The following is a 288,358-nucleotide window of genomic DNA, read 5'->3' as shown; positions in this document are numbered from 1 at the left end:
ACATTTACAAGTAAGCAGTAGGACCAATAACTCAAGGAATACATGAATTTGTCTTTCTTCTCTGTACATTGTGAAGAAAAAAATTTAAAGCATTGTTTTGAATAAATGTTTTATTTGGCTTTTATTTGAGATATGTGAAAGCCAAATCAACAAATAAAGAAAGTAACACTATATACTTTATTGGGTGTGAAAGCGACCTAAAACATGCATTAACAATGGTGGTCTTTTCAGCCTTGCCTGAAGCAGCAGATACTTTCATTCAGTTATTTCATTCAGCTGTTTGGTGAGCTGTGTGTTTGTGCATACAGGGACAGTCTGTGGCTGTGTGCGCTGAACAGCGGCACCAGCTTCGTGGCCGGATTTGCTGTCTTCTCTGCTCTGGGCTTCATAGCCCATCAGCAAGGAGTTCCCATCGACATGGTGACCGAGTCAGGTAACACTTAGAGCATTATTGGACAAAACTCTCAGAGGTCAGTGGTTCATGACTCTAACAGAAGAAGGTAGGCCTACATGGAGAGGAAAGCATTACAATTCTACATTACAATAAGTTCTCTAAAGTGTAAAACTGTGCAGGGATTTTTGTGGAAAAGAGATGAAAAAGTGAGGGACAGCCTCTCAAAGTCAGGAGATGCCAGCTCTGTTCCATTGCAGTGCCTAGCCTGTTGTTGGGTTAGCCTCACTAACACCCTGCCGGGGACAATGTGAAATGCCTTTGAGCATATTCTCACTGACTGTACATTAGTGATTGGCTTTAATATATTTAAATTACTCACTGAAGTTAAGCGTGATTTAGAATTATGAAAACCTTCTCCATGTTGGCTATGGTCTCCATCCTCAAAGTTTTGCTTAAAAAGTAAATTTTAACACTAAATGTGACATTATGCCACATTCACTTCATAAGGATGGCAGATGTGGGAAAGAATCCAGTCCACAGGACTTGCAGTCGTTCACATGAGTTAGTTGACAGTAAGGTAAGACAAAAAGGTAAGACAAACAGTTAATTTATTAAAATATGCTCAGTTTACGATAGGCAGAGGTGGTTTGTTGGTTAGAAATGCATGCATGACAACAGAGCTTTTACATTTTGTTTTATTTATTTATTTATTGTATGTTAAACATGCGCCATTTTCCAAATCCTTCTGTGTCGAAATACTCCTTTAAAAACACAAAGACATTCAGTAGATTGCAGTCCTCCACTAAGGTTACAGCTGCAGACGATTTCCATAATGTCAAAAGATACACCCCTTTCAACAGGACAAAATATGGTGACAAACAAGGAGTAGGCCACTCTAAAGCCTACGAGAGAGACTCAAGACTAAGGTCAGACATGGGATCTTTAAAATGCATTGCTTATGTATATGCATTCTCATTTATGCAGGAAGAACCTTAATTTGTATGCGCTTTTGACTGTGGAGTGTTCAGTGATTAAAGGATTAAATCATACCAGTAATTTAGCATTTTAGTTTAATATCTACACAATATATACACTACCAGTCAAAAGTTTGGACACATTACATTGTAGATTCTACAAACTATGAATGAACACATATGGAATCATGCAGTAAAAAAACAAGTGTGAAATAACTCAAAACATGTTTTATATTTTAGTTTCTTCAAAATAGCCACCCTTTGCTCTGATTACTGCTTTGCACACTCTTGGCATTCTCTCGATGAGCTTCAAGAGGTAGTCACCTGAAATGGTTTTCCAACAGTCTTGAAGGAGTTCCCAGAGGTGTTTAGCACTTGTTGGCCCTTTTGCCTTCACTCTGCGGTCCAGCTCATCCCAAACCTTCGCGATTGGGTCTAGGTCAGGTAACTGTGGAGGCCAGGTCAACTGGCGCAGCACTCCATCACTCTCCTTCTTGGTCAAATAGCCCTTACACAGCCTGGAGGTGTGTTTGGGCTCATTGTCCTGTTGAAAAATAAATGATGGTCCAACTAAGCACAAACCGGATGGGATGGCATGTCGCTGCAGGATGCTGTGGTAGCCATGCTGGTTCAGTGTGCCTTCAATTTTGAATAAATCCCCAACAGTGTCACCAGCAAAACACCCCCACACCATCACACCTCCTCCTCCATGCTTCACAGTGGGAACCAGGCATGTAGAGACCATCCGTTCACCTTTTCTGTGTCGCACAAAGACACAATGAGTGGAACCAAAGATCTCAAATTTGGACTCATCATACCAAAGCACAGATTTCCACTTTGTTTGGGCCAAGAAACACAAGGAATGGCCATTCCGTGCTTTGCTGAGCGTGAGATACGAGTGACGTCTATGCGTTTGTCTCAGAACAACAAGCATGATTGGCTGAATGGTCAGCTGTGCCCGCCCCCACGAGTCGCTCACAGTCAGATCAGGTCCTGAACTGACTGTGAGCAACTGCCACCTGTCATTTGTGGGACACATTAGTCTAACGCAACTGTGAATTGGGGCTGCTGATATCGTGCCGTTAATCCATTCCGTACTGATGCCACAAAGTCATGAGCGCCTGCAGGACGCTATTAAACACCAGAGTGACTATATTTGACAATAGTGTATCATTGGGCTTGTTATTTTGGTTAGACGTCGGAACTAGGGGTGCGAGGGTTGTGGCCACACCCCCTCCCATCCGCCCCCTATCCCTCTCTCCCCCTGCACCCCATCAGCCTCCCTACCCACTATAGACATGGGAAGTGGGGGTGCTGGGGGTGCTGCAGCTTGTGCCATTTGCTTTCTTTCAGTCTGTGAGACATTCCAGACCACACACCCCGCGCACGAATGGCAGCGGGATGATAATTTTGAGTCTCTGGTACGATAATCCTACATTTCCCACCTGCATGTAAAATGTGGGTTAATTGTAGTTAAATTAAGAATCACTGGTATGGTCCTTGATTGTATTCCTCTCCAACACGGAGGAACAAAATGTGATCATGAGATCAGTGATATGCTTGTTAAGACTCAGTGATTAGTGTAATATTTATTCCTAGATACACATCACTGCTGTGCATCCTGTCTCTTCTGTCCCTGCAGGCCCGGGGTTGGCGTTCATCGCATATCCTCAGGCTGCAGCCATGATGCCGCTGTCTCAGCTCTGGGCTGTCTGCTTCTTCATCATGCTCATTCTGCTGGCAGTGGACACACTGGTGAGCACAGAGTCTGTGCTCTGGTGAGCACAGAGTCTGTGCCCAACACAAAACATGAATTTAATTCTTTATGTATATTCATACTTATGTTTAGATTCCTCTTTAGGTTTTACTACACCTTAACAAGGCGGTTTATTCTTGGTTTACCAGATTATGAAGTATTACATCAGGTGACATTTCACTTTTGTGTTCATGATCATGTCATTTCATGCCTCGATAACTGGCTATATTTCTTGATGATTAATACAAGGTTAACTTACGGCAAAAATGCTCTGGCTGTAAACGTCCAAATTCGTTTGTAGCCATGTTTTTATAAGTGAAAATTATAAAAAAAAAAAAAAAAATTGTGTGTAAGGTGCTGTTGAATGTGGAGGAAAAAGTGGGAAAACTAGGCAAAAAAGGGATTTGCTCTTTTCTTTTGAAATGAAATTCTGTCTTTGTTCTGTCTTCTGTCCACGATTGTAAAGCACTTTGACTCAACTCCTGTTGTTTTTACATTTGCTATATAAAAGATATAAAAGTGACTTGACTTGAATTCTCTCTCTCTCTCTCTCTCTCTGTTTTCAGGTCTGGAGACAATAACATCAACAGTGATTGATATGTTCCCACACCAAATGCGCAGACCATGGCGTAGGGAACTCTTCCTCCTCTTCTTTTGCTTTTCTGTCTTCCTCATACAGCTCCCTCTCACCACTGAGGTAACAAATCAACCAACCAACCCAACTAACCAGCCAGTCACTCCATAAACAACCGAATCACCCACCCAAACAAACAGCTCCTTGCCTGCCCAGCTAGCCAAGCACTCACCACCCCAGGGCCTCATATATTGTCGTTTTTACACTTTTAGTCAGGATGACCCCAGTGGGAAACAAATCCCAAACCCTAGCAGTGAGGGCAGATTGTCAAAGCTTTGCTTCCAAAATAAAACATATTCTGGAGGCTGCAGCCAGTTTTCCTGATACACCGTATTTCTACAATTAATAGTCCGGGCGTTTAATACTCGTTTAAAAGAACCAGGCGGCTATTCGCTGCAGGCCTTTATTTATTTTTACACAGACCTGCACCAGGCCATTATTGTGATGACAGTTACTGTCCAACATATTTTTAAGTACAAAGGTATTGTAAGGCATAAGGTAAACATATCTGTACATACAAACATAGTGCAAACCGTCAAATTGGTGCGCTACCAGGCGGCTATTTGGGGCCCGGCGATTAATTGGTGAAATACGGTAAGTGCCCTTTTTTTGACTGTAATCACTGCTGTGGAATTTGAAGTGATACATTTCATATAAGCTTGTTGCGTATTTTGTGCTCTCATGTGTTTTCCAGGGAGGAATCTACCAGTTCCAGCTGATAGACTACTATGGAGCTAATGGAGCATGTTTACTGTTTTTGTGTCTGGCCGAGTGTGTCGCTGTCAGCTGGGCCTTTGGTCTGTGGTGTTACTACCTGCTTTGTGTGTGTGTGTGTGTGTGTGTGTGTGTGTGTTTGTGTGGAGGTTTTCTTACAATAGCCTATCTGCCTGCATGTGTTTCAGACAGAGATATCTGCTTAAGCACGTATATGTTATATTGTTAAATATTCAGACAACATTATGTAAAAATTTGTTCTGGCTCATTCAAAAATTAATGAAATAAGTAAACCTTTATTTAGCACCTTTCCAAGCACAACTTACAAGGCACTGTATGCCAATAAAATGCAACAGAGCAAAACAGAAGGTATATAAAAACAGAATTGTATGACACACAAAAAAAAAAACAACAACAGTGATGTACAGTAAAAGGCTCGCTATAAAAAGGTAGTGAACAATGATTTACAAAAAATGAAAACATTCTGTATGCCTTTAATATACACTCAAACAGCCTGTATACACAGGAGTCTCTCCAGTAGCCTTTGAGTAGTTTGGGAGTTTGGTGTTAATCATCAAAAGGCAGTTGTACTGCAGATTTAATATGAACCAGCCTGCAGTCGGTGGTGGGAGAACATCCTCCCACCAGTGACAGGGAACAAACCTGTGTTGTTTCAGGTTTTTGTGAAGGGGAAAATACAAGTAATTAGATGAGGACAAGCTGGAAGGTAAATGGCTTTATCAACCACTTAGTGTGTTTGTAGTGGCAGGTCAGGATAATTGTTAATAACCAGATTTTTTAAAATGCATTGATTTACCGGTATGTGTTTGATTCATTCAGGGGCTGATCGGATGTGTGATGCTATTGAGGAAATGGTCGGCCAGAGGCCGTGCCTCCTCTTCAAGCTGTGCTGGCGTTACATCTCCCCTCTGATCTGCCTGGTGAGTTACACCATCCATCCATCCATCCATCCATCCATCCATCCATCCATCTATCCATCCATCCATCCATGGACTGCTGCATGGATGGATGGAGTGATAGAAGGCAGATGGATAGTTTTGTGCCATCCATTGTTTTAGTAAGAGCATGTCACAATTTTCATTTGTTGAACGTCTCATCTCAGAACAAGCAAACCTCTTCATGATGTTAATGTTGTTATGATGTTTCTTGGTTTCCTGTTACAGAAATACAGAAATATAAAAAGTAAACAGTGGATTGGCTCTAGTAGCTGTGCAATTTGGATCTGACTGGTTTATTTCCCTGTTGGTTTCCATTTTTGATGATGATATAAATCAACAAGTCAGTCAATCAGCCAATCCAAGTAAATGAACACTTCAGATATACTGGTGTCCAATCAGTGATGTCAAAACAGGTATGAAGCCTTTGACAGCTGATGCCAAACAGCTGCTTCACTCAGTGCAGTGTGGCCACAGGCGCCTTAAGATTTAAACCCACAGAGACTGATGCAGCTCACAGTAGATGACGAGTTTTGCCTTTTACTTATTTATTTATTTATTTATTTATTTGCTACCTGAAAATTATCAGGCCTTTTCCAAGGATAGCAGCTTGAATAATATTCCATAAAATTTGTTCTGTAAGAAAATAAGTCACTTTTTTCACATGCCAGATACCATATTTTGAAATAAAACACTTAATTCAGTCACAGTTTTATCATCAGTGTTTCATGGCTTATCATACAGGCAGTGTGCAAGTGCCACAAAGAGACAGAACTGCAATTTCACACACAAAAGAAGAATTCCCAGCTATCCAGTCGACCTGTTCATGTTTTCATACACAAGCTGGCAAAGCACGCTAGTCCACTTGGGTTCTAGTTTGTTCCTGTGCATCTTTTCCTTCCAGGTTTGCTTTATCTGCTCCTTTCTGGACTACCAGCCCCTCACATCCAAGTGGGGTTATGTGTACCCAGCCTGGGCATATGGGCTGGGCTGGGCCATGGCCCTGTCCTCCATCGTGGTGGTGCCCATCTGTGGCGTCTGTAAGGTCTGTGTAACCGAGGGCAGCCTCCGCCAGGTAGGTACTGTCATTCTGCTTCAGTTTCCAAGAGGTCTGGAGGAACCAGGGATGGCTTATCTTATGATGGCACTATGTATTAAACAGATAAAAGTTCAAATGTCCAGTGACAACAAAGTGTGACTGTGCAGAATTATGTCTGTTTCTGAGCCACAAATTTCTCTAGTTATTGATTTGACCTGATTTTCTTTCTGTCTTTTTTTTTTTACCCTTGCAGCGCCTTTCTGTCCTGTGGTGTCCTGCTGTTGACCCTGTCAGTGAAAACCAGCGGCAGACAGAAACATCAATAGTATCTTCCAAATACTTGACAGATCAGCCTCTTGTCCCAATGTTGCTGAATCACTAGATGGGGTGTAACACTATGGTTCAGAAACCACAAAATGAATAGTTTGTTACATCCCCCATACTTTCTTTGTTTCCCCCCTAAACCCTCTCCCCATGTTCCCTGTCATACTGCTTTACTTTCCAGTCTTTTGTTTTATCTTTCATGCGCAGATTAAATGCAGGAGCGTTTGTTACGTCTGTTGTTACCGTGCTGTTGCTTTGGCTCTTCCACTTCCTTGCTCTGTTTGTTGGTAATTCTGACCTGGGAATCAGTGCTATCATTAGTGACAAGAGGTGCCACAGGGATCGAACATGTAATAGTTTGACTTGCTTTATTTAGGATCATTTTATATGTATGTATATGTGATTTTATTTGATTGATATTTGAGTGCTTTGCTTTGTTGCAGTGTAAATTCTTCTAAAGTAAAATCTATTTCACCATAAAAAGTGATTAAAATTGTATTTACAAAGACTTTATATTTTCCCAGTAAAATCCCTGTGGTTCAGTAAATCAGTGCAATTTCAAATAGAAGACACATTTCATCAAATTGACTCTTATCTAAAGGTAAAAAAAAAAACAAAAAAAAAAACAAAAAACTGCACAGTATAGTTAGTTTCACAGGAAAAGCAACAACAAGGTTCAGTCTTGAGCTGCAAATTGCAGGGACTGTAAGCACAATTCCAGTTCCAATAGAGAGGACGTATAAAAGTAAATTATCACCACCTAAACATGTGTAAGGCCATATTTTCATCTATTTAACTTGCAAGTTGGCAGGTTAATATAAGAGGAATTACGTTGTACTTCTCACTTCATTTGCATCATTGTTTCTTAACCGTGTTGTTTTCTGGTCTGTATCTACTTCATTGATTTTGAAGCAGTACTCTCCAGATGAAGCTCTCATTCTCGTGACAGGGAAGGATTTAATGGACCAAACTTTGTGAATGTATCACACTTGCATAGAGCAAGAAATAGCGCTATGTGGGTAAGAATCTGATCTACCACTTTATGTATAACCCCAAACTAAAAGTCGTAGGAAGTAGTAAGAAGTTTAATGTAGTGCACTGAAGGACCCTCACCCATCAGCAGTGTGACTGGTCATTAAATTTGTTGGCCTGTCGCCCATTTTGCTGTCAAGCTTCACCCTAACCTTAACTAAGTGGGAATATCTAAGAAAGCTGAGAGTCTTCAAGATAGCTTGAGAAATACCTAACCTGAGCCCTGTGGGCACATCTTGTCCAGAACTCTGGTGGGTTTCATTTTAACACAGCCGCAGTCCAGCAATAAGACTTCATCACTACCACTATTGGAAACTACATGATTGTTAAAATCATCAGACACAAACAAAACATGATGTTAGTAGATATGCCAATATACTGTTGAAATATAATTTATGACAAACTGATACACTGAACACTGAACAAATTTATATGTAAGGTTCTTTTCCATTTCCATGTACCAGAGCCTTTCCAGTGAGCCAACAGGCACAGCAGCAGGACCCTGGCTCTGTCAGGCCTGACAGGAGCAGAACCTTCATTCAGATCATCAGTACCACCTGGGTTTACCTGCTGTTTCATGTCAGAATGTTGAATATCTACAGGGGGCTATCCAAAGAAAGTGTTCATGATGTCATTAATGGCACCTGTGTTTTTAAAAGATAAAAGGTCTGTTGGCTGCGTCCCTCTCTACTAACATCAGAGCTAAGGAACAGCCTGTGATTGGTGGATGAGGTTATGCCTGTACTGCGCTGTCCTCATTTACCCCTACTTGTCATGTCATAGAAATTATGTTTTGTTTTGTTAGGTTTTGTTCTTGTGTCTTGTCTCGTGACTTCCTGTTTTATTTTGAAATCCCACTCTCCTCTTGTGTCAGGTCACTTGCCCTTCCCCTTGTGTGTTTCCAAATGGTCTGATTGTTTGCCACACCCTGATTGTTTCCCATTACTTTGTGTGTGTGTGTGTGTGTGTGTGTGTGTGTGTGTGTGTGTGTGTGTGTGTGTGTGTATAGTCCATCCCTGCGTTCCAAATCGCATACTTATACTTTTTACTTTTAGTATGTACTGCAGCTGCCCTTACAAAGTATGTAGTTTAGTATGAAATATGCATGCTAATTCTTTTTTTTCCCCTACTAAATAGTATGTTAGTATGAGTATTGGAACGCAGGGCATGTTTCCCTTTGTCCTGTGCCAGTTCGTCCTGTTATGTCCTGTTTGGTCATGTCTTCATCCTTGCTTCAAGTCAAGTCAAGTCAAGTCAATTCAAGTCAAGTCACGTCTTAGCCAAGTCACATCAGGTTTTGTATTTCCTTTGATACTTTGCTTTGTTTTTTCCATTGTCAAGTTTTCATGTTTCTTTGGTACTTTGTCTTACCTTAGTTTGGAGTTTTCCTCTTTATGAGTGATTTTCTGTTGCTACTTTTGTTATCAGAGACATTGTGAATTTCAGTTGTTACTTTTATTAAAAGACTATATATTGAAACTCTTGTCTGGAGTCGTGCGATTGGGTTCAATCCTCGTAGTCAAAGTTGTGACACTACTGTGACTTGTGCCACTAAAACTGCTAAAAAAACAGAAGAAAAGTTTGTTTTGCAAATGACACATTTCTTGATTATAATATCTTTTCCATAGCTGCTGACACTCCTCTAGCTGCAGGTAGGTTATAAATGGTAGTGCATTCAAATTAACTCAACTGCAGTCATACTCATTTGCTTTATCAGTCGTGTTGTGTAAATGGCAAATGCACTTGTGCCCATCTGTGTCCCCATGGGCATGTGTCATTATTTTGTCATGATAATAGCAACCCACCAAGGTGCAAGCGCACCTGGCTTTTCAAGTAAATGGGACTTGGCCCTCTGATTGGTATATTGCATGTTATGACCAAAACAAATCCATGATTAATTAAGAGACCAAGTACAACCTTTTTGAACCATGTGTCTGGCACTTATTTCCACTGTTCCACTTTTTCCACCATACTCTTCAGACCGTGCACTTAGATCATTAAACTAGAGCCAATATCTTTGTTTACCTGTCTACCTATTATTACTTACCTTGAGAGACCGAGGACTGATTAAGATGTAAAATCCAATTTTATTGTCATATCCATGATTTTACCAAAACCTCTTGCCCACAAGAAAAAAGACAAACATGATGATCCTTGGTCAGAACCTGTTCCCTACTGGCAGAACAACAAGCATCAGCCAGCTGGAAGTTCACTGTACATCCATACAGCAGGCAAGAGCTCACTTCTGACTTTAGCAGATAAGCCAATGAATAACTTAGTTATAGCACAGGGCAGGATGTTACTAGGAGGTATTCCACAAAAAAGGATTTTTAAGTTTACCACATAACTGTGGAAAAAATTACGCTATATCCATGTAAAAGTGCATGAATGTGTAAAATATAATTTGAATGTCCTAATGCTGCTTTGTGGAACCCCTTCCCCACCCCATTCACAGAGCAGCATGGTGTCTCCTCCGTTGTCGTGTTTGTTGTCTGGCAGAGGAAACGGTGCCCAGCTGCCCGCTATGTCATCATTATGTGAATAGTGTTTCCATCTCCCATTTAGCACATTAGCTCTTTTTGGAAAAAGGCTAAAAACCACCTTAAGTAAGTGTAAAAACTTTTTTTGTGAAACTGAGGACACTTTTTCAGATTTTGCCATTTCCATCAACCTTTTCTCATTTGATACTCCAATTAAGCTCCCAAGCACCTGTAAAAAGCACATGTGTGATTAAAATTGCAAATGGGATGAAATAGTCAAATGGGTCCACAGGGCAGTGCCAACCTAGCTGACACAGGAATTTCCTGTCATTTCAGACCAGAGCGCTGAGGAGAAGGAACACATATGGAGACAAAAGTGCAAAAGAGGGAGCAATGGAGGAATAAACGGGAATATTTTCTGGCAGTGGCAGGGAGTGTGGTGGGCTTTGGGAATGTCTGGAGGTTCCCCTATCTCTGCTATAAAAATGGTGGAGGTGAGTTATACAGTATTATACTGAACATCACCACCTGGCTGGTGGTGATGTTTGTTTTTATTCACTGTCTAAATATTGGTCACATGGTTTTGATATGGAGTAGATTTAATATGTTGCAAGTGTATATGTGTGAGTATCACAGCAAAGACGGAAAAGACAGGCTTTAAACTTTGTTGGCTGGGTCAACAGGGAAGGTGTCAGAGCAGTAGTCCCCAGTGTGGTCCTCAATGAGAGCCAGCCGCATAAACAAAATAATCAGTGGTGGCCAGCAAAGGACAGAGTCTCAGAGTCTCAGATTCAGCATGTGCAGGAAGAGTTTTTTTTACGCACATGTCTATGGCACAAATGATCATAGATCCTTCCCTTTAACATTCCCCAAAACTTGAAGAAACAGCATTGTATATTTATTTATGTCCCTGTCACTGAAACATGAGGCAAACTCAAAAGTAATGAAAAACAAGCAGAGCAATTTCTTTTATCTGTCAGATTCTCCTCCAAATAGACTTTCTCTGTCAAGCTACTCCCCAGTCTCACACTCCCAGGTCTGAATTTCTCTGTACGCAGGCGCGTTCTTGCTGCCATATTGTTTCTTCGCCATGTTTGTCGGTGTACCGGTGTTCCTGCTGGAGTCTGTGATTGGTCAGTACACCCAGGAGGGTGCCATCACCTGCTGGAGGAAGATCTGTCCGTTAGGTGAAGGTAATGTTATCATGAATTATGTTTCAGTCAGGATACTCTCACTAGGAGATAAACCATTTACTTATTTTCAATAATATTTTCATTAGTTTTTAAATCTTAAATAAGAAAACCACGCCCATAACATTCATCAGTGTATGAGATAAATATATAAAAACCTCAATACACACAGAAATACATGCAAAAAGGGACAGCTCAGTTCCTGAAAGGAATGTTAAAGTTTGTGTAGGTGACTTTTTAATGTGGATGGACTGTTGTCAAAAATTTTAGCTGAAAAAGCCCAAATAGAACCCACCTGAAATTCACTACCTCATCCCTGTGAATCCCTATAGCTGGTGTAGGCTGGCCAGAGTTTGTGTGTGTGTGTGTGTGTGTATAATGTTTTGTGCCTGTGCATAAGACATTACTGGACTGAGGTTGTAACGCTTCATTAAGGTGACTGGTTGTTTGATTTGTGCTGTTTAGTTCGGACCCTCTGTGAATAATGTGGTTTGCCAAAATTATGAAAAGTTACCTCGTTATTGTAGCCAACTTGTAACAAAAGCATAAAGTCTAAAGTCTAACTCTAAGTACTTTGCAAAGAGGAGTAGAATAAATTAAGATACCAAAACACTTAGTTACTCAGAATATATGTAGCCGGCCTATATTTAACAGTAACACAGAACATAAACCCTTTTTTTTTCTTTTAGTGCACTTACTTAACCAGTTTCAAAATAAACCACAGAATCCCCATTTAGTTTGACCAGTTTACGGTAAGTTCAGCTGTTAGTCAGTTCAGTTTTTCTTATATCTATCCTGTCCTCTAAATTAGCATGACTCAGTGGCTTTTACTTGACTCATCAACCAACTTAGGTTGAAAAGGAAAACAAAAGAAAATAATTCAGAGTGAAAATTATAAACAAAACTAAATAAAATAAGTGTCCATCTACCCGGGTAGTGTGTACTATGTGATGAAGAAATCCGGAGTGAATCAGTCCTCTTGACTGTTGAGACGCTCCTCTGCATGCCTGCCGTATGTCCTCTGCTCTTCACGTCCTCTGCTAGTCCGTTGAATGTCTTACAACAATTTCTCATCACTCTCTCTCTCTCTCTCTCTCTCTCTTAATCTTCAGGTGTGAAATAAAAACCAACCTGCATAAGCAGGGTAACATTATTCTCACTTCAAATCAAACATCACCAGATCTGGAATCAATATCACTAAAAAAAAAAAATAAAAATGAATCGACTGTATTTACAGAACCACATTCAACCATCATAGTTAGGCTACTGCACATGTAATATTCTTGCACTAATTTGCCACACAGCAACATAACCAGCATTTTTTTTTAATTATTATCTTTTGTCCTGAAGTTCTTTTAACTTAAGTTGAACTCAAATTCTATTCCATTTAAATTCTAACATTACTCTGATTGGTTTTTAATAACAGCAGTTGTCAATGAAATTGCCATGAGATAACACAAACAGAAAATATCACAGCTTATTGACATGAACTTTTCATCCTCCTGAATGGGATACATTGACTATGATAGCTAGCTTAGAATTTGCTTGACCGACACTCACCGAAGTATCAATCAACAATCAAGTAAAATCCTTTGACAAACTTCAACTAGTTTCTCCTCTCTACCCTGTTTGGGACTGATTTCACTCAGAAGGACCTTAAAACTAAAATAACACCACGTGATTTTTCTTTTTAAGGACAAAATTAAGAAAACAATTGTTTTACCTTGACAGTTTCGGTGTGAATCTTCCGCCTTCATCAGAAGCGTCACCAGAATGTCAGGTGGTGACGTGCCTTATCAGCTGGTGTTCCGGAGGCGTGACCTTTCTGTCAAATTTGACAGGTCGGTCATGCCTCCTGCTGTCAGTTCGCCTCCCTAGAACTGCGGTCCAGGTGTGTGACAGCATGTATGCTCCCTCGTCCCGGTTCATTGTCCTGTTAGCACGTTTCTTAATCTCCACTGCCTCCATAATCTACCGTTGGTAGCGGTGCTCTTCTGTGACATTGTGTCACATTCTGGTGACGCTTCTGATGAAGGCGGAAGATTCACGGCGAAACTGTCAAAAGGTAAAACAATTGTTTTCTTAATTTTGTCCTTGAAAAGAAAAATCTCGTGGTGTTATTTTAGTTTTAAGGTCCTTCTGAGTGAAATCAGTTAGACGATGCTGTCATCTTCCTCCTACACAGAGCCCTTTCTCACCTGGAAAAGCCTGGGAGCACTGCGAGAATCATGTTTTCTGTCTTCTCAAGTGCTTTAACACAATACACTCCTAGGGGACAAGATGCACCATGCAGGAGTGGATCATCACCTTAAATCCTGGATCCTGGATTATCTCACATACCTACCATAGTATGTGAATTCTCAGAGATGCGTGTCTGACATGGTCATCTGCAGTACAGGGGCCCCACAGGAAACAGTCCTGGCCCTGTTCTTGTTGACAAAGTAAACTGCAAAGTAAAACCCATGCCAAAACCTACAATATCATACTGGATTCTGATCTTAATTTCAATTCACAAAAGTCATGAACTCATCAAACTTAAAAAAAAAAAAAAAACATCAAACAGCCTAGGACTAGCCTAGCCTTCCATGCTTTTATTCCAAACCCACTAGATCTCAGGTAGTTCCAGCCCTGACTCTGCTCACACTGCTTATTGGTGATTGTGTAAGATTATATCATCAAAAATATCAGCACTGTACATTAATATGAGCTGTTAAATAGTATATAATGTTAAAATGTCCTCCTTATACCAGTAATCAGGTTATAATAGTAGGCATATTTTTAAATGGTTATTTTGGAAGTTCAGTTATTTCTATGCTCTCTCTCCTCCAGGTATTGGCTATGCTTTCATTGTGATCCAGCTGTTTTCTCGACTCTACACTATTATCATTGCCTGGTCTCTGTTCTACCTTGGCTCCTCCTTTAGTGCACCACTACCTTGGGCCACCTGTAATAACACCTGGAATACAGGTAAGTATGGAGCATGTACAAACCAATAGGATTATTTCATGATATGATTTGATATATGATATGGATTCCCAATTCAATACAACCAGGATACTTTATCGTGGATAAAAGCAGGGCCGGAGTGGGACTCATTTTCAGCCCTGGAGTTTCATGCCTCAGACTGGCCCACTTTAGATCACAACCTATTATTATTAAAATCATGTAATTATAACCTTACATGTTAAGTCTACAATAGAGCACTGTTCTGTAAAGCCTTGTAAGACAAAGTTTCCCAGTTATGTGGCATCGCATCATACTATTATTTAAATTATATAATGTTATGTTATATGTCACAACGCCACACAATTCATTGACTTGATAATTAATTAACTTGAACGGTGGTTTGCAGGCAAAGTTCAACATCTTGCCTTGCCCGTTTCATCGTCCTTATTTGTCGCTTCAAACGGCGAGCTCGTTTTAGTGAAAAAGTTGCCAATTTTAGCACATTGGGCTGTGTCTGTTTCCAGAGCCTTCCTCTTTTTAATTCTTGACTTCTCTGTGCCACCCTTGCTCTTTCTATTTTCCATCTTTCAAACACCACTGACCAAGTGCACGACGTGTCAGGGTGCATCTGTAAAAAAAAAAAAAAAAAAAAAAAGAGCTGCCAGTGGAGGCGGAGGCGGCCCAGGGACAGCGGTAAGCAGCATACGTGATCAACCCACTGCCATGACTGAACACCAGCCCCCAAAAAATAAAAAATAAAAAAAAAGTGAACATTGGCTCTCGCGGCCCAAACATCAGACTGGCCCACCGGGAATTGTCCCGGTCCTCCTGATTAGTCACTCCGGGCCTGGATAAAAGTCCAGTGACAACAAACTATAATAACTAGTAACCAAAAGAACTACATTCCACACATCTGTTTTCCATAACGTTGTTATTTTGGTTTAGTTCATTTGTTTTCTTTAATATCGTGGTGTTTTTCACATAAGGGTCACTGTAATAAAGAGGTTGCACTCATCTGCTACAAATGGTTGTGTCCTCAACTTTATGAAATAACTATAAAAGAAAGTCAAAACAACATGTTAACATTATCTGTCATTATATTAACATTATATTATTAACAGACAGGTGTGTGGAGCTCACCTCTCCAAACTGGACATCAGAACACATTGTTAACTGGACAGGAAACTGGACTTATGAAAGTGTGACCAAGTCTTCATTCTCTGAGTTCTGGGAGTAAGTACATGTGAAGATGTAAAGCTTCACCAGAGGTTTCACATGAGGCCTGGCAGTCTTCACCTCTGCAGTGGCCATTATGTTTCAACTAAGACTGTTGTAGATTATCTCTTACATACAGTCATGGACGAAAGTATTGGCATCCCTGGAATTTTTGCAGAAAATATACCATTTCTCCCAGAAATTATTGCGATAAGTGTTTGTTTACATGTTTATTTCCTTTATGTGCATTGGAACAACACACACACACACACACACACACAAAACAAACAAAACAAACAAACAAAACAAAACAAACAAAAAAAAAAAAACAGAAGAAAACAGCCAAATTTGACATCATTTTACACAAAACTCAAAAAATGGGCTGGATAAAATTGTTGGCACCCTCAACTTAATATTTGGTTGCACACCCTTTGGAAAAAATAACTGAAACCAATCGCTTCCTATAACCATCAACAAGCTTACACCTCTCAACTGGAATTTTGAACTACTGTTCTTTTGCAAACTGCTCCAGGTCTCTCAGATTTGAAGGGCGCCTTCTTGCAACAGCAATTTTGAGATCTCTCCAATGGGATTTAGATCCAGACTCATCGCTGGTCACTTCAGAACACTCCAGCGCTTTGTCTCCAACCATTTCTTGGTGCTTTTTGAGGTATGCTTCAGGCCATTGTCCTGCTGGAACACCCATGACCTCTGACGTAGACCCAGCTTACTGACACTAGGCCCTACATTGCGGCCCAAAATCTTTTGATAGTCTCCAGATTTCATGATTCCTTGCACACAGTCAAGGCACCCAGTGCCAGAGGCAGCAAAACAACACCAAAACATCTTTGAACCTCCACCATGTTTGACTGTAGGTACTGTGTTCTTTTCTTTGTAGGCCTCATTCCGTTTTCTGTAAACAGTAGAATGACGTGTTTTGCCAAAAGCTCTATCTTAGTCTCATCTGTCCACAAAACCTTCTCCCAGAAGGATTGAGGCTTACTCAGGTACATTTTTGCAAACTCCAGTCTGGCTTTTTTATGTCTCTGTGTCAGCAGTGGGGTTCTCCTTGGTCTCCTGCCATAGCGCTTCATCTCATTCAGATGACAACGTCTGGTCCGAGCTGACACTTTTGCACCCTGAGTCTGCAGGACAGCCTGAATGTGTGTGGAAGTTGACTGAGGATGTTTATCCACTATTCAAACTATCCTGCGTTGCATTCTTTCTTCAATTTTTCTCTTCCATCCTTGTCCAGGGAGATTAGCCACAGTTCCATGGGTTATAAACTTCTTGATTATATTGAGCACAGTGGACAAAGGGACTTCAAGATCTCTGGAGATGGTCTGGTAACCTTGAGATTGTTCATATTTTTCCACAATTTTGCTTCTTAAGTCCTCAGACAATTCTCGGCTCTTATTTTCTTCTCCATGCTTGGTGTGGCACACACAGACACACAACACAAAGGTTGAGACAACTTTTATACATTCTAACTGGCTTCAGGTGTGATTTCCATATTGCCAGCACCTGTTACTTGCCACAGGTGAGTTTAAACAAGCACCACATGCTTGAAATAAAATGATTTACCCACAGTTTTAAAAGGGTGCCAATAATTTTGTCCACTCCATTTTTGGAGTTTTGTGTAAAATGATGTCAAATTTGGCTTTATTCTTCTGTTTTTTTTGTGTTGTTCCAATGTGCATAAAGGAAATAAACATGTAAAATGTGTATACCAAAACATTTGTAACTGAGACAATTTCTGGGAGAAATAGTGTATTTTCTGGAAAAATTCCAGGGGTGCCAATACTTCTGTCCATGACTGTATTCTACTAGAATATGACTTAAAATTGTTATAATAATAGGAATGGCTTAAACTAAGTTAATGTTTGGTTTTGGCATTAAAGACTCATGAGTTGTTTGAATTAATATCATGACTTTGCTTTATTAATTAATTAATTAAACAGACCTGTACACAGTGTGATGTAGCATCAGTAGTGTTTTTAGTTGCACAGCTAGGAAGCAAGGCATGTGGTCAATAAAAATCGATGTGCATGTATTTTTGTGTGTGTTTCCTTTTGCTTGAAGGAGACGAGTGCTGGGCATGTCTGCAGGTCTAGAAGAGGTGGGCAAGGTGAGCTGGGAGCTGGTGTTGTGCCTGCTGGCTTCCTGGGCAGGCCTCTACTTCTGCATCTGGAAAGGGATCCGCACCACTGGAAAGGTCAGTGCACAGGAGTGTGCAGGAGTTCATTTTTCATCCAGATGAGGTTTGCTGTATAAAAATGAAATAAAATGGTATTTTCACAAAATCAACCAATGTCTTGGAGGATGAAGACAATACTTTTCTTTAAAAAAAAAAAAAAAAAAAAAAAATTATAGTCAATTTCTAAGTAAGGAATTAAAACCAGAAGATACAAATTTATATCTAAACAGAGAAGAATACTTTCTTCCTTCACATTAAGTGTTATTGCGTTTGTATGCAAGAAAGGAAACAGACACAAGAAAATCAATGTAGTTGTCTTAAGTGTAAAAATGAGGGTGTATCTTTCTCTGATGAGGTTACTTTGTGCAGTCTTTGAAAAGAAAGAATTATAGCAAGAATTATGGTCTGACTAGATTCTAAATCACAAGATGGACTAACAAGAGGGAATATAGTGCCATGGGGATTACTAGGCCTGCGCAGTGTGGACAATCAAATATCACAAGGTTGGTCCAGGTTGGTGCCATGTGGTCTCTTCAGTGGTTGCTATGGTGTTTAGGTGGTTGCTAAGGTTTTCTTTTTGTCACAGTAATAGAGGTGTTTGTTCAATTCTATGTTTGGCATTGAGCTCATTTTATTGAGAGGTGTTTCCAATATTCTATTCCCCTCATGTATATAAATAGGGAGGACAAAAAATTAGAAACACCTCTCAATATAATGTAGTCCAGTACAAGTTCTCTGCAAACTACAACCTCAGTAATAAACAGAATTAAATGTACACCTTCTCCACAACGTCAACAAAAACTGAACATTATCAGCTTTGTTAAAAGGTAGAATTTATGACAGAGCTGTTGACCTGAACTGCGTTAGATGGTACAGGTGGACGTGATAATGTGGACACTGACTGTATGTAGTTGTATTTGGCGCTCCAGTGTGAGAGTAATACATTGGAACTACTGGTAGTACAATGACAATAAAGGCTATTCTATTCTATTCTATTCTATTCTATTCTATTCTATTCGCCAAATTTGGTCCATTAAGTCCTTCCCTGTCACAAGGACAGCTACCACTTCATTGAAAGTGGATGAAGTAGTAACAACATGAGTTTTGAGTGGCAGCATGAAGTTGAAAAATTGCTTTGAAGGATGCACAACAACTGAGTGCATCAAATACAGTTAGTGGTGCTCACCTCTTGTGTGACATTTCCACACTCCTTTGTGTGTAGGTGGTGTATTTCACGGCTCTGTTCCCCTACGTGATGCTGGCCATCCTGCTGGTCAGGGGTTTGACACTGCCAGGAGCCTGGCAGGGCCTTGTCTTCTACCTGTACCCAGATCCTTCACGCCTGCTCAACCTTCAGGTGAGAAAGCCACGGAATTCACTCAGCTTCACTGGGGTCACTGCTTAGTTTGAGACACACAATATGGAACCTATGAAAACATTAACATGTATGTAATGAGACCAGATCCCCAAGGGAGAGTTTGCTGAATTTGCTGAGAAATGTTGAAAAATAAATGTTGAAACATTGGTTGGGAAGAAAAAAATGTTTTTGTTCTCATTTGACTTCATGTGTGTTTTTGTCTGTCATTCTGCAGGTGTGGATGGCAGCATGTTCTCAAGTCCTCTTCTCCTACGGCCTTGCAGCAGGATCCCTGACTGTAATGGGAAGCTACAACAAAGCATCAAACAACATTTACAAGTAAGCAGTAGGACCAGTAACTCAAGGAATACATGATTTTGTCTGTAAGGGTCTGCTCAGCAGTTGTCACATTGTGACAAAATCAGTATTTCATTTGAATCAATCCTAAAGGTGACATGTTTCATATTCTTTCATTACATTTGTAATCAGTATTTGTAAATTGTATATCCACAATATGGACAAAAGTATTGGGCCGCACCTTTTAATAACTGAATTCAGCTGTTTCATTCAGTCCCAAAGCCACAGGTGTATCAAATCAAGCAGCTAGTCATGCAGTCTGCCTTTACAAACATTTGTTACAGAATGGGTTGTTCTAAAGAGCTCACTGAATTCCAGCATTGTACTGTAATGTACAGTAATGTAATAGGATGCCACCTTTACAACATGTCAGTTGGTGAAATTTCTTCCCTCCTAGATATTCCTCCATCAGCTGTAAGTGGTATTATTGCAAAGTGGAAGCGTTCAAGAACCAGAGCAACTCAGCCACCAGGTGGCAGACCATGTAAAGTTACAGAGCAGGGTCACCGAGTGCTGAGGCTCATAGGGCCCTATCTTGCGCCAGACTCCCTAAACCCGTTATTTGCAGATTTAGGATTTAGGAAGAGGCGTTCCCCCGTAAAAGTTGCTATCTTGTGCACCTCCCGCTATCCGCAAAACACTTGCGCTACCCGCTATATTATGCATAGGCGTGTTTTGGGCGTTACGCCAGTTAAACCAATCAGTGTTCCAGGTGCCATTGCCTTTAAGGGCAGAATGCGCTATCCTAAATCCTAAATGCGAAACCCGCGATGGAGAGAGGGAGGTAGATTTTCTCAGGGCTTCTACTGAGGCTAAAGCAAGTTGGCTTTATATACATATTATATATTATATTATAGGCGAGTTAATTCGGGAGGTGGAGCCACATGTGTCCAAGTGGACGTGTCACAAGATTGTACTGATTGAGTAAAATCCCCGGGCCACACCACACACACACAAGAGGCAGAGGTGGAACTATGTGTAAACTAATTTATTGACAAGGTAGATTGGGCAAATAAAATATTAAAAATAAAAATATAGCACAGCTGCTGGCTTATGATAAAACAATAAAACGAGCTGGCGTAAGTGTCCAATTAAAGTGTCGTAAGTGTCTTTCCTCTAAACCGTCTATATGAGTAATATACTCAGTCCATTCCGGCGGCGTCCCGGTATCAGTCCGACTGTGTGCGTGGCGAGGCTCCGTCGGGGTGCGCACTGAAGCCGCCTGGGGGCGCTCTCGTAACAGCCCAAACTTTAGGGATAGCGGATAGCGGGTGGTCAGGACCCACCTTCAGGACCCGTGGTGAGGCCACGGACACACCTCCAGGCGCAAATGACGGAGTCGGCATAACAGATAGCGGGTAGCGGGTGGCGCAAGATACCGTTTAGGGATAGCGGAAGTTCCTAAATCCGCAATTTGCGGGTAGCGGGCAGTGGCAGCGGGTAGCGGGTGGCACAAGATAGGGCCCATAGTGCATAAAAGTGCCCTTTTTTTTGTTTTTGTATTTAAACGAATACTCCAGCATTTGGGGTAAAATATCCCTTTTCCAAGTTACCCAGACTGTGACAAAATGTTTGATATTTTAATTTCTGTACTTCCAGTGGTTTAGTTCCTATGGGTAGCATTTAATGATAGCATGGCATAAAGACATCTGTGGGAGTCATTATCCTAGCTGTGTAAAAGTAAATAAATAGACCTTACAGCAACTCCAAAGCTGTCAGTATCATGTGGATTTGAAATGCACATCTTTAAAGATTCCTTTAAAGATTGTTAGTATGTTGACACATGAGAAAAGAACCTTTTCTCTTTACACACCTTCTTTTCTTACCAATAATAAGTGAGTGTATCTCTTTGGTTTACATGCCTTGGCTGGCTTTTATTTGAGCCATGTGAAAGCCAAACAAACAAATAAAAAAAGTAACACTGAATCAAACAAGTTGTTAGTGCTGACAGAGCAAATACATTATTGGGTGTGCAAGCGACCTAAAACATGCATTAACACTGGTGTAGTCTGTTCAGCCTTGCCTGAAGCAGCAGATACAGTACTTTCAGTACTTTCTTACAGTTATTTCACTCAGCTGTTTGGTGAGCTGTGTGTTTGTGCATGCAGGGAAAGTCTATGGCTGTGTGCGCTGAACAGCGGCACCAGTTTCGTGGCCGGATTTGCTGTCTTCTCTGCTCTGGGCTTCATAGCCCATCAGCAAGGAGTTCCCATTGACATGGTGACTGAGTCAGGTAACACCTAGAGCATTGTTGCACAAAACTCTCAGAGGTCAGTGGTTCATGAATCTAGCAGAGATCTCTGGCCAAGATATTTATCAGTTGTGTGGTTTATGAATGGCGATGACTTTGTTTGCCACAGAAGCAGAACATTATAAAGTGGCTGTTTCCAACCAAAAATTCACTTTTGAAAAAATGCTATGTTGCATGTAAAATATGGGTTAACTGTAGTAAATGGGCCAAACATTAAGAATCACTGGTATGGTCCTTCATGGTATTCCTCCAACACAGAGGAACAAAATGTCTTCATGAGATCAGTGATATGCTTGTTAAGACTCAGTGATTAGTGTAATATTTATTCCTAGATAGACATCACTGCTGTGCATCCTGTCTCCTCTGTCCCTGCAGGCCCAGGGTTGGCGTTCATCGCATATCCTCAGGCTGCAGCCATGATGCCGCTGTCTCAGCTCTGGGCCGTCTGCTTCTTCATCATGCTCATTCTGCTGGCAGTGGACACACTGGTGAGCACAGAGTCTGTGCCCAACACAAAACATGAATTTAATTCTTTATGTACATTCAGAGATGTCCCAACATTCTCACCCACTCAGCTACTACTCATTCCTAATGGCATTCAAACATTCTATTGACTATTGAGAACGAGACTGCTAATAACCAAGATAGGTTGCTCTATCTGCAGCATTTCACAAGGGGACTATTTCGTAATCTTGTTTATAGTTGTGAATACATGAGGCCAGATGAAGGCTTCAGAGAAGCTAGTAGGCTCCTTCAACAACACTATGGTGATGAGCTGTGAATTGCCACAGCCTTCATGAATAAAGCTCTTGAATGGCCCCAGATAAAAACAGAAGACAGGAAAGCATTAAATGCTTAAATGACAAGGTACTTCACGTCTATGCATTTTTAGACCAAGGAAGCTCAGCAGCCTTTTGCACCAATGAAGTTATGCACCAGCTTAACCTGTCAGGGAGGAAGGCGGAGCTCTCACTTACTACGATGGGACCAGGAGGGATGGTGAGCTCTCGTCTACTGTCAGATGTTGAAGTATTTGGCTTGGAAGAGGAGAGTTACATAAACCTTCGAAAGGTCTTCACTCACCAAAGTGTACCAGTGAAAAAGGAAACATACAACAGCAGAGAGATGTGGATGCATGAAGTTCACATCCCACATATTGAAGCAGCCATGAAGCAGTATCTATACAGCCATGGAGCCTCAGCAGATAATAAACAGCAGAGGCGATGAGATATATGCAGTAAAGACTTTCCTCAGATGGGTCATCAATGGTCCAGCTTGATGCTACAGCTAACCTGACTGAGAGTCACTCAGTCAATCGTATTTCTGTATCCAATGTGGAAAACCTGTTGACTCAACTGTACAATGCAGACTTCCCAGAGAGAGGATACGATGATGAGGCTGAGTTGTCACAAGAAGATCGCCAGTTCCTTGACTCCTTGAGTCAAGGAACTGGCTGGTTGATGGTCACTACCGTACCGGATTACCCCAGAAAGACAAAGGGCACTAGTTTCCCGGTGCAGTGAGGCGAACCCCTCGCAGAGCCAGTTTCAAGCAGCGCAACCTTAGGTGTGCTCAGTTTGGTAGTTTGGCAGCGCTGAGAAGGGAGTGGCTGAGATGGGAGTGGCGTTGCAGCAGGGGGAGGTGTCGACAGATTCAGCTTGGCGTAGTGACAGTTTTGTGCCAAAAGGCTTCACCAACCCTTACGAAACAAAAATATATTGCAGTATACTGGAAAATATCATGTGATATATTAGATAATGCATTTCCATATATGGGAACTAGTCTTTATATTTTACAATATATTGAAATATATGCATAGACCATACATGTCTATATATTGATACATATAAAAAAATATATTGCAATCAAGACCAAAAACGGGACTATATTTTTACATGCAATAGTTTGTCTTTATATGTTCAAATATACTGCAATATATGCATATACCATATATGTATATATATCGCAACATAATATATAAAAAAATATATTGGGATTTTTCTTAACATTGCATATTTTCCAATAAACAACCATAACATATGCATGGACCACGCATGGCATATATTTAGGGTCCGGGCAGCTTAGGACACCGGACACTATTGTATTCCCAGGTCTTCTTTCTTTCTTTCTTTCTTTCTTCTTATTTCTTCCGAGGAAATCATATTTCCCATGGGTGAAAACTCACCAAACTTTGCACAAAGGTCCAGTCCCATGCCAGATTACCTCAGCTGCAAACTCAAGCCAATAGTCCTGATGGTGGCGCTATAGCAAGCCTTTAAAGTTCAAAACTTTGAAAATTCATAACAAATCAACCATATGTGCTACAACTTCACAACTTTCATCAAACTGTAGCCTCAATATAGAAGAAACTTTTGTACATTTAAACCTATTGAAAATTATGAAGCCATCACTCTGTTTTTTTTTTCAAAAACTGCAAAACTTCTTAAACCTATCTCCTCCCACAATTTTTGTTCAAATGTCACCAAACCTGCTACAGAGCATCTTCAGACTGTCCTACACAAATGATGTTCACAGATTTTTGATTTATCAAAAATTAAGCCTACAGTGCATCAAAATGTTTTACTGTAAACGCTACTGTAAACATATACCTGCAAAGTCTTGCTAAATAAATCTTCAATGTTCATGAAAAAAATTGACAAAATTCTGGAGTCATGGTCGATGATGTGTGGCAAATTTCAGAATTGTATCTCAAAAACTGAATTTTTGACAGCATTTTGAATTTTGCACAAACAATTGGAGTCAATGTACAAATGGCATTTTTAAACATCAATTTTTCACTTATGGAGCCAATCAATCATTGTTAAAAACAAATTAACATCATCTCCCTGTTGTCTAGATCAGTGTTTCTCAAATGGGGGTACGCCTGGGGTAGGCTACTTAGAGGAACTCCAGGGGGTACTTGAGATTTTTTAAAATTATAACACGAGACTACGTTGCGTAGATCCGACCAAGCAATCTGTCAAATGTCTACAAGACTACCTGACAAACACCAGGCAAACAGCTGATTTCTCAACTTAAGTAAACAAGAGCTAAACAAGATCCTCCGTGAATTTTAATTTCTATAATAAAGTGCCTCAGCGGAGTCAGCACCACGGACAGTAGGCTACCTGTAAGATTTTCCACGGAGATGTTATCAGTTATCAGATGTTATCATATATTGTTATCAGTTATTAATTAGCCTGTTAATCGTTATTCATTTGTTTAGTCTTTATGAGTTTCCTGGGCCATTTATTTAATTAATTTGTCAGTTTGTTTGCGTCTGTACATTGAAATGAACTTTTAATAAATCAACACATCTGTGAAAACTGTCGTCTTTATTTCAGAGGTAAATTGATAACAGCCTGAAAAGGTGATTCTATAACTCTGTTCAGACTTAATGTGGCTGCTTACTGTCCTTACTTTTGCTGCATAGCCACATTAATTGGAGCTGACGTTAAATTGGAATGACACACCCCCAGCTGAAATGAAATATCTGCCAGTTAAAAATGACTGAGAAGTCGGTAGAAGTATAATTTTCAGTCCATGAAAAATATATATATATATATATATATTTTTTTTTTTTTTTTCCAGCAGATATTGTAGTTACAACATGATTGAGCTAGCAGAGCAATTTTATTTTGCTATGTTTGGTATCTATTCAGTTTCAGGAAAACACGATGTAACCACTGGCTTAGTAAAATTGTCAAGCTGCTATTGAGCTGCTACTTGCCAATTAGCTCAGAGCGGTAAACGACTGTCTTTGGCTCCAGAGGTTGCAGGTTTAAACCTCGACTGGTGCAGAATCCACATTGTAACATCTTAATCATGTGCTCCAAACTGCATGAGTGTGACTGATCACTGAACAGCATCTTCCTAAAAATGCCTGGACCCCACCCATCGCTGCACAGCAGCTGTAATTTTACGTAAATTTCCAATACATGTTCCCATATAATTGGAATGTCATAGATCATGTATTTATAAATATATTAACCCAGTGTTCATCACATAAATGTAAATACATTATGGAGGACTTTTATACATATAAAAGTCAATATATGAACACATATATTATATATTTATATTGCAATATATGGCAAATATGTGAAATGCGCAATTGTTGCTGTATTTTTCCATATATTAACATATATTGCAATATATTGGTGCAATATATAAATATATGCCACATATATGATTCACCTATATATTACACCATTTATTTCTGAGACATTTTCAAATATATAATATATTTCTATAAATTGTTGTTTGCATATTAAATGTAATATATTCTAATACATTGCAATACATTGCATTTCATATATTGGTAAATATATTTTCTTTCCGTAAGGGAAGGTGTGCTCAAAGCTCGCAAACTGAAACCAAGTCTACTTTCAGCGCAGACTGAAGCTTCAAAATGCAAAAATGCAAAAAGAAGAAATGGGAGTGAGACAAAAAAAAAAAAAAAAATTGAGTAAGCAAATCGTTGCAAAAATGTGGATTCAGTGTAATTTTCTGTCAGGTATCCACACTGTCATGACCTCCTGATGGCAAAGGTAAAAAAAAATTCTGTCTTTGAAAGCGGTCAGATTGTTGAGCTGCATAAGCAAGGCCCAACAACAAGGCCCTCACAGTGTGCCATTGCTGCTGAGGTTGGACACAGTAAGACAGTCATTTTAAACTTCTTAAAAGATCCTGAGGGTTATGGAACAAAAAAGTCAAGTGGTAGACCCAAAAAAATTTCACCGGCCCTGAGCCGGAGGATCCAATTGGCTGTCCATGAAGACACGGGACAATCCTCTGCCCAAATTAAGCTTGTCACTGGTGCCAACTGCAGTCCCATAACCATCAGACGGCATCTGCGAGAGAAGGGTTTTAAGAACAAAAAACGTCTTCAAAGGCCTCGTGTCCTTCAACGGCACAAAATTGCCCGTTTGGAGTTTGCACGAGAGCACCAAACATGGTACATTGAAAGGTGGAAGAAAGTTTCATTCTCTGAGAAAAAATGTAACCTTGACGGTCCTGATGGCTTCCCATGTTACTGGCATGACAAGGAGATCCCACCTGTGATGTTTTCTACACGGCACAGTGGAGGGGGCGCCATCATGCTCTGGGGGGCTTTTTCCTTCAATGGAACAATGGAGCTTCAGGTTGTGCAGAGGTGTCAAACGGCAGCTGGGTAAGTGGAGATGATGCAGGGGGCATCCCTCATGACTGAAGGCCATCGTCTGTGTGGTAATGACTGGGTTTTTCAACAGGAACGCTGCAGTTCACAATGCCCACCTGACAAAGGACTTCTTCCGGAGAAATAACATCACTCTTTTGAACTATCCTGCATGTTCCCCTGATCTAAATCCAATTGAGAACATTTGGGGTTGGATGGCAAGGGAAGTTTACAGAAATGGACACCAGTTCCAGACAGTGGATGCCCTCCGTCAGTGCCGGCTTTACCTGTGTTGGCGCTCTAGACAAAATTACTCCCTTGCGCCCTTCCATGCTACCTTTCCCATCAGGAGGTCATGACAGTGTGGATACCTGACAGAAAATGACACTGAATGCACATTTTTGCCAACATTTGGGCTTTTAAAGGCAGTGGTCTTAAACTTTTGATCAGCTGATGAACAGCCTATTTCAGTTTAATGGTTGTTTGCAATAAATTGCTTACTCAAATTTTTTTTGTCTTGCTACCATTTCTTCTTTTTGTATTTTGAAGCTCTACTTAGAACCTTTTTAAGATCCAACAGTGCAAAATGTAAATTCTTGCAATTTCTCAACTGGTCTTAAGATTTTGATCAGGAGTATATATAAATATTCCACACAAATCAAAAATGTAAAAGGTATCAGTTCCTTGCCAGAAACTAGGCATTTAGAACAGCGAATGTAAAAGCTTTCATGAACCGGATTTTGTTTTAATCTCTCGTGTGTTGTTGCATCAGTAACTGATGGAGTTGAAAGTTGCAAAACAAACATGTATTTATATGAATATGGCAAGGATTATCCTTTGAGGTAAAAACATTCATTAAAAATGGGGGCTTCAGAGTTAAATTTATATTTGCTCGTAAAAATCAATAAATTTAACAGACGGTGACAGAGCTGGAAAAAGAGAGATGCGAGGCAGGTAGGTAATGAAAGACACGGGAATGTGGAAGATGAATGTAAGAATAGATGCATGGATGGATGGATGGGTGGATAGATGGATGGCAGGTAGCTCCAGCAACATTCCAGCAGCCAAGACTGGCCTCATTGTCCTGAGTGTGTATTGCTGCTGCTCTCTTCCTCCATGTCAATTGTGTAAACATTCATTATGCCTTCGCACAGCGCATTTTAAAGGCAAGGACAGGGGCTCATTTGATTGGTTTAAAGTGAACTGGCTGCATCAAACCCACTCCACGCCTTCTCTCCTCCCTTCCACCGGTAGGAGGGACGGCGGAGTACTTGGGCCAGCGCGCACAGCGTGCCAAACTTGCAAAATCCACCTGGCCACACCCAGTTGGCGAAGCGCAGGTCCCCGCCTTGCCCAGTCTGCGAAACTAGAGCCCAAAGACTTAAAAATGCCTGACAACAGAGCTCTAGTTGATCAGGGTCTTATAAGCCTCAAAAGGAAGTTCAGAGACAGAGATCCTGACTTCCATGAGGAGTACAAAAAGTTGATGAGATTGCTACTAGAGAAGGGATATGCCACCAGAGTATTTGAAGAGCAGCTGAACTGCAATGATGGGACAGTATGGTTTATTGCAAATCATGGAATATACCATCCCAAAAAGAAGAAATTCAGAGTTGTTTTCGACTGTACTGCATCATATCAAGGAGTATCACTTAACAATCATGGGGTGCTGACAAGGTTCAGGGAGGAAACTATTGGCATGATGGCAGACACTGAATCCATGCTTTATCACATAAAAGCGCCTGAAGAGCATTTGGATCTTCTGCGGTTCCTATGATGGAAAGATGTGGACTTGAAGTCAGAGCCAGCAGAGCCAGAAAGTGTGTGTAGAATGTGTGTAGCTGTTCGAAGCAACTTCATCCTACAGCTGTGCCTCGTATGCACTAAAGACAGCTGAAGATGGAAACGAGAGGGCTACACCTGAAGCTGTTGAGACAATCTTAAACAACTTTCTGTTGATGACTGTCTAATTTCAGTGTCATCAGATAAACATGCTGTTACTCTCGCCAAGGACTTGAGAACATTATGCCTCAGTGGAAGGTTTTGTTTGACTAAATGGACAAGCAACTTGAGCATTTCTAATCGATCCCTGAAGATGACGGAGCATCAGGGATTTAAGATCTTGACCTTGACAATGATCAGCTACCCATGGAGTGGGCATTAGATGTCCAAGGATGCACAAACTCTCGCACCTTTAAGCTCAAAACTGAAGCACAGGAAAGGCTATGCACAAGAAGAGGAATCCTACCCGCTAAGCTCCTTCTAATAGAGCTTTGCAAAGAGAAAAGAGCATGTGATGACAAAGTGTCTTAAGAACAAGGGAAAAATGGAAAAGGTGGTTGGTAGACATGCAAAAGCTGTCATCTTTCAGTGTCACTAACAATAAGGACCAGAAATTCACCTCATTCCTGATGGGAAAATTGAGAGTGGCACTGCTCAGGCTGATCTCTGTTCTCAAGTTGGAATGCTGTAATAGCTGTGACAATGGACAAGATGCTTCAATATAAGCTGCAGTTACAGCTGGATGACTCACTCCTCTGGAGAGACAGCATCACAGTACTAAAGTATATTGAAAATGATCGACATCAAATATTTGTAGGTAACAGAGTCTACTTCACTAAACAGGCTACCAAGCCTTCTTGATGGAAGCACATGAACACAGCAGACAACGCTGCAGATTAGGCTTCAAGAGAGTTAAGCACTGAGTCTGCTACAGAACAAAAACCGGATACAGGGACCAGGATTTCTGTTAAGATCAGAGTGTGAATGGCCAGAATGCCCAGATCAGTCCAATCACTCAAAATAATAAGAACTGGAGATCAAAAGATCAGCCAAAGTGTCCCTTATACAAACAGATAAGAAATTGGATACAATAATTCAGTTTGTTAATCACTTTTCAAGCTGGTTCAAATTGAAGAAAGCAACAGCTTGGCTCTTGCACATAAAAGAGACTGCTTAACATCAGACAGAAAAGAAAGGGGTTTCAAGAAGCAATCCATAAATGTGAAAACAACTTGTCTGAATCAGAGTCTTTACTTCAGCAGAAGATGCTCAAATACAAACAAAGTTTTAGCAAACAAGCGCTTACAACTGAAGACCTTTCCGAGGCAGAGTTGGAGATGATTCACCTATGCTACAAAAGAAATAATCAGAGGAGCTTAAGGCTCTGCAAGAGGGAAAATGTCATGTGAAGAAAAACAGTCACATCTTTAAGTTGGATTGATACTTAGTAGATAGTGCTGAGAGTGTGAGGGCGGTTGAGCTGGTCAGCCATACCGCTAGAGGCCATGCATCCAGCTCTCATGCACAATGATGATTGGACTACCACACTAATCAGTCATTGTATTCTCACAAGACTGAGACAGAAGGACTGAATACCAAAAGCTTGTTCAGCAATACAAAGATGATCCTGGAGTGTAGCACATGCAGAAGACTATGTACCAAGACAGGTAAACAGAAAATGGCAAATTTACCAGAAGATGGGTTATTGCCAGGCAAGCCACTCTTCACAAACACTGGTGTGGACTTTTTTGGCCCATGAGTTGAGGCTATGTGAGTTTTGAGTGCACATATTTATCATGCTTTTTTTGTACTTAAATAAAAAAGTTTTCACTAAACTGTTGAAACGAAGGACACAGACTATGGAGTTTTATTGAAGAATGCGTCTGTTACATGCTTAAACTCTACAGCTTCAGTAGGCATTTTCAAGAACTAGACGGACTGGAGACTGAAGGGTGAAGTTGGTGTGCAGGGCCAAGTGTTAAACTGGTTTCCTTCCAACCTGAGTGATAAAACCATTTCAGTCAAAACAGGATACTGTTCTTTATCATCTCCTCACATTAAATGTGGTATCCCCCAAGGCTTAGTTTTAGTGCCACTTTTATTTTCCTTATAAATGCTTCCCCCAGCTTTTTCTTTGCGAAATATAGTATCCTCCATCACTGTTACATGGATAACACCTGGTTTTACTTACCAGCTACACCTGCAGAATTTTTTCAAACTGTCTAGATGACATTAAATGCGGGATGGTGAGGAACCTCCCCTAGACCGCTGCTCCCAGAATCAGAATAGCCTCCCATCCCAGATCCAAGTCCTGTCCCACAACTGACACTTTTAAATCAAATTTTAAGACCCACTTTCGGTTCAGTCTGAGGTTGCCAAGTGTCACGTCCATTCTAATCAATGTCCATACCATACCAACATTCTCTTGGTGAGTTGTAATCTGTTGATGGTTTATTCAGTTTTTGCTTGGTTTTATTAATTTTCCTCTTCACTTCCTAGTTTCTTATTTTAACACTTGTTTTCCCTTTCTGTGTGTGTTTTCCATTTTAGTCTTGGCTTTTATTTAATACTCTTGATCTTTTACATTTGTATTATCGGCCCTTCTGCCACGATTGTAAGGCATTTCTCTCTCTCTCTCTCTCTCTCTCTCTCTCTCTCTCTCTCTCTCTCTCTCTTTCTCTCTCTCAGTTTGCAGGTATAGAGACAATAACATCAACAGTGATTGATATGTTCCCAGGCCAAATGCGCAGACCATGGCATAGGGAACTCTTCCTCCTCTTCTTCTGCTTTTCTGTTTTCCTCATACAGCTCCCTCTCACCACTGAGGTAACGAATCAACCAACCAACCCAACTAACCAGCCAGTCAGTCACTCCGAAAACTACAGTTCCTCGCCTGCCCAGCTAGCCCCAGTGGGAAACTGGGGCTAGCTAGCAGAGAGGGCAGATTATCAAAGCTTTGCTTCCAAAATAAAACATATTCTGGAGGCTCCAACCAGTTTTTCTGATATCAGTGCCCTTATTTTCTGACTGTATTCACTGCTGTGGAATTTGAAGTGATACATTTCATATAAGCTTGTTGCATATTTTGTGCTCTCATGTGTTTTCCAGGGAGGAGTCTACCAGTTCCAGCTGATAGATTACTACGGAGCTAATGGAGCATGTTTACTGTTTTTGTGTCTGGCCGAGTGTGTGGCCGTCAGCTGGGCCTTTGGTCTGTGGTGTTACTACTTTCCTTGTGTGTGTGTGTGTTTGTCTGCATGGAGGTTTTCTTACAGTATCTGCTTGCATGTGCATGTGTATACGAATGTACTATATATATATATATATATGTGTGTGTGTGTGTGTGTGTGTGTGTGTGTGTTTTAATGTTAAATATTTAGTCATCAGTGTGTGGCCTATGAAATAAGCTTATGGCTTATTCAAAAATTATTAAGTCTGTAAGTAAACCTTTAATTATAAAGCACCTTTTCAAACACGACTTTGCTGTTATAATCAAAAGGCAGTTGTACTGCAGATTTAATTAATTAATTAATTGATTGATTGATTGATTAAATAATTGTTAATAACCAGATTTTTTAAGATGTATTGATTTCTGTGTTTTAATCATTCAGGGGTTGATCAGATGTGTGATGCTGTTGAGGAAATGGTCGGCCAGAGGCCGTGCCTCCTCTTCAAGCTGTGCTGGCGTTACATCACCCCTCTGATCTGCCTGGTGAGTTATACCATTCATCCATCCATCCATCAATCCATCCATGTATCTATCCATCCATCCATCTATGGACTGCCAATCAAGTAGAGATTGTTAAACAATCAGCCAAATGAGTAAAAGTTTACAAGCCTCCAAGTTAACAATGCGTTAACATCCAAAACCACATGTAACTTACACAATTCACAAAGCACAAAGTACAAGGTATCGAGTCAAAAGACACAGAGGCGGACTGCTCACATTAAATCACAGCCGCCCCGGTGGCTGTCACAGGGACGTTTTTATGAGCAGGAAAAGGATGATTCAGCAAGCACCGATTGGACCAACAGCAAATGAGAGCTGGGGAAAACAGCAGGTGGGCAGTGCAGGCAACAGCACCAGAGGGCATGGACCCAAGGAGGGAATCCCGTGCCGTGATGTGATGTCATTCAGAAAATAAAACATCGACACAAGGAAAACACACCACAATGAACAGAAACTAAACAAGACAGCGGATGTATTAAATATACAATGCATGAATGAATGTAAAATAAATAATGAATGATGAGGGGGCCGTAACATCAGTGTTTCATAGCTTATCATACAGGCATTGTGCCACAGTGAGACAGAATTTCACACAAAATCCAGTCAACCTGTTAATGTTTTCATACACAAGCTGGCAAAGCACACTAGTCCACAAAGCACACTAATTTGTTCCTGTGCTTCTTTTCCTTCCAGGTTTGCTTTATCTGCTCCTTTCTGGACTACCAGCCCCTCACATCCAAGTGGGGTTATGTGTACCCAGCCTGGGCATATGGGCTGGGCTGGGCCATGGCCCTGTCCTCCATCGTGGTGGTGCCCATCTGTGGCATCTGTAAGGTCTGTCGAACTGAGGGCAGCCTCCGCCAGGTAGGTGCTGTCATTCTGCTTCAGTTTCCAAGAGGTCTGGAGGAACCAGGGATGGTTACTACAGAATCATATGGTCATATGCTTATCTGATGATGGCACTATGTATTAAACAGATAAAAGTTCAAATGTCCAGTGACAACAAAGTGTGACTGTGCAGAATCATGTCTGCTTCTGAGCCACAAATCTGTCCAGCAATTGCACTGGTTTGGTAAAAAGTAACATAATGTAATTTGAACTGAGAGCTCATAACATTGCGATGGGGAATCTGTCCATTTGTGATTCCTACAGCAGAATAAATATATCCCAACGATAAGTACTGTCATGTTTGTATTGTGGTAAATTTAATTTCAACCTCATCCTGAGTAGCAGCGGAGTTTCTGTAATTTGACCAAATTGTTTTTTTGTCTTAATACTTTTTCTTTTTTTTGCAGCGTCTTTCCATCCTGTGTAATCCTGCCCTTGAACCCACTGAATCAGTAGATGGGGTGTAATGCCATGGTTCAGAAACCACAAAATGAATAGTTTGTTACAGCTCCCATACTCTGTTTGTTTCCCCCCATACCCTCTCATCATGTTCCCTGTCATACTGCTTTACTTTCCAGTCTTTTTGTTTGTTTGTTTTATCTTTCATGCTCAGATTAAATGCAGGAGCGTTTGTTATGTCTGTTGTTACCGTGCTGCTGCTTTGCCTCTTCCACTTCTTCGCTCTGTTTGTTGGTAATTCTGACCTGGGAATCAGTGCTATCATTAGTGACAAGAGGTGCCAGAGGGATCGAATATGTAATAGTTTGACCTGCTTTATTTAGGATCATTTTATAATATATGTGTATGTGTTTTTACATGATAGATATGAGTGCTTTGCTGTGTTGCAGTGTAAATTCCTCTAAAGTCTCTTTCACTGTAAAAAGTGAATACAATTTTATTGACTAAGAATTTGTATTTTCCTAGTAACATCCTTGACTACAAGTGATTCAATAAATCCGTGCGATTTCAAATAGAAGACATATCTCATCACATGGACTCTTATCTACAAGTAAACAAAACTGCACAGTATAGTTAGCTGCTCAGGAAAAGCAACAACATGGTTGAGCCTTGAGCTGCAAATTGCAGGGACTGTTAGCAGTCAAAGATCCAGCCTGCAGCTGGAAATCTGATGACTTCACATTGACACTGTTAATGAAAAAATTATTGTTGAAGGATAAAGTATCAAATTAAAGTTTATTATTGTTCACTTATAGGAAAAAGCAACTCTGAGTATGTAATACCAATAATTGTAAACAGCAATATGGCAACCATCATAGTACACAGTGTGTGTGCGTGTGTGTACAAACATTTCCAGTTCCAATAGAGAGGAAGTATAAAAGTAAATTATCACCACCTAAACATGTGTAAGGCCATATTTTCATCTTTTTAACTTGCAAGTTGGCAGGTTAATATAAGAGAAATTACATTGTACTTTTCAATTCATTTGCATCATTGTTTCTTAACCGTGTTGTTTTTGGTCTGTATCTACTTCATTGATTTTGGAGCAGTTACACTCCAGGGGCGTATTCAACAACGTTACGATACGTAACATTGTCTGGCTTTGTCTCATTGAATAATACGTTTGGTTGTAATGTTTTGTAACAGAGAGCAACATGCCTCCGAGGCAGTTTTCCTCCGTTTTGTGGGTGTGTCAGAGGTGTTATCCAATCAGCCTCGAAACGATAGTGCTCCACTATGGCTTCCAAGTTGCTATATCAGTGTAGCCAATGTTTAAAATGTTACCCATCATTTGAAGAGGTAAAAGTACATGTATGTGGCAGTGATGTCAAAGGTCTTTTGCAGTGCCCCTGTTATTAATGATCCATTGAAAGTAATGTCCTGCTCAAACAGTTCTTCGGCTACAATCGCGATGAGAATTGCCCTCTCAACTTCCATACTTGCAACGCTTGCATAATGCAACAGGATGTTCAGAGTTTTATCATTTCTGTTAGCTTGATGTTACGTACCGGTATGTCTATGTTGAATACAGCCCAGGTGAAGCTCTCGTTCTCATGACAGGGAAGGATTTAATGGACCAAACTAATAAGCTAACAAGACACACCTGGGGAAAGGGACTGATGCACAAGACAGCACAACACAGAGGATAGGCTGAGGGAAACACTGGGAGGGATCAGGACAATCAGGGATGAAACACAGCTCAGGACAGGTGTGGGAACTGGGAGGGGCAAACAAGACACAGGTGAAATCACTGAAGGGATCCCTCAGTTGCATCCCATAAGGACATTTTTTTGCCTTAACTTTCAGTTTTGTGCAACCAAGCTACCATGAACCTGGAAGCAGGATAAACTTGTCTGAGCTCTCAAAACCCTCTAGGGGTGAGAAATTGCTTACAAACCACTGACAAATCCTAGAGAGCAGGAATACACCTTCCATTCACATAACCATAAAACACATTCAAGGCTATATTATTTTTTAATATACAACAATGCAAAAGACTCTGTCACTGATAGTAGGATAGGAGTCATAGCACTAACTGATCATACAGCAGCTGAGCTGTGTTTAACTACAGATGCCCAAAGAACAAGAAGTCGTAGGTGGACATTTTGTGGCTATGCACAGACCGTGCCTCTTCAGCCACTATATGACTGGATTTACTTGAAAATATATTCAAAATTATCAGGTTATAAAATTGTTTGGAATAAGTTGGAAGTAATGCCAGTATTAAGACCTTGCCATTGGGGAGTAATTAGTTCACTGCAATTTAGATACAGCAATACTGGATAGATACAGGAGTGGTGTGTCTTGACATAAAAATTAGAGCAGATGTAGCCAGCAAAATTCAAATAAATATTTTGCCATTAATCCAAACTTTAGCTAGATGGAAATGTATAAATCTGAGTTTATGGGGAAATATAAGCTTAAGATAAGCATAATTTAAATGGTAGTTGAACTTCAGTTTAATTATGTGTGGATGATGGTGCCAGACAATATTCCTCCAGGAATTCATAAACAGCGCAATCAGCTAATTAGACGGTTCCTATGGAATGGGAAAAAGCCCAGAATAAACATACACAAATTATACACAACTATGAATTTAGGGGGATTACCATCACCAAATGTATAACTGTATGGAATATCATTTGAAATAATAATAATAATAAAAGTTGGCTAAATACTAGGATAATGGAACTGATAATTAAGTGGCATGGATACTGATAGAAAAGGAGCTTGAGGCCCCCCTTGGGCCAATAGAGGTATTGTCACATAAAACTGTGACAGGCACAGATACCGAGCCAGGCCTGGAGCACTCTAGATGTTCTTTGATTTAGGATCAAAGAACATCCATCAATTCAAATAGGGAAAAAAACTATCCTGTGGAAGTCATGGTTGGATAAAGACAATTTTGGCTTAACAGACAAAAGGGCATTCTGGCGTTATCTACAAATTACGAGCTGAATTAAGAGGAGTGCACAATCAGTCTCAGTCTTTTACAAAATGATGGCAAAGACTGTATGGTAACTGAAAATTTAAGAAAGATCTGGGAAAGAGATCTCAACTCAAACACAAAAGAGGATTTATGGAAAAATCTAGTGGCTGATGCAGGGTGGTCAGTTAGAGATATTCGAGGCAAATTTACACACTTGCCTGGGTCCAGGTTTTAGACTGATAGCTTCCCTTCCACATGTAGTTTAATAATAAAAGTAAATTTTCATGACCATTTTCTCTGGAAACCCTACATTTAGAAAGCAGGAAGACATGTTGTTGAGACGGTCTTCAGCACCATGGACAGCACTCTTCCTGAATCAGCTGCGTTTTCACACCGTCCAGCTGCTGAAGACTAGAGCCAGCGTGCGCTTCTCTGATGTCTTCATAGTTTTCCATCTGTAGTGGCAAAAACTTAAGCTTGGGCCTCTCCTTTAACCTCCAATAAAACTTTCCTTTGTCTTCACCACCAGGAGTGCGGGTGTACTAAATCAGACTCGCAGCCTTCCCTCCGTAAATAAAATCCAATGCATCCGTCGTTATGATTAAGTGTTTATTGCAAATTAAATAAAGAGAAATACAGAAACTTGAATGTGTTTAAATCTGAACAGAAACTTTGTAGATGCTATTCATCTATCTGAGGCAGAGGCTGAGGGCTGAGGTCAATGACGATGTCGCTTCACCCACCTTCTCCCACTCCTGCGCCATGCCCCACCATTTATAGGGCAATGCCCCCTCCACCTATAAAGGGTGTATACTCACAAATATACACAGAAAACATATTATTCTCCTCCTACACCATCACTTGTTGGTGTCAGCTGTCTAGATACTAGGAGTGCCACTGCCTAAAGTTTATCTGCTTTAACGACACTCAATCTCAGGCACAGTTAAACAATAAGGTAAGGTAAGGTAAAGTAGACTTTATTCGTCCCCGAGGGGAAAATTCATTTATCACAGCAGCACAACATAAAGAGGAAACAGGACAGATGAATAATAAATAAATTACATGAAAAGCATAAAAGAAACTGTGCTCTGCTTGCTGTATAAAATAACATTAAAATAACATTAAAAAGCATTTAGTGATAGATAAAAAGATTTAAAAAAAAAACAGTTTAAAGTGCTATAGGTTAAAGTGCTACAGTGGTTGGCTGTGTGTCATGTGACTGACACTTGATAATGACAGTAGAAACAATAACAATAACAACAACCACAACAACAACAACAACAACAACAACAATACAGGTCATCTTTCCTTCAGGTGATCTCCATCAGCAGTAAGCAGGTTAAATGTGCTATTGGGTGCAGGCATCCCTCAAGTTTGAAGTCACACATCCTGAGTCAAAGTGTGTGTGTGTGTGTGTGTGTGTGTGTGTATGTGCGTGCGTGCGTGCGTGCGTGTGTGTGTGGTCAGGTTTTTGAGCAGCTATTTGAAAGAGGCAACACTAAGGCTAAGAGTCATGGAAGTATGACACTTTATAGCCAATAAATAAAACTTAAATAAAGTGATATAAGCATATTATCATATTTCAGCTCTAGTTATTACATTTTTGATGTTTTCATTTAGTTTTTGTTTTTCTAATCATGTAATAACCAGCCAGTAATGTAATACTTACTACATTATTGGCTAGTTATTACTGGGTACAGACCTGTAATACCTTATTAAATTATTGGCAAAAGTTATTGCATTATTGGTTCAGCAATTTTATTACATTATTGGTAGTTATTACATCATTGACTTTTATTACATTATTGGCTGCTGCACCCTGGGAACATAGGACCTTTTGTCATGTTGCCATTAGGTGCTGTATAAAGTTGGGGAACTCTGTTTTCAGAGGTAAGATCAGAGTAAGGGAACAGGTTACCTGATTTCCTGCCATAACCCACTTGCAATAATCTAGTTTCTTCTGTGCATATAAACATAACAACTGACAGTGTAACAGCTATACAGTGAGTGAAGTTGTCAAGAGACTGAGAGTTGTAGAATGACAGCTTACGTTTAGTTCAAATCCACATGATAAACTGTGTAAGACAACTTCAGAGTTGCTATAAGGTTTATTTATTCACTTTGCTGGAGCCCGGCTAAGGACTCCCATAGACTTCAAGTCTTTATGCTGAGCTAACATGAAATGCTACACACAGGAACCAAACCACTGTACGTACAGAGGTGAAAAAGAGTATTTCAAATAAGAAAGACTTCATCTTTAGAATTCATGAATTTAACTTTGTATCTCTTCACTCATCTCGGTTGTCAACAGAAGGTTCACAGGTATATAGAAATACTGTAATTCATGTGCAATTTTTGAGACTTTCTGGGGCAGCATCGTAGCCACTGTTGTCTTGTCAGTCAAAATAAAGTAAAACTATCTCAAATATCTTGTTTTAGTCACTTAAAAATAAATATACTTCTTGTTTTTTTTTTTGTTTTTTTTTTTTAACAGGTCACAACTGCTTTTTATTTGGGCATGTCACATATTACAGTGGGTCAGGTGTCGTCTCTGGTGTGGGCAGATCTAACATCTGGATGGGCGGGGCCAACTTCTCTACCCCAGCTGCAGCACAGACTGAGGCACCGAGCTCCGAGTGAAGACGGCAAGCTGAGATGTGTGACCCAGCCTGATGGAAAGATCTTCCACAAGGACGACCAGAGTGATGATGAGGAGGAGAGGATCTGCACCCTTACATGAGGGCTGTCATTTTCCACTTTGCGCTGTTTCACTAGATAAAGTGTTAATACAAGAAATGAAAAATCTTGATAATTAAAATCATGCTTGTGAATCAGAAATATGTAGGCTGTTCCATAGGGATCCAAACCCCAATGATAGCTCCTCTTTAAGAACAAGTTTAGTTTCAGTCTCTGTAGAATTTTAATTTTTGCTGTTTTTCTGTGTGGTGACCAAGCTGAAAAGTTGGCAGGTAAGTTTTTGTATTCAGTGATTAAGTTTCATAAAAGTGTGACGGATTTTGCTTTGTTTCTGTTGGTGGTAATGGTAGTCACCCGTGAAATATCCGTATTTTATTTTTCAGTTTTGAGAACTGTCATCAATTTTAGATGTGAGTGGCATACACACATGCACTCTCTCTCTCTCTCTCTCTCTCTTTCTCTCTCTCTCACACACACACACACACACACACGCACGCACACACAGAGAGAGAGAGAGAGCGAGAGAGAGGTATAGCTCATTCTCTGGGGAGCAGCATGTCTCTGACACAGAGGTTTCTAGACCAGAGCTTCCCAACCTTTTTGGCTACAAAACACCTTTGTTGAGGCCAGAAAATTACTGTACTACATTTCCACAATTACCCAGTGTTTACAAACCACAGATGTTGGAAGTTATTAAATATCTGAGTAAACAAAAGCTTTACTGAGGGGAATTCATATTGCTCCTGAGAGCTGCTAAATAATAACCCAGTATAGGAGCCGTGGCTGTTACAGTGGGTTTTGGTTTCAACTTGTTTTCATGAATTATTGAACATTACAGCAAAAAAAGCATATTGCGATTAATTTGACAGATATTGCAATTATAATATGATACAGGATTTTGGGAGAGATGATACTTTTAGTAGTATAATTCTCATTTTCATTGAGAAAGCTATTAAAAGGATGATGGTGTGAGTTTTGCTGAAGTTTGTGCCAAACATGTTCTCTTACATGTGGAAAATACACTTTGTGGGAATCTCTTTATGAAGGTGAAATGTGGTTTAGATATTGAACTTGGCCATATTGCGATTTCAAAAATACTTTGATTAATTGTTCATTCCTGGAGTGGACCCAACGTGGTGCCTTTAACCTGAGGTTGGGAGAGCCTGATCTGCACCTGTTGTGACATATTACACGTCTCAAGGTGTAATAAACAAAATAAACACATAAACAGACACAGGCTTTACTGGTTTCATAATATTAATCTGAAATATTTCCATGATTCAGTTATATACAATGTAAGACCCCTGTGTGTGTGAGAGAGATCTCTCACTCTCTCTCTCACACACACACATGCACACACATACACACACTCTCATGCAGACCTTCATCAGAGTTTCAGTATTTCAAGTTTTATCAAAGTTTGTTGCTGGCTGAGAGTTCAGAGAGGTTTCCACATAACGGTACTTCATCCCACAGGCAGAGGAAGTAGCTGGACAATCCTTACATCAAATGCCATAAATTCACACGAGTTACTGAATTGGTTGCTACACAAAACATCATATTAGCATAACTGAACAGGAAACACAGAAACACATGTTGAAATACATAATAGGGAAATAAATAATGAATTTTCTCTAACCTGTACTTTTGTTGATTCTGCGTTATTTATTCATTATTTCATTTACTGGTGCATTTGTTTCTAATTGTGGCTGATTTTTTCCTCCACTGAAATACTTTATCACCAGTTTGCCTCTGAAGAATCTGAATCAACCACTAGGTGGCAGCAAATCATTACTGTTTCTGCAGACTTGTCATCGTCCCTCTGTGGTCTATAAATACAGCCCATGCACATGAAAACATGAAGACAGAGATGAAGGACTCAGAGCTATACACATACACATATGCGTTCATACACATATGCATACATACATATACAGTATAAACAAATGTGAATCTGTCACTTGTAAGCAGCTCAGTTACATGGATATGAACTCCCAGTCCAAGACGAACTGTTTAACCGGGAATGTAGACAGAAATGAGTCATCAAGATGGTAAAACATTAAGCTGTTTTGGGGTCAGTGTTCACTGTTGCTCACACTACTGGACAGCAAACTGGATCACAGGCGTTGAATCTAAAAAATGGTTTCCGGCAACAGGATTTTCTTATGTGATCAAAGCAGCAGTGCAGCAGGAACTTGTGTTGGAACTGATGATCATCAGAAATGAATGTACATTTCTGACTTAATCCGAAATTGCAAAATTCAGCTTTGGTAGAGTGTTGATTACCTGGGTGTTACATGAGTCCACATGGTGGTGAAATATCCTCATTAGTTGCTCTGTGCTCCCCTGGGCTGTTAATCCACAATGCTGGATTTGTGACTCTCTGTTCACTTCCATGGTGCAGCAAAACACATACTAAAATAACACCTTCAGCAAATAAATGAGTGTGCCCAAAGTGGATAATGCCAATATTAAAAAAAAAAAAAAAAAAAAAGTTCCACTACCCTTTTTTTCAGCTAATTACAATTATTACTACAGGTTGTTTCTCAACACTCATTGTTGCTCTAGAAGTGGCAGCTGTAAGGTCTGTACTATTTAAAAGCAAAATCCACAATATTTTGTCCTGAAGCTTTCTTTCAGTCCGTACTTTGGGCCCTATCTTACACCCGGTGCTCAGCAGTGCAAAGTGTGACACAAGTGTCTTTGCTAGTTTCCAACCGGTCCAGTTATCATTTGTGTAAACAGCAAAGTCACTTATGTCCATCTAAGCGCCCGTGGGCACGTTGCTCTTAAAATAAGGTGTGGTCAGTTGCATTGCTGGTGACCAACAAAAACCAGGTCTCAAGTCAGTGATGCAGTTTAATTGTTTTTTGAAGCTCATTATCAAGATAGTAATGCAGGCCTACATAGGTGGTGCCAGCACGTGTCCACTCTGCTTGTCCCACACACTCAGGGATGCTGCATCACCTCAGGGAGAGTCGATGGAGTCCTGCTGTTGCAGTAGATGATCTGCTTGTGTGCTTTCACTTGGTGCACGAGCAGATCTGGTTGCTCTGCAGAAAAGCCTTCCTTCTCACCTGGAAAATCCACCACTATAACAGCAACCCACCAAAGTGCAAGCACACCAGGCTTTTGAAGGGAATAGGAGATGGAACTCCAATTGGTTTATTGCATGTTAAATCCAAATCACACCCATGATTAAAGAAGAGACTATGTATGACCCTTTTAGACCATTCACCGGGCACAACAGGCCTTTTTTTCTGCTGTTAAACCAGCAAAAGAGCTCTTTAGACTGTGTGTTTAGATGGTTAAAATAGAGCCCTTTGTCACACTTCAGCCCACCATCACTTCTGGAGATAAAAGCTGTCTGTCCATGTGTCTCTGTGTTAAGATAAGGTTAAATCCATGCCTGTGCTCAGAAGTTCACTTGAATAAGTGAAGTACTTAAATAAAGCAGACTTGAGTGGGTGGAGCCCCAGAAGACCTCCTCTGCTGCTAGGAGTGATCTCGGTACATACAGCGAGCAATTTGTCCCAAAAAATGTTGCTCCCATTATGTGTGAAGCCTGTTTTTTTTTTTTTTTTTTTAAGTCGGGCTGGGATTCCCAGTGGGCTGTTTGACTTCTGGTAGGTTTTTACGTAGATAAGTAACATAGGTACAGCAGATATATAAGTAAGTATGTATATGCATAAAAGAAAAGATAGCAAGTTTTGATGAAAAAGGTAAAGGCTAAAGGCTTATGCACAGACTGAAACCACAGGGGTGCTCTTCATCATTTTTCACAGCAAGCAGGTGACAATCCGCCACCATCATATCTCTGCTCCCCTTGTGGATATTTCAGGATGTTTTGCTCACAGCTCACTGCAGAATATTCCATTTCCAACTAAACTTCACCTTTTCCCTGCAACTGAAAACAGGCCACGTCTCCAGTTATGTATTCATGACCCTGGCACAATGTCAAATTCTGATTATGTATTGTAAAATGTCAAATATTCATGAACTTCAGTGGGAAAATTGCAACGTTATAACAGGTTTTTGAAGTTGGCTCTTTGGAGATGGAACAATCCTGTACAACAACTCTGGCCCGTGTTGGGGAAGCTACTTTCAAAATGTAGCTTGACAAGCAACAAGCCACTGTTGGTTTCAAAGAGCTAAGTTCCAGCCCAGCTAGAACAGTGCAAGAAAGTAACTAGCTACAAGCTGCATAAAAAATGGTTTGCCACACTGAATCTCCTCCATCAGGGTGTGCAAAATGTACAGAGTCAAATTGTTATATGAAACAACCAAACAATTTGTGATAAGCTGCTAACAGCTGTTCAAGGTTTACCTGCAGCAGACACAACTAATTTGCCATGGCAGTCAGTTTAAGTTTGAAAGATGATTCATAGGACCACAAAGTGTAGTTTAAAACTACTTTGTTGAAGGCAGAATGAGTGGGATTTTCCATCATCACAGCACACTGTACCAGATCGACAGCACAACATCCAACAGGAAGCTACGAAAATCATGAAAAAAAGTCAACATGTCAAGGCCAAAGTGGACAAAGCTCATTCCATAAGTGTGAATCTGGGGTTGGCTAAAATAAAAAAAAAAATCTCACTTGTGGTGTGAGTGACACCCACTTTTTCCCCAAACCCAAATCCTCATTCTTTTGCCCTAAAACAAATTTCAAATACAGATAGTGGTGCCTCTGCACAGCTCTAATGAAAATGCTACAAAATGATTTCTCAAAATGTAGTGTAAATGGCATCTGCAGGCGAGGCCTCATAAACACTGGACTCTTCCAGGGTTTGTTCAGCCCGTCAGGATTCAAACTGCCAACACTCCGTTGGAGCACTTTTTTCCACCTTTGCCGTTTCGTGTTACTCAGTGCACCAGCACATCCAATGGAGCGCTCCCAAATTTGAATCAGTGACAACAATATAGCGGTAATGCCACTGACCAATCAGAATCCAACTGGACATGAGGAGTGTCACCTGTCAGTCAGCCGTTGACGTCTGAAGTTTTGCCCCTTCTGTGGTGGAGGGCGCTGTTTTACCAACAATTGAACAGTGAACATTGAAAAAAGCACATGCGTGTAAATGAATTCCATTTACACATAATCAATATCTGTGCATATTGATATGGAACAAATGTACTGTTAATGATAAATATGATTTAGCTCAGATACTGAAGGAGCACAATCCAAATTAATTTTGGTAAAATTTCTTAAAATTCTGAGAAAATGATCAAGTTAATTCACAAAAATGGGGCAGAATTTTTTTCCTTATTGAATGGGTTACACTCCTGCATATTCAGTCAGTTCATATAACTAAATGCAAATGTATGGGGTACAATATAAGTTAAAAGTGCAGTGTTTCCTGCCTTTAAAGGAACAGTTCACTAAGTATTCATCCATAATGAAAACTCAGCTGTTATCTTGTCAGCCCCAGGTTAGTCCAAACCCCACTGAAGTTTTCACAGACACCAATGGCCCAGCGACTGAGCTCTCTGTGGGTCATCTGTTTCCAGCTCCAGGATGAACCCTCAAAATGCCATCAAATTACTCCAACCATCCATGCAGCAAGTGTTCGGTAGTAAAGCATCCCAATCTGCTCCAACAGTACAGTAGCAAGCAGAGTCATCCACCAGACTCTGAATTTTTCATTTTGGGGTGAACTAACACTTCACCTGGACTGTTACAAAAATGAAATTTTTAAGCGTAAACTTTAAATCAGAATGGTGGTGTTCTCTGTCAAAGGATTGAAGTTGACAAAGTTGGTATGTTTTGTTATTGACTTGATAAAGAGTGAGACCCCCTCCACCCTCCCCACACACACAAAATTCTACCCACGTTTTTTCGGGAATCAATTTCCTAGAGAAGTCTATTTTGAAGAGGATCCCTTGTGGCCAAAGGAAACGATACAAAGCATCATCCAGACAGAAGTTGTAGTTTTTGAAAGCCCCTCATGTCTTGTGATTCAGTAATGACTGAGCCTGGGTCTTTCTCTCTGAACACATCATCTCCTAAGAGGCACTTGTTTAACTGGGACAGCACTCAGAGGGCTACCCTGGCATTTTGAATTTGAGTCTGTTTTTTGTCTTCACCAGACACTTGTCACACCGAATGCACGTCCCACTACAGTTGGTTTTTAGTCACCGCTCTGCAGGTGCGTGCTGAAGAGAAGTAACAGAAAAAATCTAAAACATCAAGGCTGGACTGAACAGTTAGTTGAAATATTATTGAAATTACAACATGGCCAAGTGCAATATCCAGATCTCAGGAGCTGTGTTTATTTTTTTCTTATAAAAGCCAAACGTGTGACAAAACCTTGTTGTAAACGAAGCATTACAGTGCAACAAATTGTATTTTCTAGATGTAAGACAACATATTTGTATTGTATGTCATTTTAATGGTGTTTCGTTAAATGTTGAAATTATAACACAATAATGATTATTCACACTAAAATTGTTAATTATATTGCAGTTGCAATATCTGTGAAATTAATCGTGATAGGTTTTTTTTGCCTTATTGTTCAGCCCTACATCCAGGTATCCTTTGAAGCTGTGTATTTCTACAAAATTCGTATAATCACAGTGGACATGCATGATTGTCACATTTTGATGCTACTAATAGTTTTTTCCCCCAGAAAGCCTCAAACTGAAGTAAAATTTTAAGGAAATTAAAAAGCACTTTTAGTAAAACAGAGCTTTAGCAAAAGTTCAGTCACGACTATGATTAGCACACACCACGTTCTGTGTCTCTGTCACTTTCCCACGCTGCCTCTGACTGTTCACATCAGCTGTTCACGTCTATTCAACAACACAGCCTCACGCCTTGATTTTTATCCCACCATCTCACTGCTGTGTGTGTGTGTGTGTGTGTGTGTGTGTGTTTTTTTAATGTCTTCTTTGTTAGAGTCAGACTTTACCATTAGGCAAAGGTCAGCAACTACCTTAGACCCCAAGCTGCCAACGGTGCCATAAACACCACATGAAGTTAGAAATGGCACATTTTTTCCCCTAAGAAATGCATTTCAAATTATTAACATTTCATTATGCTTTTATAGAATTAATGGATTTCTGAGCTCCGAGGCTGTGGCCCTGAGGGTCAAGGCAGATGTGCTTTTTTTGTTTCCCTATATTTTCATCAGAGCTAACCTTGACATTAAAACTATTAAGCATTCTTTGACAACCACGTGGAAGAGAGAGTTCTTATTCTCCATAGCGTTGTATAATGTGTTGATTGAATATATCCTGTCAGCTTCCTTGTAATAAAACAGGGATTTTACAGTAAAAAAAAACAAAAATCAAAAAAAAAAAAAAAAAAAAGGTTTCCAGATGAACCCACAAAACGAGCATGTGTTTCCAGACAAAAGAAGTGGGTGTTTATGCAGAGCTGGTAAGATGGTAATTAGGGAATTTGCAGCTGTGTTCATTTTCATAGGAGTTCTTTGTTGATAGGATGCAAAACTGGCAACACACAAGTACAATGCAGGCAAACAGCAGCTCTCTGACTAAATCTGGCCCAATCATGTCTGTACTGTACACTTCAATAGTGTGAGGACTGCTGAGGAGAAGGACTTACTATAAATCGTTTTAGATAAATGCGGATTGACAAGGGGGAGAAAAAGGGATGTTTAAGGCCCTATTCCTATGTTTGCCTTAGGCCCCAAAATCACTAAGTCCACCTCTGTTCTTTGTGCTTTCAGTCATGTACAGGCTGCTTTTGTGCACCTCTCCTCCCCGGCACCTCCGGGTCCTCTCAGCCGCTTCAGCATGCTAGATCATCACCTCCAGTGACTCCATGAGACGATTTTATTATGCTGCTGCTCAGGGCTGCTGTCCCTCCAGATAAACCCTCTTTAGTCTGGGCGTCTACGACTCTCACCACCTAGATTTTCATTTTCATCACTCATCTTTGTTATCAGGAAAGAATTATCTTTTTCCATCAAAGTGTTTACACATCAACAAAGGCAAAAGTAAGAAAGAAGAAAAGACATGGCCACATCTGTAACCATATTTCATCTTTTCCGGCATGCTTTTGTGGTGCTTGAACAAAATATTTGCATGGAGAAGGATTACTTATTTTAATATGAATTTTTAACTGTAAATACTTGTCACTGACACCAGTGTATTGAAATCATATAAATGAGGCTTTAACTCACTAAATTACAGGGCCCTGGAGAGGCCACAGAAACAGAAAAAATAAATGTTTCCTCTCCAGGGTTCCTAGTAAACACCTAATGACCTGGCAGTCTTTAACTCAATGAGAAAAACACTCAGATTGCAGTTAGTTGCTTCCTCTGCAGTACCATTTCATTCCTTACTGTAGTCGTCTATGTTATGCACATTCATCTCTTCCTCTTTACCAGTTCCTCTCCCGGCTGCTGGCCATATAGCTCATCATCACTGTCTCATAAAATGGCCCATGTATCAAGGCCCTCAGGTCCAGGAATGTGTCAAAATCCTAAAATGGACTGTGGACCTTTTGCTGGTGGGCCCCAATATGTTTTATAGCAAATGAGAGTAGGTCCCAAGGTGAGAGACTAACTTCCTCATGTCTTTGCTCCCTGTCTAACAAAAGTATAAAAACCCTTCAGGTGATGACGCATGGGTAACATTTAGCAGAATGTGGATGGGCAATACATTTTTATATTTCTTAGGTAGAGTGACGTACAACAAGTGTTAAATGAGCCTTAGTCCCTTGACTGGTGACATTACATTTGTAATTTGTTGGCAGACAGTAGATGAAAAACACATTCATGTGTCCTTTGATAGAGAAATGCAAGGTAAAGTGGGACGGGAGATGAAGGAACTGGCTCTGGAGAGGGATTGGAAAACTGGCAGAATCATGGGGGGTTTCAAATTATACTTTGAGGGAAAGGCTTTCAAGTAAAAAAAAAAAAAAAACACAACATTGGGAAATCTCAGCTTTCCACTCTAGTGACTTCCTTCCCTGTAGTCTGATGACTGCAATTAAACTTTGACTGCACCTCTCTGCCCGCAAAGTGGCAACAGCTGGCAAAGTTGCTATGTTGCATACTCATACTGGCTCAATACTTAACATGACACTTGTGTGCCATGGCCTTTAAGAGCCCTTTTATGCATTGGAAATTTCACTAAGTTTCATGTTTCACAATGTATTACCTGACTATCTGACCTGAGAGCTGAGGGACTGAGGGAAGATTTCCCAACTGAATATAGGGGTCCAAGCTGATCCCAGACAACAAGTCACGCTCTGATAGCCCAAGGCAGTCTGGGAACAGCTGGGACATCTTGATCACTTTCCTATTTCTGCCAACATGTTGGAAATTTCTATCTTTATTCTGGTAGTATGAGATATGACATCATTCTATTTACTGCAAAGCAAACAGACTTGATGGAAATAGTCTTATCTTCAACTCTGTATTGTTATTATTACTATTGCTTTATTATTCACAAGCAAACCTCTACCCTAAAGACCCATTTGGCTTTCCGTCTTGCAGAGTCTAGTCCCGTGAGGCTGGACCCACAAGACTTCATCTTGTCAGCTCCAGTTTGAAGTCAGACTGACTCGCTCAGCCTTGAAATGTGCAAACTTGCATTGTTGCCTCATCCTGTAGTGTGGCATTCTGAGGCAAGATGGGATTAGGTTGCTCGGTAGTTTGACAAATGTGAGATGTCCTCTGATATTTGGTTGTGTAATGTGCTTCTGGCTTTAGTGATGGTGTGGGATATAAAACTCAGATTGGCCTAAGAACTAGAATCGATGACCACGTTTTAAATTTTATTTTTTTCATAGCACTCACTCTTCATTTTCACGCCACTCTGAATCTCCTCAAAGAGCTTCTTTATATAGATCGAGAATCTTTCCAGTGAGAAGTTTAACTGGTACTGGAGATGTCAGCCCAAAGGGGTTTTGCTTGTAGAGGGTTTGTTTGGTCTAGGCACCATACAGAAATCTTATTTCATATTTCACTTCTGAACTTTCTTTCCATCTAGCCACCTGCAATATTGGTTTGTCTGTGCCCGTCCAAGTTTTCATTGGTCATTTGTCTAATGGCTGTGATCTAGATGGTGACGGCAGAGAAGAACACCACTGTTTCAGGACGTTTACTCCAAGTTTCTGATGGCAAAAACAACAAGATTCATTTATTTAGCTAGTTAACACTGCTATTCCTGTTGGCTGCTGTTAAAGATCTAGCTTGTTAGTGTACTTAAAACAAGTGGGTCATCAGCACTTTGTATCTACATCGCATATGTCATTACTCTCATTGGTTCTAGGCTGGTCCAATCACAGTGGGCCACGTCCGGTGGCTCTTTTCCTTCCATCAGTCGTTCCATTTTGAGAGGTTCCACACCTGAGATGAGATATTGTACGGTTTGGTAACACCGGGCTAGGTTTGTTTACCACAACCAGCTCTCTCTGGTTAGCTAGCTTCTGTGCTAGATAGCACAAAGACTGCATCTGCCAGAGGTTCAATATGCTAAATCAACCAGGAGCTGCTGATGAGGGCTGGCAGTCGACTGTTGGCCACAGAGGGCCCACCAAGATCTGACTGCCTTACTGCCGATTGTTGTATATCCAGGTCTTGGCTAATTTGGCTTTTAAAACATCATGTAAGTGGGCTATTCAGGCAGGTCAGACTCCTTTTTACAAGCGTGGGTCGATCTGCTGCCTCACTGTCACTGTTATATGAACTGGAGGGCCGTGGGCACATGGCAATCTTTGGAGAAATGCCTCCTTTGGTGCCATTTTGGTCACCACCTACAGGCTGAAATGCCAGCTAGCTTCAACACCGATGACGATGTCTCTTGTCTCTCTTTGTATTAATTCTCCAGTATGAAGAGAGAACAAGACAAAAACACACTTACTTGTTGTGATGATAGTTAAGTTATAGTATATGTGCTGAGCCCTGCATGAGGAACTGTGTGACTGCTGTGAGAACATGTGCATGAGAGACTGAACTAAAGTAGGAATATATGTCTAGGTATACTCGAGTGTGCGTGTGTGTGTGTGTGTGTGTGTGTGTGTGTGCGTGTGCGTGCGTGTTTTCACAAAGTGTGCAGTCGTGCCTCGGTCTCCTTTGTGATGTGAATAGGTAGATGTACCGCTGTCGGACGTTGTTCAATAATTCACGTCCAGCGTCCTTCCTCTGCACGGCATCTTTTCTTCTCTCATCAAAGGACGGCAGAGGGATCTTGTTCTCCTCCTGGTGTTTCTGTCTGCCGTCCTGTGGTTCAGCGTTCCATGTGCCTGGAGCATCACATGTTTGAGCCTGGACCTGTGACCCGTCCTGTGTCCATCATTATCTTTCCTTCCCTGCACCAACCTCTAGAAATCACATTGCTGAAGAACTTTTTCACTTGCCCGGCTCACTCCTAACTTGCTACTAAAAGAGTTGGAAAGTAACTAAGGACATTTACTCAAGTACAGTAATTCAGAACAGTTTTTAGCTGCTTTATATTTAACTTCATATTTTTTCCTGCCTACATTTCAGCGAGAGATATTGTCTTTTTGACTGTAGTTCATTTATCTGATGTTTGTATACTAGTTACTTCTCATAATAAGCTTTTACATGCAAAACAAAATCTGACACATTGTTAGAGTTATATGTTTGCAACAGCGCAGGAAGCAGTCAGACCTTCATCCTTTAAATACTTGACTAAATACTTTCACTTTAACGCATCACAGACCATTCTTCATAGATGTGTACTTTTACTTTTCATATGTAAGTACATTATACTTCATTTTTTTACTCACCACCTGTTAAACTCTATGGGCAGTTGACATCACCTGACACCAAACACTAGGCACCCTAGTTTTGACCAGTAGGGGTCAGGCTTCACACAGATTAGGGTTTGGGCTTGAGTTACACTTTATCAAAGTATTTTTCCATTATGTTGTTGTTGCTTATAGTTAAGTGAAGGATTTGACAACTGTTTCCACCACCGAAAAAGAAAAAGTTAAAAAATATGCAATAAAGCAGAAATGCCTTCAAGGAGAATGTTGTTTAGAGTGTTAGCTGTTTAGAGAATGAATATTGGCAAATGGAAAACATTTTTTGTACATTTTGAGAGCAGATGCCAAATGTAATTCAAAAATGTAAATGTTGTCCCTACCGAGCACGCTGCCTCAGTGCTGAGCATGAATACGAGCAGACAGAGGAAATTCAGGGACTCTGAAGTACGGCTGAAGTGACTGATGCCAAACCTTGATCCAGTGTTCAGAGGAAGAAGTGCAACAGTCTCAAGGCAGAAAACTTGAGGCATCGTCCTTTTATTCCAATGAATTGGTGATTTTTTTTTTTTTTGTGCAATTAAAAGAGCACGCTATACCTCCTCTTCAGGATTATATGTTCTCAAGTAGGCACTGAGCATCGTCCTTCCACTCCTCCACTCAGCCTGAACCCTGGAAACTGTACAAGAAACTAGGGCCAATAATTTGGTAATAACTTTAATTATCTATCTATCTATCTATCTATCTATCTATCTATCTATCTATCTATCTATCTATCTATCTGTCTGTCTGTCTGTTTCTAAACCTGAATGAACAATAGCTGGGCTCTGACCAATGGGGCCTTTCTTTCTGGTCAGACATCTCACAATTTTGAATTACTTGTAAAATATTTTATATTGTTTTTATTTTTGTATACATAATTTTGAATGTTTTTATATACATTTTTCTATTTTTTGTTACTTTTCTTTTGAATTTGTCTTACCTTCCTCCTTATTCTCTCATTATGGTTTTCACACACACACACACACACACACACACACACACACACACACACACACCAAAATAAATGAATAACTAGATGTGGGGAAAAAAGAAGCATCTTCAAAGTCAAAGTAGAATTTTTTTTTTTTGTCAAGAAATAATGAAAGAAGGCTGTTTTTTTAATTATATAAATAAATCCAGCATTAACAGTGTACTGCTAAATTTTGGTGCACGCTGTGCTATTTTAATTCCCTGCTTGGCCTCCTAATCATCTACCATGAGAATTATGTTTACTGGTAAATGCAAAATGCAACCACCGTTGAAATGAAACTAAATGAAGCATTTAAAATGAACAACCACTCTGCAAATAAGATTTGTATCAAAAGAGGTAAGTTCTATTGATTTTGTTGCACTCCCTATTGGCCACTGATAGAGGCTGTTAAAGGTTTTAGATTATGATTGCCTTAATGGAGCGATCTCTTATTGTGCCAGTGTGATGTGAGTGTTTGGTTTGTTTTTTTCTTTTCAGGTAAATCAACATGACAATAAGAGGGTCATCTGTCGGTGTAGGGGACTAACAATCCGTGATGCCACCTGGTCCAGGTTTATTTTAGGCTGCAGTGTGAACACAGCATCAATGATTAGCAAGAGTGCACAGTCGGATGCCATGGCAACATGTCTGCCAGAGCTAAAAACCCCGGTGCATCTATTCATCTGTCCCTCTATCATGTCTCAGACACAGCTTGTCTGATCTTGACCAAAACTGTTCATAATATTTTTCAGACTGTTAGCTGGGGGGAAGTCCACCTCAGTGGCAGGAGGCTAACAGTTAGCATTTGGAGCATCCAGCCAGAATCCAGCACTCAATAACAATGAGAAGAAGATAGTACCACTACTGTCCTACAGAACACCCATTTTCAAAATGCGTGAACTGTCCCTTTAAAAGATGCAGTGATAAAACAACAAATGGCAACCAGCGTGTTGCATCGGAATCGCTGCTTGCAGCTTGGACTGGCTGGTTATGTTTTGGAGTGAAAGGCATCACAGTGCCCTCCACCATCTACACACACACGTGTTTAAATGCAGCATGCAGAATATTCATTTGTACTGAGGGGAGATGCAACACTGATATTACTACTACTAGTAAAGTTAGGTTGCTAGGATACACAGGCAGGCTGGAGTGAGATGGAAGGGGAGTGGGTGGCAGTGTGTGTGTGTGTGTGTGTGTGTGTGTGTGTGTGTGTGTGTGCGTGAAGGGACGGCAGGAAAGGAGGGGGGAGGCTGCAGAATCAGATGGTACTGCTGCTGAATGCTTATCAGACATCTAGGAAAGCAAGGGAGAGAAGACAGGCTGTGACAAAAGGAGGGAGGAACAAAAAACAGGAAGAAGAAGAATGCGAGAGTGGAGGAAGAGAAGGAGGGAGAGAAACAGAGAGAGGGAGAAAGGTTGTAAAGAATTCTCCAGACAGAAAAAAAGAGAGTAGTTGTGACAGCAGGGAGAACAAGAGAGAAATGTGTGTGTGTGTGTGTGTGTGTGTGTGTGTGAAACTGAGGATGTGTGAAAAACTCCAGGGAGTTCGAGTGAGGAAGAGAGTGAAAGAGATGTAGGAGGGGAGAATGAAAAAGTAAGATGTGTGTGTGTGTGTGTGTGTGTGTGTGTGTGTGTGTGTGAAGGAAGATAGAGAGATAGACCAGAGAGTTCATAGTTCAGCCACGGTTTTATATGTTGCTACATACATACAACTATCAGAGGGAATTTATAAGAGCTGCAGCGAATGGAAGGAAATATAGAGATAGGGGTGTGTTTGTGTGTGTGTGTGTGTGTGTGTGTGTGTATCAGAGAGAGAGAGAGCAATAGAGACACAGAGACAGAGGGAGCCAAAGCAAGAGAAAAGCACGCGTCTAACCCGAGGGCAGAGCAGTGTGATATTCCCATGGCCGCTATTGTGAACGGCACCGAAACCAAACCAGACAGCAGGCTGCTTAACACTCAGCATCAGACCGTCTTTAATCTGACAAAATGCAGCCCAGCGGAGAGCTGCATGGATGGATATGCACACACAAACATGCACGTGTACACACACACACACACACACACACACACACACACACACACACATGCACCCACACACTCACTCACTCCTCCTCGCAGTTACAGCTCTGAATCCAAAATGAGGATAAATATTTGATAAGGAGCGCCTTGCGAGCTGAATTTGCAGACAAATCACGTCCACGGCAGCGTCCGTGGAAAATAAATAAATAAATAAATAAATAAATAAATAAATGCTCTTTAACAGAGGATCTAGGTCAAATACAGTGTAGAATGTTCCTGCGGCGTGCGGCGGACTGCGGCCCCTCGATTTAGCTCCTCTGATGGTGAGTCATTGATTTGAAATACACGACACGGCGTGAGGCGGTGTCACTTTGCTCATTCATTTTTGTTTATCAGCTTATTGCTATTCAGGCTCATGGCAGGCTGGAGCCAATCCCAACATGCACTGGACAGAAGACGGAGAAACACTCAGGACAGGTTGCCGGTTCAACACGCAGACGGACAGAGTCGGTTTCATTCTGAGGGGAAGTTTGGAGTCTTCGGTGCACCTGATTTGCATCTTTTTGGGCCGTGGGAGGAAAGCGGAAAACCTGGAGAAAACCCACACAAATAACGGTGACGCAGGCATCGTGAACATTTGGCAAAATCACTAATTTCCTGGTGTGAAATGGTTAGAAAAGCTCTGCAAATGCAAAGTCTGGGATTTTGTTCAGCCCACTGCTCCTCTTGGCACCATTCGGATCCGTGGAGTTTTAAGAGGCACTTGCATCAAACTTGTCTCGGTCTGCAGTAACAGAAGTTGGGCACCAACTCTAATCTGGCTTACTAACAGAGCCTGAGACAGAAATCCGAGTGAACTTTTTGCGGTTAATATTTTTCTTTCTTTGTCATTTCACAGTGGTCTTATTCCAGTGTATTAGCGTGTGCACTGATGCATGCAAAACTACTGTGGGCGCACAACGCTGGTCGTGTTATCAGCGCTTTCTACCGTTTCACCAAGTGCTTGCGCGGTGCTGTCACAATGCTTTTTCACCTCTTTCCTCAAATTAAATCACCGCAACAAGGCCCTGTTGCGTAAAAGACCTAGCAAAACTATTTTGTCATTAATTTTATTTCTCCTTGATAAAAAAAAAAACTACTACTACTGTGGAATACACATTAAGTACACATTAAATTTTAAGTTTAAATGTTCAGCAACATAGCTGCTATATGCAATTTAAATGAAAGCAACAACTCACTGAAAATACCCAAAAAAAGAAGCTATTTTTGCCACTTATCCCGTGTACAATCCATACATCCAAACAGTTGCTGTGATTTGGTGAGGTTTCCAATCTGGTGCAACTTTCACTGTCTCTTAGCACAGGGTTTGTTTTTTTTTTGTTTTTTTTTCATGATCCAGACCCTCAAGATAAGTTTCATTAAAGTCCAATGAAACTGCATTTTGACAGTATACAACTTCCATATGGTGACAAATTTTTGATTGCAACAGGACAGGATAGAGGATAGTTAGGCAGGACATAACACTGGGAGGAGTTTTTATTTGAGGAGAGGTTAGGGGTTCAGTGTCTAGCTCAAGGACACTTTGGCACACTTTGGAGGATCCTAGGATCAAAACAAGAACCCTCCAATTATCAGACAACCGCTCCAGCCACACCGCCCCGATGAGGATGCCTCTTTTCTTGTTTTACAGGAGGAAAAAATGATTGTATTTGGATATAAGAATAAAAAGAAATGGCCTTTTTGTCTTTTTTTTCTCATAAATCGTTAAACAGATGCACAATATGACCAGGGTTGTGATATAAAAGGGTTAAAAAGACACTTTTCATTTCAACTCTTGGACTCCCATGTGAAGTGACTTTGCCCTGAGGACCCTGATATGTAACAATAATTTGGTTTGGCAAATTAGAACAGTGACAAATAGACTCAATGGGGTGAGACTAGAACGTAATGTTAAAATAATCGCACAAACATTTTTTTTTTCTATCATAACAGGTTAAATTAAATTAGAGTGAAATTAAAAGCTTGACTTAAGAGAGGACCCAACTGATAAAAAAAAAGGAATATAATTTATAAGTGGCAACCACACAGACTCAGCCATCAAATTATGTACTCATGTCACGTTTGTGCACCTTTCACTACTCCACGTTAGCCGAGAACCCTCTGGAGGCCCCTCGAGGACCCCTGGTCTTCCTGAAAAGCCACTCTCTTTGCACCCTACAAATTTGCTGGATGAGTATTCTTTTGTAGAGCTCTAACTTTCAAAAATGCACATGCTGCTGCTGTCCAACCAAAACCTTGTATGTCCACAATATCAGCTTTTCAGAAACGGTCTAAGATTAGTTTTTGGAAAGGTGTCATAAACCCACAGAGGAGCATGTACATACTCAAATTAAGTTAAAACATCAAAATCACCAATATTGGAGATTTGGAGATTGGCGCCAGTTACCAATAATGACAAAGAAAACAATTAATTTTTGGAACTCGTCTCACTGATAAAAGTTTTTGTTTCCATCCGCGATAAAATCTGGTTTTGTTTCTGTTAGTAAACTGATATGTTCAGGGAATCTGCAGTGACTTCAAACATGATGCGGCTATCTGCTTTACCATGTGGAGTTTCCATTAGAGGGACTAATGGAACATGCTTATTTGCCCTGGAAAAAGCTCGGACACGTCTTGATACATGGTTGGAGCAGGCTCACGGAGAGGAGGTTGCAGCGGTTCATGCTTTCAATTATGTGTTGGGTGAGCCTCTTCACCCGCCGGAAACCTGTAGAAGCACAACTGTATAATTTCAAAAGATTAAAGATATTTATTGTTTGGTAATCATCAAGATCTTTTTTTTTCTTCTATTTTTCCCGTGTACTTACCAGAAATCACCTGCCATTTAAACAGTGTGGACGGAACTGTGTCATCTTTTCTGTAAGATTTTCCTTTTTTTTTTTGATTTTCTGAATCACAATGGGTAGTGTGTATTTTGGTGTCTCTTCATAATGCGAGACAAAAGATTTAGATTGTGAAGATGGTAATTGGAATTGTGAAAACGAGGCTGCTTGAGACTCAACTAAGAAAAAAGTCCAATATGCATGTAGGCTATTAGCACCCAGAGCAATGACACTCAACCATTAAAATCACACACTTATTCCATACATTTGTCAAGTGAGTCTATACAGTCCTCACTTAAATCATCCAGCAATTTCATTTTCACATATGGTGAAAAGGCTCTGCTGCTCTGCCTTTAAAATATAAATGATCGCAGTATAAGAACTATGGACTGAGGCAAATTAGTTTGTTTTTTTTTCCTACTTTTTCAGGTTCTGGATCTCCAAGATGTTTTCCATAAAGCCCTGGACCCCCACTAGAAGTTATTTAAACATAATCTTGAAAATGATCACTGATATATTTGTCTGCTGTAGTGATGTCTAGTGAATTAAATGATCTAAAACTAGTATAATATCTACATGCAGAACATCATCAGCATTGTCCCTAGTCAAATAGACAAATTAAACTAAATGATAGTGAAGTCAAATTATTCCTCATTTTGCTGAGGACCCCCTGGAAAGACCCCTGGGAGGTCCCTGAGCCTTACTTTGAAAACCCTGCATTCGAGCGCCACGGCTGCATCCGGCTTTATCTCGCGGCGGCGGTGCCTTCCTTCACCAGCTGAGCTCCACAGGACGTCTCACACACCAGCCTGCGCTTCAGTTCCATCTATTTATTACAGTTACATTTTGAAAAACAAATTAACAAATAAATAAATGAACAGACACGGACCGGCATTGTTCCCCAGAGTTCATGAAAAAACGACAAACACAGCAAACCGAGAAAACAATCAAACAAGCAGAGGACGGATGAAGTGCTGTTGAACGGGATCTTAGTTAAAGGCATAGGTCACCCATTTTACAGAATGTCAGAGTTTCATTCCAATTTTGCACATATCCACTTTGGAAAACTACCTGAGATATAGTAGTTAAAAAAAAAAAAAAGAGAGAGATTTATATGCCCTGAAACTTTTGTTTTGTATGTGGGTTTTAATGTGATTCATAACTCGAATAATACCCCATAATGCGCTTTTCGTTCATAACAAGTCAGCTTTGTAAGACTAGGTAGACATTATTTCAAATGGTGGATATCTCGTTTTGGAATGAGACTCTTAAATTAAATTACAGTGTCCGTCTTTCCCCTGCTGGCTGAGCGGTGCGGCAGACTAATGAGAAAATCAACCTTGCACTGTCTCTCTGCTTTGCTCTGCTTGCTGCTCACTGTAATTATTCCATCTCCTATTTGGCCATGATCACTTTTGTACAATTACCACGCATGTAACACTTTTTGCTGTGTCCAGGCTTGTTTTAATACCAGCTGGCAGGCCTGTATTAACACCACTTTTTTGTAATAACTTGTCACATTTTGTAATAAAAACCTTGAACACGAAATGTAATTTTTCATGAATTTTGTAATGCCTTGCAATGGATTTTATTACATACGCTAATGTGGGAGATGGGTGGGGGAAAAGTGAGGGAACTGCTTATAATACACGGCCAGCCCCTCTCCTGCACTCTGTAGACAGACCTCAGATCTTATTATTGCAAAATGTTGGAAAATTTACTACATACTGGATTCAAGGTTTTTATTACAAATGTTGTAAGTTACTGCAAAATGTGTTATGTTATTTTAAAATGAAGGAAAAAGGAATTAAACTTTGGGAAGTTATTAGTAATGCAGCATTATTACATTATTATTATCACATTATTACCGCGTTATTACAACAATGCTGTTTTTTGGGGTCGCTGAAAAGAAGCGCTGCGCTCTGTGTCGCGGGGCAAAGCATGGACCTGTTGCAAAGTGGATTCCATCGCTGCTGTTTTATTAGCTTCTTCAAACTTAATGTGAAATAATGCAAAATGGGTGACCTATCCCTTTAAGCTCTGCACTGTTCCTGTCTGTTTCAGCTCTGTAAAATGTCACTGTGTCTTCTTTCTCCCTGTTTCTTTCCCTTTAACCACATCACCTGAAATCCCCTGTCAAAGTTATCTGCAGTTTACTGGTGTGAAAGTTCTTGATTTAGCATCTGATATCAGTGCCCGGTTGCATAAAGCATCTTAAGTGAAATATTTTCCTCAGTAGTTTGCTTATGATCGCCTTGGGAAAAATATGTTGCACAAACTGAACTTAAGTAAAGTACTGAGTAAATAAGGTGCTATCCTCAAGCGCACTTCAAAGCACTGAGGACTTTCTTAAAGTCTTTTATCCATTGCGTAAGCCTCCTTAGTGATGGCAATGAGGAAAAATACTTGAGTCACAGACCACGGCTGAGTTGTTTTTTTTTCTTGAGGAACGGTATCAAAATGTCCCGATCGCATCTGCGCGAGGTGATATAGCCTACTTTGGGAAATGCCGGAGTGAATATTAAGTTACAGTGTCCGCAAAGCCTGGACTAAAGGCCAAGACACCTCAAACCAACACAAAAGAACTAGCGGCAACAAAAGCCGACTGTTTAGTCGCTCACCGCAGACGGCTTTGTAATCTGGCTCCTCCTAATCGAGAACATGTCTGATAAGAAGTTCCAAATGGCACTGGCACTGTCAGCCCTTGGTCTTTTGGTGGTGGAAGAAGAAAGGAGGAGGCAAAGTTGAAAAATAATCCCATTTCTCTTCTTGTGATAAGCCGCCAACATGGGTTCAACTTGTGCCAACAAACCACAAAACGCAGGGCCAAAGATGCTTACCAATGGCCAAACATTGGCCGATGGCCGACCACCCGCTTGGTGTGTCACGTCCTTAAGTGAAATCAGCTCTGAGCTCCCTAATAATTGTTTTGTCTGTAGTGCTGCTTATTTTTAACCAGGACAACATTAATAAACCAGATATGACACAACTATTACCTAGCAAGTTGTTATTTTTAAGTAGCAGCACAGGTTAATTGGGAATAGATCAACATCACTTTTCCGCTGCGGAATCCGACATCATAATTAGGAAGAGGAAAAAAAAAAAAAAAACAACATACTGAACCCCTCCTCTTCACGTTAATGGGAAACTCACTGCTTTTGGATGCCTTTGCGTATAGCAGGGAGCCAGGTTGTGGCAGTTTCACAACAGTTATCTACTGAGAAATCTGGCCAAAGTTGATACACTGAGGCGGTTATCATGGCATCGAGGCGAAATTTCCAGTGAACCGCTTTTACCTCTCCTCAGGAAATCATTTACGGTGTTCTTAGCAAAAGGAAAAAAAAAACAGCACCTTAAGTGAAATGTTAAGGACAAACATGTAGATGCTTTATGCAACCGCATGCAAAACCTCATATCACACCAGCCTCTCAGCCACTAGCAGTGTCCCTGCGGTCCACAGCTTGAATGGAAACTTTATAAACCATCAGGCTAATGGCTGGAAACTGTCATAAGGGGGTTAGTGCTTAGCCTTCACTAGCCAGGATTTGAATGCGGCGCAGACGTCTGTCCGTCTGGCGGAGGCTAGCCACAGAATAATGCTGAGAGTCCCGCGAACTCGGAATAAAAACACAGTACAGTGTGTGAGGAGTCCTTGCAGTCCTCTTCACAAATCATACTTCACAAAGTGCGACGTGGATCGTCACTGTGCTGGCCCACGGGCGTCGTGATCCACAGCTTTCACAAAGTGTCCTGGATGTTTTCGGGGGCCAGCGCAGTGGATTGTTATTGAGTTAAATCAGTTCAGCTGATTCGGGCTCGGGCTGTTTTCCAGTGTATCACGGCTCTTTTACTTTCCATTCAGTTCGGGTCGATGTGGCTCAATTCAGCAGAGCCATTCAATATCACTTAAGTTCATCTCAGCTCAGTTCAGCTCAGCTTGGTTTGGCAGTGTGAAAAAGACTCGATGGATTCTGCCCTCTCCTCTCGCGGCACGGTAGACTGACATCTTTTAATCTTTCTACTTCAGCAGCCACTGGTTCACTGAGAGGAGACGAGAAGAGAGGGAGAGAGAGAGAGGGAAAAGAAAGGGAAAAGAGAGGAATTTCTTAATTAGCACAGCGATGAGAAGCGGTGTTCGCTGAAAACAAGAAAAGTCAGGCCTGGAGTTTCAGAACTTACAACTGGAAGAGAAACGGTGAGAGGAGTGAAAGAGGCAAAGAGGGGACTTGAAAGCAACCAAGAGTACGTGTGTGTGTGAGAGAGAGTGGGCCTGAGTAAGAAAAGGATAGAGAAAGAATGAGAAGGAGAAAAATACAGTGGATGAGCCAGCAAAGTAGAGAAAGAGAGATAGAAAGAGTCTTAGCCAACTGAGAAATCTATTCGTTTATTTCCCAGTGGGGATCCTCTCATCGACAGAGAGGGCCCTCTACTCTGTCTCTCTATATTTTCTCTCTCTTCTTCTGCCTCTCCACCACATGGTCCACAAGAGATGAAGTCTGAGCAGGAGAGGCTGTCAAATCAATCTGATTGCTGAAAGTCAAACTAAAATACAATATCCAATGACATTTGCCTAGATTTCTAACCCCCCCAAAGAAGGAAGGGTTGATCCTGTGCCTTGAACATCGGCAGCTCAGCATTACACATGGAAGCAACGCCCTCTGTCTCAAACACTGCTCGATACCAGCTCACTTCAAAAAATACACGTTTCAGTGTTTCTGATACCTTCAAGCTATGAATCCTCAGATCTCGGCTTGTTTACTCATAAACCTCCCTCTGATCTCCTCGTATGCGGATGAGTTTTGACGATGTGACATGATGGGAGAGAGTACGTCTCGTCTCTTGATCTATTACTATAAACAGACTCTTCTGTAAGGTGATCATATAGTGGAATCTTTTTATCGCTACACATATTCTGGCATTTAACAATAAAGCATGTTGTTTTATGATGAGCGGCTCTGTGTGTAAATGTAATATAGAAGCTGTGTCTGCTGACTGGGAAGCCAGAGAGCTTAGATCACCTCGAAATAAACTGATAATTAAAGTTCTCCCTTCTTGTATTATGCTCCCTAATATGTCTGACCTTGACTGTATTGACACGTATTTGTGCAATGCTGCAGTGATGACATCAAAACGATAAAAGAACAAATAGGGGATTATGTAGAAAACAAAAACGTGTTGAACAAACCAGAATATGTTTTAATAAGAAGAATAAGGAAAAAAAACATTGAATGAGAAGGTGTGTCCAAAGTTTTGACTGGTACTGTATGTATATGTATATGTATACATACATATACATATACATATACATATACATATACATACACACACGCACATATATATCTATATATCTATCTATATATGTGTATATCTATCTATATCTATCTCTATATATCTATATACATATAGGTATATAGATATAGATAGATATACACACATCTGTATCTATATATATCTATATCTATCTATCTATCTATCTATCTATCTATCTATCTATCTATATATATATAGTTATCTATCTATCTATAGATAGATAGATAGATAGATAGATATACACAAATGCACGCACACACACACACACACACACACACACAGATACAGTATATTTGTGTATGTGAATGTATGTATCTCTCTCAGTGTGTGTGTGTGTTTCAAGACTTTAAGATTTGTTATTTGGCTATTTTCTTCTCTGTATACATCCTTCCTATAAATTCTCTCCACACTCTCTTTTCTCTTGTCTTCCTGGAAAATTCAGCGAGTGTGTTGGCTCAAAGTGATTTCACACAACTCAGCGATACCATTGCCGTTCATGTTCTTTGACCTTGAGCTATGGAAACTCCTGCAGGGTTTTCTGTGCAGTAATGAGACGCTATCAAAAGAAAGAGGAGGCCGAGAAATCCATCTGACGTTGTGGAAAACACGTTGGGCCGGACCGGATCGATAGCGAACATGTTCAAAGCGTGGAGAGGAAGAGGCGCAGTATTTCTTCAAGGACTCCTACGCTGCTCTGGGTAACACTTCCACGTGTTGTTACGCCAGCCATCTCTGATGCTCACCCACATTTATATCCACAGTAACACAGAATACACTCTCAGTCTCAGAGCGTGCACACACCAATTTCATCTTTGTATGCCTCTCACTCTTGTTTTGCTCCCGAGAGTTCACTGTCCACATCACTCGCTCCCTCTCAGGCGCCTTTTTTGAAAAGTTACAAAAGACGTGGCTGTGCTCAGTTAGCCATCCTTCACTGGGAAAAAAAAAAAAAACAACTTTAATAATCATCTACTCCTCCAGTCCTTATGAGGTGTGCTCACTGCTAATCTTTACAACTACAAGCCAAACACTAACCTAAACCAAATCTGGCAGCTCTGCCCACCAAAAATGAAGAGCAGATATGCACACTGGAGCTTCAACAGAGAGCACAGGCCCTGCAAATGGTTAAGATTTAGTTGTAATTTGACTTGAATTTGCCATGATAACATGCTGTGGCATTGCGTAGATGTTCGGTGCAAGGTGAAGCTATGACTATGACAAAGTGGCCTATGCTGGTCTGAGCATTTATAGCTCTGCATTGGAAGGTCTGTGCCACATGGAGCTGTTCTCTGAAACACTGGGCAGCAGAGTTACGACTTTATTAATTCGGCGCTAATGAAGCACAGATAAAGGTTGAGCCAGTCTCTGTTTGAGCTAACTTCTATCTGTTAGCGCTCCCTGCTGCAGAGACAACACTATAGGCAAAAAACAAATCACTGGCAGAGCTTGTACGACGTCATCTTCCTTCATTAGGGCATCTTTGGTTGAGGTCAGTCTTCCCAGGCTGGGTTCCACAATGCCACATGGTCTCTACTTTCTCTCAGTAGGCTGCCATTGACAATTTTGACCAGGTACAGGCAGACAAATGCACTAGCTTATTCAAAGCGTTTACATACATCAGATGACCTGTTCTGATGAGCTTCCTTTCCTACGGTTTATTGGTGAGCAACTCTGGCTCTCTCCGGAAATCGTTTCCAACTAACAGTTCTATTAAGCTGGAAGAATGGAGCTCAAATTCTATCTCAAACAAGAATCTCACAATACTGGAACAGGCACTCTCCTGTGAATCTATTGCTAAAACATTATCTAATCTGTTGTTGAAATAGTATGTGTGTGTGCCAGCAAACTCAAGTTCCTGTTTGGCAGAACAGGGCTTTTTAATCTTTCTGTTAAGCAACATCTTGTGCCATCACTGACTCAGTGATAGATTGAATTTATCTATGAACTGATAGTTCATAGACAAATTCTATCCATCTATCCATCTATCAATCTGTCTATCTCTCTATAACTGAAAAGTAAGGGAAACCCTGGATTTCAGCTTTAGATACTTTTGGAGGTTAATGAATCTTGACTGCTTACATGTACATGTGTACTGTAATCTACTGTTTGATATCACAAGTGGATCACAAAATCAGTACACAAACAAACAAACACCTCTCCCTGTTCCCTGAAGCTAGTTTTTGATAAATGATTGAAATAATGAGTAGTTGGCAGTGGACTGTACCCCTGTACTGTGGCCGCAGGGCTCGGTTGTTGGGGCAGTCGCGGCCTTGCTTGCTGAAGTTGATGTTGGTCCGGATGCAGCGCTGCAGCAGAGGCTGTGTGGGCCGCGTGTTGTCGCTCATGCTTAAGAAGATCTTGTAGGGCTCGTTCTGGCTGAGGAGACGCAGAGAGTGCATCTGTGGAGGGAGGAGGAGGGGGGGCGGTAGAGAGGGAGTCAAACCAAAGTGGGAAAGTAGTAAAGACAGGGAGAGTTCAGCTCAGTTCAAATCACTGCAGCTCTTAGTTTTCAGATGTGTTTTTACTGGACAGATCAAAGTAGAGAGAGATAGAAGACGTGTGACAAAAGCCCCTGGCAAGATTCAAACCCAGGACTTCACATTTACGCAGTACGCGCCTTAGAGTGCTGGACCAACAGGATACCCCAGCTCAGTTTGGGTTATTTTAGTTCACTTCAGTTCAGTTTGCTCCACTTAGATCATTTTCACACCTAAAGTCTGTGAGCTTTGGTTCAACTCACTGGAATAGTTGGTACTTTGTTCAGTTGGTTTGGTTTGCTTTCACTCTGCAACAAAATCAAATGAACCAAAATGTATCAATAAAAGCTACATGGAGGCTATTAGCCAATCATTGGTCAAAGTCTATACAGGCTATAGGCTGAGAGGTGGAGAGAGGAAATGTTTTCTTAGGGAATAGTTTAATTCCTGTCTTACTTTATTGTACAAACACATTTGGCCCATACAATGTCCAATAGGAGTTTGGAGCACCATCGGCAGCTTGGTTTGTGCCATACACCGAGAGCCCAGTGAATTTCCTTGTTGCTCCACATCAGCCCTAACGACCATCTGATAATGCCACCAGGTTGCTTCTTCCATGTGTATATGAGTGAGCTCATGAGGTGCAGTCGAGCTGGGTGCGGGATCTCCTTCAGCCCAAAACACACAATGCCTACGGTAGTTGGGTCAGATGGAGGTTGGGTCATGTTCCCACCACAAACAAACCGCTCCAGCATTTGTAACCATATGGAGACCACCTCCTCAACAGGATCCCGGTCTAGTTGTTTAGGTCCACACCTGTGGGCAGTTCCTGTATTCACATTTACCCAAATGAGGCAGGGGGTGAGCGCACCAGAGTTCATTTGCGAAGTTTCATGCAATTCATTTCAGTTGTCTAAGGTCGCTTTCACACCTGCTGTGTTTAATCCAGTTGAATCAAACCCTGATGTGTTTACCCTTTGGCACAAGTCATTTGGGTTGGTCAGCAGGGCCTAATCGAACCCTGGTGTGCACCATATATTCAAACTGTCTCGGACTGGGTTCCAAACGTACTCTGAAGAAGTTTATTAATAATGAGAAAGGTTACCAAACCTCACCAAAGCTGAAAACTGTGGGTTAAGAAACTAATTTATGACCTGCTACAATTGGTTGCTGTCCTTGGTAAGCCAGTCATGAAGTCACGCTGTAGCGTCTCCAGCCTTATCCATCATCTCCGGACTCTGACGGCAGCGTGTCAGACTCGCATCATCACCCACTGATCGGAGTCATATCAGTTTCTTCCGTTCCAGTTCTTTAATCTCACTTTGATGTGCAGACAAAGGAGGATGAGGTTCAGGACGTTCTTGTTTTATGAAAAGAATTTTTTGCTTTTATGCACTTTCTTCTCTGACCAAAAAGAAGTGGGCATGTTACTTTGATTTGAGCCATAGACCATATTCAAACGGCGGCCATTTTCCTTTGACGTCAATGCTCAAATCAAATTCAATAATTATGTTGTACAGCTGTATTGCAGTTTGTGTCTTTTATAAACGTAGGGAATCTGGCAAAATGTTATTGTTTCACCGCTTCCTAATTGATCAGCAACTGAGAAAACAATGGAGAGTGAAAATCTGGAGGGGCATTGGGCCATATTTCAGGGTAAACAACATATTTGATCACCCATTCGCTTCTGTTAGAAAACAGCATCGGGACGCCGTGAAATGATAATGTTTTGTTTTGATTCCCCACATTTATACAATGTGCAACCTGGCACACAGCAGGACAGCTGAATTACAGCATTTGAGCTTCCCACCCTGAGAGTGACGTCAGGGCCACCGTGTGAAAGCCAACCAAACTATATTTTAAAAGTATCAAATGCCTTGGTACCTTGTGACATGCAAACGGACTGTTACAAATGAAGGCAACCTAAAGAAATTCATTTCATTTCATTGCAGTTCAACTCAGTTCAGTTCACTTCAATTTGGTCCAATTTAGGAGGCTATGATATGTGCCTCGTTTAGTCTGGTTAAAGAAAAACCTGGAGAGTTTTCCCTTTTGGTGTGGTTGGGCACTCAGGTACCAAAACAAACCGCACAAGACCCTGTTGAGGAGACGGTCTCTAATCCTGACCAATGAGCAGGCTCCTACATGGCGTTTGTTGGTACGTTTTGATTGGTTTGAATTTTTCGTCATGTGAAACCAAACCAAACCAAATGAACACCGCAACAAAGTATCAGCTGTTCAACGGATTTGAACCAAAAACTGGAATCCAAGTGTGAAAATGCCCTTAGCTCAGTTCAGGTTCTCAGTTAAGTTCAGTTCATTTTGCAGCGTTACCATTACAAGACGGTGAAGTTTTCATGATGTAGCAGTATGCGTTGCACCGAGAACTAGCAAAGCCTGTTTGGAAGGAGATGGATGAGAGGACTGTCTGTGGGTGAAGAAGAAAGTGACGGAAAGACAAAGAAAGAAAGGGAGAGGAGGTAGGAGAGAAACGAAAGGCCGAGATGAAGATGAACGAGGGAGGAGAGGAAACGAGGCAGAGGAGGCGCGATCAGAAGGCAGAAAAGGTAGGGAGACAGAGATGGAGTGAAAGATGACAGAAAAGTGAGAACAAAGGAACGAGTGAGTAAGCGGGTGAGTAAATAACGGTGTGAGTAAGTAGCAGATGGCGTGTGGGAGTTCATTGCAGTGTTGTAACGTATTTTACTCCACTGTAATGCTTCATGTCCCAATTCAAAGAACAGGGTTTAGATCAGATTCGTGCAGGTGTTTTTTTTCTGTGACATCAAGAGGCCTTTGGTCTGGATCCAGGCAGGACCAGTTGTAATATGTTTGCAGTCAGATCAATGTGGCTGAATCAGGGCTTTTCTGACACAAAATATACCATTTATTCCCCCTGAAATACACCGACCAGCTTAAAGCAACGACACCTTTTCAACATCACCTATTAAATCCACTTCATTCATAAAAAGATAGACGGCAGGAGGGTAGGACGATTTTTCAAGCCTTGACGCAACTGAGACATTCACAAGATTACATCTCCCACTTCCAGCTGATGGGGAGGCAATTTACATATTCAGAGGGCAGCGGTGAAATTTTGTACTGTATGTCATTGTATCACTGTCACCACCCAGCCTCTTTCATATGAGCCACTTAGGGAAAAGCAGATGCTTTCAGATATAGTTTGTGAAGTCTTCATTTGCAATGCAAAGCTGTTAGCGGCTGTGCATGGGCGAGGAAATCACAAATTGCAATTCTGCACAATCAACAGAATGTAGTGTTGTTGCACCGCATTACTTTGATACTTAGTGTTTTACTTGCACACATGGTGATGCACACAAAAGCATAAGGGAAACCCTCACACACATACACATTCGTACTATATGCATATACCTGCATCTGTGTGACGTAGACAGGCTTGTTGATGAGGATCCATGTGGACGTCTCGTAGCAGGGAGGGATGGTGATAGAGCCCTCGTAAGTGATGTAACGCGTGGTGTCAGGATACAAGTCGGCTATGTTCAGGCCCATCAGTAGAAACGCGTCGTCTAGAGGGAGAGAGCGAGAGGGAGAGAGAGAGAAACTGAGAGAGATGTGGAGTGTTGTGTGAAAGTACAAGTCCGCTGTGTTCAGACCCATTAACAGGAACACAGTCAAAAGAAACAAGGAAGAAGAAAAGAGAGATGAATGTGCGTGTCTTTGTGAGTGTGTGAGTGTGTGTGAGCGCTGCACAAAAAACATCATCTGGAAGTAGAGGAGAAATTTGCATGTGAACAAGAAGGAAATGTCCTATATAAAGAGAAGTCTGTGTGTGTGTGTGTGTGGCTGATGTTGTGTGCTGCGGCAGGAAACAGTGTGCTATAGTCAGCCCCATTAATGGGAGCGCATTACTGTAGGCAGAGGGCACAGAGATGAGATTAGTGTGTGAGATTTTATATTTTTATACTGTCTAACTGACACATATTACCTTATTAGTGAATGGGTATGTATTCTGCTTTTGCTGTGCGCATGTGTGTGTGTGTGTGTGTGTGTGTGGGCGGGCGATGTAGCACACTGTGTCGGGGTATAAATCTATAATGCTTGGACTGATTAATAGGAAAGTGTTGCGTAACAAAAAAAAAAAAAAAACATGAATAGGCGGAAGCAGAGAAAGAAAGTTTGTGTGTGTGTGTGTGTGTGTGTAGCTGATGCAGTGCAATGTGTGAGTGTGTAGCTCCACTATGTTTAGACCCATTAACAGGAAGAAATCCTCTAGAGGGATGCACATCCTCACAGAAGAGGTTGGAAAACAGATTTTGGCAATGTAGCGCTGGTTTTGTGTAATTAGGAGGTGTGTGTGTGTGTGTGTGAGAGAGAGAGAGGGAGAGAGCATGCGTGCATGTGTGCGTGCATAAAGGTATAGATCTGCAATGTTCAGACCCATTCAAAGGTACTCGTTGTCCAGCAAAAGAATGTAATTGAGTGTGTGTGTGTGTGTGTTTGCACTCATTAACAGGCACACACTGTCAAAAGCGTAGGGGCATCTGGAATGAAAGGAACGCGTAGGTGACTTGCTTTTCAGAGGCCACGTTATGAGACAGACTTTAATTATGAAAGTGTGGAGATAAAAATTGACCAATTTCACCAGAGGGTTCAGAGCACAGGACAGAGTGTGAAGTTACCTCTCTTGGCAAACAAGAAACCCTGCTAAAGATAAAGGTGCTGAGAGAGAGATTTGACCCTCCCCACAGTGCAACATGACCACAATATACATGATCTGTGGTTGCTGATTACTTGCCTGTTGTGAAAATGTCCATTTCAGGCTGCCATAGGCTACACTATGCCATATCTCACATCATACCACGGTCTGGATGTTTTGCTGCAGTTCTAAAGTCATAAACCAAGCGATTAAACTATAGCAAAAAACTATAGCAACAGGGAGGTAAACCCTGTTAAAATTGGGGATTTTCTTATTTAGTATTACGCTACGCTAGCTTCATCAACCACCAAGATCTAGGAGTTCCAAAAAGTCAATAACTGTGATAAAACGAAGGTTTATGGACTTCATTTTCAACACTAATACAGCACATTCTAGCAGGGCTGGGTGGGCAGTTCCCTGTAGGGTAACTCATCCTGCAAAGACATGCTGGGGGGTGGGGGGTGGGGTCAAGTTTGGGGGGGGTTTGTCGCAAGGAATCCCCTCTGAAAAGATTTTGTTTTATTAGGTACGGAGATGACCAAAGTCAGTATAATCCATGATACAACCAGTATTAGTACAGATCACAGGCAAAATGGATGTTTTCATACATTTTCTTTTTATTCCAGAAAATGTCATTAAGATGAAATTGACTCATCCCTCCTTTTGCTGGAGACCTCCAGAAACCTTCTCAGGTACCGCCGGTGGTCCCCGGACCCCAGTTTGAAAACCACTGGTGCAGGCCACAGCTATAAGCCGTGGCATGTACCTGTGGCAAGGTACAGGTGGCTCCTCACCTCTTTGGACATGAGCAAACCTTAAAAATACACCTTGTTGTAGATTATTCTTTATGTGCCTCTTCAGTATGCATTTTTAATAGAAACTATGTCATGTGGCCCATTGTCTGTGCTATCTAGTATATAGAAAGAGGTGTGAAATCTGAATTTTTCACATTTGGTTATGAATCCTTAAGTAATGTTACACTAGACATTACACTAAATGGTAGACAGCCATTCAGGCAGCAGAGGAGAAGAAATTTAGACACTAACGCCCGACGATTCAGGGGAGAGAGGAGGTGTAACTCAGGTCTAAGTGAGTGAAAGGAGATGAAGCTGTCCAGAGTAGACCTCATGTGTAAAACTAATGTTTGCTATTCATACTGTGGACAGAACTCTGTTACTTTATTATAACAAGAAAATTCATGCCTTTCATATATGACACAGAAGACAGTTTTGCACCGAAACGTTTACCAACTCAGCCATTCAAACACCACAGGGCTACGTTATCAATTCACAACCAGAGGATGTTAATCAGACATCATTCCACACGTGTTGCTTCATTAAGTTTCAGCACCGAGGCATCCTTATTTTTTCCAGAAATATCCGTTCCCTTCTCGGCTACCGTTTTGTGTTTACAGTGCAACTTAAGAGCCGATCAGAGACCTGTTTGATGGAGAGCCATGGTTTTGCTTTGATTTTACTGACTTGTGGTCAGAGAGAGGCTACGGTGATCAGATAGGACAAAGTTCAGATACCATCAACTGAGCCATGGTTCATCTTCTCAAGTCACAAAACTAGTGTAGCAAGCAAAGTGTTTGGGAGGAATGTGGCTGCTTGTTAAATCACCTTTCCCTCAGTGAAACACAGACTGCAGATGCTCGCACGGCGTAATGTTCAGCATGTTGCTCAAGAGCACTTCGACAAGTACAGTCCTTTCCCAAATGAAGCCCCCCCCCCCCTCCCCAGCCCCACTACACCACTTCACTACAGAGTGACACTCACCACTCCACATAAAATCACGCTCGCAGCTGCGGAAGGAGCTTCTGGATTGTGCAACATCCCCGAGATATACTTTGTCTCCAAAATCTGCGAGTCATTTGAACTTAGGACAAAATGACATTTAAAAACCACACACTCCATGGTTTTAAATGTCATTCCTTGATGCTTAAAGCCAAGTGAAAAGGCTGGGTCTATTAAAAAATTAGAACAATATTTGACAAGGGAAAGTTAGCAAGACACAACCTGCATTTGTATGTTTCCTCTGTTGTTCTGCATGTGTTCTTTCTATGTCAAATATTGTGAGTTAGAGTTAGAGTTAGAGTTTTACCATGTGCATCAACTGGCTGTTCATTGGCTTGGAACAGCCTTCAACATGGCGAGAAGTTCATGCATCGACGTAAATGGTGATGGGTGGATTCAGATAGAGCCGCTGCCGGTACAGAAATTGATCCTTTCCTGCCAAAACTCAACCACGAAGGGACTCGAACCCTCAATCTTCTGATCCGAAGTCAGACGCCTTATCCATTAGGCCACGTGGTCTCAGTGAGCCACCATGAACATTTAATATGTGATGAAACATTGGCAACAAATGACCTTTAAATAAAAGTAGAATAGACATGCGGTAGGTGAATAGAAAGGCTTAGAGGGAAGACATTGGAAGAGATTAGCTTGTGTGTGTCTGTGTGTCTGTGTGTGTGTGTGTGTGTGTGGGTGCCTGCGTGTCTTACGTTTGTAGTTGATTCTGGTGATGGTGTCTCTATTGAGCATGCGGTTGAGGAAGGCATTGGAGTTCTCCGAGAGCTGAGAGAGAGAGAGAGAGAGAGAGAGAGCGATGATGAAATATTCATCACAAATCACAGTACAACACACACACACACACACACACACACTTACAATGCAGTAAAACAGATACATGAGCAACAACAGTGAGCTATTTTTTTCTCTTTACAGGCATTGATATAATGATCCATACTGCAAAGCTGACACTATTATTTTGCCTCATGTTCATATTATTTTCTATAAATCCATTTATATCCATACACGCAGGATTTGTGAGGCAGTCATCATGCCCACGCAAACACATAGCTGAAAGCAAGTATATCTTCGGCTTTACAGTACACTCCACCGCTGGTGCCCCGCTGGCTTGGTGCATGATGGGGAAATGCAAGTGGTGGCAGAGTGGGGTTTGTACGTTCTGGTTTGAGGTCGGTGCTAAAGGAAAGGTCATGAAGCCATATCAGATACCAGGTTTTGTTCTCTGGGGAGCATGAATGTGCTTTCCAAATTTCAAACCAAATGTTTGGCCTAAAGGTGGCGCTAGAGGAAAGGTCATAGGGTTAGCACAATCAAGAGGAATCCTCCTTTGGGGAGTACGAATGCACTCAGGAAATATCACGGCAGCCAACACGCAAAGCTGACATTTTGGCCTGAGAGCGGTGCTAGTGAAAAGGCCATGAGGTCACCAGGACGGACAGGGTTCACCCTCCAGGGAGCATGAATGTGCTCGTCCGTTTTCATGATAAATGGGCCCAATACATTTCAATACATGTTAAGCGTTGAACAGATGGACATACAGACACATGGAGACATGGACTGACATGGCAATCCTTAGACCCCATCTGTTAGTGAGGCATACAGACAGATTAAATAAGCAGCATTTAGCGGTAAAAAGAAAAAAAGAAAAGAATAAACACACCAACATAAACACACAAATAAAAAAACACAAAAATAAAACTGAGCCAATCAATAACTAACTAACCCAAATAAATACACACATAAAAGTTAAAGTAATTATTCAGATAAATAAATGTATGTTCTAGCAATTTTACGTACATGCAGACCAGAAACCTGACATGAATCAACTGATGTCTCAAAATATGAATGAAATTAATTAATAAACATTCAAATCTGTTTCAAAATAAACAAAATCTGATATATCTGATATCTAACAATAAATGAATAAATATGTACATATTACATATATTGCATGTTGGATTGTTTGTTCTTTTATTTATGGAAAGTCTGGGGCTCCATACTGCTACACCACATATTCTATTCCACTGATCTTCAGGCCAACGTTACACATGAAACCTTTTCATGCAGTTTGGTCGTATGGAACTCAGTTTCATCAGGGTTGCATTGTGTACCAGCTAGGGCTGTCAAAGTTAACACGTTAACACGTGATTCATTTGAGCACCATAATATATTATTAAAAAAAAATAATGGCAAATCAATGCAGTGTTTGACCCTTAACCCCACATACACACAAGACACAGCGCATGCTTGGGGATCAATAAAATGTTTCTGGTTCTGAGCTGCTGAATACAGATTAACAGATAAAATGCATGACAAGACAACCAGTAACCCACTAGATGGCAAGTTTTCCTACAAGAAACTTCCCGATGCATCTCTGGACAGCAATAAAGTCATATGGACAAACTGCCACATTGAAATGTCCCCATCAGCTAAACCCAGACTTCATGGTTTTGACTCGTTCTGTTCTGTTGGGTTTCCTAACTCCTTTGTTCTGGAGACTAGAGAATCTAGAGACAGCTGCTAACATGGACTGTACACAAGGAAATTTGCCTGACTGAATGTTTTGAAGGCGAATCAATTTCATGTAATTAGTCCTTTCGACAGAGGAAGGTTTGCCAACTGCGTTTAGTATGGTGCAACATTAATCAACTGTAATCACAGATGGTTAATCTTGTTCACTTGTTTGATGTTAATGGTGATCGTCAGAGAAGCCAACACTTAAAAATATGATCAACTTGCAATAATAACAAACAACTGTAGACAAACTAACTCATTACTACCCTGAAACCTAGATCACAGACCAAGCTCTAATCTCATTGGTTACCGCATGTAGTTTTGATTGCATTTGAAATGCTAGTAGCCACCCATAAAGGCGACCAGGTTGCATTTATGAGTTGCACTATTTGACTGTGTGAATTTCATTTTCAGGAGACAGAAGACAGTGGACAGAGAGGTGAGCGGGGTGCCTCGCTGTGTTCAGCTCGAGGTTGAATATGCTGACCTTTATGAAGATGGAGACCACAGCGATGCCATGAGGACTCTTGGCTGCCTCACTGTAGTTGGCATACAGATCCTGGTTATAATGGATCAACTGAACCTGAGAGAGAGAGAGAAACAGAGAGAGAGAGAGCAGTATTAGTAGCAGCTTAGAGTGTTGCGTTAATCTTGCTGATTAATGGGCAGTTTCAGTGTGACTGGATGACTGGATGAGTGTGACTTTTTTTTATTGCCTGACTGTTTTACATTACTGTAGATTCTTTGGCTGTCTTTTATTGTATTACGTCCTATTTATTTATCATCTTAGTGGTTTTATGAGTAAATCGTATGAATCAAATGCTCTCTAAATATTATTCCCAGTTATTCCCAGTAACCAGGGCATACCAACTTTAAATCACAATTCTGTAAAATCTAGCTATTTTTTGTTTGATTTTACATACCATGGTCTATCATGAATGTGAAATGGTGACTGGGACTTAAAAATGTAAAATATTGTGTCCTGACATCTGCATCCTGCTGCAGCTTTGGAAATCATGGTTGTTGGCTCCTTGATCACAATGATCAATTATCGACTAAATTAGGATTCTCTAGAGCTTTTTGTTCTCTGCTGCTTGGAGTGAATAAGAGGTATGGCAAAGCTAATGAAAAAATATCTTTCAAGCTGAAGTACATGAAGAACTTTTTTGGTCTCATCCATGGAGACTGCAGAGGCTCATAATACAGCATCAATTTGCATTTGATGCTTGCTGAAGGGCAAAGGCTCTATTCATATCATTCCATTGGACCACACAAGCACAGAAAAATCTTGCCAGTGCACAGGACGTGACACATTACGTAGCACTGCATCTAATGGAAATGAAACCTTGCGGCGTATACATGTAAAAACTGTAACGGAAAATGAAAAATTTAAAGAGCAACAACTCAAATCAGTGTAGCAGTCTCAATGAGCGAAGAAAAAAAAAAATGCAGCTTTGCTGTTGTCAACTTGGCAACTGGGTCAGTATATTTAGCAACTTCAGAACACCCCAGTGACTTTATTTCTTATAAATGACTGTCAACAAATCTAACAACTTCTTTCAAACATAGAGAACAATGTTGACTCTGAAGGAATTTGGTGACAAATCTGTTTCAATAAATGGCTCCACTTTATTGTGTAGTCCAAAGGATTATGGATGATCAGGTTGCTTCCCTATACAGTCTAGCCCTGCCACCTCTGCTAACAGCTAACAGGGCTGAGGCAATTACACTGATACTCAAATTAGTGTAAAACATCATCTGGCATCCTCTAGGTAATTTTTGACAAGCCAGTCCCTTCATTGGACCTCATCATTTTCAAAGCATGAATTAACTGACTGGAAAACCTGAATGTAAAAGAAGCCCGCACATTCAACCTAACCCTTGGCAACATAAGACCCTGGGAGCATACGACCTAGGAATATAAGAACATGGAAATCTAGGAACATATGATCTTGGGAATACCTAAATCTAGGAACATAGAACCTTGGGAATATAAGACCTTGGAAACATAGAAATCTAGGAACATAGGACCTTGGGAACACAGGTCCCTGGGAATATACTGTATATACTGACTGTATGTCATGTTCATATTATGTGCCCTATAAATCTGGGAAACACAGGGCCCTGGGAGCATAGGATTGACTCCCCTAAATAGTATGAATAAATTGAACTCAGAAGGTTAGCTAAGCTTACATAACTTCCCTTGACTAATTTGATCTCTGATTTGATCTCTAATTGGCTTAATAATCTGAGCTAATGCACCACCTGTCTTGCGTTTTGCCTTGCTCACTTGACTTCAGTCTTAAGTCTACTTAACCAGAAAAAAATTTCTCTTTACCCCATTGATGTTAGTCAACCAATGAGATTCCTTCTGCCTCTAGAGCAGCTCTGCCTTTGAAAAATGTTTGTAAAATTAAAACCCCAATCTGCCATAATGTGGGAGAGCAGCATCTCAAAAGTTTTTAGCTTCTCTGAGAGCTTTAACACCTCAGTCTGTCTCTGTGGACAGATTCTATTTACAAAGTCAAAACATACTATTTTGATCACTGTCTATTTAAAGATAGAAAAGTACAGGTAGCCCACTCTCCACAGAGCCCCAGACTCCACAGAGGGAAGATAATACTCTCTTTTCCTGGTTTGGCATCCAGTTTAAAATTTACTTCGCAGTGGGTAACAAGCTTTGATAAGATTGCTCACATTTGAAAAGGTTACCCCTTAATGGGAGATGACTGTTTCAGAATAACTTAGTGCATGTGAGTGTGTCTCGGTGTGTGCATGTGTCTTTGTGTAGTGAGAGTGTTTGTTCCATTTGTCTGTATTATGCATGTGTGTTCATTCATTAAGATGATATAACCACGTAGTCATTTATCATGATTAACTTGCTGGATTTTCTGTCAAGCCAACAGCAATTATGTTATTAGCATATTAGTATGCATATTGCTGCTGTTGAGATATGCATGTTTATGTTTGTGTGTGTCAGTGTGTGCGTGCATGCATCCCCATCTGTGGTTGTATACATATGCCTGCAAATGTTAATACATATATTTCTATGCTTTTTTTATGTATTCCCATCTTTGTCTCTGTCTGTCTGGCTTCCTGTTGTCAGTTGTTTTCATTCCTGACATGTTAACACAACCAGCTTCCCCAACCGCTGTTTGCATGTGTGAACCAAATTATACTGGAGTGTCAATCTCCTCCATGTTTTTGAGTCAGTTCAAGTTATTTAGAGGCCTTAAAAATTGTTAAAGGGATTTATAATATACAAAAATGACCCCCTGAACCATGACCCCAAACCCCCCCCAGAAGCCAACAGGGGGGACAAACCGAATAAATCTTCTGGTCTCTCACCTCTCCAGGAAAGCCCTGTCCATTGAGGAGATGCTCTGAGCCCTGGGCGTCTTCACTCCCAAAATGGAGGCGGACTTCTTCCAGCCGGTAGCTGTAGCCCAGCGGCCCCCCCGAGATGTTCACCAGGTGGGCCTTGTCTGGCCGAAGGGACACATGCTTTCCCGTGTTGTACATGGTACCTCCCATCTACAATGGAGGAGAGAGAAAGGGAAGGTTACACGAGTGCTGCCACGATGACTGAAATTTCAGTTCTACTTCATTACCGCGGCAAATGATTGAATTCAATATTGAATCTTTTTGTTTGAGTAAATGTGCTCTGCAAGCGGAAAATCCATTTCGACATCAGCACTGGAGGGAGTATACATTTAGATGGTACATGGATCACTTAAATGAAGAAGAAGCAGGTCAGATTGGAACAGACAGAGCTGCAGTCTGGCTCTCAGTGGTGCACGACTCCCAGATATCTGGAGTGGATTTCAACCCTGTTGGTCTCGAGAGCTGACTCCCTTACTCAGATCAAACAGGAGGAAGCTAGGTTTGAGAGCGGTTCTCATCCAGGGGGCCATGGTCTAGAAAGGGCCCTCAGAGAGATGTTTCGGGGGTATAGCAATGGAACACACCAATTATCAAACATCACAACAATTTAACAAAATAAATGAATGCATACCAGTCCGCTCACTTTGGCATGATAATATCTTTTCGCCACTGAATCAAAAATTTCCTTTAAAATGCACCAAACAGGAAGTGCCTTGCATAGCCTAGGCCCAGCTGTACCGTCATTTCATTTTGCTGTCCAGTATATTCTAGGCTATTATTCCCAATTTTGCTGCAAAATGGAAAGAAAAACTGAATGGACAAGTTTTTAATCGGTCCAGGCCCAGCAAAGCAAGACTCGGCTCATCCAGACACGCAGACTGATCAACCAGAAACTCCCGACACTTGAAGTGCCGGTGAAAGGGCACCAGGCCCAAACCCAAAGCATGATGGTGAGGCCAACGCAAGTAACAAAAAGGCTAAAAGGAGAGAAATTTTACTCTAGTGCTGAAAATACAATAGCTACTTTAATTATGGCTTCATATTATTTCTCGGGAACAAAAGGCTCTGCAGCTCCACCATCATGTGTTATCTGTCCTCAAGTGCGACGCTCAATGCTCAAATGAGTGTTTGAGGACTGACTGAGTAGCTTTTCTAACTCAGGCATTAAATTATCCACTATTACATATTCATTTCACTTAGATTTTTTAGTCTTGAGGACATTTTAATTTTCAAAAGTTATAGTAAACCAGTGCAATGGTAGTTGCAACAGAAACTTTAATCTTGCTGAACTTCCTGAGCTTTTTTCATGCGTTTTAATTTGTTTGGGGTAACGTTTGAAAAGTAATATTAAACCTATGTACCTACGTATGTAATGGCTCTTGCAAAAGGCAGTTTTATTTTATGAAGCACATCTTTTTTTTAATGTTTATTCAGTATTTGTGTCATGTTTAAAAAGCAATGGTGAAGCAATATACTGACACTAACAGCAAATGCTTCACTTTTAATAAAATATGTATTTTTTTGAAAGCAGGCCCTTTTTGTCAACCTTGTAGTAAAAATAAAGGAGGAAAAATATGTCTTGTGTCAAGGGAACCTGAAAAATTTCTTGGGCACAGGGGAGTAAAAAAGCTGACAACCACCACTGTATGCGACACCCAAAATGTGCAAGAAACAACAGTACTACATTTTATCATAAGAACCAATAAATAAAACAAAAGTATGGAACTATAAAACAGAATATGGAATACAAAGACACCAGTAATTAAAATCTATTAAAAGCCAGTCTGTAGAAGTGTGTTTTAATTAGATTTAAAAGATCACGTTTGCCAGAACACAGACAGAAACTGGGAGAGTGTTGGAGGGGCTCTAACCGTGAATGCCAAATCACATTTTAATTTCTTCTTACAGCCAGCAACCTTCGGGTTTCTGACCTAAGGCTGCTAAAAAGATAAAATAACGCAGACCGGTCAGTCAGTGAGCAGTGGACCACACATCCAAAGCCTGTTCCCTTTTTATGCAAGGAGAGTCCCACCCACATGCTGAAGGCTGATAAACAGTTGGTCAAGTGCTAAGACTTGTAACCAATCAGCTATTTGATGTACACAGGAAAACTGGCTGAGAAAGCGGCATCAACAAACACCAAGAGCCTCTTTTTGGGTCGGCCACCCACAACTGTCTGGCTCTTGACAGTCAACTGCAGCAAAGCTCCACAGATCCAAACAGCTGAAAACATGGCAACAGCATCAAACCTTTCACCAGGTCTTAATAGGAACCTAAAATGTTTTGCAAACTGGTGTCAGGACCAAAAAATGGAACGTCAGAGCGATCAGAGGTTGATTTGTGCCACTGTTTAATGTTACTTCTTGCGGTATTGTGTGGAATTTTTAGACTTTAAAGAGTAACTAAACCTCAAACCCAAATCGGGTGCCTGCTCTTTGTTGACAAGTAACGTCACCACCCATAGAGCAGTGATGACATCATTTGGGCTTTAGTTACTCTTTAAATTTAGTACTGATGTTGCAGTTAACATTGTGGCATTGCAACAAATCGAAGTTATACCAACTGTGCATTAACAGTAGGAGCATGCCTGTCAACCATCCCATTTTTCCTGGGAAACTCCAATATTTTACCCATCCACCCCACTGTCTTCCCGTTTAGATGATTTTCCCGTAAATCTCCCGCATTTCCATTCTGGCCCGGCAGGTGGCAGTACAGTGCGGCAGTGCCCCAGTTACACTTGAACATAGTCGCGAGATTCAAAACGTCACCATGACAACACCACAACTGGCAGTCCGAGCCTGCCTGAGGTGAGTGAGACGCGGTCCAGATTCTCTTTGACGTGAAGATGGCTGAGGAAAACGACAGACCACCTGCTGCCAAAAAATCAAAAGCTATGTGTAAATACCTGGAGAAATGGGAGTCGGCTTTTATTTATTTAAAGAAAAGTAGGGTGGGACAAACCCATGCGCTGTGCACACTTTGTAATGCCGATTCCCTGGCTCATATCAGCCGCTGGACTGTTGGCATGGTGATGTGGTTGCTAATGGAAGGATCTCCAGAAGTCCCGTCATATATCTCTGACTATAACAATATGCAAAAACACTTTCGAGACATTTTGAAATGAAATAGCAGGTAAACACAGGTGTTATCAATCAAATTAATGAAGGTTCTTTTCCACTGAAGCGTACCGGAGCCGGCATGAGCAAACAGGTGCTACAGGTGAACATGCAGGTGTTACTTATCATATTTGTTAAGGCAGAGACAGTTCAGAAAGGAGACGGCTCATTTAGAGACTAGCACCATCGCCGTCCTGACTCTGTTGACTCCAGTGGGAGAAATTCACGTGACTTCTGGTTTTTAGGGCTGCCGATGTCACTTTCCAACTGGATAATCAGAAATTTAAATGGACTTGCAGATGAAACCATGAATTAATAGTTAACAAATGAAAGAGAACTTGTGTTTCTTTGCTTAATACAACTATTAAAATTTTATTTCACTGTTTTTGGAGGAAAAAAGAATATTTTTGCTCAGATGAACTTGTACTGGGTTGATATCAGATATTAAGACGGCAGATAAAATCGAGTGGCAAAATAAGGCACAAGCATTAAATTTGTACTGTATCTAGTGTTACATTGTTTTGACATGGATATGATAGCAGCCTATGATAGGAGGTAGTGTGTTGGATTAACCCCTGCTCAACTAGAAGCAAGATTTTCTTCTTAATCCATGAGCATAACATATGTCACTTAGTGGACACTTTAATCAAAAGGTCACACAGTACCATCGACGCATACATTTGTTGCATTTAGCTGAATGCTAACCGTGGCGGTGTTAGTGCCGTGGCCTACTTATTGAAGCATGCAGGCTTTGTCTAACATAAAACTGCAGGAAAGAAAGTGGACAGCAAGAAGCAGGGTGTGCCGTGATGTGTGATGTGGATTTCTGCACATTCTTCTTTGACTTTTAGGGGAGCTTTAGTGAGCTCAGCCCCCTGACTCTCTCAGCCTAATTGCAGCACAAGAGAACAGGCAAGCGAAAAGTTCTGCTTCACTTGCTCGCTCTGGGTATTATGCCGTTATATACCGCCAACTGATGATAGAGGCGATGTACGCTGCAGGCGGGACCGAGCAGCTACAAAGCACGCATTTGTCGGTGGTGGTGGTTGTGCATGTGCGTGTGTGCATGTGTACGGGGCTTAAGGCTACTATCCATCCATACATCCATACACCCATTTTGCAAACTCGCTTATACCCGGTCCAAGCCATAGGGGGCTGGAGTGTATCCCAGCATGCACTGGGTGAAAGGTAGGGAAACATCCTGAAAAGGTCTCTTTCAAGCTACGGAGAAGAAAAAAAAATAGGATCGAGAAAGTGCCCACTTACTGTTTTTCAATTTCAGTTTTACAATTCCTAGGAAATGAAGCCCTTCAAATTTAAAAAAACAATACAAAACAAAACAAAAAAACAAAAAAACATATTTATCGCTCACTTCCAATGGCAAACTTTATAGTGAACAGTGCACCTTTAATCCATTAAGCAATTTAATGAATATGATCAGCATATAAAAAATACTCTTGGTGACTGGATAAAGTTTACTGATAAAGGGTGTTTACATCATCAAAATTTAGAAATGTATTCATTGTATGTATTTACTTTGCTCAAGCCTATTAAGCCTATTAGGATGCATTTCTAGTGTAATATGATATAGTAACACTAGTTTTGAAAAAGTGCTTGATAAGTAGTTTGTTGATTTTATTCTTATTATTGTAGATTTTTCAGCATGTACTCTAAACCTAAGATATTTCTACTGTATGCAAAAACTAGAGCAACAACGTTCTCCACTCAGTTTACTGTATTATTTATTTACTGTCTAGTGTTGGGAATCTTTCCATATATGATGACCTGATGAATATTAGAGGACAGCACTCTGTGCAAATCTGCTGCACGGATGGTTAAGGCCGGAGTTTGTCATTGCCAAATGTCCCCTGTGGCAAATAAATCTACATAAAAGGGTGCTGTCCTGTAATCCTGCTTCTTCCCTGCCCCAATGTCACTGAGACAAATTCCAGTATATTTATTGTGTCTGACAAACAAAGACTTTCTGTTTTTTAATTCTAAATAGTGTGGATTAAAAGGGCTTTCTGCGTCCCCAATGTCACATCTTGTCATTTTGTCGCAGTGCCCCTGGCAACACATAAAGCATTAATACTCTTTACCCGCATGCCAGCCATATTCATCATACATATTATATGACGTTTGTTGCATTCACATATTCATTACCGCTATGTGTATATAATAAATGAGGAGAAAGCATTCGGGGTGAGTCTAATTGTGGCATGCCACTGCCATGGTAATGTGAAATTAAACCATTACTCACCGGCCTGGAATCAATTCATGATATAATCCTAAAAGATAAGCGCAAAATGATTTCTTTTAAAATAGGCTAAGGATTTAGGAGCTAAAAATGACTGAGCGATTTTCACTCTTTTATGTCAGTCAAGAGTGGTTTCAGTTACAGACAGGCAGCACAGAGCCGAAGAAAACTATCATTATTTCTATTAAATATATATATAAATATAAGGATTAGGGATGCAGATAAAGGGTGTAGGTGCTGCGCTCAGCCCCAGCCAAACACGTGAGCACACACACACACACACACATGCAAATGAATAAATAACTAAAACAGAATGAAGTGAAAAAAGGCTTCAACATCCACTTCAAACATCTAGAAGAAGAACCAGCATTCTCAGAAATGAATGAGCTGTGTGTTTATTCATGTTTCAGCTGAGCAGGAAATGCCGCTGAGGTGAACGTCACAAAACGCGCGCTCATTGTGACGGCAGAAAAAAAAGACACGGCGCCTTTAATTTTGAACAGTGGCATCTATTTAATTTTCCGGCTTTTGTCAAACATTGATATCGAAAAAATTAGGCAGCGCTTTGCCGTCGGTTTGATGTTACACAAGAAGAACAGCTGCGCTTACAGATGAGCAGCGCCTGAGCCGAGATCTTAAGAGATTTTCAAAGTCTCGCTTTACACAAGACTGCTTTAGGTGACACAGTCGAAGCGCAGCGGGTGGGTTTTGGTGGTAACACGCCTCTGAGCTCGCTGCACTGGCTCCACTGGATTGAGAAAGACAAATCAAACACACTCTGAGTAATTGAGTACAAACAGGTTAAGGCTTGTTTGATGTGCGGCCTTGGAAGACCAAACTGGTATGAGGCAAAACATCAAAGGCGTCTTCTACCTTCTGTCAAGCAGCATCGGAATCTATGGAGAGAGCGAGATGGAGAGAGACAGGAGGAAGATAGCAAGACGCCAATCGAGGGATAAGAAGGTGGATATAAAGAGAGAGACAAGATGGAGGAGAGCGGAAATGAATAACAAGGACAGGGATGGGGCGGCACGCACGTGAGACTCCAGAAGGGGAAGGCAGGGAGTGGAAAAAGCCAAAGGGCGGCTACAATAATGAAGGCAGGGATGAAAAAAGAGGGGTTGAAAGAAAAATATGAACATGGGACAAGAACTAGAAAGCTGAAGGACAAAGAGAGAAATCACAGAGAGAAAAGGAGACGGGATCGAGAATGAGGCACAGATGAATCGATAGAGGAACAGTCAGACGGAGGAGCTGCAATGGCCGAGTGGTTAAGGCGTTGGACTCGAAATCCAATGGGGTTTCCCCGCGCAGGTTCAAACCCTGCTTGCAGCGAAGAGAACGGTGTTCATCTTGTATCAAATAAAATAAACCCAGCCCCAGTTTGAACCCCAACCACAAGATGCAGCACTTGCTGTGGGTGCAAATCCCTTCTGATTACACAGAAAGGGCCTTTAATTTGCTCCTGACAGGAAGGCATAAACGCTGTTGTTTGACCACGGAGGAGAGAGCTGCAGATCCCATCTGACAAAAGGAACAGAGAGACAAAAATGGAAAGTACAAAGCGAGAGATTTAGAGAGACGGACAGGAAGAAGACGCGAACACAAAGAATGAAGGAAAGTGAATCAAGGCCAGCTTCCCAGCATAGTCATTAGTCAGAAGAATGATAACACAATTTGCTTGGTTCAAATGTTCATAGTTTTTTTTTTTTTTTTTTTTTTTTTTCTTTGTGGGGTTGAGTTCTCAATTATGTATGATTTGGACAATCACTGGGAATTGAGCCTGGTTTGCCCACACAGCTGTATGGACGGGACACGATCACGCAAGTCAAAGAGAACATTAAGAGCCGTGTTTGCAAACACCAATGATGCCTTTTTCTTTTCATTTGTCTCCATCTTGAAACGTTCATCACTGTGGTGTTTCTGCACTGCATGTCCCAGAAATCACCATTATAACGTCTTTCTCCTCGGATTTCTTGCAGAATTCGTGCGTCTGCAGTTCCTGTGGCTCCAGTTCTTCTTGTATTTATTGCTAATAACTAATGCTGCTGCTGTCAGAGATTTTGAACACATCACAGGACAGGATTTTACAGGCGCAAATATAAATGCTTTCATGTCTCAGATTATTACTTAACTGTTGTAAACAGAGGTAGCACGCATTGTAGTACCCCGGACAAACTTTTTGAAGCGTGACTAACTTGTCAGAGAGACTGATGCTTTCTGGTGTTGCCAGAAACAAGCTGGAAACTGTTTCTTTTCTTACACAAGTCAAAAGTTTCTACACACAATACGCAGACATTGTTACTTTTGTAGATGTTTTAGATCCAGATGACATTTCTGACAATGTCTTCCACCTCTTTCTCTCCCCACACACACCGTTTACCTCCATAAAATCACTTGTCAGACTACAACGGACATGGAAATGGAAACCAGAGGTGCTTCCAATACCAAGATCTTGTCAATTATCTATAGATTCTATTGTAGAGAATCTGTTTATAGAGATTGCACAAGAAATACAGGACCAGAGAGACGGAGCGAAACAGACATGCACTTAAGACAGGAATTTAGTGCGAGAGAGAAATGGGGGGAAAGCGAATTAGCAGAGCCGATGAATGAAAACACCGAAAAATGATGATGAGGAAACTCGGACAGAAAGAAAAACAGATGGAGGATGGGAGTGAACCAAATTTGAAGGCTGTGAAACGGCTTAGAGAGAGAGAAGCAGAGAGACAGATAGACAAACTGACAGACAGAGAAATGGGTTAGAGAGAGCTTTAGCTCCACAGAGAAACGGGAAAGGAAATGAAATGCTAATATTTAAGAGAGGGAAAGTGATCGGTCCCACCTGGGCTTGGGCTGTAATAGGCCACTGCATAATGCATGTAACCCAATGAGCACACAGTGAGGGCCAAGGTTTTAATTTAAGTCTTCTGCTCTGTCGGCATCTATTAGAGACAAGCTCTCTGGCTCTCCCTGTGTTGACACTTTGGGCCTAATTATCACACCAGAGGACGGGCAAGTGGAAGGCTCTGCTTTGCTTGCTCTTTCGTGCCATTGCGCCGCCAGACTCCAGTGATTTCTGACGTTTCCCTATCACTGCACCCCACCCGTCATGAAGAGGTAGAACGCCGCAGGGTAGATGAATTCTCACCGGGCTAATTCATATTCCAAACAGAAGATGTTTTGCAGCCGCTTTTTTTCAGCTGTTTGACGTGCCGTATTTATGTGATGCGTCCAAATCTGATCGAGTCCAACCTCCCTGCTAACATCAAAACACTCCTGATGAAACACGATTTCACAGCCACCCACTACACGTGCAGCGACTGCCTCTTTCAGACCTGCTTTTCGGACAACATACAAAACTGTCAGTAGGTGTGCCCCACCTGTCCTGAGAAAGCGGGACCGACATTCAGTCTTTTGCTTTCTTGTGCCTTTGGTTTCCTTTGGTGTCCTGGTGCCCGGACCTGTAAGCTGATGTTTCGCAACCTCAACGGGGACCTTTCCCTTACGTCAACCATGATGAAGACGTTTCTCTAACCTTAACAATTACCTCGTCCAAACCTTTACCATGACAATAAACCAATAACCATTTCTTAATCAAGTATTTTTAGTGGCCAGTAAGCTAGCTCGCTCCAGAAATAGTCCTTTGGGTCGTATTACAGACGCTCCTGCGGGTCATATGGGCAGAGGAGCCTCTGTTATTCTGACTTGACAACAGAAACGCAATGTTGAAATTTTATAGATAATAGTCAGACATCCGTGTTCCTGTGAAGTTATTTGTCCGCCTTGTTTTCTGCTAGTTTCGTAGTGATTACCTCCTCGTCTGCAGATGAGTAACTGTGAAGAAGGCAGAGTTTTGTCTACTCTTGCTGACTACAATGCATAGACTTGTTATGAAAATGTCATTTCTAAACAAAGTGGCTGGTGAAAAATGTGAGTCACTGGTAAAATTCGGGCACCCATAGACACTGCGGCAGGTGGACCAACATATTAGCTTGCCACCCTGCATGCCACCGAAGACCAGGTACTTTTCACCATTAGAGGTCTGGCTTCACAGAGAGTGTGGTTGGGGTTTAGTTACTCTTCAAGCCCAACAGACCGGCTGGCCTGGTAAGACTGACTGCACTGACCTCATGTCATGTGATCTCTGGGTACTTTTCAAACAGTTTCCTCTTGCTGCCATTTGAAGCTCCCATACCACTAACTTTTCATCTCATGACCCTCCCACCATGTCTTTGACTTGCAAATTGGGAACTAAAACTACTAAAACATAAGTAAACCATACTTGCTTATTCCTATTAAGGAAACCTTGAGTCTTTCCCAGCATGCACTGTGTGGAAGGCAGATTAACACTCTAGGCAATTACTCCGGGGCTATGAATATTCACATAGGTTTGAGGGTTAGATTAAAAATGGTTAAGCACTTATTTAAATTCAAAATTAACCCTTTATCCTTACTCAGAGCCCCAATTAGAGAACAGTGAGAACGTCTTTCCTATTAATTATGTTTATTTGAAAAACAAAACCCTTCATTTGTATCACTTTCCTGCTGTTACTATGATTAACAAGCTCGGTTCTTCATGCTTTGGAGAATTTCACTTTAACTGGGGCTCATGAAATACTGACCTCACTTTATTCTCTTTTTTGCATTTTTTTTTTATACAATCAATAGAACTCATTGTGTGTTGGGCATCCATGGCCTTGTAAATCTCCAAACAGGTTTTTTCCACTCACTTCTGAGAGGAAATTGCCTCAAAGGGTTTCAATTAAAAGATTTTAGGTCAATACAATATCTTGGTCTTTAGGTCATATAGTCTCATAGGTAATTTGGTCTTTTTTGAACCCCAGTTATTGAAAATTGGCTTATTTATTTTTAATGGCAGCAGATGTTGCCGCAGTTTCAGCTCCTGGAATCGGTTGCCAGTAGCAACTACCCAGCCGACTGACAGCTTTTTTTTTTTTTTTTTTTTTTTTTGATACAATCATATTCACTCTCACTTCCAAAGTGACACATGCACAACCCATGAACTATTTGTTCATATTTACAATGGCAAAGTTGATATAGATTTAGATATATACCTATATACAGATGACAGCATTTGAAAAACACAGTCTTATTGCTGACACTGGAGACTTGAGAGCCAAGACTTGAGATTGATTAGCTTGAAGCTACTTCAAAAGGTTTCCTTTTCTGTTGTTCACTTCTTTTAAATCTGCACTCTGCAACTTGAGTACCCAGAGACCCTGTAAGATGATGCCTGAGCACTTCAACTGCATCCTGCACTGAATGCCATTTCAGTCTCTGATATTGTGACCATATGATCAGCAGTAGGAGTCAGGGCACTCACATTTCTGGAGCTTTATTACATTTTCAGGTTTGAGCAACTATGTGTTTGCCAACAGTTTAAGTTAAATACTTACTACTGCTAACACCAAACACGCTGGCACAATGACCACCTTGTAATGAAAGCCCTCAGCCTGTATAAGATATTCATCAGACATTTGCAGATTCCCTTTGAATGGTAGCTTGAGTATACTCTGAAGAGTACAATGCATTAAAAAAAATGGTGTTTGCAGGTGCAGGATGAGGTTTGAGTGGAAAATAGATTGGGATCTTCCTTCAGGAAAGGTGGAGCAGGCATACAAACATAATGGGTGAAAAAATTTAAGCAAGAAGAGGACGTGCAGCCAGAAGTGCTGCTGCTGCTCGCTTTGCTGAAGGAACTGACTTAATGACATTTGAATTAGGACAGACTGGCAGCCTTCAACTCACGCTTGCAAAAGACACTTTTTCATTAGGCTGTGGATACTTTAAGGCTACAAACACTAAGAGGTAGATGATATACTGATTGTTATGCACACACACACACACACACACACACACACACACACACACACACACACACACTCCTATTACTTATGCAGGTCTTATTCCCTGTATACCTCCACTGCATACCTACCCTGGGTAAAAAGCCAAAATAAGTTATTTAAGCAGACAGCTGCATTATCTTATTTATTTGTAGTGACACCCGGGAGTGTTATGATGATGCGTGCTGAGAGATCATGTGATGTGTGTATCTGTTTGCGTGTGTTTGGTGTGTTTGTGAGTGTGTGAGTGTGTGTGTGTGAGAGAGAGAGAGAGAGAGAGAGAGGAAGAGAGAGAATGGCTGTCAAAATGATTAATCCCATTTGGATGACCCCAACACTCACCTCTATCTACTTCCATCTACCCTCCTCTCCTCCCTCATCTCCTTTGTCTCTTCTGCCTCTGCCTCCTATTTTACTTCTTTTCTTTTCTCTTCCACTTCCTTCCTTGTTCTTGTTTTTTTTTGCCTCCTTTGCTCCTTTCCTCTACCCTCTTTCTTACACTCTGTTTTTCACAACCCTTTTCCTTTCCTTTCCTTTCCTTTCCTTTCCTTTCCTTTCCTTTCCATCCATCCATCACCTTCAATAACTCAAGCCAAACTCCCTTGTCTTCTTCCCCGCTGTTTTTCCTTTAAGAGTTTAGCTGGAAGTGATAAAGCAAGAAGTGGAGTCACACTCGGCCACTCAAAAGCACAAAACAGTGACAGCATCTTTTATATTTTCACAGTGATTTCATCAGCACTGATCGCTGACAACTGAATCTCCCTCTGTGCCAATGAAACCACTATCTCTGAGAGCTTATAGCAAATTTCTGTGCGAGCTCTCTGTGAAGGATATTAGCTGTTCTTTTCATGTGATGTGATATTTGGTTGCTGTTTTGGTCTGGGAGTTGTCTCACCCTTCAGTCACACTTAATACATCAGACGTGTGCGCCTCTGATGGAAATTCATTCATTTCAAATTAGAAAATCCATTACCGCTACAAGATGTGCTGCGCTGCGCCTGCATGTGCTGGATTTGTTTTACTTGGGCACTGATTATGCATGCGTCAGTCAAAACAAATGTGGTTTTTATCCCATTTTTTACCTCTCAATATCTTAAATCTCTCTGTGATGTTTCTGCCTTAACACCATTTTGTCAAACAACGCAGGAAATGTACATTGAGGTAATGAAGACTATAGAGTAGAATGTATTTCTATTGTTCACCTTGGTGTAAATTCGTCTTTGGCTCACCAAACACAAGAAAAAATGCCATAAAGGCAGGGAAAAAGGACTTCTTAAATATCTTTTGAGTTGCCAGAGGGACTCTATAGCGCCTCCTGGAGCTCTAAGGCTCAAACTGGCCAAAGAGAGGATGGCAGGATACTCCTCACCTTCTTCCTCAAGTGCTTTTGGGGTTTGCCAACTATTTTGCTTGCCATGAGCACAATCCTGGAAGGTTTATTCTTACATCTACAGTTTAGGTGGCCATACCAGACAGGAAGATAGAAAGTTTAAACACTCTCAACAAGAATTTTGTGCACTTGTTCTAAAATCTGCTGACTATCTGAGAAGATGAAGTCGCTGTGAGCATCTCTTGAAAATATACTCTGTGTTTTCAGAGAGGCTCACCTGGGGAGGGAGGTGTACATGGGTGTGTGTGTGTGTGTGGGTGTGTGTGTGTTGGTCGGTTGCTCACACTGATTCCCCCCCACCCGCCCACCCCCTTTAAAAAAAAAAAAAAAAAAACATCACCCGCTGGTGGGCAGGAAAGAAAATCTCTGATCCAGAGAACTAACCCCTCATTGATGCAGAGATCAATGCGCCTTTTCGGGAGAATATTTGTCTTCATTGAATTAAAAGCTGAGCTAACATCCACAAAAGATTCCTGGCATATCCTTGAGGATGCAGCAGATGCTTTGCAACTGTACTGAACAGAGTCAGCAAAGCATCGTTTGTGCTCTCACACACAACCTGAGGTGAAGGCCTATCGCACTAACCCCCATACAGTGTAACAGTGGAGGTTACTGCAAAGGGTCGAAAATCATTTGGCATACTAGTGCCTGGCTTTTTTGGCACATAACTGATTATTGGGAATGTCTGTGATTTTGGCACAGTGTGTGTGAGTCTAGGAGGGACTGCAAAAACTCCTTTTAGTTGAAGAGCACAGTCCTTCAGAAGATGGGCCTTTAGACCACTGAAAGTAGTCTAAAGGAAAGCCTCGCAGCAACATCATCTTTGATACCTACTGACGTCTCTACAGGGAGATGTTTGCATAGCTCATCCTATTCTGTCCTGCCGCCCACAGTGTCAAATACACTGTAACATCTGTTCAAGTCATTAACAAAGGTTTGACTGTTACTTACAGGACTATCACCCTTTTTCACTGGCTCTGCCCACTAATGTGTTTGAGTCCCTCCCATGCCTTACCAGTTAAAAATTTGCCCTATTTACCCCTTTAGCTTTTTCACACAGTAATTCCATATTACCTGTGCAAAAAGCCGGTGCAGAAAGTTTTTCTGCTTTGATACCCACAACGTATTATTTAGGAACATTTTCAAAGTTTTATTCTCAGGCAGTGTCTGTTTACAGAATTGAATATACAATTTGATATCTCCACAGTATCTGTGAGTTTATCAACATCTTGGCAGGACTGGCAGAAACAGTCTTGTCGAAGCGGTGTGGCTCTTTGCATCTATCAGACCACACCTGTATTTGCACGGTGACAGAATTTGACAAGAAGACTAAACTACAGGCTAAACTAATACACTTAACCAAAAGCGACAGTAAACTACACTAAATTAAACTAAACTAACTTAAGCTAGACTAAACTAAACCAAAAACTAAACTAAAAACTAAACAAAACAAACTAAAATACACTCAAGTAAGCTAAAGTAAATTAAGCTAAGATATGCTATGACATAGGCAAGGCTAAACTACACTTAACTAAACTAAACTACACTAAACTAAAAACTAAACGTAACCATAATGAAACTCACTGACACTGAACAAAACTAAGCTCAACTAACTTTAACTGGAAGTAGGGTTGCCAACCGTCCCTTAAAATACGGAATTTGGCAACCAAAATGCAAGTCCTATATTGAACCAATAAGGGACACACTTCGTCCCTTATTTTTGAGAATCTGCCCCCTCTCCCGCTGTTTGACCAATGAGTGGAGCTCAATCACACACATCAGTGAGTATGCACTTCGTTCATTGGTCAAAGTGCTGTCACTCAGTGTGGCTAAGCTACACCGTGCTGCCCCGCCAACATGGCTGATAGCGGCCGCACGGACTCCGCTGATTTGGACAGTCCTCCGCCGAGGAAAAAAAGGTGAAAGGGCTTCAAAAATACAGGCGCGAGTGAGAAAAAGAAAATAGAATAGAAAACGAATAGACCTCCACCTGCCGTGGCTGCGTCTGTGTGTGTTTGTGTGTGTGTGTGTGTGTGTTTGGGGAGTCGGCGTCCTTTATTTGTCTGCATGAAAGGTGGCAACCCTAACTGGAAGAGACTAGACCAAAATAGGCATAAACTAATACACTCGACTAAAAGCTAAACAACACAAAACTAAACTAAATTAAACTTAAGCTAAGCTAAGATAAACTAGGCTAAACTCAAATAAGCTATGCTAAATTAACTGCTAAGATAATCTAAACTAAATTAAACTAAGCTAAATTAAACTAAGTTCAGCTAAACTAAACTAGACTAAGCAAAGCTATAAGCTAAGCTACGGTAAACTAAGTTAAACTAAGCTACCGTATTTCACCAATTAATCGCCCGGGCGTTTAATACGCCAAATCAACTTGGACCCCGGGCGTTTAAAAGAACCAGGCGGCTATTCGCTGCAGGCCTTTATTTATTTTTGCACAGACCTGCACCAGGCCATTATTGTGATGACAGTTACTGTCCAACATATTTACAGTCGGGCAATTTAAGATTACGGTGCACCCTTTTTTCTAACATTAGCTAGCTCTCTTATTTTCACAGAAAACTGAAGGGCTGCACAGTTATTGTGCAGCTCACTGTTTACTAAGGTGAATAGCCTTGTTTTGGGTTTATCTCAATATAATGCAAATACGCCCACCGGTTATTCGGGTGGGCGTTTAACACGCAAAATGGGTGCAGACCCCAGGTGTTTAAAAGAACCAGGCAGCTATTTGCGGCCGGGCGATTAATTGGTGAAATACGGTATACTAAAGTGAAGTAAAGCAAAGTGAACTAAACTAAGCTGTAAGCTAAGTGAAGCTAAACTAAAGACCACACCAAACCAATGAGATATAAACCAGCTGGAGGTGAACAACAAAGACTACAACAAGTGAAACGTGCTGACCATCAGTGTTGCTGTTTGTACTGCAGAGTGTGTGCGTTATGGAGGCTGGTTAGCTCAGCTTCAGGGAACACACCGCCTCAAAGCTGACGGCTGCTCCAGCTGAGTGGCAAGTGCTGAGGCATGACCTGGCCCACCCGATGGGGAGGAGGGTGGGCCCACAACACCTCCTGCCTCCAGGTGAGAAACCTCCATACTGCAGCTTTTACTCTCCTTTTGGATCAGAGAGGCAAATCCAAACCCAGAGCAGCATCACTGTCTGCTCACACACAAACAACTCCATTTGTCAAGGTGACTTTGGCGCACAGAGGCAGCACTGAGCCCATGTATTAAGAAGAAAGCCACTTCAAGCTTATGCCATTCAATTTCATTCAGCACCAAATTAACAAATTAAAGTTGTGTTTTTTTCAGTGAAGAGGAAACATGACCATGAGCACATTGTTTGCCACTTCCCCATTTACAGGCTGTTTCGCCTTGACCCCAAACACAGCAGATCAAGTCAGATTAAAAAAGACGATGCACAAGCAACACAATCACAAATTAGCGTCACTTCTCCTCCGGCCTTGAAGCCCAAACCTTGGCTTTCTGCATATTCACAATTCTCTGGATATTCTGATTTAATGCAACACCCAAATGATATTAAGTCTAATGAAGAAGTCCAAACTGTCTCTGTGTTAGTTAATGAGAGACTGTCTTCACGGATCAGTTAATGTGTGACTGTGTGTGCGCGCGTGTGTTTGCATGTGCATGTGTGTTTGTGCTTCTGTGTAGTGGAGTCAGTCCATGAGACAGGATATGACTAATGAACTGTCATTTTACCAGCACACACACGCACGCACACACAAACACATCCACGCACAGTCCAATCTATTAGTAAAATGTCAGCGTGCTGCAGAGCATTCAGAGTCTCTGCGCAGACAGCCATTTGTCATATTTGGAGGCCTTATCACACCTTTCTGTAGATTCTCTTTGCTGCGAATGTGAAGGTCACTCTGTCACCGCAACAGATGTAAATGAAGTTGATGGCCTTTTCAGAGCAGCGTGGTCACAAGTTGACATATTTATGAGGAATAGACTAAAGTGGCATTTCGTTGTTGATTGCCTATAAATGAAGAGTTTCATATCCACCATTCGAAAACATGTTATCTGCCCTCGCCAAGTGATGGATAGCTCAAAGCAGAATATGACACTCTTTGGAAAGGTGTTAGCAAGTTAAAGGGGATTAAGCTCTCGACAACCTTGATTGCACCAGTAAGCGGCAGAACTTTTTGGAGTCATTATTCATCTTAAGAAACCTGCGGTATCCACTTTAAAAAAAAAAAAAAAAAAAAAGTGCTATTATGCTTTTAATCAAAGGCTTGAGTTACCTGCTGCGCTTTAAAGCAGTGGACTCAGAGCCCCGCTGGTTTCCATTCGAGCCGTCTAATCGGAGATCGATTCACAGCTGAGACACCAGGAGAATGCAATTAACTGCAATTAATTACCTGGTAGGATAGGAAACCAGCGGCACTGTGAGCGCCAAGGACCACGTCTGAAAATCGCTGCTTTAAGGTCAAAAACATATGGCATTTTATGAGCTTAGTGCTTAGTTTGAGTCCTTTACTTCCTGTTGAATCAGGGCACTGGGCAGGATCTACAGACATGCAGGGGGTGGTGGTGGTGATGATGGGGTGGGAGGGTACTCTGAGGTGTAAACCAACAGGATGTCAATGACAGACAGTTTAATTTGGGAAAAGCCCTTGTGATGTTTGTAACTGGTTCTAATTTTTATGCCTGATACAGTTCTGAAGAAGAAACTTGCTGTTTTCCAAGCAGGGAGTAATGGCATTTTGATATAAAATTACAAGGAAGTCAGAAAAATGTCATGTGTGGCATTACCTGTGTATGTTAGTGCAGATAAATTTGAGAGCAAAAATAATCTACGTTGTGTTCGTGCTCTCATGAACTTTATTTTAACTTTGTTGGAGAGAATTTTGAATTTTTCTTCTTGTAGTATTTTATTATCATTATTATCATTATTATTATTATTATTATTATTATTATTATTATTATTATTATTATTAATTTTATTTTTACAAATGTTTTTTGGTAAGTTTTGTGGTAATTCTCTAGTAATTTTATTTATATATTGTCATATTAAATACATTTGGTTTTCATCAGTTTTTTTAACCAATTTTCCAGTAATGTTTCACTAATTATAAGGACATTACCTTTTCACTGTTTACTAGTTTACTGCAATTTTTTGGGTCATTTGTTGCTATTTAGGTAGCCTCTTTTCTCAGTGAATCTGCTCATATTGTTCAACAGTGTTGAAAGCTGTAGCGAGCGCAGCCCGTACGACATGCTGCACGTCACAAGGCACATCTCGTTTGCAAACAGCACAGCGGCAGCGCAACAGGAACGTAACACACGGGGCTTCTATATATATTACATTTTTTATGGAGGGGAACGCCAAGTTATACATCATGAGCTCCTCAGCTGAGTTTGTGCACCACTTTGCATGAGCTAGCATATATAATGCATGTGTGTGCGTGTGTGTGCATGTGTGTGTGAAAGCAGCGAGGATCAATGTAAATCTGGAAGTAACTGCAGCCGGTGAATTTTCAAACAACAAAGAAAAGAAATCTGCGGCTGACAGCAGGAGCCAAAACACCCAATCTGTTGTGCAACAGCCTCTAAAGAAACTCGCTGACAAGAAGCTGCAGTACATGAGAGGCTGGCCTGAATAACTGGATAACACACAGGCAAACACATCCAACACACACACACACCATCGCCAACACACTAGCCACAGTCTTATGCAAACACACGCACATCTTCGATCTATGACAAATGCAAATGCGATCTTACAGTACACTTGTCCTCAATCTCTCTCCCTCCCTCTCCCTCCCTCCCTCTCTCCCTCTCTTTCTTATGCACACCCAAACACACAGTCTTACACATAATGCATCTACCTTTGATCTCTCTCTCTTGATATCTGTCTCACACTGTCTCACACATACACACAAGCACAGTCTTATAATACACATGCCCCCCCCTCTTGCTCTCTCTCTCCGTCACACTCACACAAACACACACCGACGCTCGCCAGGACAGATGGCCGAGCTATGTGCTCTCACTCAGCAGATGCACATGAGCATTAATCATGAAACAAGACTCAAACACAGAATTTAACTCTTACTACAGTTGTGCCGCTTCCACTACAGAGCCCTGCTTCACACATTTTCTCTCCAACAGCGATGGCAGTCCACCCTCCTCATCGATTTCTCTTTAAATGAGGGAATGCAGCCACTTTAGAGTCACAGATGCTTCGGGATCATGGAACAGCGTTTGAAAAAACAGCCTCTACATGTTGAGGCTTTTGTTTTAAAGCTGCAGTAGTGAGCTTAGCACACTGGTCGTAAGGCGTTACTGGAATATGAAGCGTTTAAATCATGTAACATGAAGTCAGTAAAATGCAAACTTCTTCTTTGTGTTTGGCGAAGCTCAGCCATTTTGCTCAGAATTTCAGTTACTTCCTGTTCATGAGAAAATTTCCCGCCAGTGGCCACAACAGACACCAGAATTTAATTAGGGTAAAGAAGGCAAATCTATGGCATCTCATTTAGGAAAGACAAGATGCTCCTCTGTGTTGCAGCACCACATGGTGAGATAAGGTTAGAAAAACAGGAGAATTTTGACAGAAAAATCCTGCCTAGTGCAGCGTCAGTTTACACTTCAAAATAAAACCAAGCTCATTGCAAGGTTAGTGTGGTTATAGCTCAGTTGCGTAAACACAGAACTGATATTGGCAGGGTTAGTGGCTTGCTTCCCCCAAAGTTCACCCATGCTAAAAATTTATGCACACATGGTAGTGTGAGATGCTTTGGATAAATCTGGCACATGATTAGATGAAATGTGCCCGGTAGCCTGATCTGTTGGTACATTATATGTTCAGTTTTATAAATGAATCCCCTGCAGCTGGCAGAAGCAGCAAAGAAGAAATAAAGCCCCCAGAAAACAGATCATGAACTAAAAACACATGACATGTGATAGGCATTTTTTTCTTGGCATCATAACTGGATTTTAACATGGGAGGCCCCTACGGATGTTATCAGTTTTGGTGCCAAAACCAGGCTAAAATGAAGCATCAGTAACAGTGATGTTACCCAAGATTGCACCTGATAGTTAAAACCCTGAGTAGCATGAAAGAAATACTGGCAACTGCTTTGAGTTTCTTCATTTTTTAGTAACAGAGAAGCCTGTACTTATGTGGACATAAGAGGGATTTCAAATGAATGTTATCATATGACGCTAAACAACTAGTGAGTGAAAGTAATGGACTGGATCAGTACTCTGTATTTGGTAATATTTTGTTGTGTAGTCTCGATCTGTATTGATGCTGAGAGAGTGGTATCCTTTGCAGCCCCCATGCATGAAAAACAACCATGTGATGGCTGCTACAAAACACCAGCAGCAGCTATCAACTTTGGAAATACCTGCATGTGTCTTTGGCCACCCCACATTCACCTCCACCATCCACCAAAATACCACCAAAAAACTGGACATAAGGATGATAGACTGACACAGTGTAACTACAATACAGTAGATGGTGGTTGCCCAACACAAGCCGGGTTGGGACAAAAATTTAGAAATGATGTTTGGGTTCAGGCTGGGTTCAGTCACATCAGCCAAACAATAACTAGGCAAAAAACATTTTCCTGTTGAACTACTTATTAGGATGAACTAGCCTACTTGACACAGTGCTTCACATTCTTTAATCTGAGGGTAAACAGGCTGTAGTAACAATTGCGTGACAGGGTAACACAAACTGAATGCTTCGGCTCAAATTAAGGTTGGGTTCGGACATAAAAACAGAATGCCTGTTGGGTTTGCATCGGCCTCGCTTACTACTCTCTCAGGCTCAGGTAGGGTTTGTACAGGAATGTGCGGCCCGAGCCTTTGTTGTCTTGACTGAGCTAACTAATTGAAAAGACCTCCTGCAGGGTTTTTAAATCAAGCATCGACAGCAGATTCGGGCCTCAGGGTAGCACTGTGAGCAGAGAGACCTTTCTTCTATTAGAGTGTCCAACCTCAAGCCCCATCCTCCAGCAAGACACCGAATCCCTACCAGATCTGTAGCTGACTCTGCAGAACCCAGTGAGGGGTGTGCGAGTGAAAAAAAGAATCAGATCAAGAATACTTCACATAACTACAGAACACACCGCTGCAGCAGTGGCAGTTATGGCAGCTCCTCTGACACCTCTGAGAAATTCCTACATGAGCTTTCTTGAATACCAATAGGCCTTTATTGCTTACATCTGAAAACGATGACACAGAGCACTACGAAAACATCCGCGTGGTAAAACCAATCTAACGAGGCTGAGGACGGTCTAACAACTTTGAGGAAATCCTACATGGCATTCCTGTAACTTTCAGGGAAGAACAAAAACCTGCATGATGCTGGACCTCAAGGATCAATGTCTGGTGTCATCGAGGTTATCACACCATGAGGATTACGGTCTGGTATCATCGAGTTCATCCTCGAGGATGTATACCGAACAGACTGCTATTAAAATTGGGAGACAGATTATTACAAGAGGGTGGAGGATACTAAAGGCCCTACCATCCAAGAAGAGCTTATGGAACTATGAAAAAAGTCATTTAGGTTAATGGAAAAGGTGGATAAGTATTGGTGTAAACGGCGGAAGCAGACTATTTTTTTATTTTTTATTTGAGACCTACATGAAACTGACTGAAAGACTTAAAACAATTATTTTCCTTTGGTCTTTCTTTTTCATCTTCTTTATTTTTGCCTAATACAGTCTAAATAAATTGTTCTGGGTTTTTTGTTTTTTTACATGTACAAGCTCTTGTGGATGTGAAACAAAAAAAAAAAAAAAAAAAAATTAATTATAAAAACGGATGTATACTGACCCTCCTCAGTCTGAAACCGTCATGGACAACAAATCCCACCGGGACCAAAATGTCCATGAGAAGTTTCAGACTTCTGTTTTCATATGGAGCTGGATTGCTCATTATTGGATAACATTTAGTACATTAATTAGAAGTTTACTGTGTTGACAGGATTACTGCATAATTAACAACAAGTTGTTATTAAAATCATGTTTTATTACATCAGCGGGAAGTTACACTATTCATAGTTGTAACTTGCACTCTGCCTCCATTTCGCTCTCTCACAAACACTCCAAAAACATACAAAAATATACAATCAATCTGCTCTTTTGTTATAATAAATTAGACCGCGGAGGGAATTCCAGTGTACATTTGCACGCATATTAACAAAAACTCCACGCAAATTTATTTCAAATGAGCTTTGGCACAGTGTTTCAGTAATCCAGATATTTCATTAACCCAGACGACCTACATTCCCTCGTGGTTTGGATTAGCACTGCTGCGGCTCCCACTGCCGCTCATCTGATCTCATGCCATGCTCGTCTGAACCACAGCGTGCCTTTGCAGCGATGATTAGTGATTGACACTGTTCTCTCGGGGAATAATACAGAGCCTCGGCTCTCCTCAGCCCAAACCACAATGAGCTATTTGATTCATCGAGACCCACGGTGGAATTACAGGGATGGTAGCCTCTTAAGAGGTCACGGAGGGGACTAATGTTCCCTCTGGGTTTCTGTGTGGGACAGTGTTAGTCACCAGCCACGAAAATGACAACGTTTTATAGTTCAGACAAGGACACTTACAGCATTAGCATGTACCAGGACAACAGGACCTGATGGAACTGTCACTTGTGCCGTGATTCAAGCCAGAGTATGTTCAATCCCAAAGGTGTACGATCAATCTTACACACAGAATACAGAGTTCCTGTACTTATTTCTTTTTTCTCTCTTAAATGATCTGTTTTGTTTAACTGTAAATTACATTTCATTACCGTTGCAGTCTATGTAAATATGAAGATTGATTGATTGATTTGCTGAGGGAAGTTTAATTCTATAACCCCTCATCGCAAAAGCACAGCATTTCCCTAGATCTGACTTATCAACAATGAGTTACAAGATGAAATGAGGCAATGCAGGATGCAAACAAAGTGAGAGACAAGCAGGATATGAAGGCTTACTGACCATACCAGCTTGAAGGATTTTGCTGCAGCAAACTGTATTACATGTGACCATCTAGCAGTTTTCTGGGTAATCTTTGGCAGAGAAAGGATTTAGATGGGTGGGTATGCACACCACTGTCTGTATGTATTTCTCTATGACTCAGTCTACCAAATATACACTGGGTAAACACTCTGTGCCCTGCTCTTGTTGGTATATTATACCCACAAGGAATAAGGTGCTCAGTGCTTAGTCTTTTGATGTGTCTCAAACTGCACCCTGCCTCAGTAGGTAGTGACCTGCCGAGGAAGTCAGATATTTTCTGAGGTGTACCAGTGCTATTTTTGTTCCAGTTCCACTGGAAGGTAAGCTCCACATAAAATTCCCATAATGTGTCACAAAAACAAGTGAAAATTCAAGCTCACAGTGTTCACACTCCATACATAAGATAACCAAATTTAACATCGGCTAACTTTACATCTTTTATTCAATGGATATGAAGAGCGGCAGCAACCAGCAACATCACCACACTTTAAGTAGTGTTCTTGCCGAGAGGTTTTACTGTTTGATTTTTTTTTCTCCTCCAGATCTCCAGCTTTCTTTAGATTAAACATGAAAACCTTACGATTAAATCCGCCCAGCCACATGGTGGTGAAATGTCTTCATTAGCCGCTCCGTGCTCCCTTGGACTGGTAATCCAGAACACTGCATATATCCACTCACTTCCATAGCACGACAAAACAAGTCCCTAAATAACTCTTTTAGCACAATGAATATGAAAACAGCACATTACATCAATATAAAAAACAAGTCCCAGTACCCTTTTTTTTTTTTCATTTGATTACAATTCTTTGCAAAAGCGCTATCAGGTTGTTTCTTCCTGGTGCAAGGTTAATATGTGGAAGTTTCCTGCAGACACTCCCTGCTGGATCTACTTTCCAATTCAAATAACAAAATAACAGGAAAGTAGATGTTTAATTTCCTCAAAAATGGGCACCGGGACTTGTTGTTGATTATATTATCATAATCCACTTTGTTTGCATTCCTTAAGGTTCTGATTCAGATTCAGACATCTGTATTTATCCCAAAGGGGCAATTCATTTGTAGATTTTCCAGTCCGTGCATCCGTACATACAACAGACAAGTCAAGGAAACATACTGAGGGCATGGGACGGTAGGAGGGACAGGCTACAATAAGAATCCTTAAAATACCCCAAGTACAAGATAAGCACAAGAGATAAAGCTGTAATAAATAAATAAGAAACAACATATCTTAAAATTCCTCTTAAGTAACAGTCATCTAAAATGGGTAAGAACTGTGTTCAGCAGCTCGACAGCAGAAGGAATAAAGGACTCAGAGTAATGATTTGTTCTCCTTAAGGGCACATTATCACATCGACCTGAAGGCATCAGAGAAAATTCTGCCGAAAGAATGTGATCCGGTTGGCTGATCATTTTTTTTCATTTTTTTTTTTTTTTTTGCTTTCTCAGCCACCTGTTTCTCCCAAATTGTACCCAAATCCTTCTGCTTCGTTCCAATAATCCTGGAGCACATTTTGACCATGCTGTTAAGACTGTTCTTATCTTTCACAGACAACCCGTTAAGACAACAAATAAAGGAAAAGGTTAGAAGGCTTTCAGCAACAGAATGGTAAAAATAACATGAGGTCATACCACAGACATTAAAGAAATGAAGTGTTCGCACTAAATGAATCCTGTGTTCTGTCTTTACATCAGGCTTAGGCTGGGAATCAAACACAGCGCCAAGATATTTGACAATGATTTCAACATTATTTTTATTGATGCTGCTTACTCTTGGTGTGACACTGCTCTGCCTAAAATCAATGACTAGCTCCTTGGTTTTTGGGATCCAAGAAAATATCATCACACCATTCTATGAAAGCAGATATGGCCCGACCATCCATGTGCTGAAAGTGATGCCGTTTTGCCAGGCTATGGGGTTTAATGAAGACACATCATTCTGGATAAGCAGTCCAACATCCAGGTACCTATACATCCCAACACTCTCCCAAAGTTTCATTTTGCTTTAACCTCTCTGGTGGTACAGGTCTCACGTGCTACTGGTGGCTTGACTGGTCCTCAGCGGCCCAACCTGCATCCAAATTCCAGTTCTCCACCTGCTGAACTTGGGCGTGGTTTGAGACACAGCCTTAAATCCAGCTTGAGCGCTTTGTACAGTTCTGAATAGGTAGTATCTGATCTAATTGTCCCTTAGCCGTGGGTAGTGAGGATTTAAGCAGGAAACTAAAATGCTAGTGCTAAGTGGCTCAGCGCCCAAGGTTTGTCATTTGAGGTACTTAGTGGGTGGCTTTGATTATAGCAGAGGCAATATTAAGGACTGTCACAAGGCAGGCTTATCACGAGCAACACAGCTGAAACGAAAAGGGCCTTGTTATGGGGACTCAGCATAACAATTTTCAATTGTAATACTGACAGAAAAAAAAAATATTTGCTGTGCTGCTCTACAAAACCACAGAGCAGTAACTGATTAGTCTGAGAAAAATAGAAATATTCATTTTCTCATATTCGTTTATACATTGTTGGTATAAACGCCCACAGTACATGATTTGATAGTGTAGGTGGGAATCATTTTTTCTTGGTATGAGTACTAAGCACCAGCAATGACCACTGGCCTTTCAAACAGTGAAAAAGTTTATTCAGAGTTCAGTGCAGACGACAGCCTCCTCACTCCAGCTAGGGTGATGTTCATGTTTCTCTTTGTCAGGAGGGGGAACCATGGGTTTCCATGGGCTTGTGAAATTTTTAGGAGCTTTGGACTCACGAAGCCTTCTCAGAAAACATTGTACAATGTGAAAAATGCATGGTCCTCTAAAAATAAGCCTGTGTTTCTTAATCTCTCAAAGGTTAACATTTTGGGGAAAAGAATTTCTTATGAAGTTGGTTTCAAGATGGCAGCTTGTAGTCAGGCATTAAACTGCTCTCAGACATGTCCAGTCGTGAAGCATCTGGGATGGTGATGAATCTCGAACTTAAGTCAACCTTAAACCTCTTCTGAGGTAACAGAGCATAATAACGGGAATGGGAATAATGGGGAATATGGGAGGAAAGCAACTATATATTTTTTAAATCTCAATATAACTTCAACAAGATGACTTAAACAGCCATCACAAACTAAAAACATAAAAACAAATAAAAAAAAGATCAGGAGAATCTTTCCTTTCTCAGTTAAAAGCTGGCAATGAAATCTTTTCAAGGGAGGCAAGGGACCTTGATGCGACACACAGCAGCATTTATTACTTACTATTTAAGCACAAAACATGTGAATAATGCAAAATTTAAACAGATTTTACATTATCATCAGGGCCACTTAACTGCCCACCACATACGCACTACTGTCATTATAAAGTAACAGCACAGAAGTAAATCAAAAGTGAATCAATAAAATGGCCAAAAACCAGCTTGATTTAAAAGTTGTGACTATTTAAAATGCTTTAAGTAGAGAAACAAACATGTGCTTGTGCATGTGAGCGACCAAAAACAGAGCACCTACTTTTTACCTCGAGCCAGACTCAGATACTCTTGGCATTTTAAAAACCTTTGTGGATGAAAAACGGTCTTCCTTGTGAAATATAAGCTGTGTATGTATGTCACTCTGTGCAAATGATGGCGTTTCTTACCCTGCGTCCCCCTGTATTGAGCCTCAGAGGCGTCAGGTGGGGGTCGAAGATCATGTGACTGGTTTCTATGTCGATGGGCGACTGCCTCTTGCCCATGGCGCACAAGTTCCAGGCCGAGTTCACCAGACCCCAGAACGATGGGACTGAGAGAGAGAGAGAGAGAGAGAGAGAGAGACAAGAGTTAGCAGCAGAAAAACAGATTGGCAAGTCAGTATGTTTTAAAAACTCCATCAAGGACAGATAAAATAAAGAGCAAAAGACGGACAGAAACAAAGGGAGGGAGAGAAAGAAACGGAGTACACCGAGTTCTCGTGATGGGGCACGGAAAAGGGGGATATGAGAGAGTTTGGAATTTACATATGGCTTCATTAAAATCTTGCTAAAGAAGATCCTTCATTAAAGTCTACAGATTATTATCTGCAAGAACAGCACAGAGAGAGAGAGAGAGAGAGGGATAGGGCAGGAAAGGGAATGCTGCGGCTGTGCAAATAACTTCATTAAAGTCTTTCTTTAAAAGTTCTCCTTGTAGTTTTCCGACAAAACACCACTGCCCAGCTTGAGGCGGCGTGGCCTCGTGATTACACAACCTGTCTGGAAGCTGGAAGGTCACAGGTTCAGTCCCAGAAAAGGCAGGAGTAAGTCCTTCAAACAGCTCAATGCAAAACCATTTCAGGCGGATGAAATTTTTTGCTCTTTTGTCAAGTAAAACTCATTATAAAGGAGCTTCCAGCAGCTTCAATTAGTTTTTATCCCAGCACACTGGGGCACTGGATTAAAAATCGGATAATGGCTAATCAGTCTCGCATACACCGTTTGTTAGATTACACATCGCTTTTTAAAACCTGAGCTGTGTTTAGGATTGCCGGCTGTGGGCTCAGTCTCCACCACCACCACCTGATCCACCGTCAAAACACTGACTACTTCCATCCTGGAGGCAGCAGATGTGGATTATTCACCTTGGGAACAGGACTGCATGACAACACCTGGGCCGACAGCCGACCTCAAGTGGGCTTCATGACTTAACCTGACTGTGTTGTCCCCAAAAAACAGAAATTCACCTTGCTCACCTTTTTATGATTGTTTGAGCATTTAACATCTCTAGAATTCATGATAAATTGCCAGCCAATTTGAATTAACCTTTATTGGTATTATGAGGGAGCACACTGGTCTTCTGAGTTAAGGCACACTGTGCAAAAACTGTGCCTTGATTGAAGTAATGATGTGGAAGTGAGCCAAGCTGATGATGAGATCCATGTAGAGTCAGCCATCAAATTTCATGCTTATTCCATTTATTGTTAGTTGAGTCTAAAGTGTGCACACATCACTTCACCATATTTTTACATGGTGCACCTTTACAGGCTGAATGAGTAACATTTTCTGGGCGTCGACCTATGGCAGTGGGTGTGTAGCTCCCGGCCAATCACAGCGTGGGGTGGTAAGGAAATCTAGCGATGTGAAATGCCACAGAGTGAATCTGAGCTTGGCTTTCACCTGCTGCTGAGTATGAAGAGAGATGCTCTGTTGACCTGTTTTCTGTAGGACAGGTGGGCGCTGGAGGGCCATTTGTTTTGTTGTTTTTTTTTCCTAGGAGAACAATGGCATTCATTCCGTCGCCATCCTAGGGAACGAAAACTTGCTGCCAGCGGGTAGCTTAGCCAAGGAAGAGAGGCCAACTCTGAACCACAGCTAGGCCTGTCGCGATATGCGAGAAGTCGGTTAATTGCACGGTAAATTTAAATGAAGTTGGTAACTTTTCTGACCGCGATTAATTGCCACATGAATACATTAATGCGTGTTTGTTTGCGTGTTTAAAACTATCCAAACTAAAAGAGGGAATACGAGCAACTCCAGTGCACACCTAAAGCACAACCACCCCAACAGTTTCCCCAGTCAAGAAAAAAAAAAAAAAAAAGCCAAGACGCAACGGGAAGTGTAGGAAGTGTTGACTGTTCAGGAATGTTAGTCTCTATACCTCTCTGATACTGTTTAATATTTATCTAAGTATTGTTTACAAAGACTTGATCATCTATCCATCCATTCGTTGTTTTGGTTGAGTGTAGTTTTTGAGTGCTTTTTTCTTAATAGAGAAAAGGTCAATTTTTATATTGTTTTTGGTTTCTGTTCAAGTGCATTTCATCGTTTTTGGTTGTTTTTTTTTTATTATTACAGTGCACTTTTTGTTATCATGGACAATTTTTTGTATTCATAAGGTCTATTTATTTATTTTGGTATTTTTACGTGTTATTTATTTTCTTGTTTACATTTTTAAATATTCTTGTTGAATAAATGTTTAAAGAATGGTCTGAAAATGTCAAAATTACAACCATCATATAAATGGTCTTAAAAGCACAATATTACGCAATATTATCGCTTATCGCAATAATTTCTGATGCAATTAATCGCACAGCAAAATTTGTTATTGTGACAGGCCCAATCACAGCCAAAAAAATCCTTCTCATTCTGCCTTTAAATGACACAAAGGCTGTTTGTTCCAACCCCCTGATACGACCAGCAGGAGGGTTTCCTACATTTGTGGCACATCTCACCCTCAGCGTCGCTAGTACACCTGAGCTAGACAGCATACGTTAACCTTATGAAACGTAAGTTAATATTTGCTCATTTTAGTTAACGCTCTGGCCTGCACTTGAACTCTGGTCAGCTGAGTGAAAGACGTGTTGAGTGACCCATCCTCCATCCCACCACACAACAGTGCCACCACAGGACCACTAGAGGTCACGTGACTTTAAAACATAACTACAGGTCGTAATAAACTGCCGTACAAACCACCTACAGGCTGATGAGTTATTAAATAATGAAACAGCAATTTCACAGTCCTTTCAGTGAGACGCCTAGAATGGTTTCCTTTTAGCAGTAACGTGTGTTTTCAGCAGCAGTGACGTTACTCAATGACTGTAGGAGTACTATCGGCCGCGTGGTGTGCGTGTGTGCGTGTGCGTGTGTGTGTGTGTGTGTTTGTTGTGGGCGGGTGTGTGTGTTTTCTCTCACTCTGTCTGCGACCACCCGTTGATACTTGTCACTTTGATGCCTAAGCAGAAACAGGCAACATTTGATGTGCTGCACTGTGGTATTTCAAGACGATTTGAATCACAGACTTTCACAGGGCAGCTCGACAACACACACACACGGGTCAGATTCAGTTCAATTTGAAGTTAAAAGTCAGTATTAGAAAGCAGTGTGGCCCTGACTAAAGCCAAAGAGTTTTTCCACCTATTGCACCTTGGGGGCCAAAATCCACGGCCTGGAGGAAGAACCTCCGACGTGAGTGTGTGAGTGTGGTCTGGAGGGCCGCCCTCGCCTTCTGGGTGACCTCACTGATGAATCTGATCTTGCTTGCCACCTTCGCTGAGCCGCTTCTTGCCCCAGACACTGAAACTACCCAACCACAAAATCACAAACAAGGATAAAACAGACTCTGTAAATAAGTTGTAGAATAAAGCCTCATTAACTTCTTGTCCACATTAAAAAACATTTAACTTCCCTGCAACATCTACTGAATAATGAGACATGCCCGCACACACACACACACACACACACACACACAGTTATGACAGCAAACACTGATTTTTTTGCTTTTTGTTGTGTATCGGACAATCTCACTTTTGTTTTCATTGTAGGTTACTATTTCTGTTTCTTTACTGACCTTTACATTTGGCTTGTTATTGTCTTTTTGTGTCGTTGATGCAGCGTGATTTTAATTATTGCTTGTTTTTTTTTTTTTTTTTTTTTTTTTTTTTTTTTCTTGTTGCTGTTTTTGCATGGAGCCCAGGAAGATTAGCAACCACTTTCTGCGAGCTAATGGGAATCCACATGAAGAATAAAAAATAAAGCACCTTAGATAACCTTCAGCAGGCCAGTGGGATTTTAATATGTGCACGGAGACACACTCTCTCTCTCTCTCTCTCTCTCTCACACACACACACAGGAACACACAGAGAAACGGGCTCGTCACCGGTTAAACTGTCGTAATATTTGTCAGCGACGGGCTTATTGACAACACAGAGTGTAAACCAGCTGTCACTGCGCACAAAAAAAAAGTCATCAGCGGCAGTCAGCTAACTCTTCTCAGCTGACACCAAATGGGCGTAGCGCTTAAATGCGTGACAGATTTTGTCATTTTCCGTCCAAGGATGTGTTTTTGTTTCAACATTTATTCATGCGAGGAGGGCTCGCTGTCGAGCGCAGATGCTGCTTCACAGCGACGCCCTGCTTTCACATTCATGCAGCCGCTCCGAGTCCCACCTGGAAGCTGCGCGGTGCAGCCTCGCTCCTCCGCTGCCTCTTTCACCCCCTCTGCCCCGTCTTCCATCGCTCCCTCTCTCCCCGTGTCAGTATGCAGCGGAGGAATGGAGCGACAGATGTGGCGGCTTTGACCTCCAGAGTGCAATCGTGACCCACGCTCAGCGCACAGCCACACATCAGCACACCATAAAATCACCCAGCTGTGTGTGTGTGTGTGTGTGTGTGTGTGTGTGTCAGAGAGTGCATGTGTACACAAAAAGTTTAGGACCAAGAACTTCATAGAAACCGAGCATGTGCATGTGTGTGTTTGCACTGTTGCGTTCGCTTAAGTGTGTGCAAGACGATGCTTGTGCTTGGTGTGTGTGTGTGTGTGTGTGTGCGTGTGTGCGTGTGCATGTGTACTGAGTGTGTCTGTCCCATAGCCGAGGGTTTATGAACATCAGTGGGCCTCTGGGAAAGGACCGGATTACAGACAGATCCACAGCTGCCAAACACAAAGTAAAGATGGAGAGAGAGAGAGAGAGAGAGAGAGAGAGAGAAAGAGAGAGAGAGAGAGAGAAAGAGAGAGGGAGCCCCAGGTGCTTCTAAACGTTGATAATATTTAACCTTACTGGGGTCAAGCGCTGCAGAAGAACAGAGTGAGAGACTCAGTAAAAGAAAGAGAGGAGAGACAGAACATTGTTTATTGACTGTAAGCATATGTGACATTAAAACATAAGATAAATTCTGCTATTTTGTTTCTAATTTATGATGCTGCGCCTTAAGTTTCGTTTCCCCTTTGTTTCTTTTTATTCCGTCTTTATCCGGTTTAAGCACACATCACATGCACATGTAGATACCATGTGTATTACGATGCATCACACTGTATCAGTGTGTACAGTCCATACTGCTTTGGCAACACTGAATGTCATGTCAGTTTCACTCATCTGAGCGGAGCTGAGCTGGATTCAGCTGAACTGAAGCGACAGAGAGACAGAGAGAGCGAGGAGGCCCCGAGGACCTTCTTCATATTAACATTAATAAATCTGACTGGGTTCAAATGGTGGGGAAAAGAGAGAGAGACAAAGACGGAGAGACGGAGATAAAGGGCGAGAGAGGACGGCTTGAGGATCCATAGCGCTTCTTAAAGGGAAAATGCCAATTCTTTCTCTCTTTTTTTTGGCACAGAAGCCTGTTGGTTAACTACTAACTGAAACTAAACAGAACTGGACAAAAAATTTAAAAAAAATAAAAAAAAGAACAAAAAGAACAAAAACAACAAAACATTTAAAAAAAAAATGTTAAAAAATAAACGAAATAAATAAAAAAACTAACGAAAAACTCAATATATAGACCAACAAGTAGCAGTGGCCATTTTTTGAGGACATTAAACAGCTCGTTTCTTGTTATTTTCCTGTTTGAATTGGAAAGTAGATCCGGCAGGTAGCGTCTTCAGGAAACTTCTGCATAGTACCCTTGCACCAGGAAGGAATGACCTGATCTGACTTTTACAAGTAATTGTAATTACATAAAAAATGGGTATTGGGAGTCGTTATGTTTTATATTAACATAATCCGCTTGGTTTGTGTTTATGTATGCACTGACAGTGTTGTTTAGGGGGCAGTTTTGCTCTGGCAGTGAATGCAGAGAGAGAAATTCAGTGTTGTGGATTAGCAGCCACGGGGAGCACCGACTGACTAATGATGATCCTTCACCACCATGTGGACTCACATTACACCCAGGTAACGTAAAACCCAACACTCTGCCAAAGCTTAATATTGCCATGTTGACTGAGAGCAGGAGACTCGAACGTGCGAAAATGAGAGAACCTGAAACAGCTATAAAAGTAAATGGAAAGTAATCTTCGAAGATATGTGGCTCATTCTGCCAGCGCAGGAGAAGTCGCCAGTGTTATGATATAAAATAATGTATTATTGTGAACCAGGGACTATTTTCCTTTTTTTTGAGAGAGAGAAAGAGAGAGAGAATGAAGGTGGAAGACAATAGGAGAACACAATCACTGCTGCTCACCTGGAATAGCTGAAAAAAATAAACCTGAAATTATATTTAATAATATTTCATTTGAATCTACAGGACATATAATAATAAAAAAAAAAAACAGAGCTGCTTACTTTCACTACAAAAAAAAAAAACAAAAAAAAAAACAGTCATATTATTGTGGATGATGCTATGGTAAACTTCCAGAGGTAAGTTTAGCAAAAACATGTAGGGATTTTTCCTTTAACACTGATATAACTGACTGCATTCAAGTACGAGAGAGAGAGAGAGAGAGAGAGAGAGAGAGAGCAAGAAATTGTGCCAATTTGTTTGCGTTTGTCTCAGAGACAGACAGACAGACAGACAGGAAAAAGAGTGAGATAAAGGGAGAGGGAAGAAGCCCTAAGGAACCACAGAGCATCTTAACATCAACATTAATAAACCTTACTGGCTTCAAGCGATGGAGAGAGAGAGAGAGAGAGAGAGAGAGAGGGAGGGAGAGAGAGAGAGAGAGAGAGAGAGACACCACCAGCCAACAAAATGTACAATAACTGTCTAGAGACAATTTTTGGTACGGAGGCAGAAAACTAAACTTTTAAAGCACAGCAAACTAGGAACTGAAAAGGTCTTAAACAGTTCATGCTCTCATTCCTTTTTTTTTTTATTTTATTTTTTTCAAGTTTCTGTTTGTGCAGTTTGGTGGAAATCACTGGGGTTATACACATCATACTTCTGTCAACATAAAAACTCCTCTTTGAATGCGACTGAATGTAAGATCACACTCTTCCAGCAGATCTGCACAGGTGAGTCCACAGGTGAGTCTGTATACATACGGTCCTGCAGTACAGCAGAGCAGGGCTGCCACGCCAAAGATACATCAGTCTCATGTTAGAATGGGAAGTTTTTTCTTTATAATGACATCTTTTCTTCCTCAAACTTACACACTTATCACTTTATAACACAAAACATTTCTCATTACAAGATAATCCTGACAATATAAGTTATCTGGTAATAATGAGAACCGTTTTATGTCACATAATGAGATAAAGCGGATGTGTCGTTATTTCCAACTGGGAACTTGCAAATTCTGACTTCCCAGTTCAAAGCATGAGCCTTGATATGTGATGCATCCTCTACCAGGGGAGCCACCAGGGTGCCCTATAAATTATTAGTATTATCTCTTTTTTTGGCATGGCAACAATCCAGCAGGCAGCACTACTTAAAAAAAAAAAAAAAAAAAAAAAATCTGGAATTTCTGCTCCAGTTTTCATGTAGGAAACAAATCACGGTAGAGTCAGTTATAAAATCAATTTTGTTGGAAAACAAATCAGCAAATTGGGAAGCAGAATCCTAATTGACAGCATGGACGTTCAAAATGCATGAACCACAGCAGAGCAGCAGCATCACAGGGCCTTTTCACACCTGGGAGTCTGAACCAAGGCTCATGTTGTTGTTACACTGTGTACCTTTGATTCAGTCAGTTCTGGTTTCACATTGTAATTATGCGAGCACACTAGAGAAGTCCTGTCATCGTCACCTACGTGGGCTGTGTCTGTCTACACTTGACACTGACTGGTTTGTAGACGGGTGTTTATCTGACGAATTAATGTTTGCATTAATGGAAAAATATAAAATACACATTTGCATTGGCTGAATGTAATAAATTCAATCATAATTAACACCTCATTGTTCTATTTCAGTCACAGTAGTAACGCAGTAAATACAGAAAAATATAGTAGCTACAAATAAAGAGAACCATGCAAGTCACTGAATATTCCACAACGCGTTCCTTAAAATGTTTTCACAATAAAAGCTTCACTGCAAATGAATGGATTCTGTCTGCTGAAAGATTAAAGGGCTGTTAATGTGAAAGATTCATGTGTTGACATTGCCTTGTAGCCTCGTCTGCAGTCTTGAACTGGACTGTACTGAACTTGTACAGTTTGTACAGGCTACTGCTGCCACAGGTCGGGTATGTTCACATGCCGTGGCTCTGCTGTCACTCTAATGATCTCCAAAAACACCTGGAAAGTATCAGAGTTTTTTTTTCCAGTTGCCTTTTTATAACGTCATTGGACCATATTTCAATTAACAATGTGTTGTCCCCCTCTCCCCGTGTGCTGCTGCAGCTCGTCTCTCCTTTTTCAGCTTGTGACGACAGCCCGACTAAACCTTTAACACGGACTTCAAAAACCTCATCATAAGTGACCGGCGCATTGCTCACCTTTCCCAACAGCACCACAACCCTCTACTTAAGGCAGTTAGCTGACACTCTTATCATGAGAGACTCCACAGCGAGTACAACAGAGGAAAAAAAGCCTCAATTCCTCGGCCACCGACGTTACAGGCAGCCAAGTAAGATTGGTTGTGGGAGATTGAAGGGAAAGAAATGAGACCAATAAGAGCTACACAGGCACTTACAGAGAGTTTTTTTTCTTGTTAAATTATAGCATATCGGAGCAAGCAGAGGCGTAAGAAATGGGAGCGTGTGTGTGATTCAGTGGGGAGAGAGAGACGTGAGCTACCTCTTGAGGAGATGAGTTTTCAGTCTGCAGTGAAAGTAACTGCTGTTTTGACTGGAGTGGAAGGTCGTTCAGACATCGGGCGAGGAGAGCCGACATGACCCGCAGCTCGGGTTAAAGTGCGCGGCAGGGCCCACGCTCGCATCTGAGGGATAAAACACTTGCAAAATGACTGTTGTCTATTGGTTTCAGGTGTGTGTGTGTGTGTGTGAGTGTGCATCGCTCATGTCGACTTGTCAAGTAAATCAACTTGGGGCGGCCCACCTTGCGCGGAAAAATAATAGCCATTACGCTGATTGGTTACTTTTAAAAATATGAGTTTTGCCATTTTCAGGATTGATGTGTCGAAGCGGAGAACACACTCCACGGTCATCTGAGCGCAAAGCCCGCAAACTCTCACATTAACCTTTCTTGTTCTTTATAAAAGCAATTTATCCTCAGAAATGATTTCATTATCAGCTCTTGCTACAGTGGAAGCCATAATAGAAGTCCCTTATCAGGCATCCGCTCTGTGTAAGTACTGCAGTTTCCACTGCAGCCCTTTCGTTCTTCCTTTCCTTCCTTCTGTCTCTCTGAAAGGTTTGGTACGCACACACAGACACACACACACACACACACACTGAAAAGCACTGGCCCCATATTTTAAAATTTGCAATGTACTTGCTCTGTCTTGCCTGGCTTTATCTGCATTTATGTCCTTTGTTGCACTGCAAACCACTTTGTGACAAACTTGTTTGCTTTATTTATGCGCCTCATAAATAAATAAATTTGACTTGATTTAAGCGGAATAAAGTTGCTTGCTCCTCTGGAAGGTGAAAAATAAACGGATTCGTCAAATGGACGGCAGCTTAAAGAATCGCCAGTGATTCTGCATGTTTAGCCCAATATCTGTAAAATGTATAAATGTCATATTTCTTATATACTTTTCCCAAATCAAGTAATCATACTTAAAAACTACAATATAATTTTTCATCTTCTTAATCCAGTCACTAGCTTCCATTCATTCCACTACGATATGAAAATGAACTTCAAACTTTCTTCACACTAGTATTTCATCACTGTAATAAACTTCGATATTAGTTTCCATATTATTTGGCGGAGTGATAGTCTCCAACCAAAAAATAGTCCCAGGTAACAGTTATCAGTTGTGTTGTTTATGAATGTTGACCACTTTGTTTGCCACAGAAGCATGACATTATAAGGCAGCTGTTTCGATCAAAAATTCTAATTTGAAAATTGAAGGATTTTGATTATTTGTTGAAATATGTTGATAATACCCTCGCATGAGTTGCAAAAGTGTTTTTTTTTTTTTTTTACAATGTAAACTGTGACTAAACTCAACTTAACGGCCAAAGATCCAAAATGGTCCACTGGTATGGCCCTTTAAAGTGTCATTCAAAATTCAACCTAAGCTAAAAGACAAAAAAAAGTTTAATTTTCCAAAGAATTCCTCCTGAGGGTGGCGCAACAGTGCCGTAGCTGCAGCTCACCGTTGCCCCTGCTGTAAAAACAAAACCATGTTGTCACTAAGCGGGCCTTGGCTACAGTATTAGATGTGCTTTAAACACAGTGAATTAGACATCCATTAGTGTCCTACTAACCATGCATTAGCCCGGTCAACAGCTTAAGAGGCTAAACCCATATTACCCATATCGACCCATATTGGGTTAGCATTTCTCCACACACACACACACACACACACAGTTCCAGCAATGCATGGGGTTGCCATATGCTTGAAAGGAGAGCTGAGATTATGTTGTATACAGGATTTCCTCAACAGCAGTTGATTACTAACACGGCCATGTCACACTGTTAGCAGGATGTCGAGCCTGTATATCACAGGCTGCTAGTCCTGATGACATGTCACAGGCTCTTACAATTTTGTGAAAAGCTCATAAACATTGAAACAGAGATTTCATCATGTGGACATCTTTTTTTTTTCTTCTCCAATGTAAAAGGATTATGTGACCATTCTTCAAACTGGACGCGTCTTTACAAAATGTTAACCAACAAGATCAGGCAGCTCAGATAATTCGGCAGAGGTCTGTAAGGGTTTTGGTTTGGTAATGAAATGAGGAAAACTTTCACTGGAAATGAAAACCTCATTGCTGAATTGGGAATTGAATTGTCGGAGTTTAAAAGGATAGTTCACCCATTTAAAAAAAAATCCCTACACTCCCAGAAAATAAAGCACAAAACTGTACCTTTTGGGGTACAACGGCTTGTCACTGGGACAGCAGCCTCTAAGGCAGTGGGTCTCAACTGGAGGTACACATACCCCTAGGGTTGTGTTGGGGTACTGCAGGGGGTAAGTGAGATTTTTTTTTTTTTTTAAACGTTAAGTCATGCACAATTAAAATTATTTGTATATGCTGTAATACATTTTATAAAAAAAAATGTAAACTTTGATAAACCACATTTTATATCCAGTTTTCCCTCTGGGTTTCCTGAAGGTGTCAAATGTGTGTGTTTGTGGTTTAGATCTGCTGCGAGGATGTTTGTTCACTAGGACCGCGAAGCCAAGACAAACAAAATTGGATTTGTGGTTGAAATGTAGCAGCGATGCAGCTGAAAACAAGGAGAATGAAGGGGAAATGAAGCAAAAACAGAAAGGACAAAATATCATAGCGGGCATCAGGTTGTTTCAGACACTGATGGAGCTGGATCTCTATGTAGGGTATTTTTATACCCTTTTTCTTCCCCCTGGTCAGGGGGTACTTGGATATTTCAAAGGGGGTACATTATTTAAAAAAAAAAAAAAAAAAAAAAAAAAACAGCCACTGCTCTAAGGTGCAGCTTTGGTCCCCTTAACACCGACTTCTTATTTGTCCCCTTGTAGTTTGTACCTTATAGAGAGCAGCCTTGCTCCTCTATTATAGCTACAATATTGACTGGATAACTGTGTGACCTATTTTTCATATCCACAAATCTACAAAACTTATTTCACTTCAAGGCCACTCTACCATAGCTTACAAGTTAAAGTATACTTTAAAATCTTTATTTCACCTAATTCAGTTATTTATGTATTTGTTTATATATTCCTTCCTTCATTCATTCATTCATTCATTGTATTTGACCAAGCAAATGTTGTCTCCTGATATTGTACCTTGACATTTTGAGGAAATGGTACATAGGCCTATATGTACCTTTTCCTGCTTGGTGCAAACAGGTACACACTTGAGGTCCAATAATTAGCTCTAGGGGATACATTTGTGTAGACTCTACATTGGGATTGGGAGGGGGGCAAAAATGGACTCTTACTGTACCCCCTCTGACAGTGTAGCTGTTATATAGCGGTGCTGGATGCTCCAAATGCAAACTGATAGCGTCCTGCCAGTGAGGTGGACTCAGCGTCATCCTCCATGCTGTTGTTTTATTCCAACGTCAAACTGCTTCCTGTTCTAGCACGGCAGCATGCCTCCAAGCAATCCTTTTGTATATGTCTCTTTTTTGTGCACACATTTACATATCAGGCTCATTTCACCAAATGTCTAGATACCAGCCTCGGGCATGGCATAACAAGATGGGACTATTTTAGAAATGCCGCCCAGCTCGCATACCCTCCATATTACATGAATTGCGTGCCTTTGCTCTGCAAGATTTTCTAGACAATTTCTCCTGGCGGTGGAGCAACACAGCAACCGCCGTGTCACGAGAGATTCAACACTTTACTGACAGCGCTTGTTCAAAAAAACACGCTCCCTCCCCACCCCTATCCAAGAAAATAAAAAATAAAAATGCGACCCGAATAAAAAGCCTCAGTGCTTTCAAACAATGATGTAACTCTACAGTAATCCTCTTTCACTTTGTGTCCCTTCCTCTTCTCTGTCTCTCTGTTCATCTGTTTTGTTTAATCTTTGCTCATCTCTTTCTTGCTCAGTGATTTCTTTTCCTATGAGGTGGGTGTAATGGAGAGAGAGAGAGAGAGAGAGAGAGAGAGAGAGAGAGAGAGAGAGAGAGAGGAGGGATGAGTGTGTTCTGCCTTCTGCATTTACATTTACTGAGCCTGCCTGAGTCCGATGGAGAGCCACTAATGAAAAAGTAATAGACTGCTATTAAAGTGGTGCTCATAGTGTTTTATCCAATTACACCGTCAGCTTCTCTTGCCTAGGAAGAGCGATAATAACGTCCACGGCGGGGGGCGCTTTTTTAAAAAGGGACATTGTTTGGGAGGAGGGCTGGGCTGATGAAGAGAGAGAGCCATAGACAAAAAGCGCTTGACTGCAGAATGAAGTATTTCTAGAAAACGACTCAGTCCTCCCCTCCACTCTGTCCTGCTGAAGCCCTCAAGGAAAACAGAACATCAGAGCGCCGTGCTGTTTCTACTGGAGAGGCGGTCCTGTCCGCTGTGTGCAGCAGGGCACATCAGCCTGCGTGTCGGAGATCAAGAGAGCATCAAGATTGTTTTTAAGAGATCCATGCCCAAACTGTGTCCAGCATACTCAGCTAAATTAAATTCAGTTTGATGAAAAAAAAAATCAAGAATCAGTCAAGTTGTTTTTGTAATTTGGGGTAAGTTCCAGCAGTTTATAGGCCTCAGAAGTCAGACAGTCAGTCACTGTGACACACATCAAATACACAGCTGGCTTTGCCTGATAAATTTACCACTAGAATCGTTCCGCTGCCGAGCCATTTTGTGTTCAGGATCTAAAAAATGTGCATTTTTTTCATAATGCAAACAGGATATGAATTAGGATTATGTCCAGGCCGCAAAATTCAGCCCATATTCCCCTTCCTGTAAATATCAAACTGCTCTAAGTCTTGACACACTTGTTTATCTATCCCCGGTGCAATCAGTCTCTATTATCTAGGAGTGTCCATTTAATTAGTCTGAAATATATCTAATCTGCATTGCTACAAAATGTGTATTCTTTACATTTCTGCCAATCTTTTCCCAAAGCTGACAGCAGTATTTTAGAAGTCCAATGTCAATTTTCGTCCCTTTTGGTTGCCATTCATTCCACAACAATATGAATATGAACTTTCAGAGACGTTCAGACTTTCTTCACAGCAGCACTGTTGTGTTTTGATGACTTGAAATTGGACAAAAAATAGTCCCTGGGGAAACCTTTGCTTTCCACGGCCAAATATCAGTTGTGTGGTTCATAAATGGTGACGACTTTGTTCACCACAGAAGCAGAACATTGCAAGGAGGCTGTTTCAACCAAAAAATCACATTCGAAAATGGTCTATGTTGTGAAATCTTTAGTACCTATGTTTTGCAAAATGGTTTGTTTTAATGTAGAACTGCTAATTCAATGATCATGCCAAACTTTTTCCCAGAGCAAATGTGACCTGGGTCAAATCCTGACTGCTCATCGTGTTGTGTCCTGTGCTGTGTGTCTGTTCCGACCTCACACGGCTTTGTGTGACATTTTCAAACAACTGTCGACTTGATGTACCTTGGAGTTTTGTGATTTTTTGAAGCCTGGCTCTCTTCACATGGGAAATGACGAGAAGCGGAGCGTTTTCTCTGGTGGCTGGCCATTTTCCAGGTACATCTTGACCTTCCTCTGTTTTTTTCCCCCCTTTTTTTCTACCCACAATGTTCTCAGTCTGCGTTTATTCCTGGACCAGGAGAGTGTGTGTCTCAATGTGTGTGTGTCTGTGTGAATAGCAGGTGTGATATGTACCCATCTCGGAACCAGGTGTGTATGCGTGTTCAGCACCAACATGACCCAGAAAATTCCTCTGTCCGAAAACAGGCGTGAGTGCACACACACACACACACACACACACACACACATGCACACACAAACACACCACACGCAAAATACAACAAGTTATGTAGCTACATACTGAATTACATAACTGGACAGACAACACTGATCAGTGATGCAGAAATTGAAAGCAGCTGAAAACATGAACACGAACATTCACTGGACAGCCATTGTAATAGCATCAATCCTGTATTAATATCATAAAGCGCAGCAACTTCTTCAGCACTAATACATATCCACTGGTGTCATAAACACTATAAAGGTTAAATCTTGCTGTGCAGATGACTTGAGACTTTCCATTATTGCACTTCATTCACAATTCAAAGGACTTACAGATTGTCAAAGACCGGAAGTCATTCATTTGAAAGGATGGTATGGCAGTCAGTAATGGACTTGTGCACCCTTGGAGCTTCAGATCTGGTGGCGTGCATATCACAGATATATTGTATTTTTCCAAACTCTTTATTCCAAAGAGGCTGTGGGAACAGCTGGAAGCAATTTTGTTGCTTAGTAATAATAACCTCTGCACTGTTTAGCAAGCTGGAAAATAAGTAAAGTAAGAAAACTGTTATTTACAAAGCAGCTTTCCTAATGCTTTCCAGAGACTGTGAGATTTCAGCAGTCTTATAAGTTTATTACAAGCCACACTGTGCGACATGGATCCAATAAACTTGGGTAGGACATCAAGCTGGATGCATGTAGTAATAGTATGATGACCACACCCTACTGAATCTTATAACAGAAGTCAGTATACCAGAAAGCATCATCAGTGTATGTCATCCATCAGTGCCGCTGTAGTGGTAAACAGTGAAGCTCAGCCAGAAGTTTCAATAGTGATGTTAATGTGTTTGGACAAAAATCCAAAGAGGATGAGGACAAGGAGGACCTGTTTTTTTTTTTTTTTTTCATCTTTGCTGAAATCTCAAACATTGTGTTTTGCTCATTCTTTGGGTTTAGCACCAGCGTCATGTTGATCAGTGCATCATTTTATGTTGCATTCCTATTGGTTGGTTTGTAGATGTTGGTCATAGCAGTGATCACATTGTGAGATGGTTATCCTAAATTTCTGACACTGACAGAATATTGTCTCAGGCTGTTCAGCCAACCTTGATCCTCTTGATCTGCGCAACATAGGAACCATGGCCAAAGATATCTTCTAACACAAATTTACAGGACGCTTTGTGTCTTGGATTTTCTACTGATGAAGTCTGAGTTTCTGAAGGCGGCGCTGTTTTCAATGATGGTGGCTATCGCTGCTCATGGTAATGCTGCAATCTACTGTGACTGAAAGTTGGAAAAAAATAACAACCTCTGAATTGAAAAACCTAGAACGGCCGTTCAACTCAGAAATCCAAGTTGGAATCTTGAGCAAGATTGATTCTAACTTCAGTGCAAGAGATGTCACAGCTGTACGGTGGCACACATGGTGAATGGTAAACAAAATCCCTTCGCATCAAATTTTCATGCTAAAATGTTATTCAACTATGTCGACAGTGTTGCAAAATCTCTGCTCCTGCTTTTTGCTCAACATTTATATGTAGAAGTTGGTAGAAGTTGCTAGTTTCTGTTATCCTGCTTGTCAGTGTCAGGTAAGGACATGCTTTAGGTCCTTGTCAAGGTGCCATGCCATTGGTCTGATGGAACCAATGTTTACAAAACACAAATAAATATGCCCCATTGGACGCCCATAAGTCCAATAGCTCTTATCCCATTAGTCCTTATCCACACTCTGGAGTTGTTGGAGTTAGTGACAGCTGGTGTTATGCTGAGTTTTTAATCCCTGCTGAGATATGCATCCACCTGTTTCCCTGAACCTTAACATGAGGAAACCCCTGCTTAAGCCTAACCAGATTTACATAGTGGACACTTTTCAGTTTATTGGGATTTCAGAATAATAGGTATTTGTTTCTGGGATAACGGGCAGTCGAACAAAATGGGCTTTTGGTCCAAGTAGGACTATTTCGTCGACTACTGGAGTGTCAGAATAGTGAGCCTTTGGACCCATGGGAAGTCCCCCCTTGTCAAATTCATGACACTACCACATAAACTTTAGCACATTTGAACTCAGAGATACCAACATAGAACGTTCTGAGTTCCAAATACACTGCAACGCAGGATCACTACCCAGTAGGAAAGTGTTACCAGACGCTGAGTGTTTGTACCAGCGAAAGTAAAAACTTCCATAAACTGGACATAAGCTGAATCATTACTTATAGGAAGATACATGAATACCAAAATGGAGATGCATTTCTATGAAAATGTAATGGCTTTTTATTTTAAAGTGATTTTGATTCTAACAATGAGTGATCAGTGTTTTTGTAAGGGTATTGCCAAAAAACATTTTGAAAAGAGAAAGAAGCAGGACTTGGATATGCGTGCATGTTACTGCTCTAAGCTTTATTTGCTTGTTTGTTAGTTGGGGAACCTTTGTATTAGTCTGATTTATTCCCAAATTGCCATAAAAAATCCACTAGGATTCAGCTGGAAGGATTATATTCTCCAATTTTCCAGACAGCAGTCTGAAAAATAGCAGTCAAAACTAGGACAACTTGCTACCTTTTGAACCTATGTGTCTGACTGTCAACATTGCAGACAGGCACCAGGGAAAGGGATTTTTTTGGTCCTGAAGTTTCTATGAATATAGGCCGGATAAGCCACTTACATGTTTTCAGCTCAGGAACCAAATTTAAACAAAGTGATAAGCAATTTCATTGGTGGTGTGGGCCCCTGGCTAATAAAAACATACTAGTGCTCTTAGCATATGGAGGCCCACCACAAAACACACTCCGTTTTTTCAGTCCTGCATCATAGTTTAGAAAATATTAAGTATCAGAGACTTTTTTTAATCCATAATCAAAGTGTTTCCAGCAGTCTTGCCATGGACTGATGCTGGCAATGTTGTGCAATATCTGTGGGCATGAAGTGTATTTATAAAAATGTATAGTCATAAGGCTACGTATTGGGACAGCGAGCAAGTCTTTCACTGCTGTTGACTCATCTAGAATGTATTATAAGGATTTACATCAAAAAAGTGAATGTGTAGCCAAATAAACAGTCTGTCAGCTTTTAAGAATATAAATGGGCCTTCCTGGTAAGGGCGAAACAAGTAGGCTTTTTGGAGATCGCTGAGTTTGTCCATAAATGATGTGAAGCAGGGGTTCTGGGGTACTTGGTTTTACCACCACCGGCACTCACTGAAACTACTCATTTAGTCCAAGGCACTCGTGTGGGCCGTACAGTTAAGAAGCCTTTATTTCATTAGGGATCATTACCTCGATGAAGGCGCTGGCAGCTGCAGCACGCAGGTCACACAAGAAGGATTTTAATGGTAAAGCACTAATGAAATAACGACTTCTTTAACGCTACACCCCACCTTCACTTTTTGTTTTTTTATCTGTGCATTGGTATCAAATCAGTTGTGATACAGTGATATAACTATTGTAAACAAACAGTACAGTAAGAACAGCATTCTGCATATCACTGCAGGTCTACTTGTTATCACATTTCAGTAGATTGATGCCTTCGTTTTCTCCTACTAGGTCCAAACCAGTAGCAATTTACCACCTGTCCTTCTCCATCATCCTCTCGAAGCCTGTTTCACATCTGACGTGACTTCCAGGAGACGTTCAAAAATAACACTGTCTTGGGAAAATCAAGCTGTTCAGGGTGGTGTGTGTCATGTGGTAATCTCATATTCTTAAGAAGATATGAAGGGGGATGAGAGAGGAGCGTGGGTGGTGGGGGTGCTGGTGAGGATTGTTGAAAGAGGCCCCTCCACATGAAAAACGCTGTCTCTGGCGCAAAGCACGGTAAAGGGTGACATGGGTCACAAGTTAATCCTGCAGACTTAGGCGAAAATAATGTAAAAGGAATAAGACTATGGACTATGGAAGATGGATATACTGTATATCTAAAGAAGATATAAATAGGATAAGTCTGGGGTCAGTGCCACATGGCAGAGAAAAACATACTAAAAAAAGAAAAAAGAAATCCCCACTTAGAGCTCAATCGATAGAGGCTTTGCAGCTGTGATGCAGAACTAGTGGACTAGAGAAAGGAGTGAATCCACACTGAAGCTAAATTACATAAGAATACCAGTCCATTTAGGGAGATTTGCCTCCAAATCCATCTGTCTTTTTCTGTTCATTTTTTTAAACACTGGTTGTCTTTATTTTTAGCCTCTTTTCCAAAACACACTGAGGAGTCATTCTCAACCCAAACAAACAGCTTGTTTGTAGCCACATTAGCTCGTTAGCCAGTTTAGCAAAGTAGCTAGCGAGCTGATTTAGCAAAAGCAGCCAATGTTACTGTTCGCAGGCATGCTAATATTCTATTTTTTTAACCAATTTTTTTTCCCCCCTTTTTGGAAAACTTAATACTTTTATTCTGCAACCGTTTTTTAAGAAAGGTGTTTTTATATTCCACTATCTTAATTTGATCGCTGTAGTTAATAGTTATTTTGCAGAATAATTTTTATATACAAAACGTAAAAGGTCATAAAATGTAATGTATTTTTAGAGTGTAAACTAGCGATCAGTGTATGGAGCTGTTAGAACTACAACTTCAAAACACTTTTAACAGGTTAATACATCGGTTTAACTTCTCTTCTTCAGATGACTACTTTTACTTTTGATACTCGTTCGTTTACTGCATACCAAACTACATCAGACTTTATTCAGATAGCATATTTCATATGAAATGTAATATGTTTTTCAGTTAAACAAATTGGCACATTTAAGAGAAGACAGGAAAAAGGGAAGAATGAGCCTCTAAATGTATACAGTTTCACCACAGTACACTGGTGAAAACTACCAGGAGAGCTCATGTGAGGTCAGTCACAGAGCTCAAAGTCCTCCAAATCTGACCGCACTGCACTGTACAAAACAGGTCTTATTGGTCATATTTACTGTAAACTAATAGCATTGTAGAACTGGAATGAGCAGTTTTCAGCTAACATAAACCTTTTCTGGTCAACTCACAGGAGAGGCACCAAAAGAATTCATCAAGAGGTAAAGGCCAAATTACAAATTACAAGTTCCAGCACTCATTTTTTCCCGTAATTACAATAATTTGTAGAAGTGCAAGGTTGTTTCTTCCTGGTGTGAGGTTACTATGCGGGAGTTTCCTGCAGACAATATCTGCCGGATCTACTTTCCAATTCAAATAGGAAAATAACAAGAAAAGAGCTGTTTAATGTCCTTAAAAAATGGGTACTGGGACTTGTTGGTTTTTATGTTAGCATAATCTGCTTAGTCTGTTTCCATTTATGTGCTGAAAGTGTTATTTTGCAGTTTTGTTATGGAAGTGAACAGAGAGACACCAATACAGTGCTGTGGATTAGCAGCCCAGTGAAGCACAAAGAAACTAATGACGATTGCCACCATGTGACTGTCCCAAACTTCACTTTGCTTTCAGGGGGGAAAATCTAAGTTCAGTGGGTTAATCAGATGTCTTTACAACAAGGCAATGACTGTTAGCTCGTAGCTAACAGGCTGCCATTATCTGAGCACAAAGCTGATTAGCTTTAGTATCATTTGTGAAATGATCAGTTCCCAGTGAAAAACCAGCACAGACATTAAGCACGTCTGTTCACATCTGTTGAGACAAACAAGTTGTTGAGGCACAGTCAGCTATTCGCACCAGTTTTTCTCTAATCCTGAGGGCTTTCAGCATGGCCTCCACCTGAAAGCCCTCCATAGAGGTGAACAAGAAAAAGTTTCTCTATTAATAACATATCAGTGCGCTATACATTGACCCAATCACAGAAGACAGGAAGGCTGACAGAATGGAGCGAGGGATACATATATAAAAACATCAAGTGATGAGTGAGGGAGGCAGACTTGTGGCTGGGTTTTCAAGAATTTCAGATGAACAGTGCTCCGAGTAGATCAGGCAAACTCTCGACCTCACTCCTCTCCCATCTTCCCCCACTGCTTTCCACTCTCCAGTACAGCCAAAAGGCAGCCAAAATAACACTCTGTGCACCATCTCTCAGGCGAACACAATTTACCCACAGTGTCACGGACTCAAATCCAGCTATGCTGCATGTCATCCCTGCCTCTCTCTTCCATCTTTCCTGTCATTCTTAACTCTATTCTATCCAATTAAGTAGAACTAACCCTCCCTAAAAACACAAAAAGATGTAGAAGGGACTATCCTGGGATACAGTGGCTTGCAGGCTAGAAGCGAGACTTCAGCGTGGGTGAGCTCAGAAAAGATAATATTTCTTGAGCTAATTAAGCACCCAAAGTGGCCATCGCAGACCAATTTGATGATCAGACTGCTGGGGGAGTATTCTGCCGGGGTCGGGGAGGTTCGCTCGCTGTCAATCACCTATTTATATCAGCCAGGCCAACAGGAGAACGCCTTCGCATGACTGTGTGGAACTTTCCACCAGAGTCCTTTTGCTGTAGTGTGGATGCAAGATGAAGACATATGGCAGCTGTTGTAACATACTTGTCACAGGTAACTTTTTCCCTTCTGCATAAACACAGCACTTTTCAAACAGTGCCTCAGGGTGAGCTCAGACGTGTCTTCAAATTTTGCTTAAACGTACCGAGAATTAATGTCCATCAAAGACGCTACATTAACTTAATTAAAAACGAATGAAATTATGCTTAGCTCAGACTCCCCCGGCTAAGTTGCTGCGGTTTGCTGCGAGGCTAGCTGCTATTTTTAGTTTGATATCTTGCAATTCATAATTGTATAGGGCTAAGTGTGACATTTCCTACCAGTCAATAATTTGGTGTGGCCAGGGGAAAGCTTCAGAAAGGAGGGGGAAAAATGGACAGGGGAACCTCGTCATGACATTCCAACATGATCCATCTGTGTAAATGCTGAAGACATATTCTGTTTCTTATGGATAGGTTAATCCAGGCATATCCACCTCAAAAAGCAGCTGACATTTCACCTTTCTATATGCAAAAGTAGCGGTATAGGTGACAGAAATAACATTCCATTGTGAGATTACACTGACACCGAAATCTTGTGACAGTCAGTGTGAAATTGAAGTGAAGTGCATGCAAGAGCCTCATTCCCACATTAATGAAAAGGCTCAGAGAAGTGCACAGCAGTGACACGTGGTCTACCAGATGACTTATGGCTGAGAGTAAAAACAAACGATAGTACTTTTTAAGGACAGTAAGTAAGTAGTTGACAAAATGACAACACTTGTGAAACTGGAACAATGTGCTCCAGGCAACCTCAACTCCTCTCCACCACTGGGAGGTTGTGTGGCTGTGAAACGTCTGTTTGGCAATCAGGCCCGCTTCCAGACTGCTTTAACTGCGGGGGCAATCACAGATTTGGGGTTGGCAAGTCTTTGTTGATATCACAGTGTTCTGTATTACAGTCTACAGGCTAGTTTTCTTCTTTACATGTCAGAGTACTATATGTTACATGCATGAACTGTTTATGAACAAATTGAACTAACTACACTGTACAACCATAGAAAGTACATGTGGTACTATTTTAATGTTATCGCGGCAGGCAATATTGCTGTGTTGTTATTATTATTATTATTATTATTATTATCATCATCAGTATTACTGTGATTATAGAATTATAATATACTGCACAACATGATGTTCATTTTGCACATCATGGTGTCTTAAAAGGTCAACTTTCAAAACATCAAACAAAAGATTTGGCACTATTGCTATTTAATATACCATTGATAAGAAAACTGTATATTAACAAGAAGTTCTCCAACCCATACGACCACATAGGTCATTTGTTTCTGACATTGAATATGACCAACAGGAGTGTTAGCTAAATTAACGCCCCCTACTGGCACCAGAAGACATGCCACAAACCGTGGTGCACATGCATTAAAATTCTTGCAATTTGGTTACGTTTAGGCACCAAAATACTTGGTTAGGGTAAATGTAAGGTTGAGGTTGTTAGAGGACCTTTGTGGTCATGGTGGCAATAATAGACACACAGAAACAAACAAAATACAACATCCAGAAACGAGCACCTAACCCTAACCCTAACCCGAGCACCGGACTACAGACTACTATGGTACATCATCTTACTTCCCCATGCACCACATTATTGTTTTTACAGGACCACTAGAGGTCACTTCACTTTAAAACATAACTATAGGTCATAATAAGCTGCTGCACAAACAACCTATGGTGTCCTTTGTGGTGTAAGACAGTGTCTATATTGAGTAATGTATTTCAAAGAACAACTTCTGTGAAATGCATGAATTTTATTTTATCTCCTTTCACTCATCCCAGTTTTCTACAGCAAGTACACAGGCAAGTATTTATAAGGTAGGCTAAGTATGTAACTGTGCAACAAAAATAAATACAATATCTTGTTTTATTCACTTTAAAATAAACCTAAATGGCTTACTGGGCCACAGTTGCTTTTTATTTGGGAATGTAGCTCGGTACAATAGGTCAGACGATGCCTCTGGGATGGGCAGAGCTAAACTTCTGGATCTGGGCCCACTGGCAATATAGAGCACACAGGATATTCTCACTCATGCATACCTTAAAAGGAAAACTGCACGTCACGACTAAACCACTTTAATACTGTTAAAAAAACAAAAACAAAAAAAGGTTATTTTTCACATTGCAATATTTCCATCCCTGTGCAATTGAGTTCGATAGCAAAAAATGTTTTGTTTTTTTTATAACAGTAAATGTCAGGTTTTGGTGTCAGTCCCTCAATAGGTGTCCAATGTCTCCACCACAGGAGCAGCAAATAAACCAGAATGCACTGCAGCAAAAAGGCATTCTGCGTGAGTAACACGTCACCAGGGATCACAAATTATCTGGCTGTATTTACATGCTCAAATAGCCACTTTGATTGAAAGCAGTAAGGGTACACTCTCTCTCCCAGTGTTGCTGAAAGTCATTCGGGCAAATGCAGAAAATCAGAAGCAGACAAGGCACTTTCAGGGGAAGTGGGTTCAATGGAAAAGTAAATGACTACACTTCACAACATCACTCCCGGGATACACTGCATATATCCACAGATTACTGCTATTTCAGGGCGTAAAAGTATCGGAGAATTTTTCCTCTAAGAAATAAACAAAGAACAGATATGGAGCGCAGCTGCAATGCCTCTCATACTCGACTAATGAAACAGTGGTGGGCAGCTCCGCTCACTCTTGTGGAGCACCATCCTGTACTCAGAAGGTTCACAGCAGAGAGCGTCCATTCCAGGTAGAGGAGTTTGAAGGAAATTGCTTTCTATACAAGCTGTTCTATCTAGAAATCACTCTTACCATGTGGGAATCCACTCCTGCTTACCTTCACTCAGCAGCAGCTCAGAGGAGTGCAGAGGGGCTTTGGGTGGAGGAGGAGGCCAGAGAGAAAGCAGGGGATAGTATATATGAGCATATATGAGCAAGACGACTAAACACAAACTGCTCCAAACTGGAAATGTGTGACTATGAAGCAGGCCGTCCGCTTTTTCAAGTAATGTACCTCTGCAGACAGGAGAGTTTGAGAGGACAGGGTAACTGTCCATCATTATTTAACTTGATCTCTTTGTTATTCAGTGAATCCCTTCATAGTATCAGAAGGGAGAAGGTACACAAGCATCTGACGCTCCACTGATTTGCAGACATTATCCCTTGATTCAGTCGAAGAGGTGGTGATGATACTGCAGGCTAACAATGAAACTAAATGAGGGTCTGCACACTGTAGCTCCCTGTTAGGCTCATTTATCAAGTGTCTATTTGCACCCATGTGGTAACAGTCACACGGCAGACATGATGATTGTGTTTTGATCTTGACCCCTTGCTGCATGTTTCTTGTGAATGTTTTGTAACCATTTTTATGCTTAAACCTAATATTTTCCTGACCATAACCACGTTGTAAAAGACTTTCTAGTATTATCCAACTGGATATGGTAGGGAAGGCTGGGTCATGGAATTGTTGAATGGTGTGAACATTTAAACACAGGGATTCAAGAGCCGTTTAACCATTTAATGAGCACTGGATGACAGGGGGGTAGATGGATGGATGGATGGATGATTTTATTTTAATGCATCCACAAGGTAAAGGTTAGGCCTGGGCTTTCTTTATTACAACCCTCAGGAGTAGTAATGAACTCCTTTGAGGACAAACAAAGTCTACGTAGCTCTAATAACTGGGTTTTGCCCGATTTACCCTGACTTGTGTGGCAGCAAGGCAAGGCTCAAACAAAGGGAATCTAGCTGGACTCACCTCTCCTTAAATTACCTCCCCATCTCTAGCTCCTCCCAGTGCCCAGCCAGGTGAAACACCGCACCCCAAACAGAACACCAGCTTGAGATTCTTGAACGTTTTTTTTTTTTTTTTTTTTTTTTTTTTTTTTTACTAGACATGGTCATGAAATGTTAGGTTTAGGCATAAAAATGGTCACGAATTCTTTTCCATCAAATCAATAATTTAAACAAATGTTGGATCCTTATTGAACAAGCGGCAAATTCGGGTTTGATTCTTCATGTCAAACCTCACACTTCTCCTATGAGAAAGATCATTCGCTGAATTGAAAAAGGATTGAGAACTGGTTCAGGTGGTGCATTGGTGAAATTAGTTTTTGACTGACAGAGGACTGTACGCCTCTGATTGGCCAAATTTGAAAATTGACAGCTACCCTGACCTCTCAAAGTCTCTGATCTACAGAGATACAAACTTGACTTTTTCAGTCCACTTTCCCTCACTTTCAAAAAGGTGATATTATGTCACCTCCCCCCAGCTGTTCTGTAGGACAGTAGTGGTGCTATCTTCCTCTCATTGTTACTGAGTGCTGGATACTGGCTGGATGCTCCAAATGCTAACTGTTAGCCTCCTGCCTTTGAGCTGGACTTCCCCCCAGCTAACATCCTTAAAAATAATCATTGTTCACACACAACAGATGTAGAAATCCATGTTTTTTTGTCAGTGGAGTCTAAAGGGTCTTCACTTCAGAGCAGTTTTTAGGTACTGTACCTTTAACATGAGTGAAGAGATAATAAATAAGAAAAGAATGAATGGACTGCAGACTTTGATCATGTCTCCCAGCACCCAGAAAAGACTTCCCCAGTCCTGGTAGATCTTTAGCTGTTTTTCAACCTTCACACCCTTTTTTCCCCACAGAGTCAAGACTTTATCGAGGCCCTGAGCCCTATCCGTCTGCATTTTATTTCTAATCCAAAGTGTCCTTAGAGCAAGATGCTAAATCCCTGCCAGCTCTGGAGGCCTTAACTCTGACCTCTGCCTGAGCAGACATACTGTACTTAACGCTTCATGCTCAGCATCAGGGAAACACAAATGAGTAGCACGTGCCCTCCAAAGCGCTATGGCGGGATCGCATATGTTTATAGTAGGCTAAGGCTGGATATTTTGACAATCAAAGCCCTAACACTGGTATTTCCTTCAAAACACCTGCAAGGGGATGTGAAACTGAATTTGAAGCAACATTCAAGCTGGGTGACACTGACATTTTCCAACAATACCGACACAAATGTCATGCTTTCAGGTAAGAACGCAGCTCCCATTGGGACACCCCCGTCTAACACTGGTTAAATGCACTGGTCACGGTTTCCAAAGATTTTTATGTCACTGAGCCCCAAAATACACGCATATTAGACCATGGAGCCCTAATTGAGATGATTTTTGTGCTACGGAATCCCCTCTGAGACAGTTTTTGTTGTTGGATTTGGAAAAAAAAAAACAATTTGGCCAAACCAATTAAGCTCGGATCACTATCACTTAGAATCACAACTGATGTCCTTACACATTCCCTTCTAACTTGCAGAAAACAAAGTTTGAAAACTAGTGCACTGACACTGTCACTGCCACTCACATGCCGTAAAGGAAGGATTTTGTTTTAAAATGATGCATATCTACTCAGGGAAAAGTGTGCTCCCTGAAATCCAGGTTAATATCTCAAAAGTGCTGCAATATTTCAAAATTATTTCATAAGCAAACGTCTCATTTTCAGCACTAGCACCCAAAAAATCCATTACTTTCACGACAGCAGTGATGCAGTGATAGCATCCAGCATTTTTTTTTTTTTTTTTCAGTTGCTAGATCAGCTTGGAATAATGTCTCCTTGCTACATAAAGTGATGTTGGACAGACACTCAGCACAAGGTAAATCCATAGGATTCCTCCACAGAGGCTTGCTGAGCTGCACCATCAGCACCGCTGCTGATGTTGTGATGTTATTCCAGGGTCTTGACCTTCTTACGATCATCATAGAGGATTTACAGCCATCTGCTGCAGGAAGTTCTTCTTTCTTCCTCGGCATTTCTCTGCATGCGTGTGTGTGTGTGTGTGTGTGTGTGTGTGTGTGTGTGTGTGTGTGTGTGTGTTGGGGGGGGTTATCTATACACTCTTGTGCTCCCTTACTGTCCCCCTCTCATTATTCCTGTCACTTCTCCGTCTTTTCTATAGCATTTTTCCCCTCTCTCTCAGTCTATCTATCTCACTGCCTTTCTCCTCTCTCACACACACACTGTGATAATTCCCCACAGTAAGAAAAAGGTCAGATTTAAAGGCAAAGAGCTGAAAGTGTTTTTTTTTCCCCCTCTCTCTCTCTCTCTCTCTGTTGGGAAAGCGAGAGAGTAAGAGAGAGAGAAAGAACGGTCTCGCTTGATCTTGGGTTTGAAATATCACTGCTTAACTGCATCTTCTATAGTTTGCCAAGGCTTATGATCCATCAAATATTAATGTCAAACAATATTGCACAAAACAGCAATGAAATGCAATAAAAACAAGACAAAAAATTACCTTGTGAGGTAATGCTACATGACACAATCATAAGCAACCATAAATCACAATGTCAGGCTTGCTGCTGCGGCTGTGTGTGTGTGTGTGTGTGTGTGTGTGTGGAGAGAGAGAGAGAGAGAGAGAGAGAGAGATAAAAGGAGTAAGGGAGAGAGCCAGACTCAGTCCTGTTCAAATATAAAGGCAGTGGCCGACTATAGAATGAAAGTTATAAAATATACATAAGAATCGTACAGCTATAGCCTTGAAAAGAAGACTTGCATAACAGAGTGGAAGAGGAGAAAAATATAAAGAAAAGGTTGGAAGGAGGTATAGAGGGAAGGGAGAAGGATAAAGGAAGGGTGCAAGGAGAAAAGGTGAGACAGATGAATGGACGGAGTGCAGGAATGAATAAATGAATGGCAGATGAAGGAAGGATGGGAGGAATACAGGAAGGAAGGAGGGAAGGAGAGATCTAATGAGCGGAGCAATAAATTAAGGCATAAAGGAGGAAGTAAGTAGAGGGATACAGGAATGAAAAGATGCAAGGAGGGAGGAAGGCAAAGATGGAAGGAATGCATGACTGACTGAATGACAAATGGACTGCTGAAAGGGGAGAATGGAAGGAGAGCAGGAATAAATGAGGAAAGGAAGGAGGAAATTCATTCATTCTTGCCTACTTTGTTCATTGCAGTGTATACAAATTAAAAGAAAATGCATAATTATGCAAACAAGGGGAAGGTGTTATTTGCTGTGTGTCGGGGTTATAGAATATAATGTCACTGGTTGGTTGTTTTGTGTAAGTTACTGCCTGTGTGTGCATGTGTGTGTGTGTGTGTGTGTGTGTGTGCATAGATACAGGTATAGACACGCATACATATACAGTATATGTACTGACACATATACATACATGATGACATTTGTTAGCGTATGTAATTGATGAATAGATGAATAGTACTCCTTAATGAAGGAGTGAATGAATGATTGCTGTACTATATGAGTAACTAATGAATGAAGGCGTAGTACATGAACGAATGAAGGGATGAATCACACCATATATGGGCCATGTCTTCTCTTCTGAGGTCACAGATCTCCAGCAAGACTCAGCACAACACATCTCAGCGCAACAGCTGAACATTATGCAAACCAAACCAACGCATTATGATGTAATACAATACTATTCAATTAATATTTTATTCCCGTGCCTTTGAGCAAAGTCTCTGGTTTGACCCAAATCATTTGACTTGTTAGCTTGTTATTAATGTCAACCGACGACCTGCCCGCTATTACTTTTGATGTTACACTCAATTATGTAATATCATGTAATATTAAGCAGGACAATAATCTGATATAATACAATACAAAATGATTATGATGTAATAAAAAGAAATGCACAACAGTCATCCAGTAAAACGCCTTACAAAACAGTTTCGAATAAAGATAGAGGATGGCATAATACAAAACACAGGTATTTATACTTCAGAGGGTCGTTATTGTAAACCCCCATTCCCCATACACCCACCCCCACACACACTCACACACACACACACATGCACATCTATCCTGCACTAATAAACAACTGCAGGATTTGCCAAACAATTTGCCTTGACCAACAATACAGCAAGAGTGAGACAAGTGAGTAACAAGCGTGGGCGCTCCACCGCTGGTGCGCCGCTGACTTGGTGCATGCCATGAAAAGCAAGTAGTGGGAGACAGGAATCTATACAATTTGGCCTGAGGGTGGTGCTAGGGGAAAGGCCATGAGGAAACTAAAACTGACAGGGTTCATCCCCAGAGGAGCATGGATGTGCTTTCCAAATTTAATGGCAATCTGCCCAGTACATCAAATTTTATATTTTGACCTGAGGTTGGCGCCAGAGGCAAGGTCATACAGTCACCTGAATCAAGAGAAATTTTCGTTTGGGGAGTACACATTACATTTTGTGATATCATGTGTAGAAAGCTGTCAGTGAAGCGTGAGGGTGGCACTGGAGGAAGAGTGATGAGTCCACAAAACTGACAGGGTTGATGTTCTGGGGAGCATGCATGTGCTGACCAAATTTGCCCAAGAGATTAGAGGGATTGGAAGGGACAGTTCATAGATAGATAGATAGATAGATAGATAGATAGATAGACAGGACATCTCCCTCTCATTGTTACTGAGTGCTGGATACTGGCTGGATGCTCCAAATGCTAACTGTTAGCCTCCTGCCATTGAGGTGGACTTCCCCCCAGCTAACAGTCTCAACTGCCTCAATCCATTCAAATTGTTAATCAAAGGAAGTTAGAGTCTGATGATGTGGAGCAGAATTTTTACAGCCCCAAATGGCTTAAAATAATAAGAATAATGCTTCCTTAACATTATTAATGTGACTAATGTTTTCTTGTGCAGTCTGAGCTCCCTGCACTTGCCACAGCATTACTTGTCAGCTATTTTTTAGTACTCCAGAGGAAGTTATTTTTGTCCTCCAACATATGTTACAATGAAGAAGACAAATGACAGCAAACTCAAGCAATCCACTTCGATGTCTGTGGTGGCTGCTGCTCTGCGATGCAGTGATACAGGAGGAGCAGAAGTCACCAGATCTTTCTCGATGTTGATAACAGGAAAAATACAGTTATAAATAATAATAACAAGTGAAGCAAAAGTATAATGTGTGCACTCAAAAGTGCATTTTAATTTGGGTAAGTGACACTTGTCAACTGATTTTAAATCTCCTTTGAGCGAATTGAGGCAGTTATTTTTTCAGAATATTAGCTGGGGGGAAGTCCATCTCAATGGCAGGAGGCTAACAGTTAGCATTTGGAGCATCCAGTCAGTATCCAGCACTCAGTAACAATGAGAGGAAGATAGCACCACTACTGTCCTACAGAACAACTCAAGGGGAGGTGAAATAATCTGTTTTTAAAAATGGGTGAACTATCCCTTTAAGTGTTGAACAAATGGACAGACAGCACCATCCTTTGGCCTCGCCTGCCAGTCAGGCAAAACACAGGTCTTCTGCGATACAAAACCAAGGGTGATGATACATTAAGGGTTTAATGAGGCACCTTTAAACTGTGCTGACAGTCTGGAGCTGTTTATGAGGAAATCCAGTTTGTTCTGGAGAACCACGGCTGTCTGCCGGTGCCTGTCTCACTCTAACTACCTCCACTAAGTAAATATGTGATATAACAATATTGCAGAGGTCAGTGAGCTGCAGAGGAGAGGCACTGTGGTGTGGATGCCAGAACTACACTGCCCTAAAGAGAGACAGAGGCAGTAATTTGAATTTTGGCAAAAATTACATGCAGTCATTTTAATAATGTTATGTTAGCATGAAGCCAGAGGAGGATAAGAAGATCAAAACAAGCCTTTACTATGTGATCAAATCACAATTTCAGTGATCCCACGCTGTTCCATGCATTTTTATGTTCTGTTTTTCCCTTCTTAGCCTCAACAATATTAGGTTTTTAAATAGCACCTTTTATACATGCAGAATTTAAAAAACATATATGAAAATGTATTATAATGTAGTACAGGTGCATGTGGAAATATCAAGATGTGAGTGCAGGATGTGAATGCAGTAGCAGCTGATGTAGAGGGCAGGGTGAACAGTGGTCATCACAGAAGTGCTTAACCTGCAGCTCTGCTTTAGCAGTACTGTATACAGTAGTAGAAGTCCACTAATCTGTATACATCCTGTATTAATCTGTATTTAAGTCCATTTAAATGACTTTGCTGTTATGAAATTATTTCATATTCACTGTCCCTGACCTTTGTGTATGTGTTCTTGGCTGCTCAGAAAGAATGCTCTGGGATTTTGGTTTTGTTTTTCTCTGTTTTTTTTTTGTTTTTTTTTTTCCCATAATTCCTCTGTGATGGAGCGGCAGTGCAGCAGGGTTGTAAAAAGTGAGTCGTCTGCGGCAGCCTTGTCCTGCTGTTTGAAAAGCCCCAGTTGCACTGTTGTGTCAGAGCACCATTCAGATTCTGCTCTCCTGTGGCCCACTGTCTCAACGCTCCCCCTGCATCTGAAATCAGTTAGTGGGACAGGTTTTTTTTTTTTTTTTTTTTTTTTTTTTTTTTGGCCAAAGAGCGAGATGACACCTGCAGGGCTTTAATAGGAACTGACATTGTCCCACAACTTGTCCATCCACTTCCTGATCCCTCTGACTAGAATGAATTACAAAATTGGGAAACAATTTCATCTCTCTCTCTCTCTCTCTCTCTCTCTCTCTCTCTCTCTCTCTCTCTCTCTCTCCCTCTCGCTCTCTCTCTCTTCGTCTCAGATGTTTGCAGCTATTTCCCGGCAAAATGACATTAACCACTGTAATTACTTTGTGTCACATGCTGGCTGCTTGTTTTCATTGCTGTAATGGTGCCCTTAATTGTCATGTTGCTTGCTGCCAACAACTGTTTGCATGCAGTGGTGGAAGAAGAACTAGGAACTCCTATTCAACTACAAGAACTGTGCCGGTTGTTTTGTGCTTGATGCATAATCGCATGTGCAGCTGTTACAACTGTAACAGCTGCAGACATGCCTTCCGTATGGTGGGCTGTCACTGGACTGCGCACATCTGAAATTTTATAAATGGATGTGCAGACTTCTGTGGGTAAAAAATGAAGTATGTATTGTATGTGCTGTATATGTGATGTACTGTAGACACTGCCCTCTACAGTTTGGGAGAATATTGATTTGCCTGAAGGAGAAAGCCACACACAGGATAAAAGCTCCTCCTGATTCCACAATAAGCCATGTCTGTGTGACCACTCATGCGGAAAGTATAATTCAGCCTTTACTTTGTTGAAATGTCACTTAAGTAGAAGCACCAGTGTTAAAATATCCCTGAGTAAAAGCAAAGTTACTGAGCTACTTTTCAAAAACAAGAACACTGGGAATTCTTTTAATGGAAACATTTAGAAATTACAAGATAACAAGTAACAAAGTGCAAGTCTCGCCTCTGCTGCCTGGCTGTTCACTGTGAAGGCTCCACAGCCGGTCATGGGTGTAGTCTCTACAGTGCCTATAAAATATGTATTCCACAAAGGATATGATTTCAGATGAACCTAACAGCAACACAAAAGTGTGAGACTAAAACTACTGACTTTAAAAATAGGTTAAAAAGTACTCTTGTAGGGAAGTACCATCCAGTTTAGACATGGGCCACTTTGCTGTCTTTTCACATTTTTGTGTTTTCTGTTGCCGTTTCTTTCCCCCTCCTTTCCCTCAACTCCCCATCGAGAAGCCTTTTACCTCTTGCCAGGCCTTCGCATCTCCTCTTAACCAAGAACAATCACACCAAGTCACATAGGCTACTGGCAGTAATCAGCTTAAAGGGAGAGTTCACCCATTTTATAAAACGTGCTATTACTTCACTTTCCCCCCAGCTGTGAAGTAGTTCAGTCGTGGCGCTATCTTCCCCTCATTGTTACTGAGTGCTCGGGGGGAAGTGAAATAATACATTTTTCAAAAAGCGTGAACTATCCCTTTAAACTCCAGGCAAAGACGCAATTGATTAGTGTGCATGAAAGTGCACTTTTCGGCCTTCCTGATTTAATAAAGGTTAAATGAAAAATAAATAGCTGAAAGGTGATGGGTTCAATCTTCAAGCAGCCAAGGCGTCCATCAGCCGCAGTCAGCGCTCCTGCTCATTAGCGCTGCTAAATGCCTTAATATGAAACCGAAACTGTGAGGCTGCTAATAGCCCCCCAGCCCCCAAATGTAGTTGTCAACACTGTGTTCCTGGCAAGCCCCTCTCCTTAGCTCTGCTGTATTAGCGAGTAATGAATTCATGAGGATTTTTAACGATGGTGAACACATCTCCTCACCGGGCACGTGCCCATTTATTACAGCGGCCCGGAGGCGGCCAGAGAAATAAGAACAAATAGCGGCGATGCTGTAATCACAGCGAGCATTAACTTTAATGTCGTTACGGCGGTGAGTAATTGCGGGGAAAATGTAACGAGCGGCCATCAGCTGTGGAGAGTGTGGATGTGTAATGATGTTAGCAGATTATTGAGATTGAGTATCATAACTGCAACTTCATTCTCTCTCTCTCTCTCTCTCTCTCTCTCTCTCCCTCCTTACCGATGCACTTTTTCTCTTACCTCGCCCTCTGTCTTTTGTCTCACCTCCTGTCTCTCTCTCTCTCCCCCCTCCCGCCCCCTGCCTGTCTCATTGTGCTGATCTCACTCTCTTCATCTCTCTCTCTCTCTCTATCCCTCCTTCAGCTCCATTTAAAATTGCTCATATCTCTTCTTCTGCGTGGGAGGAATTTGGTTTCTTCCTCCTCCTCCTCCTCCCTCTCTCTATTTCTCCCTCTTTTTTCTCTTCTCCTTCTCTCCAGTGGCCCTATGAGTTTCTGCAAGGGTGTGTGTGTGTGTGTGTGTGTGTGTGTCAGAGAGAGAGAGAGAGAGAGAGATGGGAAGGCATCGACAGAGTCAGAGACATTAAGCATTAAGAATATGAGAAAGGGATAGACAGAAATAGAGAAATTGCATGACAAAGAGAAAGGGGAGAGAAAGGGGGAGGGGGGGAGAGAAATATATGGATCAGAGCAGAAAGAGAGGGAGAGAGAAAGAGTGAGGGAGAGAGAGAGAGAGAGTGAGAGAGAGAAAGAGAGAGAGGGAGAGGGAGAGGGAAAGAGGCAGAGGCTCCTCTGATCACTAACTTGGTGTCCTACTTACTCCGACTGCAGCACACCCAAATAACAACCCTGAGCTGTGATGTTATATACCCAAAACACACAGACACAGAAATAACCACTTACACACACACACACACACACGCACACACACACACAGGCAATAACTTACACAAAACAACCAACAGATCCTGTAACCCCGACACACAGCAAATAACACCTTCACAGCCTATACATAAATAGTCCACATAGCAACACCACCAAGAGGTGGGACATTCATACCAGGCGTTGTGTGAGCACAGCGAAGGTCTGTGTATTTTTACTTCCTTTATTTTATTTTATTTATTCATTTATTTATTTTTCCCTCAGGTGGGCAATCCGCCTCTGTCTAACAGGGGCAGAGGGAGCAGTGGAAATCAGGGGAGGCAGACAAGACATACCCACTATCAACTAGCACATAATGATGCAGACCGGCCTAAAAGTTCAATAAAAAAAAAAAAAAAAAGAAAAAGCTTCTGTTAAAAAACACAGTACCAAGCTAACAAGCATCAGAATTTAGGAGAAGTTCGACCCGAACAAGCACAGCATTTCCAGCGCGTAATGTTGCTGCGCGGTGGAAATCTCGTATTAAAACAGCTTTTCGGAAACTGATCTGAAGATGCTCAGGTCCCGATTGGACAAAATGATGCGGACGGCACCACGCCTTTCATTCTGGCGCCGTATTTACTCGGGTTTGAAACGGCAGTGCAGGCAATTATCCGCTGTCAAAACTGTCTGCCGGGGAATTACAGTCCAGCAGCTCGCCCTCTTCCACAGCACACGAGTCTAACTGTTTTATTAAACTTTGTGTTGGCCGGGCTGGTCATTTGGAACAAGGTGAAGAGTAAATGCAGCATGGCTCCTCTAAACACCGACACTGCGGACTGTGTGTATGTTTTTGCCTCAGAAAATGAAAGTGTTGGCACATCCGGCAGGTGGAGAGGAGCCGACTGTGTGTGAATGTGACTTGTGCTTATGTGAGCTGCAGGCAGCGTAGATGTTTGGTGATATTCAGTTTTTTTTTGTTTGTTTTTTTTTTAAAGATTATTTTTTTATTTTTGGCATTTCAGTCGAGAGAGAGGAGAGGCAGGGGACGACATGCAGCAAAGGGCCCGAGGTCAGATTCAAACCCAGGATGCTGTGATCAGGACCCGGCCCCAACATGCAGCCAGTGAGCCACCGGGACGCCCTTGGCAATATTCAGCTTTAGTACTGTCGTTGTCGTGTGCATGTCTGCTAGAGGACTTTCTGAGTCTTCACAGTGTTTTGGTTGTTTGGTTTTTTTTTTCACCTTTACACACCAAGAGATGATACCATTTTTACCTTCCTGACACCTGAACTTGTGGTGTGAAGATATGAGCCAACACCCAGTGCCTATCCAATAACACTGCATAAAAAGAACACTTAACAGCTGTATACTACACTAAGCATATATGGATGCTATAATATTCAACTAGAATGTGGATCAGGCTGCATATTTTTACTGTGCACACTGTCGTTTTACTGGTGGGATTTTCCCGTGTAAAATGTTGCCAAAAAACATGTTTGTATAGTGGACTGCTGTCCACTGACTTAAGAAATAGTGAAGGCATTTTTTTTTTTTTTACGGTGGTGAAACGTCAGTCTCTGCACTATTTTAACCCCCACTGGGACATTTCTTACAGTGTTTGTTTTTCTCATGTGTCCGATCTATGGGCTGTTGACTTGCAGTGGGTAAATTCAGCCCAAAGAAAAGCCACAATGCACATCAGGATTTTTTTTCACCCGTGATCAGGGGGAACACAGCCACAATAGGATAAAAAAAAAGAAAGTGAACTACATTACAAATGTTAAATATGCAGCATCTTACCTCAGACTAATATCAACAGCAAAAGCAAAAGCCCTGGGAAATGTCACAAATCTATCTTTGTTCTCTGGATTTTTGGCACACAGGAGCTTGTATTTCAAAAATGGTGGGGAAAGAACATTTGTTATATCAATTATATTGTCCACTGACTGCAAACTACAGGCTCAAGCTGCACTGTTCAGTGATATTAATGGATGGGACTGGTTATCAGTGGATGCTGATACTTAGAGTTTCTCACTGAGTGTCAGTTCCGGCGTTGAAAAAGTGAGACTGACTCTGTGGCATCTGTTACCTCACTAGGAAGACGCCTGATTATCCTGAGGTGGAAATGTCCTTCACCTCCTCACATTCCTCATGGATAATGGACATCTGTCACTTTGTTAAATTGGAAAAAATGTATTCCATTAATGGTTCACTTGCTAAATTCCAAAAAACAGGGGGATCTTTTTTCTTCTTCTTTTTTTTTTTTTTTTTGCATATACTGAGAGGTTTGTGTGTTGCTGTTCAGAGTAACAGTCTTAACTGTTAAATTCAAACTACTTCACTGTACCTCTTGATATGGAATGTCGTGTATTTATGTACTTATTTCTCTGTCTTGTCAATCTTATATCTGCATTTCATGTCTTATTTATTTCAGTTAGTATGATTTTTCTTGATATTGATTGTGATATTTCTGTTAGTGTCTACATGTTCTGTTTTTTTTTTTTTTTGTATGAGGGTTATACTTGTGACAGCATTGTAACTTGAACAGTAAATCTTACTTTTCTGACATCAGTGTGCAGTTGAAAATCAAAGACACAAATCTTGCAACCTCAGTCTGTTGCTACGACTGGAGCAGCTGGGGCTGAAGCTGCATGGTCTGCTCAAGGGCAGGTGCTTCATGGCAGGAAGAGGTTTTTCACCTCCCACGCCCAGAATGAAACTACTTCAAGGCAACGAGCCCACTTAGTGATGTTACAAGAACCACCAATGACATAATTCAACTATTGGCTTTATTCCCATGACTGTGTTTAGATGTGTGTTCTAGAGCTACTGTGTTTGGATTCATGCTTACATGAGACGTAACACACCGTCACTGCCTCATGACGTCCCAGCGCCGCGTCACATGTCCCCGTTTCCTTGCAGCCTTCAACCTACTTTCTGTTTAGCTGCTGCCTGGTTTACCCCGCTGGCTCTTTACTTGCAAATCTTGCAAAATATTGTGCTTTAAAGATGTTCTTTTTATAGCTATGCATTAAACAAGCAGATTCAACATGAGCATGTGTCATCAAGCATTTGTGTCGCAAGCTGCCACAAGAACTCCAATAGGAGGTTATTGTTTTATTAAAGCAAAATTAGACTTTGGTGTTGGGTTTTATAGTACCTGGATGTGACATGAGTGCACATGGTGCTGAAATCTCCTCATTAGCTCCGTGCTCCCCTGGACCTGCAGCACTGGATTTGTGTGCCTGCATTCATTTGTATAGCAAAACAACTCTCAAAATCACACTTTTAGTTACATAAACAAAGCAAGCAAAGTAGATTATGCCAAAATAAGAAAACGACAAGTCCTGGTACCCATTTTTAAATGTCTCTATTCTTGTTTTTTTTTTTTCCTATTTGATTTGACAGTAGATCTGACAGGTAGCATCTGTAGGAAACTAATGCTTAGTAATCTTGCGCCAGGAAGAATTGACCTGATAGCACTGTCACAAATAAATGTAATTACACAGGAAAAAAAATAAAGCTGGGAATTATTGCTTTTGATATTGGCACAGTCTGCGTTGTCACATTGGTTTGTGTGCTAAAAGTGTCATTTTGGGAGCGATTAGCAGCCCAAGGGAGCACAGAGCAGCTAATGAGGATATCTCACCACCATAAGGACTCATATGACACCCAGATAACTATACAACACAACATTCTAAATTTTTCTTTAAGGAGTATTTATGGCTAAAATGTCCTTCAATAACCTGACCAAAAGCAGAGGACTCATCTTAATCAAAGACGTGCTTACTCCGACTATGTAAACGCAGCTGATCTCTTGTTGTGAGTCCACAAACTGAGCTCCTAAAGTCAAAATGCAAAGACAAGCATGTATTCATGTATTCTTTTCCTCAATTCTCTCTCTCTTTGCCCCCACCATTCTCTCTCTCTCTCTCTCTCTCTCTCTCTCTGCTTGTTAAATTTTACACTAATCGTCTTCTGGCTGTGGCCGCCCTAAAGGGACCGTGAGGTAGACGGGCTGAATCCCCTGAGCTCTCTCTTTCCTCCTCCTCATCCTCTCTTATCTCCAGCACACTCCTCCCCCTCTCTCACTGAAGAAGTAATGGAGACACACACACACATGGCAGGAGCTGGTTTAGAGATCTAACAAAGAGAAAGGTCAGGTCCCCAGAGCTCCCCCATTTCTCCTCCTGCTCTCTGCACCTCTCCCCACTTCCTCACTGTGGTAACAGTAGTGGATCAGCAGGCAGCCAGCAGCCTTACATCAGTTTGATCACTTCAGTGAGAAAAAAAAAAAGAGCAGTCACACCGGTGGAAGGACATGCACACAGCAGAAAAGCAGCAGCGATGTAGTATATATTCTTGATTGGGCCTGATATTTCAAACCTGACCCAACCATTGCTGAGAAAATGCTGCTCGATTATGAGGAGTGCCAGCAACAGAGTCAATAAACCCCAACATTTATACTGCAGAAAATGTATCTTCTGGTTACTCATTACGTGCAGTTTACATAGCGCCTGCCACCCTCACATTAAAATGGATGGGTAGCTGGAAAATCTCATTTAACATTAGGCTGTATCAGTTCAAATCCATCAAACTCAATCCAAAATTAAATTTAAACGCCTCGTCAATTAATTGTTTCATCCATCTGTGCCTTGAAGCCACATTTTTAGCCTTATTAAACTTTGCTCCGTCTTGGTTCAGTTGTTTTCTTTACAGTGTGTTGACATGCAGCGTCAAACTGTCCACTTTTCACACAGCACAGCAAGCTTTGATGTGGACTAGTACATGTGGCATGTCACGCCAGTATAGCTTACATACTGGGCTACATATCCAATATCCATTAAAGGTTACAAACAACTAGGAAAAATATTAAATCTGAAACCTGAGGCTAAAACTCTGAACTCAGCCCGTGCACTTGAAACTGAGTGCTGGACACTGGCTGGATGCTCCAGATGCTTGGACTTCTGGTGGACTTCCCCCCGGCTAACAGTCTTAAAAAGAGCTGCTTTAATACACTCAAATTTTAGATAAACAAAGTTTGAGTTTGATGATGTGAAGCAGATTTTTTTTTTTTACAGTGGCATAAGGGCATAAAAATGTTGACCATTTACAGAGGAAAAATAAAGGTAGAACTACAGGGTGACCCAAAAAAACACGGGAATTTTTGAAGTGCGTATTGGCAGACATGAGCAAGTGGCAGCACAATTTTTAAAAATTGAAAATTCCATCATTGTTTCTTAAATGGCATGTTTTCAGGTTTCAATTACTATGAATAAAATATTTTTCTTCCATCACTCTTGGTTTTATTGGATTGTTAAAAAGTTCCCGTTTTTTTGGGTCACCCTGTATTTTCTTGTCCTCAGATGAATCTGGTGGTGGATTTATTGCCAAACCTCAAGATAAAGCAATTACTGCACTTGAATAATTATTTCATAGGTAAAGTGGACGGTGTGATACCAGAAGCAGGTGATTAAAGTGGTTATTTTTCAGAATGTTAGCTGGGGGGAAGTCCTCGTCAATGGCAGGAGGCTAACAGTTAGCATTTGGAGCATCCAGCCAGTATCCAGCACTCAGTAACAATGAGAGCAAGATAGCACCACTACTTCCCCGTGAACTATCCCTTTAAATTGGAATTGAAATGCATCAAGTCACTCTGATAGTGTTTACACATCATGTCTTTGTTCCACGTCTATTTGGATTCATAAAGGAAGTTTATTTCTGTTTATGTAGTCGCTGTACGTGGATTGGAGATGCACCGCATTTATACTTTGTGTTTAATGTGGAAAAAAATACCAGCCTGGTTCCAGACCCGCGAATCACACGTTCACTTTAAAAGCTTCCAGCGACTCTGCAGCATCATCAATCACAATCACATTCACCTTCATTCATCTGAAGATGGAAAAGGAGTGTAACGAGTTGACAATTCAGTCTCGACATCAGGCAAGAAAAATACAGACGTTTACTCATTTAGCTCAGGCAATGACTCTCCAGCTCGGTTCACACTACTTGGAGCAAAGTTACAACTATGTCATCCAGTTTGCCTGTTTCTGATGAGCCCTGCTGCATTCGAGACTCTAATTTCCTTACCTTTTTGTTTCTTTTTTTTTTTTTTTTTTTTTTGGCCTTTTGTCTCAACATAGGTTATGAACAATAGCAGACACGCGCACACACTTTGCCCTGTACTAACCCCTTATTGAAGTTCTCGTTAAAAGAACAGTCACACTCTCACGCAGCAGGAGAACGGAAAGAAAAGGTCAGTCAGCTGTCTGGCTGCTGCTCGGCTTCGTCTGTTATCTCACAGATGTGGGGAGAACAAGAGAGAGGGGGGGATGAGGAGAGCAGCTCTGAGGCCAGGGAGGAAAATAACTCCAACAGCCTCAAGATGTCACTGCCATTCATTCTCATTTAGCTGTATCCTAGATCTCAATGGCAAGTCTTTTAACTCTTTGAAACCCAAGTTTCAAAGAGTTATTTTGACAAGATTTTGCTCATTTGGCAATTTTCTTGTAACTTTTACTAATTTCTTGCACATTTTCAGGTCACTTCTTAGTCATTTGCTCATTACCTTTCTTCTCATGTGTCTGAAAGAAAAGCAAAGTGAATTTGTGCAATCTTAAGTGTGGTTTGCAAAGGTCCAAGGGTGTGGAATGAGCTTGATATCACTATAAATGTTTCATTCTCCGTGTCTGTTTTCAAGGAGTTTAAAGCAGCTGTTGCCACTAAAATATGCTTAAGCTTGAATACCTTGATCAGCTGGGGACTTGTAAACTATTTACTCTACTCTGAAAACCACTTAAACTCTACTGTTATTCCCACTTGCCATATTTGTCTAATTATTGTATCTTACATATTTAAAATAACTGTTATATTTTCCTATATTTAGACTGATGCAATAATGGACCATTGTACAGTACATTTTAGAGTTTCTGGTTAGAAACCCTAAAATCTAAATGTATTTTTTCAAATGTAGCATTGGTTAACTTTTATTTTAAATGCTATCATCTTAAATTCTGGGACCTTATACTCCAGCTTCATAAATTTTAAAGTAATTGAGAATAAAGAATTGAACTGAACTGAATAGTTGCAGACAGGTTGTGCTGTCATGTTTTACTCCTTGAGCGAATGCAAAACAGTCCCTCAAAGGTTTTACACATTTACACAACTCCATCATTCACACTACACTGTGCCGTTCTCCAGATCAACACACAGGCCGGATTTCAGAAAGTGTTACACAGATCAAACATGCAAATCCTAATGAACAAGGTCATAAGGTTGTACAATGCATCATGAAAAATTCAGGACTGTCCCGAATCACAAGCAGTTGTCCAAAATCTCAAATCCTGTCCTGTTTGTCCTGAAAATTAGACTAGACCCAAATTTTCATTAGGTATAGCCTAATAAAACATTAAATACGGTGTTGCCCACATACAGCCACTGTTATGTCTGTAGCCTATATGAATTATGGCTGAATTACAGCCACAAAGTAACACGTGGATGCTCTTTTTCCGTTTGTTTTCTGGTGATGAAGACAGTAGAAGCTGCAGCTGTGAGAACAGTGTTTTCACGTGTTTTACTGTTTCTGTTACTGTCCATTGACACTGAATGTAATGTACTGGAGGCCACGCCCACCATGACCACATGACCACACCCACCTCCTATTTACATGAGGCTGCAGCAGCTCTACAGCACTGTTTTGAATGCACAGACTGGCAGATGTTCAAAGATGCTGCTACCCAGGAGAACCACATCGACCTTGTAGACTACACAAATGTGCTGATGATGTGAGAAATGTCATGTTTAATGAATCAGTTAAGAGGGAACCACATTTTAATTTCGTTATACAACCTGTTGTATAATGACGAATAAACTTCCTTGTATTCCTTGTATTCCTCCTATTCACATGTCCACATGTTTGGTCAGCCTACACCATGCACGTCTTAAGGTTGAGTGTCATTTGTTTGATCCGTGCATTTCTCTTATTTTGCCATTCTCTCCCACCTCACTGGAGGCAGAGCTAGTCAAACTGCACAGTGGAGCTGACAGTCACCCCGATATCATGCCAAAGCGTGCTGTAGATCCACCGGTCCACCAGGGGAAAGCATGTTAGTGTCACATTTTGTCGGCTAGCAATGTTAGCAAGCGAGCAAATATTAGCAAACAAGTTAAAGACAAACTCTGGTTTTGCTTGGACTTCGATTGAACCCAGGACGCTTGCAGTACAGTCTGTGTGTTTGACCCCTCCACCACTTCGCCTTCCACCTTACATGGACGTCACGTTATTCCTGCTTTATCAATAGTGCATTTTTCATGCAAAATGGAGGTTGAAAATGATGCAAAACGTGACACTGACACACTTTCCTGTGGTGGACTGGCGGGTCTAGTCCATGCTTTGCCTTGATAGTGGGCTGTAACAGTGGTCTTGGACATGGAATTCTCCATTTCTGAGATGTTCAAAGTGATTTTCAAGGGCAAAATCAAACTTTTCAGCATCACCTGTATCTGTTTTGCAATCACTCAGGGAGAAGACCGTCCTCGGCCTCATCAAGGTCTCGAACAGGTCACTCTCAGCTTCAACATGCAACTGAATCCAAACAAATGACAGTGATGCCTCGAGGTCGCTCAGGCCAAGAGGAAGAGCAAGATGGAGGGAGGGAGAATGGGGATGGAGGCAAGATGTCCAATGAGAGGGATAACGAGAGAGAGAGGGAGGGAGAAGGGTGACTGGAGAGGAGTGGAGGACAAGATGCTGGAAGAAAAGAGACTGTTGTAAAACTACATAAATAAAAATGCACCAAAAAAAAAAAAACAGAGAGAGGACGTGAGGGAAAAGTGGACTGGCCAAGGAAGAGGAGGAGGAGCAGGAGAAGACAGGAGCCGGAAGGGCAGAGGAGATGAAGAGCGAGAGGAGAGGCAGAGGGAGGGGTGAAAGAGGTAACAGAAGGCAAAGACACAGCCAGACACACATGTAATCAAATATACATAAGAAGTATACGATGAACCTAATGCCCTTAAAGGCTGCTGCAAAGAAAGCCAGGGAGAGCTAGAGAGAAATGAAAGAGAGGAACGAGAGCGAGTGGATGAGTGAGGAAAGGAGTAAGCAAGAGAGTTAATTAAAAAAAAAAAGTGAAAATGCAAAGTGACACACCCATCCCAAGTTCGGAGCGCCATCCTGGTTTGCGATTGTTTGGAAATATACAATGCTCTCTGGGATTTTTTTTTTCCCTTCCTGCTGACTTCATTCCCACTTCGTTCCCGAAACAGCTGGAGGCAGACAGCCGTTCCTCCAGCGCTGGCACAGCACTACGACACAGTGAGGAGAGAGACGGAGCTGTGGAAGACTAGAAGGACGGCGAAGGAGCTGCAGTCAAAGTCGGGCTGCGCTTGGTGATGTGAAGAGCTTAATGTCAGGCGGAAATTTCCCAAAAGGCCTTTCTCACACACTTCACACACACTTCTTCAACTGGAATTAAAGCACTCTGTGTTTGAGTTTTGCTCCCAAATGCCGAAATGCGAAGGGTACCGCTTGAAAAATGTGACATTTAAAGTAAAACTCAACACAACTTAAATATTAATTAAGTTATTAGCTATCTTGGTCACTATTTTTGACAGGGTCTGACCAGGTTTTTCAAATATGGAGCTGTAAACATCAACAAGAAAAGAGAGAAAGAGAGAGAGAAAGACAGTGAGAGAGAGGGAGAAAGTTGCAGAGAAACAAGCAATGTTCATTTGTACACCATCGCTTCTCAAAATACACTGATTCATGGTGAAAAATATGCAAAACATTGGTTTGGACACCACCAATTTGTCCAAGATTAAATTCCCTGTCTCGGAAAATGTGTCATAATTGCTTCAGGTGCTTCATTACGGTGGAATTAATACAATTCTTGACGTGTCTATGTCTAATCACAAGGATTTGGTTGAATTCTAGCCTCTACAGGAAGGAACAAGGAAAGAACCAGGATGATGGAGGAAAAATTCAATCTTGCAGTATCAGAATTTTTCAAATTACACAACACAAGTGAGCAGCTCTGTGGAGCCTCAGTGGCAGAACTCTGCCCTGGAAGTTACCCAAAACTCCCCTGTTTCCTCATGGAGAGAAATTTCGGGCTTCCGCCTCTGCCTGCACTACGCAATATGTCTCCTCGGGGAAACACAGAGAATGAAAAAGGAAAGGTCAGCGAGATATGGTGCTTCATAGGCAAGATTCAATCGAGAGGCTTACTGAAATCATCAAAACAACCACAAAGACTTTGAAGAATCTACCACCACACAAGAGCGTACCTACATGTCTACCACCAGTTTCGGGAAAAGTCTGCTTTTTCAAACGCAGCCGAGAATAGGTGGATTGCACAGAGCACGCAATCATTTTGGTATTCTCTCTACTTACATCAGTTTTGGGTGAACAAGTTGAGTCATGACTCACAAGGGAATATCTGCTGCCTGTGCAGGCAAAAATAATCACACAGGCAAACTGAATGTCCGGGGACAGCTCTCGCTTGTCTTCAGTTCACCAGCCCACACAATGAATTCACCAACTTGTGTCACGTTAAAAGAAGACATTAACACAAATGGTGATTTGGTGTGGAAAATTCTCTAATGAATTCACATCAGACCAACTTGTTTCCAATGGAACCGTTAACAAGCTGCACTTTAGAGGAAACATTCACACGGATGACTTGACAGACCCCTGGGAAGATGGTGGGCAGGTCTTTTCAGGCTCACAATTAACCAAAGAAATAGCAAAAGCACATCAATCGGACAGTTGGGTGCCAGACATATGATAACGATAGGCAATGATAATCAAAAAGCATAAAGTCTGCACACTGATATAAATCTTGCTCCGACAGCTTAATGATCAGGTAAAGGTTTTGATACATAACGATCTTCAAACCTTCAGATTCTGAAGATCCTGATGGGATCAAAACGATCTGATCATTAAACTAGAGGAGCGAGATTTACTAAAGTGTGCAGACCACGGTTTTGAGACTTTATTAAATTGTCCGTTTTTCCATGATAATTGGAGCCCTTCTTCCAGGCTTTCTACTCTGTTCTGCTCGAGGAAAGCCTGAGAACGAGGTTACCTGGGAGCAGGTTTCCAACAAATTGTGCCGACCAGCTGTGTTCAAAAAATACAGCGGAGATTAGCGAGCTGTGACCACCAGATATACACCGAGTTCAGCTGGCATATGCTACATGTAGCAAGATAACAAGCTGCAAATGGCTCTCTTCCTCTATTCCTATAAAACTGCAACATTTTTTTTCACACTATCCCGACCTCCCCGAACATCTAGTCAGGTGTTGCACTGCACCAAGCAAGCCAGCTGTCTGAAACATCCATCTGCTTTACACCTACTCCAAATTCGGTCTATGTGAATTTTGTACCTGTAATCACTGTATTAAGCAACAGCTGCTCCTTCAGACTTTAAACAATGGATTCAGGCATTTATGTTCAAACTGAATTGAACTTTGGTGCGTTGGGTTGTATAGTTACCTGGGCATTGTAGGGGTCTACATGTTGGAGAAATATTATTTATTTTAGTTTCATCAGTTGCTCTGTGCTCCCCTGGGCTGCTAATCCACAATACTGCATTTGTATCTCTCCAATCACTTCCATAATGCTGCAAAACTGCTCCCAAAATAGCACATTTAGGACATAAGCAAATGCAAACACAGGAGATTACACTAATGTAAAAAAATAAATAAAAAAAAAAAAAAAAAAAAAAAGTCCTGATACCCATTTTTTGTGTAATTACATTTATTTTGAAAGTACAATTAGATCATTTCTTCCTGGTGCAAGCTTACTATGCTAAAATTTCCAGCAGATCCTACCTGCCAGATCTACTTTCATAGTATGTCAAAATAACAAGAAAAGAGATGTTAAATTTCTTAAAAGAAAAAAAAAAAAAAAAAAAAAGGGTACTGGGACTTGTTTTTCATATTGGCATAATCCACTTTGTTTGCATGTATTTATGTACTTAAAGTGTTATTTTGCATCCTTGTTTTGACATGCTGTTTAGCTAAAATGGAAAAAAAATCTGTCTGTAATCTGTCTCTATGTATGTATGTGTTTCAGTTATCTCGATAACCGCTCATCCAATCGACTTCCCACTTTCCAGGTGTATTGCTGAGGACCCAAGGAACCGCAGTGTCCAGTGTGAAGATGTTTGGATGAGTGGTTCTCCAGAGAGCTGCAAGCTACAATACCAGAGCTGAGGTAACTGGCCCTGTTTTGAATGGGCACTGCACTAGTGGAAGTCAGCGAGAGAGAACAGATAGAGATAGAAAGATCAAGAGATAGAAACACAGTACTATGGATTAGCAGTCCAGGGGAGCACAGAGCAACTAATGAGGAGATTTCACCACCATGTGGACTATAACAACCAGGTAACTATGCAACCCAACACTCTAGCAAAGTTCAGTTTTGCCTTCAGTCTTTCATATAAGAATCATGGAATCATGTAAGTAAGTGTGACTCTTAATGAACACACATTTGGGCTAATTTTAGCAAAAACTGATCACTCCCCCAACCCCACTTTTTGAGGATCTAGGTTAAACATTTTAGGCCAATCTGTGTTTTTTTTTTTTTTTTTGTTTTTTGTTTTTGGAGACCAATGACACTGATGCCTGTCTGGATGGCAGAGCAACCAGACCTGAGTCAAACAACATTTACACATCAAGCGTTGGTTTTGAAGCTGTTTGGAGCAGTAGAGGGATGATGGTCTATTACCTGGAACGAAGCTTCCCTGGACGACGTCCTTATACGCCCACCAACCCTCATGAAGCTTGGATGAAATAGGCTGAGCTGCAGGGAGACAGAGAGAGAGAGAGGGAGAGATTATTGCTCTGTAGTGGATAAAATGTCTTTGATTTTACCTTTTTCCTTGGTAATGTGCAGAATTGTCTGTGCCGTGCCAGTGAAGCGCCCACTGAATTAAATAGGAGAATGAGAGGAGGAATGAGAACAGGAGACAAAAAAGAGGATGAAGGGAAACAGAGACAGAGAAGTGTGAAAGAAAGAGTGTGGGGCAGAGGGACATTATGGAGATCAGCTGTTGGGAATCCTGCGATCAAGAGTTTGACTAATTTATCAGTTTGCCAATATATCCGGCCAATATTGGTCCAGTTTTATTAAACGTCGTGTCATCAATATAAAACACGATCAAGATTTTATTTCTTTTTATTTATCGTCCAATTATGTTTTCACTAAATTAATGAATGAATTAAATTAACATATATCCCACAGCGTGATGGATGGATCATCCCACGTTCAAGAGCTGCTCACCCTCAAACAATTTCATTATTGTGGGCTTCAGCTGAGAGTTTGCTCCCATAACATTCTACATGCTGTTTCAGAGGTTTTTCTGTCTTGGCAGAGATAAAATTCACAGATACATGAAAATAGTCAAATGTAGAAATGATAAGCCCTGCCACAAAACAACAACCGATATTGATGCAAATACAAAACATCAGTCCTATAATATCTGTATCAGCCCTAAAAAAGCCCTATCAGTGGAATCTTCCTCTTTACCACAGCAGCTTAACTAAGCCTGGCAGGTTCAGTGGCTCTGTAATAGGCAGCCATGACTTCTGGGTGAGCGCATCCCTCAGCCTGAACGGTGGATGGGCTGACACAGACGAGCTGACATGTTGACAGGGCTATCTGCAGCCTGCGGTGACCTGTTTACTGTCAGCCATGAGCTGAACATATGTTTCATAGCAGAGAATATCATAAGCGCTGCAGGGCTGCTCAGTCTGATCAGCAGACTATTCATCTTGCTTCATTTAACTTAGCTTGTGCCTGTGTGTGAGTGTGAGTGTGCTTGAGTGTGAGTGTGTGTGAGTGTGTGTGACACTGGCTTACAGTGCGCCAAACAGTTGAGACACATCCACAGTCGTTAGTTATCTTGACTAATGTGCCAGTGATAGCTGCTGGAAAATCATTAATAACTATAACTGAGTGAAGTTAGAATGTTTGGGCTTTTTTTTTTTTTTTTAATCATAATATAAGATTTTGCCAAATTGCCAGTCAGGTGATCTCAAACTACCTCAAATTCCTTCTTCACACTGATGCTTGAATTCAACATCCTCCATGTTTCACACAGGTTACAGCACTACAGCCTCAAGCATATACACACTTTAACCATGCTATAATACTAAACCTGTAACTGTGCTTCATTGCCTTATTTCATAGCTTAGTTAGTTAGTTTGTTTTCTTTTTCTTTGCTTTTCTCTCAAAAACTCTTATCCCATCTCTATTGTGATGGGATATTTTTGTGTGAGTTTTGAGTATGTCCTCCCCAAAATCCCACCGTGCCATCGCTGCACTTCTCTTACCCGATGACGAGCAGATGAAATATGCTTGAAAAATCAGAGAAATATCCCAAACGACATGCATTCTTCGTTCAATTCATGCTCATTGCTCGTCAAGCTGGTGCGGGACGGAGGTTTGCGGGGTCACTCTTGCAGACGACACGGCCAAACTTTGAGCGGCGCGCATGTTTTTTTTTTTTTTTTTTTGCTTTTGCTTAATTTCTCCTCGCTGCTGTCTTCATGATGCCCTCTCTGCTGGCATGGAGCGCCGAGCTGCTCCGTCCACCGAGCTGTCACTGCATCCTCACATCCCCCCCTCGGCTCGGCGTGTCAGCGACATGGCAGTGGTTTTACTCCATGCTCTTCAAAACCAAACAAAATCTTACAGTGGAATCCGTGCACGGTGCTGTTTTCCCCTCCGGTTGTAACTGATTAATTTGTGGAGGGAGGATGGGTTTGCAGGCGGAGTGGCGCACCGCCCGACTGCAGCACGTCAAGAAACTTCTGTGCCGAGGCGCGGCGGAGCGCTCCGAGGACGCGCGCACACACACACACGGGCAAAAAACATATCAGTTCATATCACGTTATCACACTGTGCTCTCTGTGTAGGGTCGCAAAGCTCTGTCAGCAACCAGCAGAAGAAAAAAAAACATGTCTAAATGCAAAGTAATAAACTGTGGTAATCCTATAGTTAATTGTTATGAGGATTCTATACCAGTACTAATACAGCAAAACTGGCAATCACTATATTAATGTGAATGTCATCACACACCAAAGGCACTAAAATGACCAAAAAGTAGGTTTATAAAGTTGTTGTGAAGTCACTGTTGAGTAGCCACATAGTGAGCCACACTGGGAAAAGAGGCCTGTTCTTAATAGGTGATGGCAATAAGATAACAAAAATAATTCATCAGTCAGAATGATTTTTTTCCCACAATTATTTTATTTGTCTTAAAATCACAAGGAAAGTCCAAATTCAGCAAAGATCTTAGCTTGACAAACAGAAGAACCAGCCTGTGAAGCTTTAAGGAAACGAGACATAAACTGGATGCAAATCAGCCTCATTGCAGGAGAGTGTTCTCTGAAGATGGCCTTGATAAATATGCCTATTGGCTGGACTGACCTACTTAAAGACAAGTGGAGCTCCTCCATGTGGACATGAAGCGACATCTAGTGTTTACTTTGTGCTATTGCAGTGCAATAAAAAAAAAAAAATGCTGTGGAACCGCAGCAAATTCACCTGATTTCTTCAAAAAATAAATCTTAATCACAAGAAAATTAACGCAAACTTGTCCCTTAAAAACTGCAATAGAATTACGGTGAAATTACCCCAGAATTAAATATAATTTTAAAAATTACCAAAGTTAAAAAAAGAACAAAAATTCAAGAAAATGTATTATATATTGAAATTCAATTACAAGAAAATTACCATAATTGCAAAAATCCCCCAATTTAAAAGATTAAAAAAAAAAAAAAAAAAAAAGACAAAAAGTGAATGTTGTTCAAATGGGGAAATAAATGCTGGATTTCAAAACATCTCCACTGAACTTTTGTGTATCGACAAAGGGCAATGTAATAAAACAGTTTTGAACAAATGAATGTCTGCATGTGAAACAGCTTCTGTCACTGACATAATTTGGGTCCTTTGTATAAAACAAATACACTAAAGAAGACCTTGGAAGCAGATTTTACTTTTAGTCAAATAAATTGCATTTCCATATGGACGGCTTTAGAAGAAAGGTTGCTTTACCAAGCATTATGGCTGTTACTGGTAGCTGTACATGTATTCTTTATTTTCTTGCATCCTTTCAGCATCACTGGCCTCTTTCACGAGGTTACATGGGCTCGCTCTGAACTGATGTCAGTTTCATATTTCTCGACATCGTGGGACTGCAGACTGAAGTTCTGCCAAGATGGGGATTAGATATCAGACACCGCCGCCTTCCTGTGAAGGAGAAGCAAGAGAAGAGCATGTCTTAGATATTTGATAAGTTCATTATTTATCCATTCAGCCATCTGCAACCACATCTTTATGTCTCTCTCTCTCTCTCTCTCTCTCTCTCTCTCTCTCTCTCTCTCTCTCTCTCTCTCTCAAACACACACACACACACACACACACACACACACACACACACACACACACACACACACAGACAGACACACACACACAGAGGCAAAACAAGATGCAAGAGAAACTCATTCATTCCACGTTTTCATCCAACCGTCTCCAGGAAACAGCTGCACTTCATTTACTCTTAATCTCTTTGTGGACAGGAATTTCTCCAATATTGTTAATTTTACACTCTGTTTTACATGCAGAATTCTTATGCAGGTTATTGACAACAGAAAATACAGAAGCATAGTCCTGACAGAAACACTATCTTCCTAAAATTTAATTACAAGAAAATTAACACACAATGAAGCCTCAAAAAATTACATAAAATTACCATAAAAATGCCACAGATGATGATAAATCATCATTTTGTTTCTTACAGTGTGTATGTTTGTTTGTACCAAATGCTTATGTAACTGTTAAAATACATCAAACTTCAAAAGATTTGAGATGTTTTGCCTTTTCAACTATTTAAAATAATGACAAAAACTGAAAAATGAAATATAAAATAGAATATACACAGGCATAGCTCCTGTTCTGTCTGACTTTATGATTCCTGTCCTTCATGGCATTGGTCGCTATAGTAGCTAAAGCAGAACCAAGTCAAAGGTTTAAATTGTCTATGCACATTCTCATTCATCCAGGTCATAAGCATGCCAAGAAAATTGAATCATCTCAATGGGACTTAGTTCTATGTCTAGAAGACGTTGCGCCCCTCATCCAAGTGGCTTCATCAGTTCATGTTGTTCACTATTTGGATAAGGGGCGAAACGTGTTCTAAGACATATGACTAAGTCCATTTGGCCTGATTCAATTTCCTTGAGGGGTTTAAATTGTTTTGGTGGTCAATTTCTGAAAGTGACAATGAATTTGAACCTACTGGAGTTGGGTGAATACATGAACCCCACCCATCTGGTACCACAGGTTGTTTAAAACAAACACCATATGTTAGCCTGGATGAAGCAAAGCTGCTAAAACGTTTTTTGACTGCAGCATGACCTTTCCTGACCAAATAGAGATGTGAATTTAAAAAATTACCAACACTGAGTATGTTTTTGTGTTATTGTCCAGTTGCCAACCCCTTTTTGCAAGCTGGATGACAGGGTGAGGTTGTTTGTTTGGGGTGGGGCTACATGCTCTGACTGCCCAGGAGGGGGAGTGCCAAGCCAAGCATAACCTAACCTTTTTCCTATTGTTTATCCAGCTGTTGGTTTCCATTCATTCCACTGTGATATGAAAATAAACTTTCAGAGAGTTCAAACTTTCTTCACACCAGTATTCCATCACCGTAATAAAGTCCTCCACATTAGTTTTCCGAAAAGCAGCAGCACTGTTGTGTTTTGATGACTTGAAATTTGGATAGATTGAAACACTCCCTCCACCAGGGAACATAGTCCACTGGGAAATGTTTGCTTGCCACAGCCAGTTATCAGTTCTGTGGTTTATGGATGTTGATAAACATGATAAGGTGGCTGTTTCACCCAAAACCTCTAATTTGAAAATCGATTGATTTGACTATATGTTGTGAAATTGTTAGTATGCCTGTATGATTTGCAAAATGGTTTGCTGGAATGTACTATGTGGCAAAACTGTAGTAAATGGGCGAGTTCCAGCTTGCACTGAACACTACTAGTAGTTGCCTAAAACTGCCACATGCACAGTTACAAACCTACTAGTAACTAAAATGGGATATGGATATTAAATCTGGTGCAATTTAAAAAAAAAAAAAAAAAACAACCATATACAACTTAAGTCCTTGTGGATTTTTAGTGCATAATGCAGTTCATATGCACAAGAATGAAATTGTTATCCCTCAATGTCAACAACAAAATGCTTCAAATGCTATACTGTGCTTTCACTCGAAGTGTTTTGGCCTTCTGCATCTAGGATCTTGGATCATGCTACCAAGAACAGAATCCATATTGAGAAGGACTGATGAATAAGAAACAGGCACTGTTGCCTCTTCATTTGAACTGTTGCTCTCTGAACAATGATATTGCCCCCCCACAATTCACTAAAATCACATCAATTTTTTTATTTGTTCCGCAAGCCACATGTTCTTCGACAGGCAATGTGTATATTTAAAAAGCAAGATGTCCAGCTGTTCTGGGGAGGAGTTTGCCCTCATCCTAACAATGGTTCTCTTGTGTCTTTTGTTTTACACCTAACTTGTGTGAGGTGTTGCATGGATGTGTGTATGAGAACTGACTGTCTGAGACTCTGTTGTCATGAAATACCTTTGTGTTATGCTGCAAGCCAGTTTCCACACAGTAACAAATAAAACATCTACCAGCTTGTCACAAGTGGAGGTAGGTAGGACCCAAAATGCAAGAGCAGACAGGCAAACAGGAGAGAAGAGAACTGAAATATTTAATAAGAAACTCAAAACACTAGAAACACCTGGAACACGGGGAGACCAATGAGCACAAGGAATTACACATGGCAGAGACAATATAGTAGGAACAACAACCAGACAAAGAACTACAAGCTGAAGACAGGACTTAAATACACTAGCAACTAATTGAGGAAACAAGACCCACCTGGGGAAGGAGCTGGAACACAAGACAGGAGAACAGAGAACTGGCTGACGGAAACACTGGGGAGGAAACAATCAGGGAGAATTACACAGACTGAGGACAGGTGTGGAAGCTGGGAGCAAGACTGACGCTGAACAGGTGTGGAGGAGTAACAAGGGCAGACACAGGAGCTGAGTAACTAGAAAAAACAGGAGGTGGGACTCACACACTGAGTAACCAGACACAGGCTGAAACACTGAGAAAAGTGAGTGAAAGAAAGTGAGTCAGAAAGCAAAATGGCCAGGTCAGGACAGAAGTCCAGCAGATGGCGAGAGTTTGGAGAACCAGGGAGGCGGCGCTCTGGCACGTGGCCAGTGCATGGAGAACAGACATGAAGGGCGGAGCCTCTCCAGATGCCAGTGGCCAAGGCAGAGCCTCTGTGGAGGGCAGCAGTGTAGGCAGAACCACGCTGGAGGCTGGCCATGAAGTCAGGCAGCGGTGACTCTGGCACACTGGGCAGCTGCAACAGCCAGTGGAATCAGTGATGCAAGAGGCCGGGACCGCAGCAGCACGGCCATGGGAGGCATGGACGAGAGCTGCACAGGCCCTGGAGACTGGGACCGGGGCTGTCACATGGACAGTAGGAACTGGGACTGGGAGTGCCGCTTGGGCTTGGGGAAGTGGGACAGCCAGTCGGGTTCCCAGAACTGGGACTGGGACAGCCACTCAGCCTCTCGGAAATGGGTCATGAGTAGGGTGACCACCTGTCCCGCGTAGCGCGTGCGCGTACAGCGTTTGAAGCCGATTTCACGCGTCCCGCAAATTGAGACCGTGTCCCGCATAATCAACTCTCAAAAAAAAAGCTTGTTCGCCCGGGGGATAGGGCGATGCGCATTAGTTTTCCTCCTCCTGCGCTACTGTCTGCTCATGCCGGGGCGTGTGTGTGTGTGTGTGTGTGTGTGTGTGTGACTGAGAAGCACACACCCACCGGCTGTCCGAAGCGTAGCGCGGCGAGAACAAAGTTAAAACAGCAGCGCACTGACATAGATTGTGTAACAAAGCGAAGAGTTGCCACTCCGCTCTATTTCCACTGGCTAACAGCAGCACACTGGCTTAGCTTGTCTATTCAGAGAAGACGTATCACTTCGGCTTATTTTTCAATCTGTGTTATCACATGCATACTGCTGCTCATTCATTGGTAGCTGAATTGTTAGGTCTGTTTGATAAGCAATTTACATTTTTAAAACAAGAATAATAATAATAATTTAACATATTGTTAAATTAAAAAAAAAAAAAAAAAGCCAAGACAATGCAGGTCAAAGACTAAAAAAAGACTATTGACTAAAACTAGACTAAAATACGTTGGATTTTCTTTGACGAAAACTAGACTAAAATGCCAAGACTTTTCATCGACTAAAATGTGACTAAACAAAAAAGAATTCAAGTTGACTAAATATGACTAAAACTAATAAGGGCATTTGACACAAGACTAAGATTAAAATTAAATTGAAAAATAGCCAACGAAATTAACACTGTTATAAGCTATTTAATTTTATTTATATTTTCCATTGCAATTCATTCACTTTACATAAAAAGTAAATCTTAAGTGGAAGTTCATCTGTTAATTAATTGAAATGTTTAAAATATTATGAATATCTTTTATTTAGAAAAAAAAAACACATTGAAAGCTAAGGGCTCATTAACAAGGGTGGCTTATTCATGAGCATACAGCAGCAATTACAAATGTTAGGGGAACAGGGCAACATTAATATACCATATAAAGTGGTATCTGCTAGAAATCGGTAAACCGGTATCGGTGAGTCTGCCCGCCGAGTGGGGGCGCCGCCACGCCGGGCGGTGTCCCACATTGTCCCTCAGAATCATACCCCTTGTCCCCCATTGGGCTTATTAGCAGGTGTTCACCCTAGTCATGAGCCATAACAGTGGCTCGGGGAACAGGCACCTGCAGTGACTGCAACTCGCACTCAGGGAGCTGGGGCTTGAGCGGCCACATGGGCAAGGGAACTGGGACTGTGGCAACACCATGAGCAACAGGGGGCTGCTGCTGCAGCACAGGAGAAGAGGGTGCGCTGCAGTACAGCAGACAAGGACTGGAGGTTATGCTGCTGGCTACTTGGCTAGCATAATGGTGGCTAAATGGCCACGGAGCAAGGCAAAGGCTAACAGGCTGATGACCAGCATGCCAGTGGTTGGCACGCTGGAAGCTAGCATGCTGGCGTCTGGCAAGCTGGTGGCTTCGGGAACCCCCAGATGCCAGACGGCACAAAAGGGTTATTTTCTGGTGAGTTCAGGTGAGGTCCGGTCATTCTGTCATTAGTGGAGGTATGTAGGACCCAAACTCAGAAGCAGGCAGACAGACAGGCTCGAAGACAGCTAAAATATTTAGTATATGTGCTACCAGAGTACCACACAAATCAAACATTTAATAAGAAACTCAAAACACTAGCAACACGGGGAACATGAGGAACAATACATGGCAAAAACAACATAGCAGTAACAATGACCAGACAAAGAACTAACCTGAAGATAGGACTTAAATACACTAGGAACTAATTGAGGAAACAGAGGACTGGCTAACGGAAACACTGGGGAGGAAAATAATCAGGGAGAATTACACAGACTGAGGACAGGTGTGGGAGGCTGGGAACAAGACTGACACTGAACAGGTGTGGAGGAGTAACAAGGACGGACACAGGGAACAGACATAGGAGCTGAGCGACTAGGAGAAAACAGGAGGTGGGACTCACACACAGGGTAACCAGAGACAGGCTGAAACACTAACGAGAGTGACACGGCAGGGCAAAGCAGCAGGTAAACATGAGGGACACATAGCAGGAAGAAAACTCAGACAACAAAATCCATAAAGACAGAATCCGGGGGAAACACAAAAGACCATGACATCACAAAAGTCCACAAAGTCCAAAAATGCAGAACCATGACACATCAATTGTGTATCATGACATTTATAAGAGAAGTTATCCCCTGCTCAACATTTGAGTAAAACAGTAGAATTATATTCTGCATCACATGTTAGTTTATAATAATGCTGGGCACTAACCTCAACTGAAGTAGTCCTAAAACGTTTTGTTGCAATGGGATATTTCAGCTCAACATACAAGTTCAAGGGCATTTGTGGTAATTTTGGGGGAAAAAATCACAGATCATACCAGGAGTGGCATTTTAAAAAAAAATACAAGATCCTGGACCAGACATATAAATGCTGCCATCCACCCCGAACAGCAATCATTCTGAAAAATGATTTCTGTTCCCTTTTAATCATCAGGAGACACAGACAGTGATCTAAGTTGGAAAGATTAAATTAGCATCATGATACCTCAAGGTACAGCTCATCTGCGGTGTTGGAAACAGCAGGATGCAGTGGCTGCTACGGTGCTGGAGCTAAAAGCTGCAGGTTGGATGTAGAATGGTGAAAATTTCGAGGGCTGCCACTGAACACATCATTACCTTGCAGGAAATTATCATAACCGCCCCTAATTTAGCTGAAAAGCACTTAAGGCATTGATTCAGTGTCAACTGAGCACATTCCCAAGGCTTACCTGAATGCATTAACAGTACACTCTACTCCAAGGACCAGGAGGTGAAGTAATTACAATGAGGGACAACAATGACATTTAAGTGGCCCCAAATTATATAATTTCAGATAAAGTGGAATACAATTATAGCAAGCAGCAACCCTGCATAAAGTAAGTACATTTAATGTTTTACAAAAGGAAACACAAAAACCATGACAGAAGCGAGAAAGCAGCAATTTACAATTAGAAATCAGAGTGTGTTGTCAATCCAGCATTAACATCCTGAGAGAAATCATAAAAATAAATTAAACCAGTCAGAGAGGCTCTCCGATGGATGAGTGAAAAACAAAGTACAAATTTAGCTGTATCCAAATCAAGAGGCAGACCAGATGGAGGTCAAGTCCAAGTCAAAACGACTGGAGTCACTCCAGATAAACACCAACACAGGCGGCACATTATGGCAGCGAAGCTCAGCAGGGCCTTTTGGCAAAAAGAGAGCAGATTATGCAGGGAAAAAGAGCACTGGAGAAGCCGAGTCTCTTCTGATTTCAACATAGCTGTTAAGATTGTTTTGTCAGAGCTAGAAAAGTCAAGCAGGACACAAAAATACCAGACAAAAATCATTTTTGAGATCAAGAACAGACTGCAGAACCACAGCTGTGAAGAGAGCGAAATACATTTTCAGTGATGGTTTTGCTAAAATATCAGAGAAACATGCATAACGTTCGAAGAATGCTGTTGGACTACAGTATAGTTATTGAATCAAAAGTATATGTGCCAATGAAAGTTTGATGCATTTATGTATATATGTAGATGCATAGATTACTTAAGGCTTTAAGGTTTAACATTTACAAACTGAAAATATACATTTGGTTTATTTTCTTGTTCTATCTTTAACTGTTAATCCAACTCTTATTTTTTTTATGCTAAACACATTTTTTTTTTTTATCCCTTATGCAATTGAATGACAGTCAACATCTAAGTAAAAAAAAAAACAGCTTGGATTTTAGTCAATTTAGGAGATTGAGACAGTTTGATGAATTAAAACAGTGTTATATTTTATGAGACGTTTATCCAGCATGCACTTACTTCTCCCAGTACTGTCATTTTGATAAGCCTACACGTAGAGGCTATCATGTGACAATTTTCATATGTGAGCTTTAAAGAGTGAGGGACAACAAATATGGTTTGCATTTCTTCATTTTGTGGCAAAGTTGCTCTTTTTTTCCTTTGGGTTCACAGAATGAACTCCTGAGCACAAACCCAACCAATTAAAAAAATTAGAAATGACTGAATTATGGCCATGTCCTCACCAAGCTGGGTATATTTAAAAAAAAAAAAAAAAAGCAGTTTCGGCCTTCCATCCACACAACAAGGTACCAGCATTTTCAGATTTCTAAAAGCCTGCCACTAGTGTTGCAAAATTCCTGGAATTTTCAAAGTCGGAAAATTTCCATGGGAATTTTTGGAAATTAACGGGAATAAATGGGAATAAACAGGAATTTGCAGGGAATTTTCGGGAATTTATATTCACTGCATTCACCTGGTCATACACATGTATACATAATAAACATTTTAGTTTGTTATAAGCAAATATGCATGCAAACATTACATTATAATGAATTTCCAGGGAATTTTCGGGAATTTTCATAACTGGCAATAAGTCTTTTACATCGCTGTGGAGGAATTTTGGCCCACTCCTCTTTACAGAAATGTTTTAATTCAGCCAAATTGGAGGGTTTCCAAGCATGAAAGGCCTGTTTAAGGTCATGCCACAGTATCTCAATTGGATTTAATTCTGGACTTTGACTAGGCCACTCCAAAACCTTCATTTTGTTTATTTTTTAAGCCGTTCAGAGGTGGCCTTTTAACCCAAGTGCGCTTGAGTTTGAGGTCATGAACTGCTGGCCGGACATTGTCCTTCAGAATTTTCTGGTAGAGAGCAGAATTCATGGTTCCATCAATTATGGCAAGTTGTCCAGGTCCTGAAGCAGCAGACCAGACCATCACACTACCACCACCATGTTTGACTGCTGGTATGATGTTATTTTCATGAAATGCTGTGTTAGTTTCACTGGCCCTATGTGAAATTGCTTTTTCACATAGGGCCAGGTAGGTTTTGATAGCCTTTTTCCCTTAATAAACAAAATCATCATTTAAAAACTGTATTTTATATTTACTGGGGTTATCTTTGTCTAATATCAAAATTTGTTTGATGATCTGAAACATTTAAGTATGACAAATATGCAAAAAAATAAGAAATCCGGAATGGGGCAAATACTTTTTCACAGCACTGTATGTCCCCCTCAGCTGCAACTAAAAAAAGTGGTGATATTGATGCTGACATTCATTTTATTGATTGTTTATTTTTTCAACCATTCACCTTAAGTTAACAACAACAAAAATGAAAATTTCCAAATTTCCCAAGCTTAAATTTCCATGGAAACTTTTTAAACACCACATTCAAATGGATAACAAGAAAAAAAAAAACGAAAATTCCCAAAATTCCCGAGCTGAATATTCCTGGGAATTTTCGGAAAAATTGGAAAAAGAGTGAAAGCAAAAATCTCCTGAAAATTTCCAATATTCCAGAGTGAAAATTCCCACAGGAATCTTCGGAAACTTTCCACCCCTTTGCAACACTACCCGCCACCAATGCTGAAATGACTGAAAATGCACAAAGTCCCTTATTGTGGATGAGCAGATCTGCATACCTTCCTGACTTCAGCCCAACACAATGCAGATCCACGCACAAGATCACATGACAATCTTGGGTCATTGTTTTCAGAAAGCTTTGTTTTCCCCATCCACATCAGATTTACACTGTTTTTAGAAAAGCCCTGTTTTCATGGATGGAAAACACCCACTTAGTGTGGAAAGAGCGCTAAGACAGAGATTTTTTTCTCCTTTGTGCCTTTGTTTTTTCATGTTTGTCTGCATCATCCAAAGACTTACATCAAGCGAGACTTCCAGAATTTTGTCTCTAAAACAAACACAGTGTTCACGTAAGTCATCAGTTAACACATTTCAATACTTAATAATAAACTTCTGAACTTCTGGAGATTAAAGATTTAGTCATGTTTAGGAAGGACATCTCCTCAGGGTCAATGCTCAGAAAATCTGAGCAAAGAAAGCAAAACACACTTCTGTAAAGGCACCTTTGAGCAGAGCACATGACCTCCTGTTGGTCCCCTGCTGGTGTTCAGTGGAAAACAGTAGAAAACTGTAGTTGTACTGGGCAGCTCCGAGTGTGATTGTCAGCTTCAGTTTTGTCAGCCAAAACCTTCCTTGGAGAACCTTTGGTTAACAAACTACCACCCTCAGGCGCCCTGGATCAGTTCACAAGTCGTGATCTCTCTGTGTTCCTGCTGTTTTGACATTTGCATCACAGCACTTCAGCTTGTCACATAAGAGGAAAACCTGCTTTTTAACATCTGTGCTGCTGTCAGGGAAACCTGACTGAATAAGGCCAGGATGACAAGCACTTAAACGACGCCTGTTCACTTGCCGTCTCACCCAAACTGTACCTTTGCTCTTTCGTTCGCTATAGCAACAAAAGCTTGGGGTTTTATTTCTATCATGAAAACATTTTTCTGGAAACAGTCAAAGCAACTGGTAAAGCTTGAAATCCATCAAGCTGCTGTCACTTTCCTGTCTCATTTCCATCCATGTCTATCTAGATAAACAGCGAATCCGACTTGCTGCGATTGTGACGAACGCAGCAAATCCTGACTATTTTGTCAAGACGGGCCAAAGCTCCTGGCCTGTCGGTTTTGCAGAACCTGCCCGTGAAGAAAGGCATGTGTGTCACACAGCTGCCTGCTGACAGTTTCGTCCCATGACAGGACATTTGCTGGCCTTCAAGTGATACATGAATGGAGTTCCTAATATCAAACCTGTGGCCTGCAATCCCACCATCTCCAGGAGACAGATTCTCCAGAGGCCCACATCTTTTGACGATTTCTGTATCCTTTGTCTTTCCGGGCCAGCTGGCAGACATGAAAAACACGACTCATTCTGTGGTTGTGTTAATGATATACTTCACTGGAGTGAGGTGACTTCACTTTCACTGGAACTTCAAAGCAATCTATCACAGCCAGCACAGTTCTGCTGTTGCTGTAATCAGAATGATCAACGTCACTTGGTTCTCTAGTCTAGCGGGCCGTTTGATGAAAGCTGACAGGCGATCACGCAAAACATCCAACATTTTATTTCAGATGACTTGACTTTGATAAAAGAAATGTGTGAAAAACTGAAAAGGTAGATTCAGCTTCAGGTTCGTGAGCTTGGCTCGGTCTTAATTCCTCAACTGGCGTCAAAGACCAGACAGCATCAGCTTGGCGAAGGATGGGAGGCCAGTCAGGTGTCGTACCTTCTCGTTATCGTCCTCAAAAGCTTCTTCTGAGAAAGTCATCTGCCTCATCTCCTCCTGCAGCTGAGACAGCTCAGTCTGCAAAGTGTGACATCAGTTGTTTTCCTTCTTCAATGCTGTTTGACAGGACTTGCTGGTGCACAGCAGCGCTCAATTTTATATATTTTCTTTTTTGGCATCTTGGTGTCACTGCTGCTCTGAGCGAGGAACCGGTATGCGGGAACGGACATTGCCTGAGCTGGGAGCTTTCACTGAGCTCAGTTTTAGGACTGGTCACCAGAGTACTGCTGTGTTTAATTTGGCTCCTGCAGTAATCATGTTCAACTTCAGCCCAACCATAAAGGTCAATCATCAATCTTGCAGTGGGTAATTTAGGTTTTGGCTTTCTTGGGAGAATCACCTTCAGCCAGGTCAGCGGCTCTCTTTCTAATTTTCCATTGTTGCTCTTCACACTGAAAATAAAGCAGGAAAACAAGAAGTTAAACTAATTAATTTTGGGTTTTTTTCTGGTTTCCTTTACTATCATTCACCTAGTTCAGGGGGATTTACTTATCTTAACTTGGCAGACACAGAACTGTGTCCACAGACTGCATTTCAACTTGAACTTATAGCTTTCAGCAGTGAAAGAAAGCCTGTAGGTTTAAAGTCTGTCACTGTCAGAGCATCAAACATTTCCCAGATATAAAACTAACATATTCTGATCTCCTTGATTTGCTTTCTTGCCCATGTGACCCCACAAATGGTTATACATAATAGAATATACATAATACACTAAAAATAACACTCAAAGCATCATTTTTTACAAACCCCCATATATTTCCGAGGTCAAGCCAGTCAGGTTTTTTAGGCTAGCACCAGAGGCAGCCGTCATAAACAGAATGATAACAGACTAATGACATACATCATTCATAGCCCCTCACCTACCTACGCTTAAAGAACACAGCGAGGTCTAACAAACACAAATCGTCTGTTACAGTAGCATGTGATTCTCAAACTAAGTCAGTCTAATTATAATTTAATGATTCTGCTCAGTTTTAATGCCTGTTCCTACAAATCTGCAACTTAATGATGGACAGCCTTCTCAGCCACAGTCCAGAATGAATTAATGATCTTTTGTTCTGTTATAATATCACATGAAGCATGTGAAGCTTCATGTGATAGCTTCATGTGTCTTACCTCAGAAGAGGAGCTCTCCATATGAGGGAGTTCTTGTCCACTTCATCCAATCAGCTGTTGAAATGTTAAAAGTTTTAAAAGTTGCCTTCTTTTGTGCATTCATATCAATATTAAAGGAATATTTTGGAGGGTTTTTTTTTTGGTTGATGGTCAAGTAAACAATTTATAAATATTGCTTTTGTCTCTGGTAATTTGTGATTGGAATTATTTGTAGACAAAATGATTCTTCGATCAATAAACTAATGAAAACATTAACAGAAAATGACAATAATATTTAGTTGCAGCTCTGAAATCTATCACAATTTTTAGAAGGATACAACGCAAACACCACTCTGCTTGAACTTTAGATCATACAATGTAATACCTTGATACCCTGAGATAAAAAAAAAAAAATGCCAAGTTTTTTCAACCCGTGTTAAACTTTTGACAAAGCAGTAAGTTGTACAGGCAGAAATGGGGAAATTCAGATGTCTGCTTTTTGCAGACATTTGGAACGCTGGATTATGCTCAGTTTCTGTGAGATGCTGGTCAAATAGCAGTTGCGAGTGATTGCGAGTGATTATCAGAGTTTGTCTTAAGCCTCCCTCTGCACCAGATGGTTGGGGGTCAACACATTCACACTTCATAGAGTATATTTAAAACAGAGTCAGGTTTCTGGAGGGAAAAAGAGAAGGAGGTGGTGGAAGGAGGGGAGTCAGGTTGGAGAAGTGTGTGTGTTTGTGTGTGTGTGTGTGTGTGTGTGTGTGTGTGTGTATGTCAAACCTTTTTAGTTGTTTCTGTTGAAGAGTGGCATGTAAACGATGGTGGGCTGCTTCCCCTCTCCCTGGAACACATAGCAGTCTTTGGGCCAGTCTTTGTCCTCCAGGACTTTGTCATCGAAGGCTTGTTCACCTTGGCTGCATAGTCTCACAGAGACAGGGTTTCCCTGACAGAGGTCACTGAGGTGGTGGGGAAACTCAGGGTGAATCTTTTCCACTCCCAGAGTGGACAAGATCTGATGCTGTAGAACTGTTATGGCTGACACGTCTCTTCATTGTGACATGGAGGTTGTGGACAGTGCCCAGGCAGAGGCAGAAGGGGGTGGTGGCCCCCATTTTTAAAAAGGGGGAGTGGAGAGTGTGCTCCGGTTATCACACTGCTCAGCCTCCATGGAAAAGCTTACTCCAAGGTGCTGCACAGGAGACTCTGGCCGCTTGTCGGACCTCAGATTCAGCAGGAACAATGCAGATTCCATCCTGGCTGTGGAACAGTGGACTAGCTCTTCACCCGCGCACAGGTACTGGAGGTATCATGGAAGTTTGACCATCCAGTCTACATGTGCTTTGCGGATTTGGAGAGGGCTTATGACAGTTTTTCCAAAGGGTCCTGTGTGGGGTGCTGTGGGAGTTTGGGTTACCAGATTAGCTGCTGAAGGTCATTTGGACCTTGTATAACCACAGTGAGAGCTGTGTCCTCATTCTTGGCACTACGTCAAGCTCATTCCCAGTGGGTGCTGGACTCCACCAGGGCTGTTCCTTGTCTCCAATTTTGTTTGTGATCTTAATGAACAGGATTTCAAGGCACAGTCAGTGTGTGGAGGGTGTCCAGTTTGGTGACCACAGGATTGCGTCGCTGCTCTTTTCAGATGATGTGGTTCTGCTGGCCTCATCAGGCTGTTACTTTCAGCATGCACTGGGACAGTTTGCAGCTGAGTGTTAAGTGGTTGGGATGAAGATCAGTACCTCTAAGTCTGAGGACCTCTTGGAGTATGGAAGGTAGTTACTTCCTCAAGTGGAGGAGTTCAAGTATCTCAGGGTCTTATTTATGAGTGAGGGTAAAATGGAGCAGGAGATTGGCAGCTGGATCAGGGCAGCAACAGCACTGTGGTAGTGAAGAAGGAGCTGAGCCAGAAGGCAAAGCTCTTGATTTACCAGTCAATCTTAGTTCTAACTCTCACCTGTGGTCACAAGCTCTGGGTAGTGACCAAAAATTACAATCGCTGCTCCTCCACATTGAAAGGAGCCAGTTGAGTCAGGATGCCTCCAGGGTGCCTCCCAGTGGAGGGGTTCCAGGCATGACCAACTGGGAGGAGACCGTGGGTAGACCCAGGACATGCTGGGGGGATTATGTACCTTGCCAAATCAAACAGAAACTATTTGGATGGATAGACACAGCAGGTGAACTGCTCCTACAAGTATTTCAATCCCTGCTTTTTCATGCATTGCGCCACACAATAATAACAAACTGTCCCATCGAGAGGAAGTCTGCATGTCTCAACTACCTGCAGAGCCTCAGAGAGCTGAACAGAGAGCCTATACAGTCATGAACAGGAAGCTTGAAACTTTTCTCACACACACCTCAATGTCCCTCCTGTCCTCCAGGAAAGGAGGGTATGGTATATTGATGGACAAACCAGCATCTGTCAGATGGATATCTTCAGTCTGCAGGAAGGAGGGGAGGCCAGAATCTATTTTTGTGCACCCACTTGACTTGAAAAATGACACACACAAAAGATGATGTATTTCTTATGTTACATCGCAGAGAGCTTAATGTATGCAGTCATAGAAATTCTTAAATCACTATTATAATGCTGTCATGGCAAATGGCTCATTTCTTTTCAAATCCCTGGAATGTGAAAAATATAACATGCTTGTACAACGGCTCAAAATGATAATATAGGAGTCTTTAAAACACAATTTCTATTACGATCCAATTTTTGAGGGCTCATCTTCCTCCTCCTTCTCCTCCTCCTCCGGGGCCTGACTCTTGTCCAGTTTCAAGGTCTGGTCACTGCTTGTCTCCTCTGCAACAGAAACAGGCACAGCAACCAGTAATGATGATGTTGTCATGTTGACATTGTTTATTATCGTCCTCATCAGTGTCACTTTTTATAGCACCGTTACATTTGTTGTCATTCCCATCAAAATCGTTTTCATGTGATTTTAACCTCTGCCAAAGAGGTGAAACCTCCAGCAGTGAGTTACATGACCGCCCCCCTCTGTCGATTTTTGTCCTTGTCAGCAGAATAATTCAAAAAGTACTAGGCAGATTTGCTGATTCACTTTGGGTCAGTAAGCCTCAAATGGGGCGTTCAGTGGGTGGGGCTTCGAGATACATTAGTCTAATATTGGTAGGTTCAGCCAAAACTTGTATAGCAGGGGTGTCAGAGTCATTTTAGGTTGTGGGCCATATTTGTTCAAATGAAACCTCATGGGAATCTCATTATTTTTTTGCGAGTATCAATATGACTGAAGTCAACACATGCATATTTTGGGCTACAATCAATTTGTTTTACTCATACACACACACACACACAAACACACACACACACACACACACATATATATATATATATATATATATATATAGTAGTATATAGTATTTTCAGCATGTGAAGAATATATTTTCTTAGTATGCTGATTTGTGTTCACTCTCTGTGCCTACCTCAATCAAACATCACACAGATTGGTGTTGGAACCTGAGAGATTGAATCAAGAGGTGGAGGTGGAGTGGATGTGAAGCAACTTTTCTTTAATGGGAAAGAGCTGCCTATTGCCCGCGGGAGAAAAACACTGTAGGACATGTCAGAAGCTGATATAACCTGTCAACAAGTGAAGGTTAAAAGAGGTAAAATAGCCTGATGCCTCACAACTATGTATCTCTACAGCTATATATCTATACTGATATCAATATCACTATCTACACTATATTACCAAAAGTATTCGCTCACCCATTCAAATGATCAGAATCAGGTGTCCTAATCACTTGGCCTGGCCACAGGTGTATAAAATCAAGCACTCAGGCATGCAGACTGTGAAACAAGACATTTGTGAAAGAACAGGCCACTCTCAGGAGCTCAGTGAATTCCAGCGTGGAACTGTCATAGGATGCCACCTGTGCAACAAATCCAGTCGTGAAATTTCCTCGCTCCTAAATATTCCACAGTCAACAGTCAGCTCTATTATAACAAAATGGAAGCGTTTGGGAACAACAGCAACTCAGCCACGAAGTGGTAGGCCACGTAAAGTGACGGAGAGGGGTCAGCGGATGCTGAAGCGCATAGTACAAAGAGGTCGCCGACTTTCTGCACAGTCAATTGCTACAGAGCTACAAACTTCATGTGACCTTCAGATTAGCCCAAGTACAGTACGCAGAGAGCTTCATGGAATGGGTTTCCATGGCCGAGCAGCTGCAGCCAAGCCACACATCACCAAGTGCAATGCAAAGCGTCGGATGCAATGGTGTAAAGCACGCCGCCACTGGCCTCTAGAGCAGTGGAGACACGTTCTCTGGAGTGATGAATCACGCTTTTCCATCTGGCAATCTGATGGACGAGTCTGGGTTTGGAGGTTGCCAGGAGAACGGTACATTTCAGACTGCATTGTGCCGACTGTGAAATTTGGTGGAGGAGGAATTATGGTGTGGGGTTGTTTTTCAGGAGCTGGGCTTGGCCCCTTAGTTCCAGTGAAAGGAACTTTGAATGCTTCAGGATACCAAAACATTTTGGACAATTCCATGCTCCCAACCTTGTGGGAACAGTTTGGAGCGGGCCCCTTCCTCTTCCAACATGACTGTGCACCAGTGCACAAAGCAAGGTCCATAAAGACATGGATGACAGAGTCTGGTGTGGATGAACTTGACTGGCCTGCACAGAGTCCTGACCTGAACCCGATAGAACACCTTTGGGATGAATTAGAGCGGAGACTGAGAGCCAGGCCTTCTCGACCAACATCAGTGTGTGACCTCACCAATACGCTTTTGGAAGAATGGTCAAAAATTCCTATAAACACTCTCCTCAACCTTGTGGACAGTCTTCCCAGAAGAGTTGAAGCTGTAATAGCTGCAAAAGGTGGACCTACATCATATTGAACTCTATGGGTTAGGAATGGGATGGCACTTCAGTTCATAGTATGAGTAAAGGCAGGTGAGCGAATACTTTTGGTAATATAGTGTATCTCTTTATCTATCTATTTGTATGTACACTATATGGACAAAAGCATTGTGCCACCTCCACATTCCACCTGCAGGAGTTTTTCTGACATCCCATTCTAAATCCATAGGCATTAATATGGAGTTCGTCCCCCCTTTGCAGCTAGAACAGCTTCCACCCAGCAAACAGGCCTGCAATGGCCCTTTACAGGCCAACTTAGGGCAGCCTGCGCAGGCCCCCTGAGAATTTGCTCATTGGCAAAACGTTGGCCCCTCAGTGCTGGTCCTGCATGGGCAGCCCTCATTAACCCCTAAGGAAGCCTGCACTGGCCCTGTATGGGCCCACTTAGGGCTGGCTACAGGGCGCACAGCAGGCAGCCTTTACCTAGCCTTCAGGAAGCCCTCACTGCCCTCACTAGGCCCACACTGATTTTGCAGTTAAATTAATCTACAACAATAAATCAGTTCCACACATAAATGTATTTCAGCTACTAGTGTAGTTTCCTTTGGGAGTTCCATACATCTAAAATGGATGCGGTCATTGATGTATGCATTGTCAAAAATGTTCAATAGTCAAAAGGATTCAAATCAATTCATTTATTAAATACACACACATTACACTGAATGAAAAATGTTTATGATTTATTGTTGTAGATTAATTTAACTGCAAAATCATTGTGGGCCTAGTGAGGGCAGTGAGGGCTTCCTGAAGGCTAGGTAAAGGCTGCCTGCTGTGCGCCCTGTAGCCAGCCCTAAGTGGGCCCATACAGGGCCAGTGCAGGCTTCCTTAGGGGTTAATGTGGGCTGCCCATGCGGGACCAGCACTGCGGGGCCAACGTTTTGCCAATGAGCAAATTCTCAGGGGGCCTGCGCAGGCTGCCCTAAGTGGGCCTGTAAAGGGCCATTGCAGGCCTGTTTGCTTGGCACTCTTCTGGGAAGGCTTTCTAAAAGATTTTGGAGTGTGTCTGTGGGAATTTTTGCCCATTCATCCAGAAGAGCATTTGTTAGGTCAGACACTAATGTTGGACAAGAGGGCCTGGCTTGCAATCTCCGTTCTAGTTCATCCCAAAGGTACTGAATGGGGTTTAGGTCAGGGCTCTGTCCAGGCCAGTCAAGTTCCTCCACACCAAACTCACCCAACCATGCCTTTATGGAGCTTGCTTTGTGCACTGGGTGTCATGTGTGGAGGTTAGGATGACCCAAATGCAGGAGCAGAAGCAGATTGCATGAAGAAATACAATTTAATGATAAACTCTAGAAAAAGTAGGAACACTAAGAAATGCGAGGAACAACAAGGAAAGGAGCAACACATGGCAGCAAAGACAATAACCGGACAAAGAACTAACCTGAAGACAGGACTTAAATACACAAGGAAGTAACTGAGGACACAAGACACTCCTGGGGAAGGGGCTGGAACAAAAGGCAGGAGAACCCAGAGAACTGGCTGATGGAAACACTGGGGAGGGAACAGAACAATCAAGGATAATTATACAGACTAAAGACAGGTTTGATACTGGGCAAAGTAACAAGACTGACACTGAACAGGTGTGGAGAGGCAGCAAGAGGAAACACAGGGAACAGACGTAAGACCTGACTGCTTAGGAAAACACAAGAGGAGAGACTAACAAACTGGGTAATAAGACACAGGTGGAAACACTGACAGAAGTGAACCAGCAGGGAAGAGGAAACTGCACCAAAACACAAGGAAAAACATTTGGTGAAACAAACACAAGAGTCCAAAAACAAGAATTTAATCACAGGACCATGACACTGGGGCACAGTCATGCTGGAACAGAAAAGGGACTTCCCAAAACTGTTCCCACAAAGTTGGAAGCAGAGAATTGTCCAAAATGTCTTGGTGAGCTCAAGCTGAAGCTGAAGATTTCCCTTCACTGGAGCTAAGGTGCCAAGGCCAACCCCAGAAAAACAAGCCGATAGCATTATCCCTCCACCAAACTTTACAGTTGGCACAATGCAGTCAGGCAAATCCAGACTCATCCATCAGACTGCCAGATAGAGAAGCATGATTGGTCACTCCACAGAACATGTTTCCACCGCTCCAGAGTCCAGTGACGGTGTCCTTTACACCGCTCCATCTGATGCTTGGCATTGTGCTTGGTGATGTGAGGCTTGTGTATGGCTGCTCGGCCATGGAAACCCATGCCATGAAGCTCCCGGCGCACAGTTTTTGTGCTGATGTTGATGCCAGAGGTGGTTTGGAGCTCTGCAGTTGTTGAGTCAGCAGAGTGTTGGCCACTTTTACGCACCATGAGCCTCAGTACTCGGCGACCCCGCTCTGTAACTTTACATGGTCTGCCACCTGGTGGCTGAGTTGCTGTGGTTCCTAAACACTTCCATTTTGCCATAATACCACTTACAGCTAATAGTGGAATATCTAGGAGGGAAGAAATTTCACCAACTGACTTGTTGCAGACTTGTTGCAACGTAACAAAATGTGGAAAAAGTGAAGGAATGTGAATACTTTCTGGTGGCACTGTATATCCATGAAACTGAGCAACCAAATTCTCACCTGTTTATATCAATATCTATCTATCGATCTATCTATCTATCTATCGATAGATAGATAGATATTAGATATCTATCTATTATATTAGATATAGATATAGATATATGTAGATAGATAGATATAGATATGTGTACAGCTACCTCTGAGTCATCATCTTTGTCTACATACTGTATTTTCATGTGCATGGGCAGGATTTCTGCACAACAGAGGGCTGATGAAAAGTCTGCAGAAACAATAATGATTTGCTACCACCTAGTGGTTGATTGAGATTCATTAGAGGCACAATAGAGACAACCTTATTTCTGAGAAGGACACAATCATCCATAATTAGAAACATATTTCAAAAAGTATATACATGTACCAATACTTAAGTGATAGATAGTAATAATAAATATAAGAAAAAATATGAAATTAGAAATAGATCATAATAGTACTTCGGTAGATGAGTAAATCAATGTGAAAGAAAAAAGTAAACATATTTAGTTTTTTCTTGATTGATTTATTTCTGTTATGATATATTGTTGCATTGGACAAGGAGGTATAGCAACTACTTGCCCTCTAGTGTCTGAATGAGGACATTACATCTCCAACAATCAAACAAGCATCTGAATGCAGTGTCTGCTCACTCTGTCATGACAAGGATTACATTAGAGGCCAGGGTCTGAAGAGTTCCTTCAGAAAAAGAAGAAACAGAGAGCAGCACTGTTAGATTAACAATATGGTTCATTTATTTGTGTATTATTTGTCTCACATAGGACCACATGACATCTGCACAGCTCTCAGTTACTGGATGAGCCCTACCTCTTGTTCTGTCTGCGTTCAACAGCCTTGCTGATCTCCCTCAGGATGGTTTCCTTGTTGTTCTTCATGTTGTCTTTAGCGATCTCCAACAGGAAGTTGATCTTCTCCTGGTTGAAAGGAAGCTGGAAGGTAGAGAACTCCTCCATCCTCTGCTTCACCTCTTCTGCATCTACAAGCAAAAAAAAGGTATGTGTGATTAAGACCCTTTAATCCATCTCTTTGACCTGGATTGACCTGGTCTGAATGTAAAAGTACAGCTGATCTTGGTATACATGCTATCTGTAGTGGAGAGAGACCTTTGCAGTTGTTTCTGTTGAAGAGTGGCATGTAAACAATGGTGGGCTGTTTCCCCTCTCCCTGGAACACGTAGCAGTCTTTGGGCCAGTCTTTGTCCTCCAGGACTTTGTCATCTATCTCTGGGAAAGGCTTGTTCACCTTGGCTGCATAGTCTCTGGCCAGAGTCACAGTCTGTGGGGGGAGCAGTGGAGGAACGCTCTTTCACATTATCAGGTTTCTTTGGGAAAGAGACATACAATGGACAAAATGCAGCTCTGTTTGCCCTCACTTCATCAGTAAGAGATAACTGCTGACCCGTTGTATTCAGGCCATCACATTTTCTGCTGATGATTGCGATTCACTGGCATTTGGTAATTAGGCCTGCATCAGTTTGTTATTAACCTATTTAAGTTCTACAGGAGGAGCACATGCAGAGGTTTAAATCAGTCATATCAGTCCTTGATGCCATGAAGCCAAGTTTCTCAGTGGTGGCATCTCTCACTGCAGTGAATGTAGACTCAGCTGCAGCCTTTTTTCCTAAACAAACTTACCTACCAAACTTACTTAGTTTCCCTCTGAAATTACCATGTCATGAGGGACATGTTGGGAATGAGAGGCAACAAGGTCAGGTTAGTATGTCATGACCTGTTTTCTCAAAAGAGCTATTCAGTGTACACTGGCATCTCCTCCACAGCCCCCCCTTCAAACAAAAGCACCTGTGGTCTCCCTGCTCGCACCCCACAGTGTTCAGAAGAACTTAATTTCCATACTTACTGTAAATATATGAATGTATGTAATTTGGCTTCAGATCAGGGCTCAAACACACACACACACACACACACACACACACACACACACACACACACACACACACACACATTACCATATTACCTCAAATATGTTCCCAGCACTGTACTCAGGTGCTATGATGAGGTCAATGTCTCTCTTGTCTCCCAGGAAAGAAGGGTAGCCAACATTGATCAGCAGCCCAGCATCAATCAAGTGGAATGTCTCTTGAGTGCTGAGGCAAGGTGGGACTACCGGATCTACCCGGCAACAAGAATACAAAATACAACAGGAATATCTCTTACATCAATGATTTAATGGGTATGGACCAAACTGAAAAGAAAAACTTGAATGTCCAGATTTTGAAGAGAAAATTGGATCCTCTTGTCATTTAAAGAGGTCATGGGCATTGATTGAAATGACAATAAGTTTGTTAAGGGTCACGGTGGATGTGTTGGAGCCTATCCCAGTGCTCACTGGGTGGAAGGCATCGCAGGCAGAAAAACCCTAGACAGGTTGCCAGTTCATCACAGTGCAGACTGGCAAACAAGCACATAAGGTAATTTAGTATCTCCAATTCACCTAACCTGCATGTCTTTGGATTGTGGGAAGAAACCAGAGCTCTTGTTGGAAACCCATGCAGACATGGAAAGAACATGCAAACTTCGCACAGAAAGGACCCTGACTGGCCAGCTGGGAATCGAACCCAGAACCTTCTTGTTGTGAGGAGCCAGTGCTAGCTACTGCACCACCATGCCAAGTTAAATATGCAAAGAAATCACATCTTTTCACAAATAGGCTCCAAATAAGTGTAAAAGCTTTGGAAGTCTGGACATCAAAGAGATGCCAATTGTAAAAGAATTTCATCATTTTAGAGTTTCAGTGGAGACTTTTAGTGTTCATTGACAGAATAAAGGCTTTTTTCTTGTCAGGCTTTTACACTCTGACAAGAATTAAATTATGTTAAATGCTAAAACAGTCACGTTTAGTCTTCAAGAGCAACATACAGTACTTCTAAATTCCTGCTTCAAATCAAAGTAAAGTGTGGCCCAGGCTCTTCTCACCTTGGTATTGGTAGAGGAAGTTTCTGGTTGTGCCCCACTCCCATTTCACAACAAGAGGAAGGACGCGCTGAGTCAGCCAAGAGACTGAGAAACAAGGCATTCAAAAGAAATACACAGTTTTTACATGAGAAATACAATGGTTTATGTACTGGGGGTTTCACTAAAATTATGTCGTTATTTCAGATGTAATGAGAACTATGAACAGGAGAAATGAAATGTGTTGGTCTTTCCACAGTAATTATCCATTCATCTGCCATGCTGACCATGTTTTTTAAGTGGTCCATCTTCCAGACTCTGGCTCCATTTCTCTACGGCCCCCAGCAGCTCCAGGCTCCAGTCCTGAAAAACTTGTTTTCTCTCCTCTGGGCTCTTTGACGCCAGCAACGCAGACTCATTACGATGTAGCTTGCCTGGAAAGAGAACACGTCAATATAAACGCCCACTGCGGTTAACCATCTACTATATGTTCCAATCCAAGTTCTGTGGTCTGAACAGTCCACATTTTCACAGTTTCATATATTGCAGCTTTAAATTGGACTGGACTGACACTAAATTTTGGATGTAGAAGAAACATCACAGTCACTGGACCTGGTTAGTGTCCTGTAATTTGGTTGTTGTGAGATTCTTTCACTCACGGAAACAGTAAATGAGTCGACTCATATGTCATTGGATTATTCTATTTTGATGATTGTGCTGAGGCTGTTGCTGGTCATGGGTGGCCTTCTCATCAGTGCCATAGTTGCAAGTCATCGTCATTGCCACCTTCCTCATCATCACTATGTTCATTATAATCATCGCCATCACCTTCTAGTGTTTTCTGCAGGTTGTCAAGCTTAGACAGAGCAGTGGGATCCTCTATGGTGTTTCTGAGCAGGAGCACCAGTCTGACGAAGGTGAGGTGCACACGCAGGAACTGGTCTGCATTTTCGTCTATGTACCCAGGCACTGAAACACACACACACACACACACACACACACACATGCACACACACAATATATTTAAAATGAGACTTTGTCCAATCCTGATTTTCAGTTTTTGATACTTGTTGGAGAAGAGCATTTCATTCAGTTCTAGAGTAAACACAGCCACAGCCACACTATAACCGCTTCTTCCACTCTAATAGAGCTGAAGAGAATAAACAGTCAAATGTTGTTAATTGTCATTACCATTTAGCCAGGGAGGGATCAGTTCTCTGATGATTTCTTCATGAGCCACAGCACAACCCAGAAGGCCTGCACAAAGACAACACACACATGCATGCACGCATGTGCGCACGCACACACACATGCAAATGCACAAGTGTCATTGCATGTGTGTCTGCATTTCAGTCAGTGGTAGTTACGAATAAGGAGCATGTGACTATGACTACTGTTTGAGGTGTACAATGTTAATAAGATATAGCATTTTTTCATATTAATGAAAAGATCAACTTACAGAAAATAGGTTGGACACTGACCTGTTTTCTGAATATATATTTGACAAAACATGAAAATTACATTTTAAAAATTTGTATGTAATTCCATTTGGTTTGGGGTTCAGACACTTTTGCGTCAGTTGAGATTCAGCTTTTAGCAGTTAAGTGTAGTGCAAAGATTTGTCCATGTCAACCTTTGATGTCATTACAGTTCAGTTCAGTTCAATCAGTTCAGTTCATTTTAATCACTTCAATTCAATCAATTCAGTTCAGTTAAGTTCAGTCAGTTCAATTAAGTTCAGATCAGTTCAATCAATCCAATTAAGTTCACAACAATTAAATTCAGTTTTGTTCGGTTGAATTCAACCAATTCAATTCAAATCAGTTCATTTTAGTTCAGTTCAATTCAACGGTTCAGCTGAATTTAATGAATTTATTTCAGTTCAGTTCAATTCAAGGATTTGCAATAAAAACAGTATTTCAGCATTCAGTAAAGTGAGTGTGGAGAGCCAGAATTCTCTGCATCTGAAGTAATAAGTAATAATCACTGTGTCACTGATCATCTATATCTATCAAACATGTGAACTGGTTTGTTTGATCAGTAAGCTTGTGGCAAAACAAACCAGACAGAGAAGCTTCTAATAAGGGAACCCATCTTTTCTCCCTCTTTCTTGTCCAGTTTCTGTCTTGCAATTTTCAAAAATAAAACCTCCTAACTGTTGCTGAGCTAGGAGCTGCACATCTCTTACTTCAACATGTTTGGTTACTGTACATCCACCTGCCTTTCTGTTACATGACCCTATTACCTATGAAGACACAAACACCTTGTAGTTTGACGATGTCCATCTCCGGCATTTTCTCCAGCAGCTGTCCTGCCTGGAATTTGCTGCCCAGATGAGAAGTTTCAATGAAGAGACCCAACTCTGTGAAGCCAGCCTCATGAGGAGTCACCTCAAACCATTTACCTGAGACAGCAAGAGAGAGAGAGAGAGAGAGAGAGAGAGAGAGAGAGAGAGAGAGAGAGAGAGAGAGAAAACCCTTTTTTCTAAAGTCTTACATCTATTTTATCTACTGTAGCATTAATTTGCTATTAATTTACATAATCTATTTTGATGACATTTTGTGTGTGTGTGTGTGTGTGTGTGTGTGTGTGTACCCTCTATAGGCCCATGTGAGTAGCAGTGTTTCTCTATGGCACTGTAGACAGGGTAAGGGTTGGAGACGTTTTGGGTGGCATCCTCTGAAAGACACCGTAGATCCATCTGATGAAAACAGAGGAAATATTTTTTTTTAATATGAGCAAATTTGTCCTTGTAAATGTAATCCAACTTGTTGTTGTCATTTTTTCTCTCTCCTCTTCCCCTCTCCTAACCTGTTTCATGATCCCAGCGGAGGTGAGGACTCCCCAGATGTCGCTGAGGGAGAAGTCCTCCCCCTCGGCCCTCTGGCCCAGCCAGGCCAGAGCTTCATCCAGGCTCACATCAGGTCCTGACAGCCTGGACACCGCTCGCTCCATGTTGCTGCTCCACCAGGGGTCGCTGTACAGGGACGCCATGGACCTGACACACACACACACAGACACACACACACACATACAGGAGAGAGAGAGAGAGACTGATATGTAGGTCAAGAGATATTATGCTTGGTTTTACTTCTAAAATCTCTAGTCTGAGTTTCCTGGTCATTTTGCAAAGCTCTCACTTTTTTGGGAGTCAGTGCTCCAAGTGGACTCAACAAACTAAACTAAAAAATAATCCATTATTTTTCTATTTGTGCTTACGCATGTGTTAAGCAATCCTTGATTGAAAAAATGTGTGTGTGTGTGTGTGTGTCTGTGAATTATTACCATGTGGAGCCAGAAACTCCCCCGAGGTACAGCACAGTGTCCAGCAGACCTTCTTCTTGCATCTGGTAAAGGGAACCCAGCAGAGCCACCGCTGCTCTCTGCCCCCCTCCTGACCCCAGCAGGGCAACATGGGGAACCGAGTCCTGGAGGGAGGGAGGGAGAGAGAGACAGTGGCGGTTCTAGACCAATTTTACTGAAGGGGCCTGGCTGGGGTCAGGGGTTTTGTCAGAGGGGCACATTAAACCCGGGGCAAAAAAAGACAAAGACTCAAAATTACATCTGATTTTTTTCCCCCATAAAACTAGTGATTACCCATTGTAACCAAATTGAATGGTTCAAAATATCACATTTGAGACACAAGTATAAGACACAGAAATAGTGGAGACATCCTATTTTTCAGTGTAACCTTAGTACAGACAAACTCCTCACTTAGTACAAAGTCCTGCTTCTAAAATCTTTATCAGGCAGTTTCATCAACATCATCATCACATATTCATTACACCACTGTCTTCTTATCATCTTCATCAATAAATCATCATCATATTTACACTCTAAAAGCTTATTGTTACCTTGTAACAATAAAATATTGTTCATGGTAGTCGCTTCTTGCTTCTGACTGCCTCTCGTCAGGTGGTTGACTTTTGGAGCTCGCTGTTTTCACCGTAGATCAACAAAACTGACCGCCGTTTCCAGCGGTGCAACGCTCTAAAGCGGCTTTCACAGAGCACGCGCACGGCACAGACCGCGGCTGGCTCAGCCATTCATTGTGTATGTGATCAGGGAGCGCAAGAGCGCACTGGTCTGCGTTTATTTTTAGAAATCTAGATGATTGACATCATTAGATATGCACTATTCTTGCAAAGACAATGCAGTATAGTCATACATTTATTATAAAATTCCATGTGAAGTCACACACACAACAGGTAACAGGTGAAATCACAAGAAATGAGAAAAAAATACAGCCTTCATTCATGTAACATAATTTATTAAGAAGCATTAGTTCAGCTAATTCATAAATTAAAAAATGTATTTGCCTCTTTACACGATCCGAAGCTGCTGAGCTGTCCACCAGAGAAAAATTGCGCCAGAACGGAAAACTACTTCCTAGCGTCTGTTTCAGTCGCGTAGCAACCAGCGCCACATACGTGCACGCTGTGCATGCGTGCCTTTCATGATGAACGCCTGTGTGTAAACAAAGCTGCATTCAGATTATGGAACTTGGTTCCAGTTACCGCCTGATAAAAACACACCAAGAGAAACTTTCAACCACCACTACAGCTGCTACAACATTTTGGCCTGCTGGAGGTGCTAGAACAAAGCAAGGCTCAACAACAATACACACAATGACAGGAAACACACTGCACATCATTGGAAACATTACAAACTCAAGCAAGGAGCACAAGTGGCAAAACAAAAGGTCCATACACTCTACAGTTACAGTTGTTTGTCTCCAATTTTATTCTGGATCACCTCATAACAATGTTAATCTTAATCGCACACACAGACTATTTCGTCGTCATTTCAGCATCAACTGAGGCTGAGACCAAATTTCAAACTCTAGCACCACAGCCTGTTTTGAAATTTTCAAGCATAACTGAGCGGATGTGTTACCTGCATACTCAGTGTCCGTGGACACAAACAAAAAACAATCAACAATGCAGAATGTAGAGCTGTAACCATTGTGACGTCATGCCGTCCGTCACAAACAAGTATCTGTGCAGGTGACTGTAAAGTACTGAGCACTGTCCCAGGTGTTGTCTACAGTGTTGCCAGGTGGGAAATGTAGGATTATCGTACCAGAGGCTCAAAATTATCGTATTTTGAGGGAAATTATCGTACACATGTGATCACCAACATAACAAGCCCAATGATGTGCTGTTGTCAAATATAGTCACTCTAGTGTTTAATAGCGTCCTGCAGGCACTCAGTGGCGTCAGTGCGGAATGGATTAACCCCCTGAACCCCAAACCCGCCGGCGGGATAGAAAGACATGTATTTTTTTAAAAATAGCGGTAGAAAAAAGGACGAAATTAAGGCTAAAAAAGTGATTTTTCATTCTAATCATTTTATTATACATGCTTCATTCAACAATTCGCCAAAAAATAGTCGTTTACTCAATCCAGATCATTCAACAAACAGAAAATTCTGCGGTCTTCAGCGGATCTGAGACATCTTGACTGATTCAGTCGTGTGACAGTCGTGTGACAAAAATTCACTGAATTTCAGTGTGTAGGCAACAGTAGTAACATGGAAGGGCACAAGGCAGTAAAAACGCCTAAGTTTATACAGGTTTGAAAAATGTTAATATTTCAGGAAATACATCATGTGAAGCCCTACTTTTTTTTTTTTTCCTGGATCAGTGACACCTGTGGGCACCTGAAAAAATGTTCTGTACATTTATGCCAGTTTTTCTCGATTTTTGTAAAATAAATTATCCAAAAAAATCATATTATTTTTTTTATTATTTATGGCTCTATAACTCTTTCATACTGTGTGAAAGACATTTTTGGCTTCAGGTGATAGCCACAGCTGTGCTGTTTCCATAGAGGTGCAGCACTTGTAATTGCAGTGAAAAACAAGCCCACTGTGAGCCAAAATGTGAGGGGAGCAGAAAACGCCCCTAAACTGCTTGGGGTTCAGAGGGTTAACAGCAACTGTTTTGAATCGCGCTCGCTCGACTTCATGACCTGACTATGAGCTGACCATTCAGCCAATCATGCTCGTTGTGCTGAGACAAACGCATAGATGGCATACACGATTGGCTGGAAACACGTCACATGGGGATAGATGCCTTCAGGGTTAAAAAAAAAAAAAAAAAAAAAAAACTCTCCGGCAGACAGTTGCGGCAGGCAATAATTTGAAATGGTCAAATTATCGTACATTTGGCCTTTTTGGGGATTATTGATCGGACATCGTACAGAGGGCCAAATTATCGTACAAATACGATAATTATCGTACACCTGGCAACACTGGTTGTCTATGCTGCGCGTGCGTCGTCATCATCTGGTTGACTGGTGACGTCACTGGCCGGAGCAGCAGAGGCCATAAAAAGCCAGCTCGGCAGCAGGTGTGTGTCGCACATGCTGGAGTTGGTCTTCGGCTGGTCTGAGACCAGGTTAGGCTGCCTGTATAGGGCTGGCCGCTCGGCAGTGTGTGTCCGCTCTCCAAGTTCAGCGGGGGGGTGTCCACATCTGCTGGATCTGCTCTCAGACTGAGCAAAGACCAAGCGAGTCCCGCCTTTCCCGGGCGGGCTCTCCAGCTGGCTCTGCTAGCTGCACAGCAGGTGCGCCCCTCAGGCCGGTCTCCGGTGGTCGGTGCAGCCTGCGCAGAGACTATTAGTCCAGTCATTTTAGGAAAAAACCTAGGACAAATTGCAAGAGAAAAAAACTCTTGCAATTTGCTTCTCTTGCAATTTGTCCTAAGTTGACCCCAATTTTGGCCTAAAATTACTGGACTATGAGGGTCCACAGACTGGTGATGCTGACGGATGCAGGCGCTCTCTTCTGCTAGGAGGAGCCAATGCCTGCATCACGGTTGTCATGGAGACGGTCCATTGGCCTGCTGAACATCTGGTCGCAAGGACCGTGCTGTTGTCCAGACTGCGCCACCATGATGTGCCAAGAACTGCTCCGTGGCTTCTGGTCAGGGTCATCGACATGAAGACTGCGGTCGTTGCCGTTATAACCATACCGCCTGCGCCTGCTCCTTGATACGGGGACGGGACCTGGGGTGTGTGTGTGTGTGTGTGTGTGTGTGTGTGTCTTGTGTGTCTTGTCCTTTCCAATTTTGTTTTTTCAGTTTCAGCTTTTAATTTAAAATGCTCCAATTCAAGATCCATTTAGGGCTACTGTACCTGTTGCCCAACGATAAAAAAAAGAAAAAAAGAATTAATGTATAAAAAAAAAAAAAAAAAAAAGTAACATGTCTTCTATTCTTTGTGGCTGCAGTGAACCAGTTTTCCCTCCAGGTCATTTGTCTCATTTCTTTGTCAGTAATAGGAAATAACAGCACCGTCCCCCTGATGCCCCTATGTTTGACACAGCATCTCTAAAGTATCCTGTACAGAGCCAACAACCACAAGAAGAAATGGCCCGCGTGTGCACGCTGCTCTGCGCAAGTCTGCGCCGTCATAGATCTATGTGCGCTGTACCCAGCGCAGAGCGCGGCCCAAACCGCACGCTATGTGAAAGCCGCATCACAATGTATAATCTTTGTTCGGAGGGGGGGGGCACAGCGGGGTCCAGACTCAGTGTTATGGGGGCACTGGCCCCTGCTGGCCCCTCCCCAGAACCGCCAGTGTGGGAAGATTTGTCACGTCCTTCTCGGCGGAGTTTCTTTCACACCGGCGAAAACATTGTTGCTGGTGGTGAATTCAGCATCCTATAACAGACTCCAACCACTCCTCCAGGCTCAGGCCACCCAGCAAATCAAAATTCACCACAAAGTCTGACATTTTGTTTACAAAAATCTTGAAACAAATATGACCTAACGAAGAAGTGGAGCGCAGAGTAGTTGGTTGCTAGGCAACGTTATGTCCGTTTACACTGGCGCGGGGATATTTTGTGCTGCGGTCTGCCAGTGGGTTACACTGATTTTACAACGGCATGGAACGCGGCTCAGCCAATCACATGTAAGGATGGGAAGCACCCATTTATAATAAAACGCACACACAGCCGGCGCCCCTCCAGCAGATGGCGCCCTTAGCATTTGCCTATACTGCCTATGCCACGGGCCGGCCCTGCTGAGCTTTTTATTCTTTCAAAAAGTCTGTCAAGATATTAATGTCAGAAATAATTAATATTTTACTGATGTTTTGAGTTTGTCTCAAGATAGATATCCATTGTTTTTTTTTTGTTTGTTTTTTTAAGTTGCATTTTTTTGTGGCATAGTTTCATTTCATTTTCTTATTTGATCTAAAAGGGACAGTGTACAGCTCAAACATATACTGTATGACACTATTTGATGCCATATCTTGCTTTGTTTTTTGTTGACACTACAATAAATATGTTTTTTGAAAAATATTTTTGATGTAGTTGGATTATTCAAGGTATTTCCTCTAGTTTTAGAGGAAATACCTACCAGGAATTACTCTCTGAAATTTTGCTGTTGATTGTCTCGTCTCGTTTTTGTCTTGAAAACATATTAATATTAGTATCATGACATGGTAATGCCAGTCCTGCATCCTTAAAGAAGTATCACAAAACTCACAAAAGTGTCCATGCCCTAAGAAGAAAAAAATCTTGACTCAGGCTTTCATAATTCATGCATCAAAGGGTTAAGCATGACAAGAGTGTTTTCTTACCACTGAACAGTTGATTCCCAGGCTGTTCAGTGACTCCTGAGCCACTTGTTTCCTCTTCTGAACATACTCCTTTTCACCAGCACACAACTGCTGTGACTGATAGATGTGTCTCTAGAAAAAGTCACAGACAGTTAAGTTAGAAAAAAAAAAAAAAATCATTTTTCTGACCTGTACAACAATGTCACATCCACACTGTGTATCTGCTGGCCACATTTATGTTGATATGTGGAAATATTCAAAGATGCCATTGTTTTTACGGCAGCAGTATTACATCAACTGGAATTTATCTACTCGTCTTTTGCATTTCATACACATTTCCCTGTTCTCCAGCAGGACATAGTCAGGATCTTTGGAAACCTTTGATCTCCCCAAGAATTTAAAATAAAGTTCTGTGACTCTGAACAAAGCTCAGCCAAGAAGTGAAGGTGTCGATGAAACCCTTCAGCGACACTTGCAGTCTAAATCCTTTGCCATGCATATCTCACCTCAGGAGCGTCTGTTGTTGTCTCCTCCATGATGGTCACTGGTTCTCCCAGAGATCCTGTCATGAAAACAGAGATGCTCATTAACACAGCTGTCCAGCTTGTGTTTCTATACCACATGGTTGGCCGTTAGAGAAATCTTAAGTGCAATGAATGTGACAAGAAGATCCACGCTGCCATGGAAGTTATTCCGCCTCGTTGGTTATGTTCTCTGGAACAGAAGTGAAAATAGTCCGCGGTTCTTCCTCTGAGGGGTGCACTATTGGAGCTGCTTATGCTACGAAATGTAGTTATGTGGAGAGACACAGGAGCACACACACACATGCACATACACACACACTGACATAATTGGGCACAGTTGCAGAAGTGCATGGACATGTGCACAGGCAAACACACATGAAAGTCTGCATGCACTCACCCTCTCTCTCTCTTTCTCCATTTCATCACATGCACAGTAGAGGACCTTTGTTCTACCACATGTTGGCTAATGAAGAAGAGCTTCTAAATACGTACCAGATGAAGAATTCAGCTCAGTTTCAGAGTGAAGTAGATGGAGTGTCAGGGCTATCCAACCAAGATAAATAAATTACCTCACCACTTCAGACTGAACTGAAAAGATAAATGCCTCAGTGTTACAAAATGCAAACTCACACACAATCTCTGTCTTTCTTCTCAAACATACTGTCATGTATAGAGGTGACTGATATCCTTGCACTCTCGTTCGGTTTGGAGTAGGCATCAATCACATGACCAAATGAAGATTCCAAGAGTTCAGTCAGGGACAGAAGCAATCAATCATCAATTGATTGGATCAGTAAAGAGGAGAAGGTAAAGACAAGAAGAAAGGGGAAGAGAACAGAGCTTGTCAGAGCTGCGATGGCCGAGTGGTTAAGGCGTTGGACTTGAAATCCAATGGGGTTTCCCCGCGCAGGTTCGAACCCTGCTCGCAGCGCTGTGTTGAGCACTTTGGCTTTGTGTTTGAAATAGAATGCTATGTGCAGAGGAGGCCCCAAAACACATCCAGCACAACCATCAAATCATGCACACACTGCTCATAACTGTATGAATACGAACACACGCACAAACATGAGAAATGGACAAATGAATTAACAATTTCTTACTTTATTTTAAACAATGTATATTAAAATGTATTAAAATTTGAGAACCCAATCAAAAGTTTTCAAAATGCTAAATAAAGTGAACATATTGAAACAATAAAAGCAACCTGATAAAAAACCTAAATAAATAACAATGACCAATCAACTTGAGTGCAAAATATTCAAAACAAAGTTAAAAGTGCAAAACTGTAAACTACTGTACAAAGCAAGATGCTGAAGATGATGTTTCTTCTGCTGCAACAGTAGATGTGCTAAAGAACTTCAGTAATTACACCACAAACGCAATTTTTTCAAAACTTGTAAATTATCCAATTAAAATATGTCAAAACATGATCTACAAAGATTTGCATTTACAAAGCTAATCATTAGTCTGAAACAATTTGGGGCAAATTGGACATTTGATAGATTGTTTAATAAAATAATAAACCAAAACACCAATATTTAATGTTGCAAGAAAACACTGGGTGCTAGTTAACAAACCCACTAGCCTTTATGAATCATAAATGATGATGCATCCTACTCAGGTTAGCTAATGTTAGGTAGCAAGCAAAGAGTAAGAAATCAACAAGGTTGTTTTAATGATTTCAGCTATTTCTGCTAAAATCATAAACACATAACATTCATTACTTTCTAGACAGCTTCCCAGGTTAAATTATTGTGGCTTAGTTTTTCACATTAGTATACTAAGTAAGTTAGTTTAGCTAATAACCAAAGCAAGCCATACAATCAAGGTGGGTAGGCTATCTGGTTAACTTATGTTATGCTTAAAATTTCAGATTCAGTGAACAATAACATACCAAAGTGAATGTGACAAGACCAAAGCTATTTCTACTTCTGACTCTAGCTCTTATCTGCATTAAGACTAGGAGAAGTGCCTTGGTCCTGTATCTGCACAACATTCAGCCAATTTGTTTTTGAGTATGCCATTTTCACATTCTACAGCACCACCACTAGGAGAATGATAGGCACATTGTTGTTTTAAGTCTGTGTCTAGGTAATCTTCTACTTGTTGGAGCGCTGAGTTGAATTCATTTTCAGATGATCAAATGGTTTGTCTGGTGGAGGATGTGCTGCTTGTGGAGAAGGGATACAACTAGCTATGCAGATAACAGTCCCCCTTTTGACACATGGTCTTTACCTTATGTCAACTTTGCATAGTTGGGAAACAGACACTGAGGTACACAAGGATTACCATTGGGACCATACCAAATGCCATCCCTGGAAACTGAACCAGTTTTCTTCCAAATGTATCTCTCATCAGTGCTGGCATGAGACTGCAGGTCCAGTACATTGGTTTATCCATTCACTACCCCACCAGCTTCTTCATGTGGGGGTTTTCACTTACTTGACACTGCAGTGTTGCACTTAACACAACCACTAGAGGCTTTTTAATTTCTGACACAACTACAGCTCATAATAACCTTTTGCAAATACACTTCAGATAACATCTGATGCTGAAAGATTTTTTTGCTATTATTCATTGATGTCCTAATTTATTCTTTATTTCTGATATTTTGTTATCAGTACATTAAAGAGTCCATCACGGGTTATAGTGACTTAACTAAATGCATTTATTTAAGTATGAATAGTTATATGAATAGTTCACACCTGCTGACATCAAAACAATAATTTACAGGCAAACAATCTAATGGATCCATCGTATGCTAAATGTGAAACTAAAAAAAATGTGTTTCAGTAAACACACCTGCTGTGATTACGACTTCGCCTATTAATACGTTCTTTTTCCTCCTGATATCACATACTGTGCAAAAAAGAAAGTACAATGAACAGATTTTACCTCATATACACATAATGAAAACAATACAAAAATCAACATGAGTGAAAGGTTCATGAGAATACTGTCCACAACAAGACACAGGAAGAAACAATCTCCGCACTTCAAACTATATATTTGTAAATAGGCAACATGCTTACATCTGCAACATCACCTCATCAATAACCAAACTGATGTTCACCACACAGAAACATGTTACAATGTGAAGTACGATACCACATATTGTGAAAATTGCCATTCCTTTGTCCATCTGTCAACATTCCATCTGTCCATCTGTCATATTGCTTTGAAATTTGGAGAAATTGTGACACCTCCTGAACACTTTGTTTTCTGCATTAATAACAAGGAACTCCTTGTTATTAATGCAGAAAACAAAGTGTGTACTATAATAAACTACACTGATGTCTAACAATATAATTCCAATAAAGAATGACAAATGTTGAGTTGCTGGCCAGAACATTAACTTACATGTATCAGATGATCAAAGTGACAAGGGAACATAAACCTGAATTTGAGGCAAACAGGAGCAACAAGAATTTCTCTCTTCAGTGAGCCTGCATTAACACAAGATGTGTGTGAGCAGTGTTCACGTGTGGCTGCATCTCCAACAACACTGACTGAGAAGAGTTTGAGTTTCCTCGTCCTGAGTGATGGACAGTCATCATGTTTTCTAGTTTGTTGTCCTGTTGAACAATTCAGTTCAAGCAGCAGATCTGCAGCTTCACCTGCTGCTTCTCTCACCAACACACTTGAGACTTTTAACACGGTCATGCCTGCACAAACTTCTCCCACACACACTGCTGCTGCACAGTTTCTCTCCTGAGTGGATTCTCCTGTGTCTGTTTATGTGACTTTTACATGTACAATTTTGATTACAGACTGAACAGCTAAAGGGTTTCTCTCCTGTGTGGACTCTCATGTGTTTCTTTAAGTTATTTTTTTGAGTGAAACATTTACCACAATTTGAGCAGCTAAAAGATTCCTCTCCTGTGTGGACTCTTGTGTGTGATTAAGCTACACTTCTGTGTAAATTGTTTACAAATTGAGCAGCTAAAAGGTTTCTCTCCTGAGTGGATAATCATATGCACTTTTTTGTGACCTTTATCTGAAACATGTTTACCACAAATTGAGCAGCTAAGTTTTCTCTCTTGAGTGGACACTCATGTGTATATTTAAGGAACATTTCTTTCTAAAACTTTTACCACAAACTGAGCAGCTGAAAGGTTTCTCTCCTGTGTGTATACTCATGTGTGCACTTAAGTTATATTTCTGTCTGAAACTGATACCGCAAATTGAGCAGCTGAAAGGTTTCTCTCCTGTGTGGATACTCATGTGTTTATTTAAGACAGATTTCAGTGTAAAACTGTTACCACAAATTGAGCAGCTGAATGGTTTCTCTCCTGTGTGGACTCTCATATGTGTGCTTAATTCACTTTTCCATGTAAATCTCTTAGCGCAGAATGGGCAGCTGAAAGGTTTCTCTTTTTTGTGGACTTTCATGTGTCTGTTTAAGTGAGTTTTATGTCTAAATCTCTTAGCACAGACTGAGCAGCTGAATGGTTTCTCTCTATTCATGGAGCAGGAAGATGGCTTCTCTCCAGCCTCAGATCTGTCATGGCTGAAAAGGACTTCACTCACTGAGGCTAAACCTGACTGAGGCTCTCCAGTCTCCTCTAAGTCATCTTCCATGTCTTCAGTCTCAGATTTAGAGGAGTGTGAAGAGAGCAGCTGGCCATCACTACTTGCTTGTAAATCCTCTTCATCAGCTTCTGTTTCAATGGAGCTGCTGGCCGGAGGCTCTGCCTCTCTGTTCTCCTCAGTTTGGCTTTGATGAAGCTGTGAGGACTGAACTCTCTCTTCATCATCTTTACTCTTCACAGGGGCAGGAGTGAATGGGATATCCTTGGTGATATTGAGCTCCTCCTGTTCCTCTTTAATGTGGGGGGGCTCTGGCTCCTCCTGCTCCACACTGGGGCTGCACTCCTGCTGCTCAGGGGGAACCTCTTCTTTACTCACCAGCAGCTGCTGAGGCAACACTGAAACACACACACACACACACACACACACACACACACACATATTAGGGAAAACCATGCTTGGAAGTTTACCTCAGCCTGTTACCATTTCTTCATCATTTTTTACTATTTAGTACAGTAACAAAAACACAGGTAAAAGACAATATAAAATACAACGGAAATAGTGCAATTACAGAGTATGCAGTTTTAAACAGATGAGTTTTGAGTCTAGATTTGAACAGAGGAAGAGAGTCGATGTTACGGAGGTCCGGAGGGAGTGAGTTCCAGAGTTTGGGAGCAGAGCGGCTGAAGGCTCTGCCCACCATGGTGCTGATCATGGTGATCAGGGATAACCGGTATCACGACGTTGGTTATCAACTCGCTCATTCAATTCCAGGTTTGCCTCATCAAGAGCCATGAACGTACACGTATAAGGGGCGGGTTCCGAGGCAGCACACTAACCACAAACATGAGCAACAAGGAAAAACGCACAGTGTATGTCACGGCGAAGGAACAGCGTATTATACTGGAAAAGTATGAGGAGGAAAAACAACATTTACAAACTAAATCAAACATCAGGGCTGCCGCGAAGAGAAGGCAGAATGCTTGGTAATGTATTGCTGACTGCATAAATGCGCAAGTTACACATCAATGGCTCAAGTAGTCCACATCTGACACTGAAACCCATGAACTCACTGTACTGCACAGATGTGCTACGTGTATGACAGGTATAGCTGAATTCCCCCAGGTGTAACTTCATGGGTTAAAAGGATGTGGGAGCAAGTAAAAACACAAAAACACAAGAACATCATTGCATTTGGTAAGTTTGCCTTTTTATTATAGCCTGTCATAAAGGCTATAATAGCTGGCGCCAAGCTGGCGCCAATAATAAAGCTGACACCAAAACAATCACGTCAGTGCATCAGGTTGACAGCCTGAATAAAATCAGATACTGAGCTGCGTTAGAATTTAGCAGGAACAAAATACAAATATAAAGGCCTACTCGCCCTCTTGAATGAAGGGGACAAATGATCCTTTTTCACATTTGCATCAGTGAGCTGTCAATCAGGCCCATTCTCTTACCCAGGAATAATTTGGCCCCCAAAAACATTTAGAGCTAATTAACTGAGCCAATCTTTCTTTATATTGGATTCAATCTTATCTTCAATCTTACAGGTTCAGGAAAGGTTTCCTATCCCGATTAGAGGTGAACCAGCTTTGTGATACAGAAAATCCAAAGTTGAGCCTGAAGTTATCTCGCTAACGCCTTAATCCAGCTTCGTGATACAGGCCTCTGATCTGATGTGATCTGGATGGAGAAACAAAAGCAGTGAAATCTCCCTTTATCCAGTTTTCACAAATAGAATAAAGGTTTCACAAATCTGAAACTGTGTTTGAAGGACTCTTTAGTTTTTCTGGGACAATCTAGTCCAGACTGATAGATTTCTAGTGTATGTATGGTAATTTTTACACCATCCACAGGAGCACAAACTGGGAGTTATCAGCACGTTCCAACCTCTACTCGGGCCCAAGCTGAAGAACACAAACACCTAAGGGGAGCCCTGAAAACTTGTGGCTATCCGAGTTGGACTTTTGACAAAATACGCTCCAGAAAGAATACCAACACTGAGGATGCTGAGAAAATAAAAGACAAACGCAAAAACATTGTGATTCAATATGGGTCTGGGGTTTCAGAGAAACTCAGGAGGATTTTTAACAAACATCAGATCCCTGTATGTTTCAAACCCGGAAACAGACAGAAACTGGTTCATCCAGTCACGTGACAAGATGGCGTGCTGAAACTCTTGGCGTCCACAGAGCGGACCTGGAAAGTTGGCATTTAACCCTTAAACCATCCAGCAAACTATGTTATAAAACTGAGAAGAAACATCTATTAAACAACAATTGCACGGATGAATGAAAAGAAGTGGCCTCACCGCACAAGACAAGCAGCGAAACAGAAAGAAAGTGAGCAACGCCAAAGTGAAGGAAGCATGGCTGGTGAGAGCCCTCCAGGCTGGGCGCAAGAACTTCTGAAGCAGTTTGCTGATGTTAAAGAATCATTTGAACAGAAATTTGATGCACTGAACGAAAGCCTGAAAAGTTTGAAAAAGGAATCGCGTGCCTTGATCAACAGAGTGGCAAACGCGGAACAACGAATTAGCAATCTTGAGGATTTCAAAGACGCGCACACCAGAACGACCCGGGAGCTTTCTAAAGAAGTGCAGCAGCTCAAAACCAAAGTTACCTTCCTTGAATCCCAGAGCAGAAGAAATAACCTAGTGTTTGTGGGTTTAAAGGAGGGCCTGCTCGAGACTGCTGACCCTAATGTAGAGATGATGATGATCCTCCGATACATATTGGATCTGGATGAGTCGGCGCAGGTACCAGAGGTGGAGCGGCAGCACAGAGCCCTACGTCCGAAACCAGGACCAGAGGAGCCACCGAGGCCATACATCGTCCGCATGCTGAAGTGGACTGACCGACAGCGCATTCTCAAAGCAGCAAGGGCAAAACCAGGATTGAAGTGGCACGGGAAGCCCTTCCACGTCTTCCAGGATCTCCCCGCAGAGATACAACAGCAACGCGCAGCTTACTCAGAGCTGAAAAAAACTCTCCGGGATGCAAACATACGTTTTGGCCTGTTGTATCCATCCAGATTGTTGGTGACGCTGGACGGAGAGAAATACATCTACAAATCTCCTGAAGACGCGTATCGAGACTTATCAAAACGGGTCCCATCAGCTTTTGGCTAAAACAATGTGATTCACAGGTCAGTGGAATAATAATTGGCTACACAATAAGGACCGATGACATTATGACCGGTGGTCATAATGCATTCTTCCTTCTTACGTATGGTCGCTGGACAAATACGAAACAAAATACTTCTGAGTTAATTTTTACTTATTAACATACCAGCAAATACTGGGTTTTTGAGTTTAATAAAAATAACTGAAAGGTCTGGGAATACTAGAGTGACGCGCCTATCCTTGGATCATGGACAGGGGACTGAGGACTAGTCCCTATATTATGTGTTGTTTATTCCCTTATGGTGATAGTCTATGTTTGTATGTGTTATGTGTTTGTTGTGTTATGGTTAAGCCAGGAAAGCAGAATAAAATGTTGGAATTGAGTTTAGGAGTCATGTGTAGAATTAATTATGTTTAAAGATGGGTCTGCCTATTATTAGGGTTATATCGTGGAATGTTAATGGCATATCAAACAAAGTGAAACGTTATAAAATACTCTCACATTTGAAATCTATAGGATGTGATATAGCCATGATACAAGAAACTCATTTAAACCAAGATGAATCTTTAAAACTAAAACAGAGGTGGGTAGATCAAGTTTTTTCTGCTTACGGTAACAGTGCCTCAAGAGGTGTTAGTATCTTAATTTCCAAAACCACATCTTTCAAACCATTGGAAGTAATTTCTGACAAGGAAGGGAGGTACGTAATTGTATTAGGGCTTCTTAGTAATGTGAAAATGTTGCTTGCCAATATATATTGTCCTAACACTGGACAAGTAAACTTTCTGACAAAACTGAGTATACTATTATCAAGGTTTTCCGATATTCCCACAATAATTGGTGGAGACTTTAACTTAGTAGCTCAGCCCAGTTTTGATCGGTCTAAGCAACCTCTACCAACAGATGGCGCACTTGCTTCAGCTTTTGATGAATTCCAAACAACAACATGCACAATAGACATTTGGAGATGTATTAATACAAATTTACAAGAATATACTTTTTACTCTAAAGCCCATAACTCATACTCTAGGATTGACTATTTGTTAGTATCTAGCCAGATGGTTGAAAATGTGGTTAATTCTGATATTCATAATATACTGATTTCAGATCATGCTCCCATTTCTGTCAGCTTGTACCCCTCCTTTGAGGGAAATAAAACAAAACAATGGAGACTGAATAATTCATATCTGGGAGATGAGAAATTTGTTCATTCAATAAGGGGAAAAATAAAGGAGTATTTTGCCTTAAATTTGCATTCGGTAAACTCAATCCAAACAATATGGGAGGCATTTAAGGCTACATGCAGGGGATGGTTTATTAGCTATTCAACTGCTAAAAAGAGGGAGAAGAATGAAAGGAAACAATCTTTAAAGGACGAACTTAACAAGCTTGAAAAAGGACACATGAGGGAACCAGATAATTATACATTAAGGGATTCTTTGTTATTATGTAGAGCACAACTGCAAGAAATAATGCATGAAGAAACCGCGTTTGCATTATTTAAACTGAAAAGAAAATATTTTGAGTCAGGTGATAAGGCGGGTAAAATGCTGGCAATGAGGCTTAAGCAAACAGAATCTAAACATTTAATTTCAAAGATATATGACTGTAATGGCCAACCTACACAAGATCAAAAGCAAATGAACCACTGTTTTAAAAATTACTACAAGAAACTATACGAATCTGAAAGTAATCCTAATTTAAATGCTGTTCACAATTTTTTTAGTAGTATATGTTTACCTTCGATTACAGAAGTAGATAAAATTGAACTAGAAGAGTATATAACAGACTTAGAGATTAAAGCAGCTATAAAACATCTTTCTAATGGCAAGACACCCGGGGAAGATGGTTTTAGTATTGAGTTCTATAAAACTTTCCAGGATGAAATAATACCTTTTCTTGTAATGTTATATAACGATGCAATAATGTCTCAATCAATGCCTACCACTATGCGAACGGCTGTAATCACCACGATACCAAAACAGGGCAAAGATCCCACACAAATGAGCAATTACAGACCTCTCAGTTTGCTTAATAATGACTATAAAATATTTGCCAAAATACTTGCATTACGACTGGAAAAAGTGGTTCCCTCATTGGTCCATTTTGATCAAGTAGGTTTTGTAAAAGGCCGTCATGCTTCAAGTAACATGAGAAAGCTATTTCATGTGATCCACAGAGCTGCTTCACTACAGCATCCAGCGATCTTGTTATCGCTGGATGCTGAAAAAGCGTTTGACAGGGTTGAATGGCCATATTTATTTTATACTCTACAAAGATATGGTTTTGGTCCAGTATGCATGCAGTGGATTAGAGCACTTTATTATAAACCACTTGCCCGTGTTAAAACTAATGGAATCATGTCTGAGCCCTTTGAGTTAACTAGATCCACACGGCAAGGATGTCCAGTCTCACCAATAATTTTTGTTTTGGCACTGGAACCCCTGGCATGCTCTATTAGAGCTAACCAACAAATAAGTGGCATTAAAATGTATGATTATGATTTTAAAATTAATTTATTTGCAGATGATATATTATTAACCCTGTCAAACCCAGAAATTTCAGTGAAACATTTGTTTAAGCTTATAAATGAGTTTGGCAACCTTTCAGGGTATAAAGTAAACTGGAACAAGAGTGAAGCAACTCCCCTCAATTGTATGACATTCCCAGTACATCTTGATGCAACCCAGATAGTCTGGAAGAAGGAGGGCCTAAAATATCTTGGTATCAATATAATCTCCCCAATTGAGAAAATTTTTGAAATAAATGGCCCTAAACTGATTAAAACTATTAAAGAAGATCTTGCAAGATGAGGAACACTTCCGCTATCCTTGTGGGGACGAGCAGAGATCATCAAAATGAATGTCTTTCCTAGACTTTCTTTCATGACGGCATCGATCCCACTGAAATTCCCTGAATCTTGGTTCAAAGAAATCAAAAAGCTTTTTATAATGTTTCTTTGGGGGGACAAAAAACCAAGAATCAGTCTCAGTAAGCTTGTCAGACATAGGAATAAAGGAGGGTTAGGAATACCGGATATATATACATATTATTTGGCTTTTAATGGCAAATACCCCTTACTGTGGGCCTATTATGAACACCATGAGGCTGGCAGCTGGATATGGCTTGAAAACAAAATGATTGATGAGAGCCCAAAACAAACATCTTTGTCTGCTTTATGGTATTGTACAAAATTAAACACAAATTTGAAGAACCCTATTATTAATTTTTCATGTGACATTGTGAAGGTCATACACAAGAAATGTGCAATAAACGGATTACAATTGCCTTCATGCCCATTATGGAGGAATCCATTGCTTACTGCAGGAGGGAAGACTCTTTTAAACAACAAGTGGAATAGTCACAATATTAGGAAACTTGAACAAATTGTAAAGCAGGGGAAAATAATGTCCTTTAATGAAATTAAAGCTAATTATAATCTGAATAAATCATGTTTCCTACAGTATTTACAATTGAAATCTATACTGCAGAAATTTATATCTCAGGGTACCACTATGGCGTCAAATAAAGACTTAGATGATAAATTCAGAGAGATTGTAACAAATAGTGGTACAGTATCCAAACTTTACAAACTTATAACTTTTTTCTCCTGCAGTAACATGGATAAAGTCAAACAACAATGGGAACATGATCTCGGAAAACACCTACCACCTGAACAATGGAACTCTATTATAGGACATACAAATTATTTATCAAAATGTGTCAGATATAAACTTATACAGATGAAGATTTTACACCGAACATATATAACCCCATACAAAACAAATAAAATGAATCCTCAGACATCAGACTTGTGCTGGCACGGCTGTGGAAAAAGAGGATCTCTAATACATATGCTATGGCACTGTCCAGAAATAAGAAAATTTTGGGAAGGAGTCCAAAATACTTTATGCTCAATTATAAATGATGATGTACTAATGTGCCCAGAAGTGTGCTTGTTGGGAGCTAAAATGGATGGTGTAAAATCTGAAGAAATACAACAGCTTTTAACGCTGGCATACCTTTCTGTGAAAAGGATTATCCTCATGAATTGGAAAGTGCGGAAACCTAATTGTTTCTGTTTGAATAACTGGCTGAAAGACTTCATAGAACTAATAATGATGGAACGTGCAGCCTCAGCTTTACAGGAGCTGTATAGACATGATTTTGATGGGCCATGGACACTCATTAAAGAATATATAAATGTGAGAAATTCAACTTAGTTTAATAACATGTTGAGGATATGATATGAATGTGAACCTCGTAGGTAGAAAATCAAAATCCTCTCTAAGGAGTTTTGACACTGATTCCCTGAGTCTATTATGTTTCTTTATGTTAGTAGTTTGCAATCCCTGGTGAAATGTCTTTGTGTTGTGTATTAGTACTGTGTGTTTTTTTTTGTTTGTTTGTTTGTTTGTTTGTTGTTGCTGATGTTGTTTTGTTTTATGTGGCTAAAATTAAAATGTAAATAAAAAAAAAAAAAAAAAAAAAGAAAGAAACTGGTTCATCCAAAAGACAGGACACCACACAATCAGAAGAGCAACCTGATATATGCCGTCCAATGCAGTGAGGAATGGAAGGACTTATACATTGGGGAAACAAAACAACCACTGAACAAACGCATGGCCCAACACAGAAGGGCCAACTCCTCAGGTCCAGTCTCAGCTGTCTATTCACATCTAAAGGAAAAGGCACACAGTCGTTCACCAGGGTTTCACCTGACTCTGACGACTGTCTTTCACCAGACCACAACAATGGTCAAGTGCAACCGGTGCCTTCATGAACACACCCACAGAGGTTAAAGAGCATATTGCAGGTTGGAGACCCCAGTGAATCAATGTGTAGGAAAATGATGTGGGAACTGAATTTTCATTGAAATATGCATATATATATATATTCTACAGTGACCTCTGGAGTTGTTTTTGTGGCAGAATTTTACTTCCGCATCTGAAAAAGCTAAACCGGAAGTGACGTAGGAAGAGGGAGTGCGGTCAATTTGAACAATAGGAATATAATGGATCTTAATGCTAGTTGTGACACTGAAGAGGCTGTGAATGTGTATTTATATCAATATGATGGACCGCAGCCTTATAATTACAAGCCTGTTAGGCATCAAAGAGACCAGGAACAGACCAGAGTCAGAAGAAATAACGGACAGAGAGAGATTCAGCTGTGCTGCGAGGAGAACCAGTGGAGGACTGGGCAGGTGTGTTGGTCAGAGACCAGGGTTAGCTTGTAGATATATACACATTTATCTATGAATGTTAGTAAGCGTTATCTAACACTGTGTTCACATCACAACATTGTAAAGTTTGCTATCACGTATCAGGCTATAACTAGTAATGATCGTCTAATACCAGCAGGAGTATTGATACTTACCTATAACGGAAACTAATGAGCTTCTATCAGTCGTATTTTGCACTGCATCATATAACACACACACCGCGACGCTACGCTGCCGGTGTGTGTTGGGCTATAAACAGCTTCCTGACAAATGATACTGATTTTATAGCTCCCGCCTTGTCGTCTGTCGCTGTCGTGCTGCTGCAACCGCGTATAAACAAAAGTTGATTTATGATGAAAGGTATATATGGCAGTCCCTGTGCGCCACGCACCTGTCAGATCCGGCAGACCTGAGCTGCTGGGCGCGGTGCCTTACTCCACTGTCTTTGTCTGTTAGTGCGGACTAGAAAGACTGATGTGTACGAACTGATGAAGCCCCTTGGATAAGAGGCGAAACATCTTCCTAAGACAAATACAAGTCCAGTTGCCTACGATTCAATTTGCCCAAAGAGAATGATGACCTGGATAAATGAGAATATTCACAGAGATTATTAATTGTTTTTCTTTTTATCACAAGGTGCAAATAAATAGACACTGATGCAAATAAATAGCCTTCTTTACATATGCTTAAAATATATAGGCCTATATACTCTTTTATTTTAAGAATGGTGCAAAATAAAACAAACATCCCCCAAAGCAGTGGTCCCCGAGTTGCTTCTTGGTTATAATGGTGGTCCCTGGGACAAAACCAGTTGAAAACTCCTGACCTAGCTTAAATATGACCTTGCTAAGCACTGTGCATGCTAGCAGACTAGATAAGACCGGAGCAAATTAGGATAACGCATCGTCCCTGTGCAGAAACCCTTTTGGGCTGCATTTATTTACAGCAGCGCACGGACTGTGTTTTTTAACTTGTGGCGTTGAGGAGGAAAAGCGTTTCAGGTCGAAGTTATAACTTCATGGAGGAAAGAAAATGTGAACGCATGTTTTACCAGAGACTTTTATGACGCTGTTTATCCACCTACCTATTACCTACAGATAATAATTCATTAAATACACTCACTGACTACTTCAGTAGACACTGTGCAATGTGATGCACACCAGTAACAGCCCTACCATGAATTCTGCTTTATTAAATGTATTACTTTGTAAATGTTGACACTGTCAGAGAGACTTCTTTATGTTTACTGAGATGATAGTGGCTGTTGCTGTTGGTGTGGAGAACATTTTAAAAGTTAAAGGTTTAGTCTGAAGTGGCCAGGACTGTACACGCCACATTCATGTGAACACAAGTAAGACAAATACTTAATGTCTGAGTTTCAAAATGGCCCACGTAACTAGACAGATTTGTAACGTTATTTTTTTTAACTTATGCATATTATGTCCTACTTTTTTAAAAAAAATACAGATGGCAAAAAAAGGTGGATGCAGTATGGTGTGGGACTACTTCACCAACGATGTCACTGGTGAAGCAGTCTGTAATATTTGTGCAGCTTCTGTAAGCCAGGGATCAAGCAAGCTAAAAGCAAAAAACACAACCAACCTATGGAAGCACCGCTAAACATGATGACATGATGATACTGCCTTCTTGCACATCATGTTTTTGAATTGATTTATGTTCAAATTGTTCATATGCTGCTTGTTCCACACAATTTCTGATAATAAAAGTATTTGAAAATAGTAAAATGTTCTCCCATTAATTTATATCTTTGCAACATGGATGGAAACCCAGCCTGTGTTTCTATCCACCTATTTTTATTCGCATTTTCAAAAATTGCGAAAAAAAACTTGGATGGAAACGGCAGAAATTCGAAAAACGGCCGAAAAACGCTTGAAGGGGGTGGATTTCTCAGCGTATCGATAAAAGAAAAAGTGACTTTCTGCTGTGGAAACAAGTTTTGCGAATAAACGATGACTGGACCGGATGCCACGTCACACTGGTCTGCTTCCATCTATTTCTGACAACACTCTTAACATTAACATTCTTCATGTCTTCTCTTATTTAAGATGGTTCGGTATGAAGTTAGCGCTGCCAAAATTGTAACCAAACTTCTCCCAAGAGCCGACAAGTTCAGCAGGAATCTGTCCATGATCAGCTGAGTGTTTGTTGTTAAGTGGACTCACGGCGAACTCTTCTCCCAATAATCGCAAAACAAAACGAATGGAAACAGGCATAAATTCGCATTTTCTTTTGCGCATTTTGATAAAATTCGCTCAAAAATTTCGATATATTTGGATGGAAACCTGGTGACTGAATCCACATTTTTGCGAAGATTTGGGCTTTTAAAGGCTGTGGTCTTAAGTTGTTTGCAATAAATTGTTTACTCAGTTTTTTTTTTTGTTTTTTTTTTTTTGTCTCACTCCCATTTCTTCTTTTTTGCATTTTGAAGCTCTACTTAGAACCCTTTTCAAGATCTAACAGTGCAAAATGTAAATTCTTGCAATTTCTCAACAGGCTACTTCAGCTAGAGGCAGAAAGCAGGAGCGGCTGGAGGGTTTGGGGCTTGAAGCAGCTCTGCTGGCGTCCTGTGCTCAACACGGACATCAGCAGTGAGACAACAACATTTGAAGTGGACAAACCTGCTCTTTCTAGTCGAACTTGAGGCTGTAAAAGAGCGTCCAGCTGCTTTCTCTGCCGCTCGTTCTCCTCTCTTAACTGCCGCAGCTGCTCCTCGTGCGCCGCTAACGTCCTTTCAAACAGTTCCAATATGTCTCGAGTCGCCGCAGCCTGTTGCTGCTGGATCAGACACGTGACCTCCTGCACGTCACACATTCTCACACATTTACAACTACACTTTTTGGTCCTTCTGCTGTTTTCCACAGCAACTGACTCACAAAGTCTCCGGCATTGTTTTCTCTTTTACTCCTCCTTTAGCTTCCGCTTCCTCTTCTTCCTTCTTGTTCTTCTTCTTCTTCTTGAATGGCGGGTGGCACCTAGTGCTAAGGTACATTATCGCCCCCTACTGTGATGGAGTGTGGACCAACGTTAACTACCCTATTAACATATCTCTCGCTCCTGGGTGTATTTTTGGCAGTGAATAATAACATGTTTAACTGATTCTTCTTCTTGGCAGTAGTCACATAATCCTGTAGGATGCTTCCGTATCAGCTTCATTGTTTTGTTCAGTCTAGTATGTCCAACCCACCCTCAGCCTTGTTAAGATGTTCTCTTCTTTGGTACTCCTTTTGGTTATTCTCCCCTTTCCCACTTGCTGCTGAACTGCATAGAGATGTCGTCCTGTTTTTCCTGTGTCCCACATGTTTTGCCATTCTTTGAAAATGTTTCTTTTGATTATTGCCTTTGCCTCAGATTTACTGAAAGGGATGTTCATAATTTCTTCTAGTTCTAGAGCATTCTTAGCTAATGTGTCCACTGTCTCATTTCCTTTTATTCCCCTGTGTGCTGGTATCCACATAAATGTGATCAAATGATTCATGTTAATAAGTTATACTGGAGACTTTAATCATGTCTCACTGGATAAACTACTGCCAACTTTCCACCAGTATGTTGACTGCCCCAACAGAGAAAATAAAACCCTGGATCTGCTGTATGCAAACACCAGTGATGCATACAACACCACAGCCCTTCCTCCCCTTGGCAGATCAGATCACAACCTGGTCCTGTTAACCCCCAAGTATGTCCCCCTTGTTAAGAGGCAGCCTGTTCACACCAGGACGGTGAGGAGGTGGACTCAGGAGGCTGCTGAGGCACTGCAGGGCTGCTTTGAGATAACGGACTGGGATGTACTCTGTGAGCCACACGGGGAGGACATCAACGACATGACAGACTGCATCACAGAATACATCAGGTTCTGTGAAAACACCACCATACCAACCCGGACTGTACGCTGCTACCCCAACAACAAGCCATGGATCACCAGCGACCTGAAAGCACTCCTCAACAAGAAGAAGAGGGCTTTCAGGTCTGGAGACAGAGAGGAACTGAGGAGAGTGCAACACGAACTCAGGGAGAAATTGAGGGGTTGCAAAGACAACTACAGGAGGAAGCTGGAGGCCAAACTCCAGCAGAACAATGTGAGGGATGTGTGGACTGGGATGAAGCAGATCACAGGATGTAAAGGGAAACAAAGGCAACCATCAGGCAGCCTGGAGAGAGCCAACGAGCTGAACGGTTTCTTCAACAGGTTCAGCTCACAGCCGTCTATCTCTTTCACACATCCAGACCCCCACACACCCCCACCGCATCCACCCCTCCCCCCTCTCCCACCTGTGGTGAGCACTCCTGTGCAGCACCTCTCCTCCCCCTCCCCCTCTACCTCCTCCTCCACTGAAGACACCAGCACCCTCCCCCGCATGACTGTGACTACGGGCCAGGTTAGGAGACAACTCCACCAGAGGAAGGCCGCAGGACCTGATGGTATCAGCCCCAGGATCCTGAAGACATGTGCCAGCCAGCTGTCTTCTGTCATCCAACACCTCTACAACCTGAGCCTGAGTCAGGAGAGAGTCCCGGTGCTGTGGAAGACGTCCTGCCTAGTTCCTGTCCCGAAAAAGTCGACTCCATCGGACCTCAATGACTACCGACCAGTTGCCCTCACATCTCATCTGATGAAGATGCTGGAGAGGCTGGTCTTGGCCCACCTGAGGCTGCAGGTGAAGGAGTTGCTAGACCCTCTACAGTTTGCTTACCAGCCCCATTTGGGAGTTGACGATGCCGTCATCTACCTGCTGCAACGAGCTCATATGCATCTGGATGGTGGTGGCAGCACTGTGAGAATCACATTCTTTGATTTCTCCAGTGCTTTTAACACCATCCAGCCACTGCTGCTGGGTGAGAAGCTGCGGGTGATGGGTGTCGACACCTCCATTGTCTCCTGGATTACTGACTACACTCTTAGAAATAAAAGTGCTAACTAGAACCATATATGGTTCTTCGGCTTGTCCCCATAGGAGAACCCTTTTTGGTGCCAGGTAGAACCTTTTATAAAGGTTACATCTGGAACCCTTTTGGAGGGTTATACCTAGAACCGTCTGTGAAAGGTTCCACCCAGAACCCCCCATGAGAGGTTCTACAAAGAACCCTTAGTGGAGGTTCCATCCAGAACCATTCCACCTTCATAAGGTTTCATCTAGAACCCATCCAGGGAGTTCCACCAAGAACCCTTTCATATTTCAAGGGTTTCACCAATAACCATTTTCTGGGGGTTCTATGAAGAACCATATTGTATTCTACAGATCAGGCAAAACAATTATTTCATTACTTATACTATATTGTGGTTGTTTATAATGTTGAGATTGAGGACACATTCAAACAATTTTAATGAGAATTTTTCTTTTATTTGAAAAACTTGGAACAATATTGGATAAGGAGGGGAGACTCTCTGAGGACAGTCCAACAGAAGAGGAGAGGCTTTGTAGGTCCGAGGGGAAAACAAGTCAAAAGTGAGCATAGGTCCTGTGGAATCAGCAACATGATGATAGGACTCAGGCCAGACGCATCATACTGTAATTATGCATCATAATCACATCATGTAATCTCCAGCAATGGTGACATGGCAGAGAGAGAAGATAAAAGCATCAATCCAAGGTAGACTTACACTGCACTAGATGAAGCAGCTAACTATCTACAAACAATAAAATAATGCATGGTCCAATGAGAGCAATCAGCATATGGGCACATACAGCACTAATGGTGACCGTGGAATAGAATCAGATGAAAGTGAGGGAACACCACAAAGTTTCCACATTAACCCTCCTGTTATGTTCAAATTTACTAACATCTTTTAGGGGTCAGTTTGACCCCAAACATAAACTAAAATTGTTACCAAAGTGTACTTTAAGCATCTGTGTAGACATATTTTGGATATGAGCTTGAATGGTCCTTTCATCCTCTCCAAAGTCTCCATCTTCCTGAGCCTATGATGCATGAAAAATGACACAACAATATGGTAAGAGGTAACCACTAAGATGAGGTGTACATGATCATTTTTTAAAAAGTATGCTTAAGTTATATGTTGTTTCCAAAGACTTACAGCGGGCCTGGTTATGTAGAAAAGCTGGCTTGGTTGACCCGGAGTATGGCGCTTCTTTCCAGATCCTGCCACAGAAAATTTTGGACACATTTGTTGCACCATTGAGTCACCAATAAGGGGTCTCCTTTCCTTTTTGAACTTGTTAGAGACTCACGTAAATCATCCTACAACCAAGAGAGGAATTGTTTACTTAAGGGGATAGTGCAGTCAAAAATGAGATGATTGTTGACCTCAGTATTGTCCAGATTTGTCAACATCAAGCCATTTTGTAAAATACACCTATACAGTAAAAGATAGACACACTCATTTTTGGCAAATGTGAACATTAGGTGAATGCATTTTCTGTTTATTATATATTGAGATACAGTATGTACAGTAGCTATATCTATACAATTAAGATATGCAAACATACATTAACAGACTCATTTTGTGCTTACTCACATGTCCTGAACCAATTTTCTCCCGCATGAAGAGACATCTGCGTATGAACAGGCTTAAAATCTCTGTATATTGTTTGGCTGAGGGATACCTTGGTTGGGGAGAGAAATAATAGAATAAGTTGAACATGTTGTCTTAAAGTGCCATTATATGGAGTATAATCTCAATTTAAAGCTACAATGTGCAGTAGTTTTCCATAATAATGATAAAAGTAACCTACATTGTTTGGCTGCTGAGGATGTCATACAGTGACAGATCATTTCTCCGAGGGGACAAAAGTTCTGGGTCCTTTGCCTCAAGTGTATCTTTTAATGCTTTGAGGAAAGCAAACTGACCCAGTGAAGCAGGTCCAGCTGTTTGCTCATCATGAGGTCTTTGTAATATGGAAAAATGCAAGAATATGTTAGACCGAGCTGTGTGAAATAGTAATGAACAGACTGTAACTAGTAGAGAAATAAAGTTTCCCCCACAAATGACCAGAATTACAGTATCTTGACAGCATTTTACCTGTTCCAATTTCTTGTTGTTGTTGACAATGATGATGATGGCGATGATGATGATGACTTCAACTGCTCGAGATACTTGAGGAATTGTGCTTGTTTTTTTTATTGATGCAATTAATCTCTCTGACATCCTCTCAGAGAGAATTTCGAGGGTTGCTCCATCAATATCATTCTCTTCAAAACAAAAAGGAATACAAGTTATTAAGTTATAACCCTCTTGCTCAAGCCAGTGGCACACTTCAGTTGTTGTTCAAGCTGTGTAACTCATTCTACAAAAAAAAAAAAAAAAAAAAAAAAAAATCAAAACAAGAAACAAATGCATGCATTAAAATAGTCCACCTTTCACCATAAAAAGTCCTTAGCTAGAGTCAAGCTTGCTGAAATAAGAAATCATATTTAGCTTACCTTAATCCTCTGAAGTTTTTGATCTTCTGTCACTTCAGTCTGGCCTCTAACCACAGTAATCACTATTGATGTGTCACACCTGTTTTGCTGAGAAGGGCAGACCATGTGACGCAATCCACATTAAAACCAGCTATTAGCTCCCACATGGCCATTGGCAGGGTAGCCAGCTCCCTGGCCTGACACACTGAACCTCAGCCTTTCCTCTGGGAGATCGGGGTTCAAGTCCCGACATTATCATCCCACCAGCGCCTGCACTATCCATACTCAAGGAAAAATAGATGAGGATGGTTAACTGCCCACAGTCCAAAAAGAAAATACCATTTTCTTTTTTCTTATTTTTCTTTTGATGGCTCATGAGCTCCTCCCTCCAGAGGTTGTAGTTGCATAGCATAACAATATAGCATGGTGGCTCAGTAGGTAACAGCATAGCAGTGCTATTTTGAAGATTGAGGGTTCAAGACAGGATAGAGGTCTATTCAACATGTATTGTTTAATTACATAGCAGTGGTGGATGAGTGGTATCACAGTTATCTTTTACATGGGAGAGCAGGGTTCAAGACTCAGTGCTGGTACCCTGTTTAAGTCAACAGCAAAATTCTCCCTGGGATGATTATATTTGTTTATTTGCCTCTTTATTGAGCAAGTTTAATTACATTAATGTAGGATGTAGGGTGAGGATCTTATAACCATGCTTTCAACAATACTTGAAGAACTCTTTCCTCCACAAAGGGTTCTCTGGATCAAAACGGTTCTTACCAGAACCTTTAGTGTTACAAAGAACCCTTGAAAAACCCTTTCTTCAAAAAAGGGTTCTTCAGAAGCAAATGGTTCTGGGTAGAACCTGAGCCCCTCATGAAGAACCCTTTTGGAACCCTTATTTCTAAGAGTGTAGGCCCGGGACTCTGATTGAATTTACCATTGTAAAATGTCTATTGCTGAAACAAGGCTAAGTTGCCATATGAGGACAAACAAGAGCACTCTTACCTACAGTGATGAAAAAGTGCAATGGTCACTATCCTCCTCATCCAGAATAATAATCCACAATGTTAGTATTTATCAGCATCTACTTTCTTGTATGCTGTCTCCTTGCAATGTCCTTCAATCTGACAGTCTAGCCCAGATTTATCTTTTTGCGATCATTAGGGAATGGAGGCACGTTCAAAGTGTAAATGTCTTTTCTCCAAATCAAAATTCAATAACAAGTAAGAGCCATCCATTTTTGTCTCTAAATGAGCAATGAAGGTTCAAATATCAATGATCAACTTAGTACAAGCTGATCTTTGTAAAATTATCAACTTGTTCTGACAATATAGCTAGCAAACTTCAGCACCAGCTTATAAACAACAGAAGGAACGAACGATGTGTAACATCTAAAAGTGTCCCCTTGCAACAATCACAATACACAACAGGGCGTTTTGGCTTAGATCAGTGTCTCTCAAATGGGGGTACGCGCAGGGCCGGACTGGGACACTTTTTCAGGCCACATGTCAGTCAGGTGTCAGGCCGGGCGGGGAAGGGGGGGGGGGTGTACGTGGAGGAACTCCAGGGGGTACTTGAGATTTTTTAAAAATTATACAACACGTAGATCCGACCGAGCAATCTGATTGGTCAATCAAATGTTTAGAATGTACTCAAATGAGCATGACACCACGGCTAGCCGTGTGCAAAAAAAAAAAAAAAAAAAACCTCATCACTGAAAATATTACTCCGCCTCCGAGTCTGTGTGATTTCTATGGCAACACGAAACGTTTCACCGAAACCTGCATCAAAAGCCGCTGTCAACTTTGTTCGCCTGCATAATGGACCGTTTTGTTGTTTCATTTGGCGACCTAAGTTTGGATAAACGGCTGAACGAGGAAGACAAGACAGAGGAGAAAAAGGAGAGATACGCGAGAGTGACGAGTGAAGAGCTGGATCAGCTGGAGAGGTCAGGAAATGAAGCCGGTACGGCCCGGTCAAGGTCTTGGGCCGTCAAATGTCTACAAGACTACCTGACAAACACCGGGCAGACAGCCGATTTCTCACCTGTAAGGAAAGAAGAGCTAAACATGATCCTACGTGAATTTTATTGAGCTTTAATTTCTATAATAAAGAGAATGAAATGCCTCAGCGGATTCAGCACCACGGACAGTACCTGCTGAGGCAGATTCAGCACCACGGACAGTACCTGCTGAGGTGGATTCAGCACCCCGGACAGTACCTGCTGAGGCAGATTCAGCACCACAGATTTTCCACGGAGATGTGCGGCTATAACTCTGTTCTTGTTTGTTAACAGTTATTAATTAGCCTATTAATCGTTATTAATTTGTTCAGTCTTTATGAGTTTCCTGGGCCAAAGATTTAATTAATTTGTCAATTTGTTTGCGTCTGTACATTGAAATGAACATTTAATAAATCAACACATCTGTCAAAACTGTCGTCTTTATTTCAGAGGTAAATTGATAACAGCCTTTGATAACGTCCTTCGGCCTACCGTCTACAGCCATTGACATAAGGCATGCAGCGCAAGAGGGGGTGCCAAAGTAAAAATGGTATGGTCCAAGCATAGGAGTGTAAGGTTTTTTGGGGGGGCAAATTTATCTTTTATAAATACTGGGGGGGACTTGTCCCCCCTGACCTAAATTTGCGCCCTTGATTTCAGCGATCACAGAATCGCTGACGGAATCGCGGAATTAGCTAAATAAAATGGAATCTATTTTTAACAGTGGCGGTTCTAGACCAGTTTTACTGAAGGGGCCTGGCTGGGGCCAGAGGTTTTGTCAGAGGGGCACATTCAACCCGGGGCATAAGATTCAAAATTATATCTGATTTTTTCCCCCCATAAAACTAGTGATTACCCATTGTAACCAAACTGAATGGTTCAAAATATCACATTATCACAATATCACATTTGAGACACAAGTATAAGAGACAGAAACAATGGAAACATCCTATTTTTCAGTGTAACCTTAGTACAGACAAACTCCTGCTTCTACAATCTTTATCAGGCAGTTTCAACATCATCATCACATCTTCATTACATCACTGTCTTCTTATCATCTTCATCAATAAATCATCATCATATTTACACTCTAAAAGCTTATTGTTACCTTGTAACAATGACATATTGTTCGTGGTAGTCGTTTCTTGCTTCTGACTGCCTCTCGTCGGGTGGTTGGTAACTTTTCGAGCTCGCTGTTTTCACCGTAGCTCAACAAGTGGTGCAACGCTCTAAAGTGGCTTTCACAAAGCACACGCACGGCGCAGACCTTGGCCGGCGCAGCCATTGATTGTGGATGTGATTGCGGAGCGCACCGGTCTGGGTTTATATTTAGAAATCTAGATGATTGACATCATTAGATATGCACTACTTTTGCAAAGACAATGCAGTATAGTCATACATTTATTATGAAATCCCATGTGAAGTCACACACAACAGGTAACAGGTGAAATCAGATGAAATGAGAAAAAAAATACAGCCTTCATTCATGTAACAATTTATTAAGAAGCATTAGTTCAGCTAATCCATAAATTAAAGAATGTATTTGCCTATTTACATGGTTCATCCGAAGCTGCTGTATTGTCCGCCAGAGAAAAAGTGCGCCAGAACGGAAAACTACTTCCTAGCGCGTTTCGGTCGTACACGCCACGCATGCGCGCGCCCTACTCTGCACGCATGTGCAGGCTGCTCTGCGCAAGTCTGCGCCGCACCCAGCGCAGAGCGCAGCCCAAACTGCGCATTATGGGAAAGCCGCTTCACAATTTATAATCTTTGTTCGGAGGGGGGGCCACAGCGGGGTCCAGACTCAGTGTTATGGGGGCACTGGCCCCTGTTGGCCCCTCCCCAGAACCACCAGTGATTTTTAACACAGAATATCATGGAATTTTACATAATTTGAATGAAATGCTGTTTTTGTGTGGAATATGAACGTATGTCTGGGGAAATTACATGGAGGGAAACAAATCTGGATGGCACAACCCCTTCAGTCGTTTCACCTGCACCACCAAAAAAAAAAAAAAAAATTACAACAACTGCACCGGCACCGTACGAGTCCAAAAGGCAAAGAAACTTTCCAACTACAGCAGTGCACTGACATAGATTGTGTAACAAAGCGAAGAGTTGCCACTCCGCTCTAGTTTCACTGGCTAACAGCAGCACACTGGCTTAGCTCGTCTATTCAGAGAAGCGGTATCGCTTCGGCTTATTTTTCAGTCTGTTATCACATGCATACTAGTGCTCATTCATTGGTAGCTGAATTTTTAGGTCTGTTTGATAAGTAATTTACATTTTTTAAAACAAATAATAATTTAACATATTGTGAAATGTGTGTGTGTGTGTGTGTATATATATATACAGTACTGTATATATATATATATGTGTGTATATGTATATGTGTGTGTGTATATATGTATATATATATATATATATATATATATATATATATATATATATATATATATATATACACACTACTCACAAAAAGTTAGGGATATTTGGCTTTCGGGTGAAATTTATGGAAAATGTAAAAAGTTCATGCTACAGTGATATTATATCATAAAAGTAGGGCATTTAAGTAGAAGCATGCACTGGCGATTTCCTCGTCTCAAACAATTTATTGAAACAAAAGCCAACAACAGTGGTGGGTATACCACAACAAAAAATGTCAATGTCTCAATAACTTGTCATGTGCCCTTGAGCATCAATTACAGCTTGACAACGACGTCTCATGCTATTCACAAGTCGACTTATTGTCTGCTGAGGCATGGCATCCCACTCTTCTTGAAGGGCGGCCCTCAGGACATTGAGGTTCTGGGGCACAGAGCTCCGAGCCTCTACATAGCGACTCAGCTGATCCCATAGGTTTTCTATGGGATTCAGGTCTGGAGAAAGTGCAGGCCATTCCATTTGAGGTACCCCAGTCTCCAGCAGCCGTTCCCTAATGATACAACCTCGATGAGCTGGAGCATTGTCGTCCATCAAGATGAAATTAGGCCTGTGTTGTTCATGCAGGGGCACAATGACTGGATTAATGATGTTATTCAGATAGTATGGGCTTGTCACTGTACCATTCACAAAGTGTAGGGCAGTTCTGTACTGACTAGACACACCTGCCCACACAGTAACACCACCACCACCACCAAAGGCTCGTCTGGTGACAACAGTGGCTGATGCATAGTGCTCTCCTTGATGTCTCCAACATCGTTGGCGGCCATCATTTCTGCTCAACATGAATCGGCTTTCATCAGAGAACAGCACTGAGGCCCACTGGTCCCTCGTCCAGCGTAAATGCTCCCTGGCCCATGCAAGACAATGACACCTGTGCCTGGTGGTGTGGTCAGGTACCCTTGCAGGTCGTCTAGCACGCAGACCATGCTGATGTAAACGGTTTCGAATGGTCTGACATGACACTTGGGTGCCTCTCACCTCCCTTAAATGTGCCTGGAGTTGAGTGGCATTCATCATCCGGTTCCGCAGGGCACTGTTCACAATGAAGCAGTCATCAGTGTGGGATGTGGCCAAAGGACGTCCACTTCTATGCCTTTCTGTGACTCTTCCAGTCTCTCTGTATCTCTGTTGCAACCTGCTGATGACACTCTGTGACACTCTAAGCTCAGTGGCCACTTCCGTCTGAGAACATCCTGTTTGAAGCCTCGCAATGGCGAGGTGCTGCTGATCAATTGTTAGGTGTCGTCTTGGTCTCATGATGTCAAAATGTGAACAGCATGATGAGGAGGACTGTTTAAATACCAATTCTGATTGAACCAGGAAATTTATTGGTCGATTCATGGATCAAACACCTGTTGTGAATTTTGCCGTTAAGCTCCTTGTTAGAGAACAGCAACTTGTGCAAAAAGTACTGAAACACTGAACAGTTGGACATGTGCATTCAAAAGTTTACAGAAGGTCACATTAAGTTCACCTGTAAAGGTTATAATGCATTTTAGGTTCATCCTGAAATTTCACCCGAAAGCCAAATATCCCTAACTTTTTGTGAGTAGTGTACGTGTGGGTGTGTGCATATAAAATTCCACAAAGATTCACAAACTGTCTGTTAGCATGCACTTGGTTCTGACACCACTGTAGGTTAAGGCCAACGTTCAGCATACACCCCAGTTGTCTTCCTCTGTTTTGTGAACTTGTTTACCAGCTGTAGTCTGTTATTTGTGTGAGTTGATTGCTGAGGTTGTGTACATCAGGTTCAAAGTCGTCAGATGGTTGTGGAATCTTCTTGCAGTGGCTGGCGTGAACCTTGGTGGCTTTCTTGGCAACCTTTACTGCTGTCTCTGTGATGAGGAGAACCTGGTGTGGGCCAGTCCACTGTCTTTCTTTCCAGCTTTTCCGTCTGTGGTCTTTGACGACCCTCCAGTCATCTGCTTTGAGGTCATGCAGCTTCTTCTGAGCTGGTTGAGGCAAGGTGTCCTTCAACTGCTTGTGTCAGAGAGAATAGAGGACAGGTTTGCACAGTAATGCAATGTTTCATCTAGACAAAGCCCAGTGGAAGGTAGTTGGCATTTTACCGGACCTATACCCGTGTTCAAAGGTCTGCCAAAAAGGATTTCAAATGGACCAAAGCTATTTCTACTTCTGACTCTAGCTCTTATCTGCATTAAGACTAGGAGAAGTGGTCCACGAGACTCCTGTATCTGCACAACATTCAGCCAATTTGTTTTTGAGTATGCCATTTTCACATTCTACAGCACCACCACTAGGAGAATGATAGGCACATTGTTGTTTTAAGTCTGTGTCTAGGTAATCTCCTACTTGTTGGAGCGCTGAGTTGAATTCATTTTCAGATGATCAAATGGTTTGTCTGGTGGAGGATGTGCTGCTTGTGGAGAAGGACAACTAGCTATGCAGATAACAGTCCCCCTTTTGACACATGGTCTTTACCCTATGTCAACTTTGCATAGTTGGGAAACAGACACTGAGGTACACAAGGATTACCATTGGGACCATACCAAATGCCATCCCTGGAAACTGAACCAGTTTTCTTCCAAATGTATCTCTCATCAGTGCTGGCATGAGACTGCAGGTCCAGTACATTGGTTTATCCATTCACTACCCCACCAGCTTCTTCATGTGGGGGTTTTCACTTACTTGACACTGCAGTGTTGCACTTGACACAACCACTAGAGGCTTTTTAATTTCTGACACAACTACAGCTCATAATAACCTTTTGTAAATACCAGGGGCGTGCGGTCATAATAAGCTATTAATGCAGCGCATGCCCAAGCCCTTCAATTAAAATCTTTAAAATGTTGGTCTCCTAGTGTGTCCTTTTATAATATACCTTATTTCTATCATTTTGGTTGCAAACCACTGCCTATATACACGTATCTATCTCATTCTGCTAGTGAAATGCTGCAAAGTTGACAGCTTGTCGCGCGCATGCGCTCTGTGATACCGAGTATTCACAGTAGTTTTGTAGCCGGTGTTTCTGTACGTGGGCGTTTTGAATGGAAAATAAGCTGTCTGTGAACCAGCTTTTCAGAAGACGCATGCGCAACACGAGTAGCTACGTAGCAAGCTCGCTTGAAATGTTCAGCGGCAACAGCAAGTCATTCACTTGACAGCTAGCTACCGTTAACGTGGTTAGCTGGCTAGCTAGCACGGGAACGTTAACATTAGTTTGGTCTTTCATCTGCATCGTGCCAATCAAAAGGGGTGAAAATACAACTTCAATTGAGTAACCTGGCATGTTTCATCGATTTAGGCTATTGCAGGTGTTATGAAAAAGAAGTGTTCTCTGACGTTTATCACTTTGGTGCGTAGCCTGATGGGCAGCTGGGCATGTTTATGTGTCATTTCATTGACCATGTAGGCTAGCTGGTGACATTGCTGTGTGTTTTCACCCCGTGGCACGTCCGAATAGTTCCGATCTCATGGTAAATTCCAACATTTTGTTGGTAACAGTGTGAGCATGTTCATGTGTCATTTGCTTGACTCTGTAACTGGTTATTACTGCATCACCCGTCCGTTCTAATAATTTCCGCTTTCATTTACACTGTAAATTGCAACACATTGTTGTTGGTAACATTGGGGCAAAATACGCACGCGTGTCTATCAAAATCGAGTTGATATAGAATAGTTAAAAACCATATTATGCGTTTTTATTAACAAATAAATGTCCAAAATTTTTCAAGCTTGCGCCCTCACGGGCAGTCGCATGAAATTGGTACCATAGCATGACTACACAAAAACGTCACCGCTCGCCACTGATAAATACACTTCAGATAACATCTGATGCTGAAAGATTTTTTTGCTATTATTAATCGATGTCCTAATTTATTCTTTATTTCTGATATTTTGTTATCAGTACATTAAAGAGTCCATCACGGGTTATAGTGACTTAACTAAATGCATTTATTTAAGTATGAATAGTTATATGAATAGTTCACACCTGCTGACATCAAAACAATAATTTACAGGCAAACAATCTAATGGATTCATCGTACGCTAAATGTGAAACTAAAAAAAATGTGTTTCAGTAAACACACCTGCTCTGTGATTACGACTTCACCTATTAATGCGTTCTTTTTCCTCCTGATATCACATACTGTGCAAAAAAAAGAAAGTACAATGAACAGATTTTACCTCATATACACATAATGAAAACAATACAAAAATCAACATGGGTGGAAGGTTCATGAGAAGACTGTCCACAACAAGACACAGGAAGAAACACTCTGCACTTCAAACTATATATTTGTAAAAAGGCAACATGCTTACATCTGCAACATCACCTCATCAATAACCAAACTGATGTTCACCACACAGAAACATGTTACAATGTGAAGTACAATACCACATATTGTGAAAATTGCCATTCCTTTGTTCATCTGTCAACATTCCATCTGTCAATCTGTCATATTGCTTTGAAATTTGGAGAAACTGTGACACCTCCTGAACAGTTCCTTGTTATTAATGCAGAAAACAAAGTGTGTACTACAATAAACTACATTGATGTCTAAGAATATAATTCCAATAAAGAATGACAAATGTTGAGTTGCTGGCCAGAACATTAACTTACATGTATCAGATGATCAAAGTGACAAGGGAACATAAACCTGAATTTGAGCCGGACAGCAACAACAAGAATTTCTCTCTTCAATGAGCTTGCATTAACACAAGATGTGTGTGAGCAGTGTTCACATGTGGCTGCATCTCCAACAACAACACTGACTGAGAAGAGTTTGAGTTTCCTCGTCCTGAGTCATGGACAGTCATCATGTTTTCTAGTTTGTTGTCCTGTTGAACAATTCAGTTCAAGCAGCAGATCTGCAGCTTCAGCTGCTGCTGCTCTCACCAACACACTTAAGACTTTTAACACGGTCATGCCTGCAGAAACTGCTGCCCAGTTTCTCTCCTGAGTGGATTCTCATGTGTCTGTTTATGTGACTTTTACATGTACAATTCTGATTACAGACTGAACAGCTAAAGGGTTTCTGTCCTGAGTGGACAATCATGTGTTTCTTTATTTTTTTTGAGTGAAACATTTACCACAATTTGAGCAGCTAAAAGATTCCTCTCCTGTGTGGACTCTTGTGTGATTAAGCTACACTTCTGTGTAAATTGTTTACAAATTGAGCAGCTAAAAGTTTTCTCTCCTGAGTGGACACTCGTGTATATTTAAGGAACATTTCTTTCTAAAACTTTTACCACAAACTCAGCAGCTGAAAGGTTTCTCTCCTGTGTGGATACTCATGTGTGCATTTAAGTTACATTTCTGTTTGAAACTGATACCACAAATTGAGCAGCTGAAACGTTTCTCTGCTATGTGGCGTACCATATGAACCTTGAATTGACTTTTCCATATAAATTTCTTAGCACAGAATCGGCAGCTGAAAAGTTTCTTTCCTGGGTGGATACTCATGTGTGTATTTAAGTCAGATTGCTGTGTAAAACGTCTACCACAAAGTGAGCAGCGAAAAGGTTTCTCTCCTGTGTGGACTCTCATATGAATTTTTAATTGACTTTTCCCTGTAAATCTCTTAGCACAGACTGAGCAGCTCAAATTTTTCTCTCCTGTGTGGATACTCAAGTGTGCATCTAAGTTATATTTCTGTCTGAAACTGATACAACAAATTGAGCAGTTGAAAGGTTTCTCTTCTGTGTGGATTCTCATGTGTGCATTTAAGCCAGATTTCCGTGAAAAATGTTTACCACATATTGAGCAGCTGAAAGGTTTCTCTCCTGTGTGGACTCTCATATGAGCGTTTAATAGACTTTTGATTGAAAATTCCTTAGCACAGAATGGGCAGCTAAAAGGTTGCTCTTTTTTGTGGACTTTCATATGTTTGTATAAGTGAGTTTTAAGTGTAAAGCTCTTAGCGCAGACTAAGCAGCAAAAAGGTTTCTCTTCTTTGTGGACTCTCCTGTGTTTCTTTAGGTAAAATTTCCGTGCAAATCTCTTAGCACAAACTGGGCAGCTGAATGGTTTGTTGTGGTCTTTCATGTGTTTGTTTAAGTGAGTTTTATGCCAATATCTCCTAGCACAAACTGAGCAGCTGAATGGTTTCTCTCTCTTCACAGAGAAGGAAGACGACTCCTCTCCAGCCTCAGATCTGTCATGGCTGAAAAGGACTTCACTCACTGAGGCTAAACCTGACTGAGGCTCTCCAGTCTCCTCCAAGTCATCTTCACTGTCTTCAGTCTCAGATTCAGAGGAGTGTGAAGAGAGCAGCTGGCCATCACTACTTGCTTGGAAATCCTCTTCATCAGCTTCTGTTTCAGTGGAGCTGCTGGCCGGAGGCTCTGCCTCTCTGTTCTCCTCAGTTTGGCTTTGATGAAGGTGTGAGGACTGAACTCTCTCTTCATCATCTTTACTCTTCACAGGGGCAGGAGTGAATGGGATATCCTTGGTGATACTGAGCTCCTCCTGTTCCTCTTTAATGTGGGGGGGCTCTGGCTCCTCCTGCTCCACACTGGGGCTGCACTCCTGCTGCTCAGGGGGAACCTCTTCTTTACTCACCAGCAGCTGCTGAGGCAACACTGAAACACACACACACACAGACACACACACACACATTAAGGAAAACCATGCTTGGAAGTTTACCTCAGCCTGTTACCATTTCTTCATCATGTAAACAAGATCCATGATGCTCCTTTGCTGGATGATCGCAGCCACAAAAACAGAGAAGTCATTTTGTCTCCACATAAAATTGGTATGAAAGGGACAATGAAGAGAAGCTTATTACTATAGGCCTGAGATCCATGGAAATCACTGTACAATCATAATGAAAATAATGAGGATGAAATTTGAAAACTGGCCATTTACGTTCAGTTACCATGAATATTTATGACTTTCCTGCATTTGTCCTGCGTTAGCCTCGACTGAATAAATACCTGAGGCCTGTATCACGAAGCAAGCTCAGTTTTCCCTGGATTGCTCAGACCTATCCAGCTACACTAATGGAGATGATAATAATAAGAAGAAGAAGAAGAAGAAAACATTTTATTTATAAGCGCCTTTCAAAATCACTCAAGGACACTTTACAATAGATGAAACAAACAGTAAAAAAAAAAAACACAGGTAAAAGAGTATATAAAATACAATGGAAATAGTGCAATTACAGAGTATGCAGTTTTAAACAGATGACTTTTGAGTCTAGATTTGAACAGAGGAAGAGAGTCGATGTTACGGATGTCCGGAGGGAGTGAGTTCCAGAGTTTGGGAGCAGAGCGGCTGAAGGCTCTGCCCACCATGGTGCTGATCATGGTGATCAGGGATAACCGGTATCACGACGCTGGTTATCAACTCGCTCATTCGATTCCAGGTTTGCCTCATCAAGAGCCGTGAACGTACACGTATAAGGGGTGGGTTCCGAGGCAGCACACCAATCACAAACATGAGCAACAAGGAAAAACGCACAGCGTATGTCACGGCGAAAGAACAGCGTATTATACTGGAAAGGTATGAGGAGGAAAAACAACATTTACAAACTAAATCGAACATCATGGCTGCCGCGAAGAGAAGGCAGAATGCTTGGTAATGTATTGCTGACTGCATAAATGCTCAAGTTACACATCAATGGCTTGAGTAGTCCACATCTGACACTGAAACCCATGAACTCACTGCACTGCACAGATGTGCTGCGTGTATGACAGGTATAGCTGAATTCCCCCAGGTGTAACTTCATGGGTTAAAAGGATGTGGGAGCAAGTAAAAACACAAAAACACAACACAAGAACATCATTGCATTTGGTAAGTTTGCCTTTTTATTATAGCCTGTCATAAAGGCTATAATAAAATAAAGCTGGCGCCAATAATAAAGCTGACACCAAAACAGTCACGTCAGTGCATCAGGTTGACAGCCTGAATAAAATCAGATACTGAGCTGCGTTAGAATTTAGCAGGAACAAAATACAAATATAAAGGCCTACTCGCCCTCTTGAATGAAGGGGACAAATGATCCTTTTTCACATTTGCATCAGTGAGCTGTCAATCAGGCCCATTCTCTTACCCAGGAATAATTTGGCCCCCAAAAACATTTAGAGCTAATTAACTGAGCCAATCTTTCTTTATATTGGATTCAATCTTATCTTCAATCTTACAGGTTCAGGAAAGGTTTCCTATCCCGATTAGAGGTGAACCAGCTTTGTGATACAGAAAATCCAAAGTTGAGCCTGAAGTTATCTCGCTAATGCCTTAATCCAGCTTTGTGATACAGGCCTCTGATCTGATGTGATCTGGATGGAGAAACAAAAGCAGTGAAATCTCCCTTTATCCAGTTTTCACAAATAGAATAAAGGTTTCACAAATCTGAAACTGTGTTTGAAGGACTCTTTAGTTTTTCTGGGACAATATAGTCCAGACTGATAGATTTCTAGTGTATGTATGGTAATTTTTACACCATCCACAGGAGCACAAACTGGGAGTTATCAGCACGTTCCAACCTCTACTCGGGCCCAAGCTGAAGAACACAAACACCTAAGGGAAGCCCTGAAAACTTGTGGCTATCCGAGTTGGACTTTTGACAAAATACGCTCCAGAAAGAATACCAACACTGAGGATGCTGAGAAAATAAAAGACAAACACAAAAACATTGTGATTCCATATGGGTCTGGGGTTTCAGAGAAACTCAGGAGGATTTTTAACAAACATCAAATCCCTGTATGTTTCAAACCCGGAAACACTCTCAGGCAGAAACTGGTTCATCCAAAAGACAGGACACCACACAATCAGAAGAGCAACCTGATATATGCCGTCCAATGCAGTGAGGAATGCAAGGACTTATACATTGGGGAAACAAAACAATCACTGAACAAACACATGGCCCAACACAGAAGGGCCAACTCCTCAGGTCCAGCCTCAGCTGTCTATTCACATCTAAAGGAAAAGGCACACTCCTTTGAAGACAGCAATGTTAAGATTTTGGACAGGGAGGACAAATGGTTTGAGAGAGGAGTAAAAGAAGCCATCTATGTGAAAGTGGAAAAACCATCCCTCAACAGGGGAGGGGGTCTGCGGCACCACCTATCTCCGATTTATAATGTTGCCCTTTCATCGGTACCCAGGAGGATGGTCAAGTGAAACCAGCACCCAACGGCTGTCGTTCACATGAGACCACAACAATGGTCAAGTGCAACCGGTGCCTTCATGAACACACCCACAGAGATTAAATACCTGGACCTTACTCCACTGCCTTTGTCTGTTAGTGCGGACTAGAAAGACTAATGTGTACGAACTGATGAAGCCCCTTGGATAAGAGGCGAAACATCTTCCTAAGACAAATAAAAGTCCAGTTGCCTACGATTCAATTTGCCCAAAGAGAATGATGACCCGGATAAATGAGAATATCCACAGACATTATTAATTGTTTTTCTTTTTATCACAAGGTGCAAATAAATAGACACTGATGCAAATAAATAGCCTTCTTTACATGTGCTTAAAATATATAGGCCTATATACTCTTTTATTTTAAGAATGGTGCAAAATAAAACAAACATCCCCCAAAGCAGTGGTCCCCGAGTTGCTTCTTGGTTATAATGGTGGTCCCTGGGACAAAACCAGTTGAAAACTCCTGACCTAGCTTAAATATGACCTTGCTAAGCACTGTGCATGCTAGCAGACTAGATAAGACCAGAGCAAATTAGGATAACGCATCGTCCCCGCGCAAAAACCCTTTTGGGCTGCATTTATTTACAGCAGCGCACGGACTGTGTTTTTTAACTTGTGGCGTTGAGGAGGAAAAGCGTTTCTGGTCGAAGTTATAACTTCATGGAGGAAAGAAAATGTGAACGCATGTTTTACCAGAGACTTTTATGATGCTGTTTATCCACCTACCTATTACCTACAGATAATAATTCATTAAATACACTCACTGACTACTTCAGTAGACACTGTGCAATGTGATGCACACCAGTAACAGCCCTACCATGAATTCTGCTTTAATAATGTATTACTTTGTAAATGTCGACACTGTCAGAGAGACTTCTTTATGTTTACTGAGATGATAGTGGCTGTTGCTGTTGGTGTGGAGAACATTTTAAAAGTTAAAGGTTTAGTCTGAAGTGGCCAGGACTGTACACGCCATATTCATGTGAACACAAGTAAGACAAATACTTAATGTCTGAGTTTCAAAATGGCCCACGTAACTAGACAGATTTGTAACGTTATTTTTTAACTAACGTGTATTATGTCTTCCTGTTTTTTTACAGATGGCAAAAGAAGGTGGATGCAGTATGGTGTGGGACTACTTCACCAAGGATGTCACTGGTGAAGCAGTCTGTAATATTTGTGCAGCTTCTGTAAATCAGGGATCAAGCAAGCTAAAAGCAAAAAACACAACCAACCTATGGAAGCACCGCTAAACATGATGACATGATGATACTGCCTTTTTGCACATCATGTTTTTGAATTGATTTATGTTCAAATTGTTCATATGCTGCTTGTTCCACACAATTTCTGATAATAAAAGTATTTGAAAATAGTAAAATGTTCTCCCATTAATTTATATATTTTATAACACATGTTTGGGCCTATATTTAAGCCATCCAAACAGGTATGTAAAAAGATTTAATCGACCGATATATCCGTTATCGGATTTTTTTTTATTCCCTAATATCAGAATCGGCATGGCCCCCCGAAAAATCCATATCGGTCGGGCCCTAACATGTGCAATATACAGGAATAACAGTGCCAGCATGTACACTCCTGATCAAAATTTTAAGACCAGTAGAAAATTTGCAAGAATTTACATTTTGCACTGTTGGATCTTAAGAAGGTTCTATAAGTAGAGTTTCACAATTTGGGGTTGGATGGCAAGGGTGTCTTGACGGGCAGCCAATTGGATCCTCCGGCTCAGGGTCGGTGAAATTTTATTGGGTCTAGTACCACTTGACTTTTTTTGTTCCATAACCCTCAGGATCTTTTAAGAAGTTTAAAATCACTGTCTTACTGCGTCCAACTTCAGCAGCAATGGCACACTGTGAGGGCCTTGTTGTTGGGCCTTGCTTATGCAGCTCAACAATACGACCGCGTTCAAGGAGAGAAGGCTTTTTTGCCTTTGCCATCAGGAGGTCATGACAGTGTGGATACCTGACAGAAAATGACACTGAATCCACATTTTGCGAAGATTTGGGCTTTTAAGGCTGTGGTCTTAAACTTTTGATCAGCTGATGAACCGCCTATTTCAGTTTAATGGTTGTTTGCAATAAATTGCTTACTCATTTTTTTTTTTTTTTTTGTCTCACTCCCATTTCTTTTTTTTTTGCATTTTGATTTTTTGTGCAAAATGCAAATCTTGTAATTTCTCAACTGGTCTTAAAACAGGCTACTTCAGCGAGAGGCAAAAAGCAGGAGCGACTGGAGGGTTTGGGGCTTGAAGCAGCTCTGCTGGCGTCCTGTGCTCAACACGGACATCAGCAGTGAGACAACAACATTTGAAGTGGACAAACCTGCTCTTTCTAGTCGAACTTGAGGCTGTAAAAGAGCGTCCAGCTGCTTTCTCTGCCGCTCGTTCTCCTCTCTTAACTGCCGCAGCTGCTCCTCGTGCGCCGCTAACGTCCTTTCAAACAGTTCCACTGTGTCTCGAGCCGCAGCAGCCTGTTGCTGCTGGATCAGACACATGAGCTCCTGCACGTCACACATTCTCACACATTTACAACTACACTTTTAGGTCCTTCTGCTGTTTTCGACAGCAACTGACTCACAAAGTCTCTGGCGTTGTTTTCTCTTTTACTCGTCCTTTAGCTTCCGTTTCCGCTTCTTCTTCTTCTTGTTCTTCTTCTTGTTCTTCTTCTTCTTCTTCTTCTTCAATGGGTTTTATTGGCGGTTGGCAACCGACTTGAAGGTGCATTACCGCCACCTACTGGACTGGAGTGTGGGACAGTAGATTTACAGACAAAAAAAAAAAAAAGGAAACTAATTCTTCTCCATCAGTCTTGTAACTTTTAAATATGTAATGAGATGATCGAATATCTTTGATTCTATCCCAAGTAGATTCCCTATATTCAGGCATATGTTGGCTTTTTTTGCTGCTGTTATCAGTGCCCTCCTTTCCTCCTCATGTGCTCTACACTCCAACAGTACATGCTGGACCGATTCAGATACACCACAGTGACCACATTTACCATCGGGGTGTTTACTTATTCTGTGAAGTGTGTCATTTAGTCCTGTGTGACCTATCCTAAGTCGTGCGATGATTGCCTCTTCCCTCCGGCTCCTGCTCATCCTTCTTCCCAACCCAACCTGTTTCTGTATGTTATAGAGGTGTCTTCCTGTGTCTTGGATGTCCCAATATTCCTGCCACACCTTTTCCACATGTTTCTTAATTATTGCTTTCCCCTCTGCCCTACTTAAAGGAATTTCCATATTTACTGTTTGTGATTTCAGTGACTGCTTGGCCAGAATATCCACATCTTCATTTTCTTCTAATCCTACATGCACAGGAACCCAAATAAAGCAGACCTTCAAACCCCTCCTGTGCATTCTGTAAAGTACATTGTGTATTTCAAAAATGAGATCTTGCCTACATGATTTCAGGGTATTGATACTTGTAAGTGCTGCCCAGCTATCTGATGCTATTAGTATGTTGTTATGGTTATTTCTTTCAACCTATTCCAGTGCCAATATAATAGCTGTAAGCTCAACTGTATATACTGATAAATGGTCTGTGGTTCTTTTCCTGATATGTACTTTGTAGTTTGGGATGAAGACTGCAGTGTCAGGGTCTTTTGATCCATCAGTGAAAGACATTATTTTGTCTGGGAAGTGTTGTTCCAGATATCTTTGAGCTACCCTCCCAGCCGATACCTGCTTGCTCCTTTTCTTCAATTGTTGCTGTATGTCGAAGTTTACTGATGGCTTTACAAATAACCAGGGGGGAGTATGTGAGTATGGGACTGTTGGACTGAATTGGATACAACCTAAACCTGCTTGTTCTGCTTTTATATTCCATAACCATCCAAAGCTCATATAATTAGTGTCATTATGTTCCCAACAGTCTTCCAGGATGGCTTTAGCAGGGTGTGAGGTACTATGCTTCTTCTTCTTCTTCTTCCTTATGGTGTTTAAGAGCGGCTGGCCACTTTTGCAAATGGGTATTACCGCCACCTACTGATCATAATCAGAATCAGAATCAGAATACTTTATTGATCCCCAGGGGGAAATTACTTTTTGTTACAATAACAACTCCCACTCCAAGTGTACAAGTAAAAAGAGCAAATAGTCAAGAAAAATAAAGAAAGGAATATAAATATAAATATAAATATATATAGAATAAAAAGAAAAGAAAAAAATATATGTACAAGTGCAAACATGGACAGGAGTTATTGCAATATAGGGTGCGGATCAGGCTCCTATATCCCATCATTCTATATTCCACCTACCCTAATTGATCCTAAATAAATACAATAAAATAACTGAAATAAAAGTTAATATATATATATATATATATATATATATATATTAAAACAGCTTCAATGATTTATTCAGTGCACAATGTCCCAACCTCAATGTAAATGACCTTTAATATAGCCCAGCATCTTCCCGCCATTGTTCTTTTCTTGTGTACTTACCTGATAATTATTTTCTTAAAGTTAGTTTCTTGTTTTTTACGTTATGCTGGATATCAAGGTTAGCGCTGTTATTTTGAAGAGACTTCCGCCGGAAGTAGGAAAATACGGTGTGAGTTGAAAACAAAGATTGACTGTGCACGTAAAAAACGTACATGTCTGTACATGACAGGGTTGCCAAGTCCGCGTTTTTTCCGCCAAATTGGGCTACTTTTTAAGTGTTGCCGCGGGTAACAAATTTTGTCCGCGGGTTGGGCTTGGGCAGACCTGTGGCATACAGATGATGAATAATGCCTATGAATAAAGATTCATATTTTGAATGACTAATGAAACCTGTTGCCACGAGTTTGAGCCCACCAGAGAGATGCTGGCCTTGTTCAATACAGTTCTGTATGACAGGGACCAGGGCGAGGGATCTCAACATGTCTAAAAAGAAACTGGACAACGCTGTAAATAGTTCAAGTTCATGGAGTTTTTTCAAAAGCAACATATATGGATTTTTATGGGCATATTTTTAGTTCTGGTATTGGGCTGATTTTTGGGCCGCTTTTATACCCGGTTGGGCGGGTTTTGGGCTGGTTTTGAGTTGCTGTTTGGCTGCTTTTGTCTCACAGATCTGGCAACCCTGGTACATGAAATGCAGCTGTTTTGTCCATTTAGCAACTGGTTGACAAGGGCACAAGGTTTGTCATGACTCCATTTCAACTTGTGTGTAATGTCGATTTATATTGTGGCGCTTTTTTGTAGTTTTGAAGAGTTTTATGTTAGTTCGTTTTGGCAAGTATGGTAGCTAACTTATGTTAGCCCAGTGAATGGCATTTGTTGCTAGCCAAAAAGGGAGCAGCTATTTTCTCTGTAGTTTTCCGTGCTTGCATAGATAAATGCAGCAGTATATGTTTGTTTACTATAATCACTATTTCCAATGTTTAAAATGTATGTGTGACATAAAAGTGACTGTATAAGTAGTTTATTCAAGTTAAAAACCTTTATTTATGGCACTCTATTAAGAGGTTGTTGCAAGGTTAAAAAAGGTTAAAATTTCATAAATGGTAATATTTCATTACTAAAAACTCGGATTTATTTCATTGTCAGAGATTAAAAATATGTTTTATTCCATTTTATTTCATAATTTTGTAAGTCTATGGCAAAAATAGTAACAGCCCTTATTTTATTATCTTTTGTAGCTCTTACGGTGTGTTCAAGTGCGAAAGGAATTCATGAAGCTACGGTGTTTGTTGCATCAAAATAAAAAACACTATGAACCATCAGTTGTAGAGTATCATTTAGACCATCAGTCAACTGGGGATGCTACACTCAATCACATCAAAACTATCTCCTCTCTCCTCCTGCCTCTGTTGACCTTACTCCCTCTGACATTACGTTGTACCTGGTAGAAGTGCCGAACCTTCTCCTCCCCATCCCATCTACCCTGCCACAACTGATTGGCCTTTTCCCATATTATCCCCTTGGCCTCTGCCTTACTAATCTTAACATGCATATCTACCCTCTCCTTCTTTAAAGCCCTCTTTGCCAATGCCTTTCTCTCCTCCAGCAGCCGCCAATCCACAGCTGACATCCAAGGACCCACAGCTGGATACATAACTGAGGGGCAAAAACTAAGACTCCCCACTCCAAAATCTTCTGCTATTTCATTTCCTATCCAACCAAAGTTCTTCTTTTTACCTTTTCCATTCTCCCAGCAGTCCCTAAGCACCCCAAATGTAGGGTGAGAGTCTCCATGTCCCTGCAAGCTAACCCAGTAATTAGTCATTAACTGATCCCTCCTTAAATCCAGTGGCATCTCACTCAACGCCACCTGTAAAGCAGGCACTGGCAATGACCTAAATGCCCCACAGCAAATTCTTAAAGCCTGGGCCTGAAGTACATCCAGCTTCCGAAGATGAGTCTGGGCTGCCGACCCATACACCAGGCAGCAATAATCCAGCACCAATCTCACTAGTGCCAAATACACTGCCCTCAGAGCCCCGCAGCTAGCCCCCCAACTCCTACCTGCCAGACACCTCATTACATTCAACACCCTTTTCCCCCTATCTACCATCTTCTTAACATGGCCTTCCCACATCAGACGAGTGTCAAACACTACCCCCAAATACTTAAAAAAAACCCCACCCTCTCCAGTTCTCGCCCATACAATCTCAGGCTCAAATCTTCCTGCAGCTTCTTCTTTGTGAAGAACAAAGTCTGTGTCTTCTCAACTGAGAACCGACAACCCCAGTCCAGCCTCCACTGCACCACCACATCGATTGCCTCCTGCACCCTCCTGACCCCATTCTCAATACTTCTACTCCTTATCCAGAGAGCCCCATCATCTGCAAATAAAGACCTCCCTATGTCTCCCTGGATCCCAGCAAAAATGTCATTTATCATGATTAAATAGAGTAGAGGACTGATAACGCTACCCTGGGGGGTTCCATTATTAGACCCTCCAGAAAAACGCAGCCAAAAATCCTTGATTATGCGGACTAAAATCCTTGATTCCGCGGGCTAAAATCCTTGATTATGCAATTAAATATGCGGGTTTTTTATGTCATTTTATGCGGTGAAATTGCGGGAAGTTGCGAAGTATGCGAATAGTTGTGAAATATGCGAACTCTGAGTTGATCTACTCTGAGATAGGAAACTCTGATTTTTCAGTTCCAGAACAGCTGATTTGACTTAGTTTGATCAACTCGGAGTAGTTTCACCTGTAGTTAAGCGTGTGCACCACAGCCATAAAAAGACAGCCTCATTGTAGCCCTGATTTGACGAGTCACCATGGCAACGGGGAAGCGCGTTTTTCATCTCAGCTGAATTGGAAATCTTAATGGATTCATACAGCGAGTCTGAACATGTTTTTTACTGCAACACCGCTGCAGCGGCAAAGGAGAGGGAGACGGCGTGGGAGAACATTGCTGCTCGGGTCAATGCGTAAGTTTAAATGTAGTCCATTGCAATCACAATAATATTACAGGGGAAAACTGCTTGGATGGTTGCCTATTAATTTATTTCATTTAGGTGCAATGCCGCGGGGGAAGAAGCGCACTTGGCAGCAGCTTAAGATGAAATATAAAAAGATTGTTCAAACAGGTAAGACCTCGGCATAAACATCTATGCGCGGTCTTATCTCCCGACGAATATTTAATTCTCTGCGCAGTAACACTGCACCTTCATCCACGGGATCGTTGTCGAAAGGACATGCCATGTTTGTGAAAAAATGTTGCCACCTAACTACTAATGGACTTCTAATAAAGGCCTACTGACTGTTTTTTAATTATTAATAACAGACGGCAGAACTAATATGCCACGCCAAAACTCGCCTGCTGACTGAATGAATGAGGAAGTTAAATACCATCTGTGGCTGAAAGAGGGTAGACGGACACAGAGAGAAACTCAAGGTTTCGTGAGAAAAACCTGGTCCCAACCAGGTTAGTTTCATGGAGTCTGTTATAGGGATGGCGAAAATACAAAATTTTCTTGGTCGACCACCGGGCCTTATTAATCGGTTTATTTCGGTTAACCGAGAATATTATTTGACTGTCTTTAAAATTTACAGACAGTCAAGAACGCGACCGTGTCCGTTCTGTACCACAGATGTCCCCTCAGCAGACCCAAAACCAATTCAGACATAAGATAATATGGAGCATCTTTCATCCCGAAGTCAAATATTGTACATAGCCTACATGATATCCTACAAACATTATGTTATTTACGCATGTTGCTTACCGTGGTGTAGAAGAAATCTCTCCTCGTGAAAAATATTGTCTCCAGATTCCTCGATGAGTCTGCTTGGTGGTTTTATGACTCTTGCAGACTTGCATGACATACTTTGTTCAAAACTATACGTGATCACCATAAGCTTGGCTCGTTTCTCTGGTCTGTCTCTACCGAGCTGTGTGTAATGACGTAATCCAAGCCTGGCAGAGTGTCCCGTCGCCATGTTTACCGTATTAAACTGTATGTGGGTTCATGACCAACTTCTTAGCTTTCAGGAACAGTTGGAATTTTTTCGATACAGCAAACTTTACGGAAGTTACGGTATTTACAATATGACATGCGCATTTGTGTCGGCGACGACACATTCGGCCTTAAAATTAACCAACAAAATTATTCGGTTAAAGTTCAAACGGTCAACAACCGGTCAAACGGCCACTGGTTAGCATCCCTAGTCTGTTACTGCGGTAACTGACCGAGAGCTTAAGTTACCTCCCTCTGTGAAACGGAAAACTAAAAGTTTCCCTCATTTCAGGTTTAACAGACTCAGAGTTTTCACTAAACCTGCTTTGTGAAACGGACCCCTGCTACAATGTTTACAAAAACAGTTTAAACTCAACTGTTGAACATCAACTCTAAAAATAACAGTTCTCAATGAGCCAAACCTACAGGTCTAAATAGTGTAAGACCTTACTGCACCATTTATGGGAACGTTGTTCAGTGCAATATCATCTTTTGTCTCTCCTGTGGGTGCCGTTCTTCCATTAGCTCGTTGTTGTGTTGTGTTGTCTTGTGTTGTGAATGCGCGAGCTGATGACGTCGGGCCGGGCGTCGCATATAAATTAACATCACAACCCCATTTATTTACTTCTCATTTTATATGGAAATTGTGAAATCAAGCGAGACCCGCATATTTCGCAAAATATGCTAAATATGCGGGAATTATGCGCCCTTTTGGAAAATAATTGACCACCGCATAATCAGCGACATTTTGGTGATTTATGCGGGAATTGCATAAATCGCATAATCGCGTTTTTCTGGAGGGTCTACATTATTAACCTGGTACTGACTGGACAAAACAGAACCAACCCGGACCTCAGTCTTCCTCCCAGTTAGAAAATCCCCAATCCAATTAAACATTTTCCCACACACCTCTAACTTGTGCAGTTTTATAAGCAGACCCTCTCTCTACATCATGTCATAGGCCTTCTCTATGTCAAAGAAAACAGCTACAACTGACTCCCTATTTGCCTGGGCCCTCCTTACCTCATCCTCTAGTCTAACCACGGCATCCATGGTGTTTCTTCCTTTTCTGAAACCACACTGATATTCTGCCAACTCTCCTCTCCTCTCCAGTACATATGATAATCTTTCTGTCACCATCCTCTCCATTACTTTGCAAATATTGGAGGTCAGAGCTATTGGCCTATAGCTAGATGGTGACGTTGGGTCCTTGCCCGGTTTTCGGATCGGCACCACCACAGCTTCTTTCCACCCCTGTGGGAGCTTCCCCTCCTCCCACACTCTGTTGTAAAGATGCAACAACGCCCCCAAAGCCCCATTCCCTAAGTTTTGCAGCATTTTATAAAACACTCTATCTTTGCCGGGCGAGGTGGGCTTGGATTTATTTATAGCTCTTACCATCTCTGCTAAGGTAAAGGGCTCATCCAAGTCACTACCCCCCCACCCCACCCCACCTATCACACCTGGATGGAGATTCAAGGTAACTTCCCTCCTCCATATTCCTTCTTCAGACAGGTTCTCTTCTTCGGACAGGCCCCCCACCACCATCTTTTCCTTACAGATCTGAGCCATATGGCCAAACCACTGGCAGTTGTTACACCGCAATGGCCTTGGCACATATAGGGCCCTATCTTGTGCCACCCGCTAGCCGCTGCCACTACCTGCTACCCGTGAATTGCGTATTTAAGAGCTTCCCCTATCCCTAAATGGTATCTTGCGCCCACGCTACCTGCTATACCTACACATAGTTCCACCTCTGCCTCTTGTGTGTGTGTGGTGTGACCTGGGGATTTTAGGACACATGTGGCTCCACCTCCTGAATTAACTCGCTTATAATATACAGTACAGGCCAAAGTTTGGACACACCTTCTCATTCAATGTGTTTTCTTTATTTTCATGACTATTTACATTGTAGATTCTCACTGAAGGAATCAAAACTATGAATGAACACATGTGGAGTTATGTACTTAACAAAAAAAGGTGAAATAACTGAAAACATGTTTTATATTCTAGTTTCTTCAAAATAGCCACCCTTTGCTCTGATTACTGCTTTGCACACTCTTGGCATTCTCTCCATGAGCTTCAAGAGGTAGTCACCTCAAAAATGGTTTTCACTTCACAGGTGTGCCTTATCAGGGTTAATTAGTGGAATTTCTTGCTTTATCAATGGGGTTGGGACCATCAGTTGTGTTGTGCAGAAGTCAGGTTACTACACAGCCGACAGCCCTATTGGACAACTGTTAAAATTCATATTATGGCAAGAACCAATCAGCTAACTAAAGAAAAACGAGTGGCCATCATTACTTTAAGAAATGAAGGTCAGTCAGTCCGGAAAATTGCAAAAACTTTAAATGTGTCCCCAAGTGGAGTCTCAAAAACCATCAAGCGCTATAACGAAACTGGCACACATGAGGACCGACCCAGGAAAGGAAGACCAAGAGTCACCTCTGCTTCTGAGGACAAGTTCATCCGAGTCACCAGCCTCAGAAATCGCAAGTTAACAGCATCTCAGATCAGAGACCAGATAAATGCCACACAGAGTTCTAGCAGCAGACCCATCTCTAGAACAACTGTTAAGAGGAGACTGCGCCAATCAGGCCTTCATGGTCAAATAGCTGCTAGGAAACCACTGCTAAGGAGAGGCAACAAGCAGAAGAGATTTGTTTGGGCCAAGAAACACAAGGAATGGACATTAGACCAGTGGAAATCTGTGCTTTGGTCTGATGAGTCCAAATTTGAGATCTTTGGTTCCAACCGCCATGTCTTTGTGAGACGCAGAAAAGGTGAACGGATGGATTCCACATGCCTGGTTCCCACTGTGAAGCATGGAGGAGGAGGTGTGATGGTGTGGGGGTGTTTTGCTGGTGACACTGTTGGGGATTTATTCAATATTGAAGGCACACTGAACCAGCATGGCTACCACAGCATCCTGCAGCGACATGCCATCCCATCCGGTTTGCGTTTAGTTGGACCATCATTTATTTTTCAACAGGACAATGAGCCCAAACACACCTCCAGGCTGTGTAAGGGCTATTTGACCAAGAAGGAGAGTGATGGAGTGCTGCGGCAGATGACCTGGCCTCCACAGTCACCGGACCTGAACCCAATCCAGATGGTTTGGGGTGAGCTGGACCGCAGAGTGAAGGCAAAGGGGCCAACAAGTGCTAAACACCTCTGGGAACTCCTTCAAGACTGTTGGAAAACCATTTCAGGTGACTACCTCTTGAAGCTCATCGAGAGAATGCCAAGAGTGTGCAATCAGAGCATGATTTTGAGGAAACTAGAATATAAAACATGTTTTCAGTTATTTCACCTTTTTTTGTTAAGTACATAACTCCACATGTGTTCATTCATAGTTTTGATGCCTTCAGTTAGAATCTACAATGTAAATAGTCATGAAAATAAAGAAAACGCATTGAATGAGAAGGTGTGTCCAAACTTTTGGCCTGTACTGTATATATATATATATATATATATATATATATATATATATATACATACATACAAAGCCACCTTGCTTTAGCCTCAGTTGAACCCCTGAGAAAATCTACCTCCCTCTCTCCATCACGGGTTTCGGTTTTAGGATTTAGGATAGCGCAGCCTGCCCTTAAAGGCAATGGCACCTAGCACACTGATTGATGTAATTGGTGTAACGCCCAAAACACACCTATGCATAATATAGCGGGTAGCACAAGTGTTTTACAGATAATGGGAGGTGCGCAAGACAGCAACTTTTGCGGGGGAACACCTCTTGCGCAATGCTAAATCCCCAAATAAAGGGTTTAGGGACTCTGGCGCAAGATAGGGCCCTAACTGGATAACTAACAAACCCCAGGAGCACTCTACCAGGCAGTATCTCCCCTTCAAATTCAAGCAAAACTGTCTCGCTGTTTCTCTTCACCCCCTCCCTTGTCCTCTGCAATCACTCCACCCTCAAAATCTTTCCCCCCTCCAGATTTTCCTGCAGCTCCTCCATTTTCATACACAGTGGCACCCCTTCTATCACTCCCTTGCACTCACCTGATCTACGCTCCCCCACTCTCCCTGACTGTATTACCTTAAGCTCCCCAACCTCTTTCATTCCCCTAGCTTTCTCAGCCTGCCCCTCATCTGAACAAGACACCAGAAGATTCCCGTCAGGGAGCACCTTGGCGAATTTTATCTCCCCCAGCTGTCTGCCCAAGTCATTAGTCAGCTTCAGTGGATTTAAACCCTTCATATTTTTCTGTTCAGCCTCCCCAAAACATAGGATCACTACAAGCAACCTCTTGCCCTCCCTCTGAGCTGAACCTTCCCCTCCTCCCACACCCACTACTCCTTCCCTGTCTGTTTCTTATGAGAGTTTCCCTTTCCCATATTATCTTGCTGTTTTGGACCTCCCCTCTTCTGCCCCTTATCTCCTTCCAGCTCCATCTCTTCTTTTTCCCACTCTTGCCCTAGCCCGGAACCTGACCCATTCCCGGACCAGCCGTGGCCAGCCAAGAAATCTCAGTCTAGATTTCTTCTTCTTGTTCTTCTTCTTGTTTTAATGGCGGGTGGCACCTAGCGCTAAGGTACATTATCGTGTATTTTTGGCAGTGAATAATAACAAGGTTAGCTGATTCTTCTTCTTGGCAGTAGTCACATAATCCTGTAGGATGCTTCCTTATCAGCTTCATTGTTTTGTTCAGTCTATTATGTCCAACCCTCAGCCTTGTTAAGATGTTCTCTTCTTTGGCACTCCCTTTGGTTATTCTCCCCTTTCCCACTTGCTGCTGAACTGCATAGAGATGTTGTCCTGTTTTTCCTGTGTCACACATGTTTTGCCATTCTTTGAAAAGTGTTTCTTTTGATTATTGCCTTTGCCTCAGATTTACTGAAAGGGATGTTCATAATTTCTTCTAGTTTTAGAGCATTCGTAGTTAATGTGTCCACTGTCTCATTTCCTTTTATTCCCCTGTGTGCTGGTATCCACATAAATGTGATCAAATGATTCATGTTAATAAGTCTGTGGAGGTTTTCATATATTTCATTAACTAGGTCTTGCCTACTCTCGGATTTAAATGACTACAACGACTTTACAGAAGAATATGAATCTGTGCAAAGAACAACTTTTTAAATTTGCATCTCTTCTATCCACTGCAGCACTGTAGCTATGGCCATCATATCACAACAGTGAATACTGACAGATGATCTGAAGTTCGTCTTGTAACAGAAACTTTTAAACTAGGAATACTGAATGCAAAACTTGTCCTTCCTAAACTAGGATCCTTAGATCCATCTGTATACACTGGAACATACTCTTTATATATTGTTTGTAGTCTATCTTCAATCAGACTTACAATACTTCCACACTCTTTAAACTGCTTTCCAAGGAAATGTAAATCAACGGCCACTGAAGGAAACAACCAAGGTGGCGTAGCTGTTAACGGCACTGCAGGGGTATAGTTTTTCTGATTTAATATCATGGCTCTTGCTACTTCCTCACTGCTCCATGTGAAAAACTTCTGCTTATTTCTAACTCTCTCCCATGGGAGAAGCACCTTCGTTGTTGGATGTCTGATCTTAGAATGTCCTTTAAGATTTACCCAGTAGTTCATCATTAGTTGTTTATATCTAATATGAAGTGGGATTTCGCCCATCTCCACCTGAAGAGCAGACACAGGAGTTGTTCTGAACGCTCCACAACAAAGTCTCAAGGCTTGAGCTTCTATCACCTCCAGTTTCTTTATTGAGGTTTTTGATGCTGAGCCATAAACTATACACCTGTAATCCAGCACTGACCTAATTAGTGCTACATACAAATTCTTGATAGCAGGTCTACTTGCTCCCCAGTCTAACCCTGTCAAACATCTCATTACATTTAATACCTTTTTGCATTTATCAATTACCTTCTGAATATGTTCATTCCATGTTAGCCTTGTATCTAACCATACCCCTAGAAATCGAAATACTTTAACTTGCTCTATCCTTCGCTCATACATATTTATCATGGCATTAACTCCTCTCTTTCTTGTAAAGATTACTACCTTGCTTTTTTGTATTGAGAACTTAAATCCGCAGGAATATGATCATTTCTCCACTACTTTAACTGCCTCTTGCATTTTATTCATACACTATATTACCAAAAGTATTCGCTCACCCATTCAAATGATCAGAATCAGGTGTCCTAATCACTTGGCCTGGCCACAGGTGTATAAAATCAAGCACTCAGGCATGCAGACTGTGAAACAAGACATTTGTGAAAGAATGGGCCGCTCTCAGGAGCTCAGTGAATTCCAGCGTGGAACTGTCATAGGATGCCACCTGTGCAACAAATCCAGTCGTGAAATTTCCTCGCTCCTAAATATTCCACAGTCAACTGTCAGCTCTATTATAACAAAATGGAAGCGTTTGGGAACAACAGCAACTCAGCCACGAAGTGGTAGGCCACGTAAAGTAACGGAGAGGGGTCAGCGGATGCTGAAGCGCATAGTGCAAAGAGGTCGCCGACTTTCTGCACAGTCAATTGCTACAGAGCTACAAACTTCATGTGACCTTAAGATTAGCCCAAGTACAGTACGCAGAGAGCTTCATGGAATGGGTTTCCATGGCCGAGCAGCTGCAGCCAAGCCACACATCACCAAGTGCAATGCAAAGCGTCGGATGCAATGGCGTAAAGCACGCCGCCACTGGCCTCTAGAGCAGTGGAGACGCGTTCTCTGGAGTGATGAATCACGCTTTTCCATCTGGCAATCTGATGGACGAGTCTGGGTTTGGAGGTTGCCAGGAGAACGGTACATTTCAGACTGCATTGTGCCGACTGTGAAATTTGGTGGAGGAGGAATTATGGTGTGGGGTTGTTTTTCAGGAGCTGGGCTTGGCCCCTTAGTTCCAGTGAAAGGAACTTTGAATGCTTCAGGATACCAAACATTTTGGACAATTCCATGCTCCCAACCTTGTGGGAACAGTTTGGAGCGGGCCCCTTCCTCTTCCAACATGACTGTGCACCAGTGCACAAAGCAAGGTCCATAAAGACATGGATGACAGAGTCTGGTGTGGATGAACTTGACTGGCCTGCACAGAGTCCTGACCTGAACCCGATAGAACACCTTTGGGATGAATTAGAGCGGAGACTGAGAGCCAGGCCTTCTCGACCAACATCAGTGTGTGACCTCACCAATGCGCTTTTGGAAGAATGGTCAAAAATTCCTATAAACACTCTCCTCAACCTTGTGGACAGTCTTCCCAGAAGAGTTGAAGCTGTAATAGCTGCAAAAGGTGGACCGACATCATATTGAACTCTATGGGTTAGGAATGGGATGGCACTTCAGTTCATAGTATGAGTAAAGGCAGGTGAGCGAATACTTTTGGTAATATAGTGTAATATGATTGATATTTTCCCCTCTTTTCCACAAGGTCCCATCATCAGCGAACAATGATCGTCCAACATCACCCTGAACCTGAGAGAAGACATCATTTATCATGATGGAGAAGAGTATTGGACTAATAATGCTGCCCTGGGGAGTTCTATTTTCAACCAGATATCTTTCTGATAAGGCTGTTCCAATTCTTACTTGTATATATTTATCAAATAAAAAATCTTTAATTCAATTATATATTCTACCTGTTATTCCTATATTATTTAATTTAATCATTGCTCCCTCTTTCCACACCATATCATAAGCCTTTTCTACATCAAAGAAAACTGCAATTACCGATTCTTTATTGGATTGTGCCTTCCTGATTTCTGTTTCTAGACATATAACCGGGTCCATAGTTCCTCTGCCCCTCCTAAAACCACTCTGATAAAGTGAAAAAGTTCGTCTACTTTCCACATAGAATGTTAATCTTTCTGTGACCATTCTCTCCATTATCTTCCCTAAATGAGAGGTCAGAGCTATTGGTCTATAGTTCTTGGGGTTTGAAGGGTCCTTCTCTGGTTTCCTGATAGGAATTATTACAGCCTCTTTCCAACTAGTTGGCAGTTTTCCCATCGCCCAGACTTTATTATAAAATCCCAATAACTTTGTTGCTGCCAATGTGCCTACATTTTTTTAACATTACATAACATATTTCATCTTTCCCGGGAGATGTAATTCCGGATCTAGTTATTGCCCTCCTCAATTCATCCAAGGTAAATGGAGCATCCATTGCACTACTAACATCATCTCTTCGCTCAAGGATTCCAGTATGTGCTGATCTTGTCACTTCCCTTCCTCTCTTACTCTCCTCTGTTAGATTATCTGAGCTATGGATTTGAACAAGGGCCTTTGCTATCATCTCTATCTTCTCTTCCTTCCTTCTCTTCCTTCTTATTCTAATGTTACACAATATTGGAAAATGATCACTTCCTATTGATGTCTCTTCTAATACTTCCCACTCACTTATACTAACTAAATTACTGGTCACTAAGGTTAAGTCAAGTACTGACAGGTTACCTGTGTAAACATCTAGCCTGGTTCCTCTCCCATCATTTAGACAGATCATACCCTTCTCCTCTAGTAATTCTTCAATTACCTCTCCATTTGTATCTGTTCTTACTCTTTCCCATAATGTGCTGTGTGCATTAAAATCCCCACATAGCACCACCCTTTTACCATCCATCCCTTCAATTTGTGTTATCTTAATCAGCTCTAGTTTCCTACAGGGATTATAATCATTTATAATTACAAATTCTCCTTCACTTGTCCATATCTCTACCACTACATATTCTTGTTCATTACCTATACCCCTCTCTCTATATGACATATCTTCCCTTATGAATATAGCATATCCTCCCCGTGCACCCTCCTTTCTATCTCTCCTAACAGAAACATATCCAGTAATTCTTAAATCCAAATTGGGTCTCAACCAAGACATATGACATCTGGTTTACTTCTAGATTCTTCTAGAAACTTTTTTGGATTCTTGTCCGTTGGCCAGCAAACTTCTAGCATTCCGTTGTAGCAGCAGTATCATTATTCCTATCCAATCCCTGGCTGCTCCTGACTGGATTGACCACTAAGATCATTCCTCACCTCCTCCCATGTGATCCCATTGAAACCTAAGTGGCGAGCCGCTGCCTTTACCATTATTTGTATCCTTTCTGTTTTGGATTTAACTTCCATTGTAGCATTAACAACCCCTGCTATAAAGGTAACCAGTTTCTTTAGATCAATCATTACTTTCCCTTCCTTTCCATGGCTTGATTCCTTTGTAGACTGCCTCTCTTCCCTCCTTCTTTCCTCATCTCCATCAATGTGTTTTACGATCTTTATAGCTTCTGCATATGTGACTTTATTCTGGACTCTTGTCTGTTGTATTTCCAACTCCCTTTTCATTACTTCACATCCCCCACAAGCCACACTGTGACTTCCTCCACAGCTACAACATTTAGGGTTTACTTGATTGCATTGACTGTAATCATGATCTCCTCCACACCTTGCACATCTTCTCCTTTCTTTACATCCCTTTGCTATGCCCAAACTTTTGGCAGTTGTAACACCTCAATGGTTTCGGTATGTCTTCTCTGACATTGTAGCTCATGTAACCAAGAGTTACTTTTCTGGGAAGCACCTCACCTTCAAACTCCAGCATTAAACATTCATTTTCTTTCCTTAAACCTTCTTGAGTTATCTGAAGCTGTCAAGCATCTTTTAAAACTCTTCCTTTCAGATTTGCTTTTACTTCCTCTACTGAAACACTGATAGGTATCCCTGAAATCACCCCTTTGATCCATTTATTCCTCCTTTCAATGTGACTTACACTCACCACTTTGAATCGTCCTACTGCTTTCATCCTGTCAGTACGCTCTCTCTGCTCTTCATTATTACACACAATCAACAAATTTTCATCTTTCAAAATCTTAGCCATTTGTATATCTCCAATCTGGTTCTTCAAAATAGTAGTTAATTTAACTGGACTCATTGAGGAAACTCCCTTATGTTCCCCAAACCTCAATATAATCCTACACTCTTGGCTCAATGAAGCTCTTGAATCTTCCTTTGGGTCTCTGCTATCACTCCTGGTTTTCTTTGTACTAGTGCCTGGAGAATGCCCTGTTCTTTTCTGTCTCATCCTCTTATTATCTTGATTTACTTCCATACTATCTTCACTATCGTAAATTTCAGACTCTCCCCACTCTGGACCATTCACATCATAGTTGTGCCTACCCGCCACTGCACATTTCAGTTCAGGTTTCCCCATTTTTGTTACTTCTCATTTCCAAGAATTTCCTCTTGTAGACACTTGTGTCTTCTTTCCAATTCCATTTGTTGAATTCCTAAGATTTCCTTGTTGTAAAGTTTTAACCATCCGTCCGACCGTCTTCTTCTTCTTCTTCTTTGGGTTTTTATTGGCGGATGGGTCATTCCATGTCATTTCACCAAATTTTCAGGACATCCCACGCACTGGGGTCTCAAAAAATCACCAGTTGTTCCTTATGTATCCAATAGGCATACTGTAAAATTTTAGTTTGCTCGGATGGATACTTTTTGAGATACAGTCAATTTAGTGAGGGGAGTATGTGTCGATTTTGGTGCAATTTTCGCATGTCCTTGTTTTTCCTCCATTTTCAGGTGTCAGTATCTCAGGAACTACACCACATAGGAAACTGAAATTTGGTACGATAATACACCTCCACCTACTCTCTCAGAAAATACAAAAACATCTGTCATACATCATAACTGGTAGGCATGCTAGCCCCTCAAAAATGGAAAAAAAATTACACATTTTGTGGTCGACCATGTTTGGACCTTCAGAAAACAACTTTGCATTTGCCCCAGCTTCTTGATTTTTTCAGAGCTTTGAGATACATACATGGACTGTTCAAAGCAGTAATGGTTAGTCAGATATATGCATCTGTTTCTGGATGGCAGCTTCTCCCAATCCAAAAAAAAGTTTTCATGTCACATTTTCACTGGCCCATAACTGCATGTGGGAATGTCTTAAAAAATCTGATTTTTGTTTTAATTTAAAGTTCAAAGCTTGCTCTTTCTTGTGATATAAAACATTTTTTCTTCATTTTTTTTTGTATCCCAAACATGGGGCTATTTCACCACTCGCGAATATTGAAATTCCTCAATATTAGACCATTGTAGCTTGCGTTTGTGTCTTATATTCATTTATTGTTTGTTATTTGTTCATTATTAACCTAAAATACAATGACCATTGCACCGGAAATGCATTTATTTGTCAAAACATCAACATTTTCATGAACTTTTTTTTTTTTACCAAATCTCTTAAGCTGCACATTCATAGAGTTTGGGTTTTTGCTTCCAAATTTCCACAGTAAAGTACCCATTCTGAATTTCACCATACATAAAACATGCATAAAATTGACTGCTTTACAAATTGAAATCATTTTGGTGTGATTATCTTCAAAACTGAAAAACTGTAAAATGTCACACAGAATGGGTACTTTACTGTGCAGTAAAGTGCCCATTCTGTGCCCAGTCTGCCCGCAGGAGAAAAACACTGTACGACGTGTCAGAAGCTGATATTATAACCTGTCAACAAGTGGATGTTAAAAGAGGTAAAATAGCCTGATGCCTCACAACTATGTATCTCTACAGCTATATATCTATACTTATATCAATATCTCTATCTATCTCTTTATCTACCTATCTGTATCTACAGTATATGGACAAAAGCATTGGGTCATCTCCACAGAAGCAGATTGCATGAAGAAATACAATTTAATAACACTAAGAAATGCAAGGAACAACAAGGAAAGGAGCAACACATGGCAGCAAAGACAATAACCGGACAAAGAACTAACTTGAAGAGAGGACTTAAATACACAAGGAAGTAACTGAGGACACAAGACACTCCTGGGGAAGGGGCTGGAACACAAGGCAGGAGAACCCAGAGAACTGGCTGATGGAAACACTGGGGAGGGAACAGAACAATCAAGGATAATTATACAGACTAAAGACAGGTTTGATACTGGGCAAGGTAACAAGACTGACACTGAACAGGTGTGTTGCTGTAGTTCCTAAATGCTTCCACTTCACAATAATACCACTTACAGCTGATGGAAATAATTTCATGAACTGACTTGTTGCAACAGTGGCATCCTTTTGCATTATTATTACAGTATTATTATCCCATAGACTTCAGGTCTTTATGCTAAGCTAACAGAAAATGCTACCCATAGGAACTGAACCAGTGGAAGCACAGAAGTGAAAATGGTGTCAAATATCTTGTGTCTGTCTGGGGATGTCAGAAACAAGGTATTTTCTCCAAAATTTTGGAGTATTCCTATAACATGAGTCTTTGGTGAGCCGATCACCAGTGGACAGCTCCCAGTCCATCTGTTCTCACCTGGCATTAGAATGTCATCTGTGTCTCGACTGCCCACTTGTGATCAGATCTCACTTTCCTGCTCTATATGCAGATAAACACATTTGCAGAGACCATATTATTAGGTTTGGAGTTTTTTTTTTTTTTTTTTAATTGTTACAGAGAGAGAGAGAGAGAGTTTTATTCTTTATTCATTAGATATTACAGGCAGGACCCCATCATGTTGGCTCAGGCACAGATCATTTAATTATTCCTGCACGTAAAGGATGTGAATAACAGAAGTGTTATCTCATTCAAATTCATGAATAAGTCATGTTTATCTTGTATCTGGTATGTTATCCTGGTTGATGTTCACTGAAAAGCGCTTTGCTGGAATCCAGCAGTTCTAGGTATTTCATACAGCTATACATGTATACAGATGTGTATACCTCTGAGTCTATCATCTTTGTCTAAATGTTTGTGCATGGGCAGGATTTCTAGATGTCAGACTGATGATGAAGAGTCTGCAGACACAGTAATGATTTGCCACCTAGTGGTTGATTGAGATTGAGGCACAATGGAGCCACACTTATTTCTGAGAGGGATACAATCATTCATAATTAGAAATATACTTTAAAGTATATAAATGTATCAATACATAAGTATTTCAGAGTAATAATAAATATAAGAAGAGAATACATCATAATAGTAATTCACATGAGTAAATCAATGTGTAAAAAAAAAGTAAACACAGTACGTTTTTTTCTTGATTGATTTATTTCTGCTATAATATATTGTTGCATTGGGCAAGGAAGCATAGCGACCCATTCACCCAATCAATAAGCTGTAAAGGCATTAGAGAGCCATCTAGTGTCTGAATGAGGTCATCACATCTCAAAAAATCCAACAAATTTTTGATTGCAGTGTCTGTTCAGTCGGACAGTCTGAAGAGTTCCTTCAGAAAAAGAAGAAACAGAGAGGAGCACTGTTAGATTAACAATATGGTTCATTTGTGTATTATTTGTCTCACATAGGACCACATGACATCTACACAGCTCTCAGTTACTGGATGAGCCCTACCTCTTGTTCTGTCTGCGTTCAACAGCCTTGTTGATCTCCCTCAGGATGGTTTCCTTGTTGTTCTTCATGTTATTTTTAGCGATCCCCAACAGGAAGTTGATCTTCTCCTGGTTGAAAGGAAGCTGGAAGGTAGAGAACTCCTCCATCCTCTGCTTCACCTCTTCTGCATCTACAAGCAAAAAAAAGGTATGTGTGATTAAGACCTTTTAATCCATCTCTTTGACCTGGATTGACCTGGTCTTAATGTAAAAGTACGGCTGATCTTGGTATACATGCTATCTGTAGTGGAGAGAGACCTTTGCAGTTGTTTCTGTTGAAGAGTGGCATGTAAACGATGGTGGGCTGCTTCCCCTCTCCCTGGAACACGTAGCAGTCTTTGGGCCAGTCTTTGTCCTCCAGGACTTTGTCATCAATCTCTGGGAAAGGCTTGTTCACCTTGGCTGCATAGTCTCTGGCCAGAGTCACAGTCTGTGGGGGGAGCAGTGGAGGGACACTCTCACATTATCAGGTTTCTTTGGGAAAGATACATACAATGGACAAAATGCAGCTCTGTTTGCCCTCACTTCATCAGTAAGAGATAACTGCTGACCCGTTTTATTCAGGCCATCACATTTTCTGCTGATGATTGCGATTCACTGGCATTTGGTAATCAGGCCTGCATCAGTTTGTTATTAACCTATTTAAGTTCTACAGTGGTAAGGTGAGTTAATTACCACATACCTCCATAGGAGGGAGATAGGACACTCCTGAGATTTAGCATGGGCTGCAGCAGAACAACTGGCTGGAGCACATGCAGAGGTTTAAATCAGTCATATCAGTCATGAAGTCAAGTTTCTCAGTGCAGTGAATGTAGACTCAGTTGCAGCCTTTTTTCCTAAACAAACTTACCTACCAAACTTACTTAGTTTCCCTCTGAAATTACCATGTCATGAGGGACATGTTGGGAATGAGAGGCAACAAGGTCAGGTTAGTATGTCATGACCTGTTTTCTCAAAAGAGCTATTCAGCGTACACTGGCATCTCCTCCACAGCCCCCCCTTCAAACAAAAGCACCTGTGGTCTCCCTGCTCACACCCCACAGTGTTCAGTGTTTTCAGTCAATGATTGTTGTGTCCCCCTAGAGGAGGGCTCTGGTAATTACAGAGCAATACATAGAGCATTATGTTCCACAACATGACAGAAGAGCATAATTTCCATAGGGTTACTGTAATGATATGAACAGTGGTGTGTATAGTGTTTGTTCCTCATATATGTTAAAGGCTAATCCTGGCATTTTTCAAATTAGGCCCTGTTTTTTCCACTTTTTTGGGGTCCCAATGACTGATAGGGACAAAACATTTTGGAATTGGTCCAGTACTGAGCTACAACACTTCAGCCAAACCAGGCTGCAGTGTAATCAAATGGGGCAAGTTCACCCCTGTGTCCCTACTATGTGTTGGTGACTTACTGTATTACAAGGCATTATCAGTAGTTTGGCTACAGATCAGGGCCCAGAAACACACACACACACACACACACACACACACACACACACACACACACACACACACACACACACACACACACACACACACACACACATATTACCATATTACCTCAAATATGTTCCCAGCACTGTACTCAGGTGCTATGATGAGGTCAATGTCTCTCTTGTCTCCCAGGAAAGAAGGATAGGCAACATTGATCAGCAGCCCAGCATCAATCAAGTGGAACGTCTCTTTAATATGGAGGGAAGGTGGGACTACCAGACCTACCCGGCAACAGGAATACAAAATACAAAGGAACTATCTCTTATATCAGTGATTTAATGGAAATGGAACAAATTGAAAAGAAAAACTTGAATGTCCAGATTTTGAAGAGGAAATTGGATCCTCTTGTCATTTAACGAGTTATGGACATTGATTGAGATAACAAATAGTTAAATACACAAAGAAATCACATCTTTTCATACATAGGCTGCAAATAAGCGTAAAAGCTTTGGAAGTCTGGACATCACACAGATGCCAATTATAAAAGAATTTCGTCATTTCATCTTGTCAGGCTTTTACACCCTGACAAGAATTAAATTATGTGAGAAATGCTAAAACAGTCATGCTTAGTCTTAAAGAGCAATATACAGTACAGCTCAAATCCTGCTTCAAATCAAAATAAAGTGTGGCCCAGGCTCTTCTCACCTTGGTATTGATAGAGGAAGTTTCTGGTTGTGCCCCACTCCCATTTCAAAACAAGAGGAAGGATGTGCTGAGTGAACCAAGAGACTGAAAAACAAGACATTCAAACCAAATATACAGCTTTTACCTGAGAATAATAATGGTTTATGTACTATACCTTTCACTAAAATGATGTTGTTATTTCAGATGTAATGAGAACTATGAGCAGGAGAAATGAAATGTGTTGGTCTTTCCACAGTAATTATCCATTCATCTGCCATGCTGACCATGTTTTTTAAGTGGTCCATCTTCCAGACTCTGGCTCCATTTCTCTACGGCCCCCAGCAGCTCCAGGCTCCAGTCCTGAAAAACTTGTTTTCTCTCCTCTGGTCTCTTTGACGCCAGCAACGCAGACTCATTACGATGTAGCTTGCCTGGAAAGAGAACATGTCAATATAAACGCCCACTGCGGTTAACCATCTACTATATGTTCCAATCCAAGTTCTGTGGTCTGAACAGTCCACATTTTCACAGTTTCATATATTGCAGCTTTAAATTGGAGTGGATTAACACTAAATTTTGGATGTAGAAGAAACAGCACAGCCACTGGACCTGGTTAGTGTCCTGTAATTTGGTTCATGTGAGATTCTGTCACTCACAGAAACAGTAAATGAGTCATTTAATGCATTCAGAAAGTATCCAGACCCCCTTCACTTTTTCCACTTTTGTTATGTTGCAGCCTGATGCTACAATCATTTAAATTCATTTTTCCCTCACATTAATCTACACTCAGAACCCCAAAATGACAAAGTGAAAACAGAACTGTAGAATTTTTTGTACATTTATTAAAAAGAAAAAACTGAAATAAATGACATAGTATTCAGACCCTTTACTCAGTACTTAGGTGAAGCACCTTTGGCAGCAATTACAGCCTCAAGTCTTTTTGGGTAGGACGCAATAAGCTTTGCACACCTGGATTGGGGGAATTTCTGCCATTCTTCTTTGCAAATCCTCTCTGGTTCGCTCAGGTTGGATGGGGACCGTTGGTGGACAGCCATTTTCAGGTCTCTCCCGAGATGTTGGCTCTGGCTGAGCCATTGGAGGACATTCACAGAGTTGTTCCTAAGCCACTCCTGTGCTGTCTTGGCTGTGTGCTTAGGGTCACTGTCATGTTGGCCCAGTCTGAGGTCCTGAGTGCTGTGGAACAGCTTTTCATTGAGGATATCTCTATACTTTGTTCCATTCAGCTTTCCCTAAACCTCGACCAATCTCCCAGTCCCTGCTGCTGAAAAACACCCCCACAGCATGATGCTGCCACCACCATGCTTCACTGTTGGGATGGTGATGGGCAGGTGATGAGCAGTGCCTGGTTTCCTCCAGATATAATGTTTGGAATTGAGGCCAAACACTTCAATCCTGGTTTCATCGGACCAGAGAATCTTGTTTCTCACAGTCTGAGAGTCCTTCAGGCGCTTTTTTTGCAAACTCCAAGCAGGCTTTCATGTGTTTTGCACTGAGGCTTCCGTCTAGCCACTCTGCCATAAAGCCCAGATTGGTGGAGGGCTGCAGTGATGGTTGTCCTTCTGGGACTTTGTCCCATCTCCACACAGGATCTCTGTAGCTCAGTAAGAGTGACCATCAGGTTCGTGATAACCTTTCTTACTAAGGCCCTTCTCCCACGATTGCTCAGTTTGGCTGGGCAACCAACTCTTTGAAGAGTCCTGGCTGTGCCAAACTTCTTCCATTTGAGAATTATGGAGGCCACTGTGCTCTTGGGAACCTTCAGTGCAGCAGAATTTTTTTTTCAGTTCCTTTGACCTCATGGCTTGGTTTTTGCTCTGACATGCATTGTCAGCTGTGAGGCCTTCTATAGAGAGCTGTGTGCCTTTCCCAATCATGTCCAATCAATTTAATTTACCACAGTTGGACTCTAACCAAGGTGTAGAAATATCTCAACAATGATCAAGAGAAATGGGAGGCACCTGAGCAAAATTTTAAGTGTTGTTGCAAAGGGTCTGAATACTTATGTCAATATGATGTTTTTCCTTTTAATAAATTTGTAAAAAAAAAAAAAAAAATCTACAATTCTGTTGCCACTTTGTCATTATAAGGTACTGAGTGTAGATTAATGAAAGAAAAAATTAATTTCAAAGATTGTAGCATCAGGCTGCAACATAACAAAAAGTGGAAAAAGTGAAGGGGGTCTGAATACTTTCTGAATGCATACGCCATTGGATTATTCTATTTTGATGACTGTGTTGAGGCTGTTGCTGGTCTTGTCATCAGTACCATAGTTGCAAGTCACTGTCATCACCACCTTCCTCATCATCACTAGCTTCATCATAATCATCATCACCTTCTAGTATTTTCTGCAGGTCTTTCAGCTTAGACAGAGCAGTGGGATCCTCTATGGTGTTTCTGAGCAGGAGCACCAGTACAACGAAGGTGAGGTACACAACCAGGTATTGGTCTGCATCATCGTCCATGTACCCAGGCACTGTAACACACACACACACACACACACACACACACACACACACACACACACACACACACACACGCATGCACACACACACACACAATATATATTTAAAATGAGATTTTGTCCAATCCTGATTTTCAGTTTTTGATACTTGTTGGAGAAGAGCATTTTATTCAATTCCAGAGTAAACACAGCCACAGCCACACTATATGATTTGATTTGATTTTTTTATTAGTGTGTCATGCACTATAACCGCTTCTTCCACCCTAATAGATATGACGAGAATAAGTAAATAATTTAATTAATTAATGATAATTAATTAATTATCATTAATTATCTTTACCATTTAGCCAGGGAGGGATCAGGTCTCTGATGACGTCCTCATGAGCCACAGCACAACCCAGAATGCCTGCACAAAGACAACACACACATGCATGCACACACGCACGCAAAGTTTCAAGTCATTGATTAATGAAAGGATCAACTTATGGAAAGTAGTTTGTACACTGACCCAAATTTTTATCTTTGACAAAAGATGAAAATGACATTTTAAAAATTTGTATGCAATTCCATTTCACTAAAGTGTGGAGTGTGGAGAGCCAGAATTCTCTGCATCTGAAGTAATAAGTAATAATCACTGTGTCACTGATCATCTACATCTATCAAGCATGTGAACTGGTTTGTTTGATCAGTAAGCTTGTGGCAAAACAAACCAGACAGAGAAGCTTCTAAGGGAACCCATCTTTTCTCCCTCTTTCTTGTCCAGTTTCTGTCTTGAAATTTTCAAAAATAAAACCTCCTAACTGTTGCTGAGCTAGGAGCTGCACATCTCTTACTTCAACATGTTTGGTTACTGTACATCCACCTGCCTTTCTGTTACATGACCCTATTACCCTATGAAGACACAAACACCTTGTAGTTCGACCATGTCCATCTCTGGCCTCTCCTCTAGCAGTTGTCCTGCCTGGAATTTGCTGCCCAGATGAGAAGTTTCAATGAAGAGACCCAACTCTGTGAAGCCAGCCTCATGAGGAGTCACCTCAAACCATTTACCTGAGAGACAGCAAGAGAGAGAGAGAGTGAGAGAGAGAGAGAGAGAGAGAGAGAGAGAGAGAGAGAGAGAGAGAGAGAGAGAGAGAGAGAGAGAGAGAGAGAGAGAGAGAACCCTTTTTTAAAGTCTTACATCTATTTTATCTACTGTAGCATTAATTTGCTATTTATTTGTGTAATCTATTTTGATGACATTTTGTGTGTGTGTGTGTGTGTGTGTGTGTGTGTACCCTCTATAGGCCCATGTGAGTAGCAGTGTTTCTCTATGGCACTGTAGACAGGGTAAGGGTTGGAGACGTTTTGGGTGGCATCCCCTGAAAGACACCGTAGATCCATCTGATGAAAACAGAGGAAATATTTTTTTTTAATATGAGCAAATTTGTCCCTGTAAATGTAATCCAGCTTGTTGTTGTCATTTTTTCTCTCTTCTCTTCCCCTAACCTGTTTCATGATCCCAGCAGAGGTGAGGACTCCCCAGATGTCGCTGAGGGAGAAGTCCTCCCCCTCGGCCCTCTGGCCCAGCCAGGCCAGAGCTTCATCCAGGCTCACATCAGGTCCTGACAGCCTGGACACTGCTCGCTCCATGTTGCTGCTCCACCAGGGGTCGCTGTACAGGGATGCCATGGACCTGACACACACACACACACACACACACACACACACACAGGAGAGAGAGAGAATGATATGTAGGTCAAGAGATATTATGCTTGGTTTTACTTCTAAAATCTCTAGTCTGAGTTTCCTGGTCATTTTGCAAAGCTCTCACTTTTTTGGCAGTCAGTGCTCCAAGTGGACTCACCAAACTAAACTAAAAAATAATCCATTATTTTTCTATTTGTGCTTACGCATGTGTTAAGCAATCCTTAATTGAAAAAATGTGTGTGTGTGTGTGTGTGTGTGTGTGTGTTATTATATTATTATTACCATGTGGAGCCAGAAACTCCCCCCAGGTACAGCACAGTGTCCAGCAGACCTTCTTTTTGCATCTGGTAAAGGGAACCCAGCAGAGCCACCGCTGCTCTCTGCCCCCCTCCTGACCCCAGCAGGGCAACATGGGGAACCGAGTCCTGGATGGAGGGAGAGAGAGAGAGGGAGAGAGAGAGAGAGAGAGAGAGAGAGAGAGAGAAACTCTGAGAAATAGTCTCCTGATCTTACACGCGATGCTAAGCACAACAGAAATGTCTTTGCTATGGTGTCAATAGCAAATGCCCATCTAAGCGACTTTGGCATGTTGGTCTCAAAATGAGGTGTAAATGATTGGCCAGATCCCCATATGAAAAAGAAACCATTCTTCCCTTTCGACAGAAGAAAGAAATTAAGACAAGAGTGTTTTCTTACCACTGAACAGTTGATTCCCAGGCTGTTCAGTGACTCCTGAACCACTTGTTTCCTCTTCTGAACATACTCCTTTTCACCAGCACACAACTGCTGTGACTGATAGACGTGTTTCTAGAAAGAGTCAGACATTTAAGTTAAAATGTCAGCAACTATGTCACATCCACACTGTGTATCTGCTGGCCACATTTATGTTGATATGTGGAAATATTCAAAGATGCCATTGTTTTTACGGCAGCGGCATTACATCAACTGGAAAAAATCTACTCGTCTTGTGCATTTCATACACATTTCCCTGTTCTCCAGCAGGACATAGTCAGGATCTTTGGAAACCTTTGATCTCCCCAAGAATTTAAAATAAAATTCTGTGACTCTGAACAAAGCTCAGCCAAGAAGTGAAGGTGTCGATGAAACCCTTCGGCGACACTTGCAGTCTAAATCCTTTGCCATGCATATCTCACCTCAGGAGCGCCTGTTGTTGTCTCCTCCATGATGGTCACTGGTTCTCCCAGAGATCCTGTCATGAAAACAGAGATGCTCATTAACACAGCTGTCCAGTTTGTGTTTCTATGCCGCATGGTTGGCCGTTAGAGACATCTTAAGTGCAGTGAATGTGACAAGAAGATCCACGCTGCCATGTAAGTTATTCCGCCTCGTTGGTTACGTTCTCTGGAACAGAAGTGAAAATAGTCCGCGGTTCTTCCTCTGAGGGGTGCACTATTGGAGCGGCTTCTGCTTCTGCTGATCCTGCTGTTTTTGTAGATGATCTGCTCATGTGCTTCCACTTTGTGCACGTGCAGATCCGGTTCCTCTGCACAGAAGCCTTCCTTCTTGCCTTGAAAATGAACCATTATTATAGCAATCTGCCAAAGTGCAGAAACACGTTGCTTTTAAAAAGAATGGGGAACGGATGGGGAACTCTCATTGGTTTATTGCAGGTTACACCCAAAACACACCCGTGGGTAATTAAGAGACTAAGTACAACCCCTTTGAACCATGCACCTGAAGTAATGACCCTTAGCAAAAGTGGACTTAGACACACCTTAAATGGACTTGTGCCATGCTTTTCAGATTATGTGCTTAGAGTTTATCACTTGAAATTTACTCTTGCACAGGGCATAGAGCCATAAATATGGCAGGTAAACTTTGGCAACTTCAGTGATAAGTGACTTGTTGGGTTCTGCTTCATGTCGACCTCAAGAACTTGAAAATAATAAATCAAGTCAAGTGAATAATACCCATACAACTTGTCTCTTTGATCATGATGTGTTCATTATTTACATCTTTCACTGATCCAGTTTTTTGATGTCTCAGTGAACATATGTATTATATTTGTCAGTGACCAATTACCACCCAAACACAAACACCTAGTGCAAGTTGGTCACGACATTTTTCTGCCTTTACAAGTTGACGAGGACTGTCCAATGCAACATTAGCCTCTGTTAATGCTGTTCCTTTCCTAGTTTTCAGGGTAGTAGGGCGAAAGAATGCCCAGCGATGTCATTGTCGTGCTGACCATGGTGAAAATACTGTGAAGGAATCAATCAACACAACTTTCACAGACAGGCCAGGGTCAACCCCAGGGCGTATTCAACGACGTTACAGTACGTAACGTTGTGTGACGTTGTCTCATTGAATGATATGTTTGGTCGTAACGTTTTGTAACAAAGAGCAACATGCCTCGGAGGTGGTTTTCCTCCATTTTGTGGGTGTGTCAGAGATGTTATCCAATCAGCATCAGCCTGTATTTAAGGCTCCGCGATTTAAAACAATAGTGAGGCAGGCAATAAAAACATGTGAAAAGAAAAATGTACGCATGGGACTATTTTACAGAAGAACCAAAGACCTTTTATTTAGTTGGAATTAATTTGGAAATCAGTGAAGGCTAACCACAACGATTACCTCATTCAGGCACAAGAATTAGCCAATGTCATATAGGTCTACCCATAAAGTTTTTGAATGTCAGCAACTCGTGATGTACTGATCACTTTTGGATCTTTTTGTGGACAGTTTTTTGTCATCAGTCTCAGAATAAAAGAACACGGTCTGAAGGTGAAAACGTACGTAAAAGCAACTGTATAGCTCAGTTAATCTAGCCTCATTGTGCTAGGCTTCATACCTTTATAGGTAACACCCGGATTTCCAAATACTGTGAACTTTAGGTAGGAAACAGCTGGGATTGCTGGCCTTGCATCCATTTCCTTAGCAAACAACAAATTATAGATAATGCCAAATAATAGATAGGTGAAAGTGTTTGCTGTTAGCTGCCGATATGCTGTTGTTACCCTTGCTGAAAACTCATTTTAGCTGCATTCTAATGCCAACCACTAATTGGAATGGCTAATGGTGTAGGATTGTGGTGTTTGGAAGACAAGCGTAGGCTAAATTAGTTGTGCCAAATGGTATCATATTAATGTTGCAGTAGTGACACAAAACCTTTTTTTTCAGTCTTTGGTCAGTGAGTTTTTCAGATGAAACAGACACTAGTGTTTTTACTTTTGACCCAGGCCTGCCAACTCTCACGCTTCTGGCATGTAACACGTTTTCACCCTCAGTCTCACGTTCTTAAGCTGCCCAAACAATTCTTACACCAAAACACTGCAAAACATAGCAAGACAGATGAACAGACAAACATTTTGTGGTCACAGTCTTTCTGGTACTGTAACCCCAGATTCTATGGGCATAGCCCTTTTAGGGCTGTCCTATATAACTTTGGGTGTCATACAGGACAGCAACGTGGCTGAGGAGGTAGAGTGGTCGTCTGGTAATCAGAGAGTTCATGATTCAATACCTGGCTGCTCCAGAGTCTTTTTAAGTGTCCTAAAGCAAGACACTGAACCACTACCTGCTCCTGATGGGCAGCTTGGCACCTTGCATGGCAGCCTCTGCCATCAATGGGTGAATGTGAGGCAAACATTGTAAAGCACTTTGAGTGGTCACTAGACTAGAAAAGCGCTGTTATAACCTTATGCGTTGCGTATGCACGAAATCAGCCATGAATACCTTCTGACTTTCACTTTATTCTGACAGCCTAAACATCAAAATCATCCAAAAGCCATCATCTCTTGGTTTGTAATTAGGCCTATATTATATTATCTGCTGATAAGCAATGGGACCCATAATTATGGCAACTTGGAGGATTTAAACAAATGGACTGATTGCTGACTGAATATTATAAAACGGCAGGTGGTCTGTGTTGACGCACCATGGCTGTTTTGGCACAGGTTATATATAAGATGCATAGAAGACACATTCTGCCATTTGTGTCTGAGATAATAAACATATATAATACACACAGCACACCGATAGAGTGTGAAAAATCTACTGAGTGTTGTTTGGTGCAGTATTTCCAAAAATATGGTGAAATAGTGGCCTGTGTCCTACCTGGTTCACCCACAGCAGTGTTATCAGCCAAACCAGTGACTCCCTCCTTATCTGGCAGCGCTCCAATAATGTGGACTTATTGATGCTGGATGCTCGTCTGGATGAGTGAGCTCTACAGACCCCAGCCACACACTGATACCAACACTGTGACAATGCCCGGTAAAACTCGTTGGCATCTTTGGTAATGTCAGACCACTTCCTAGTTTTTCTGTTAGGGTCCTCACATCTTTAACTGCTGCACATAAATTAAACAGAAGTAGACTACTTCTGCAAAGTTGGACTACTTCAGTTTTCTGTTAAGTGTAGAAATTCAGTGATTACAATGATTACAGTAATTGGGATAATTTCCCATCCTTCCTGTTGCAACATGCTGCCACTCAGTGAACAGTTTTCAAGCCTCTAAACATCTCCTTTCTTGCTTCCACCTGTCCAGTGAGAACTTTGACTTGACAGTCTTGGAAAATTCTCGCTTTGTCCTGTGCTCCCATTGTGCAGTTTTCTGCCCAAAACAAGATGAATGGGCAAACTCTGCAAATCAGCATTCATGAAGGGCATTTCTTCACCAGATGTGGTTAATTGTGGATGTTCATAGGGTGGAAGTTGAGGCTCCTGCAGGTTTGCAACATTTCAAGCAGATTTGTAATTTATAAAAGGGAACTGTGTACATGTGTCAGTACGTGTGGTTTTATGAATCGGAATGTACTTTTCCTGATTTGTGCTTATGTAACATTTTAGTGTGGAATCCATGCACACTTCTATATATGAGACCCTTTGACTCTGGAAGTAGCTGAATATTTGACAGTGTTTGGTATAGATGTTTCAATGTAGCTGCATCTTAAATCACTCTCTTGGTGAGCGATGCTTATCTCCGTGTTGATCGGACAGCACGTATTCATGGTAGTGTGATTAAGCCCATGGCATCAAAATCAACCAGTGAACAAACCAACCAACTGGAAAAGACAGAACGGAAAGTTGAACTTAAATACAAACTGAACTGATCAGTGAGTGAAGAACAGGCGGACAGCTGTCCTGCTGTGTTTTCACCTCAAAAAGGTGAAACCCACATTAGACTGACTTTTACTGGTTTTCATCGGCTTTTAACTCCATCCAACGTTATATTTTAGCCACAAGGCTTATTGAGCATTTTTAGCTCAGTCATAACTTGGTGGGTTGGATTTTGAATTTTTTAACAGATAGAACACAGAGAGTAAAAGTGAATGACATTTTATCTGAATCCCTATGTTCCTCTACTGGCTCACCCCAGGGTAGTGTTCTTCCCCTTTTCTAAAAATGTGTCTAATCTGTTATTAAATATTTTTTGTAATATTTTAGAAAATCATGGTAGTAAGGAGCCAGATCTATAGTTTGTGAAGTGGTGTTTGCGCCCAGTTTTGTACAGAGGTAGGACCTTAGCTACTTTCTTTTTATGTGGAAATGTACCGGTTTGGAAAGATAAGTTACAGATGAATGTTAATGGTTTACAAATCCCCTCAATTACCTTTTTTTACCAGTGCCATATCAATATCCTTTACATCAGTAGACTTTTTACTCTTACATGTAGGGGAGCGCGGGGTAGAAACTAATGCGGGGTAAGTTGTAACACGGACTTTTAAGGTAGTTGCACAAGGTCAACCGGCAAGTGCTTCTGGTTAGTTCGTCACATGATCGTAAGAGAGCCCAGCGCGAATTTTGGGGGGAATTGGCTGCATTTTTGAAGAGATACGTGTAAAAGTGTGTTTTACCACCAAGTAAGTGAATTTCTTTACCTTTCTAATTTTTTGACTACTGAACTGTGTGCGTGCATTACCGAATCCAATCTTACATCAACGTATTAAGCATCATGTTGCCTAAAACACAGCACTGATTCAAAACATTTCGCTAACTCATAGCGAGTGCTAGTCAGGTTTGAGACCAGTGACTACACAGTGGGGTTGGTTGGAATGCAGTGTTACAACTAAGCCACAATAAAAACAACTGCATATTTGTCACTAACATAAGAGTAACGTTAGCTACGTAGTGTAGTTGTGTGTGTGTGTGTGTGTGTGTGTGTGTGTGTGTGTGTGTGCGCGTGCGTGTGTGCACGCGTGCATGCACAAGGTGGAGCATGTGTGTGTGGATATAACATGTGAGCCCCTATCATCATGGGATTTCTACTGTATTCTTTCTAGTAGCTAGTGTATATTGAAACAGATACTCCAACTAGTGTATTAACAGATGTTTTTCTTCTGTGAGGCTTACAAGCCAGAGTCATGATTTATGTGGTGTCAGAATAACCCCATGTGGGATGGGTTGATTGTCTTTATTCATTCATTCATTCATTCATCCACAGAATGATATTACCCCTGCAGTCCGCACAACACTGCACATCTGCGTGGGTTTTTACTATTATTATAGGCCTATTTTTTTTATTTCCTATGGTAGACATATAGTATTCTCATAATATCCTAAATGGGACTCATAGAGTACTTGTGGTACTGTAGGCCTGCGTTTATATTATTGGCTGCAAGACTTTTATGGCAATATTGCTATAGTGTCCCTATAATATTCCTATAATATTAAAGTATTAAACTGTGTTAAACCAAACCTTTCTGTAAGTGTTACAACTAAGACTCCCTTCGTAACAATTTACCCCACCTGTGGGGTAAATTGTAACATTTCTCTTCTTCCACTTAGGGTGAAATTGCACGGAAATGGTAGGTTCTAGAAACAAAGTTAAAGTGTTCATTTGTAGCAGAGATGTGTATTTTGTTTGTATTAAAAAATGAGTTCTCTAGCTCCTACATATCCTACATTTTTTTGCCTTTGGCCTGAAACGTTCTACCCCTCGCTCCCCTACTTGTACAATTTCCAACACTTCCTTCTCATCCACTGCATTCACAAACATTGAGTTGGGATTTCTCTCCATCACTTCATGCTTATCTCCAGTTGTCCCTGGACCAGGGATTTGTCCTGCTAACTCAGGTCCTATATTTACAAAAAAATTATTGAAGCTATTAGCCGCCACCTCCATATTATAATTTTCAATATCATTATCAATAAAATACTTGGGAAAGTTGTTATGTCCTGTTCCATTTTTTATAATGTCATTTAATCTATTCCATATTCCTTTAATATTATTTTTATTGTTATCTAATATATTTTTTACTTACTTACTCTTCCTCATAATATTAGTTAATTTATTTTTTTAAATATAATTTTTATATTTAATTTCAGCTTCTTTAGTTCTTTTTCTTACAAAATATCTATAAAGTGTGTTTTTCTTTTTGCAGGCATTCTGTAACCCTTTTGTGATCCAAGGACAATTGGTATGTGTTTGTCCTTAACTGGACAACACTGGTCATATAATGAGTTTAAAATATCTAAAAATGTGTTATATGCAATGTCAGTATTCTTCTCCTTGTAAATTACATCCCATTTCTGTAACAATAATTTATTTTTCAGTGTGTTAATAGATTCCTCGGTTCTCACGTGTCTGTATTCTGTTTTATCTATCTTATTTCTGTAATTGCTATCATAAATTGTGAACACTGGCAGATGATCACTGATATCATTTATTAGAATTTCACTGATTGTATTGTTATCAATGTCATTTGTGAATATGTTATCTATCAAAGTTGCACAATGGGATATAATTCTGCTGGGTCTAGTAATTTTTTGGTAATAGGCCTATACTGTACATTGTGTTGATAAATTCGTCTGTAATTTTATGTGTATTTGGATTTAATAAATCAATATTGAAGTCCCCACATATAAATATTACTTTGCTGCTTATTTTTGAATAAATACATTCCATCCAGTCCTTAAATGTTTCAATGCTAGAACCTGGTGCTCTGTATACACAACTTATTATAACATTTCTTTTCTTTTCATTAGAGATTTCAATTGTTATGCATTCAAGTATATTATCAACAACAGCTGTCATACAGTCCAGAACCTTGACATTTAAATGTTTTTCTACATAGATAGCAACTCCTCCACCACCCTAGTTTTGTCTATTTTTACAGTTGAGTTCATAGCCATCCAATTCAAAGTCAATCCCTTTCTCAGTGTTTGCCCAGGTTTCAGAGATAGCAATTATATTGAATGGTTGTGAGAATCTGCACAAATAGTCCTTGATATTATTAAAGTTTGCATTCAAGCTTCTACCATTGAGGTGGATAATTGATAATTTGTCCTTTGTTGTAATGTTGTGGTTATACTGAGTATCCGTGTAGTAGCTGCAATTATTGTTAATTGTCAAGAAGAAATTATTGTCCGGGTCTATATCATGCTCCAAATGCAGAGTGTTATGATCCATGTATTCAAATACCGTCAGTTCATGATCGCGTATAGCACTATTTTCTATATTTATGACATTATGAGTCATATTGTTGTGTAACCTGTTTGTATGTGTGTTACCTCCAAGTCCAGTTTATAGCAATCTGTGCGTTTCCTCCTGGCTTCCTCTGGGGCACCGTTTAGCTTTGTGAATATTTTACAGTTTGAAGTTCAAGTTTTTTTGTATTTTTTTTTTTGCTTCTTAAGATAGTTTATGAAGATGTTTGTTCCCTTTAACTTTCTGCCCTGTTTCAGCCGTGCTGTCTTGTGTTTTCAGTTCACAAACCTCAGGATGATGGCTGGTTTGTCGCTGTTGTTTCTCCTGAGCAGAGGGTGGCATGCCTCGATGTTATCACAGTCCAGCTCGATACATTTGGACTGTAGGAAGGCCAGCCACCTGTTGCTCCGTTGGGCTGACATCCAACTCACTGGGCTCCCCACCCAGTTAAAGCAAATAATCAGATTCAAATCAAACAGGGTGTGATGTTAATTGTTGAGGTGTGGTTGACTGCAAATAAAATAAACCTGTGCAAGTAACAAAGTAATGAAACTAGACTCAAATTAATGTGGTGACAAAGTGTGAATAATGATGCAGTGTTACCCATCCCAGGCTGTATACTCTGCTCCTTGACTCCTTGCTCTCTCACACAGACCTCACCCCCCTTTTATCAAGGTTCATTATAATCACACAAAGTCATACAAAATATGTCCAATCCAGTGCAACCCAATCAGCTGTGAGTCATTCTCTGTTCTGAAAACAAGTCTGACAGTAGAGGGAGAGCAACTGCGATCTGTCTTAGCACTGAGAAGCGGACATGCTGTGACCTCACACAGGTTTCATATCATATCTGCAGTTTTGTCCTGCCTCTGGCGGCTGTTTGGGACTTGTTGGGAACTGATAAACTGGTGGTGGCTGATCAACCAGACATTGTGGTGGTTAACAAACAGCAGAAGCCAGTAGTGATAGATGTCGTGATCCCAAGTGACAGCAACATCAGGAAGAAGGAACAAGAGAAGCTGGAGCTAGAGAAGATGAGAGATTTCTTGTACACACACACACACACACACACACACACATATATATATATATTTATATATATATATGTATATATATACACACACACACACACATATATATGTGCGTGTGTGTCTGTGTATATACAGTACAGGCCAAAAGTTTGGACACACCTTCTCATTCAATGCGTTTTCTTTATTTTCATGACTATTTACATTGTAGATTCTAACTGAAGGAATCAAAACTATGAATGAACACATGTGGAGTTATGTACTTAACAAAAAAAGGTGAAATAACTGAAAACATGTTTTATATTCTAGTTTCTTCAAAATAGCCACCCTTTGCTCTGTTTTCCAACAGTCTTGAAGAAGTTCCCAGAGGTGTTTAGCACTTGTTGGCCCCTTTGCCTTCACTCTGCGGTCCAGCTCACCCCAAACCATCTGGATTGGGTTCAGGTCCGGTGACTGTAGAGGCCAGGTCATCTGCCACAGCACTCCATCACTCTCCTTCTTGGTCAAATAGCCCTTACACAGCCTGGAGGTGTGTTTGGGCTCATTGTCCTGTTGAAAAATAAATGATGGTCCAACTAAACGCAAACCGGATGGGATGGCATGTCGCTGCAGGATGCTGTGGTAGCCATGCTGGTTCAGTGTGCCTTCAATATTGAATAAATCCCCAAAAGTGTCACCAGCAAAACACCCCCACACCATCACACCTCCTCCTCCATGCTTCACAGTGGGAACCAGGCATGTGGAATCCATCCGTTCACCTTTTCTGCGTCTCACAAAGACACGGCGGTTGGAACCAAAGATCTCAAATTTGGACTCATCAGACCAAAGCACAGATTTCCACTGGTCTAATGTCCATTCCTTGTGTTTCTTGGCCCAAACAAATCTCTTCTGCTTGTTGCCTCTCCTTAGCAGTGGTTTCCTAGCAGCTATTTGACCATGAAGGCCTGATTGGCGCAGTCTCCTCTTAACAGTTGTTCTAGAGATGGGTCTGCTGCTAGAACTCTGTGTGGCATTTATCTGGTCTCTGATCTGAGATGCTGTTAACTTGCGATTTCTGAGGCTGGTGACTCGGATGAACTCCTCAGAAGCAGAGGTGACTCTTGGTCTTCCTTTCCTGGGTCGGTCCTCATGTGTGCCAGTTTCGTTGTAGCGCTTGATGGTTTTTGCGACTCCACTTGGGGACACATTTAAAGTTTTTGCAATTTTCCGGACTGACTGACCTTTATTTCTTAAAGTAATGATGGCCACTCGTTTTTCTTTAGTTAGGTGATTGGTTCTTGCCATAATATGAATTTTAACAGTTGTCCAATAGGGCTGTCGGCTGTGTAGTAACCTGACTTCTGCACAACACAACTGATGGTCCCAACCCCATTGATAAAGCAAGAAATTCCACTAATTAACCCTGATAAGGCACACCTGTGAAGTGAAAACCATTTCAGGTGACTACCTCTTGAAGCTCATCGAGAGAATGCCAAGAGTGTGCAAAGCAGTAATCAAGAGCAAAGGGTGGCTATTTTGAAGAAACTAGAATATAAAACATGTTTTCAGTTATTTCACCTTTTTTTGTTAAGTACATAACTCCACATGTGTTCATTCATAGTTTTGATGCCTTCAGTGAAAATCTACAATGTAAATAGTCATGAAAATAAAGAAAACGCATTGAATGAGAAGGTGTGTCCAAACTTTTGGCCTGTACTGTATATATATATATATATGTGTGTGTGTGTGTGTGTGTGTGTCTATCTATCTATCTATATAGATAGATAGATAGATACAGATATAAAGATATATAAAGATAGTCCAAACTTCCAAAAATTATCCCCACTTTATGGTAAACAGACTGCATTTCTAGTCTACTGACCACTCAAAACACTTTACAATGTTTGCCTCACATTCTCACACTGATGGCAGAGGCTGCCATGCAAGGCGCCTAGCTGTCCATCAGAAGTGGTGAGGGGTTCAGTATCTTGCTCAAGGACACTTTGACACGCTCTGGAGTAGCCGGGAATCTTCTGGTTACCGGACGACCGCTCTACCTCCTGAGCCATGCCGCCCTTTAGCCTTAGCTTTTCTTCTCTTTTCTCTTCAATTTTGAAAGAATCAGTTTCACCATCTTAACAAATTCCACTTTATTTCTTTTTCTTTTCTTTTTTTTAGGATTTCTTGTAGTATGTTTTAGAAGGAAATGATTTTGTGGTAATTTTCTTGTAATTTAATTTTAAATATATATTTACAGTAAATATCATTCCCTTGTCACTTTTTTGTGACTTTTTCCCTCTAATTTTATTATTATTTTTAAATTTATTAAAACATTTTTTGTCATTTTCAGGTCATTGTCTGGTAACTTTTTCCTAAATGTCTTGCTCATTTGCTCAGCACCTTTTCCCCTGTTTCTGAAAGAAATCAAGTGAATTGGCTGAGGTCTCACTGTGTTAAGTGGCGTTATGACAGAGGAGGATGGATCTGTTCAGGGTCAAGGCATGAACATGACTGCTGAACCAGATGTAAATTCAAGATCCCCTGCTGTATTTACAGTGGACAGACTGCTGCTCTGTGCTGATAACTGCAGGGTCAAAGTGATACGACAGACGTGCAGACTGTACTGTGGGAAGACGTGTGTCACATGCTCTGTTCCAAATGTACTGATGCATCTTGCTATTTCACATCACTGTTACTCCTTGATAAGTGTGTGTATGACAGCTGGGTATAAAATGGCTGGGAGCTTCCCATTCCACAGCTGCCACACGGACAAACACCAAGAAAAATCCTTGACCGTGTCAGCTCATTTGCTGAATATTTTCACAATAAAGTCTCTCCAGCAGCGATAACCATGCAGTGTGGAAACGGCAGCTTGGCTGCTGGGCTGCTCTGTATTTGTGTTTGGATGATGGGACCTTTAGGCCAGCCTGTGGGAAACACGGAGAACAAGGCAACACCAACCCCTGAGATGGCAGCAACATCAACAAACACCCCGAAGACGGAGAGGAAACCAACAACTGGCCCCAAGGTGAGGGATGGATGAAGTAGGCTAGTCTGGGACCAGGTGTAACACTTTGTGTCTCAGCACCAAAAAGTCAGTCTTTGCTTTAAATGTCTAAAATTACACACTAGTCTGCTACAAATAGCAGTTATTTCAGTATCTTATAACGTCATGTATGATATCACATGTCTTTATGAATTCTTGTCAAATACAAGGTTACAGACTACCTAGGGTAAGTTGTAATGCTACCCTCGTATATCACCATCTCTGTCAGCCGTTTCATTCCCAGCTTTAGGAAAATGGTCATTTGAGATGAGCAAAGATGGAATACATAAAATTTGATGTGAAGCAGCACTGTTTAATCCAGTACACATTCAATCATTTTAACTTCAGCGTTCTCAGTGCTAATCAGAATATAAACTTAGTCCTACAGATGGCTTTCTTACCTTTAAATCTTTTTTTTTTCCTTTTTTTCTTTTGGCTGAAAAATATTCAGCTTTGATTACAAAGCCATTAAACTGTACATGAGATCCAGGGGTAAAGGAGTATGTAACAGGGGTGATCACATGTCTCTAGCTTATCCCTGACTCAGATTCAGAATCAGAATACTTTATTAGTCCCAGAAGGGCAATTCATTTCTACAGTCAACCCATCCATAGTAACAAAAATATAGTATGGTAAACTGTTACAGTTAACCTCATGTTACAGTTATACCCAGTCTCCACTATACGACGTGCTCAGACTCTTTCTTAACCCAGAATCCAAAATGTCTGTGAGGAAGTCACGTATTTAGACCTTAGCTCCCTTAGACAGAAGTTGAATGATATCCATTATGTGGACAGAAGTATTGGGCCACACCTCTTAATCATTGAACTCAGGTGTTTTATTCAGTCCCATTGCTACAGGTGTATAAAATCCAGCAGCTAGCCATGCAGTCTGCCTTTACAAACATTAGCGAAAGAATGGCTTGTTCTAAAGAGCTCACTGAATTCCAGCATGGTGTTGTAATAATAATGTAATAGGAAGCCACCACTGCAACAAGTCAGTTGGTGAAATTTCTTCCCTCCTAGATATTCCACCATCAACTGGAAGTGGTATTATTGCAAAGTGGAAGTGTCCCAGAGCGGGGTTGCCGTGTGCTGAGGTGCATAGTGCATACAAATGCTCAATGCTTTGCTGACTCAATAACTGCAGAGCTCCAAACCTCCTCTGGCATTAACATCAGCACAAAAACTGTGTGCCAGGAGCTTCATGGCACACAGGCATGGCATGGCATGGCATTCCATGCCTATGGATTTAGAATATGATGTCATAATGTAGGTGTTATGTGTAAGTGGCCCAATACTCTTGTCCATACAGTATATATTAAAATATATGAGGTTTCCTATGAAAAATGGATGAAAAATTTAAAATAAAACTCAAACTGACCCTTTGAACCTTGAATGAAATTCCTTCCTTCATAAGTTCAAATTCCTTCATAAGTCTGAATTCCTTCATAAGTCTTGAAAAAGTATTACCTTGGCCTATGAAGATGTCCTTTTTTTGTATGTCAGACTAGCATTTTTTTATTTTATTTTTTTTAACACTTTTTAAAATTTGTTTTATATTTCACACTTTGTTTCATATTGTTACTGTCCATCCGTGGGCCCTTGGGTTTAACAAAAAACAGGTAAGAATTAATTATCGATGTATTAGGGCAAGCTTTGTCAAAATCTATAAAAACCAACATGTTTGTGTCAAGCTTAATTTCATGAGAAAATGATTTTGTATCAGGAAAGCTGCCTAATTTTTCCAATATTCAGGTTTTTCCTCTTGTAACTTCTCTTACATTTTCCCTCTTGTCCTGTGCTGTGGCAGATCTCTGTGCGTCAGTCGCAGTCTCTGTGCGCTGGCGAGCAGGACTTCATCCTGATGAGGAGAGCAGCTGTTGTGGAGTCGCTCAGCAGGCTGGGAGTCAGCAGCACTCAGGTACAGTACGAGGGAAGAAGAGTCATACTGCACTGCCCAGTAACAAGGCAAAGTGTGTAACAGAGCTGTTGGTCCACCACAGGACAGCCGGTCAGTGTGGCGCAGATGTGTGAAAAACAGTTTCATGAAAGAGCAGCAATGTGACGGGCCAGCTACGCGAAAACATGGCATCGACACAGTTTCTCTGGTGGATTGGCGGGTCTGTTACACACTTTGGCATGATAATGGGTTGCACTTTATTCTACGTCAAGAGTCAGCTTTTTCCCCAGAGACTCTTTCATGAGTGTCTTATTTTTTTGACAGCTTGACCAAGCAGCAACTCCCTCATGGAAAATGTGGTCTTCAATTTGAGAAAGCTGATATTCATCCATTTCTGTATGTCTGTTTCTCATCTGCTCGTTCCCTTATCTTTTACCATCTGTTCCTCCCATCTCTCTCTCTTTCTCTCTCTCTCTCTCTCTCTCTCTCTCTCTCCCTCCCTCCATCCAGGACTCGGTTCCCCATGTTGCCCTGCTGGGGTCAGGAGGGGGGCAGAGAGCAGCGGTGGCTCTGCTGGGTTCCCTTTACCAGATGCAGGAAGAAGGTCTGCTGGACACTGTGCTCTACCTCGGGGGAGTTTCTGGCTCCACATGGTAATAATAATATAATAACACACACACACACACATGCACACACACACACACTTTGTTTTTCTATTTTTTGAGGACTTTTTTTATTGAATTATTGGAAATACTGGAAATGACAAGAAATTTTGTTTATATAAAAAATAAAATAAAAAAAAATTACATGGCAATGATCATAAAAATTTGGGGAGAAAAAAAGACTAGAAATACATATTTGTAAAGATTATGTAGCAAGTACAGGAACACACACACATTCACACACAGAGAATGCATTTAATGCACTTATACACTCAATGGGTCAGTCTATCTGTTCGACACTTAACTCAGAACAGGCAAATGTATTTCTAAATCTATTGGATGGATTTCATGGCATCTGAGAGCATGAAAAATGTCAATTTTGGTGTCTCAATGACCTTTCCTTTCCTTCTTCACCAAGCGCAACCATCAGTTAAAATTTTGACTTGTTTGTAATCTCACATTTTTAGGAGATTGCCATGATTCCTCCTGAGTGCATTAATACTCTCTGAAGGAAGACTGAAGCAGCACATTATTTATTATAGAGTACACACTCTCTCTCTCTCTTTCTCTCCCTCTATCTCTCTCCCCCTCCTGTGTGTGTGTGTGTGTGTGTGTGTGTGTGTGTGTGTGTGTCAGGTCCATGGCGTCCCTGTACAGCGACCCCTGGTGGAGCAGCAACATGGAGCGAGCGATGTCCAGGCTGTCAGGACCTGATGTGAGCCTGGATGAAGCTCTGGCCTGGCTGGGCCAGAGGGCCAAGGGGGAGGACTTCTCCCTCAGCGACATCTGGGGAGTCCTCACCTCCGCTGGGATCATGAAACAGGTCAGCAGTGTTCACTCACTCTGAAGGTAAAGCCAGGCAGCGAGGCTGGTGCTTCTTATGACCTGCATGAGATGTGAAAATGTGAGCTATGATTAAGAGACCGGTAGGGAGTCAGCACCAAACTGATTGTCACTGATGTGTGATTCTCCACCAGGCCTGGGTTTAGTTTAGAATACATGAATGAATACATGAAATAAAATACATTGCTATGCGGTTTGGGGTTGTTATGGTCAGGCGTGATGTGGTGTTGTGTTCTTCAAACCAGTACAAGTAACAGGAGCAAAAAAATTAAACGTGATTAAATATGAAAATAATCACTGACAAATTTATTTCTCATTTTTGCAGCTACAGAGCCCTCTGCTTAACTCATTTTTGTCTGCAGGTAAAATTTCAAATTCCCTCCACAGCCTTTGAAGACCCAGCTGTGCTAAGCACAAGGAATTTTTATAATCTGTCTGAGTCTGCAGCGCAGGTTTTTCTTGACACTCTGTTTTTAGTAGCTAGTTACAAGGGTTCCATGGTTACCACCATTTACAACACAGTTTTTATGAAAAAAAAAGATAAATAAAATGAGAGACTCCTTGTGACTAACGACTAATGATACTGCAACGACTGATGTAGAAATGGCTGCCTCTCAAAAATGACAAGGATGTTTGTCTAATGCTTGGTAGTGCTGGATTTAGCTGAATGGCAAAAATATGTGCATGTATCTGGCATAAATGTGATATTTAGTATCTTAAATTAATTTTAGACTACATTTAAAAATGTATATGTATAAAAATATGTGAAATCCAGTTTTGTTTTTTGGCATGTACGTTCACAATTCCAACAGAAAATTTTGTTTTTTAATTTCTATCTCTAGCAGAGAAAAATCTGGTGCATTAAACAATTAATGAATGGATGAATTGCTTTTGAAATGTACTAAGTATAAACCAGGTAACACAGTTTATTGTTTGGCTGGTAGAAGAGAAGCTGATCACAGGGGCTGTGGAGAGTCCCACTGGTGAGCACTGCCACCCGCCCTGCCATACATGGAGCTGGCAGTAGTTCAGGTGGTGCAGCATTTGTTGCAATAAATGTGTTTTCTCTAACATGAGAGTGTCTTGATTGAAATGCGAGAAAACTCTACGGCTGATGAAGATATCAGCCACCTGACATGTGTCTTCTCATCAGCTGGACTTGCGTCGTCTTTCTGAAGACTCTGACAGGAATGCCACCAACCCTTATCCCATCTACAGTGCTGTAGAGAGGAGCTGCCATCAGGCTGGCCCCACAAGAGGTGCTAAAGCACACACACACACACACACACACACACACACACACACACACACACACACAAAACAACATTCCTGAAAGGGCAATTGGCTGCTACACTCAACCCTCTGAAAAACTTGAATGAAATTCCTTTGATTTCTCTCAAATATATTTAGTAATCACTACCTTGACCTATGAAGATGTATTTTTTTTTGTTACTACAAGACCTTGTTGCAATTTTCACACATTTTTTTATTCCTAACATTTTGTACTTTTTAAGCTCTTTTTCTATCACTTTTATATATATTTTTTAACTTTCACTCAACTTTTTTTTACTCAGACTGTAAGTTTTTTCATTTTTATTTGTTTGATATTTTAGTAGTAATTACTATTTTTAAATATAATAGTTGTAATTATTTTTTTTTATTTTGATAAGATTCTGTACTTTCAAAAAAAAAAAAAAACAAAGTTTAAATTTTTTCAGAAAAAAAATTCTTAGGCTACTTGTACTATATGTCCTTTATTCATTTTGATATGTTATTTCTTTGTGTTTTTTTTTCATTACATCCATATTCATATCATATATTCAGATTAATTACTTATTAGTAATTTGTTATTCTTTTATATATATTTTTTTTCAATTATTCTTTTTTGGTATTTGTTACTGTGGTTTCTAACAAAAAAAAATGCATCTTCATAGGTCAATGCGGCATTTTTTTTCAATCATTTTGAAAAGAAATACAGAGATTTTGGTCAGAGGGTTACAGAAAACATGTTAGAGGATTAAATAATTTGTCTATATCACCAAACACTGATCTGCAGATTCTTTGTTTGAGGGTGTTTTAGTTTATTTCCTGTTGTTTTTCTGTGCCTCAGGTAAATGGTTTGAGCTGACTCCTCATGAGAGTGGCTTCACAGAGCTCGGCCTCTTTGTGAACACATCCCGTCTGGGCAGCACACACCTGGAGCCCGAGCTGCAGATGGACATGGTCAGCCTGCAAGGTGCGTCTGGATGACTCTCTGGGCTAAAAACACAGACCATATGCTATCGATTCCACTCCAGTCCTCAAACTGTCATCCGTCTTTCTTGTCTTTCTCTATGATGCCCTGTCTGAGAAGCCAAAGAAAGCCTAAAAACGAACGGTTCACCTGTGCCCTTTTGATCAAATCAGCCAGTAGAGGGTTAGACTCACCTGCAGTGGATCTCAACCTGGACGTCTGCAGCCTGTTGCACCAGTTACACCTGAGGTCTGACATAAGCCAGTCTGAACGCAAAGTCTCACTCCAAGTCCAAAGTCCCAGTTTACATATTAGTATAATTTTTAATGGTTGTACCCACTGAAATAGTTCCAAAATAGCGTTAAGTTAGATCTTAAATCTTACACAAGCCTCCTATTAGGTGTAAAATCCTTCGTTGAGTAGAGTGCATCAGTTTGACAGATGGGGAAACAAATCTAGCCCGTTGTACTTCGGCAGCACATCCTCCATGACAGACTGCATCCTTTTGATCAGTATGATCATTTAGATTTAACTCATGCTTTTATTTTCCCCAAGCAGAGATATAAAAAATCACAATGCTTAACAAAGGTAAATACAAAAAGGAATCCTTATAATATATCCTATGATCACTGTAAGCTGGCTTTGTACTCTATAACATTTGTCTTTGTTTGACATTTACAGTTTTACAATTGGTTTTAATTACACCATGTATGTTTGTGGCCACCCTAAGTCAGATGGTGTTAACATTTTAGAGGCCGTTGCTTTGTCAGAATATTTATTTTGGTTTGCCGGAGCAGGTGAAAACATCACACTCTGTGAGTGTTTTATTTAGTGGCCCCTTTACAGTCTACTAGTTAAGATGCAGTTAAGTCTCCACCTAACACCCTAACCTATGATAGAGGATGCATTCAGCTGGTGCAACAGGCTGCTGGACCGCTGCTTTTGGCTGGTGGCCATAAGATTTATGGGATGATAAGATTTCTACCATATAAAATGTATTCATCATTGATATTGTTCTGATTTATGTAAATTTTTTGCTGTTTTCTGAAGAAAATACTTGACTACTTTCAGTCACTTTTAGTTTTACAGTTCCCTTTGCCTAATGCATGCATTCAACAACCTGCACAGACAGACATATTGATGGATGTACGACCTGTGCATAACATTTTGCCACATTGAGCCTGTTGAATTTCTATAACATTATCAGGGCCATGGGATCTTCATCCCATTATTATATTGGACACCCAAAAAGTGGAATACAGTACATTTGATCTTATCAATATGTTTTAACAATGGCAGCCTTTCAGTCCCAGTTCCACCAACCTATATGGCAACCATTAACTACATGAATACTCATAAACCACACAACTGGTAACTGGCTGTGTAAAGAAAACCCAGGGGAGTATTTTCTGGTGAGGTGACTGTTTCACTTCACCTGATTTCAAGTCATCAAAACACAACAGTGCTGCTGCTTTTAGGAAAACTAATGTGGGCGACTTTATTCTAGTGATGGAATACTGGTGTGAAGAAAGTTTGAAGTCTCTGAAAGTTCATTTTCATATTGTAGTATGTGGGTGTTTTGTTGTCTTATGAAGGTGTAATGGGCAGCACCTTGGCAGATGAACAGATCCTGGTAAACAGTATGCCTGATTGGCTGAAAGGTATTTTTGTTTTTATTTTTACTCTTATAAAACAAATAGGAGAATGAGAAAAATAATGCTTGTATCTGAATATTTTAATGGTAGGTAAGCTCGATGTGTGTGTGTGTGTGTGTGTGTGTGTGTGTGTGTGTGTATTCAGGTTTGGTGGGCACTTCATTTACTGATGAAAACAACCTAATGGATTTGATTCTCCTCTGGACTGAAGGTAAGAAATTTTTTAATAAAACATATTTGCAAAAATTCTAATACGTTTGACACTGCTGATGATGTTTGTGTGTGTCTATTTAGATTTTTCCACATCAGTTCCAGTGCAGATTAACAGTTTCTGGGATGTTCTGGACTTGTATAGCCGTGGATACCACAGTCTTGTCAAGCTGGTCGCCCTGATCAGAAACTACGTGGAGGATCCCATCGCTCAGTATGAGCTGGACAACCTGCAGAAAACACTGAGAGGTGCTACTTCTAGTGATGATGATGATGGGCAGCAATAACTGAATGGAAAAGGCTTTACTCTACCTAATCTTAATTTGCAGAAAATATGAACCCGAACCTATTTGGATCATTTGGGCAAAAGAGTCCAGAGAGAAAGAAGCAGCTGTTTGAGCAGTGGAGTCAGGAAATACTGAAGCCCATCCAGACCTGGAGCCAGAGTCTGCAGGAGGGACCGTTCAAAGAGTCTGGTCAGTGTCAGTGCCGTTACGCTCTTTAGCCAAGTATCTGCGCTGTTACATTACTTTACCCATTGATCATCATTGTTACATTTTTAGATTAAAAAAAAAAAAAATCCCTTGCACAGTATTGATTTTGAGAACTTTTTAAGCAAAACAGTGACATGGTCTGTCACACTATGTGACACTATTTGCCAGAAAAGTCAAACGTAACATGTAAACACAACAGTGAGTACTATTTTACTGTTTCAAGATGTATTAACTTTGGGTGCAAAAGAGCCTCAGTAGACAAGGGAACTAGCCCCAAATATGCAGCATAGTAAACACTGGAAATAATTAATGCTCGTAATAATGAGAACCCTTATTATTCATTATCTGGTCTTGCATTGAGAAAATCAGTTCTGTACTACCATTTAACAGAATGACTGGCACATTAATATTTTTATGTTTAAATAGTCTTTTTTAGTGAATGGCCTCCGTCATAAGCTTTTGTTCTTTCACAGAATGGCTGTAGCTTGGTTTAAAGCGGATCTGCAAGCTGTAAAATTTTTAAAATATAAAGTGCTGTAACATTCATGGATTTTCTTAGGGTTTTTTTTTTTTTTTCAAAGCAGTTGTCAGTATCATAATTTTTTTTTCAGTGTCACTTACTGACTTATTGACTTTTTGCAAAACGAACTCACTGAAGCCTCCTAGTGTAGACGTATTTGTTTGCCTTTTTATTCTTCAAAAAGATTCAGGCACAAAATACCAATGACAGTTGAGGAGCTGGACCTCTTCTGAAAGCTTAGGATGTCCGCTGCAAGATTCCCATGTTCCATTTTAGATCAGTCAGAAGCTATTGATGGAAAATGTCCCGTTTTGACCAGAAGGCATGTCAAAGCTACGGCTACCTCAGACTTTTGATCTCTGGTAACAAACTTTGATTGACAGTTTCCTGAATAATGAATTATGAATGAAATATGTCTTGCCTTCTGTCTCAGAATGATTAGCTGATGTTGAACAGGGATCAGTTCTGGTGGTTCTAGTTTTAACACAGTAGTGGTTTTCATAGTTTTTTGGTTTGATCATGAGCCATTATCTAAATGTAATCTTTGTTTCTTTTGGTTTTGTCTTTGCTTTTCTTCTTAGTCTCCTGGTTGATCCAAAAAGTCCTCCCTCTGATTGGCAGATGGGACTGGGGAAAAACTCCAAACTTCCTCTACCAATATCCAAGTGAGAGGGCAGCTAAATGTCTCTAAACCATCATCACCAAGATAAATTCTGTTTATGACATATATTCATTTTACAGTGATTCTGATTATTTGGTGACAAACGAATTGACTAACTGCTATGTGTTGCTGGGTAGATGCTATGGTGCCGTCGTGCCTCAGGTCTAAAGAGCACATCCACCTGACGGACGCTGGCATTATGCTCAATATGCCTTTCCCTCCCTTCCTGGGAGACAAGAGAGACACAGACCTGCTCATCGCTTTGGACTTCAGTGCTGGGGATGTGTTTGAGGTGACACGACACGTGTGTGTGTGGTGGTTGTTTAAAGCCACTTCATTTTTAGGTTAAAGTTTACAAGGATACACAAGACTGTTCAGACAAGCAACCATGTTCTTTAGACGAGAACCACAGCCTTAGGAATCATAACAAACCAACAGGTTTCTGTCTACATTTTTTTTTTCCCTTGAACTAAACCCACTGCTCCTTCCACAGACTGTGACTCTGGCCAGAGACTATGCAGCCAAGGTGAACAAGCCTTTCCCAGAGATAGATGACAAAGTCCTGGAGGACAAAGACTGGCCCAAAGACTGCTACGTGTTCCAGGGAGAGGGGAAGCAGCCCACCATCGTTTACATGCCACTCTTCAACAGAAACAACTGCAAAGGTCTGACACACACACACACACACACACACACACACACACACACACACCTGGTGGATGATTTTGCCCCATAATCAGACCCTGAGTTAACAACTTGCATTGAAAACTTGAGAGTGTTCATGCATTTGTTCTAAAATCATTTCAAAATTGTCACAGCACCACATACAGGCTGATAGTAAATGTTAAGAGTAATACTAAGGGATTGCATAACATATATTCATGATTAAACATGATTGGACTGTAGGTTTTACAGTTATGACAGCTAGCAGTGTTTGGCTTTGCTGCAGATTTTTGCTCAACAACTTCATCAGAGAAGTTGCAGTATTGCTAGAATGCTAACCTGCTTGTCAGTGTCAAATAAGGGCCTCTGTGGGTTTTTGTTAAATTTGTGACACTGCCAAAGAAACACTAGCTCACTGTGTGTGTCCGTGTTTCGTTTCACCTGCTGTTTTACTGGAAGTTACCCACTTGGAACTTTCCAACTTCAGAGTACAATGGAACAAAACATAAATTCAACAATGGACATGAACTGTCTTTCTGAGTAGGAAGCTCATATTTATGGTTTTAACAATATGGCATGAACACAGTAGCTACTCTAGCTATAGAAAAACATAAGTCAGAAATGTCTGATCATAATGTTTTGATAATAAATGAATTTTTTTTTTTTTTTCATTTCTTATATCCGTAACAGACATTTTTTCACAGCAGCCTTTGACATGAACAGATGTTACTAATGACATTAATTGTGTTTTAATCATGGCTGTTGTGGAAAAGGTCTGATGCTGATAAGATGACTTTTTAGTGTGGGATAATCATGTTTAGATAGATGATTTTTTTATGAGAGCCCTGAGCAATCATTTGTGTTATTCCAATCTAGATGCAGAAGAGGTGCGGCAGAGGATGAAGGAGTTCTCCACCTTTCAGCTTCCCTTCAACCAGGAGAAGATCAGCTCCCTGTTGGAGATCGCTAAAGACAACATGAAGAACAACAAGGAAACCATCCTGAGGGAGATCAGCAAGGCTGTTGAACGCAGACAGAACAAGAGGTAGGGCTCTGTGAGTGTGTTCATGTGTGTGTGTCTCTGTGTGTGTGTGTGTGTGTGTGTGTGTGTGTGTGTCAGAGAGAGAGAGAGAGAGAGAGACACTGCTCTGGGCATGGGTGAGACAAAAATCAATGAACTTCTGCCTCTTTGCATTTGGTACACTTTTCTACTCACCCCCTGCCTCTTCATTCTCCTTTCCTTTATTTTCCACTACTACTTCTTTTACCTCTGATACATCTACTTCGAATGTTAATACTAATACTACCACTACTACCATTACTACTGCTATATCTCCTTGTGCTACTACTACAACAACTATCACTATTCCTACTACAAATGTAATACTAATACAACTACCAATACTAATACTAATACAACTACAACTACTTCTAACATATCTACTACTTCAACTGGTATTATTTATATTACTATTACTACTACCATTTCTACTACAGGTTGCCTACAGGCTCTGATGTCTTCACGTCACTTCAGAAGACAGTTTGGGTCTGACAATCAGCTCTTACCAGGAAACCAGGAAATCTACATTCATATTTTCATTTTTTTTGTTATTTATTACATTATGCATAGACATGTATTTAACCACTTAACCAGATGATATAGCATCAGTAATTACAAATGAATAAATAAATAAATGAATAAATAATAAAAACTCTGACAGGACTTGAGTGTTAATGGGAAACTGCACCTATCTGACTGTAAAACAGATGTGGATGTGTTTGGATGCAGGAACATAAGGCTGACACTAGAGGTCACTCTTTATTCACAGTATTTTCAATTGTTTCTACATTGTACTGTGTTCTTCAAGCATGTTTTTATTATCATATGGTAACAGACATTTTGTGATGTTTACTCAACTATACTGTGATATGCAATGTAATATTAACATCCAAAGATGGATATGGCCCAAAGAACATAATGGCAGTTTTTGATTAAAAATATTTGAGAGGTGTTCGTCTGTGTTGACCAGTGTTACAGGTTCTGCATTGGTTTATTCATTTGGCTTTAAATGTACCATGTCTCATGTGTTGAATGAACCTGAATAATTATTTCTCACTCTGAAAAAAAAGTGTCACAAGTGCACAATGAAAGTAAAACAGAGGCTCTCTCAAAAATTAATGCTAATGAAAAAAAAAAATAGTAGCAGTAATGCAGGTTTTTCTCCACTGGTATTATTTTCAGTCACTTGTCAGTGCGCTCTCTCTCTCTCTCTCTGTGTGTGTGTGTGTGTGTGTGTGTGTGTGTGTGTGTGTGTGTGGGTAGGTGGGAGGGGGATGGGGGTCCAAAGATGAGGTCATGGCATTCCCGTTAATAACTATGGATCAGTCCTGTGTTGACCCTTCAGCAATTCAAAGGTCGATATTGATTTCTGGAGATATTATTGATTCTCTATTTAAAGTTGATTGGCTGGTGAGCTATTGATTATGTGGGATGTGTTGACAGGATACCCACTATTGATTGTAGATGGAAAAGTTATTTTTAACATACCTTCCATCACAGAGTACTGTCATACCATTCCATTGCAATTGAAATCAAGAATATAATCCAGAGGTTCACTAACATCAGATGATATCATCCATATAGTATGGGATTATTTTGTTCCAAAACCCACAGAAGATGAAATAAAACAATTTTCTAAATTTGCATAGATAGATAGATAGATACAGTAGATAGATAGATAGATAGATAGATAGATAGATACATAGATACATAGATAGATATTAAAAGCCTTTTTTCATCCTTTAACATGTCATTACTGAGTGATCAGTCTATTTTCCATAAAATTGTAGTTCACTAAGTGAGAATGGCTACTTTAATGTGATGACATCACTATAATCTCCCTTCAAGTAATGCATCACTAGCTAAACCTGTTATTGATTATGCAGTTAAATGTTATTGGCTTATAGGTAATCAGAGCAAGGGTGTAACCACAGCTGGGTCCCATAGTAATGACATCATTTTTGGTGGTGGTGTTGTGAGCACCGTGTGATTCTGTTTAAAGGACCACATCAGTGATTTTAGCGCAATTCCACTAAATGTGTAAACTGCACACACAACTGCTAATCTTTTCCCAAAGTTGTATTTTAAACATCTGATATTATTTTTCCTGCCTTTTATCCAGCCGTTGGTTTCCATTCATTCCGCTATGATATGAAAATTAACTTTCAGAGATTTCAGACTTTCCTCCACTGTGATAAAGTCCTCCACATTAGTTTTCCTAAAAGCAGCAGCACTGTTGTATTTTGATGGCTTGAAATTACGCAGAGTGAAACGGTCCCTCCACCAGGGAAAATAGTCCTGAGAAATGTTTCCTTTCCTGGTTTATGAATGGCATTGACTTTGTTAGCCACAGAAGCAGAACATTATCAGAACATTAACATTCAAATTTGAGAATGGATTTTGATTAAACGTTGCAAAATCTTTAGTACTCCTGCACGTTTTGCAAAACTGTGTGTTCCAATGTAAAAAGTGGGCGGATTGCAATAAATAGCTCAAACATTCAAATCACTCGTGTGGTCCTTTTTAAATGACAAAAGCAGGCGCTAAAATAGATGGTGCAGTACAAATGAAATTTGATGACAAACAACAAAATAATTTTGTTTGTATGGTTTCCTGTGTTAAATAAAAATTTCAAATTTTCTTAATAATGAATACACTGTGAGTCCAAATCATGTCTTGTATGAATCTCATGCATCACCTGGAAGAGCAATCTTTTTTTTTTTTTTTTTTTTGTATTTATTTTATTTTATTTTGTGGTAGGCAGTGAGGCCATGCGCGATCTCAGTCCCACAAGAACACCCGCTCAAGGAAGGAGTTTCAGTGATTCAAGCAGCAGTGGCAGTCTGGCTTCCGCGAGGCTCCGCTACTTCTTTGTGTGTGTGTGTGTGTGTGTGTGTGTGTGTGTGCACCATTCATTATGGATGAAGCTCCCCAGTGCTTTCCAGTGTCAGATGTGCTTTTCTTTTCTAAGCCACTCGGAGATGAACCAAGTTGCTCACTCTTTCTCTCTCTCTCTCTCTCTCTCTCTCTCTCTCTCTCTCTCTCTCTTTTTTGGGCCTAAACGCTCCTCCTGTGTGATGCTAATGTGGTGTAAAAGCTGCAGACTGAATCATAGAGGAGACTAAACTATAGCTATGAGTCAAACACACATCTCTGGTCTGGGCTTTGCCTACATTTATACCTGAGTCATGATGGCATTTGAGAAAACAAACACTGGTCTCTCTGCTCCCCCATGCTGTTTTTTTTTTTTTTTTTTTCCAAGCCAAACAGACCTATAAGATGTGTGAGTCACGTTTTTTTCAGTGGGTGGAAAAATGAATTCAGTTTAAACATCCAATATACACGTTTTTTCACATGTAAATAACATTAAAAATAGTTTGAGTCTGCATTCCACGTTTTCCCACCACACACACACACACACACACACACACACACACACATATTCTAGTCATAACTGTCTCCATCTTATTGACCATTGCATGCATGCTTATATCAGTTTGTGTACGTGCTCTCGTCTTTTTTGAATTAGAGTGTGAGTGGTGTGCATCTGGTGCGTGCTGGGTGCTGTGTGTGTGTGTGTCTGTGTGTGTGTGTGTGTGTGTGTGTGTGTGTGTGTGTGTGTGTGTGTGCGTGCGTGTGTGTGTGTGTGTGTGTGTGAACAGGTCAACAGGCAGAACACAGGGACAGGAAAAGAACCAAATGACAAAGGCAATTAGCCTGTTACTGGTTTCTGACTGAGGTCATCGGCACAACGATGATGTCACCTCATCTGTGTGTGTGTGTGTGTGTGTGTTTGTACAATAACACAACATTTTCTATGAAAGTTATATTGCATGGCATGTACAACTGTTTGTGTGATTACATCTGCATTTCTGCCTTAGTCCTAAACAGATTACTATTAATATTAGCTAGTTATAACATCTGCTCCATCCTGAATTATGAATTTTGCTTAGTTTATACATGCTGAAGGAATATGAAGCTGCATTTGTTGTCAGTGAGCGATTAGAAATTGGGAAAAAAAAAAAAACAACAACAACAACAACAACAACAACCGCAGATTTACTTTGTTTTCTGTCGTCTTTTGAGAAAATCTGCAAATGTTTCTAGAACCGACACACTACCAGCAGCCACTCTGACATGAAATAGCAGGTAAACAGTTCTAGTTATTTCTAACAGAGCACAGGTCCTGGTGCTGTGAGACTCTGCTGCTCTTAAATGGAACTAAACCTTACTTAATGTCATTAGCCTGTGTTTACCTGCTGTTTCATGCCAGTATGGCTGCTGTGGAAAAGGTTTATTCAGCTGCGCTCTTGTGGATTCACCACTTCATACATTCTAACGTTGTTGTACGATGACACGCAGGGCTGGAAAACATGAAGTAAACAAGAGCAAATCACCGTGCCCAAGAGCATTATCATAGTTGTTCTTATGTAATTATTAAAATCAGTGAAGATACACCAGACTCTCTCTCTCTGGGCTTTGCTGATTTCAGGCTGCAGTAGACTGTAAGTGTAGTTCCGTCTCCTCCCTGCAGGAGGCGTCAGCAGCTGTCCCACACAGAGCAGGGCCACGCTGCTGTGCCCTCTGCACGCACCACCGAGCCTGCTGGCCCACAGGGCTTTTAGATGTGTGTGTGTGTGTGTGTGTGTGAGTGAGTGAGTGTGTGTGAAAGAGAGAGGGAGAGAGGAGTTATGTATCTCCTTATGTAACTGATAAATGAGTCGGGTCGAAGAGAAAGTCATTGGAGTCAGTGGAAAATGTAAGACTAAAATCTAAAGTGCAGGGATGATCTCTCTCTCTCGCTCTCTCTCCCTCCCTCCCTCTCTCTCTCTCTCTCTCTCCCTCCTTCTCTCTCTCTCTTTCCCTCTCTCTATCTCTCTCCCTCCCTCCCTCCCTCCCTCCCTCTCTCTCTCCCTCTAACACTTTGGTGCATAATTTTAGCCAAAGTGCCTCTCTGCATGTATTCTTAGTAGATAATCCCAACATGTGCATATTCCAGTAAAATGTCTTAATACTGACTACATTTATTCCCTTGCCTTTAATCTTAACCCTTCCAACTTGCCTTCGTAATTCCAACCCCTTAAAGAACTATCAGCTATCGAATTTGCAAACTACAAATGTGCAAAACTTCATTTTTTGAGTGTTTGGTCAAAAAGTCAGGTTGTTTTCAAAATGACATACATGACCGTCAGTCTGAAGAAGGGCTTGTATTATAACTGCTCTGGTCTCTGGATCACTTCAAAAATCGGACTACTAAAGGATTTGTGAAGGCAAAGTTGAACTTTGGTAAAATGTTGGGTTGAACACTTTTCTGTGATATGAATCCACATGGTGGTGAATTTCAAAGTAACAAGTCCCAGTACCCATTTTTGCATGTAATTTCAAGTTGTTCCTTGTTGTGTTTTATATTGACATAATCTACTTTGTTGGCATTTGTTTATGTGCTGGAATTTTTATTTTAGGACCTTTTTTGCTATGTGAAGTGAACGTAGAGAGACACAAATTCATTACTGTGGATAAGGGGAGCACAGAGCAACTAATGAGAATATTTTACCACCATGTGGACGCCTAGGGAACTAGACAACTCAAAACTCTACCAAAGTCCAAGTTTGCATTACTTAACGCTTTGCCACATTTACCTCATTAACCATTATATTTACTTTTTTAGAATTTTTAATACATTTGTTTTGATTTAGCTTTCCACTTTTAATGGCAGGTTTTGAAATTAAATTTACCCATTTTGAAAATAAAATGCACACATCTGCAAAACTGGCTGTAGATACAGAGCGTTTTTTCTGGTAGTTTGAGTGAGAAATTAATTCTGGAATTTCGAAACTGGTCACTGAATGTATGTTGTGTCAAAGCAATTTAAAAAATCATTCTCTGTGGTCCACAGAGGGCGCTGCCGTGGTAACTGTGTGAAGAGTTTTGGAAATATAAAATCAGTATTATGAAATGCTCGTGAATGATTGTGAAAACGTACATTAGTTAAGAAACAGTACCAAGAGAAAAGTAGTGATTTTTCTGGTTTGTTTCCTTTGCAGCTATTTGTTTTAGTCAATAAATTGTGTGTTTTGACATTTTGAGATGAGTGGGCATATTTCAGACGGCTTTCAGCCTTTAAAAAAATGGTAGGATTAGGGAACTTTGGCATTGTCACAAAAAAATAATAGGCGACTACTGTATTAAATGAATCTCAGCTTAAAAATCAATGAGCTTAGTATAATCATTGACTCACTCTGGAGAATTTTCTTCAGCTTTCTGTCCTTGTGAGGACAGTTGTTTTTTCTCTGTCACACACACGCACACACACAGTGAATGAGAGACAGACCGATACCCCATAAAGCACTAACCTACTTTTCTTTTCCCCATTGTGTCTCAGAGAACAAGAAATATGACTGTGTCCTTCAGACACACAAACACCTTTTACTCTTCCTGTCATGATGCACAGGCTTCATTATGAAGATCGTAAAATTCAGTATAATTATGATTAAGTCTTAGGTATAACTATGAGGAAGTACAGAATTTTAATCTTAAGTAGTGTAAAGTGTAAATTTGTAAAGATGTATGGGTCAAAATCCTCAGAGCATGTAAACTTTAGAGCAGGTTCCATGAACACACAAAATATATCAACTATTTTCATGTCACAATATTCAGAAGTAATTATTTTGGTTAGCAACACATAAGGTTACATTACAGTAGATGCACTATTTTGTGCTCACTAGTTTTTTTTTTTTTTTTTTTTTTTTTTTTTTTTTTAGATTTACCCCCTTTTGTTATAAACTTAAATTACCATACCAGTGATTTTGAAAGTTTGGACCACCACAATTATAATTTCTACAATTACAAAAACTCCTTCCATGAGTTCCACGATTACTATTTTCCAGCATAGGGACCGTTTCACTCCACCCAATTTCAAGTCATCAAAACACAAGAGTGCTGCTGCTTTTAGGAAAACTAATGTGGAATAAAGTCTTATTAGAGTGATGGAATAGTGTTGTGAAGAAAGTTTGAAGTGTCTGAAAGTTCATTTTCATATTGTTATGGAATGAATGGAAACCAATAGCTGGAGAATAGGGAAGAAACATGATATCAGAGTTTGGTAATCTAGGAAATCTATAGATTTCTCTGCTGCAGCTTCTTGCTAGCCTTCAGGACAGTCTGTTTTCAGTCTCAAAACCATTACAAATGTACTTTTTGACAACGAGAAACTGACAACACAGGTTAATATATTCACAGGACGGCCATCTGATGTCACGCTCAGAGTGGAACCTCAAATTCTCTAATCATGTTGCTGCTGCCTTTTTTGTAACAATAGGGAATCTGACAAAATGTTATCATTTCAGCACTTCCTCATTGATCAGCAACTGAGAAAACAATGGATAGTAAAAATCTGGATGGATATTGGGCCATATGTCATAGTAAAACAACATATTTGATCACCTATTTATAACCATTAGACAATTTGCCTCCCTGAACATTCGGGTAGCAGGGGGCAAATCTCTGACTGTTGTGATGGCGTATGTGCCGAATAGCAGTTCGGAGTACCCAGCCTTCCTAGAAACACTGGGAAGTGTCCTAGTGAAGGCACCACCTGGGGACTCTGTGGTATGCTGGGCAACCTCAACACTCACGTTGACAATGATGGGGAAACTTGGAGGGGGGTGATTTGGAGGAATGGCCTACCTGATGAGAACCTGAGCGATGCTTTGTTGTTGACTTCTGTGCGAGCCATGGATTGTCCAAAATGAACACCATGTTCAAGCATAAGGAGGCTCATAAGTGTACCTGGTACCAGAGCTCCTTAGGCCAACGGTCAATGAGTTTGTAGTCATTTGTAGTCAACTTTGTAGCCGTGTGTTCTGGACACAGAGGAGCAGAGCTGTCAGTCGATCACCACCTGGTAGTGAGTTGCATCAGATGGCAGGGGAGGCTGCCGGACAGACCTGGTAAACCCAAGTGGGTACTGAGGGTGAACCAGGGACGTCTGCCGGAGGACTCTGTCCAGAAGGTCTTTAACTTGCACCTCTGGAGGAGCTTCTCTCTGATCCCCAAGGAAAGATGGGGACATGGATTCTGAATGGACCTGGTGGTGGACACCATGGGTGAGAGAGGCTGTCAAGCTGAAGAGGGAGGCCTACCGGGCTTAGTTAGCATGGAGCACTCCGAAATCAGCTAAGAGGTACTGGCAGGCCAGAGGGGCTGCAGCAACAGAGGTCATGTAGGCAAGAATCCGGGTATGGGAGGAATTCAGGGAGGCCATGGTGAGGGACTTTTGGCTGGCCTCAAAGAGCATCTGGCAAACCGTCAGGCAACTCAGGAATGTTCTGACCTCAACTGACGATGTAGTTGGACGGTGGAAGGAGCACTTCGAGGAGCTCCTAAACCCTACTGACATGCCTTCTGGGGAGGAGACAGGACCCGAGAAATTGGAGGGGGTCTTGCATATTTCCCTGGCAGAGGACAATGAGATGGTTGGGATACTCCAAAGTGGCAAAGTGCCAGGCGTGGACGAGATCCGCCCTGCATCCCTGAAGCTGTGACCTCATCAGGCTGTGACCTCAGCAGTCACTGGGGTAGTTTGCCCCAGTGACTGCGAAGTGGTCAGGATGAGGATCACTACCTCTAAGTCTAAGGCCATGGTTCTCTAGCGGAAAAGGGTGGTTTGCCCTCTCTAAGTGGGGAAAGAGGTATTGATTCAAATGGAGGAATTCAAGTATCTTGGGGTCTTGTTCATGAGTGAGGGTAGGGTGGAGTAGGAGATTGATGAGCGGACTGGGGCAGCAGCGGTGGTTATGCGGTCACTGTATTGGACCGTTGTGGTGAAGAAGGAGCTGAGCCAGAAAGTGAGGCTTTCGATTTACCGGTCGATCTTTTTTCCAACCCTCACCTATGGTCACAAGCTCTTGGTAGTGACCGATGGAATGAGACTGCAGATACAAGCTGCAGAAACGGGTTTCCTCCGCAGGGTGGCCAGGTGCACCCTTAGGGATAGTATGAGGAGCTCGGACATCTGTGAGGAGCTCGGAGTAGAGTCGTTCCTCCTCCACATTGAAAGGAGCCAGTTGAGGTGGTTCAGGCATCTAGTCCGGATGCCTCCTGGCCACCTCCTGTTGGTGGTGTTCCGGTCACGTCCACCTGGGAAGAGGCTCCGGGGCAGACCCAGGACACGCTGGGGGGACTATGTCTCCTGGCTGGCCTGGGAACACCTTGGGATTCCCAAGGAGGAGCTGGTGGATGTGGTGGGGAAAAGGACCATCCTGGCTGACCTCCTCAGCCTGCTGGCACCGCGACCCGGTTCTGGATAAGCAGCTGAAAATGGATGGCCTGTCTGAGCATTTTGAAAACCAGATATCGCAGCACAGGAAAAATCATCTTTGACTCTTGTTGCCCCTTTAAGGTAAACTCAGTTTGGCTTGGTAGTGAACAACTGCATTTTTGATTAAACAATATGTTTTTTCATCAGTTATTAGCTGGCAAACAAGAGGCAATGTGAACCTGTGATGTTCCAGGGTTTATACATGAGACAAGAAACTATTTCTAATGAGACGCCGGCTTTCTCCTGTTACGCAAGTCTGCCTGTAAGGCCTCAGGGCAAGAACCATTGTGTGTGTGTATGTGTATGTGTGTGTGTGTGTGTGTGTGTGTGTGTGTGTGTGTGTGTGTGTATGCGAACATTCTTGTGCTTCAGTGGTGTTTATTAGCTTCTCTTTCTTTATCTAAGTCCTATATTTCCTATCTCATATCCTTCTATCTACCCATAACTTTTCCTTTCACTCCTTTTCCTTTTTCCTCTCTCTGTCTGTTGCTCCCTCTTTCCCTCTCCCTCCCTCTCTCTCTTCCTCCATCACTTTACATTTATCTCCGCCTTTCATCACCACCTTGCATAGATAAATTGGATGGACAGGGAGATGGATGATGGGATGCACGTTCAATCGATAGAGGAATTGAAAGAGGCAGCTGACCTGCTTCCTGATAACGGAGGAAGAGGAGGAAAGGAGGGAAAATGGGAGCGGAAGAGGAAGAGAGAGCAGTTCATCTTTTTCTTTGCTCCATTAAATCTCCCATCTCTCTCTTTTTTTCTTCCCCATTTTCATACAGCCTCCACACAGCCCCCTCTGCTCCTCTCTCTTTTTTTCATTTACTCTCTCCTCTCCATCACGTCGCATTCCGGTTCATACATGAAAAGACATTATTGTGTTCAGTCACAGGCGCACACACGTCTCCCATTCATTCGAATGGCCTCATTGGGATTATATAAGCCCCACACATGCCCAGGGCTCTGTCTATTTATACGTCCAGCTCTGTATTTTTCTCTATCACTGTCACTTTCTCTTTGCCTCACTCACTTTCTGTCTTGCTTGCTTTCTTTTGTGCAATTTTCTCTTGCTCTCATCATCTTAGTAAGCAGGTTTGCTATTTCATTCAGTTTTTTTTTTTAGCTTAAACCTCCTTCCCCATCGATTCATCCCTTCTTCCATGTCTTCTGTCCATTCATTCTTCTTCTTCTTCTGTGTGTGTGTGTGTGTGTGTGTGCTAACACTGAATTGTTAGTTTAACAGCTTGGGACATTGTTTCCTCTCTCCATTTCTCTTTTTTCTCCCTTGTTTGATCTTGAATGGGCTATATGAGTTCCATCCTCCTGCCTCTCTTTCTTCTCCTCTTCCTCCTCCACCTCCTATCTCTCTCTCCCTCTCTCTCTCTTTTTCTCTCTCTGCCACCCTGCTGACTCCCTCCTGCAGATCAAATTACTATCATCTGTTAGTTGCACGCATGCTAGCCAGACTCCTGCTGTGATGTGTGTATGTGTGTTTGTGCATATTTCAGTTTATATCGGTGTGTGTTTGGGAGGGGATCCACTGCACTGAAGTGTGTGTGAGAGGAAATGTGCATGTGTGTGTTCTTCCATCATCATTTTTTTCCTCACAAACTGAGGCAGGACTGCACTGAATGGCTCTGACAGATCTCTAAGCTCATTTTCTCAAAAGGCTTTTTTTTAACTTGCTAACTTCAAACTTTTTGTTTGCTGGCGAACTCTGGGAAAAATCCATCAAGCTATCAAACATTTTACTGCCAGTGACTGAAACACTTAATTTTATGGAAGTTTGGCGAACTCCACATTCCTCCTGGATGTCAGATGGTAGTTGTGTTTGCAGATTTTTTCATAGTCCCTGTGTGGCCTAGTGTTTTCCTCCTGTCTCCCTGTGTGAGGTGTGGGTGTGTCCCTGTCCCACAAAGGCATTGTGAGAAATAGGATATCCCTAACTGAAGTGGCAGCAAATGAGGCGGGTTGAGGAGCAAGTGGGTATAGCCAAAAAAGTACATTCAAACTGAAGGTAAGTGCTATCATCAGAGTGTGAGAGTGAGATCGTTTCAGGTGGATTTTTCCTTTCAGAGCTCAGAGTGCTGACAGGCTCAGTGCGAGCAAGTGGGAGATGCAGATTGCACCTGAGATGCGTGCACACACACACACACACACACGCAATACACCATCACATGTGAAGAGTCTCTTCAGAGGCAGTTGCTCCCCTGCAGCACCGACCTGAAGCCCACGCAGCAAACCCACTCACTGGCACACTTCTCTTGACCCACTTATCCGTTTGTCTAAACACCAGTGGCACCCATCGATCCATGTGTGGGCATTCTGCACATGTGTTATCAGCTATTTTGTTCTTTAAAGAGAGAGAGAGAGAGAGAGAGAGAGAGAGCTTGGGGTGGATGTGTGTGCATTTGTGTTGGCTGCATGTTTGTGTGGATGTGGGTGTGGAGGTCACCGTGGGTGAAAGTGGCTTTTTGAAATCCAAGCTCATCTTTAAACTGAAACTTAAAGGCTTAACTGGACTTCTCGTAACACTGACCAAGTTAAAAGTAATGGCGAACACACTTCAAGGCTTTCATGTCCCACTGCCTTCGCATCCAAACCCCAGGCAGGTTATTTTTAGGGCCAAGCTGACTTTTCTTTGCAGCAGGCAAAGCAACAAAGTGACGGGAAAGGAACGCTCGCCCGCTCACCCGGCATCTTCTGTAATGTGTAAAAAGCCACAAACTCTGCTTTGCATGTCGGTGACTTTTTTGGGGTTTCTTTTAAGGGCATGCTCGTGTGGTTGTGTTGAAAAGCTAGGATGCAGTCAGCAAGCAGAGGTTTGGCTTCTGGCAGAGAAACTGGCATTCGCCAAGCCTGAAATGGATGCTGAAATCAACATTTGAGAGAAATTGTTTGTTTTAGACTGGATAATGCAGAATAATTGCTACAGTTTGGCATTATCCTCACTCATATGGTAATGGCAGCTCCTACAGGTTGTGGACCACTATAACCAACTGCATGCCATACCGCCTGAATACATATCATATTAAAATACTGCATGTTTTGGCACATGAATGCATGGGGGAGTTATTCACTATTCGCTCCTCGTCTAAGCTTGCACACACAAAAAAATCACCCAAAAATACCTTGCACAATACTTGGTAGCATCTGATTCCTACTGAGCTGTGCAGGTCAGCCCTCATTTTGAATTAGGGCTGTGGATAGTGGAAGTTTCGGTGAGGTGATCAGGTAGCCAGAAGAGGCTTGTAATAAATTTCTTGTGCTCAGGTAGGAATTACATCTGCATTAACCCTGGTACAGGACCCTTTATAAATCTTTGGTTTTACTGGTTGTTACGTCTACCAAAGGGTCCTGTGCACCTCCAACTCTCGAGGTCTATAACAAAAAACCCACGTCAAATTTCACTGAACAAAAGAGATGACGAGCCAAAAGAGAGTGAGAGAAAGACTGCCAAAGGCTCTTGTATCAGGGCTACATCTGCATCAATCACTGCTCCTCTGCCTCTGACAGGAACTGTTGGCCAGAATCATTTTTTATCTGTCTCCAGAAAAGGAATACCTGGTGACTATCAGTCCACTAAGATACGAGTGAATGCTCCATCACAGTCTATGGGCAATCTATCTAAAACCTGACCGTTTTTCACTTTTCAGAAAAACTTGTGTGTTTCAACCCACCAGTTGAGAAACAGTGCACCAAACTGTCCACAGAAAAAGCATCATTCACTCTGCGGGATGCTGAGGGAACTTCTGCAAAACAAGCCGACTCCGACACACCACAACAAAGCCTACAGCGCTGTGTGGTGCTGAGTAGTTGATGTCCCTGTCTTCAGAGCCAGCCAAAGTGCTGCATCATCCCTCTGTGAAGTTTTGGAATGGTTTGGCAGGTTAATGGGCCATGACAGAGTTTCATAGACGAAGACTGTTTTTTTCAGTTGAAACTGTTTGTTCCCATTTGGCCTCTACACACTAACAAAAGAGCAATATGTTGATGCTGCACTTGCAGGTATTTTCCTGTAAAATGCACTAATCTGTCCTAAAAGTCAATGTGTGGCTGCAATAGAAAAGAGCGTCCCATAGTAACAGAGACCCAGTATATAGTGCTGCGCGGTATACACGGTATGGCGGTAATAACGATATAAATTGAGCCACGGTAGAGATTTGTGCTCTACCGTGGTATCGTCAACTTATCGATCACAGAATTGCGGACGGAATCGCGGAATTAGCCAAATAAAACAGAATCTATTTTTAACTTGGAATTTCACATAATAACAACCGCACCGGCACCGCACGAGCCAAAAGGCAGAGAAACTTTGCAGGCTACAGCAGCGCACTGACAGAGATTGTGAAACAAAGCGAAGAGGTGCCACTCTGCTGTAGTTTCACTGGCTAACAGCAGCACACTGGCTTAGCTTGTCTATTTAGAGAAGAGGTATCACTTATTTTTCATATTCAATCTGTGTTATCACAGGCATACTACTGCTCATTCATTGGTAGTTGAATTGTTAGGTCTGTTTGATAAGTAATTTGCATTTTTAAAACAAATAATAATTTAACATATTGTTAAATTATTGGAGTCAAGCTTACTGGTAAACATCTACTCCTGCAAGATAATTTATTATGTTCTACAACTCATAATACTACATACCGAGTGTTTGAGCAACGTATCTCCTCTGTGCTACAAAAGATCCGTCGTAACCCCCCAAAGTCCTCTAGTCCAAAATTTTGCACTTTGGAGTAGAGGAACCAAAGTTCAGTGTTTATGTTTGCAGCTAATTTTAAATATTAAACCAAATGTTCTGTGACACTTTTTGCACAAGAGAACTGTTTACAATATTCACTTTATTTTTGTGAGAATTTTTGTACTTCTAAATCTGTACCTCTCTTGTTCTTTGGACAATAAATGCTCAAAAAATTACATTATATCTTTGTTTTTTTTTGTTGTTGTTATTGTTTTTAAAACAATTTAGCCTTGCAAAGGGTCTAAAAAATCCATTTAGAAACACTTCCATGATAAGTTTTACACTGCAACATTTATACCGCGATATATACCGTTACTGTGAGGGATGCAATTTATACCGTGATATGAATTTTTGGTCATATCGCCCAGCACTACCAGTATATTTGACATATTTGTTTAAAAATGCTTTTTAAAATGTCAGGCACAAACACGTCTTCACACACAAAGTGAGTAATAGAAACTTTAAGGCACACTGTATAAAACCACATTGCAGTGAAGAATCAATTGGCAGAAATACGTGAAATGAGCCTGAAATTTGATGGTTGAGTCTCATCAGTTCTCATCACAGTCTAAAACACATCAAAGTCAGAACTCAGCACCAACATTTATTATTGTTGTTCATAAACATGAAATCAAATGTCTATCTTTGGGAAAGAGGAACACAATGACTGTTGTATGTAACAGTGTGTAAATCATGAGCCATTACACAGATTCTGTTTATCTCATTTGTTTTCTGTGCAGTGGAGTGCCTGTGAACATCTGCCTGCGCATGTCAGATCACTCCTCCTCTGCACCTGCCTGCAGCTACACTTTCCTGTCCTCGTGTCTACAAACTTCTGCTGTCTTCAACAGCCATAATTCATGTCACAATGAAAAGTATTTAATATTCTATTAAGCTACAACTCATCAAACTCAGGTTTACTCAGTTTTGGGGAAAAACAGGACAGGATTCAGGATTTGGGACAACTGCTCATAATTTGGGACTGTCCCAGATTTTTCGGGATGTCAGGTCACCCTGGTTGAGTCCGAACAGTCCTTTCCTGTATCATCTCTAGATTTTTTATAGTGCATCTTTTTTTTCAGATTATTATTTTTTTTTTTGGCATTTCTGCTTTATTTGACAGTCACAGTAGAGAGAGACAGGGGATAACGTACAGCAAAGGACTCGAGGTCGGATTCGAACCCCGGTCGCTGCAATCAGGACTAAGCCCTGGTATTTGGTGTGTGTGCTCTACCAGTGAGCGAACAAGTCCCTCCACCAGGGAAAATAGTCCCCAGGGAAACATTTTCTTTCCAAAGCCAATCATCAGTTCTGTGAGGACTTTGTTAAGTGCAGGAGTAGAACATTATAAGGTGTCTGTTTCAACCAAAAATTGAATTTGAAAATTTGAAAATCAAGGGATTTTGGCGAGATGTTAAAAAAATTTAACCCCCTGCATGATTTGCAAAATGGATTATTACAATGTAAAATTTAGGTAAATTGTCATAAACAAACAATTGAATCAATGATAAGAGTGAAAAACGAGCTGAGCAAACAAGCAAACAGTCTCCTCAAAGTGAGCAAATAACCCATGCAGAGAATTCTGGATTTTTAAACTTCTCCTCCCTTGGTGTACAGTTCACTGACATCAAGATAAATGATTTCTAGATATCGACCTAAATTTTCAAATAGTTACCCCTTGTTGCTACTTGGATTATAACATAAAAAAGGTATTGTAAATTATACAGCATTTTGTTTCAAATAAATCATGTGATTGGGCAAAGACATGGGCCCACTGCACTGATCACTCCCATAAATCACAGCTTGAAATGCTTACTGGTTGCTTTGCTGGCTCCTGATGTAATCATGGAGCTCTTTAGTGAACTTTCTTTTTCTTCTTCATCCTATGAAGTCTGCATAAAATTAACTGTCAACATTCTCAGCTGCATCACCTGTGACACAGAACCATGTTTTGTAGGAAAGAGGAGCAAGACGTCCTCATTTTGTTAGTGAAGCCCATGCGTTTTTGGAAATTCTATGTTAATGGGTGGCGGGGTGGTAAAAAGTCCCACCACCTTTCAAACAGAAGCCCTGTATCAAAGAGGAATGCTCCAAGCAGCTGCTGCTCTGTAGCTGAGCTCTGAGCTCCTTGTGGCTGGTGACAAGTGAAAAGAAAATTTCCCTGCGGGGATCAATAAAGTATTACATTATTATATTTTAAAAATGACTTCATTCCATTTCTGAGGCGTGACAAACATGGTGAGTCCCATGACTCAGGCCCACAGTGCAGGAAGGCCATTGTGTGCGTGTGTTACCCCGCTCATCCCCCAGGAAGCCCCGTCCTGGTATGTTTTAATGAGCCCGGGCTCGGCGCCAACACGGGATTTATGCAGTTCGGGTCCCAGGCTGCAAAAAGTTTAGGAACCCTTGGGCCATGACCGCGTAAATGTTGTACAGAGTAATTAGTTCATTTAAATTCACTGCAGCCCCGCTGACACGTACAGCTGTGAGGCAGATGCCCTTTTGTGCTGCTTCTTTAAAGTCTGAGAGCTGCCGTGCTTCGGACAGCCTGCACAACAAAGCGCAACATCAGCGTGTCCTGTTTTGACGATGCGGTTTACGGCATTTCAGTTTTGTTAGGCGGGACGCAGTGGGCGGGAAGGATGGGAGGGAGAATAAGAGAAAGGGCAAAGACAATGCAAGGGGTAAGATCTGGATTAAAGTCTCCCTTTGCCAGCTGAGCCACCTGGGAGCCCCGCCTGCTGTTCTGAGCTCGCCCACAGGGAGCGCTTTAACGTGAGGGACCTTTTCCACAGATGTACCAGATGTCACAGATATTCCACAGTTTTACGGCGTGCAGTAAATGGCTGCTTTGTCTTAAGAGGAATTATTTGGAATACTTTAGTCTGCCTCATTTATTTTCTAAGGGTGCACATAAAATATGGAGATGTGGGCACAGATTTAGCCAGCATAGATATTCCACTTTAATTTGCAGCATTTACTCAGGGGGGCCTGGGTACCTGCATGAAGTAGGCTACGATGCAAAAAGTACGCAGTGTTCTGTTTGACGATTTTGACATCAGCCTTTACCGACAGGTGTTCCCAAGTCTTGTCGTGTCTCCAGTTACACATTTTCCTGGTGTCTTCATGTAACTGACCCGTCTTTATTCTTGGATCCCCTGGATGTTTTGTACTCTAAAGGATTTCTCATGATCAAAGCGTGATCAACACACCCACCAATGCAGTCATACTGACGGTGTGGGTGTGTGTGTGTGTGTGTGTGTGTGTGTGTGTGTGTGCATCTAATCCTCTGTGTCAGTGGGCATGTTGCTGCCAGTATTAACCTCAGCTCCAGGTTTTATTATTGTACCAATAGCCCACTCCCCTGCCGCACTGATATGTTCTGTATTGAGTGTAATATTGATTAACTAGTTTATCTAATTTGTTGTAAAATCTCCCAAATCCAATTTCTTGCAGGTCAGGAGGAAAATATCTTGATTCTGCAAGTTAAACAACTACACTGGGTTTGGGACTGAGGTTAATGTTTTACATTTTGCACATTTATCTTCATCAGTCAACTGACAATAACAGGCAATAAATATTACGGTCAGAGCCAGTAGATAAACCATCAAAACATTAGTCAGGCCCGAAAACATTCATTATATAATAGATGTGTAATGCATAAAAGAGAAGGAGCCATGCAAAGGGGGAAAAAAACAAGTTTTTATGCTATTTTATTCCAAAATCAGATCAAAAGCTATTTATATCTTCTATAAAATCACAGCCAGGAAACATATTTTTAAAGCATGTCAAATACTGCAGATACATAATGCATATGCAAAATTCTGAAGTGTCATTTCACACTGTGGAGGAGCATAAAAGGCATGAAACATGAATACCATTACGAGACAACAGAGATGAGAAAGGGTAGAATATTGCCTCCCAGTAGAGAAAGAGGTTAGTTAATGAGGCAAATTTAATGCAAATTACTTTTCTAGGGCAATGCAGCTTTAGGATAAAAATAAATAAATAAATACAATTCTGTGGGTAGTTGCCATCAGCATAATGCTATGCATACATCCTACCCATATTATATTGGGGCATGTATTTCACCTGTTCATAGTAAATAACAAATGATAAGCAGGACTATTGTAAAGTATAATTCATAGTATTAAAATGGCGCTGAAAAGATTTGGTTTCTATGGACAGGAGGTGGATTATCTTTTTTTTTTTTTTTTTTTTTTAACAC

At 41.2% G+C, this 288,358-nt stretch overlaps 8 protein-coding genes and 3 non-coding genes across 13 annotated transcripts in view; 5 read left to right on the top strand and 6 right to left on the bottom strand.

Annotated features, from left to right (window-relative positions):
• Positions 1–6,936, top strand: part of LOC115363879 (sodium- and chloride-dependent GABA transporter 3-like) — a 19,573-nt gene extending 12,637 nt beyond the window's left edge. Inside the window, exons 7-14 of the mRNA XM_030058212.1 lie at positions 1–10; positions 309–433; positions 3,011–3,116; positions 3,677–3,821; positions 4,453–4,555; positions 5,313–5,413; positions 6,333–6,503; positions 6,721–6,936. The exon at positions 1–10 is cut by the window's left edge and continues 94 nt beyond it. Of these exons, the coding sequence (XP_029914072.1) occupies positions 1–10; positions 309–433; positions 3,011–3,116; positions 3,677–3,821; positions 4,453–4,555; positions 5,313–5,413; positions 6,333–6,503; positions 6,721–6,849 (890 nt within the window). The 3' untranslated portion in view covers positions 6,850–6,936. The remainder of the gene's footprint in view (positions 11–308; positions 434–3,010; positions 3,117–3,676; positions 3,822–4,452; positions 4,556–5,312; positions 5,414–6,332; positions 6,504–6,720) is intronic.
• Positions 6,937–10,667: 3,731 nt separating this feature from the next.
• Positions 10,668–33,841, top strand: LOC115363042 (sodium- and chloride-dependent GABA transporter 3-like). The gene is made up of 14 exons (XM_030057115.1): positions 10,668–10,797; positions 11,362–11,496; positions 14,323–14,460; positions 15,561–15,672; positions 17,737–17,869; positions 19,074–19,208; positions 19,444–19,547; positions 21,674–21,798; positions 22,192–22,304; positions 31,445–31,582; positions 31,865–31,967; positions 32,368–32,468; positions 33,180–33,350; positions 33,782–33,841. Exons 1-14 carry the CDS (start codon positions 10,668–10,670, stop codon positions 33,839–33,841), a joined length of 1,698 nt encoding a protein of 565 aa, XP_029912975.1.
• A 24,122-nt stretch (positions 33,842–57,963) lies between these two features.
• Positions 57,964–152,181, bottom strand: LOC115364505 (carbonic anhydrase-related protein 10). The gene is made up of 9 exons (XM_030059104.1): positions 151,727–152,181; positions 150,120–150,194; positions 103,505–103,647; positions 77,215–77,400; positions 74,354–74,449; positions 72,045–72,117; positions 68,257–68,411; positions 64,611–64,785; positions 57,964–61,117 (listed from the first exon to the last, which is right to left on the bottom strand). The coding sequence occupies exons 1-9, from the start codon at positions 151,785–151,787 to the stop codon at positions 61,095–61,097; spliced, it is 987 nt and encodes a 328-aa protein (XP_029914964.1). The 5' UTR covers positions 151,788–152,181; the 3' UTR covers positions 57,964–61,094.
• Positions 71,784–71,856, bottom strand: trnar-ucg (transfer RNA arginine (anticodon UCG)). The gene has a single exon. It is a non-coding gene; the product is annotated as a tRNA-Arg (tRNA).
• trnas-cga (transfer RNA serine (anticodon CGA)) lies at positions 83,877–83,958 on the top strand. The gene has a single exon. It is a non-coding gene; the product is annotated as a tRNA-Ser (tRNA).
• A 1,013-nt stretch (positions 152,182–153,194) lies between the features above and the next one.
• LOC115363041 (cytosolic phospholipase A2 gamma-like) lies at positions 153,195–184,906 on the bottom strand. Its single transcript, XM_030057114.1, has 15 exons — positions 184,844–184,906; positions 184,359–184,469; positions 179,057–179,199; positions 178,583–178,769; positions 178,367–178,472; positions 178,035–178,175; positions 176,963–177,028; positions 176,600–176,740; positions 176,059–176,205; positions 175,796–175,879; positions 174,837–174,991; positions 173,966–174,137; positions 173,670–173,838; positions 154,335–154,344; positions 153,195–153,647 (listed from the first exon to the last, which is right to left on the bottom strand). The coding sequence occupies exons 1-15, from the start codon at positions 184,904–184,906 to the stop codon at positions 153,630–153,632; spliced, it is 1,713 nt and encodes a 570-aa protein (XP_029912974.1). The 3' UTR covers positions 153,195–153,629.
• An 804-nt stretch (positions 184,907–185,710) lies between these two features.
• trnas-uga (transfer RNA serine (anticodon UGA)) lies at positions 185,711–185,792 on the top strand. The gene has a single exon. It is a non-coding gene; the product is annotated as a tRNA-Ser (tRNA).
• A 1,716-nt stretch (positions 185,793–187,508) lies between these two features.
• LOC115363633 (zinc finger protein OZF-like) lies at positions 187,509–221,333 on the bottom strand. 2 transcript variants are annotated; one of them, XR_003928607.1, is made up of 3 exons: positions 221,022–221,333; positions 214,023–216,113; positions 187,509–188,064 (listed from the first exon to the last, which is right to left on the bottom strand). XR_003928607.1 is itself a non-coding variant. In XM_030057894.1 (2 exons), exons 1-2 carry the CDS (start codon positions 221,212–221,214, stop codon positions 214,789–214,791), a joined length of 1,518 nt encoding a protein of 505 aa, XP_029913754.1. In that variant the 5' UTR covers positions 221,215–221,333; the 3' UTR covers positions 213,465–214,788. The 2 variants fall into 2 exon arrangements, 1 of the variants encoding a protein (XP_029913754.1); XM_030057894.1 differs by lacking the exon at positions 187,509–188,064 and having other exon boundaries at positions 213,465–216,113.
• On the bottom strand, positions 188,626–200,690 carry LOC115363634 (gastrula zinc finger protein XlCGF53.1-like). Its single transcript, XM_030057895.1, has 2 exons — positions 200,383–200,690; positions 188,626–189,789 (listed from the first exon to the last, which is right to left on the bottom strand). The coding sequence occupies exons 1-2, from the start codon at positions 200,573–200,575 to the stop codon at positions 188,888–188,890; spliced, it is 1,095 nt and encodes a 364-aa protein (XP_029913755.1). The 5' UTR covers positions 200,576–200,690; the 3' UTR covers positions 188,626–188,887.
• Positions 221,334–240,160: 18,827 nt separating the features above from the next.
• Positions 240,161–250,822, bottom strand: LOC115363632 (cytosolic phospholipase A2 gamma-like). Of its 2 annotated transcripts, XM_030057893.1 has the most exons (15): positions 250,797–250,822; positions 247,874–247,929; positions 247,416–247,526; positions 247,002–247,144; positions 246,519–246,705; positions 246,308–246,413; positions 245,940–246,080; positions 245,371–245,436; positions 244,902–245,042; positions 242,833–242,979; positions 242,570–242,653; positions 241,991–242,145; positions 240,692–240,863; positions 240,396–240,564; positions 240,161–240,270 (listed from the first exon to the last, which is right to left on the bottom strand). In XM_030057893.1, exons 2-15 carry the CDS (start codon positions 247,901–247,903, stop codon positions 240,210–240,212), a joined length of 1,713 nt encoding a protein of 570 aa, XP_029913753.1. In that variant the 5' UTR covers positions 247,904–247,929; positions 250,797–250,822; the 3' UTR covers positions 240,161–240,209. The 2 variants fall into 2 exon arrangements, with proteins under 2 accessions (XP_029913753.1, XP_029913752.1); XM_030057892.1 differs by lacking the exon at positions 250,797–250,822 and having other exon boundaries at positions 247,874–247,973.
• An 8,147-nt stretch (positions 250,823–258,969) lies between these two features.
• LOC115363040 (cytosolic phospholipase A2 zeta-like) lies at positions 258,970–277,464 on the top strand. The gene is made up of 15 exons (XM_030057113.1): positions 258,970–259,146; positions 260,977–261,087; positions 261,577–261,719; positions 262,365–262,551; positions 263,725–263,830; positions 264,682–264,807; positions 266,400–266,465; positions 266,605–266,670; positions 266,754–266,918; positions 266,999–267,145; positions 268,265–268,348; positions 268,482–268,636; positions 268,838–269,009; positions 269,884–270,062; positions 277,454–277,464. The coding sequence occupies exons 1-14, from the start codon at positions 258,970–258,972 to the stop codon at positions 270,054–270,056; spliced, it is 1,878 nt and encodes a 625-aa protein (XP_029912973.1). The 3' UTR covers positions 270,057–270,062; positions 277,454–277,464.
• Positions 277,465–288,358: the final 10,894 nt, after the last annotated feature.

This window comes from Myripristis murdjan, chromosome 8 (assembly GCF_902150065.1).
Source record: "Myripristis murdjan chromosome 8, fMyrMur1.1, whole genome shotgun sequence".
Taxonomy (NCBI): domain Eukaryota; kingdom Metazoa; phylum Chordata; class Actinopteri; order Holocentriformes; family Holocentridae; genus Myripristis; species Myripristis murdjan.
This window is presented reverse-complemented; position numbering and strand designations above follow the sequence as displayed.

Excerpts from the sequence above, each read along its gene's own strand:
- LOC115363634 (XM_030057895.1), bottom strand. The coding sequence starts at position 200,575 with ATGTGTGACGTGCAGGAGGTCACGTGTCTGATCCAGCAGCAACAGGCT. Across the intron at positions 189,790-200,382 it reads AGTTCGACTAGAAAGAGCAG|TGTTGCCTCAGCAGCTGCTG; the intron begins GTTTGTCCACTT and ends TGTGTGTTTCAG.
- LOC115363632 (XM_030057892.1), bottom strand. The coding sequence starts at position 247,954 with ATGAGCATCTCTGTTTTCATGACAGGATCTCTGGGAGAACCAGTGACC. Across the intron at positions 247,527-247,873 it reads CAACAACAGGCGCTCCTGAG|AAACACGTCTATCAGTCACA; the intron begins GTGAGATATGCA and ends GACTCTTTCTAG. Across the intron at positions 240,271-240,395 it reads GAACGCAGACAGAACAAGAG|GAACTCTTCAGACTGTCCGA; the intron begins GTAGGGCTCATC and ends CTTTTTCTGAAG.
- LOC115363042 (XM_030057115.1), top strand. The coding sequence starts at position 10,668 with ATGGAGACAAAAGTGCAAAAGAGGGAGCAATGGAGGAATAAACGGGAA. Across the intron at positions 15,673-17,736 it reads TCATTCTCTGAGTTCTGGGA|GAGACGAGTGCTGGGCATGT; the intron begins GTAAGTACATGT and ends TTTTGCTTGAAG. Across the intron at positions 17,870-19,073 it reads GGATCCGCACCACTGGAAAG|GTGGTGTATTTCACGGCTCT; the intron begins GTCAGTGCACAG and ends CTTTGTGTGTAG.
- LOC115363633 (XM_030057894.1), bottom strand. The coding sequence starts at position 221,214 with ATGTGTGACGTGCAGGAGCTCATGTGTCTGATCCAGCAGCAACAGGCT. Across the intron at positions 216,114-221,021 it reads AGTTCGACTAGAAAGAGCAG|TGTTGCCTCAGCAGCTGCTG; the intron begins GTTTGTCCACTT and ends TGTGTGTTTCAG.
- LOC115363041 (XM_030057114.1), bottom strand. The coding sequence starts at position 184,906 with ATGACAGGATCTCTGGGAGAACCAGTGACCATCATGGAGGAGACAACA. Across the intron at positions 179,200-184,358 it reads TGGGAATCAACTGTTCAGTG|GACTCGGTTCCCCATGTTGC; the intron begins GTAAGAAAACAC and ends CCCTCCCTCCAG. Across the intron at positions 178,770-179,056 it reads GGAGTTTCTGGCTCCACATG|GTCCATGGCGTCCCTGTACA; the intron begins GTAATAATTCAC and ends TGTGTGTGTCAG.
- LOC115364505 (XM_030059104.1), bottom strand. The coding sequence starts at position 151,787 with ATGCATGTCGTTTGGGATATTTCTCTGATTTTTCAAGCATATTTCATC. Across the intron at positions 74,450-77,214 it reads GACAGGGCTTTCCTGGAGAG|GTTCAGTTGATCCATTATAA; the intron begins GTGAGAGACCAG and ends TCTCTCTCTCAG. Across the intron at positions 72,118-74,353 it reads TGGTCTCCATCTTCATAAAG|CTCTCGGAGAACTCCAATGC; the intron begins GTCAGCATATTC and ends TCTCTCTCTCAG.
- LOC115363040 (XM_030057113.1), top strand. The coding sequence starts at position 258,970 with ATGCAGTGTGGAAACGGCAGCTTGGCTGCTGGGCTGCTCTGTATTTGT. Across the intron at positions 259,147-260,976 it reads AACCAACAACTGGCCCCAAG|ATCTCTGTGCGTCAGTCGCA; the intron begins GTGAGGGATGGA and ends GTGCTGTGGCAG. Across the intron at positions 263,831-264,681 it reads TCAGGCTGGCCCCACAAGAG|GTAAATGGTTTGAGCTGACT; the intron begins GTGCTAAAGCAC and ends TCTGTGCCTCAG.